Source organism: Dermacentor albipictus, chromosome 1 (genome assembly GCF_038994185.2).
Source record: "Dermacentor albipictus isolate Rhodes 1998 colony chromosome 1, USDA_Dalb.pri_finalv2, whole genome shotgun sequence".
NCBI lineage: Eukaryota > Metazoa > Arthropoda > Arachnida > Ixodida > Ixodidae > Dermacentor > Dermacentor albipictus.
In genome coordinates this window covers 126,173,469-126,461,826 of record NC_091821.1, presented here as the reverse complement: position 1 = coordinate 126,461,826, position 288,358 = coordinate 126,173,469, and the positions used below count along the sequence as shown (strand labels likewise).

The 288,358-nt window shown below is 46.0% G+C and overlaps 1 protein-coding gene and 1 long non-coding RNA gene across 5 annotated transcripts; one reads left to right on the top strand and one right to left on the bottom strand.

Annotated features, from left to right (window-relative positions):
* Positions 1-100,094: 100,094 nt before the first annotated feature.
* Positions 100,095-198,661, bottom strand: LOC135917582 (uncharacterized). Its single transcript, XR_010569339.1, has 3 exons — positions 198,551-198,661; positions 157,911-158,001; positions 100,095-100,252 (listed from the first exon to the last, which is right to left on the bottom strand). It is a non-coding gene; the product is annotated as an uncharacterized lncRNA (long non-coding RNA).
* LOC135917581 (uncharacterized) lies at positions 187,401-223,945 on the top strand. 4 transcript variants are annotated; one of them, XM_065451134.2, is made up of 5 exons: positions 187,401-187,584; positions 207,781-207,876; positions 215,667-215,739; positions 219,324-219,364; positions 220,962-223,945. In XM_065451134.2, the coding sequence occupies exons 3-5, from the start codon at positions 215,712-215,714 to the stop codon at positions 221,367-221,369; spliced, it is 477 nt and encodes a 158-aa protein (XP_065307206.1). In that variant the 5' UTR covers positions 187,401-187,584; positions 207,781-207,876; positions 215,667-215,711; the 3' UTR covers positions 221,370-223,945. The 4 variants fall into 4 exon arrangements, with proteins under 4 accessions (XP_065307206.1, XP_070389412.1, XP_065307204.1 ...); XM_070533311.1 differs by having other exon boundaries at positions 187,401-187,594; XM_065451132.1 differs by lacking the exon at positions 207,781-207,876 and having other exon boundaries at positions 187,402-187,584.
* The last annotated feature ends 64,413 nt before the right edge of the window (positions 223,946-288,358 follow it).

The following is a 288,358-nucleotide window of genomic DNA, read 5'->3' as shown; positions in this document are numbered from 1 at the left end:
CATACTACTAACGACAACATTTGTGATTTTACAAAGATTTGACAATGAACATGCTGCTTGCCCATCAAACTAATTTTTCGTTTGCTTCAGTTGAATCGCTATGTACACTGAACTATTTGAGAGACGATAGATGCAGAAAGAAAAATGGGAAAAGACAATGTACCCGAACACGGTTCTAATATACAGAGCTCTATAAAGTTTAATGCGGCAAATATTATCTAATGATGGTGACTGTCTTCTTGACTATGCAACTCTGCGTGGCAACTGGGGTCGGAAACCTTGAAATCCGCATCCTTATCCATTCCACTAATAAAGAATCCTTCAGTAGTCGATATCGAAGCCCCGACAGCGGTGAAGACCGCCTTCTGGTCTAGTGCCAGATATCTGTAACATCTATGAAATACCCTATAATGCGCGCGGTTTTATTGCGATAGCAATTATACGGACACTCAAGGCGCATTTTCGCCGTCGCCGTGACCGTGATGTTTCGTATAAAGTACAAGGGCGGAACACTGTCGCCGCGCCTCGTATGCTGCATGTTCGAGTGCAAGCGCATGAAGGAAGCCGACGATCGCGGGTCAATTTGGCCCGCACGAACGAAGAAAGCGGAGAGCATACGCGCCGTTTTCCTTCGCGCGAAAGGCCATGGGGGATGGGACGGTGGGAGGGGCGGCGACGTTGTGCTCCGGCAGCAACTGCCCATTTCGCAACTGGGTGCAAATAAAGTCCCTCAATCATTTAAAAGTACCGCCAGGCTTTGATCCAGCCGACAACGCCCGCGATAGGCTGATCGGTGACATGTGACCTTGCTCAGCCCCTTTGCCGCCATGAAAGTTCCTGCGCGCCGGGCGAAGTGCGCGCGTTTAGCCTGTTGTGCTATGCACATCGCTACGATAATTTCGTTCCGGGAGGTCCGAAATGCCTTGTTGCTGTGCGGTTGGGTGCCGAAACCGGACGAAGGATGGCAAGAAGTTATTTTGCATCGCGCGCGGCAACCAGAACCTAACCAGACGAAAAGTATGGTTACACAGAATTGCACGGACGGACTTTGAACCGTCGGTAACAGCGCGACTATGCGAGGCAAGTAACATACAACAATACAAAGGTGCGATAGAAAGTATACACGTGCGTGTGTCGAGCGGTGATAGTATTTCACTCGCGTGCATGAATGTTGAGGGCCAAAGTTTGTGGAGATTATTTATTTTAGTTCGCTATGAGCCCGCTGAATAGATCCGTATGACCTAGGATGCGAAGGACCGAAATGCCTTGTTGCTGTGCGGATGGGTGCCGAGATCAGACGGAGGACGAAAAGAAGTTATTTTGCATCCCGCGCAGCAAACAAAACCTAACCAGAAGGTAATTCTGGTTGCATAGAAATGGACGGAAAGACCGAACCGTCGGTATATAACTGCATGACTATGCGAGGAAAGTAACGTAGAGCGATACAAAGGTGCGAGAGAAAGTATAGACCTGTGTGTGCAGAGCTGCAGTATTATTTCATTCGCGCGCATGTCTTGACGGCCGAAGTTTGTGGAGATTACTGATTTTAGGGCATTACGAGCCCGTTGACTTAGCAAGTGCAGTATGACCTAACATGCAAGTAAATAGTGGGCCAGAAACGCATTAACTCGCTGACAAATATCCGCATTGCGTTACGTGCGAAAAAAAATAAAATTCAGCAGCGAATTCTACTTTTACACTTTCCTGTGTGTTTGTGCGCGCCTTGTTAACTGCGCTTTACAACATGTCCAAAAAGTAATTTCCAATATCCTAATCGTATCTTGTGCATTGCATATGTGAATAAATATATTGCTAAGTGCCTGCATTATTCTATTTTTAAAAACGAATACTGCATAGCCAGAGCTACTGGCCGTCAAATAATAAAGCGTAATACAGTATACCAAAGTACATTACATACAGCTGCGAGCTCGTTCCAAGTTTCCCTTACACTCGAAGATGTTTCAGTAATCGGATAGGCCATTTTACTGATGAAAAACACACAACTGCAAATGAACATAAGAAAAACGCCACAAGCGATACACGGATTGCCAGCAAACCACAGTGCAGTAATAACTGGGCCAATCCGCGTGCGTTTCGTATAAGGGCCCTGTAATTCTTACGAGGCTTTAGCGGTGCTCGGAGGCGAAAAGGGATAAACACAACAATGCGCGTCATGATTCGAGTTTACGCGGCGACGTCGCATGGTTCACGAGAACAGTCAACCGCATTCACACACGCGCACACACTACGCTTGATATTGGTGTGCCGCGAGATAAGATCGCGCTGGCAGCCCCAACACGATCAAGGAGCCACGCTGACACGATCCATACCGCCTCTTCATCATGTCACGACAGTTGCACTGGCTCGTAGCATTGAACCACAAGACACAGCAGTCGTCGTGTAATCGCTACACGACAGACACACTCAGCGGCAAGAAGGCTGTTGTCGCACTCGTTTCCACACACACACAGCATGTTGTTTAGTTGCCGTGAGGTTTCCGCGCTTTGAGAATCGCACGTTTGAGCGACGTTATGCCGAAAGTTTTTCGGTCCAAGCGACTGTCAGCCTTCATTTTTACACGACTTCTTCGTTCAATGCAACCGCTATGTGTGCGCAGCACACTTACATTCAAAAGATTTCACAGATCATACGGGATTCCACCGGATTAAAAAAAAAAAGAATCCGCTTGTTGATAAAATTGCACAAACAGGCCTGGAGTGTGGCCTGATCCCGGTGGCCAGAACCGGTAACGCCAGAGCAGGATTGGCCACCCTGGTGCAGTACTTGGCCACAACCTCCTATATGAACACAACAATCAAACCCCGCCCCTCAGTCCCCAGCAGCTGCGCAGCAACTGACCAGGACGGCGGTCAGACCTGCGACGCAGCAGAGGGTGCTAAGAATCACTGGCTCCGGACAGGCCGCCATTGGAATATGAACCTGGCAACGTTTAACGCTAGAACGTTATCTAGTGAGGCGAGTCTAGCAGTGCTATTGGAGGAATTAGAGGGCAGTAAATGGGATATAATAGGGCTCAGTGAAGTTAGGAGGCCAAAAGAAGCATATACAGCGCTAAAAAGCGGGCACGTCCTGTGCTACCGGGGCTTAGCGGAGAGACGAGAACTAGGAGTCGGATTCCTGATTAATAAGAATATAGCTGGTAATATACAGGAATTCTATAGCATTAACGAGACGGTGGCAGGTCTTGTGAAACTTAATAAGAGGTACAAAATGAAGATTGTACAGGTCTACGCCCCTACATCCAGTCATGATGACCAGGAAGTCGAAAGCTTCTATGAAGACGTGGAATCGGCAATGGGTAGAGTGAAAACTAAATACACTATACTAATGGGCGACTTTAATGCGAAGGTAGGTAAGAAGCAGGCTGGAGACAAGGCAGTGGGGGAATATGGCATAGGCACTAGGAATAGCAGGGGAGACTTATAAGTAGAGTTTGCGGAACAGAAGAATATGAGGATAATGAATACCTTCTTCCGCAAGCGGGATAGCCGAAAGTGGACGTGGATCTCGCCCGGCGAGACAAGAAATGAAATAGACTTCATACTCTGCGCTAACCCTGGCATCATACAAGATGTGGACGTGCTCAGCAAGGTGCGCTGCAGTGACCATACGATGGTATGAACTCGAATTAGCCTAGACCTGAGGAGGGAACGGAAGAAACTGATACAAAAGAAGCCGATCAACGAGTTAGCGGTGAGAGGGAAAATAGAGGAATTCCAGATCAAGCTGCAGAACAGGTATTCGGCTTTAACTCAGGAAGAGGACCTTAGTGTTCAAGCAATGAACGACAATCTTGTGGGCATCATTAAGGAGTGTGCAATGGAAGTCCGTGGTAACTCCGTTAGGCAGGATACCAGCAAACTATCGCAGGAGACGAAATATCTGATCAAGAAACGCCAATGTTTGAAAGCATCTAACCCTACAGCTAAAATAGAACTGGCAGAACTTTCGAAGTTACTCAACAAGCGTAAGACTGCTGACATAAGGAAGTATAATATGGATAGAATTGAACATGCTCTCAGGAACGGAGGAAGCCTAAAAGCAGTGAAGAAAAAAAATAGGAATTGGCAAGAATCAGATGTATGCGTTAAGAGACAAAGCCGGCAATATCATTACTAATATGGATGAGATAGTTCAAGTGGCTGAGGAGTTCTATAGAGATTTATATAGTACCAGTGGCACCCACGACGATAATAGAGGTATTCGAAATCCCAAAGGTAACGCCGGAAGAAGTAAAGAAAGCCTTGGGAGATATGCAAAGGGGGAAGGCAGCTGGGGAGGATCAGGTAACAGCAGATTTGTTGAAGGATGGTGGACAGATTGTTCTAGAGAAACCGGCCACCCTGTATACGCAATGCCTCATGACCTCGAGCGTACCGGAATCTTGGAAGAACGCTAACATAATCCTAATCCATAAGAAAGGGGACGCCAAAGACTTGAAAAATTATAGACCGATCAGCTTACTGTCCGTTGGCTACAAACTATTTACTAAGGTAATCGCAAATAGAATCAGGAACACCTTAGACTTCTGTCAAGCAAAGGACCAGGCAGAAATCCGTAAAGGCTACTCAACAATAGATCATATTCACACTATCAATCACGTGATAGAGAAATGTGCGGAATATAACCAACCTTTATATATAGCTTTCATTGATTACGAGAAAGCGTTTGATTCTTTCGAAACCTCAGCAGTCATGGAGGCATTACGGAATCAGGGTGCAGACGAGCCGTATGTAAAAATACTGAAAGATATCTATAGCGGCTCCACAGCCACCGTAGTCCTCCATAAATAAAGCAACAAAATCCCTATAAAGAAAGGCGTCAGGCAGAGAGATACGATCTCTCCAATGCTATTCACAGCGTGTTTACAGAAAGTATTCAGAGACCTGGGTTGGAAAGAATTGGGGATAAAAGTTAATGGAGAATACCTTAGTAACTTGCGATTCGCTGATGATATTGCCTTGCTTAGTAACTCAGGGGACCAATTGCAATGCATGCTCACTGACCTGGAGAGGCAAAGCAGAAGAGTGGGTCAAAAATAATCTGCAGAAAACTAAAGTAATGCTTAACAGTCTCGGAAGAGAACAGCAATTTACAATAGGCAGCGAGGCACTGGAAGTCGTAAGGGAATACATCTACTCAGGGCAGGTAGTGACGGCGCATCCGGATCATGAGACGGAAATAATCAGAAGAATAAGAATGGGCTGGGGTGCGTTTGGCAGGCATTCTCAGATCATGAACAGCAGGTTGCCATTGTCCCTCAAGAGAAAAGTAGCTGTGTCTTACCAGTACTCACCTGCGGGGCAGAAACCTGGAGGCTTACGAAAAGGGTTCTACTCAAATTGAGGACGACGCAACGAGCTATGGAAAGAAGAATGATAGGTGTAACGTTAAGGGATAAGAAAAGAGCAGATTGGGTGAGGGACCAAACGCGAGTTAGTGACATCTGAGTTGAAATCACGAAAAAGAAATGGGCATGGGCAGGACATGTAATGAGGAGGGAAGATAACCGATGGTCATTAAGGGTTACGGAATGGATTCCAAGGGAAGGGAAGCGTAGCAGAGGGCGGCAGAAAGTTAGGTGGGCGGATGAGATTAAGAAGTTTGCAGGCACGGCATGGCCACAATTAATACATGACCGGGGTTGTTGGAGAAGTATGGGAGAGGCCTTTGCCCTGCAGTGCGCGTAACCAGGCCGATGATGATGATGACGGGATTAAGCGCAAGCAATCGCCAAGGCTCGCGCGGTGATTGAGCGCAAACCAACGAAATATAAACACGCGGATTCGAGGCGATCCAGCCTCATTACGCTCTCTTGAGCTATTTTCTTGGAGCGCTCATTTGAAATTAAAGGTCAAAATTTAGCAGTTCGGGTGCTTCTTTCGTTTTTCGCCACAGTCAGGCACCAGTAGGTTTTATTTCCGCGCGTATGCAGATATTTTTTCACCTCCCGAATGCCGCGGCTTAGCGTGGGTGCCGTCTGCTACAGGAGCTTCCTAGGTGGCGCGCGCGGCAGATGTCGCTACCTTGAAAATTATAGAGGGACCTTAGGTGCAAGGGGAACTGACGACCGCGGCATAGCCGAGCGGGCAGGCCGCGCGGAAGGGAGGGGGCGCTTTCGACTCCGCCAACAAGTGCGTAGTTCACACGGCCGCGCGCGGTCGCGCGTGTCGTATCTTGAAAGGGGTATGTAGACGGCTCATACCTTCGTGCGTCCTGTGTTCCCGCCGCTCTTGCGTTGAAGGGATAGACAGCACGAAGGTCACTTCGCTCGCTGCGTCTGCCACGCATGCTCACACCAGCGTTTTGACAGCGAGTGCCCGCGCTCGTCGAGTGTTATGTGTTCATGGTTGCTTATGCGCGCTAACACCATGCTTGTTAATTTACTTAGTAAGCAAATGTTTCCAAATTTGTAGGGCCGATAAACCTAATATCCTTAGTTTGTATAATTGTCTACTAATTTGCTATCGCAATCGATGCTTGGCCTTTCGGGTGAAACTGCGACCTTTCTTGAGTTACGAGTACAAGACCGGTCAGCTTCCGTTTCGATTTATTCAATGCTGACGTCATCCACGCAACTTCACGCGGTCATTCAAAAGCATGAATAGAAAGAAAGAAAGAAAAAACAAGATCACGTGGGGCGTTCTCTGTGCACTGCAATGAAATATATGGTCTATCGCCGAAGAGCGCGCAGGCCTCTCATATTCTAAAAATGGCTTCTCTATGGCCCGTTTAATTGTAGCGTACCCATGGTAGCGTTTGTTAAAGCTTTTGTTACGGGTGGACCGAGTAGGCGCAACATGCAGTTTTAAGCGCGACAATTCCGAGACGTTCTGAATGTATGGAGAAGCATGCTGCACTCAACCTCGCTCAGGGAACTGCCGTGTTATGACACTCACATAGCTGACATGAAGACTGACATGAACGCTCCATCGATACGTGCACGACAATTTCATAATGGTTTCAAAGCAATAAACATCCGCGCTTTCTGTGGTACTCGCATTAGGATCTTTTTGTTTTATTTTTTTAGTCTGTTCAGTTTAATACTCCTTGATGTGTCGTTTCAGCCTTATGCCGCGTGATGCTATAAGCTGTCTGGTGTTAGCGGTTTATTTGTTCTTGTTCTTGTTCTTGTTCTTGTTACTGCATTGGGAACGTACTCAGCATATTTTCATTTTTCCTAAGTCCCAAGGATATAAGGATATATCATGCCATGCTGAATAGGTTAGTTCTCGGTCAGATCACCAAACCGAATTAACATCGTGCTTATAAACCGTATTAACTAATTATTTATTTAGGTTTTACGTTCCAACACCACCATCTGATTATGAGGCATGCCGTAGTGGAGGGCTCCGGAAATTTGGACCACCACGGCTTCTTTAACGTGCACCTAAATCGAAGTACACGTGTGTTTTCGCATTTCATCATCATCATCATCTTCATCAGCCTGGTTACGCCCACTGCAGGGCAAAGGCCTCTCCCATACTTCTCCAACAACCGCGGTCATGTACTAATTGTCGCCATGCCATCCCTGCAAACCTCTTTATCTCATCCGCCCACCTAACTTTCGGCCGCCCCCTGATACGCTTCCCTTCTCTTTGACTCCAGTCCGTAACCCTTAATGACCATCGCTGACCTTCCATCCTCATTACATGTCCTGCCCATGCCCATTTCTTTTTCTTGATTTCAACTAAGATGTCATTAACTCGCGTTTGTTCCCTCACCCAATCTGCTCTTTTCTTATCCCTTAACGTTACACCTATCATTCTTCTTTCCATAGCTCGTTGCGTCGTCCTCAATTTGAGTAGAACCCTTTTCGTAAGCCTCCAGGTTTCTGCCCCGTAGGTGAGTACTGGTAAGACACAGCTATTATACACTTTTCTCCTGAGGGATAATGGCAACCTGCTGTTCATGATCTGAGAATGCCTGCCAAACGCACCCCAGCCCATTCTTATTATTCTGATTATTTCCGTCTCATGATCCGTATCCGCCGTCACTATCTGCCCTAAGTAGATGTATTCCCTTACCACTTCCAGTGCCTCGCTACCTATTGCAAATTGCTGTCCTCTTCCGAGACTGTTAAACATTACTTTAGTTTTCTGCAGATTAATTTTTTGACCCACTCTTCTGCTTTGCCTCTCCAGGTCGGTGAGCATGCATTGCAATTGGTCTCCTGAGTTACTAAGCAATACAATATCATCAGTGAATCGCAAGTTACTAACGTATTCTCCATTAACTTTTATCCCCAATTCTTCCCAATCCAAGTCTCTCAATACCTCCTGTAAACAGGCTGTGAATAGCATTGGAGAGATCGTATGTCCCTGCCTGACGCCTTTCTTTATTGGGATTTTGTTGCTTTCTTTATGAAGGACTACGGTGGCTGTGGAGCCGCTATAGATATCTTTCAGCATTTTTACATACGGCTGGTCTACACCCTGATTCCGCAATGCCTCCATGACTGCTGAGGTTTCGACAGAATCAAACGCTTTCTCGTAATCAATGAAAGCTATATATAAGGGTTGGTTATATTCCGCACCTTTCTGTATCACCTGATTGATAGTGTGAATATGGTCTATGGTTGAGTAGCCTTTACGGAATCCTGCCTGGTCCTTTGCTTGACAGAAGTCTAAGGTGTTCCTGATTCTATTTGCGATAACCTTAGTAAATAGTTTGTAGGCAACGGACAGTAAGCTGATCGGTCTATAATTTTTCAAGTCTTTGGCATCCCCTGTCGTATGGATTAGGATTATGTTGGCGTTCTTCCAAGATTCCGGTACGCCCGAGGTCATGAGGCATTGCGTATACAGGGTGGCCAGTTTCTCTAGAACAATCCGCCCACCATCTTTCAACAAATCTGCTGTTACCTGATCCTCCCCAGCTGCCTTCCCCCTTTTCATATCTCCCAAGGCTTTCCTTACTTCTTCCGGCGTTGCCTGTGGGATTTCGAATTCCTCTAGACTATTTTCTCTTCCATTACCGTCGTGGGTGGCACTGGTACTGTATAAATCTCTATAGAACTCCTCAGCCACTTGAACTATCTCATCCATATTAGTAATGATATTGCCGGCTTTGTCTCTTAACGCATACATCTGATTCTTGCCTATTCCGAGTTTCTTCTTCACTGTGGCTTCCTCCGTTCCTGAGAGCGTGTTCAATTCTATCCATATTATACTTCCTTATGTAAGCTGTCTTACGCTTTTTGATTAACTTCGAAAGTTCTGCCAGTTCTATTCTAGCTTTAGGGTTAGAGGCTTTCATACATAGGCGTTTCTTGATCAGATCTTTCGTCTCCTGCGATAGTTTACTGGTATCCTGCCTAACGGAGTTACCACCGACTTCCATTGCACACTCCTTAATGATGCCCACAAGATTGTCGTTCATTGCTTCAACACTAAGGTCCTCTTCCTGAGTTAAAGCGGAATACCTGTACTGTAGCTTGATCTGGAATTCCTCTATTTTACCTCCTACCGCTAACTCATCCCCGCATCCAAATGCCGCCACCATCAACCATAGTAAGCTAACCATATCAAGCTAAAAGGCAATGAAGCCAACGAACACATAAGACAAAGGAAATGTCAGTGCTACTTGAAATGTAGAATTTGAACTGCTGTGTAAACTTACGAGAAGCTTGGCAATTTTAAAAAAACGAGCAAGCGTCTGATAGAGCAGTGACAGCTCTCTTCAGCCTTCCAGTTTCGCTTCTCAGTTTTAGTTTCGGTCTTACAGCAGCGTAAGCGTTTTCCAAGTCTGGAAGCGGGTAGGATCTCTTCGGGTGACCGTCATCAGTTATCGCATTGAGATCTGCTGTCTGATTGTTTGGTTAAATGGTCCCTAACAATTAAGATGCCGTCAGAAACTTTGGTTACACACTGGAAGTCGTAAAACGCCGTCGAGAGAACACTTCAGTGCAAGTGTTTTACAAAAAAGAAAGAAATATTTATAGCAGCCGAGATAAAAGGCAAAGGAAATGTCGTAAAGCGATGCTACGAGGAGTCGAGCAACCTTCCTTGCTGCAAAGGCTAGCTCCCACGGGTATTGCGGTGATTAGTTCAGTTGCGATAATATATATATATATATATATATATATATATATATATATATATATATATATATATATATATATATATATATATATATATATATATATATATATATATATATACTACGTTCTTTCATAGCGCTATGCCGAGGCGCTCTCCCGTCAAATGACTGCAGCATCATTGTCAGCATCACGGTGACAACTGGGCGTGTAATTTGACGGAATAAATTTTGGGCTACAGAAATCTTTTAATTCAACTTTAGTCCTCCGTTTAAAACAAAACTGTCTGGACAGAAGTTTAGGTGTACTTTATTGTCTTCCTCCTGCACACAGAGTTGAGAATTTGGTGAAACAGGAGTGCATTGAAAAGCGTAACAGATGCTCAGACAGACCAATTGCTAGCCAAGCATGTCAGGCTAAATCCACTTGGTGCCATGACCGCCTAGGTTAATCTTACGATATAACATAACTGTCTAAATGCACGCTTAATCTAATATATTTACTTTTTTTAGCTATCGTACCAACTCCAATGTAAAGGTAATCACCAAATTAAAAGTAAGGTGATTACCTCTTCTATTAAGACATACAAAGAGTCTACTTGCAGGCTCAGATCACATCAGAACAAATCAGTAGCATCGGGATATTGGTAATGCCTACGTTTTTTCCGCACCAGTTAATGCTTGGGTGGTGCGTCCTTCGATAGCAATTGAAATTCCGCGCACGTGCGAACAAAGTGGCAGAATAAAAGCCATTGAATGCTCTTTATCCAAAAATCGATACAAAACGTGGTTCAAATACGCGTGCAGGGCAGGCAAACAATTCCTCTGAATCCGTTTGGTGTAGATGCCACTGTACACCGCCATTCAATTCAATTCGCTTTACATCTCAGAAAGAAACAAAAATAGAAACACTTGCGGGAGGGGAAAGCTCATATCTACAGCTCGATAGGACTGGGAATATGTATAATGCATTTTCATAATGAATACCCATGAATATGCATATTCATAATGCAATATACTCGATTATGCATAAATTCGAAATAGAAACGAATTCACTGACCGCTACATACTTAGCTTCGACCTGTGTTTAGAAATGATACAATCAATTAAAGATTGTCCTAGTACATCAAATTCTCAATTCTTCAAAAAAAAAAGAGAAGCATTTCTGATGATAGGAGGAGGAAAGAAAGAAACAAGCCAAAACATTTTAAGTAATAATTTACTGAGAGATGCCACATACAAAATGCACCTTTATGTTTAACCGTGTCGGGATTGGGGAGGAGCGATCCCGTAGACAACGAACAAGTACCCCAACTACGGAAGCGGCTTTTTTTACACATAATAATGACATGCTGATCCAATCTCGGGCGAGTAGAAAAGGTGACACGAAGAATTTTGTGTTCACTGGCAATATCAGTTTTCTGACTAGCGTAAGTAAGCGTCTGTGTTTGGTAAAAATTCTCATTTATAACTGGAAAAAGTATGGCTCTTGATTTCAGTGGATTATTTTGATTAATTTTCCATTGCGCCAAATATATAACTTCTGCAGTGACATGTTGTAGCTAATAATAAAGTTCCCTACATTTGGGTTTCAGAGGAGCATGCAGGTGTTACCCGCATATGTCACAAAGTTAGCGGTGTTATCAATATTACGAATGTAGTTAATAGGAATGTTAAATAATAACAAGCCTAATACGCTCCCTTCAGGGACGTCACCTAAAACAGGTAACAAGAAGTACGACGTAAATTACCTGAGTGAACACATTGTAATTGCTTGCATAATTTTTCTTAACAATGTCGCTGGTGCACCATCAATTTCGTACATGTACAGCTTGTGCAATAAAAGTTCATGATTTAAGCAGTCAAAGGCAATGCTGAAATTTACAAGAAGGCCTGCTGGGAAGAAATTTTTATCGACATTTTGGAGTATTAGTATTTTTTGTCACTAACACTTTTAAGGTAACTTGCCTTTACTGAAACCTAACTGGGAATCAGTTATTGCATTTAGTAAAGAAAAATAACAACAAACAAGAAAATATTTTTTTTCAATCATTCTTCAGAAAATAAGAATGGTGGATATAGGCCAGCAATTTTGGACGTTATTTGTATCACCTAGCTTAAATACGACAGTTACACTATCTTTTTCTTTATTTAGTAAGGAGGCACTCCTGAATCGAAATTTTGATTGAATATATGAGAAAGTGCGTATAAAGGTCCGCAAGCTTTTCAAGCATAATATTCACCTGGAGTTTTGATAAAAATCGACTTTTATTACATCTTCTCCTGCCACTTTTCCATGGATCATGTCTTGCAAGGCTTGCCTAACTTCATCGCTTCCTATAAAAGGAGCTTCTGCACCCTGTTCATTACTACTTCGAATGAAGTCAGCGTGGCTGCTCTGGGTACTGTACACGTCAGTATAGAATTTTTCCGCTGCTTTTACTACATTATCGAAATTGCTGATGACATTGCCCTGCTTATCTTTTACTGTGCACCAACTTGCGTTGTGCTATACAAACTTTCTTCTCACTGATTCAATGCTGCGGCCATTTATTACTGTTTTCTCAATCTCTGCTACGTTATAATTTCGAATATTCCTTACCTCCTGGTTGGTGACCTGTTTTGAAATATCAGCGAATTCTATTTCATCTATTGAGTTAGACATTTTTATGCTTTGTTGTTTCTTCATTACGTCCTTTATTAGGTCCTTCTTTATTAGGCATTCGGTTCAGTAGATATACGAAGTCATTAAGGCATTGCGTAATCAAGGAGTATAGGAGGCATAGGTGAATATCTTAGAAAATATCTACAAAGTTTACACAGCTATCTTGGTTCTCCACAACAAAAATAGAAAATTGCCTATCCAGAAAACGGTCAGGCTAGGAGACACAGACTCTCCAATGCTATTCATTGTATGCTTAGAAGAAATATGTTCGAGCCATCGTGCTGGGAATGCTTAGGAGTGAGTATCAATGGCGAATATCTCAGCAACCTTTGTTTTGCAAATGACATTGTCCTTCCTGTAGCAACACTGGCGACGAATTGCAACAAAGGCTTGACGTCCTTAACCGAGAAAGCGTAAGAATGGGGTTGAAGATTAATATGCAAGAGACAATGTTCGATAGCCTGGCAAGGGAACAAGAATTCAGGACCGCCAGTCAGATTCTAGAGTTTGTACAGGATTACGTTTATCTAGGTCAACTACACATAGGGGAGCCTGATCATGAGAAGGAAATTCGCGAAATAAAAAAGGGTTGTATATATGCATTCGGCAGGCATTACGAAATCTTGACTGTGGTGTCACCACTGTCATTGAAAAGAAAGCTACAGAATGACTGCGTTCCACACGGTACTAACGTATGAGGCAGAAACTTGGAGGTTAACAAAGAAGCTCGAGAACAAGTAAAGGACCGCGCAAACGGCAATGGAACGAAAAATGTTAGGCGTAACATAAAGAGACAGGAAATGGTTTTTGAGATGGTTTTATCTGCTCGAAAGGGAAGTGGGGGCAGCATGGGCTGTCATAGACATTTATTCTACGTCACGTTTCCGTCCGTTATATAGAAGACAAAAAAAACCAGTCAAGCTCACTAATATCCTATTGCAAGCCCGAACACTTTCGTGCGATAAACACGGCATGGCAAGTGGCTCTTGTGAACATGTGGTAGTCTTAATTTTAAAATAATCCAACATAAAAAGTGGCCAATGAGGGATGAAGTAACATCATTGTCAGACATTACATCAGAGGTAATAGTCCCGGAGTGGAATACAACGGTTTCAATATTTGTGAGTAAAAGGTCGGTACAAGAAAAAAAAAGAAAACGAAATGCACGTTGCTTTTTTTATTATTTTTATAAACTCAGCACACCAAACCGTATTTATGAGCTCTTGCAACATTTTACTGGTTCCGAACGTATTTTTCTTAAAATCTCCACGAAAGATTAGTCTGAAACCCTTAGACGAAACAAATGCAAAATGTACTCAAAAAGTCGTTAAAGCAGACAGCCTTTCCGCCAGGTAGTCGATATATCATGGACGTAATATAGATTTCTTTATCATTAGCGAATATACGTAATTGAGAGACTAGGTCACATTTGCGGCTTCTATCGACACAACCGAATGACATCACCACCACCACGCCTGTTTGACCGGTGCAAGAAGTAGGCGTTGCATCCGCTGAAAAGCAGATGATAGCTAGGACGGCAATGCCAAATCTCTGTCAGCATAACAACTTGAAATTTGATTCCAAATTTCTTTAAAAATTAATACATGGAATCAAGCTTGCTGGCTAAAGAACGAGCGTTAAGGTGCAGCACTCACACCTTAAAACTCGTTCTGGGTTGTGTACACATATGTCCTGTATATGTGTATAGCATCAGAATTGTCATTCTGCCTTGCAAATATTTTTTTTTTCATTGGTTGTCCAGAAAATGTTTTTCATTTCAATTGGTTTTTTTCTTCTGACTCCCGTTGCAAGAGGCGTTTTCAGTGCCGGACAAAAGAGCTCATTGACGTAGATTGGTGTCGCGCTGTCTACTCCTATAACTACTTGTGAGTACCGTTAGTGTGCTGTGGCGCTTTGCTTTTAATTTTAATTTCCCTATAATATTACAGTGGACAGGATTGCGAGTAGGTACAGAGTGACAAACATCGATGTCCATTTCCGCTAAGACCTCATTAGGTGAACCCTCAGTTGTATAAATGATATGAGACACACTCTCCCTTTCACTCTGCACAACGCCCTGGATCTCGAGGTTCATACCCCGCGAGTAGCAGTCGCTGAGTTCCGAACTTCGGTTTTCTAGAGCCGAGCACTGTGCACGAAGAAGTTTGTTTCTATGTTTTTTCTGCGCTTTTACCGATTCTTCTTTGTGTAATCTCTGTTTCATTTATTGTATTGTTTGGTGTGCATATTTCATACTCAAAGTCATATTTACGGTGCTCGGTTCTTAACTCCCGAAATTTTGTTTCGAAGATCACGCACAATCGTGTCCTTCAACGTCTTCAGCTCTTGTTTGAGCTCAGCCCGCAATTCCCCGTTCAGCTTGACTAGATCATTTGCATTGATTAAAACAAAAGACGTGAGTACACTTTGACAGAAAGCAAGACGAGAAAAGCTGGCAGCAGCGACGGCCATGCGCAACTATTTGCAAACTATGAATATTTCTAGATACCAACCGGCAGCAAAAGGCTAGCAAAGTTTAGATTATGTCCAAACAGCGTCGTCTCCACTCCTAAGTAAGGCTAGCAGCAAGCGAAGTTTTCTTTTGTAGCCATCCGGTGTCCCGTTTTGTTAGTTTGTGGTTCGGACTCAAGCGTTCCACAGGGGGTCGCTTGCCCACGCCACTGAAGCGCCTAAAGCGTGGTAGCTGGACTGCGCTATACCGGCGCGTTGTACTAAGTGGGCCCACGCCCCTCTCTGTCGCCGAGAGTTCTTTGTTGTTAAAGAGATGAGATCGGGAGCTTGAAGGAAACCGAATTGGTTTGTGTTACATATTTACAACTCCCAACTGGCTCCAGATATCGAGCACACTACATGTCTGTTCACGCTACATGCCTGAACACATTAGTTGTATGGTCACACATGTCAGCGCACAAAGCACTGCGCCAAAGATCCGCTGTCGAAGCCATCGTTTTCTCTACGTCACTAGAGAAGGGAATTCGATTATCTTGTCCCGGCCAATCAGAAGGCTCAAAGTGTACGCAGCACTCCGCCGATGATGTCTCACCAACTTGCTGGCCTCCGACTCTGATGTCGTGCAATCGCCTCCCACATGCGACGTCACCACGTGGTAATTGGGAATCCGACGCCTACAGTATTTCCATGGAAGTAGTCGATGTTGGCCCCTTGCATCAATGAGCTCTCCGTGACAGTCAGTTTGTAGCGAGTTGAGATGCCTAGACTTGATGGTCATTTCCTCAGCATGCGGTGGTCGTTCTCACCTCGGAAGGGCAATTTTTTGTTGACTCGTCAATAGTCAGCGCCAGACCCCGTCGTCGTTTAGGCGGGCGTTCGTCAAGCTGTCGCTTCGTCGGAGGTGCCCAAGCTCCGGAGCATTCTGCTATGCTTCATAAGGTTTGAGCTCTTCTGATTTTGCATTTGTGAACTAGCGCGTATTGTGGCGCCATCTAAATGATGAAAATCAACACCTTCACGCCTAGGTGCCGCCTCTATAATCCTAGCACCATCAAGAGGAATAACTGGTCTCAATAATAACGACAAAACATCGCTGATATTACCATTTATTCCTTGGTGTCATGGTGGATGCCAAATAACACGCGTGAATTACGATCGATGCGGGTAGCCAGTGCACTGCCATGTTGTTATGCAATCACGATAAGCGGCAGAGGCTTTCCGGTAATCTTACAGGAGCCCAGTAAACTCACCTCATGCGCAGTCGTGGCAACCAGTATCGTCAACGTTAAGACGACAACGCTATGCTATTAATCTCTCTAATGTTAAAGTGCACTAACAGCGTCGCGACAGCCACATCATGGGCTCCGCGCAATGCCGGGCAGCATCAATTTCACAAGCAACCAATAAGCCGCACGCTTTAAACATCGTATGACCCTCTTGTAGCATGACAGCCTTGTTAATGCGAAAGCAAATGCATACACCATTACGCGAAAATCCGGCGTTGTAGTCGGCGGCGTGACCGTATGATCCTACGAACGGCAAAAATACGTCAAAAAATGCTTGGACGGTCGTTAAATTGCTCAGGGAGGTTCATTCCTGCAAACAAAGTAAATTAAGGGCTTTGAAAGGAAAATTTGGTAAAATTCGGTCGGTGTAAATTTCGGTCGTGCGAGACCAGCACGCTTCCCCGACGCCACAACGGCTCCTCGGTTCTGGTTGAGCAAAGGTGTGCCTAGTGCGTGCGTCGTTGGGCACGGGACGGCACAGCTAATGGGGAGGAGGCGGCACCATGCCATGAGGGTACAAAGTGAGTGTGTAAGATAAAAAGCATTAATGTCTAATTGGACGGCGCTGAGTGGTCCTTCGCGTTATGAATTGCTCGCGAATAAGCGAGCGCGTTGAGACGCTTGGCGCGTTTTTATTTGGCCTTACCGAGGCGCAGTTAGAGCGCTGGCGAGAGCTTGCGCGGACAGAGAACTCGCGGAAAGAAAAGACGTTTCGCCAAAGGGTCTATAAGGCTTTCGCATTCCCACACGTAAGCAGTCTTACATGTCACTGGCAATTTTTTTTTTCAATAATACCATGGAGAGCCCCGCACTTCCCCATAAGGACTGCAATTTTCCTACAGCCTATGTGTTGGCTATTGTCCTGTGCAAACTCCAGTCAAAGCTTCGAGGCACTTTTTATGGGTTTGAGCTTTCCCTCAGCAAAAGAAAGGGAGGAATATGAGTTGTTGGTTTGCTTAGTTGTCTGCATGGAGCTCACGGATGGTGTTCATTATTATTATTATTATTATTATTATTATTATTATTATTATTATTATTATTATTATTATTATTATTATTATTATTATTTGTTGTAGAACATGTAAAGAAATTGAGTATCCAAATCTACTCTTTACCTTAACCTCTCCACAGGACCCCGTGCACGCGCACGGTGAACTACGGGGAAAGAGTGAACGTCGAGCGCTGAGCAGGCTCACCCGGGCGCCAGTGCCCGTTTGCCGCGTAGGCACCGTAACAGAAGAGAGATAGAGAGAGAGAGCAAGGGATCGCGTCTTTCTTGACGGTTATCGCCATAGAGTTTCTTACAAAATTTACTAGAGGGAACTCTCGCGCCGCGATCGTTCAGCCACCATGGGAATGATGGGAGATACAGGCATTTGTCTGATATTCGTACTTGTGGATTCAGACGTTCTTGTGGCTTTGCTTATTGCAATTTATCTGTGTTCATTTCCTAAATTTCAAAACGCTCTATACTTTTCTAAGTGCAGAACGCTCTGCGAACACGCACCATCGCTACTAAGTGCAGCGGCTGAACCTGTCGAGGTGGCCAAATTGAAACGCGCCAAGCGTCTCAACACGCTGGCTTGCCCGCAAGAAATTCATAAGGGCGCTCTATGCCGCTTGTAGAAGCATGCGTTCGTGGCATAATGGTTTCAATATCAGCTCCTACGCTTGAGGTCCTGTTTTCTAATCCTGCCATCTGACAATTTTAATAATGCTTACTTAACGATTTATTACTCAGTACTTCCTTGACAATCATGAATTTACAAAGTCGCGGAGCCGCTTGAAGCAAGAAGGACGAAGTTTAGGTAAATCCATGTACTTCCCATAATTCCACCCAGGAAAGAAACAAAGCAGGAGGGGCCCTGATGTCACATTTGTGAAGCCGGAAATGTAGCCATGTTGGTGCGCCATCTCCCTTCGCGCCTCCGATCAGCTCGCCGGAGCAGATAGGCGCAAGCTTGGAACTTGCATTACTGTGCACTCTAAAAAAAGTTTGCACCCTTTGCGGTGTATATCTACCACACAACGATAATCGTCATCTGCCTTGATGCGTTTCGTTTGCTTAACGCTGCGAGCCCGGTACTACCCAGTAACGAACGGCATGTGCGTTATCAGCATGACATAGTAAAGTAGCGGGCGCGGCGTTTTCAAAAAAGGAAACGCATCAAGGCAGGTGACGATTATTGTTGTGTGGTAGATATATACCCCAAAGGGTGCAAACTTTTTTTAGAGTGTGAGCTGCCGGAAGTGTGTACTGCTGACGCGCGTCAGAACAATGTCTACGAAACTTCCGCAAGAGCTTTAGTGAAGTAGAGGCGCTCCAGTGCTTATCCGTGGCACGTTGAAGAAGACGACGTAGACCCGCGCCATGATTACTTGAGTGCGTCTATTGCTGACTGACACTCATACTCACATACCCAAAACATAACTTTCAAGCTTACACACCACGCTCCAAAGTCAGCTTATCTCGCGAACAGAATGTGCTGTGAGGAAGACACGGGCCGGAAAAACATCTCACTTTTCAGAGGACTAGAGCAGCAGCGAGAGCTTCAGGAGCGCGGTTGCTATGGCAGCGTTGACGCTTGGGGTACCCATCCCCGTAGAGTTTCCCAGAAAAATTACTAGAGGGAACTCTGGCGCTTCAGTCGTTGCACCACCATAGGAATTATGGGAAGTACATGGATTTGCCTGATCTTCGTGCTTGTGGATTCATACGTTCTTGTGGCTTTGTATATTACGCTATATCAATCTTATTGTCGTAAATTTCAGCGCAATCTATGCTCTTCGAAGTGCAGAAGACGCCAGGAACACGCACAATTGCTGTTAATTGCAACGATTGAGCTTGTCCAGGTGGCCAAATCGAAACGCGCCAAGCGTCTCACGGCACTGGCATGCCCGCGATGAACTCATAAGGGCGTTTCATTCGCGTGTCGATGCATGCGTCCATGGCTTAATGGTTTCGATATCAGGCTTGTGTGCTAGAGTTCCTGTGTTCGAATTCTGTCATCGGACTGTTTTAATGGTGTTTATTTAATTACTTATTACGCAAGAAACTGTTGAAAACGACGAGTTTACAAAGCCGTTTGAAGTCAAAAGAACGAAGTTTAGGCAAATCCATTTACTTCCCACGCTGGTACAACCGCTCGCATTGCAGCTCCCGTAGACACTAGCGCCAGAGTTCCCTCTAGTAATTTTTGTAGGAAACTCTATGCCAGTCCCAGTGCTCCTTTCCGAAAAACAGCACGTGACTTCGCGACACTTTCCCCAACATGTCCCTGCTGGCCGGGGCATCTCCTACACTTTCCTTCCTCCATACATAATTCCCATGCTGCCTCAACCGCTCTCAATGCAGCCCCCGTAGACACTAGCGCCAGAGTTCCCTCTAGTAATTTTTGTAGCAAACTTCTATGCTTATCCCGACATAGGTACACCCTACAAGGGCTGCCGATGTAGCGTCTTTTCGTCACCGCAATCACATCCCCCTCTCCACCCCCCCCCCCATGCCCACAATCACTTACATTTGCATCTCTGTGCAAGAAATGGGAAAGAAATAACCGACTTTACTTATCATCCAGCTGCCGCCCTTTTGGGGAAAGCTAATCTCCGCCATAAGCATGTCGCCTCCATCGTAAAAACATTCGTTTAAAAAATGTGGCCTGCCACAATTGCTCCACCGCAATGAACCACCAGTTGTCAGTCAGCGCCAGTGGTGTGTATTTCTTCTTCTTTGTGTCGTCGTTTTAGCGCTGTTTTCACTCTTTCAGAACGGGCTTAACCAACTAGCCTAGCGTTACACACTTCTGCAAAGCGCGTTGTCGGACGGCGCGTAAACACAGAGACCGTGGCTTATTAAAAGAAAAGGTGTCTGGGCCTCTCTTGCTGCCACAGTGGTCTGATAAGAGAAGCGCACATACGTTGCGCGGTTTTCGAAATGGCCAGGGTTCTCGGAGGTTCGTTTCTCGCAGGTCGGGTGCTCATATATCCTTATTCCTAAAGAAATAAAAAAAATGAGTAAGAGGGAAAAAAAGTAATAAACTTCGCCTACACTCACGTCTCTTTCGCGAGAACAGATTGTACTATGATCGAATTTATGACCCGGGTACTCCCAATATTGCATTGGTGTGCCGCGATCCACCGATACTACGAAGTAGCTCGCAATACCGTTTTCATTTCAGCGCATTGGTCAAAGGGGAGTAGATTGCTGCTTCACGGTGACAATTGCTTTGAAGGTCATTCTAATCAACGGCACTACATAAAAAGCTAGTAGGGTCTTTTGCCTACGTCTTTAGGCTCGTGTCACACGCAGCCACGGTTCAGACAGTAAACCGCCAATCGCAGCTAAGCGATATGCTTCGTCAGAACACATGCGCAACATCGTGGAGCACATTAAAAAAAATTACATTTTCACTCTCACGCGAGCCTCTAGACGTTTATAAAATGGTGCGCTTTCCATTACCTCACAACAAACGCAAAACTAAATTAATCGTTTTTTATTAAGCTTTAAAAATTGTGCGCGAAACTGCAAAGAAACTCCTCTCCCTCTAGCTCGAATTTAAAAGTCAAATAATGTAGACTTGTAAAAAAAACAGAATACTACACAAGGCCCTTGCAGCGGTGGAGCGTGCTGCTGGGTTTAGTATTCAACCTGCGCATTCTTTATTATGCCTATTTTTCAATTTTGGCCATCGCTCATTATTATTCGGAGTCAAGGGGTGTGCGAATAGGTGCAGGCGGTTACCAACTCAGCTGAAAAAAAAAATGACAGTAGTGCGCGTGGGATTGCTAGATGGTTGGCATCGCAAAGAGGCGAGAAGCCGTCGCAGCTAAACAATAAACAAGTCGTTCTTGTTTGAATTAGGCAGTAATATGCGCCGCCTTGTCAAATTTCCTTCAGCTGACAGGTGCCCGTACGTTGCAGGAGGAAAGCAAAAGTGCGACGGCCTTCTCAGCGGCGCACCCACATTTGCGATAAGTGCCTGCGCTGCCGTTCGTGGCGCTCACGTGCCAGGAAGAGGTCTACTGGGTGAAATAACATGCGTTGAACACAAGCCGGGCATGCCGGGTTCGAGACGAAGGCCCACGATACGTGTCAGCACATGGTATAATGCACCTGGCTTGTTCTTTTGAGGACAAATGAAATCAGTTCGCGACACATTTAAGGCTCTATTTATTATCACAGAAAATGGCAACTTTTTTCGTCATCACTGGAAAATGAAAGTTAACACTATAAACGAACAAACGTGTTGGCACCTGTATTGTTCTATCACATAGAGTTGCCAAAATAATATTACTGAACTGCATCACTGACAAGAATTGCATCAGGTGATTAGAATACGATACAAATAAGAGAGACAGCGATACGAAGGATTCTTATATTCCTTCTTGCTCCATTTGTTTTACGAAAGAGAAAAGGTGTTCGTATATGCAGTTAACTCTACGTAATTACCTTTCATGTGGAAATTTTATTGTTATATCCATAGGCGCAAATTTTTCATTTTCCCAGGTGGGAGGATGACAAGCTTTCCGAACCCCTGCCCCCCCCCATATATATCTATAATATAAATATAAATATATATATATATATATATATATATATATATATATATATATATATATATATATATATATATATATATATATATATATATATATCTTCTACTCGAAGAAACTTTGTGTGACGCAGTTCAATTTCACAGCCGTTCTCCCACCACCAAGGATCTGGCGTCTCTCGGTGCTGTAATCTTCCTTCGTATAATTGTCGTGTACTTCGCTATCACTATCACTTCGCTAGCCTCTATCTGTCGTTTTTTTTTTCTCAGTCCGAGTATAAGCGCTCCTGTGTATGTATGCTGTTGATTATGATTTCGAGTGAATCCGGCTTAGCCTCATTTCGGTTACTGAATGAATTATACAGGGTGCCGCAACTATCATGCACCAAGACTTAAAAAAGAGCAGTCCCGTTACTCGAAGAAAACCTAGTGCATATTTTTTCCAGTACAGTGGAGTAGCCGCCAGTAATTATCTTGTTCCTGAAATTTAATTCGACAATTGTAATTAATTATCTAATTCGAGAATAACTGTCCTAATTATCAAAGTGTCAAGGAGGCATTTGTAGGCACCCCCAGGTACCCCCAAAAGACATCTAACTGCTGTGTTTTTAGCGACGTACTAATTGCGGGCATTTTTTTCCGACGGGTAAACAAACCTCACGAAATATAAAAAATATCACGTGACCGCGCTCCCACCTGTATCCATAAAGCAGCGCCCTCAAATAAGCTGATTGAAAGCAACTGCATTGCCTGTCGCAAGCCCGAAGAGAGAGCGCATCACCTTGATAATGGTATGGAAGGAGCCCCAATAGCAGGTTTCGCGGCTTTGCAGCTATTCCTTCCTCTGTACGTTACATTTGTTATCCGTCTCTGAAGGCCCACTTATCACATTGATAACGAAAGTCCCTTGATAACGCGGGCGAAGCGCTGCTCTGACCACGCACGAAACGCGAAAAGCAATATAATAGGCATAGCATGTTTCAGAAATCCCGGCTTTAATTGCTCGCACCGCATCGACAGAGTGCGCGCGCCGAAATATTTTGCGCCAGAACTTTGCTCTGGAACAAATCCAAACCAAAGTGACAGTTTTAGTTTTCATGAGAGTGTATACGTGCTGCAAAAACAGGTTCATCCATGGGATAAAATAAAAGCCAAATAAACGGACCACGAAGCGACCCATGTGTTTAGAAAAGGCAGAAGCGATGCGTTCAATAAAGTAAATAACGACTTCTTAATGAGCCGAATTTCCTATCGGGACGCCTGCACATAAAAAAAAACCATTCAATGTTCCCCTATTATCTATGAATTCGTAAGCGCCGTTGAACATCACTGCTGCCTAGAGGACGCATTCGAAGAGGTCTTCTTCTACAGCTGCGCAGTACTGAGTCCGCTTTATCATATCTTCGGTGGCTTTCTTGATAACCGACGCTTGAATTCTATGGCAGACATCCGTTACCCTTATCTTGAACTGATCTGACATCCGTCTCGATCATGTAAGCGCGATCGTTCATATATCCCCAAAGAAAGAAATCGAGTGGAGACAAGTCAGGTGACCTAGCTGGCGAATTTACAGGCCAATGCCTTCCAATCTACTCCGCATGAAAAGTCGCATTCAGCCAGTTTCGTGCTTGGCTGCTGCTGTGTGCTGGCGCCCCATCTTGCTGGTACCACAGAAGTGGAAGAAGTCTCGGCGGCACTTCACTGGGAAATTCATCCACCACTCCTTCAAGGATTTTGTCCATGTAACGCTGTCTAGTCAGTGTGTGATCGAAGAAGATGGAGAAAAGAGAAAATCAGAATGAAGGAAGGTTGATGGGACCAATTATAGCACTGGCGCCGAATTCCGAACCACACACAGAACAACCACTGGTATTGGTGCCGATTGCGCTTTATCCAGTGTGCATTGTAGCAACTCCAAAGGTGTGCATTATGAAAATTTACCTCGGCATTTCTCTGAAACTAATCTTCATCTGTGCACATGAAGTTGCTCAATATGTTCGGTGACTGATCGGTTTTTGTGACGACGCAATTCGAAAGATCTATACGATTCTACAGATCCCTTCCAAGTATTGGTGTTTGCAAGATCCGTTGGAATTAGATTGGTTGGCTTGGATTGGAATTGGTGAAAGGCCGTCATTTAGAACCATCCAAACTGATGACATAGAAATCGATACCTGGGCGGCCACGTCCCGCAAGCTAGCAAGATGGTTTGAGGCCATAAATGATAGAACATCCATGCGTAGGCTAGGACTCAAAGATGGAGTCCTAAGCCGCTGTCTCTGAAAGCTGCCGGTTTGTCTCAGGTTTTCATAATTTCTGATGATAGTCGACGTGTTTGTACTAACGCCACACTTCCATGACTGATATATATTTGCGGCCTTCCTCTTGTTATTTGCAGCTCCCAGGGCAAGGATAATTTTTACCTTCTGCTCATCAGAAAAAGACATGGCGACAGGGACGAAACAAAACGCACCTTTAAACATTTGCAATGACGCTGGCAATTCACTTTTGTGGTGATTGGTCTTATGGCAAAACAAATATCCGTGTACTTTATCTACGCTAACGCAACAGCTATCACAGCTTATTTCCAACTAACACCAAAGGCAACGTTTTACTTCGGCCGAGGCGCGGCAGATAAAGAACATGCTCGATCACGATGTTTTACAGCGAAGCTGTATATGGCTAGGCGATTCGTCCACGCGTCCGTCTATCGCCTTTACACCGAAATATCATCCAGTGCAACGCCATGCGAATGCACTAAAAAGCGTGATTTGCTGCGCCAGTATTGACGTCATGGCTCTCCGTCGCAGCCGAGCAGGCGCCCAGCAGTTTGGCTCCGGCTTCGAAATGGGTAGGCCATGCATCATACGTACTTCTGAGGAGCAGGCAGCTTTCTATCAGCAACCCCGCGAGCAGGACCAGGAACGACCTCGTCTACGCCGTCGCGATGCTGCAGCCCGGGCACAAGAAAAGGCTTGTGCAGCCGATCGAGCGCAAGCAGCAACTATGTACCGTGGATCCGGCAGCCAACCACGCCGTCGTTTAATGAACCGTCGGAATTAACCCAGTGATAAACACCGCGGCCGCACGTTTCAGCTTCACTGGTTAACTATCTGTACGGAGTGCTTGGGCGGTGATTTTTTTCGTTATTTCCTTCATCTCGTACTGGCTAGCTCAGAAGAAGCCTGTTCGAGGGCGCTGCTTTATAATGCGGCTGGGAGCGTAGTCACGTTGTATTCCCCATATAGGGTTTATTTATCAGTCGGAAAAAAAATTGTACGCAATTACTACGTCGCTGGAGATACCGCAGTTAGATGTCCCTTGGCTGTGCCTACAAATGCTCATCGACACTTTGATAGTTATCATAGCACGTCTTGAGTTATAGAATTACAATTACCCAATTAAATCGCAGTAGCGACAAAATTACTGGCAGCTACTCTACTGCGCTGGAAACAATGTGCACTTGGTTCTCTTCGAGTAACACATGTTTGTTTTTTTTAATCTTGGTGCATGATGGTTAATTGGGACACCTTGTATATATATATCCATAATAAATTTAAGTTAATAAGAAGTGTTTGTAATGAGTCATTAGCTTTGCTTACTGAAAAGAGAATCGATACTGAGACACATATCATTCACGTGCATTTCACACGCCATTGATAAAAGACTGCCGAAGGGGTCACTAAAGTCTACAGGTTTTTTTTCAGAGTCAAGAAAGCACGCAAAGCATTTTCAAGCAAGGTGAACATACAGCAACATATCATTCTCCGGACATAAGCTACGCATACCTTCAGAATTAATTCTTACTTGGCTACCTCCTTCTCTTTAAAAATGTAATAAACTTTGTCTTGTGTGTATATTGAAATATATTGTGTATGTGCATGGTATTTCCAGTGGGAGTTTAAAACAATGTAGAAGTGAGCAAATACGGATGAGACAGCTGGTACTTCTAGTGTGCTTGTTCTCCTGTTGTCAGGATTTGCAGAAATAAAGCAAAGTATAAATTAAGATCCATGCACATCCGCGCCAACAATTATTCAATAAGCTATTAGCCAAAATAAAATTTTAAGTGAGACGGTCCAGGTAAGTCAAAAGAAACCTCAAATGATGTGGGTGACAAAACTCTGGTTATGACACGTTATGGGGGAGGGGGTAGGCTTCGGCATCGCCTCAGGGGGGCGGGATTCAGCCCCCTTCCCTCCTGGAAACCTCTGGAGGGGGCCGGGCCCCGGAGAACCGCCCCCTAGTCGGCACCTATGGCCATAGCAATCTCAGAGGGTCGTCACAAGCGCCGAGCGAGCTGAGTATGTTGACGAGTTTGCCCGGCGGGGGCCAAGCCAACAGAAGGAAGGAGTAGAGAGAATGGAAAATCCTTGGAGGAGAGGAACACCGTGATTCGGCGAGACAAACGCTGACATCACAGCTGAAACCTCAGAGTGGTGTGCGAACGGCAACAGTAGAGAGGGCGTGCCGGAGTGTGCAGAAATTTGAGCGCTAAGTAGCGTATACCTCCGCTGCTGCCGCCGCGAGATGTGGCCTTAAAGGGACACTAAAGGTTACTATAATGTGAACGTGTACTGTTGAAGTACCATCCCAGAAACCTCGAAACTCTTGTTACGTGCAAAGGAGAGACTTACTTTAAGAGAAAAGCGTTCTCAAGCGTCCGCGTACCTCTAACGCAGTTCAAAACGCCCGCCCTCCAATCGAGGAGTGCTCACATCATGGTCTCATAGTGACGTTGCGCCATCAGTGAGTAGAACGGCGTCCGCAGACGGCGCTACGGCTTTTCTGCGCGAAACACAAACGCGCGGCCAGAAACAGAGCCAAGACAGAGCCGACAGCAGATCGAAAGCGGGAGTATGGTGGCTAGCGGAAGGAGAAACGCGCGACCATAAGCTGGTACTTTATTCTATGACGCAAACTTCGACGCTCGTCGCAATGGACCCAGACAACGACAGATTGGCTCGAGATGCTGGGCTCAACTTCAGCGATTTGAGCACTGACGAGCGCGACCTGCTCCTGAGGGCTCGCGCTGCCGGGGTCGTTGCGTACTACGACGACGGCCTCGACACCGGCTCTCCGGAGCGGGATAGCAACGAGGGCTTCCCACGACATCACAAGGACGTGGCATTCTCACTGCTTGTTCGAAATGAGTTTCGCGAGCCAGCAGAACCCGCACAGCACGACGCGATAACGAAACTACTGAAACTCCGAAGCGTGCGCGGCGCAGAGTCGAGCGAAAACGAAACCTTTCGACCACCCATACTACTGAAGGGTAATGTCAAAATGATTTTTTCTTAGAACCGAATAGACGTAGACAAGAAGCATTTTCTTTCGCCTTATAATCGAATGAAATGATATTTTTAATACGAGTAGTTGAGTATTAGTAACACATATTTTGAGGAGTGCTTTCGTCATCAGGCTAGTACCGGAATGTCGCTGGGGGGTCTCAAATCGTGTCATGCATTTACCTCAATTTCTCGGTTACTAAAGCTATGTTCGCGATTATATTGACGCCTTAGACGTTCTAGAACATTGCTCTACCACTTTAACTTGACTTTCTGGTAACCTTTAGTGTCCCTTTAAGCCTGTTTCACATGCAAGCGATTGAGCGAATGGAGCGAACAGCGGCGCGGCGCTGCGAAGCTTTTCGCGTGGTTTCGTTTCCCACGCATTGCCGCCGCGCGTTTTCCGCAGCTGCGAATATCATTGTTGCTTGCAAAAAATGTGGAACTTTCAGCCAGTTCCGGTAGTTTGTGTCTACCAACATAAGCATTGTTTTGTATTGGCTTCTCGAATTATTATTTTATAGATACATATCACGCGTTCTAAGTATATAAATTACGCTTACTTTTTATCTTTTGTGTTGTTTCTGTAAAGAAATAAGCAATGCGGCGCACAAACTCGCGAGCGGCTCGGTACTCTGCCATAACGGACGCTATCGTGTCAATGGAGATGGATTTATGTGCGCCACATGATTCTTACACGCATCTCGTTTTGCTCGCCTTTAAAGAAAGAATGCTTTGCTCGAACTCCGGGTGCCACGGCGCTGGTGGGTGAGGGGGAATCGGGAGAATCGGAAGGTGGAATCCGAGTTCCAAATCGCGGTGGGTTGTGTTTGCACAGAAATAGTACTTTATTCTGCAATATTTTTGTACAGATACCGCTGTTCATGAACGCCGACATCGAATGTTTTCAAGAGTAGTATAAGATGATGGCAGAAAAGTTTGAGGAGCTCCATGCCCTCGTTGGAGGGCCGCTCACTAAGCCTTTCGTTGTGCGGGAATCCATACCGTCACGCGCAAGACTTGCAATGACTCTGTGGTACTAGGTTTTTCGCCGCCTTCTATTGATAAATCGCTGATCCGAGTGCGCCAGCTTTACTTCTGCGCTTCCTTCCAGGTACATGGCATCGGTGATGCATATTCAGGATGTCGCCCTGGCATGCAGAGTGGGAATCTCCACAGCTGATTAACACGTACCAAGTAAATAAAATTGGCTGAAGGCTTAGCTTGGTTAAGCCTGGAAGATTGCGAAAGCCCTGCGAATACTTGCGAATACCCTTGGCTGCGCCGTGGTTCGGCTGATGGTGTGGACATGGTTGCCCTTTGTTAAACTTATGGCTATACATCATCCGACATAGCGCAAGGCAGCGCGCCGACCACTGCGAGGAGCCGAGCTGTAGTCCCATTTATCCTCCTAGCGTGACGTCACACCAGCGAGCGCCCTCTCTCGGTAGCGCTGCAGCAGCGGCGCGCAAGGCTTCGCCTCCACCACCGATGCCGCGAGCTGGGGTCCTGTCTCTCGGTCTGGCGTGACGTCACATGGTCACGTGACGCGCAGCTGTGTAAGGAGGCGCCACAACCACCGATGGGCCAAAAGTGCGAGCAGTATTGCTTTCGCAATAAAACATCGTCCTATGCGCAGGCTTTCCCCCACTAGTCATCCACTGGTCACGTGGCGAGGCAGGCCGTCATTCGTTCGGAAGCGGTGCTGCCACGCTGCCGCCGCGATGAAATTCCAACTAGCCTGAACTTCGCCGCTCGAAACAGGTTTCTGCGTCGCGGCCGCAGGAATCGCTATCATTTTCGCTTGCATGTGAAACAGGCTTTTAGGAGACGTATAGGCAGCGGTGCACTGTAGAGCCCTAAGCTTCGATGCAGAAAGAAGGCTACAAACGAAGGGCGTGTCTTCCTTCGGTGTCAAGATGCAGAAGCTAAGCGACAGCGTGGGCAGCAATGAGCACATAAGAACTGCAACCTAAGGGTAAAGAACACGCCAAGACCATTCATGCTAACGCGTACAGCTTATTGAAATACAGCATGAGAAAGGGCCCACTTCTTTCATAAAAATAATATGGCATGCACATGGCAAGTGCTTTCTTGCAAAATATTCAGTCAATTTTGAGCCAGGTAATGTTGACAAACGAGCCTTCGCATCCTCCTATTCATTTGATCTAGCTTGGCCTGAGACTTCGAGCGAGGACGTGTGATGTTATATTTCGTGGTAAAAAAAAAAGCTACGCGAACATAAGCTATAATTTAAGCCGGAGGTCAGGAGCGACAGTCGATCAGGACGTTTAGGAGACTGTTCGCTTGAGAGATCCCAACACTACAGCATAAAGCTCCGTGACACTCACACAGCAAAGGTCTCGTACAAGCGAAGATAAATTAAGGGCTGTGCCCATAAAGCTTGCGCCGTGTCTGCTGGCACTAATGCATAATATAAACGAGATAAAGAAACAAAGTCGGTGTGAGTGATTAATGGTTCTTTTGCATTGTAAACGTTTTTCCGCTCTGTAAGGAGCAGCCAGTTTGCGTGTTCAACCAAGTCTCGTTGACCTACAGTCATTGCGAAAGGCAATCTCTATTTTCCTTTTTTTTTTACGCTGGCGTAAAACAAGCGCAGTGCCAAGCAGTGAGGAGTCACAGTGAGGAGGCAGCCAGAAGGTCTGGAATGAACAGCGATAAACGCATGCTGGCAACGACACACCCTCATTTTTAGTTGCGTGTGCAGCCCAAAGCAAAAATCGAAGATTGATCACCTCTTTGCCATGAATTCTCTTTTTCTTGTAGCTGACAGGGGTTCGTTATTCTCATTCCTGAGGACTGGTGGGATGCTCCAGTGTATTCGTGCTAACCTTTCTTTTGCCAAGCTTCTACATGTGTCCAAGCTACCCTGGTGGTAGTGGTGGTGGTGCTGGCTTCGCACCTGTTCGTCACCTTGCACTAAGCAGGGTTGTTTTTTTCTTCGTCTTTTGCACGAATATAAATAGTATTACTTCGATGCAAATTTGTGGGCGAAATAAGAAAAATTCACAACCTGTAGCGTTCAGACCATTCCAAAAACCTGCTCCATATTGAGAATTGAGAAATAGTCCACCTTTAATCGTTTTCGTTCACTATCGCTGTGCAGTTTGTATAAGGTTCACTCTATAAAGCATGACTGTCATCAAGACACATTATGGGGTTCAGCGGTCGCAATGCAAAATGCGGGCTATCAGGGATGCTGCAGAGGCGGACTGCGAATTAATTTGGTCCACTAATTTGGATCACTAAGTGCAGCCGAAGTGCGTTTTACCAGCATTTTCGCATTGCGCCCCACCGGCTGATTCCCGGCTGCCACGGTTGGGAATCAAACTCACGACCTCATGCTTAGCAGCGAAAAGCCATAGCCACTGCGGCGAGTATTACAAAGATCAAGTTTTTATGTGAGAATTACATATTTTTGAGAGATTTGCGTGAGTTTCTCATGCTAGACTTGATTGAGAAGTATGAGTAACATGAGTTAGGCCTCTCAGGTACCTGAATGGTGTTATCTTTGTGCTATCAGTTACTCTACTGATTACCTTATGTTAAACCCATATACCTTGACCCCACAGGCAATCCCACCAGCTTATAACTCACTCCGTAATGTATGTTGTTCAGCCCCTAAGACCTAGCTCCAGTTTTTCAGCCACCTCGTTTTCTAGGCGCCCACTCTTCGCCATTTTAAGTGTTTCCAAACAGTCAGCGCCTTCCTCGGGCGTCCCGGCCGCGCACACAACTTCGTGCTGGTTCGTCAATGCGGCGGCTTCTTCCTCGGACACTGTTTTCCTGGGGCTAAGTATCTAGGAAACAAGAGCAGTGTTGCCAACATCCAAGTCAGAGATATTCCTAGAATAATCTACCAAATTCTTAGATTGTCGGGAAAATCCATCACGATGGTTATTTTTTTCATGAGTCAACGGGTCTGCAATATCATGTCGCGCTTAATAATTGTGGTGCCAGCGCGAGAAACGAGGTCGAAACTTACGGCAGGCACTAATCCTTTCTATTTCAGCGCTTTTTATTCTACAAAAGCAATTACGAATCAATCACAACTGCTTCAGCGTTCCATACCCACTTCATTGCTCACTCGCTTCAAATCCATAGTTGCCTGAGTTTTATGAAAGGGTACGTGTTATCATTTCATCAACGCCTCTTCATATCAAGGTTAGCAAAAGATACTGGCATACATTCAAATTTTTCTGAGTGTTCGAATTCAAAATCCGCATGTCTGAAATTGATGTAAAGATTTTGATCAATTGCCGTCTTGATGAATGAATTAACTATTTCAAAGCGCATCTCAACAGCCCACGTTCTTGCATTGATTTCAGCTTGACAAAACACTTTTGGTGTCAGCATTCAACACAAAAATCCCTTAAATGTTTTTAGAGGGCACAATGCGTATTCCAGTGCGATGGCCACAGTTGCCAGAATCTCTAAAAATGCATAGAGATGGCCCCAAAGGCGCCAAATTCTTTAGCTGGCTCCAGTTACCCTCGATCTGGGCATACATTTCTAGTTCGCATTACTGGAATAGAGCAAACAGTGCAGTTCAGTGGGTAGAAAACCAGTGTCGTCAGTGGGCTCGCATTCTGTTGGCTCAATCCACGCAGCGCATTTCCTAGTAGTCAGTGGGCGCTAGCTTTTCCTAGAATTACTTATAGGCTATATAGTAACTCCAGCATTTATATGCAATCAGCGTCACCTCACGAATGAGAAGTGGGCTATTCTTTAGGCGCTACTCTCTTCTTCCATACACCCTGGTTCACCCTTTCCGCCCTTATCTCCTGCTATGGCCATGACGTCAGCGCTGTCTGCATCTAGTCACGGCGAGCCTCTCCTCTAAGGCTTTTTCCACTCTCCTTTTTGTGTCCTCTAGGCACGGCGCGCCCCGGGAAAACTTAGTACGTACCCTGCTCGCTGAAGACTTGCGTTGATATGTGGAATGCTATGCATTTAAACGGTGTTATTGTGTGTGCGGCGTACTCTTTCGACATGTCTTCTAACAATGCACATAAGTGACAGAAACAGTGAAGGAAAGGAGGGGAGGGGGGAGCTTTAGCCAAATATACGTCCACTTTGCTACCGTGCAATAGAGAATCGTGGTTGACCCCACTACTCCATTCTTTTTGAACACCAGAGGCTGTATAGTAGGCTGTATGTGTGTAGCTCACGTCTGGCGTTGTTATATGCTGCTATGTGTCTTGTGTAGGTAGGAACTGACCTTATGCGCGTATTTTCACACTATTTTGTTCACTTTCACTCGTTTCCTAAAGTGTGTATATGTCTTAGTGTGCATTTACTTTCATTTGCGGGTGAAGATTTCGAAGTGTTAGTACTACTTGACTGTCGCCAGTGCGTATCACTTCATTGGTTATCACGTCTTGCTTACACTCAATGCACTCTGTGTACTTGGCCTGCAATTTAGTAAAAAATAAACTAGAACGTCAGGAGCCAACGTGGACCTACGAGAGTGTGGTATGTCTGGAATGTCAATTTAACATTCCGCATATTGGCACTAGGCGCCTTACACCTGTGGCAGAAGCAAGATCTTTAGTGATCAAACACCATGACAGAATGTAGGGCCGCCATCTCCAGTTATACACCGACGACTCTGTGGACAAAGAAAAGAACGTTAGTGCAGCGGCCTACATGATTCCGGTTCTCAATGTCTCATAGGCTGCCACGCTTGTACGCATCGTGTCTTCTACTGCATATGAAAGTGTCACCATTGAAGCAGCCTTGCGGAAGCTGAATTCCTTTCAGCCTCAGCCTGTGTTTTTTTTTTTCCCGACAGCAAGACCGTGCAGCAACTATTACAGCTTGGATATCTCCTTGACAAGTGTATCCAGCGTACATTACATGCTGCTAAAGAACTACAGATCATCCGATTTCCCATCGTTTTCCAGCAGGTACTAGAAGATAAACTAGGGCAATTTGGTGGTAATTCATTTTTTGGAGTGGGTACCTTTACAGATCGGCGTAGCAGGCAACGAGGCCGCTCACAGTCTTGCGCGCAACGCGTTGCAGTTCAGGTCAGTGAAGAAGCTCCTCAGGACGCAAAAAGAGACACAAAGCCGGTCATCTTCAGCCACTTGCGTTCGTTAATGTGATTTCCACTACACCAACCTTAACTGTGGATTAAAAAGCTTAATAAAATTGAAGCAGCTCTCGTTTATCGCATCCGCACAGGATCAGCGCCAACTCCAGCGTAGCAGTGCAGAACAAGACAATGTACATCGTCTTGTGTGCATTGTCAATATCTTGATGACATTGACCATTAGTTACTAGAATGTCCTGAATGTAGCGCACAATGTGGACTGAAGCGGAAGACGGCCCCTCACTCAAGCGCAAGTGAAATTTGTTCCCGCTAGGATAGGGGATATTTAGGAGAGAGGTGCTTCGGCTCCTGCAAAAGCTCTTACGTGATACGGCATTGGAGTGTGAATGGTCATCCGTGTCGGGTGACGTCGTTTGCATGTCATGTTCCTTGGGATACCGAACGCTGTTGTCACCAGATGGACTACGACGGACTTCAGACCACACAGCGTTTGATAGCCGACGCTCGGGCAGGGTTGCCGGCATATTGCCGGCAACCTTTGCAAATATAGGTCCCTTTGCAGTAAGCAACACTCCTCCGCTATCATTTCAGTGTAGTTCGCTGCACATGGGGGCTTTTACTGCGCTAAGCAGCTATGAACTCTGAATCCAGTTATCTATGTAACATCATGTAACATCACACTCGAATGCCTCGACAGCGTACATAAAACAAGGAAACCGAAAACACCACGACTGAGATATTGGCGCTCAACCAAGACTGCACGACCGCATTCCACTTCCACAGGAAAAAGTTGCCATATAATCTTGCTTGCCTGGCTCACAAAGTGGTTTTAACGTGTCAGAGTAGAGGCATCGCCAGGAAATATGAAATACTTTGTCATAATTGAAGCTAAAGCTCAAGAACAAGTTAAATGAACAAAATGTGATGCGCCTCCGGCTTACGAGCGGCATCAATCTGAGCTTGCAAAAGACGATTAGCTAATTGCTAATTTCATGTTCTCCGAGATTGGTCATGTCACGTTAAGGGAGTCCCAGCGCCCCCCCCCCCCATCGGGACATACGAAATCCATCATCACATCATGTGGAATCACTTCTTTCGTGATTGAATGGGAAACTTCTGCTAAATGAAAAAAAAAATGTGCAACAATTTTTGGCCGCCAGGGGACCACCTCAGCGGAATTGTCCCACATGAGCTCCCGACTCAACCTGATCTTCCTGCGGACTGCCACCTGGAAGCGCCAGAACGTCTGCACCATTCGACACAGCTCGAGAAGCGGCATTCAGAGAGACCATCCGCAACGCCGTGAGTTCATTTTTCGCAGATTTGCACACTTTGACAGCAGCAAGGCGGCGGCCTCCCAGCTAAGCCTACGGAGGATTGCCAAGCTTTCCTCCCCGAGGCGCGCGCCTCGCGCCTCGGCCACGCGCCTCCGGCCCGGGCCCGAGCTTTGAGACGGAGCTTCTCGCCTCGTGAACCACCTGCCCTCCACGTACCAGCCCTTTGAAGGCGAGTTACGCTTGATTTCTTACTCAAGATGGAGTATCAACTGGAGGGGGAGGATATCTCCCCGGAAGAGGTTACGCAAGATAAAGGTTGGCAGTCCTTGAGGCGTAGCACGCTCCCACCACCGGCCAAGCAACTCGATAAAATGCAAGCAGTCGCGTTTAGGCGACTCCACACAAACACATACCCACACCCTAAGTGCACTAACAAAATCACAGGGGGCAAGGAAAGCGACCTATGTAGGCTCTGTTCACAAACAGGGACACTCACATGCATAATGTGGGAATGCACCTCGCTACAGTTTTCTCATCCCCCTGTCGGCAGCGAAACTGACTGGACAGCCTGGCTCTGTTTTGGGGACGTCGACCGACAGCTTGAACTGGTGGACTCGGCGGAGAAGTCCAAGCAGGCCCAGGGCCTTACTTGAGCCCGATCCCTCAGCCACCTCTCCCTTTCCCCTTCCGCTTTTCAATAAAGTTTACCACCACCCCAACCGCAGTCCGCTGAGGCCAGAAAAGTTGGCGCCGAAACGCGCACAGCTGACACTAATGCGCCATCGCCGCAGCCGGCAGCGCGCCGCGGCAAATCAGGTGGTGCTGCGCTAAAACCCAAGGTGCTACGAGCGGGAAGGATGCCCTCACTTCCTTGAGATGTTATCAAGATTGTGATCAGTCCGCGACGTCAACTCAATGTCTTCAAGATTGGCGCTGTTAAGGTGGCTGACGCAATACTCGCCACCGCTGGCATCAGTCAGGAATATCTATGCCAAGATACTCTATGCCCGAATGTGCAGCAAAATATTATGGTCGCCAGTACTCCCAAGCGCGAGAATGCGAGCCGCTACGTCCGGATGAGGCAAATACTCATCTCGGGAAAGGTATGAGCTCAGTGCCTACGAGACGGTCTCGCGCTCCACGTGCAAGGGGGTGATCCGCAGCATCCCCCTTCAAGGCGGCCCTGACGTCATTGATGCCAAGATTGTCAACACCAATAACCCCCTTAGCAGCGAAGAGAATAGCGCAAACCGGCACCGTCATTATCGCGTTAGACAGGCATCGTGTACCGAACTTTGTCAGGTATGGACCGTTACTCCTGCTCGCTCTACCGCAAGTAAATCGACGTGTGTTATACGTGTGGCCGTCTGGGGAATCGCGAAGACGTGCGCCCCACTCCTGGTGACTCGATTTGCCATGAATGTGGTGCCCCTAGTCCCGATGAAAGGCTAGTAAGAACTGTGCTCAAAGGTGCAAGATCCCATGCATCGTGCGTCGTCGTCGCAGTGAGCGTGCCAAGATGGCCGCTGCCCCGTCACCGTCATCTCAGTGGCGCTCCGACACTGCGAACAAGTTCCAGGCTTCGTCCACCCCGGATGCTCAGCACAGAGGACGCTCCCATTCCAGGGGCCGCTCGAAAGGCCTTTCTGTATTCACTCTGCCTCCAGGCCATGTTCCTGCTCCCGCAGTGGGTCCAGGGGACGGGCCTGTACCCCGGGACGCTCCCGTTCTCGGCCTCGCTCCAACTGAAGGCCAGGGCACGACACGTCGAGGGGGCCAGGTCCCGCTCCCGCACGCCCACCGCCCTTAGAAGCAAGAATTTGACGCTCTCCTCGGCCGACAAGGTTCGAGGGTGGTGTGAGGCCCCAAGAGGTGACGACCTGTCTCGCAATTCGCATTACGCAAACGAGCTCGGGGAACTGCGACAAGTTAACGAGCAGTTGAGGTAAGAAAACGCGCAGGTTAACCACGAAATGAGCAGGCGAGCTGCGGAGATGGCGGAGATTAGGGATCTCGCGCTTTGACCCTGCTCGCCACAACCGGCCTTGGCCCCGGTCGCCATGGATACGTCCGAGACATCCCACGGGTCTCGCGCGCCCAAGCGTCGAGCGGTAGAGAACGGACAGGAAGACGAGACTATAAAATTACTTTCGGAACTCAAGAATGCCATCGCCAGCATGCAGGCTAGCTTAGTAAAGGTCCAGGAAGCTATAGCGCACCCAAAAATGGGCTTAGGTGCACTCGGTGAACGCATCGGCAAAACCTCCTCAAGCTCGAAGAAGAAGAAATTAGCGAGGCACAAGAGCGCTCACACAGCTGCTCAGGCCATCCGGCACCCCGGCGGGCCGCAAGATACTCGACGAGATGGGCCTCAACCCTGTCGGCCAGTGCCCCGACGTTGTGCGGATTCCAAGCGACCTTAGGGGTCAACTGCGCATCACGCCCCTTCTCCGCGATATGCACCCTGCAAACAACGTCGGCAGACGTCGGGCCAGGGATACAGCTCTACTCGAGAATGTCCTCAACAACCAGATTGAGGCAAGCTTCGTGGATGCCGCGGCATATGTCCATCAAGAGCCATTCGCGGTCTCCATCGTCGACTCCAATTCCAGGCACACTTGCTGTGCTACGGTATACGCACTTCCAGGCCCGTGGTAGCCGAACAGGCTACAATCGCGCTGGCTGTGCTCGATGGTCGCAGATAGGCAATATATAGCGATTCCAAGCAAGCCATTAAGGCCTACCAAACCAGGATTGTCTCCCCTCAGGCCCTCCGCATTCTCCAAAGCACCAAAAGTATTTCTCCGCATTCTCTCACTTGGTTTCCCGCTCACTTGGGGTCGACATAGGGATCTCCCTCTAACGCTAACGAGAGCGCGCACTAGTCCGCGCAAGGACTCACTGACCGCGCTACCCTCTGCAGTCGCCCTGCCCCGCGGGGAACCCTTGCTCACGTTCAATGAGGTTACCGCACAATACTATCTGTCAACACAGGTATTCCCCCTTCCGGACCCCGCCTTATGCAGGGCGCGGGCGGTGACCCTTCGACTTTTACAATCCCGTGCGCATCCTAACCTTGCGGTTCTTTATGCAATATACCCTGAAAAGTATCCCAGTGCGGACTGCCCTGCCTGTCGACTAAGGGCAACATTGAACCATGTGTTGTGGGAGTGTGAAACCATCGGCTCGTCCTTCAGCGAGGATAGGTGGGCTGCGCTCTTGGGCTGCCCCGAACTCAACGACCAAACCCTGGCCGTCCACTCGGAGTGCCCGCGATCCGGCCGTCATGCTCGGCTTGGCGGGCCCTACGTGGGACAAGCCGGGTGGCGCGGTGTCTCACCTGCGTCTTCTCTGGACCTAATAAATTTATTTCAGTCACTCACTCACAATTATGACGATGATGATGATCGCTGATATGGCATGCCCTTTCAACCTGTGTAGCAAGCAGCACTTAAATAGCCTGAGTGACAATAAGTGTATATATATATATATATATATATATATATATATATATATATATATATATATATATATATATATATATACTAGTACGATATTATCGGTAGATACCCGAGAGACGAGCCGCCGCGAGAGCGACGACGAAGTGGGTCTGTGCCTTTGGCGAGCAAATGTCGGCCTGGCGCTCTGGCTTCAGTCCAGTGTAAATAGCTTGTAAATAGCCTCTTCCATCTGTGTCTTTCTACGCGTAACATTCTGGTGGAGGTGAGCGATCCCCGTCCTCGCCACGGAACTCCGGAGTGGTCGGTACATCGAGCTTGTCACCATGCCTCCCGGTGACGAGACCATTTCTGCAACGGCTTCGGCTTGTCCAACTGCTCCCGTCGTCACGGTTGCCCAACATCGCGACCCTGGTGTGTTCTTTGGCCTAGAGGGACAGGATGTTGACGAATGGATCAAGCTATATGAACATGCCAGCACTAATAGGGACCCAACCATTATTATGCTCGCCAATGTCATCTTTTATCTCGGCGGCACCCCACGCTTGTGGCACCAGACGCATGACGACTAGATAACCAGTTGGGACAATTTCAAAGAAAAGTACAGGGAACTGTTCGGCGACCCCATATACCGCAAGGTTGCCGCGAGAAAGGCTCTTGCGTCTCGTGTTCAGACATCTACAGAGCTGTACGTTTCATACATCCTCGACGTCTTGGCTCTATGCCGAAATGCTGACGACGCTTTATCTGAAGCTGATAAAGTGTCACATGATCTAAAAGGCATCGCCGACGACGCTTTCAATTTGCTTGTTTTCGGCAACGTCTCGACAATCGACGCCATCATTAAAGAATGCCGTCGCCTTGAACAGGCTAAGACCCGCCGTATCACACGCCACATCACACGCCTACCCAACACTACTGCTACGTCGACATGTGAGCGTCGACCACGTCAGGCTACCACCTGTGACGACGTCACCCGTATTTTTCGCCGCGAGCTCGTGGCCGCCTGTTCGCCAGCTTTCGCCGCGATGCCTCCCGATCCGTCAGCAACCACGATTTCGATGATTCAGGCCGTAGTCAGACAGGAATTCGAGAACATGGGTCTGAACTCCGTGTGTACAACGTCTCAACCCGACGTTCCCCAGTTCTTTACTGGCCCGCCTCGTCCCCGGCAGTCCTTTTCTGCCATATCTCGCCGCAACCCGTCCGAATGGCGTACCCCTGATGACAGGCCGATCTGCTTCCACTGCTGTCGCATCGGCCTCGTCACTCGTAACTGCCGCAACCGATGGACACCACCTCCTCGGACATACGCCGCCACTTATTCCCGTACTTTTGGACCTTCTGTTCCCTATGCCACCCGCCATGAATCCACTGTTGCTGATGTCCCTGCTCCGAACATTCGCTACAGCCGCTCACCCTCACTCGACGCCATCAGTCTGATTTCTGAAGTGAAGGCGCTAAAATGACGGAGGACAAAGAAGAGACACACACGCACACAGGGCCACATCAGTCTCGTTCGCCCCAACCCCGCCGCTTCTCTTCGCCGCCTATCGCCTCCCGGACCCAGCCGGAAAACTAGGCCCTGCAGCTTCTGGAGGTGAAGCTGCGTTGTCGACTCTGCCCTCAAATCCTCTGCTCACGTTACCAACGAACCAAAACCTTCTTGACGTTGACGTTGACGGCTATCCTGTCACTGCACTCATCGATACAGGCGTACATCATTCTATTATGAGTGCTGCCTTCCGACGACGACTCAAAAAGCTCCTCACCCCAGCGTTGGTACGCGTCGTCCGCGTTGCGGATAGCGGTACTGTGCCTATCATCGGCATTAGTACGGCACGAGTCAGCATTGCCGGCCGCCACACCCCTGTCCTCTTCACCTATTCTCAATTGCTAACAGACCGTGGCCGTACGTTTTTGGCGAAAGTTATTGAGGACATCATGCGGGCCTGCTCCATTCAGCATAAATTTACTACCTCCTACCACCCTCAAATGAACGGCCTCACTGAGCGTTTGAACCGCACCCTTACAGACATGCTATCCAAATACGTCTTAGACGACCACCGTGACTGGGACCTGGCTCTACCCTAAATTACCTTTGCATACAACTCTTCCCGTCTCGAAACTGCCGGCTTTTCTCCGTTTTACCTCTTGTATGGCCGCGAACCGACGCTACTACTAGACACCGTGCTTCCGTCCACCACAGCTTCAACTAGTGCTTATGCCCGTGATGCAATCGCCCGTGCTGACCATGCTCGTCAACTTGCGCGCGTTCGTCTACAAGTCTCTCAAGATAAACAGAAGTGACGCTACGACCTCCATCACCGTGATGTCCATTTTGCGCCCGGCACCCTCGTGTTGCTTTGATCACCATCGCATAAAGTTGGCCTTTGTGAGAAACTGCTTTCCTGTTATACCGGCCCATATCGCGTGCTCCGCCAAGTGACCGATGTCACCTATGAAATTGTTCTAGCCACGCCCACTACGTCCTCCGGTGTGAAAACCAGTGACATTGTCCACGTCACCCGACTCAAACCCTACAACTCTCCACGCGCCTTGCATATTTAAAGGCACCCTGAAATGCTTTAGACGATTTTCTACAAACGTACTGAGTCGTTAGAGTAGTTCCTTCTGATCATTAATTGACACATCTAAGTGCTCTGCGTAAAGCGTGTAATTTATTATAAGGGTTTAAAAATGCACATCGCTGCCGATCGCAGCGCACTGCTCGGCGGAATTTTAAGCCGCCCCTACCCATATGACCGAAATCACCCATATGACGTCAGTGGGGTGAGCTATCCGATTGGCTGACCAGGGCGCGTGATCGATAATTTTTCCAACTTTATGGTAAACGAATGATTTTTGTAATAGTTGGAATGTTAGTTCATTTGTTTTTATACAAAGAAAGTAACATAAAGAGAATGCACAAGAACAATATTTCAGTATACATAAGCACTTCCGGCACACAGCAAGTGTCGTCTGCTTGTGTTACAACGTACTCCATTTTGACGAGAGCTCCGCGGTCAGAGTTGGTCTGTCTTTTCGCGAGCACTATGATTCGACTTTGTTGCCTTGTGGACTGCAAACGTAGCGACTGGCAATATGTCAAGCTGCGACATCGTGTCCCTCAGCAAGGCAGCGTACTAGCGAACTGGCTGCTGCGCATCGGAGTGCCGCGATCCGATCGGCGCCAGGATTTGCGCGTTTGTGGCCGTCACTTTACACCTGAAGATTACTAACGCAATAGCGTTTCGCGAGTCCCGTATTAGGGCAAACGTAAGCGCAAGGGGTCAGGTTCTGGCCACTTGACTGTGCCGTAACGGGATGAGCCGAGATGAGCAGAAGGGCAAATTTGAATGGTCTGCACGGTGCAGCCACCTGGTGGCATAGAGCCCAACCATACACAGTAGCAGCGACGAAGCGTATTCATCTTCGCTGCTGGTGCGTATTTTTCGCAGGAGTGTAATCATCAACACAATGTTTTTATAAATGTTTAAAATGTTTTACACTTGGTTAGAGCAATATTAGCGCTTTGTTTGGCTGGTTAAGCGCTGCGCCAACAAGTGTCTGGACCGTGCAGACCGATCAGGCCGCTCACGTACGTCTACGCCAAAGTTCCTTCATCAGCTTGAGTTTATGCCTCCAGTCATTTGCCGAAATTACCAGCTTGCCTGTGGTTAACGGAATACCAGACACGTTCAGAGCTACGACACAATGCTCGCAACGCACGCTGCTTCGATAGCTCTCGCTTAGGGTCGACAGCCAAGCGGCTAGCGGAGAGGTTTCGCGCGGGCGGGGGCGGGCTCCAAAACAACCGGAAGTTGACGATGTGACGTAACATCGTGACGCAGGACCAGTGAAGGCGGAGCTTAGCCCCGCTCGCTCGGCGAACGAGCTGAGGAGGAAAAGCATGGCTGGGGAGGAGGATAACTTCTAATCGCTTGTAGCTCCTTTAATACGTAACGCTTCACTTAAATTGTGGTGCGAAAGTTCTACTTAAGCTGTACCCTACGCGTCTACAAAATTTGTCCGAACCGTTTCAGGGGCCCTTTAACAGCACCGTGACGGCGCTTTTGCCGCCGGGTGGTAGTATTACGATATTATCGGTAGATACCCGAGAATCGAGCCGCCGCGAGAACGACGACGAAGTGGGTCTATGCCCTTGGCGACAAAATGTCGACCTGGCTGGCGCTCTGGCTCCAGTCCAGTGTAAATAGCCTCTTCCGTCTGTTGTGTCTTTCTACACGTAACAATACACACACACACACACACACACACACACACACACACACACATATATATATATATATATATATATATATATATATATATATATATATATATATATATATATATATATATATATATATATATATATAATCAGCTTAGCAGTTGTTATCTCTCTCCTTCATCTTGTAAAGTTACAATGTTACAAGTTACAAGTTACATTGATTTGTTAGCCACTGCCCATATTAAGAAACGCTGATGCTAAGCGCGCTATCAACATTCACTGTTCACAGCAGCTGTGTGAACCCTTCAGCAAATACTACAACCTACGCAGATCAAACTTTAATTATTATTTATTATTTATTTTTTGCAAATATAAACTCAGAGGCAATAATGCAAAGAGCTTGTCGTCAACTGCAACCAAATAGAAACCAAATACAAGCATAGGACTGCAACACCAGCCTGTTCTAGAGGGAAACGGTGCACATGAAAGAAGTATAGCGAGGGAACAGGCAAAGAGTGAATTTTTGCATGGCAGAAAAAAATGAAATGGTACCCCCCTAAAATGCCTAGTAGATTTAAAAATTCACAACAAGGATCGCCTGCTGCGACGCGAATGATTCAAAACTTTATAACTATAGTCAAGCTTTCCTTCATCGGTGTGTTGCCGTTTCTTGGTTACGGAATACTACCAACATGACCTGTTTTCCTTTCAATTCAACCTAAATGAAAAGCCAGGACATAAGTGATCGTTCACACTTTAAGCTACTCTCCGCTTTCTCCTGTAACGTGACAGTTTCTCGAACGCGACTGCCTTCATTACGCTGTGGTGTGTTTTATTGATATTGTGTGTCAGTGTTGTGAACTTTACTTATCATTTTATTTTTCATCGCATTCATCTGGAGTAGCAAGCTAGGTATGCCGCCAGGCATATCTCTCCTGAATTCATTAAAAGAGCCTATTTCGCTCTCTTCATTGCGTCTTCAATTATGTTTCTTTTTTAAAGAAAACACCAGTACGCCCTGCAGGTGTGCTGCAACTTACACCATAGCTTTAGAAGACTCATACTTGAATTTTATGAAGGTTTACATGGACGCTACTGTTAGCGAACGCAGTACAACAATTGTGCTCACAGCCCACAATTACCCAGAGGCTGCTACTCAGCGTTCTCTTTGAAGAGAATTACGGCATCATCGAATTCAACGATGCTGTGAAGCAACAGTATATGCTAAATAATACATTTTCAACAGCCTGAATGCCCAATGGCTCTTGTTTTCACCAGTGCCCGCAGGGCACTCAGGTGGTTGCTTACACTCTGAAAGAAAATGTCCTAGTAACTACTACCTAATGTCGCACTATTTGCGAGCTTAGTTGGTGGTTGGTAGCGATATAGGCAGTTGATAGCGATATAGTTAGTAACATAACCGACTGAACAAGGTAGTCACTGTTACTGATGGGTCTCAGCAACCAAATGCAAAAGCAGTTAAGCACCACCTGACTGAAAGATTATCAGCTCTGCTGCATACATCGGACCAGCTGTGGCGTATTACACAGTGGGTTCGATATATGTCTTACTACCTTGTTTGGCACTTATGTTACGAACTCTACCGCTACCAACTGCAGTGATACAAATGGTGTAACACTAGGCAGTAGCTACTTCGCCTTTTTTTTACAGTGTAGATGCCAACACTAACGTGACGCTCTGTTACGTGAAGTAGTCAAGGTGGCCACCCGCCGCCGTGGCTTAGCGGTTATGGCGTTGTGCTGCTAAGCACGAGGTCGCATGTTCTATTTCCGGCTGCGGCCGCTGCATTTCGACAGAGGCGAAATGCAGAGACGCTCGTGTACCGTCTATCGGGTCGCATTAAAGAACCTCAGGAAGTCAAAATCAGTCAGGAGTCCCTCACTATGGCGTACATTACAATGGTATCGTGATTTTGGCACGTAAGGCCCCAGAATATAATTTAATTAATTAATTTCAAGATGACTATCGAAATTGCATCTCAAGCCAGAACACTGATGTTTCAGTGAGTGTCATTACAAATTGGTATCTTAGGAAGCGGCGCAGCTGGCACTCTTGCAATTTGATTTAACTGCAGTACCTTGTGATTTCGATGACAACCGACGGACCGACTGTTTAATGCCATTAACTGTATTGCTCCCAGCCGCACGAACATGCTTCCAAGGGATCGTACAGTCTGCACCAATATCTGACAGTGCTTTGACCCGTCACGTAAGCTACTTTCTGCTTAAGTCGCGCATCGTTTGTGCAAATGTGGCACATTGCCTTTATCGGCAAAAATGTGTGCCGAGCCTTCTCACTAGCATGTGGGCACTATAGTTAAATGCTTTAGCATATGCTGTAAGAATGCCCTACATTCAAGCCATCGCTTTGTGCCTCTCAGCAAATTTTACCTGCTTTATCCTCCACAAAGTACGTCCACTGTCGTCGTCGTCGTCGTCGTCGTCGTCGTTGTCGTTGTCGTCGTTGTCGTTGTCGTCGTCGTCGTTGTTGTTGTTGTTGTTGTTGTTGTTGTTGTTGTTGTTGTTGTTGTTGTTGTTGTTGTTGTTGTTGTTGTTGTTGTTGTTGTTGTTGTTGTTGTTGTTGTTGTTGTTGTTGTTGTTGTTGTTGTTGTTGTTGTTGTTGTTTGTCCAGATGGCCGGGTCCACCAAAGCTGTCCAACAGGCCCCACCAAAGCTGTGCTATCATTCTTCTGAGCCACTGGTCTTGGTTCTTCCCTGCTGTGTTTAACTCCCTCTGCATGATGTGACGGGCTATGCTGTACGTGCCTTGACCTTTTTTTATTATTTCTTTTACTTTAAGTGGGTGGGGGCGGTAGGCTTTTCAGCAGACAATCACTAGCCTTCTTCTAGTTCTCTCACTGTGGCGTTTATATATTTCCATGAATAATAATACATAACATTACTATTTGGCACTGTAAAATCAGAGTTCTTGTCTACATGGCAAGGGCACATATGCTAGAACTCATGTGGTGCAAATACAGGGGTACATGATGAGATGGTTCTTGTGTGAAGCGCTTGAAAACTTCGTATATGTGCTCAGGTTATCATGCCAGTCCTGTCACAATACTCACCTTGCTTCAAGCTACTTGTCTTTATTTTGCGTGAGGTCCAGTTTTGAATGCTTTGCCTATTGTCTTTTGAGTTGCCAGTAATTTAATATTACGCTTCACGTGTAATTTGCCATTCATTTTTCCATCTGCTTTGTAATTCGAATCGATCGCTACTTTCTCCCTGGGAGCTGAATTCTTCTTTGTTTCTTTTCTTTGTTTGTTTCTGTTTGCTTGCTTTCTGTTGACGAAGAGATGCGGCAAGCTTGGTACCGCCAACACAGAAATTTAGAAAAAAAAACAGAGTAGGCGTTTTCTCAAAAGCCGGGACGTAGCGAGAACAGAAAACAAGAGTTTCAAAACTCGTTCGCGTGGTGACGCGCAAATGAGACGGGATAGGGACGTTTATGGCATGAGAAATCGACGGCCGCCACGCGGAGAAAGACACGACGTGGGCGCTTTCTTCGGTAGCATTTTCCGTGCGCCCTTACCGGACAAGCGATCGGTGCCGGCGCTGCAGCGGAACCAGGTCAATTGCTCATTGTACGCGGCGCAGGCGCGACATGAATGGGACGCCCGCACGGCGCGTACACGCGCTGCAAACACAATTGTCGGCCATGGAAAGGAATCGCACAGGGACGGCAGCAATCAGTCTTCCATCGCGGATCGAAGGGGCAGATTACACGTACACTGACTGAAGAAGCTGCGCGGAACAGAGTGCGGCCGAGCGTGTGAACCCGGCCTGCCTCGACGGCGTTCGCGTGTGAGCGGACGGAACCCAATCATCAAGTTCGCGGTTGCCCCCTGGGAAAAGGACTCGACCGGGCGTGCGACGTTGCGAAACTTTCACAGCACTAGGGACCATCGCGGCATTCGGGTACGAAGGTGGACACCGGATGACTGGGAGCGAAATCGCTTCGCGTTCCGATAAGTAAATAACGAAAAGGGGATGTCCACAAGTGACAGCTGTGCCCTGCTCACAGCCATCATCTCCTCTGGCTTCTGCTGCCTGCAGCATGGCGTGCGGCACATGTGGGACACTTTGCTTTGCTCCCTTACCGCGTTCCCCAATCAGGTGTAACGTGCTAAGTGTGTTAGGCGAAGTTCTGTTCGATGTCCGGCCAAGGTAGCACCTCTCTTGAGATACCGACAAAGGACGTTGAATTCTGTCGCCAATTGCAGAGTTTTGTCCAACTAGGCGGACGTCTAGCGTTAAAGGCTTAGAACTTCTATTTGATTCTGTTATGGGGCCCTCTCCGCACTGCCAACAGCCGTCTAGGCGAGCAATTTTCTCTGCGAGTCATCGAGGCTGTCTTGATGTGCATTTCAGAGAAACATCTCGGAACACTTTCTGCACAAAAGTCGTTGTCCTTTGTGTAACGTCGAAAGCAAGCACTAATCTAAAGTTGGGGCACATGAGAAAAAGTTGGCAAGTACGGGTGCGAGGGCCAACAGAAGTAAGACAGACATGACCCGTAACCCTGTAAACGACCTAGCCGAGAACAAAATTAGACAACGAGACAAGAGCAGACGTTAACTCTGCTTTGCTGTTGAAGAAGACAGCGTTGAAAAATGAAAAGCCAAAGGGGAAAAGTAGGCCCAAGTGTCAACATAAGATTCCGGAAATATTAGTTTTCTTCACAGGGTGCTCCGCATTTCCACTTGACAACTCATTGCCGGGAGCGCTTCTACAAACAAGAGGAGCCCACGTTCACAAAAAAGTTCTTGCGTTAAAACTGTTTGTATGGGAAAATATGACAGTCAATATTGATTCCTAACATATTATTAGTGAAGGCGGCCTGCCAATGGTACTTACGAGCAGCACTTACGAGGGAAATGGTTTGTGAATTGAGCCCAGAATGTCGAACTTGGGAAGATATTCGTTTCTAAAAACTGTTCCTTATTGACAGAGAGCCTTCACTAACGAAAAGTTTTGCTTTCACAATTGGCTGAAACTTGCTCGTACGAAGTGACTTGAGGCCACACAGTCATTTGTGAATAAGGGTCCGTTTCTTAAAAGGCAACTCCGGCGTTTTTTTCACCGTATTAGGATATCATCATTTTCAAATGTCATTGAAAGACCTGTCACTGGTAGGGTGATTCAATTTGCTTAGAAATTCATCAAAAATATTAAGTAACCAATAAACGAGATACCGATGACTCGATGACGTCAGATCCTACACTACTATAATGTAAACATGCAGAACGCGTGCTGAACAGGCAGTACACTTGGCGCTAACGTCGAAGAAGCGACGCTGATGATGTCTCCTGACGACACAAGGAGCTTTTATAGAATTTCCGAACTAGACAGCGGTGATTTAGGCGACGATTTCAGCGGCCGTGGTGGTGTAGCCTTTGACGTCACCAACACAGGGTGGCCAGTAGAAAGTCGTGAGTCGGGAACGCAACCAATCTTTAATATTCATATTCAGGAAAACTAAATTATTTGCAGCCATAAAGTTTGGAACAGATACTCAGAGTGCAAAAAAGAACATATATTCAAAATTTTATTAAGATCAGTAGACATTAAAAAATCGCCGCAGTTGCCCTTTAAAATTAAGCACGTTAATTCCCTCCACACGAAAAGAATGGGGCAGCCATATTCACGAAAACCTCTCACTCTGAAAGCGTTCGTTAAAGAAAATTTCAAAAAAATTAATGCTGTTATGAGCACGGGGAAAAGGTTTATTTAGGCCTTAAAGACGGCAACGAAAGGCAGGAATGGCCGCTGCACAGTCGTTGTTCACCTTTTCTTTTGTTTCAGGTCTCCACATCTTTTTCTCGCACTTGGACGCAACGTATCTCTCCTCGCACACAAAGCCTACCGAGCGAGTCAACTGGCTTGCATTGGCATGTATGATTTTTACTAGCGGTATGCGAGACTTGTGTCTTAGCAGAGCGTCTACCAGTGTTCGTGAGGCGCCCGAGAGCATAGTTCACTTCGCTGATCTTCTCAAGGACAACATACGGTCCATCGTAGATTGCCAGCAACTTTTCGCATAAACCGTGCTTCCTTGTGAGAGTCCAAAGCCAAACAATATCACCAGGGTAATATGTGACAGGCTGATGTCGTGCGTCGTAGTGTGCTCTGGACTTTCCTTGCGACGCCAAGTCCACAGACGCTCAAGTCGCAAAGCCTTTTCAGCGAGGTATAGTCTACCGGCGACTGTGGGGTTGTCACGGTGGTAAAAACGGAGAGAGAGAGATGGAGACTTCTTGTTAGGAAAGGATGAAAAATTGGGGAGAAGTGCAGCGCAGTAACTGTCTCTCCGTAAAGGACACCTCAACCGCGCTGCACAGTCGGGAAAGGGAATTGAAAGACGGGTGAGAGAGGGAGAGAGAGAGATGCGATGTCAAGCATACACCGGAGCGGGCGAGCATATGGAAGAAAGGGGCTGTAGCCGGCTGTCTCATGTTTGGCAGTATCGCGCGGGTAAGTAGTAAATGGTAGAACTTCATCCCAGTTCTTATGATTGGATACAACATATATAAAAAGCATATTGGTGATCGTTCGATTAGTGCGCTCAGTGAGGCCATTCGTTTGAGGGTGATACGGTTTCGACTACCTGAGGTACGAGTTACATAAACGTAGAAGTTCCGCGATATCCACTGTGAATTGACGTCCCCGGTCGCTTATAATAACACAAGGCGGTCCATGTCGCGGAATAAGGTGAAGTAGGAAGAGCGACACTTCGGTGACAGTGGCTGATGGTATGGCCGCCCTCTCGAACTAGCGCGTGAAGTAGCCAGCAACGACAATTATCCAGCAGTTCCCCTTGGATGAGAGAGCAAAAGGACCTATGTGTTCAATTCCAACTTGCGTAAATGGCCAGCTTGTTCCAGAGGCGGAACAGGTTGAAGGATACCAGGTGGAGCAGTGGTCGGAGGTCTCCGACGTTGGCACTGCGGGCAGCTGATCACATAAATTCACCCTTAAGTTGCATCCGTGGCCAGTAAAAGCGTTCTTGAATGCTATAAAGGGTCCGCACAGTGCCTAAATGACCGGAGGTAGTGCCGTCGTGCATAGCCCGAAGTATTGTTGGCCGGAGAAGCTCCAGCACCACTAGAAAGAAGCGCGCACCTGTGCTTGAGCAGTTCCTTTTGTACAAGCGCCGGTCACGCACACAGTAGCTGCCTGTTGTACTAGTAGAGACTGAAGAGAAGAGTCGCTCCAATTTGGTGTGTAACCGTTGTTCGGCTTTGAACACACCGATATCAGGAAAATAGGGGGTCACAGAGGCAACGAGATGATCAAAGTTGTCAGCGTCGCAGTCCGTTGTGGTAAGCAGCGTCCGAGAAAGACAATATGCGGCAGCATGTTTTCGGCCATTGTTGTAACAAACAATGAAGTTATATTCCTGTAACCTCAGAGCCCAGCGCGCAAGGCGACCACAAGGGTCGCGGAGGTTCACCAACCAGCACAGGGAATGGTGGTCTGTGAGGAATACGAATGGGCGTCCGTACAAGTACGAGCGAAATTGCTTAACCGCAAAGATTACAGCGAAGCATTCTTGCTCTGTCAGCATTTAGTTGTGTTCAGGTTTGCTTAATGAGCGGCCTGCATAAGCAATCACGCGCTGACGGTCGTCATAACGTTGGACCAGGATTAAAATGGCAAAGGATAGGTGGAGTTGCCAGCAAGAATTTCAGCTGACGAAGTGCAGAATCGCACTCAGGTGCCCATTCAAACCACGTGTCTTTATACAGACGACCTGTCAGGGGATAGGCAACGTTAGCAAAACCAGGAATAAATCGGCGGAAGTAAGATCAAAGACCTAGAAAACTACGATGTTGCTTCTCTGACTGCAGTACACTGAATGCTTCAACCGCTGCCGCCTTGCAGAGGATCAGACCGGATACCGTCCTTGTCAACAAGATGACCCAGCACAAGGTTTTGACGGTCACAAATGTGACATTTCTTGGAGTTAAGAACCAGTCCAGCGTTCTTGAGGCAGTCCTGGACAATATTCGCGTGCTTATTGTGCTCGCGTCCGAATATAACAACATCGTCAAGATAGCACATACAGATGTTCCACTTTAGCCCACGCAGAATGGCGTCCATGAACCTTTAAAAGGTTGCTGGAGCGTTGCACAACCCAAGTGGCATCCGATTGAAATAGAATGATCCATCCGGGTTTATGAAGGCTCTATTCTCCTTATCGGCCGGGTGCATCGGAATGTTGCAATATCTGAGCGTAAGTCCAATGAAGAAAAATAAGAGGCTTAATGAAAGCAATCAATTGAATCATCACTCCGGGGCAGCAGGTGGACTTCCTGCTCAGTCACGGCAAATTATCGGGGATAATCGACGCAGAATATCCAGTTATCATCTTTCTTTCCGCAGAGTATCTGCCCAAGGACTCGAGGACTCTTGTATTAATCCACTTAATTGCGATATCAATTATGGACACTCCAGGCACATTTTTGCTGTCATCGATGCCGTGATGTTCCATATAATGTGTAAGGGCGACAACACTGTCGCTGCTCTTCGTATTCTGTATGTGCGAGTGAAAGCACGAGAGGGAAACCGACGATCGCGGCTCAATCTGGCGCACGCGAAGAAAGAAAGCGGAGAGCAAACGCTCCGTCTTCCGTCGCGCGAAACGCCGTGGGGGGATGGGACTGGATTGGCTCCGGCAGCAACTGCACATTACGCGACCGGGCGCAAGCGGAATTGACGATCGCGGCTCAATCTCGCGCGTCATATATCAGGAAGCAAGACGGGTACTGCCGAACAGTTGGCCGTCCAAAAGTCTGTGGTCTCAATTGGCACCCCCGTTGCCAATTGAGACCACACAATGAAGGACAAAAACGTTCTTCTCTACACATGCAGTTTAGATGCATTGGCTCTACGGTGGCATCTAAACTGTCCGGAACTTCCCCGCGACATATAACCGGAACGCACACAGAGGGGGACGCAGGCAGAATAGTATCTGTAGAGACACGAAGTTCACCTTGACCGCACATCTCCTCCAAGAGCTCGCGCAAAACACGGCCATCGACGAAAACTTCCCCCGTGCGACAGTCGACGGTCGCACCACACTGTCGCAGAAAGTCAATGCCAAAAAATCACTTCGTGCGTTGATCGGAGAATAACTGCGAATTCTGTCACGAAAGCTGCACCACCCAAGGATGCTTCCACAGTGTACACACAAGTAGGATGCAACGATTCGCCACAGACTGCACAAAACGTTGCAGCCTGGTCCCACCGAAATACAACTTCGCGCCCATCGGTACCTTTAAAAGGGAGACTCAGTACAGGTACAGTTGCTCCGGTATCCACTAAAGCTATTGCCGAAACACTGTCAACATGTTCATGCACTTTGTTTTTAACCATAAAAACTGCAGGGGCCATTTCTGCCGATAGCGTTTGTCGAGCGACTTCACCCTCACCGACCGTGCGAGCTAGTTTTCCGGTTGCCAAAGTAAGGCGCAATGGCGCAGTGACGATGGGGATCAAGATAAACGGGGTGCACGAGAAGATGGTGGTGGCGTCAAACTCCTGTCAGATGCCGGCGAGTGGCTCCAAAAGCTTCTCTGCCAGTAATCATTGCCGGTAGGAGCGCCAGTTGACCAAGAGATAGTGTACGGCACTTGAGTTGTCTTTATAGGATATGTGGTCCTCGTTGGAACCCTGGATCAACCATTCTACATTGTTGGGCGACAATTGCAAAGCCACGCTGTATGGCCCACGGCACCGCATTGTAAACACACCGGCAGAGGAAGAAAATTTCGATGCTACTCAGTGTAGTCAGGCGCGTTGATGTCGACCACATAGCCAGCACAGGGGTCACATTCATCGTGGCTAAGCATCGGCCGCCGGAGGAAGTGTGTGCAACGATGGCCTTGGTCGCAGTCAGGATCTTGATAGCTCCTGGTCCCTCTCGTCTGAGGGATAGACCTATATACTCAACAGTTGCTGTGTGAACCGTCTGTTGCCACGCGCTCGAAACGGTCGTGTTTGTCATCGCGTATGGTGAGTAGGCACCGTCAACAATATGCCGCATGGTTCACGGAAGATCAAAACACGAGCTCGTATCCACCCTCGCCACCATTGTGACGTAAGCTAAGCGATCGAACTTCGGCGTTATCCGTCGCATCTTGAGCGCCTCAAAGGATTCGAAGTGACGAATGACGTCAGACACAGAATCCAAGCTTTCTTTGCCGATCAAAAAATTGCAAGCTTCTTCAGCTACCCCTTTCAAGAAATGTCCAACTTTATCATCTTCGGACATTCGAGAGATAACAATTTTGCACAGCTTTAGCACTCTTTCAATATAAATATTACCGGGTCCCTACAATGTAAAATTTATTCTCCTGACATGAAACTTGCGTAACCTCCGACGCAAGCATCGCGCAGTCACCCTTATAAGGGTTGTGTGAACGGACCAATCTAACGCTCTCCTCGTTCATAGGTCACTTTTGTTTGCTTGAAAAACGAATAACATTACCTACACTGAGCGGCTTGTCTTATCTAATTGGCTGACAAGAGGCGAGGAGCACGCTCAAGTGTAGAGGGATTCGATGTGGCCTAGCCACTGCCACTGCCTAGCCACTAGCCAATCGATAACCGGATGTAGAAGGTGGTTCTGGTGTTTGTGATTGATCCGCTTTCCCTTACTTAGCTTGCGATGGCTGGTCGAAAATCGCGGCGGCATGCAACGGAAGCTTAAGAATAACGCTAAAACGGATCCTCAGCAAAGAAGAGTTGGCAGAACGAGGTCATAAACGTGCCAGAAGTGCCCAAAAACGTCACATGGCCGCGCAAAAACTTTTATATGCAAATAAACCCATGTTCTCCGGCAGGTGCGAGTAGCCAGTGTCTGAGCGATTGGCGGCAGCCATCTTTTATTGCTTTCGGAATGGGGCAGCCTGTGGCTATGCAGAAAAAAAATCAGCTTTTTTTCATATTAATGCATCTTTAACGCGTATACGTCAATTTGACGCGGTGAGTTTTTGCGGTTTTGTGGCGTCGCCTGACAGGCAGGTTATGTGGGTGCAGCCCGAAAACTTTTAACCAGTAGCCGAGGGCTAATGGCGAAAAGGCGTCGAATGAGAAATAGGTATTCTTCTTTTGTTCGGTAAAATCATGCATAATCAGTGTGTACACATCATATCAGATGGAGAGCTATCGCGGTTTTCGTAACGTCGCGTGACAGACAGGTGAAGTGGGGGCGGTCGAAAAAAAGTTTTTGACCAATTGTGGAGGGCTGATTGCAGAACTAGAATAGAAAAGTTTGGAATAGTTTTACGTTATAGCGCCACAGGTCACACATGTACGCGCTGTGAAGATGGACGATAGACTTGATCAGTAAGTTGGATGTCAAAAGTTGGTTACGCGTGCGGGTTTCTTCCATTCACCCACTCCATCTATCAAGTTTTCGCACGGGAGAGCATTGCCCGTGTTGTTGTTTTTTTTTTTTTTAAGGAAGACTGCCTTAAATCATAGTAAGGAAGTCGCAGCTTGGCCCGAAAAGCGAAACATTGATAGCGATAGCAAAGTATCAGACAACTAAACGAATTTCGTAGTTCTATCGGCCAAATAAATGGCAGTAACCATTCGCTAACTAATAAATTAACCAGGATGGAGACAGGCGTGCGCACGTTACCATGAGCCGATCTCACTCAATGGCCGCGATCATCCGTTGGCGTTATGTTGATGTAATGAAGAGCGCCGGCAGTCAGGAACGAACGCTTCGTGCTGCCTCTCGCTTCACCGCAACTCTGAAACTCTATATTACGTGTCCCCCTACCCTAGGCGCGTAGCGAAACGGTGTGACTGAAGCCACTAGCCATCTCGGCCTGCCCAACATTGCACCCTCCACACATTATCTACAACACAGGACGCGTGGGTCGCTTATGCACTCAATGCGCGGACAGACAGCGCAAAAACGACCGGGTTGCCGAATTGAGCCGAATTGCTGCTCTGTGCATCATTCTGAAAGAAAGAAAGAAAAACTCTCTTTATTGGAAGACCGGGATTTCTATCGGCGTATATATGTGCTATAGCATGGAGCTCGCTTCATGACGTAAAAAATCCTGAAAAATTCACATCATTGAAAAAAAAAATGCAAGTCCTGTCTACCGTGCTAATTGAATAAACGGATGGTTGGATTTAGTTTAATGCAGCTCAACACAAGCGGGGAAAAAGAATGAGGTTTCGCCGTGCGCTGCGCACCACTGTTCCCATTGAGATAATCAAAGCGCTCCGGCCGCGCGATACGACTACGTAATGTCCGCACGGTGAACGACGTCTCCATTCGGCTAACCGAAGCTTAATCAGTTGCGACAAACTTAAAAGAAACCGAAAATTGCGTCTACATCCATTTTCAATAAAAGTGTAGGAGAGAACAGAGCCTGACTACCCATCACAATACCGTCTTTGATTTAAAAGTACTTAGATTAGAAAACAGTATCCTAAACCAAATTTACAAGCTACTTTCGTTTTTCATTCGTCGGACGACCGTTTTCGCTAACGATATATTTAACATCACGATTGGTTGACTCGTATACGCAATAAAACTTGTAGCCTAAGGACTTTATTGTGAACAGAGCTCTCCCCTTCCACCCTCCATCCTTTCTTTTTCATGCAAGAGGTAGGTGAAGATCTGCTTCTATATAAATATTATTGAAGGTAGAAAAAAAAGGCTTGACGAGCTAATGAAACCATTCTTTGCAGACAAATTATGGGGACACAAGATCTCATTATTCGAAAGAAAGGACTAACTATGTCGTCGTCCTCCGACTATGCATATTACCCAATACCCCTGCACAGGTCCGGGCTCATGTTAATAAAGCCTTCCCTACGCAAGAACAGTTCGTATACATGAACATACGCCGCCATTCATTATTGCTGACATATTATTAGCGAAGGCGATCGACCAACGGCAAACAGTTCTTACGAACAAAGCGCTTTGTTAAATCCACCCCGCAAGTATATTTCATTGCCAGAACGGACGATGTTCCATAATTTAGCGCTGAAGCACCAAGAGCTGGTTTCCAGGGCGAGATTGTCGACTCTGGCAACTTTGATGCCGCGACATATGAGGGTTTGGCCATTTGTCTACCAATCTCACGTAACATGGGGCGCCTTGGCACCTACGGTATAGTGATGTTACACGCCCAGCGGCCATGGTCGTTAGTCGCTTGCTAATACTGCCAGGGCTATGTTTAGTATACACGTACGTATGTACACGCAAATACTCAAGAAAGCGGACGGACAGCCGCACCCATAGCTCAGTGTAATAGAGCTCCGCACACACAGTGCGGAGGTTGTGGTTGAATGAGTAAAGAGCAAGGCCCAATAGCAAAGGACAGAATAAGAACACAAACGACCGGACCGGCGCCACTCGAGACTGGCAAGCTGAGACGGCGATCAAGTCAGGATCAATGGTATCGGCGATCAATGGCAGGATCGGTGCGAAAGCTTCGTTGAAAGAAAGGGCCCAATGTAGAAGAAATATGCTAAAGTAAAACTGTTGCTTGGGCTAGTTGGTTCATGCTTGAATGAGTAAACAGCAAGGAGCAATAGACCAGGACAGAAGAAGAACACAAACGACATATTTCGCATATTTCTTCTCCATTTTCTACATTCTACATATTCGCATATTTCTTCTACATATTCTACATATTTCTTCTAAAAGCATATTTCTTCTACATTGGGCCCTTTCTTAGAACGAAGCTTTCGCACCGATCCCGCCATTTTGTGCGTCAACTTGATCGCCATCTCAGCTTGCCAGTCTCGAGTGGCGCCGGTCCGGTCGTTTGTGTTCTTATTCTGTCCTTTGCTGTTGGGCCTTGCTCTTTACTCATTCAAGCATGAACCAACTAGCCCAAGCGAGAGCTTTACTTGAGGTTGGAGGTTCGGCTTCCCCTGTGCGGTAAGCTGTCCTTTCGTTCCACTTTCATTCCACTTAGCCTTTAATAGGAATATGAAACGTATGGCCAAATTTACCCGCATTCCAAATTACTTTCATTAGTTGCAATTCTGGCTGTTCATTTAGTACCTAAATGTACTTGGAATAGAACTGACGTGTTTCAGACATGAAATTTTTGGGGCGTCTCATGCTTCGTTTACCATTGTTTTGATGGGTTGAAAGGACTCGACGACAGAAAGCAGGCAACTCCGTACACAAGTAATTTTGCTTCCTTGTTAAAAAGCTTTTAAAAACCGCGGCTGCTTTCCGGCTGACCATGTCATTATTGCGAACCGTCATTACCACTATGTCATTTATCGCATTATAACACGTGCTGCCTCCCCTTTCAGCTTGCTCGAGAGTCTTTGCAAGTTTAATGTTCTGCCTCAGCCTCGATTTTTCAATTTTACGGATACATATTGATTCGCAGTGTGTGCATCATCAAAGTCCATTTCGCACAAGTTCCAAATTTCGCGTGACAAACGCTGAACAACGAACAACAGTAGAGGCGTAAAACTAAATGGAAATCCTCTCGCTCCAATGAAAAGAAAATGGGCAAAACTTGTGAAAACTAACTATGGGAGTAGATCCGCTCGAAAGGGGTCAAGCAGTGGCCACCGCTGTTTTTTATGAATGCCACTAGATGACACTTCTTATTCTATGGGCTCAGATGTACTGATTCATTTTTGTCTCGGTGGCCTCAATGTATGAGAGGAAAATAGGGTTGGAGCTCTGAAAATGTGCTCTGCGAGATTGAAGCGTGTTTTTTTCCTCTTAGTTTGGTGGGTCACGAATGGGTGCCTGTTTTTTTTTTGTCTATTCTTTTTCTGTATCACCTAATTGCATTATTAAACTCTGTCGAAATTGCCGGTGTACAAAAAAATTTACACAATTCTGTAAATTGGACGCGCAGATACATTGTTGCTGGACAAAGAGGCGCAATGTAAATACTGTTACTCGCTTCTCCATTTTATCTTTAGTGGAAGGCTAAAACACCAGAATATTCATTGACCGACGCGTCATCGTCACTATAGCAAACACATGTGTGTGCTATATCGCTGCCACGTGGCGTTTTTCATTGCATAAACGAGGGAGATGAAAACTGTTGCATTTACTTGTCCTAGACACAATCTTCCATTTCGTGACTCTTCCTGCCTATCTATCAGTGCTGCAATATTGTTTCCTCGCCGACCTAGTGGAGATCACTGTGGTTTTCTGTATAGTAATCCCAGCTTTGCCCATTTACTAACCATCAAACCGGGAGCACCATCAGGACATTGGCAAAGTGCGCATAGTACGAGGATCAGTGTATATATTGAGATCGCTGTTCTGGTGTGCCGAGCTGTGCATAAAACATAAGCAAGAAAATATCATCTGGAAATAGCAGGCTGCAGAGATAAGCTCTGCTGCCGCAGATTGGAGCGATCCGTCCGGTCCTATACGCGGCTGGCGCTCGGGTGAAAACAGATGAGCTGAGTGCCAGAACTCTACATTCATCAAGAAACAGAACACAAGTGCTGAAACCCGAGCAGCCACTAAGAGCACAACACACTTTGCATAGTGACAAAGTGTGGGACCGTTTCTCTTTCTTTGTTCTTTAGGGATGCCGTATAATAAATTATGCAACAATAATGTGCAAACAATGCACATCAGCTCAGACCATTGTAGTTGAGCTCCACAGTCACCACAAAAATAATATTCGTTCTGTTTCGTTCCCCTGCTGACCTTCCTATATTTTTTTCTGCGTAACAATAAGAATGGTGAGGTGAACCTGAAACCTCGCTTGGTTTTCGGTTACCTTATTCCTTATAATCGCCTGATCTATCTTAGGACACTTGAACAAAAATTTAGTGTATTTGTCACCACCATCAAAGCACCACTTTTTTTAAGCCCCCATCCAAGTGTCGTAAAGATGAATTTCATTTAATGACTAAGAAAATGCCAGGGTTTTCATTGTTCTACCGCTTAAGAATTTTTTCGTGTGCTTCGTTGTTATAGAATTCGTAAATAGCTGCACGCCTGTGGCATAAAGGGATTACAACAAAACTTTATAACCCTCTCATCTTTCTTTCATGCGTTGAGAGTTCGCTTCGGATTGCTTCCAGTTTGCTCGCGTATAGGGCTCAAAATAAAAACTATCATCCATTGGCTCTGTTTTGCTTGGGTACCGTCCATGTGTACAAAAGCACAGGCAACTGTGATTTCTTCTGAAATAAAATCACTAGTCTCACTAGTAGAGATAACGGAAAAAAAAGGAAAGGGATATGAATGAAATGCTTTCTTAGCTTAATTAAAGGAGCTCTGCAACTCTTTTCGCCCGTTCGCCCTTTTCTAGGTTTTCCGCTGCTTTTGTTATCACAACGCTTTCGATAGGGAACGGAGTCTTAGAACGGAACCTATTCGAGCTATCACCTTATAGATGCTTTGCAACTGTGTTCGCCAGCGTCATCGTCAACCGAGGCCGTAGCCATATTTATTACCGGTAAATATATTTGTCATGCTGTCATAAGAGTATAATATATTTCAAAATGAATAATATAGCAAAAACTGATTAATAAGAACAATGTGCCTTCGCCGGTTTGGAACAACGAAACAATCACCATGGAAAGTGTCGCTCCAAATGATGATACAATTAGCGCACTGGTAAGGTACATCTCTAGATGCATCAGAGCTTCTCGAGGCCGTCATTTCGGTGCGCTCTTGTTGTGCCATTACCACAAGCCCGGATTCCGAATCTGCAAGATGCGGAATCTATCCTGCGAGCGCCATAATTCTCGCTTCACAAGTCAAGATGCTGCGCCTTCGTGCGGGAGAAGCCTCGGCGAAGCAGCGTGTTTAGACGTGTCCGCGTGTGCCAGACGGCCCGGCGCCGCACCTCCCTTGCCTGGAGGTCACCGCGCGCGCGAACTTTGAACCGGGTGGCCAGCGCGGTCGCTGGTTGGACCCCTCGGACGACCGTCGTGTGCTGACTTTGTATTGGGCCGTTTGAGTGACAATGGGCCTCGGGGATTATAAAAGCAGCGAGACGCCGCCTGGAAAACAGGATCCGCCGACCCCACCTGGAGAGAGGGTCGCTCCCGACTGGGGTGAGATGTGTCACGCGTTTTCGCCGGACGCCGTCGTGCGAGAACAGTCGCGTTTGTGTGAGCTCTCGGCCCCAGTGCCGATCCGTTTATGTCCTGTATGATAACCTGTATATAATGTATAAAGTCCCTTTTGTTATTCTCATCGACGCCAGGCTCGGAGTCTTCGCTACCAACGCTCTGTCACGAAACGGGTGAAGAGCGCTACGGGACCACAAAGCCGTAATCGTGGTGCAGCGGTGCAAGTTCGTAACACTGGTGGCACCGGTTGGAAGTCGTAACACTGGTGGCACCGGTTGGAGTTCATAACACTCTGCGGTGAAACGAGACATAAAAAAATAAGAACCGATAACAAAAGTGTTGAACGATTCCAGTGGGCCGAAGTCACTGAGAGGAAAAGAAACAAGTTAGAAGCGCTTGCAGTGGCTCTCTAGTTTGCGGCAGGGACTGAATTCACAAAGCTTTTTGTTCGTAAGTGCTCTTTGTCATTGGCCGGCCGCTTTTGCTAACGATATGTCCAACATTTATATTGACTAAAATTTGCTCTTACGGTCAATTCTAGCGTAAGAACGGTTTGCGAATACAGGTTCAAGATGGCTGCATCCGGGCACACCTTTGAATGAAAGAAGAGAACAAGAAGCACCTCAGCGAGTTTTCATATGACGTGATGTCTTGTGGTTTTCAATGCACTGTACTACAAGAGTTTGCTGAAAGGTGTATGAGGCGGAGAAAATGCTTCGTCATAGCAGCAAATCCCCTGCGTTTCTCACATTTTCAGATTTTTTTTTTTCAAAAATTCAGGGGTCGTATTCACAAAGCTTTTTGTACGTCAGTGAATTTCGCCACTGGCTGGCCGCGTTCGTTAATATGTCAGACATGTCCGATTGGCTGAAATTCGTGCTTACGAATAATTCTAGCGTAAATGCTTTTTGTGAATACGGGCCCAGCAGGGCAACTATGCTGTTTGCGCAAGATGGCATATAAGCGACGCGTCGACGCACGACATATATGTGGTCATATTTTGGTGCATGCACTCCCAATATAAGTTGCGCTATAGCAAAGAACAGACGTGATCGATCAATGACAATGACACCCACTAGCATACAATGTATTCTCCCGACGAGAACCAACTACCTCAGCATTTTGGGCCAAATTCTCAATTCTTTCGTGAGTGAAGTCTGCCATTAGCCAATCTTATTCGCTAATAATAAGGGCAGCATTAGGATTGGCTGGACTTTCCTTTCAGGAGCAATTCTAGCACAACAACTTCTTGCCAATACGGGCACTTTTCATTACGGTAACCACTCTTGTTTGATGACAAAGAGACATTGTGCCACCTTTTACGTTTATTATGTCTTTGTGTTTCGTGCCGTGTCCCTAATGCAATGTTTCATTGTTGTGCTTACCTCTTGTCCAGAACCACCCACGTAGTTGTGATTGTTTTCTTTTATTAGGGCGAAAGCCTTTAGTGGCTCGTTGCACGATGGCCTTGAGAAAAACGCGGCGTGTCGTTTATTGGTGAAAAAAACAAAAAGAAGCACGTGACCTTCTCTGAGCGAGTGGTGGGTGGAGAGGGGAACGAGCGAAGCGCGCAGACAGAAAAACAGGTGCGTCGCTGACGTCACGCGGCGGTGCTTGTGACGACAGTCGACTACGAAGCGAGAGAGATGGCGATAGAGGACGCTCGCCCGGGGCCTAGCAGGTTGCGCGGTAGGCCTCGAAATTACGCTATGGCCGAGGATGCCCGCCAAGCGAGAAACGAGGTGCGACGTGCCAAGCGGCGGTATCAACGCGTTTGACCGCGAGTGCTGCTTTCCCCTGCTGAGAGGATGCAACGGAATTGGGTTCGGCTTGTGTTACACATTTGTAACGCTTCCTGACGACATACATGCTGCACCTCTAGGTGGTACATGAAGTGCTCGCGTATGTCCTTGAGGAGGTCCACCTAAAGCGCCATACATGTACTTCACACTGCGGCTCGTTATACCTTGCAAGATGTCGGACCCTTCCAATCGTATGACTTAATGCATTACCGATTGTGCAGCTGGCTTTCGCCTTCACGTGTTACAGGATTATAACATGCTGCCGAACTTTTGAGTTCTGTTCTACCCATTCACTTTCTTTTAATTTTTGTTTTGCTGGCGCCGCCTGTGCATGTGCCCGGCATTCCCCCTAAGGACCTGCCAGTGATGGCGTTCATCTGCAATGACTCAATCGTTCTCGCATGCATTAAAATGCGTACCTGAAGAATTCTAAAAGAAGGAAGCGCAAAAAAACGGCTCAGGGACGCATTGAAGAGCGCTTTTAAGGAATTATCGGTCTCGATCCTGTACTCGGCTTACATTAGAGAGCGTTGAGTTAACTGTAACTTTCTGTAACTGTAGCTGTAACTTACTTGAGACTTAGTGGAATCTTCTGGAAGGGTCTTTGCCAACTTTAACTGTGTGAAGCCCTTCGACAGATGCTGAAATATTTCATTGCACGTTTGTTGTTGTTGTTGCCTTTCAGTCAACAATGCAGACGCAACGACTGGAAAGTGAACGCGCGATATTGTGCACAACAGGAGAATGCCTCAACAACCCAATAAATAGGTAATGAAGCCATGCTAAGCAGGTAGACAAATGTGGGGCTTCTCTTTGAACAGTGGCTCACTATCTTCCTGCCCGAATCTCGACATGGGAGTGAATGCGCGACCCGAGAATCCTTTCCTGAAGAACTTGCATAGTAGTCAGTTAGTTCATTGTGAGGAAACCTCCCGCCACGTAAACCAAGTTGAATGACAAAAACAAGAAATAAAAAACTCCGAACTCACTCCGAATATTACTGAAGGCGCTATCAGGCACCCCCATAGACCACACTGCCACAATATATACAAAACAACACTGTAGTTCCGTAAGGCGAGCAGCAGTAAAAAAGTCAGGCACCGATCGCCTGAGCTCATGGGAGCGCGATTTTCTCCCCCGCTGTGAAATTGGTTTGCATTCCCTGGAGGCATCGCGACCGATATTTCGAACTGTCCGGAGAGTCGCTCAGTTTGTTTCGATCGTTTCTCCTACATCGTGTTTTTTTTTGTACATTTTCACCCACAGCTCCGTTCCCTTTCGCCATTTGGCTTATCCCTTTTAACGCTTTTCGTCAGCGAGAACATTGCGCTCGTGACGCCCTAAAGTGGGAGTTCTCGAGGTATAGTTCATTCGCTGCATCTGCAATACAATGTTAGAGTACCTTATCAGATCATCCAACTTTTGGAGGCAGTAATTCTAACCAGTATCATATACTCCCAGCCATCAGCGCTGAAGACCCGCCGTGGTTGCTCAGTGGCTATGGCGTTGGGCTGCTGAGCACGAGGTCGCGAGATCGAATCCCGGCCCGGCGGCCGCATTTCTATGGGGGCGAAATGCGAAAACACCCGTGTACTTATATTTAGGTGCACGTTAAAGAACCCCAGGTGGTCGAAATTTTCCGAGTCCTCAACTATGTCGTGCCTCATAATCAGAAAGTGGTTTTGGCACGTAAAACCCCATATATTATAAATAATCAGCGCTGAAAGATAGGCAGTCCGCGTTGCGTACTGCAGGTTCTCCTTGGTGCGGTCATCTTCTGCTGATTTTACCTGCTCTTCACAACTGAATAGTTTCTCCTGCCTTGCTTTTTTTTTCTCTTCTGTTTTATTGTGAAGCTGTATACCTCTACACTCCAATGCATTTGTCCCGTCCGTGGGCAAAAACTCAACCAATCACAGCGGGAGGCACGCGCCGCTGGGTGCCTTGCTACAGCGCCAGACGACGCTCGCCTCCGAGCATAGGAAGAAGAAGAGAAATGCAACCATAATGAAGCACAGATCGCTATGGGGATACAATAGGTTCGGCTGCTCCGGGGCACGTGGAAAGGTGTAATGGTTCCAGGACCTACTTTTGGAAATGCGGTTGTTTGCTTGAAATCAGGGGTACAATCAGGACTCGATGGCAACCAAAGGTCAGTGGGACGCCTCGCATTGGGCGCTGACGGGAAGACTACAAATGAAGCTGTGCAGGGTTATAAGGGCTGGACCAGCTTTGAAGTGAGGGAAGCTCGCAGTAAGATTGATTATGAAGAACGTCTGAGGAATATGGAAGAAAGTAAATGGGCTGGGAGAGTGTTGAGGTATCTGTACAGGAAAAACATTGATTCACAGTGGAGGAAAAGAACTAGGAAGCTTACCAGCAAGTAGGCGGTCTGTAGGGTGAGCAACACAGCAACAAAGAACGTCACGTCGAAAGTCAGATAGCCTGAAATAATCGCATGAATGGCGGCAATGGAAAGGAAACCTGCCATGAGCAACTACTTAAGAGGAAAAAACGGAATCATAAAAGAAATAATTTACGGTAACTCAGAGGGAAGCTCATTACTTTTCGAAGCGAGATCAGGACGCCTTAAAACACAAACATATATAGCGAGATATAAGAATAAAGAAGAAGCATGTGCTTGCTGCGGTAAAGCTATAGGGAAACGATGAAGCATGTTTTTTTAGAATGTGAAGACATCTGCCCAGCGCTCCATTTAGGCACCACTGGCCTCCTTGAAGCCCTTGGGTTAAGCGAGAGCAGGGGAAAAGTAAACATGTCCGCACTAGAGATTAGTAAGAAACGATTGGAAGATTGGTGGAAGAAAAGTAGGGAAACGACAAAAAACGGAGACGTACAAAAGCAAAGTTCGCAATCGGGGCTCAGAAAATTTGGTTGAGGGAGTTCATAGTGTTTTTTTTTTCTTTTTTTAACCTAGGTATGACATTAGGCAGTATAAAAGCAAGAGCTTGGTGGCGCAACCCACCTCTCCGTTCCAAAGGGGACACTCATAACATCCATCCATCTATCCATCCGCGGCAGCGGCGACGCCGGCCGTGCGGGAGAAAGACAAGATAGGAACCAGAAGGCTCGCTTTTGCGCACAGCGTTTGCCGCAAGCGTTTCCCGGTAAAGATTATGGTTCCATAAGCTGCAGTCAGGGGCGTAAATGCGGGGGGGGGGGGTAGGCTTATGAGGCTTCAGCCCCCCCCCCCACCACCACCGAAATTTTTCCGCGCCGTCATGCGCCGCCGAACCAAAAAACCCCCGCGCCGGGAATCATTCTGGCTTTTGTCTAAAACATCCTTTTCGCGCTCGAACAGACATTTCAGTGCGAACATAGAGAAATCGGGCTGGATATCGCGGCAAAGCCCATGCACCGAGAGTCACATAACGCAAGGAGCCCCATCCGAGCAAAGTTTCAAGGGCGCTTTGATGGCCAGCGGGCTCGTTGCGGCATCTCGCGGAGCCCGCAGAATCTACGGAGCGTATGGAGTCTAATTCTGAAACTTTAGGGTTATAAAGTTCTCATAAACTTTTGATGCGAAATGTAGATTGATATTTCCAAAGACGTGCTTTACATTTTCGATTCCGGAACATTGTGGGTTAATGCTGTTATAAACATTTCACGCCAAAGGTGTATTGACTTTTCTAAAGTCGTACATCGGAACATACAACGAGACAAGCCAAATCAACACGCTATCAGAAAAATTGACAAAGCACACCGTGGGGTACGTTGAGACGAAGCTTCGTGGGGGTTAGAAAATAATATCAACATTTTTTTCCCTGCTCCAGAGCATCCATGTCAAGACACTATAGCCAGCAAAGGTAACTACGTTCTTATTTATTTTTCTACTTTGACTTTTATTAGCGAAGACACATTAATCTTGTTGTTGTTGTTGTTGTTGTCGTCGTCGTCGTCGTCGTCGTCGTCGTTGTTGTTGTTGTTGTTGTCGTCGTCGTTGTTGTTGTCGTCGTTGTCGTCGTCGTTGTCATCGTCGTTTCGTCGTTGTCGTCGTTGTCGTTGTCGTCGTTGTTGTTGTTGTACGTTGAACATTGCATTTCATTGGTCACTCTGAGGCGTTGGAGCAAACGGTTCAAAGAAGGACGTGAAAGTTGCAAAGACGATCGAAGACCGGGCCAAAGTCACTGTGCAATCACCCCCAACACAACTGCAAAGGCTTATTAGACAAGAACGGAGGATAAGCGTCGATTAATTGGCAGGGCGGTTAGGGTCACAGAATAATTCATGAACCTCTCGGTTGTCGGCTCTTGTGTGCGAAATGGATGCCCAAGATTTTGAACCACCGCCAGAAGACAGAGAGGTTCGGCGCTGCCTTGACTCATCTAATCCGGTATCATAATGAGGGTTAGAACGGCAGGAAGCTGAGCTAGTTGGTAAGGATTTATTATGCAAAAAAGAAGTGAGGCGTGCAGACAGGACACAAGAGTAGAGAAGTGGACAACACGAACGCCGACTATCAACTGAAGGGAGCACTGAGGCGAAAAAAGAAAGAAGACAAAAACTCATCTGCGCATGCTCAGCAATGGTAACACCACGTGTCAGTCGGGTACATGTGCCGGTCTACGTGAGAGATAACTGTTAAGGCACTTAATCTCTTCCTTATGTAAAGTAATCGAAGGCTGACTCACGCACGCACTTCCACCATTATAGATATGCCATGCCTCTACCATAAGACGCGTATCTTCGTTCTTATGCCTATACAATATCGCGCATTCATCTAACTCTGGCTTGCAGTTACAATCTCGGCAATGTAGCGAAAGATTAGAAGGCGATCCACCGGTTAACGACCTTTTATGTTCCATTAGCCTCTGATTGATACACCGTCCCGTTTGCCCTACGTAGAACTGGCCACAGCTAAAGGGAGTTTTATAAACCACACCCATACGACAGTCAGTAAAACTGTTGTTCTTATTGTGCTTCACTGGACGAATATCTGTTTGCTTTTTGCCTTTTACCCGCTCCTTTTTATTCTGTACGGCAGCGCATATCTTACCTAGCTTATTGGGAGCAGTGAAAGCAACATTAACATCATATCTACTAGCAACTTTTTAAAGCCTGTGCGACACTGAATGAATATACGGAATAGCCACTACTCTTTTTTTGCTATTACTGCTTTCTGTAATCACGTCCATCCCTCTCGAAACCGACTTCTTTAGGCGCTCAGCCACAGTGGCCACCGCTACACTAGGATAACCTGCTTCTAATAGGCGCCGGACCTGTGCATTAAAACTGGCGCTCATTTTGTGCATGCAGGATCTGGTGAGGGAAGACTTAAGGCACGACATGGCAATTCCGTTTTTTACTAATTTAGAATGCTTAGATTGAAAGTTTAGCAACGGCTTCGAAGAACTTGGGGAGTACTGCCAACAAACATGACTTTGTTCGAAGATCAAGGAAATGTCAAGAAACTCAATTACGCGTCGCTGAAGAAATTCCTTGGTAAACGTTAATCCTTCCCCATAAAGTTTAAATTGCTCACTTACTGAGGTAGCAGCGGAATCGAATTCTTCGCTATTGCAGAAGATCAGGTAATCATCAACGTAACGAAATATCTTGATAACGCTATCACCTAAGGCTTTCTCTAAGCAGTTGTCAACCTTACTCAGGTAAATGTTGCTAAGAATAGGGCAACGTTTGAGCCAATACAAATGCCTGATTTCTACAGAAAAACAGCATCTCTCCACCCAATCAGCGTTGACTTCAAGTACATTGAAATAATTTCTAGAAAAGCTCCCGTGGAAACAAAGCATCTGTCAATAAAAGCTGACTCGTGCACTTGTTCTCTAATGCACTATTTACGGAGTTTAGCAACCCGTCATGCGGCAAGGAATAATACAGGTCTTCGATATCCATACTAAAAGCTGTACAATCACCAGTATTTACCTCTCTCAAATACCTAACTAGTGCCTGAGAATTACGTAAGCAAAAGGGGTCTGAAAAAAACTAGTGAAGCTAAGCAGTTCTGTAGGTAACTAGCGACACAGACCTGCCACGTCCCTTTTTCTGACACTATGGCACACTATAGCTTTTCGGGCTATAGTGTCAGAGAAAGGGACGTGGTAGGTCAATCGTCTCCGATATTGTGAAACGTCGAATCGGCTGCGTGTCGCAATCAAGAACAAACGACGTGGAAAATTGAGGGATGGGGTCATCTTGCTCCTCTACAATGCCCGTCCCCACGTCTCTGATGTGGTTAATACAAAACTGGCAATGTTCAAGTGGGAAACACTGCAACATCCGCCATACAGCCCAGACCTGTCGCCTTGCGACTTTCACATTTTAGAGCATTTGGAAAAACAGCTCAAGGGAACAAGATTTGTGTCGGACGATGACGTGAAAGAGTCAGTTACAGAATTTTTGAAGTAGCAACCCAAGGAGGTTTATGAGACGGGAATCATACGACTCGTTAGTCGTGTGGTTCCCGGCTTTCATACAATGACCTCGAAAGTGTGAATGTTATAAAGTGTTGCGCCATATGGTAAATTTTATGCGTGATTTTGACTCACAAGCGGTCAGCGCAGCCGCTGAAAACAATCATCTCTGCGAAGCGGCTCGCTTGGCTGACGTGTTTTCTCATCGCTAGCAACGGCTTCGGGAAAAACTAATTGTATTGTCACTTATGAGGATAAGTGACAATACAAAAAATTTGCAGACGTGGATTGTGTTGACGAATACAGGTGCTTTATTACGAGCTGCCGACGGATCGCAAGGGCCGTCGGCCTAGGATCCAACGGCCAGCGAGATAGGCCTATACCGTTTCGCAGCGATCGGCAGCTCGCCTGGCTTGCTCGTTCGCTATTGTCGGCGTCTATGAGCGGCATAAGTGGTCCCAGTTCGTGCGCGCCACTGACCGCTTGGAATGGACCCCGTTGAAGACCAGCCAAATTTGCCCGTTTCATTTTGAGCGTGCCTGGTATAAACAAAGCACGCCGCTCCGGGCTTAGAGCAGTGCGATCATCTTCCACCAAGACTACGTAGCCACAAGCCTTATGCTGTGCCGACTTTTACTCCGTCTCGTGTCCGGCTACGGAATATGCTTCATTATCAAAGCACCCCCGACGAATGGCTCATAATACTAGTGGCGGTGCGTGCGCATATTGATAGCTGTCGCTCGCCGCACTTCCCGACTCGCTGCTTTGTAGTGGATCCAATCAAAAGTGGTTGGCCATATGTAATACGAAGGCGACTCCCGCCTGAAGGAAATAGTCGCCACCGGACGACGAAAACGAGGTCGACGATCAAGGCGAGGACATCGGAAAGCACGTGAAGGCGTAGCAGACGAACTATCAACACGAAGCTCGCGCGCCAGCGAACGCGCTGGCGTGCCACGTCACAGTTTTGTGCGATCACGTGCCCATCTGTGTTTACATTCCTTCTCTGGCTCATCTCGTTGCTCTATGAAACCTAAACTTGAACTGGTCGCTACATTCAAGGCTCCAAATAATTACCTGTCACGCTCTGAAGCCAATGATGTTTCGTGGCGTGATTGCCGGGTCATTAGCTAGTTACTGCAGCAGAAAAAAAAAACAAGATCAAACATTTCTGCCTCAGTGTTCCTTTAATGCTTTCGCATTCACAACTCATAAGTATCTAGGTGTTCTCGGATTTTTTTTTTATTCATCCTTCTAGACGAGTAGCTGATCAGTTCAGTGGTGTTGGCGGAGTTTCGTGGGAGCTGATGGCGGAGGGTAAAAAATATTTATAATGAAAGCAATTTTTACAACATACGCCTTCAATTCGCCTGATGACAAGCACTGTTGTTTGGGTAGAAGAAAGATTCTTTTGAATAGTGGTAATTTGCTGGACTGAAACGCTGACCGCAATTCTAACGTATGTATGAACTGGTGGTATGTGCTGCGGGAATACACATTGTTTGTTGAAAATGGAACGTTTTGTTGCATTGCAGTGTTACATTTATATTATGATAAAATATGGTACATAGGTACAGTACTTTGACATTAAATTATTCAGTGTCCATTGGTTCACTGATTTAATTGATTTGTAACGCTCACTTTCGACGAACCCTTTTTGCTGCAGTACAGTAGCGCCGGTATCAGACGTCTGAGCCACATAACGATGACGAGAAGCCTTGGACCGCCTCTGCTTGGCGGGGGTCAGAAGCTTCTTGGTATGAGGCATTTTGGATGGAAACTGTCCTGTGGAGGGACAACGTGGAGACTCTGCGCTGCTCTCAGGGCGCACTGAGGCGGGAAGGAGTGAGCCTCTCTTATAGAGATAGAGGAAATTTGTGCTTGTTGGTTCATGGTCCAGAAGTACATTTTGCTCGGCTAGACAGTTCATATTGCTGAGTAGACCATGTTTCTTGAGTTCATGATCTTTGGGTGGAGCAGACTACAAACTGGAACTTTCTATAATCTACACATATTAAGTAAAATGTACCCGACACAATACAGAAACTCCTGCCCATGGTGCGGAGAAATACCAACTCTTTACCACATAACATGGGAATGTAAGCATAACTACACATTCCATAAATATAAAAACCCGAGTGCGGAGCAATGGGAGGGCCTGCTCACCAGCAGCGAGCTCACCGCCCAAAGGGCGATCGTGCAGCACGCGTGCGAAATGGCCAGGCTCAGTGGAGCCCTGGAATAGGGGCACACCCGTGCTGAGAAGCCAGGCAGCAAGCGCAAGACGGCTCACCGCTAAACCCCTTCATAGAACCAATACAGTTTCTCTCTCTCTCTCTCTCTCTCTCTCTCTCTCTCTCTCTACAGCACATATGGAATGACCACAAAAAGTAGGACAGGACGACACACAAAGCGCAGACTACCAGCCAAGGTTTATTTTTCTGGAGGAAATTTTATAGCAAATGGGGTTGTTAGGCCTATTTTAGCGATGCGGCCCACTAAAAGAAAAGAGTGCTTACCGACAAGGATATCTGTCACTTTTGACTCACATCGTTAACAAATTTACATAACGAAGCTTAAGGACTGACCAAGGAACGCAGCAGACGTGGGTCACCTCGCAAAATAACAACCCAATTTACGTCTGAGCTATTGCTTCTAGCATTTGGATTAGTCATATTTAACAAAGCCTGCAATTACACCCCACACGTTAAGGCTTATCTGCACTTCACCTATAACATGCCCCCAATTCCTTGTAAACTGAGACTCGGTCCTCACCAGGCTCATACAACATGCCCCCCCCCCCATTTTCTGCAAAGTTAAACTCTGTATGCTACTCATTTCTCCTGGTAGAGCTGGCAAACAGTCTTTACACTCGTCGTATAACACATATAGAGCGGGAGATGGAGAACATTTATTGATTTGCTCCAAAACTCATAATTTATGCATATACTTTAAACTTTGCCCGCACATAACTATTTACATGTCCCCAATTCGCTCCAAGCTTCAGTACGGTGCTTCGTTTAGTTCATCCAGGACCAAGAAAATAAGCACATAATGGTTCTGGGCGCATCTATATACTGTCTTGCTAACAGCATCACTGTAAAGCCAGAGAAACCACACATCGGGAATAATTTTTTTTTGCGTCTACATTGAGCAATATCATTTCTCAGAATCTGTAATGTAGTATTTACTCTACTCGCTTATGCTGTATTGGTGTCATGCCAAAGCGTTACGTAGTATAAGCCTAGGCTTAGAGATCAGTTGAGATAATTCGCTATGGACAAATAAGCTGCTAGGGAAAGCTTATTTGCATCTTCATTGCGGCATTTCTAATGGCGGTTTCAGGTTCAGAAACAAGTAAATAACTTGAAAGTTGCAAATTAATTATCATATCAACTTTTTATAGCGAAAGTCTTACAGGCCTGAAAAATATCAAAAATGTTTCTTGTGGTTGTCGTCCATCAAGCATACACTTACATCTAAAATCAATGGAAAGCATGTTGTTGCACCAGTTTCTGCGCAAACTTCTAGGACTTTTCGAGTCATTAAAGAAATAATAAAACTAAAAATATTCAAACAAGCAAAAATACTGCAAATGTTCAAGAGGAAGTATTCACTGACGAGACTTAAGAAATAGGCTCCCATCTAGTATTGCTCATTTTAAGGCAGCATTCCTGATTCCATTTTATTTCGCTTATAGGCAAAAACCTCCAGCTCTATCAAAAAGTTCAGCGATTTGTAACTGCGGTATCTTTTGGAACGCTGTCCGCTAAGACAAGAAGTCACGTTAGGGTTTTCTAAATTTGAACTCCCACGTGTGCACTTTTTCCAGGTGTATTTCTAATTGCGTTTATTTATGATCCTACCCACAGATTACTTCTTTCCTAAGCTTTTATAGAAACCTTCTTTACGGGCAGAGGTTTTTAACGTATTTGACAACGGGACAGTAGGACAGCCCTTTTGACTTTTATGGCTCCATAAATGAACCCCTGAGTAACATATGAAACCTTTCTCATGTTTCCAACAGCAATTCACTGATTAATGACCATGCCTCCTCCCTCGTAAGTTCAGCAATGGCTAACCAGAAGCAGTAGCTTTAGAGTTCTTCCACGATTTAGAAAGGAGTGTCCCGTTTCATCAAATATTCAAGAAAAGCATAAGATGCTCCACAGCTCTTTTGTAACCCTATCATAACTTTTCACGAAACTTGGTTTGCATCTTAGAACCACACCTTTTTGTCGGGGAAAAAAAAAAGCTCTGCATCCGTTTGGCGGCTCACACCCAATTTGAGCTTCCCAGAAAATTTGTCCTTCTCCGACATTTCACTGAGCTAAAAGTGCGACAGCCGCAGGGCATTCCGGTGCTTAAGGTGAATTTTGTCTTGGCATCTTTTGTCTTTCAAACTGAACGCTTCGGCACTTTGGTTCAAAACTGATTATCTTTATTTTGTTTATGCATGTACATGCAGTGCCACAAGGGCATTAAGGCAGGGGGGGGGGGGGGGGGGGTTGGACATTTGTGGCGAAAAGAAAAACGGAAGCAAAAAAACAAGCTGATTTTAAAAAAAAAGCAGCCAACCAGGCACAAACGCAACATAAAAAGGATAAAAGAAAAAAAAAGATAAGAAAAAGTGTAGCAATAGGATCGTACGCGCGTTCACATCATAGAAAAGGGACAGTTCGTTTATCTGACAAAGCGCAACGATATGCGCACACAAGAGGTCAGGCGATAAAAGAACTGAAACTCAGAGCGCGTAATATTCTTAGGAAGCATATTCCAGTGCGTTGAAGTAAGCGAGAAAATGATTTGCGGAAAACATGAGTGCCACATCGTGTTGCAAGAACTTTAAACTCGTTATCGCATCGCAAGAAATGAAATCGGGCGGGAAAAAAATGTGTGTTCTTGTTTGTTCCTTTCACGCCAAATTCATTTCGGCAAAAAAAGTTATCATTTTGTTGCAAAGCGGTGTTGTGTTAGTGTTTTATTAAAAGCTTGTTCCCGAAATCTCCACGCCTCCAGTGACTATAAGCATCTCTCAGCCATGTAGAAAACACGAGCCACCACAGGAAACGAACACTAGCCGTATAAGAATGAACGTGACCTTGGGTTTAAGAATGGCTGTCAGATGACGAGGCCGCACGTGTGAGCGAACATGTTCACAGATTCAAAACATATGTGATAGAATTTGTACCGCAGCGCTAGACCTTCCAGAATGCTCGATCAATACACTAGATCGCCTGTTTGCAGTTCTACAGGTGAGGAGAGTTGCTACGAAAGAGACCCTCGAGCGACACTCCTTCTACCCTGTCGGAAGCAGCGCCCGTGACCTTTTTCGTGAAGAGTCATGCCCTCAGGGCCCACATCCTTTTATTTCTTTTTATAGCGAAGCTCTTAAGGGCTAGTTCACCCAGGATCGTTTTCGTGTGTACGCACAAAACTATCAACATCAGAATTGGCTCCAACGTTTTCTTGCACAGCTGGCTCGTAGGCACCCAAAGGTCCCGCGCGAACGCACTCGTGCCACTGCTCCCGTCTTCGTCGCCGTCATTGATTGGTTAGTTAGTTAATCAATTAATCAAATAAATAAATAAATAACAATTTCATTAACACAAAGACGTAACCAATCTTACAGCGAATTACAGCGAAGCTGATAAGGACTAGTTCCCCCAGGATCGCATCCGTGTGTAGACACAAAACTTCCCATACATGGGCCGCTCCCGAATATATATGTGAAATGCCGCTCCGACCCACGGCGGAAGTGAAGCAGGCGTTAAGCACTCCCCATACGCGGGCCGATCCCGAAAATAGCGCAATGCCGGGCCGACCCGCGGTGGAGGTGCAGTTCGCCATTAGGTGGCCCACATACACTACTTCGCTGGTCATCGTTCTTCAAAGAATGAAAGGGCACTGACTTCTTTTTTTTTCTTTTGAAGCGATGCTCTCGTCGATCGGTGGGTGGATATTTCGCCTGATAGGCCACAACAAACCGACACATATAGCCCGGAACTGAACAATAAAATTGTGCCAGTAAGAGCATCTATGCTCTGCGTAATAAAATGGTAAACGCTACACAAAACCTGTAAAATAATGTCGGCTCACAGGAATCTTTTAAGCACACACATCTCTTTATGGAGCAGCACGTGAACTTAAACGGTTTTTTTATTTTCTTTATTATTTTATACTTGTGCTACGCTGTTCTTATGCAACTGGTTATTCGCCTCCGGATGTTCCGTCTTATAAAGCGCAAAGAGAGAGAAAGAGAGGGAAAAAAAGAAAAGGAAAGGCCGGAGGCTTAACCAGGTTGCGCCTGGTTGAGAAGGAAAGGATGGAGAAGGAAAGGAAGAACAAGTGATTTAGGCACGCAGACATAACATTCATTGCGCAGTCAAAGGTGGTCGCAGAGCTCAGTTATCTTCAAAAAGTGTAGCAGTGCAATTGTGGTCCGCAGCACCGAGGACGGTGGAGGCCGCGCTCCCAGCATTATTAGTGGCACGAGCATCGAGTGACACTCTTGTTTCTTGCGCCGCACTTCCGGTTGGCCTCCTTAGATAACTGGGGACTAAATTCAAAATAAATGAGCAAAAACAGAAAAAAATGCACAGTAAAAAATTGATTGGTTTCCTTATAAATATGATATCGGAGCATAAGTTTAGTTGTAAGAAGAGTTGCTGAAGTGTCTGGAATAATTAGAATTAGAAATCACTGATTACCGCACGCAAAAGCACGGAATCGTAGACATTAGAGACCCGCCTCGTGAGAACGACTTTGGTGAAATTCCTGGAAACCCGGAAGTAGAAATCCCAAGAAACGACGTCGCTAATTACATCACGCATGATACGGTGGCATGAGATTTAACCGCCTAATTAATAAAAAAAAAACGTTGCTTCCGAGTTCGGTTCGTGCGTTGCATTCGGATGAAGTTAACCTAAAGAGCACCAACGCCGAGGTGCGAGTGCCACTAAGAGACACCTAAGTCAAATATTAGGGTCGCCTACCATTTTTTTTTTCTTCTCTGAATGCTCAGTCATCCTCTCGACCTGCAGTGGCGCGCAATGTACTCGCATGTCTTTCATTCTTAAAACAGGGGCAGTACATAAGGATATGTGGTATGGCCTTGTCGCAATAACAAACGCTGCACGAGGCACTATCCATTACAAAATTTTATACAGATAACTTAGTGCTAGTGAGTGCACCGCTTTTCTGCGTAATAAAACAATTCATCAAGACATGAAAGCTGTGCATATAATGTGAGCTCATTAGTACCTATAAAACACGCATGTTTTTATACAGAGCAGCGCATTATATTTAACGCATTTTTTAACTATATTAAATTTCTTCTATTTGAGCTAACCAATATTGGCCGAATAAGCTATCCATTCTTGGCTCTTCCCCCAAAATGTGTATGTGCCACAATGATACGAGGGGCATATAATTTTGAAATATACTTACATATGTGCCGGAATTATCTGTGCCCTCCCCCCCCCCCCTCCATACACCTCTAATCACCGTTCTTCCCTCGACAAACATCATAAAGTGACTTAGTTCTTGCGAGATCTCTGTGTCGACAGTGTGTGCGCCAGATGTGGCGTTTGAATTTCGGCATAGCTTGTGAACTGTGTAATGCGTAAACATAAACATTGCATGAGATTACACGTTGCACAGGATGTCAATAGAGACAATTGTAAGCATCGCGTTTGCTTGTATAGAGTTTAATTAACCACTTCCAGAAAGGCTCGCTTCGCATAGATTTCAACGTGAGCGTTGAATCTGCAGAAGCAGAAGAAGAAACTTTATTAGAGAATAGTCCGGCAGTTTTTGCTGTGGTGGCCTCAGGTGGCGGCTCGAAGTCCTTGGACTCGGGCGGCATCTTCGGCTTGCCGGATGGCGTAGAGCTGGTCTGCCAGCTCCGAATTTGCAAAATTATTTTTTTCACTCTTCTTTCCTCTGGCGCGCGACGCAATTGCGAAGACGATTTTGAGCGATCAGCACTTTACACATGTTTAGTTTTTAAAAAATACATCAGAAATATGACAATTTTACGAAATGCTTTTCCGATTTTTTTTTCGCTTTCCGCTTTACCACATTTTTTGTAGTTTCGCTAAAATATTTCGTTGCTGTTTTTCTCTCGTTATTTTGCAGAAGCAATTTCTAAGCATGTCGTTGACTTTCTTATGGGAGTAAAAAAATTTACTTCTTTTTACCAATGAAGTTTTTACATGAATGAACAGCAGTTTTTCATTTCGAAATTTCCAGCTTCTTGCAGAATAAAAAAGGAAACAGGAATAGAGACAATGTGGTTATTAAACTAGCGCTTCTTGCGCGCCCAGGCCATGAGTCCAATTAGACATGAACGCAGGTCATCGCAGTACTTTAAAGTTTCTGGATGCATCACAAGCTGCGCTACGGTTGCAACCATGCTAAATAACTACGCTACAAAGAATACCTGAAAAATGACAAGATACCCGGTACCTCGCAATACGCACCTAGCATTGGTTCTACACCGGTGGCTTACGCTGTGGCTGTACGTCAGTTGACACTGTCATGACTGAACGAGGCTTATGATCAAAGAACACATTTACGCCGATAGATCTGTCTCAGCGACCAGCTCCACAAGTGCTGTTATCATCCCGGCCTTATGCTGATTTGGTTAACCTCCCTGCCTTTCCTTCTCCACTTTTTCGTTCCGTCCTTCCGGCCTTATGAGTCACAATTAACTACAAAGTGTCCCACATAACCACCTTTAGGGAAACAGAGCTTGCAGCCCTACGTGGCGTTGTTAATTACACCGCAAAAGCAAAATCTCGAAAGTGGGTCGTTTTTTCTAACTCCAAGGCAGCCCTTCAGAGTCTGCAGTCGGCCTTACGACGCAAGGTCCATAAAGAAGTGAAAGTGATGTGTGAGACCGCAGAGCTTCATCAAGCTCTCATAAACGGACATGGCATCATCTTCCAATGGCTTCCGGGGTACTGTGGCATCGTCGGTAACGACCTTGCTGATGATGCCACCTGGTCAGCCCATAATGAAACCCTGACAGTTCCGGTACCCTTATCAAGGAGAGATGCTGCAAGGGGTCTTCGTTATCTCGCTCAAAACAATACTGAAACTTTTTGGAATACCCTGAATATAATACCCTGAATAGCCTGTGAATACCCTGTCTCCACCAGCTGGATCCTATATAGAAGCTGCAGATTCCATCCAATGTTTCCCGCCGTGATGCAACTTTACTGTGCGGGTCTGGTTAGGGGTGGCTCTTACGAAATTCCTTATTACGAGATTCCTTATTATAATGTCCGACACGCTGATCTGTGACTCATCGATAAAAGAGACAATCAAGCACGTGCTGCATTTTTGTAATCTCTATGACATAGAAAGCGACGTTATTCGGAGGGTGTTGAATCGATCAGACAGAAGACCATATTCAGAGACTACGATTCTCGGACCGTAGCCACACGCTTTCTTACAAAGCGACGCCGCCACTGCTACAGTTCATGAAATAGACTGGCCTCATTGACCGATTGTAGGCGTGAAGTGATAGAAAACCGCTCGTGTTCACACTAAGAGTACCTTCTTCCCTCTCTCTCCTTCCTTTTTAAACCCTTCTCTCGTGTAGGGTAGCAAACTGAAAGTGCGTCTGGTTGACCCTCAGGCCCTACCTCTCCTTCCTTATTTTCCTCTTCCTCCACTTGTGGTCTTCAGCTAGTACCAGTGGTACGCCAATAACGGTATACAAAATGTGTGAGCTACGTTTTTTGCCTTGTGATCGATAAAATAGCAGATTTTCTTAATACTCATAGTCAGGCATCTACCAGACGGCGCACGAATTAGATGCTGCTTTCAAGTCGTTGTTTAACGTTTTGTGGTCATCATGTGTGTTGAGAGTTTTATTTGGGCGTCCGCAACAACCCACGTACGCAGCCCGCGAGGTCATGCGTGCGTAGCGAAGCGCGCACGCACGAAACTACAATAGACAGTTTTAGTACGGCGTACGTAAGATAGCTACGTTCTGCAATGTGCGCATGTGCAGAACGCAACACGGACGGTACATGATGCGTACGCGGCCGCTGCGCACGCACGCATCCGATTCTTGCGTGCGTACCTGGGGAGCCTTGCGTGCGGCTCTCGTGGTTCTCGCTTGTTTGGGAAAGCGCGAGACAAAAGAGTTTCGCAAAATGGCGGCGTCGAAGGCGACCAAAGGAAGGCTATACTTCTCAATGGCCTACGGTCTGCCTTTGCTGCGTGAAGTGAACGCGCACAAGCCATCCCCGGATTTTGCACGGCGAAAATGCACAGCAAAAATAATAACTCTGTTTTTGAGAAAGTGTTCAGTGTGTCTTGCTTGCACGAAAGTCTCGACCTCCTGTTGACGCAGTTCGTCGCAAATTACCGTGCCAGTCTCAGAAAGTGAGTACTCGGTTTTCATTTTTCTCGATCTCATTCGTGTATTGGAACCGTATTAAATGTAGAGACTTTTAAAGACCTAAATATAGTTCGACGTAGCGTGAACGCGCACGTTACATCGCGTTGGCGAGATAAACAGCGTCTGTAGTTCGACCGATGGTTCGACGCACTGGCGGACACGGCCAACACGGTCCGACGCGCCCGGCGTTTGAGAACGCTCGCCCGCTTACGTACTAGAAGGCATTTCCCAGTACTAAAAACGATGACGTGACACGCGCTCCTACGTTCCGCACGGCGCTTGCGTGCTGCGTACGTATCGTCATGACGCAGTGCTAAAACTGTCTAATAGTTCGCCAGACAGAAACGCTGAGAAGAGAACAGCTGATTTCACGCGCAGGAGCCGGTAGTATGCTGCTCAGCACCGCCGTATGCGAGCTTCTGAAACTGTAGCCAATATCAGCCGCCAAGAAGTCAAGCCACAAGCCGGAGTCGTATATTCGGCCGGAGCAATATAAAAAATGCACTCTGCGCATATATATATATATATATATATATATATATATATATTTTATATATGAAAAATGCGAAAGGTGGGGGTGCACGCAAGGGACCATGCGTGCGCCTGCGTACCGCGCATGCGCACTGTCGCCTGCGCGGTTTCCTGTGTACGCAGAGGTGTTGCGGACGCCCAACTAAAGATGTCTAATATCTAGATAAACAATGCAGTGGTCTACAAATACTCCAATGGTCCTAGTGATATTTGTTGATATGTCACTATTAAAAAATCAGAGCCACTCTACACTGTGAAGGTTGATGACCAGCGGAGCTGTATATAACTATAAGGGAAATAAAATAAAACAACCAAACAATATAACACAAACATGCACGTTGTTATGTTTATTTGTGTTTACGTTTATCTCGTGACCACAGTGATTATGGCTTTATGGTCGCTATAGGATAGACAGTCATGGGCTGGAGACTAGAGACATTCTTAGCGAACGTTCGGTCTATGCACGACCGATGGTACGTCGTGGAGACATAGGTCTTGGTTTGACATTGAAGGCCGAAGCTTTCCAAGGGAAACACCAAGAACCACTTCCCCTCGAGACGAGACACATCGACGTTAAAGTCACCCACAATGACGATGGGATTGGGATCCACCGGGAGGATCCACCCGAATGTGTCTATCATAAAGTCTTCGAGGTCTCTCTTTGACGTTCTGGGGTGAACGTATACAGTGGCGACAACGATTCCGTCCCCAGTCTGTGCGGCGCACACGTCGGCACATTGCATGGCAAGGCTCTCGCCCGTCGTCGTAAAGCATAGGACGCAACGGCCGCGCTGTCGTTATTAGCGTAGATGGCAACGCATCAAACCATCATCATCCACCAGCGGTTGTCACACATATGGCGTCAAACGCAGCTGGGACACACACGCTGGTACGATGTTGCCTTATGTTTAAGCTATTTTAGCTCTATAGACGCAGCCATCGTTTTTGCTACACACATCACAAAAAGCTGCAAGCTAGCCTAGGACAGCTCCGCTGCAAAATTAGAAATAATAGTGGAGCCAGGACGCTACCATGGGGTAGCAAAGTATCAATTTCATAGCAGTGGTTCACGCGCTAATGCAACACCGGGGCCGCACACTTCAGCTTTGCTGGTTTACCATCTGTGCGGGGTGCATGGGCGGTAACTTTTTACCGAGCTTTCTATGTGGCACCCCATCAAAGGCTTTCAGGAAATCGAGCAGGATAGGGCGTGTTTGTCTCTACTGATGGATACTGAATGATAAGTGGTGGCTTAGTTCCAGAAACTGTCACAGCATAAAACCCTCTGTCAAGAAAGCCATGTTGATGTGCTGCCATGCATGATTCCCTCACTTTCTAGGCAAGCGGTTATATGGTGGTATAGTCGGGTACAACTTTATAGAAGGGGGAGGCCCCACCCAGATGACCGAAGGGTGACATCCGATTGCCTCCGCGACTACTATAGACCCGCTCAAAAAAAATGTGCTCATAAAATGCGTAATTCTCCGTATAAATGAAGACTTTTGTATTTTGATGAATGCTTTGGTAGAGCTCTCTTAACTGGAATGCTACAGCACATGCCGGATCGCGAAAGAAAACTAACCCTGTATCTTCTACAGTGCTGCGCGTCGTCTGCTTTTTAGCTTCATTGCAAGAGACAAAAGTAGAAAGACCAGCTCTGCATGGCTTTTGCGCTGGTTTACATGTACGCGACACATTTACTACTCGTTTTCCGAGCTTAAAATTAATGAGTTACCATTGAACAAGTACTTTAAAAAACAAAGCATCTATCGAAACCATTGCAAACCTGGGGTGAGGAGACGATCGCGGAAGGAAAGGTACAAAAATACTTCGTTCATCGTTTTAAATAAATACTTTTGGTTTTAAATAGCCTATGATTTATATATTTTGGGGGGTTTTCACCAACATATTTTAAAGAATGTGATATGTTTCCTTCTTTTTCGTTCTTTTTTTTGCAAGCCTGCAGTCTCGCCAGTTCCCGTAGCGCAGCGTCAGTGATGCTTGCTGCAATCTTTCATCGCGGGACCACGGCTCAGAATAAACGCACGTGGCACAAATGGTGCACCGTAAGCTCGCCATAATAATTCCGGCATGGTAGACCACCACAAATAGTTTGGGAATGCACTCTGACGAGGGCCAGGTACACACGACTGACGTGAATCGGCACAGTTCGAAGCTCCATCTTCTCCATCGCGGTGGTCACCAGCCATCCGGTTCGTGACGTTAGTCTAGAGCGCTCGCCCATTGGTGGAGGCTCGTGTGCATCCGCCTTGGAGGAGTAAACGCTCCTTTTTTCTAAAGTAGTGTCCGACTATAGTATGATGTGGTCAAGAATTTTGCACACAGTACTGATAAGCGACAGTAGCCGAAAAAGTTGGGCAAGTTTTTTCGCGTCTGTCTGCACACATATATATATCTGTGCGTGCGCGCGCGCGCGCGCGCGTGTGTGTGCGTGTGCGTGTGCGTGTGCGTGTGCGTGTGTGTGCGTGTGCGTGTGCGTGTGCGTGTGTGTGTGTGTGTGTGTTTAACACCAGCCAGATATTTCTTTTTATGCAGAACACACTTCACTAAAGTCTGTCATACACCCGCCGTGGTTGCTCAGTGGCTATGGTGTTAGGCTGCTGAGCACGAGGTCGCGGGATCGAATCCCGGCCACGGCGGCCGCATTTCGATGGGGGCGAAAACACCCGTGTGCTTAGATTTAGGTACACGTTAAAAAACCCCAGGTGGTCGAAATTTCCGGAGTCCCCCACTACGGCGTGCCTCATAATCAGAAAGTGGTTTTGGCGCGTAAAACCCCATAATTCTTTTTAATGTCTGTCATAACTACGCCTCTGCCATTTTCGCACATAGGCTATGTGGCAGACGCACATAAGCAGCAAGAAACGTTTACATGATAATATTTTTAATTAAGTTTTGAATTATCAGCATCATGGCACATGCGTTAATTGTGAAATTGAATCCGAGGAGCAGTAAAGTCGTGTCTGCTTAGAAGAAATCGTAAGAGTAGCGCGACTTTCGAGATCATCATCAGCCTGGTTACGCCCACTGCAGGGCAAAGGCCTCTTCCATACTTCTCCAACTACCCCGGTCATGTACTAATTGTGGCCATGTTGTCCCTGCAAACTTCTTAATCTCATCCGCCCACCTAACTTTCTGTCGCCCCCTGCTACGCTTCCCCTCCCTTGGAATCCAGTCCGTAACCCTTAATAACCATCGGTTATCTTCCCTCCTCATTATATACCCATTTCTTTTTCTTGATTTCAACTAACATGTCATTAACTCGCGTTTGTTCCTTCACCCAATCTGCTCTTTTCTTATCCCTTAACGTTACACCTGTGGTGAAGAGGAAGACGAAGAAGGTGCTCTTGTTGCGGCTGTGCGCGTGATCAGCGTTTGTCGACTGCCAGCGCTACCAGACTGTGCCCAGTGCCTCTTAATAAATCGCCTTATTACATTTGGTGGAAGGTGCTCCACTCCCCGACCTCGCCCTGGAACTTCGCAGCCGAACTTTAACATCTGCTCCAGCCGCTACTATGACCGACGCTCCCAACAATCCACTCGGCGCATCTGCCGCTCCTGTCATGTGCGGCGCCATGCAACGGCAGCGGGACCCTCCTGTTTTTAGCGGATCAGGTGAGACTGACGTAGAAGACTGGCTCTCTACCTACGAGCGCGTCAGTGAACACAACAAGTGGGATGACCCGACGAAGCTCCGTAGCGTCATCTTCTATCTTGCTGACGTTGCGAACCTCTGGTTCCACAATCACGAACGGGAACTGCAAACCTGGTCCGCTTTCAAAACTGCATTCGCGGAAGTCTTCGGTCGCCCAGCCTTGCGAAAACTCCGTGCAGAACAACGCCTCCGCCAGCGCGCTCAACAGCCCGGCGAGACTTATACAAGTTACATAGAGGATGTCGTCGATATTTGCGCCCGCGTCGATTCCACCATGACTGAAGAGGACAAGGTGAAGCACATCCTCAAGGGCATCGAGGACGACGCATTTCAAATGCTCCTGGCGCGGAACCCTACTTCTGTGGCAGCTGTCGTCACTCTTTGCCAGAGCTTCGATGAGCTGCGTCGACAAAGGGTCCTTGCGCGCAGCGCTCTCGCACCTGGCGACTCTCTCTCGGGCCTCACACTTCGCTCGAACACCACGCCAGCAGCATCGCTCTCTCTTGAGATTAAGGATTTCATTCGTGAGGAGGTGGCACGCCAATTGTCTATGCTGCCTCTCAATGATGGACCTCCCCAGCCTGACACATCTCTGGCTGCTCCCATTAGGCGGGCCATTCGCGAGGAACTTGCTGGGTCTTTACCTTTCGCCCACCCCTGCCCTCCCGTGGCTGCACCTCTGACCTATGCCGAAGTCGCCGCGCGACCTGCGCCGCCGACGTTCTCGTTTCCGGCGCCAATGCGACTTCAAGCTGCAGCTCCTCCCGCGTCGCCTCCCGTTCCATCTCGACGCCCAGTTCAGACCCCTTGGCGCACACGCGACAACCGACCCATATGCTTCGCTTGCGGTGTCGCCGGCCACGTTGCGCGCTTCTGCCATCGTCGCATGTCACCTGGTAACGCTACTATCGCACCGCCTGGATATACCTATTCCCATGACACCACCGGGCATGCGGCTCTTCCCGACCACGAGTTTTCGCCGCCTCCTCGACGCCCTGTCGGCACCCATCGTTCGCCATCACCACGTCGTCGCTCACTTTCCCCCTTACGTCGCCGCCAGTCACCTAGCGAGGGAAACTAGTTGCTGTAGTTCCGCAGGCACGAACTGCAAGCTTCGCGACTTCTACAAGGCCTGCACAGTCGCCACGCAATTTATTGGACGTTTTGGTCGAAGGAACCGCCGCAATTGCGCTTATTGATACTGGGGCTGCAGTGTCTGTTATCGACGAAAAGCTTTGTCGCAGCCTCCATAAGGTCACAACGCCGTTGTCTGGTATGCTTCTAAGCACCGCGACTGCGCAGCATATAGTCCCGCTCGCTCAATGTACTGCCAGGGTGGTCATCGACGGCATTGTCTATGTTGTTGAATTTCTCGTGTTGTCATCATGTTCACATGACATTATCCTCGGCTGGGACTTCTTGTCTCATCATCGTGCCATCATCGACTGTGCCCGGGCCGAAGTAGCGCTTTTCCCGCTTGCCGATGCCCCACTGCCTGACCCTTCTGAACAGAAAGCCTCCAAGCTCACTATTGTGTCCGATACGGACATACCACCTGACATGTGTGCGCTTGTGCCCGTCTCTTGCTCTACCGCGCCAGACGCTACAGTGCTTTTTACACCGTCGCCGATTTTTCTCCGTCGCAAGGCCCTACCTCTCCCATTTGCCGTCCTCACCACTGCGTCTGGATTATCCTCAATGCTTGTGTGTAACCCGTCTCACTACCATGTGACGTTACTGCGCGGCGAATCACTCGGTCGTGTTCAGCCCCTTGACCCGCTTCACATTCTCGATGTTACCGACGACACGGCCTGTTATGAACTCGACGCCCTCACTTCTCCCGTGCCATGCGCATCATCATCATCATCGTTGTCGTCATCGTCGTCAGACGTTCTTGAATCTGTCGTAGACGCCGATCTGCCGCCTCCATATCGCCAGCAAGTCTTCGCGCTTCTTCAGAATTTTCGCTCGTCGTTTGACTGTGACCAACTATCTCTCGGACGTACGGCAACCGTCACTCACAGCGTACACACTGGTTCCCATCCTCCTTTACGCCAACGACCATACCGCGTATCGGCAGCCGAGCGAAAGATGATTAACGAGCAGGTCGACGACATGCTGCACCGTGGCGTCATTCGCCCTTCCCACAGTCCTTGGGCGTCTCCTGTAGTATTAGTACGCAAGAAGGACGGGTCAATACGCTTCTGTGTGGATTACCGTCGACTCAATAAGATCACTCGTAAAGATGTCTATCCGCTGCCTCGGATTGATGACGCCCTCGACTCCTTGCAAGGCGCGGAGTACTTCTCATCTTTGGATCTTCGCTCCGGCTATTGGCAAGTGCCCATGGCAGATGATGACTGTGAGAAGACAGCTTTCATCACGCCCGATGGCTTGTACGAATTTACCGTAATGCCATTCGGGCTCTGCAACGCGCCCGCTACTTTCGAGCGCATGATGGACACCATCCTTCGCAACTTCAAGTGGAAAACATGTCTGTGCTACCTTGATGACATCGTGGTGTTTTCGCCAGATTTCCCGACGCACCTCGTTCGCTTGCGTGAGATACTCACCTGCCTCACCTCTGCTGGTCTCCAAGTTAACATCAAAAAGTGCCGTTTTGCTGCTCGCAAGTTAACAATATTGGGTCACGTTGTATCGAAGGACGGCGTGCTTCCTGACCCAGCCAAGCTTCGCGCGGTCGCAGAGTTTCCGACGCCCACTACTCTTAAGGCACTCCGCAGCTTTATAGGGCTCTGCTCTTACTTTCGGCGTTTTGTGCGCAATTTCGCGACTATCATCGCACCACTGACCAATTTGCTTACCGCTACTAACGGCATCTCCGCGTGGTCAACTTCCTGTGACGAAGCCTTCCAGCAACTACGTCGCCTACTTACTTCGCCACCGATTCTTCGACACTACGATCCCACAGCGCCTACAGAGGTACATACGGACGCCAGCGGTATCGGACTTGGTGCAATCCTCGCACAACGGAAAGACGGCTATGACGAGTACGTCGTCGCGTATGCGAGCCGCGCCTTAAAGAAGGCAGAAGCCAACTACTCAGTAACAGAAAAGGAGTGCTTGGCCATTATTTGGGCGCTCGTCAAATTTCGTCCATACCTATATGGTCGCCCTTTTGACATTGTCACCGACCACCATTCACTTTGCTGGCTGTCCTCGTTGAAGGATCCGTCAGGTCGCCTAGGGCGATGGGCACTCCGCTTACAAGAATATGATATCCGCGTTGTCTACCGATCGGGCAGAAAGCACTCTGACGCCGATGCGCTTTCTCGATCGCCGCTACCTTGTGATGTGGCTTCATTGTCTCCGCTCTTCACATCCATGTCAGCCTTCAACGTCGCTGATATGCCGGACGAGCAGCGTAAGGATCCCCTGCTTTCAACTATGCTGAATTTCCTCCACGACCCATCCGCCACACCCTCTTCTCGAACACTTCGTCGCCAAGCCGCTCACTTTACTGTCCGCGACAACGTTCTTTACCGCAGAAATTATTTGCCTGATGGTCGCAAATGGCTCCTGGTGATACCACGACACATGCGTTCTGACATATGCGCTTATTTTCATGCTGCTCCTCATAATGGTCACGCCGGTGTTCTGAAAACGTATACTCGCCTAAGGCAGCGTTTCTACTGGCACGGCATGTATCACTTCGTGCGCCAGTACGTACGCGCTTGCACGGCGTGCCAACGGCGGAAAATTCCACAGCGCCCACCTGGTGAGCTACAGCCGCTGCCCTGCCCGGCTCGGCCCTTCGATCGCGTCGGCATAGACCTGTACGGGCCACTTCCCTGCAGTTCCTCGGGTAACCGATGGATAATTGTAGGTGTCGACCAGTTGACGCGCTACGCCGAGACTGCCGCACTCCCGGCAGCCTCTGCGCGCGAAGTTGCGTTCTTCATCTTGCGGAACTTCGTTCTTCGACATGGCGCACCACGCGAACTGCTCAGCGACAGGGGCCGTGTCTTCTTGTCCGAAGTCATCCAAGCCCTTCTCGCTGCATGCAGCATCGTTCACCGCAAGTCTACAGCCTACCACCCGCAAAGGAACGGCTTGACTGAGAGGTTCAACCGCACACTCGGTGACATGTTGACTATGTACGTCGCCTCGGATCACAGTAACTGGGACACTGTTTTGCCGTTCGTCACGTATGCCTATAATACGGCCACACAAGCTACCACTGGCTTTTCGCCCTTTTTTCTGCTGTATGGACGAGAGCCCTCGTGTACTATGGACACAATGCTCCCATACCGACCCGACGCTTCCGAATGCACGCCTGTGTCTGAAGCAGCCAAATACGCCGAGGACTGTAGGCAGCTCGCGCGAGCCCTTACGACCGCTGCTCAAGGTCGTCAAAAGCTGCGGCGTGACAGTGACGCGCTTACACCAGTTTTCCCGACTGGTTCCCTTGTTTGGTTGTGGGTCCCGCCTAACAGCCCTGGCCTTTCGACCAAACTCCTTGCACGCTATGATGGCCCCTACCGCGTCATAGGCCGTACCTCCGCTGTCACCTATGTTGTCGAACCTGTGACACCTTCACCCGACCATAGGCATCGCGGGCGTGACACGGTTCATGTCAACCGACTTAAGCCGTACTATGACCCCCTCATCCTACCTACGCCGTAAGTCGCCAGGATGGCTCCTCTTCTCTCCCGGGGGCAATTGCGGTGAAGAGGAAGACGAAGAAGGCGCTCTTGTTGCGGCTGTGCGCGTGATCACCGTTTGTCGACTGCCAGCGCTACCAGACTGTGCCCAGTGCCTCTTAATAAATCGCCTTATTACACACCTATCATTCTTGTTTCCATAGCTCGTTGCCTCGTCCCCAATTTAAGTAGAACCCTTTTCGTAAGCCTCCAGGTTTCTGTCCCGTAGGTGAGTACTGGTAAGACACAGCTGTTATACACTTTTCTTTTGAGGGTAATGGCAACCTGCTGTTCATGATCTGAGAATGCCTGCCAAACGCACCCCAGCCATTCTTATTCTTCTGATTATTTCAGTCTCATGATCCGGATCCGCAGTCACTACCTGTCCTAAGTAGATGTATTCCCTTACCACTTCCAGTGCCTCGCTACCTATCGTCAACTGCTGTTCTCTTCCGAGACTGTTAAACATTAGTTTAGTTTTCTGCAGATTAATTTTAGACCCACCCTTCTGCTTTGCCTATCCAGGTCAGTGAGCATGCATTGCAATTGGTCCCCTGAGTTACTAAGCAAGGCAATATCACCAGCGAATCGCAAGTTACTAAGGTATTCTCCATTCACTCTTATCCCCAATTCTTCCCAATCCAGGTCTCTGAATGCCTACTGTAAATACGCTGTGAATAGCATTGGAGAGATCGTATCTCCCTGCCTGACGCCCTGCTTTATTGGGATTTTGTTGCTTTATTTACAGAGGAACACGGTGGCTGTGGAGCCGCTATAGATATGTTTCAGTAATTTTACATACGGCTCGTTTACACCCTGACTACGTAATACGTCCATGCGTGCTGAGCTTTCGACAGAATCAAACGCTTTCTCGTTATCAATGAAAGCTATATGTAAGGGTTGGTTATATTCCGCACATTTTTCTATCACCTGATTGATAATGTGAATATGGTCTATTGCTGAGTAGCCTTTACGGAATCCTGCCTGGTCCTTTGGTTGACAGAAGTCTGAGGTGTTCCTCATTCTATTTGCGATTACCTTAGTAAATACTTTGTAGGCAATGGACAGTAAGCTGATCGGTCTATAATTTTTCAAGTCTTTGGCGTCGCCTTTCTTATGGATTAGGATTATGTTAGCGTTGTTCCAAGATTCCGGTACGCTCGAGGTCATGAGGCATTGTGTACATAGGGTGGCTACTCTTTCTAGAACAATGTTCCAACCATCCTTCAACAAATCTGCTGTTACCTGACCCTCCCCAGCTGCCTTCCTACTTTGCATAGCTCCCAAGACGTTCTTTACTTCCTCCGGCGTTACTTGTGGGATTTCAAATTCCTCTAGAATATTCTCTCTTCCATTATCGTCGTGGGTGCCACTGGTACTGAATAAATCTCGATAGAGCTCCTCAGCCACTTCAACGATCTTGTCCACATACATCTGATTCTTGCCTATTCCTCGTTTCTTCTTCGCTGCTTTTAGGCTTCCTCCGTTCCTGAGAGCATGCTTAATTCTATCCATATTATATTTCCTTATGTCAGCTGTCTTACACTTGTTGATTAACTTGGAAAGTTCTGCCAGTACTATTCTAGGTGTAGGGTTAGAGGCTTTCATACATCTTTCGTCTCCTGCGATAGCTTACTGGCATCCTGTCTAACAGAGTTACCACCGACTTCTATTGCACATTCCTTAATGATACCCATAAGACTGTCGTTCATATCTTCAACACTAAGGTCCTCTTCCTGAGTTAAGGCCGAATACCTGTTCTGTAGCTTGATCCGGAATTTCTCTATTCTCCCTCTTACTGCTAACTCATTGATCGGCTTCTTATGTACCAGTTTCTGCCGTTCCCTCTTCAAATCTAGGCTAATTCGAGTTGTTGCCATTATATGGTCACTTGCAGTGCACCTTGCCGAGCACGTCCACATCTTGTATGATGCTAGGGTTAGCGCAGAGTATAATGTCTATTTCATTTCTAGTCTCACCCTTCGGGCTCCTCCGCGTCCACTTTCGGCTATCCCGCTTGCGGAAGAAGGTATTCATTATCACATTTTATTCTGTTCTGCAATCTCTACTAATAACTCTCCCCTGCTATTCCTAGAGCCTATCCCATATTCCCCCACTGACTTGTCTCCAGCCTGCTTCTTGCCTACCCTGGCATTGAAGTCGCCCATCAGTATAGTGTATTTTGTTTCGTCTTTACCTATCGCCGATTCCACGTCTTCATAGAAGCTCTCGACTTCCTGGTCATCATGACTGGGTGTAGGGGCGTAGACCTGTACGACCTTCAATTTGCGCCTCTTATTAAGTTTCACAACAAGACCTGCCACCCTCTAGTTAATGCCATAGAATTCCTGCATGTTACTAGCTATATCCCTATTCATCGAGAATCCGACTCCTAGTTCTCGTCTCGAGGCTAAGCCCCGGTAGCGCAGGACGTGCCCGCTTTTCATCACTGTATATGCTTCTTTTGTACTCGTAATTTCACTGAGCCCTATTATATCCCATTTACTGCCCTCTAATTCCTCCAACAACACTGCTAGACTCGCCTCATTAGATAACGTTCTGGCGTTAAACGTTGCCAGGTTCAGATTCCAATGGAGGCCTCTCCGGAACCAGGGATTCTTAGCACCCTCTGCTGCGTCGGAGGTCTGACCGCCGCCGTTGTCAGTTGCTTCGCAGCTGCTGTGGACTGAGGGCCGGGGTTTGATTGTTGTTTTCATATAGGAGGTTGTGGCCAAGTACTGCACCAGGGTGGCCAATCCTGCTCTGGTGAGGGAGTGCGTTACTGGTTCTGGTCACCGGGATCAGTCCGCAGTCCAGGCCTGTTTATGCAATTTCATCAACACGCGGATTTTTAAAATTTTTTTTATCCGGTGGAAAATTGCGCGGCACCGGGATTCGAACCACGGTCCTCTTGCACGCGAGACAGATGTTCTACCTGTACGCCACCGCTGCGCTCACTTTCGAGATATGCGTTCATAAAATCTGCTAAAAAATATCCGCGTGTTCCAGGTAAGATCGCCCCGAACCATTAAAGGTGCGTTTTTTGTAAACTGTTAACTGGAACTCCAATTTATTTCAAAGCGCATTTTAAAGTCGCACGTTTAGAAAGTGGTGCTTGCCAACGTCTTCTGCTCAGCAGGCAGGGCTTCACTGCGTTCCATGAAGTGCTGATAAGTGTAACTGGAACATCAATACATTTCGTCGCAGATTTTTAAGACATATTCCTCGAAACACCAGCGCTAGCTAAGCACAGAATATCTGGTAAATGTTTCTGTTGTTTTTGTTGGGGTTTTTCTCGTTGTCGGCGGCGGCGTTGTTGCCGTCGTCGTCGTCGTCGTCGTTGTCGTTGTTCTTGTTGTTCTTGCTATTCTTGTTCTTGTTATTCTTGTTCTTGTTATTCTTGTTCTTGTTGTTCTTGTTCTTGTTGTTCTTCTTGCTATTGTTGTTATTGTTGTTGTTGTTCTTTTTCTTGTTGTTCTTGTTCTTGTTGTTGTCGTCGTCGTCGTCGTCGTCGTTGTTGTTACAAGATGGCATCTCCGCAAAATAGGCCGACGAAGCGCCGGCTATACCGATCAACAAAAATCAACTCCACCGACTTAGAGATGTGTAATGAAAAAAGAAAGAAAAAATAGGAATGGCTGCAAGGCTGAAAGGCTGAAAGAAGAAGTAGCGGAGGAATAGAACATCACTGAACTCAGGCGTCGCCTGATATATAGTATGCTTATAGAGCGCGCTGTATCGATGTCATGCGAACGTCCAGCCCCTGCGTGCGTTACCAAACATTGACTAGCTGTAGAGTCATGATATCTAAAACAAAACGAAAAATAACCTTGCACAGGGCGGGGAATAAGGCACGCCAAAAAAAATTAATTACACCTCACATAAACGTCCACGAAGTAAGATGAGCTAATGCACGACCGGTCGTTGTTCGACTATACAGCATAATGCCAGTCACTATCTATTGATATTCCGCAATTCCGACATGCACTCTAAAGTAAATACTTGTAAAGTATTCTAGTGAAATTTTAGTAACAACCTAGCATCATTCTGCAATTTGTCTAGCAAGCAGTGTACGTCTGCCTCGAAATAATCAAGTTGATGCGACCGTAGTTGAGATATTTATCATAGCTTATCTTCATTATGTCCGTTACCGTTAGATTATAATCAATAACGCGATATTTATTTATTTATTTATTTATTTATTTATTTATTTATTTATTTATTTATTTATTTATTTATTTATTATCTGGCGTTGGCACACCGCAAAATTGAATAAATACATCGGAAGACATCTAAACTGCGGCACCGTGGGTGCTAAAAATCAAGCGCCTCGGTTCCTTAGATTTTTCTCGCTTGATGTCCCTCCTTGAACTGTGTCTTTCTGTCTCTTGAGGTTCGCTTCGGCAAAGTTGAAGTCTAAAACATATTGTAATAGTTCTCGATAGCGCATGTGAATATGCCCATCGAGATAAAATACTTAGCAGTACAAAAGTTCATCAGTTTCACGCGAGAGGTAATTTAGCAGCGCTGCATGCTAATCGCGACAACGAGCGCAGCACTTATGCCAAGAGCCACTGCGTGCGTGCTTCATTTCGTAATGCGCACCCAAAAGGTTTCACTGCTCAGACAATGCGCGCGTTGCTCGGGACGGCACACGACAGCTGGTGGGAGATTAGCCGAACTTGAGCCCAACTCATCAAGGCCTGTATGGATTCGAGCGAGGTCCCGGACGGCAAGGGCCGCAGCGCCCCGAGTTCTCGCAAATCGTTCGGTGCACTCGTGGAAGTGGAACGCGGCGCGCAAGAAATATGAGGGCACGCAAGCTGCGGGCTCGTGAACAGAGATCGCAGGTTCTGCCCCGGTGGCGCATGAGCGAGCGGTGAGCGTGACCTAAGAACGTGCTCGCGCCCGGGAAAGATATTCAAGAAACGATCCGAACCAAATGGCACCAAGGAAAGGATGATGCTCTCAGCCACCGCTCGAACTACTGAGCAGGCGCGATTACTCGAGGGTGCGTGAGCATCTCTCTTGGTCGGCCTGAAACGTGAGCAGCGGCCTTTTCCGGGCGCATTAGCTCGCCCTCTCACGGGCCTTACGAAATTTCAAAAGGCGAACGAAGCGCGGTTTCTTCGCTTTCTTGCCGCTTATGTTCCTCAATAAGTGACTGTTTAAGCGTGGGCTCACCTTCCATGTTATCCCCGCTCATTGAGAAGCGACGATGGCTCTATGGCGGTAGAGCGGGAGCATTGTGCCTTCGGCGCCAAGCGTTGAGTGATAGAGTTTTATAATTATAACTGCAGAGCATCGAATATTCTGTGAGTGGGAACTGCGCATATTGTCGCTCAAGGGAGCGGGAGTTCGCCTTTGTGAGCGGCGCAGTCCACTCTCGCCTTCTGTTCCTTCTTTTACCCCAGCCATGGTACTGAGTGGGATTATCCCTCCGCCACGAGGAACATCGACCGGCTCTGTAATGTGTGGCGAAGAAACAGCGCTTGGACGGGATGAAGTGAGGACAACAGAAATCAGCGCCTTGTGACATCAGCGCCTTGTGATCTGATTGGGCGTTGTCGCACGGGAAGATTACATCCAGCATTTTCAGTATGTCGTGGCCATAAATATGGTTAAATGATATGAACAATGCAGCGTGTGGTGGGGGCACGTGTGGTGAGGGCTGGCTCCTGCGTTGCAGTGTTGTAATAAAATGTAATGTATGATAGACAGATTTAACAGCGTTCTGAGTGTTAATGGAGACGCATGCAATACGGCTACGGTCACACTGTACGCGTGTCTTCCATCAGACATTTAATTTCAGCAAGAGGAACGGACAGCCAAATCCAATCGCTGGGGTGCTCATCTGTTAAGAAATCTGACTTGAAGAATGACGACAAAACGTATTCTATATGTTGTCATAAGACAGTTGAAAAATAGAGAGAGCTAATTCTGCCACTTAAGTTTTGCTGTGGTGACAATTATGGTGACAATTTCATAACGGCTATTACTATATTCAAAGAACCGTGGCTTTGCTCATTTCTTCATTCTTTTTATTATATACGTACTTCCTGTCTCCCTCACGTCTCTTAGTTTCAACTTCTACCTTTGTGCATTGCGTCTTGGTATAGCAACTCGCTCAATTCACCATTCATTGCTCTTTAAATGTATTTCCAATACAATTTTGCGGTAATGCAAGCAGAATTCAAAATGCCGAGCTTTTAAAAAGACCAAATTCCTTCTCTAAAGGGATAAACGAAGCACGGAAAGAAGCAATGGCACCATTGTTCCAATTAACATGACCATTGTTGACTAAAATCAGCCTCAATGTCATGTAAGGCTGCCATTTAATCAGAGATGATGAGACCGGGACAAAGCTCCTGAATATCAGCTTAAGGCTCTCATAGATGTAACGGGACCACGTGCACCCTTCTGACGCCTCTGATACCTATTTGCGACAAAGCGCCGTCTTAGCGATTCGCCTAAGGCGATTACTGCATTCTTTACAGCGCGGAACGAGACGTGCATGATGCTCTTACGTGAGCCTACGGGAGACAAAACGCGAGAAATCCTTCTGAAGAGTTGATGCCTTTTCAAAGTTAATAGATCTTTAAAGAATAATTCTGTCTCTTGAAAACTCAATGCATTCAATGTACCAGAGCCTTTCCGAAACGCCAAGCATATATGTCCTTTCTATCTTTCTTTAGGATCTCATACAACAGTCTTACCTTGTTCCGCGAAAGACTTGCACCTCATCCTTTATATAATGCGTAGTTTGGCCGCTGGTTTATGCAACTAGCTTACCTGAGATATGTTTCACGCGGTACAATGTTTGGAAACGCAATATTTTTACATGGCCATAAGGCAGTGCCTAACGATGTTAGAAAAGCCGCTGAAGCGGCCCTCGTCCATGAACGCCACCGTGCTCACGCGGGAACGAGAGTGCCGGTTCGGTTGGCAGCTGACACGTGCACGCCAGAGGATGCTCGTGCGAGAAATGCGGGAAACGCAAATGCCGCGGCGCACACTGTCAAACATGCCACTACTGCTCTTTTTTTTTTTTGCTCCATAAACCGGCTTGTCGTGTATCGTACCTGGCCTTAACAGCTGGAGTCCATCCCACTCAGTGCTTCATGTCACCGTGGCTTATCGGTGCTTCAGAACAACGCATAAAGCCAGCGTCGCCGGAAAGCGAGAATATTAGGCATAACACAGCCGAATAATGAGCCAAGCGCTCGGGGCGCAGAATTAGTGAAGCAGCGGTTGCGCATCTCATATTTTCGGTCTTCAAAGCAACCTCCCACACGCTCGGGTCTCGCGTCATATATGTACAGGCCTCTTCGGCGCTCAAAGGAACTGCTACCGTACACCCACCAAGGCACCCATGTCACCTCTTCATTTGCAGTGAAATCCCTGTCCGACACATCAAACTTCTGGCGACTCATAACACGGACCGAAAGCACCGCAGCTGTGGAAAAGTAAAACAGAGCGCTGTACTGTAATAGCGGCTGTGCAGTTTACTCATACGCAAAGCATCAAGATTTTGCGAGATTTTGGCGCCTGCGATCGACGTGAATCGTGCGAAAAATATAACTAAGGCACCAAATGGCCCTCATAGTGATAACGTAATCCCGAGGGTTTTTACATGTACCTAAATCCAATGCGACTCTGCTCAAATTTAATTAGTACATTGTTAAATCTAATGCTACGATATGTCAACAACCGTTGATGAGTGATCCTCGTACATTGTTAAATCTAACGCTACGATATGTCAGCAACCCATGAAGAGCGAATCTCGCTATGCCACCATACATTTTTGTGTTATTTGCCAGTCTCTGCTCTAAAGTAACTTATGTAACAGCGCGAAACACAAGAAAGTAACGACGATAGAGACCGAGAGAAAAAAACGTTCGCCCTCTATCGTCGTTCCTTCCTTCCTTATCTTTTTTTTTGCGTTGTTACATAACTTGCAATGAACGAACTAACCCAGCAAGCAACCATTCTGCTCTAAAGTACCTGTGATATGCTAAACAAGGCTCCATTTCGGGCTGAAAGACGAACGCCGAATTAAAAGAAAGCTGTGTTTTCTTGCCCGTGAGCTGAAGTTACTGAAATATTGCTCTAATATTACGCACAGTCCCTCACAATATTTGCAGTAACTCTCCATGTAGATTCTACAATATACAGACTCCGCTACAACCGACAAGAGCATATCACATTTGCACGAAAGTGCTTTCAGATAGCATCACTCACTTACGTTTTATGCGGTGTAGTCACGTAAGGGTAATAATATTACTGAAAGCCACAACTTGCATTTGGCTTATATCGATCTCTTTTAGTGGCGTGTGCGTATACTTTACCGATAAGTGGCCGTCTCTTTTGAGTATTATTCCGAATTCGGTGCACCGTCTGATCCAATGCAATTCAAAGCATGGACAAAATTTCATAGATATAGCGAGCATGTCTGTCTGTCTCTCCGTCTCTCTGTCTGTCTCTCTCTCTGTCTGTCTGTCTGTCTGTCTGTCTGTCTTTCCGTCTGTCCGTCTGTCCATCTGTCCGTCCGTCTGTCTGTCTGTCCGTCTGTCCGTCTGTCTGTCTGTCTGTCTGTCCGTCCATCCATCCGTCCATCCATCCGTTCGTCCATCCGTCCGTCCGTCCGTCCGTTCGTCCGTCTGTAATTGTTATTGTAATTCTCAGAATTCTTGTGTTTGTACTTAGGTTTCGGTTCACGTTAAAGAAATCCAGGTGGTCCAAAGTATTCCGGAGTCCTTCACTATGGTGTGTCTCATAATCATATCGTAGTTTTGGCACGTAAAACCCCACAATTTTATTTCTTGTGTTCTATTGAATCTCCTAGCATGAAGCAGAATACACAACAGAAAAACAATGTAAATAAACTTTGCTTGCGCGCAAGATCTCTTGTCAAAAATTTATAGAGGACGACCTTTAGGCACAGCTACGAGGAATATTCTATGAAATGTAAAACGTCGAGTTCTCCCCGAACAGGCTCCGACAGCATGTTCACCGTTTTGACGCTTCCCTGACATTCGAGACCACTGGACGCAGCATTAATTCGGAGGCTCTCACGAACTCGAAAAGCAGCATTGACCTTGAAAAAAAAGATACCACTGAGATTTTTCCCTGCCAACATTATCATTGCGCCTTCTGAAAAATGCTATAAACTATCGCATCAAAAGTTATAATACTAATGGATGAAATGGACGGACGTTTGTGCCAGTCATGGCGGCTTGAGAAAACTGAAACAGTATTATTATTATTTTTACAAGAACTGCCAGCCTTGTTACCAGGCCTTACACAGGAGTGGGAATTTGGAACAAAACACAAGTATGAAAAAAGATCCAACAAGATAGCAGACACTGAACAAGAATCTGCATAACAAACAGCATAAGAGAAACCTTTTCACAATCATGATTTAACGGGTAGAGACGAGGGATGAACGCTATCGTTTATTCTCAAAGTGCAGAAAGAAAAGATGAAACCGTTAGACAGTCAACAGTTGTGGCAGGTAATGCGTCCCATTCGGAAATTGTGTGCGGGAAGAAGGAATTATAAATGTGTTGGTCCTGCAGGAAAAATCTCTAACTTTTTTGTTGTGATAAGAGCCCGTGCAGCGGTGGCTTGCTGGTAGAACATATAATGTTTTGTTTATTCCTAATCGATTGTTATAGGGTAAGAATAAAAATTTCATTCTATCTGGGTAACGCCGTATTGCAAGGTTTTCCAGTTCTGCAGCTTCTAGAAGAGATGATGGGGATGTGCGTCAGCTGTACGAATTGAAAATAAACGTGGCTGATTTTCTTTGGACTTTCTCAATTTTAGTGATGTTGGTTTGTGTGCGCGGATCCCAAACAATCACAGCGTATTCTAGAATGGCTCGGATGAATGTTTTACATGCTAAAAGTTTTATTTCAGGTGAAGCGTTTCCTACTGATCGTCTTAAAAAGCCTAGTTTGTTCATGGCTTTACTAACATGTATGTTAGATGTTCATTTAACCTAAGATCTGATGTTATTACTAGTCCCAAGTATTTGTACGTAGACATGACTGATAAAGACTGGTTGTTAATGTTATAAGTGGGGGTTAAGTGATTCTTTTTGCGAGTAATGGTCATTGCAACAGTCTTTTTGAGGTGAATAGTCATCTGCCATTTCGAGCACCATGTTTTTATTGTAGACCGCGAGGTGTTTAAGCTTCCTGATCATTTGAATTGCGTATTTAGTTGTACGAAATGCAGTCATCTGCAAAAAGCTTTATTTTGACGCGTATGTCACTGATGACGCCGTTGATAAAGACAAGAAAGAAGAGCGGCGCTAACCCTGATTCCTGCGGAATGCCTCAATCTACAGTTGCGGGTGTCGAAGCTGCATCGTTGACTTGAACACATTGTTTCCGTAATGAAAGATATGCTTTTTTCCAGTTAACTAAGGGGTTGTTCTTTAAAATTGGTTTTAGTTTAAGCAGTAGTTTGGAGTGAGAGAGGCGGTCAAATGATTTTTTTCAAAATCGAGAAATATTAAGCCAATTTCGTCTTGCCTATCTAAAGCTGTCGCTAAGTCGTGAACTGTTTCTACGAGCTGAGTAGAAAAACCTCGCCGGAAACCATGTTGTATTGCGTCGACTATTGGGTTGCCCTTAAGAAAGGCGGAAATGGGCTTGAAAATTATGTGTTCGAGGGCTTTTGCGCATGTGCAGAGTAATAAATTGGCCTGTATGATGTGAGGAGAGACGTATTTGCTGTTTTTGGTATGGGGATTACTTTCCCGTACTTCCAGTCGGTTGGGATTTTCGCGCATGACTGATTTCTCGAATATTAAGGTTAAATACGTTGAACACCATTCGGCGTACCGGGAAAGAAACGCATTCGGGATTCCATCAGCTTCGGGCGATTTTTCAGCGTCGAGGTTCAGCATAAGTGCGAACGCACCTTCCTCAGTAATTCTGGCGTCACCAATCGGCATGGTATGGTGCACTAGCTGTTTCTACGAGCTGAGTAGGAAAACCTCTCCGGAAACCATGTTGTATTGCGTCCATTATGGTGCTTCAATGGCCTGCATTCATCATGTAGAGCCGGCAGCCACTGTAAGTTGATGAGACAAGCGGGGGAAGCGTACTGCAATTAGGAATATGTTTTTAATTTCGCATTCTAGCAATGGTTAAAAAAGTATGCGTTATTCTATGTCGTGTTAAAGAGAGGAGGAGGAGTAATTTATTTTTTAGAACAAGATAAAGTTTAGGTTGGAAATATAAATGCTACGGACATCGTAATTGTCTCACTGTGGACATCTAAACTTTAGCGCGACTGAACCAAGAACGAAGAAAGGGGGAAAAGGTGATAAGTAGTAAAGTACAACATCAGACTACATTTTTCGCGGGCTGCGACATGGCTTCGCATTTTGTTTTTTGTTATGCATTGGGCACTGACTGCCGTTTGGATACTGCTTTTAGGTATTAAGGCGAAAGCCTTATATGTCCGATGAATCGAAAAATCCGGCGTCCGTCCGGCGTTAAGATCCGATAGTACCAAACACGTGACCAAGTGATGACGTCACGTTCCCGGTGCTGGATCTGCTGCGGCTCGCAATACGAAATTCCTCGGTGAACAGCCACGGCGTCGGACGGGCGCCGTGGCCCGCACCCAAAAAAACCGACCTGGCCCACTCCCAAAATTGTATTAAGGTGGATTACGGTACATTAAGATTAACACAAATTAGAGCAAGATGGACTAAGGTAGAGTTTTAATGTAAGGTGATAACTTAGAGAAGTCATTATGCTTGCGCAATCAAATCACGTAAGGATACTGAAGTGACTCAGTATTATTGAATAAAAATTTCGTCGCCGAGATTTATCGTGCAAATAGTTCGTGGCGCCGCTACAAAAAAAGATATGGTGTTCGCATTAGTTTTAGGCACAAACAACCAGTACACGAACAATTAATTCTTTTCTTCACGTGGCGAAAAGCATATACACGTTGTACATAATCAGACCGCCAGTAAGTGAGGCGCATCTGGCTGCCCATCGCCAGTTGCAGGTATCAGCTGCCATAGGACGACCCGCTTGCTGCAGCTCGGGTTCCTCGTCCAGTTTTCTCATGTGAAGTGCTGCTGCATGGTCCGCCCGCTCATTTATCTCTGTGTCGTGGTACGCGAAACAACGACAACGACAATGTGGATAAGTTCCAGTAACATACATTTCGATTTCGATACAACTTAGAATTTGATCTGAAGTGCTGGCCTTTGAAATACGTTCTGCAGCATGATGAAGCCATCACGATCCAGGACTTCATAATCTGCTGTAGAATAGCTTAAAACAGAAATGTGCTGGTCTTTGCATACATGTACACAAAGAAAATGCGTCTGCGAAACAAGGACTATGGCAAAGGGTGAGGACAAGCGCTGATTCTTAACAGAGGTTTGAATACACAATCAAGTAAATGCTTGCCCAAGAGCACCATGGCACACTGCTAAACAATATAAGCGGAGCGATAACTAAACAAATTTTCTGTTTTTCTAAGCCAACCTAAAAGGTGACTAAGGAAATCGTAATCGGTTTATTAATACGAAAGCATTCGAATGCCGCATTATGCGAAAATCCGTCGTCGTCGGCGGATATAGCCGACAACGTAGACAGTAAAAAGACCTCATAAAATGCTCGGTTTGACGTCAAATTTATCAGAGAGGTTCCCGTAAAGAATGTAACTTGATGGCTTTGAAAAGAAAGTTTCGAACATTTCGGTCAGGGTGGGAATCGAACCCGGGCTTCCGGGGTGCGAGACAAGCACGCTTCCCCCATGCAAAGGCGGCTCCGCGGTTCGGGCCGACTAAAGGTGTGGCCTAGTGCATGCCTCATTGGGCACGTTACGGCACAGCCAATGGCAAGGAGGTGGCGTTATATCATAAGTGTATAAAAAGAGGGCATAAAATCAAAGCATTTCACCAAAGGGACCATAATGCTTTAGCATTCCCACCCGTAAGCAGCCTTAAGCGTCTGTGCGAATCTTTTCTTTTAAATACGTAAGCCTTTCTCTGCATACCCAACGACAAATTTATTCATCACGTAAGACAATGAATGGCTCATACCTCCTTAAGCAATGGCTCATACCCCCGTAAGCAAGCCAAGTTTTCACGAGTTTTTCACGCACCTTACTACTTGGGAGGCTTGGGAGACCCTACTGCGCTCAGAGGAACCGGCCAAGCAAGCCACCGCCACAGGCCGTGCTGCCAGCGTCATGAGCCTCCGGGACATGAACGTTTGAGTGCAGTGGGGCCGTGCGGGGGCCCAAGGACCTGCGTGTCCGCAACGCCCCTGTGTGCAATAAAGTTATCACCACCACCATCACGACTGCTGCTCTACTACTTCCTGAAAATAACAGCCTGGTTGTAACGAACTTGTTCAACTATCATCTAACAATTATGTTTTATAAATTACTTACTAAACAGCTCTCATACCAATTCATCGATTCCAGCCACCTCATCAATAACAATAATACCAGGTAATTTTCCACTACCTATGGTTCATTCTAACTGTGGAAAAATGACATCATTCGCTGCTATGAAACTGTGGAATGGTTTACCCGTCAGCATTAAATCTTCATTTTTTCATACATTTAGTCGTGCCGTTAAGCTGTTTTATAGGAGTAACTTAGGGTACGTCATTCATTACACTACATTTGTCATTTGTATGTATTGACAGTTTCTCTTTCTTTTTTGCACTAGATGCTTGTATACATTCAATTTGTTTTCATTTGATCTTATTTTCCTATGTTGTATTTTCGCGATTGTGTGCGTTTCTTTTAGTTATCTTGCTCGTCTTTAATACATCTCTACATTGTTATTATTAACCGAGGGTCCCGTTGCAGTCTCTGACTTTTGGACCCTCGTCTGTATATTGTCTCTTACCAATTCATTGTACTTCAAGAATAATAAACTGAAAGTGAACTGAAACTGAAAAGTGCAATAGCTCAAACGCACGTAAAGTAGAGGATACAAGCACTCAGCAAAGTGAGACGAACAGTGCATAGATTCATCGAAATCACCCTAACAACAAACAGAACAGCACAAGTTTCAATAAATAACAAGCTCAATACAAGCATCCGAACCATCAATAAAACATTGCATATCCCCCCCCCCCCCTCAGCAAACGTAGTGGTGGTTTTGCAACAGCTTCGCTAAATTAACCATAATTCACCTTAATTCTCACCAAACGTCGTGGGTTCGACTCCCACCAAAGGTCGGGGTTTCGAGTGCCTTAATTACCTCTATAATAATTGACTTTGGCAAATTAACGCCACATTAACACTAATGGTCGTGGGTTCTAGTGCCGTAATGCACTCTATCTTAATTATACCAGTCATATCATCTTCACTGTTAGGTTAGGTTAGGTTAGGTCCGATGAACGATGAACGATGAACGATGAACGATGAGGGTTGATAAGGGTTTATATTGGTCGGATCAAGTTCCATACCATTGATAATGACACCGGGCTGCGTATAGAACAGCAAGTGGCACAAAGCTTTTGCATGCTCATACAACTACCAGAGCAGGTTCTGCGTGGATTTTTTCTTTACTGAAGACGTCCATGCTCTTTAAACGTGAAAACATCGGCTGTTGAGGCCAATAATATCGCGTGTGGCCCCATCCGGCGTACCTGCGTGGCAACAATCTTTGAAAAGTCGAGCCGCAGAAGCAAACAGCTAGCTTGTTCCTTTTGTTCGTGTGCGTGTGCGCGTGTGCGTGTGCGTTGCGCGTGCGCGTGCGTGTGCGCGTGTGCGTGTGCGTTGCGCGTGCGCGTGTGCGTGCGCGTGTGCGTGTGCGTGCGCGTGTGCGTGCGCGTGCGCGTGCGTGTGTTTGTGTGTGCGTGCGTGCGTGCGTGTGTGCGTGTGTGTGATAGTTTAGTTAGTTAGTTAGTTAGTTAGTTAGTTAGTTAGTTAGTTAGTTAGTTAGTTAGTTAGTTAGTTAGTTAGTTAGTTAGTTAGTTAGTTAGTTAGTTAGTTAGTTAGTTAGTTAGTCAGTCAGTCAGTCAGTCAGTCAGTCAGTCAGTCAGTCAGTCAGTCAGTCAGTCAGTCAGTCAGTCAGTCAGTCAGTCAGTCAGTCAGTCAGTCAGTCAGTCAGTCAGTCAGTCAGTCAGTTAGTTAGTTAGTTAGTTAGTTAGTTTGGGTTCAATGGCACAAAGGCAACTAAGGCTATGCTGCACCAGTCACAAGACAAAATAAAACGGTACATTGGAGCAGGTAGACCTGCACTGCATTATAGTTGGTGTAAATAACCTGTTTTTTATAAAAAGTCGAACAGGTTAGCAAATGGCACTAGAGAGTCATTTGCTAGTAATAGGACAGGGTGTAATGGAGTGTGCAAATTATACAGGATGTGTAAAAACCTTCGTGTCAGTGTGTCGATGTGTGGACATGTTATTAGGATGTGCATGACTGTAAGAGCTTCATTGCATTTTTCGCAAGTTGGCGGGTTTCCTTTTCGGAGAAGCAAATTGTGCGTCAGATGTGTCCGTCCAATTCGAAGTCGACACAAGATCACCTCGTAGAACCGTTGCTGGTGACTGCATGATTTCCACTCGTCAATTACAGGTTTAATTACATGCAGCTTGTTGCTTAAACAATTGTCCCAGTCGCGTTGCCATTTTGACGTCAAGGCCTTCCGAATCGCATTGACACTGTCTTCATATGGAAATGCTGCATTTTGAATGATTTCGTACGCTGCCATTGATGCGCATCCATCCGCTGCTTCGTTACCCAGTATCCCAACATGGCTTCGTATCCAGCAAAACTAATTGATCTGCCATATTTGTGTGACGATAATGCGTTCAAAATATCGCCTAACAAGGGTTCACTTTGGGATTTCATGTGTAGAGCCTTCAGTACGCTTAATGAATCTGTGTATACAATAGTGTTTTCAAGTTTGTCAATAATGATCTTTTTAACTACCGTCCATATTGCGTACACTTCGGCTGTGTAGACAGAGGCATGCTTGGGTAGTCGAATACTTGTTTCCCAATTTTCTGTTACGGCCCCCACACCTACGTGTTTTTTCGTTTTAGAGGCTTCAGTAGAAAATTCCATGTAATTTAAATACTTGTCTCGAAGAGCGCGGAATTCTTGTATAATGTGTTCATGTGGTGTGTCTCTTTCCTTTAAATGTGTTAGTGTCCAGTCACATAACGCTGTGTGCGTGCGTGTGCGTGCGTGTGTGTGTGCGTGTGCGTGTGCGTGTGCGTGTGCGTGTGCGTGTGTGTGTGTGTGTGTGTTTGCGTACGCGCGTTCCCTCAGTCTCGCATCCATGCGCCTTGGCATTGTTCGATATAAAAAAAAAGATCAAGCAGATCAAACGCACTCTTGTAATCTATGTGAAGCGCGTAAATAAATGTTTTTCACCTAACGACGGTGCATAGAACTTTGTTTAGCTTCATCCTATGCAACGTGAAATCTCATGCAATGCTCATCATTATCCCCCACAACCGTACTCATGCGCAGCTTTTCAGTAGCAGCTCAAAGTCTGTAGACCTTCTCATCGGGCAAGAAGGAAAGGCTCGTTGCGCAGCCTTTCCTTCTGTCTAGCTTGTCTGCGCGGGCGTTGCGCTATTTGAATATGTTGTCGCCGCGTGCTAGCGAACGATATGGAGACGTTCTCCGTGAGGTTTACGTGATGTCACTTCAGGCGAGGTCGTCAAAAACCAGTGTGCGGAAATTTCTCTTCTCCTGGCAGAGCCAACTTGCGACGCGCATTGTCAGCCGCGATGTGTGTGCGTGTTGTGAACTATTTTGGCTGTTTCGGATTTCATTCAACGGAGAGCAGCGACGCCTCTGAATTGCCCCACTAAATTGAAAAAATCTTCTCACTATCTGATAACTTGGCGCAAGAACTAAAACATAAGAGGTAGTGCTCGTATAACTACGGCCAAATTACCCCGGAACATCTAAGCGCCAATCATTATAAAATATTTGCGTTTGTCGCTAGCATCGTTCTCACGCATTTCAAGTCTAGTAGACCGGAAATCACTACGCCATGTCTACGTTAGCTTCCTGTAAGACGCCGATGGCGTTGCTCAGCGATGCGATCAATGCGGCTGGCAAACGAGCATGATATAAGTTTTGCGCTTCGGCATTGCCTTTTGGCCCTGTAAAGCAGTGATATCCAAAGAGGACCGCATAGAGAGAATCCGACGGCTATTTATGAGGACACAATTTCCGTAAAACGGGCGAGTGCGTCGTAGACGATGCGACGAACAAGACAAAAAAAAAACAGTTTCCAGTTATGATACCATACCTGCCGCGGTGCAAGAAGTATGTCACAAACGCTGGCTATATATGACTTCTACAACAGTTACGTTGATTTTAATCCGCTAAAACAGGTTTGCTCACGACGAGTAGTTCATGGTATAATATCGAATTTTTGCATTTCTTCCCAGAAACGCTCGGCAGTAACACGGGGACTTAACTAATACTGGAGTTTAGATTCTACAAGCACCACTTGCGTCTTTAACTGCTTGTCAACATTAGGTGGTTCTGCCCGGGTCTGTTTTAAGCGGCGGAAATTTGAAGTAAAGTTAATGAAGGCTTACAGCTATTTACAGAATACAAATAGGAATGTACCAATATATATTTCCTTTTCCGTGATACACGTACAACTCACTTGAGAAATTTACTGGTGCTTGTTGCTTGAGGAACATGACGAATCTGTTTGGCGAACTGACACAGGCTTCTCGGCCCAATTTTTTTAGTGAAGTATGCATGTTGGACCGCATGGCTGCAGCCAGAAAGAAGTCGAAGCGTCAATCATTAGTAGTATGGGACATATTGAAGATATCGAAATTCCCCTCCCCCTCTCCCCCCCCCCGGTGGAGTGTCCGAAATAAAGTGAAAGTATATGCAAGGCTTGTGGTGCTTTCTTTATGAATGTTTGCGATTGGATTGGAGCAAACTTTATTTAGGGCAAGGTTCTCTTTTATGTACCGACGAAGCGAATGTAGTTATCTGTTTGTATAATTAAAGAACGCTGGATCGAGACATGGTGAGACAGAAGGTGCTTGAATTTTCCTTTTCTAGGCAATCTAAGCTGCGTGTAGTAGCTTCAGAATACTTTAGCAATTCCAGTTGCCGCTGTAAAAAAAATGCTTTATGGTTTCAATTCGAAGTTGCAGCGAACTGATGGGTTCCGCGAACATAGCGTGCCTCGCCATACGGACAGTCGATTGCTACCGTTACGTGATCAGAGGTGTGCTATATTGTCGATAAAGGCTACTGAGGGCCACTATGAAACATTTCATCACCTTCAATTGATTCGCTCTCGATCTTAACAACGAAACTTTTTTCTCAGGTGATTGCTACTATGGTGTTTGTGAATTAACTATGTAAATACTCTACATGACGCGCCGTCGTGTTAGCAGACATGAGCAATTCGTTTTTGGAGGCCTGTTTCAGAGGAGGATGAAAGTAGCAGCAAACTTTTTCATAAGAAATGCGCGCCTATTTTTTTACTCATTAATGAATGGCCATATTTGAATAGAACAACACACCAGTGTAATAACAATCATGATGACAGCTTCGCTGGGCAGTGTCTTTCTAACATCGGATAACATGCTGACGCCAATTACCAAGATTTTTCTTCCATGTAAAATGCAATGTCTCTCATAGCTAAATACTAAGCGAATGGTAAATGTTTAGCGAGGCATCATACACAACTTCGCGTGTTGAGTTTGCAGGCATTCTTTTTACGCAATATTTACGGATAGACACTGCGCATATGTGCATTTCACAACCAGTAGACTCCTTTAACGCTGCATAGCTTGCGATATCCAAGCCGCAAAGTTTCTCAACTCACGCGCTTTTCAAGAAAAAAACTGTGGTTAAGGCAAGGCAGCTGAAAGGAGCCGACGTATCCTTCAATACGTACGGCTCGAGCCACTGATACCCAAGCATACACGAAGGGAACGAGCGCGCGCGGCAGCCGAGCGAGCCGGAGCGAGCGGTGTGACGTCAAATGCGAGAGGGCGCCACTCCTAATTCTCGCCGCTAATGAGACCACGCATGGCCATGCCGCATGCTTGGACCATGCATTACATAAAACACAAACAGATCTATAACCCAGTATCGCGCAATCCGCAGCCGGCCGCTCGACCACTCGACTAATGTGATTCACATTGTTCGGTATGCTGTTATTATTAACCACAATTATTTTATTCGTGGGCACAAATCTCTTCCAACAAACGACGTAGCTCCGCAATGTATCTACAGATAACAATTTGAACTGTTGTCATAGTGACCAACTAAACTTATTGCGCAACAGAAGGCTACCCACGCAACAGAACCATTTCCCATGTAGAAGGCGCCACGCACAGTAAAGAGAGCGCGCGAGCGCGAAAACAACCACCAGAAACTACCGCCGACCGAGTGTATAGCTGCCATACAACACAGAGCCAGCATACCGACTGCCCCTAGATGGCGCGACTACATACGCAATACGGCGTGATAACTTATTTGTCCTTAGTCAGTGTATTGAAATATCCAGAGTAAAAAAGAGACAATTATATGTGGCCTTTTTACACATTACAGGAGCGTATGACAACGTAGACTGCAACATTTTGTGGGATATCCTAAAAGGGGATGCCTCAGGCGACGATTGTATGCAGCTTTTGAGAGTGAGTTACCTAGAAAGTGCCGTTTGTTTTGAATGAAAAGGGATGAAGAGCGAGAAGAAAGCTTATATCAACAATAGACTGAGCCAGGGGTGCCCTTTATCCCCACTGCTGTTTATGATGTACATGGTGAAGATGGAAAGGGCGCTAGAGGGAGGTAATATCGAGTTTAATCTCTCATACAAACAAGCGGGTACAGTAGTAGAGCAGTAGCTTCGACGCTTGTTTTATGCGGGCGACATTGTGTTGCTAGCCAACGAGCAAAGGGATATGCAACGTCTGGCTAATATCTGTGGACAGGAAGGCGAGAATTTAGGTCTGAAATTTAGCGTTAGAAAATCAGGTGTTATGATATTCAATTAAAACAGTAAACGGACCCTGTCAACAAAGGACCAGGAAATACCTCACGTGAAAGCATATAAATACCTTGTTATATGGATAAACGAAGGCAATAGATATATGGAAACACAAGAAAAAACGGTAACACTAAAGGGGCAGAGAACTGCGGCCATAATTAAATGTAGAGTGATAGCGGATGCAGTAAGTACGATGTTCTCCGGGATATGTGGAAAGGTGTAATGGTTCTAGGACTTACATTTGGAAATGCGGTTGTTTGCTTCAAATCAGGGGCACAATCAGGACTCGATGGCAACCAAAGGTCAGTGGGCCGTCTCGCATTGGGCGCTCACGGGAAGACTACAAATGAAGTTGTGCAGGATGATATGGGCTAGACTGGTTTTGAAGTGAGGGAAGCTCGCAGTAAAATTGACTATGAAGAACGACTGAGGGAATATGAAAGAAAGTAAATGGACTGGGAGGGTGCTTAGGTATTCGAAAAGGAAAAACATTGATTCACAGTAGAGGAAAACAACTATGAAGCTTCCCACCAAGTATTGCGACCTGTATGATGAGCAACACGGCAGCAAAGAACGTCATGCAGAAAATCAGGGAGGCTGACATAATGTCATGGGTGGCGGCAATGGAAAAGAAGCCTGTTATGAGTAACGATACTTAAGAGGAAAAACGAAATAACAAAATAAGGTATTTATGATAACTCAAAGGGAAGCGCTCAACTTTTCGAAGCGAAATCAGGATGCCTTAGAACACGCACTTATAAAGCGAGATACAACAGGGAAGAAGAAGCATGAGCTTGCTGCGGCAAAGCTAGGGAAACGATGGAACATGTTTGATTAGAATGTGAAGATATTTGCCTCGCTATCGATTTAGGCACCTCTGCCTTGGGTTCAGCGACAGCGGGGGGGAAAGTAAGCATGTCCGTTAATAGAGATTAGTAAGAGGCGATTGGAAGATTGGTCTGGTTGGGAAGAAAAGTAGGGAAACCATAAACAACGGAGGCGTACAAAAACAAAGTTCACGATAGGGGTTCAGAAAGTTCGGTTATAGGAATTTATTGTGTTTTTTTTCTTTTACCAAAGGTAGGACGTTGGGCAATATAATAATGTGAGCTTGGTGGCACAATCCACCACCCCGTTCCCAAGGGGACGCTCATAGCATCCATTCGTCCATACATACATGCGGCGGCTTTGCAGCGATGTTTGTGCCGGACGGACGTGTTTTTCCAAACCCCATGGCGGCGAGGAAGACATGCTTTTTGTCCATGCTTTGAGCTTGCTTCTGTTTTTGATTTGCTGATTTGTTGCTTTTTAAATACTAATTGGCTAGTTTCCTTTTCTTTTCTTCTTTTTCGTGTGCGCGGGTGTGTTTTCTGTATATTTGGTTTTGCAGGATAGTCAGAGCAGCCTTTCGCACCACGTGTTTCAGCACGCGCAACCATGTGGGACGGTAAGTCTTTATCGCCTTTAAATAATAGTTTGGAAGTCACAAAACTATTAGTTGTTAGTTAGTGTGTGTGCATTGGTATCGGGAATATTGCTTTGGTAGGACAGTGAGAGCGTGACCGCGTTTTTGAATACATGTGAACGCGTGTCATACCTTAAGTCTGTGTGGCCTTCATTGCTTTCAAGACATTGGTGATAATTACTTTGCAGCATTTTAAGGTTTTATATTCTGTGCGTATCGGCCTTTGCTAGAAGGCACGTGCTCTGAAAGTTTCGGTGTTTGTATTATAAAAAGCCAGGCGCAACACATGGCAAGAAATGCGGTAAAGCGTTCAGTGTGCGGGGGATCCCTCAAGGTAGACGAGGGGACGCATGAGAATGGAGAAGTCGAGTCAATCGGCAGACATTGGGATGTCAAGGCTATGCTGAAGAAAATGGAGGCTTTCCAGGATGAGCTTATCGAAGACCTCAAAAATAAGCTGAATATGGAACTTGATGCACGGAAGGCGGTGAAAAAAAAGATTTCAAGCAGGCTAGGAAAATCTGAACAGGGCCCCCACCGTGAACGAGAACGACCGTGACAATGAAACGCAGTCTGCCGACGTGACAGGAGAGGGAGCGTCAACAAAGCATGTGCAATGCACGTAACGTAGGGAGGGGGGAGGGGCGAAAGAGCGAGCTGCACCTACCTTGATGGGGCCACGAAGGAAGAGCAGGAACGCAGGGGTCACTGTCCCCTTGTCAGGTCTAAATCACATAAAAAAGGATGACAAAGGGAAGCAGGGAGAGGCCTCGGCAGCAGGAGAGGGTGAAAGGGTGATTATCGCCGGCGACTCAAATTTGGCTAGGTGCTCAGACGCAATTGTGGGGAGGGCGAAAGGTGACAAAAAAAGGGCGGTTGGGATATCTCCAGGACGGACATTGGGTGCTGTCATGGAGCGAGCAAAAGCAAAGCTCGCGGAAAATGCCCGCGGACGCAACCTTATGGTAGTAGTAGGCAGGCTAAATGATGTCCTAAAACAGAAAAAAGGCAGGACTAGCCCAGCGCTTGGCGAAGGGGTAGATGACTTGCGCGAGCTGTCCCCTCTGCTGAATATCGTGGTGCGCACGGTGCCGGACGTGCCTGTACGCGACAGTAACGCATAATGAGCCGTATCGGCTGCTAATGAGGCTATATGGGTAATGAGCCGAGAGAAAGGTTTCGAGGTTGTAGAAGTAAACAGGGAAATGAGGTGTGGTTTCCAACGAGACGGGATCCACTTCAGCCACAGACTTGGATAAGAAGTGGGCTGGCGACTTGCTGTTGGCGCGGTTTTTTATTTGGGGGGCCCACGGGCGCTCAGGACGCCAATGTAGGTAGTAATGAAGAAATTCCCCTAGGTGAACCTCATAACAGCATCGCCGTCAATAAGAGACAGAGAAGGAAAACAAGAAAGAGAGTTTGCCATGCAATAGCCTACATTAACATGCAAGGTGGTAGAAGAAAGGAAAAGTGGGTAGAGATTGAGGTACAGCTAAATAAAGAACAAATAGGGGTGTATGTGGTTACGGAACCGTACCATCGAGACTCGGAAGAGCCGTCAGTGATTGAGAATTATGTTTGGGAAGGCTCAACAGAACTAAATCGGAAAAAATGGGAAGGGGACTCGGAATGCTCATCCATCAGGGAGCCAAATGGAGAAGAGCAAATTGAATAAGTCAAGAGCATCTTCGGGTATCATGTACACTGAGTGGAAATAAAACATGGTTGGGAGTAGCGTATTTGTGGACCGGAAAGAATTGCAGTGAGGAATCAAGAGTTTAGTGGAATGTCTGAGTGCTGATACTAAGGGTTTCGGGAATGGTGCCGATATTATCCTATTAGGTGACATGAATGCCCACATAGAGGATGTAGATGGATATACCGACAACAACGGGAAGCCAATGCTAGATCTTCGTGGGCAACATAACCTCGTTATCGTGAATACAGGGCCTAAGTCTGACGGGCACACCAGACTACGTGGGAAGTGGGAAACCGGCAAGCGACCATTGATTACTATCTGATGAAAGAAGGAATTCATGATAAGTTGAGAGAAATGGTCATTGATGAGGAAGGGTATTGCAGCATAGGGAGTAACCATAAATGTATCATTTTGAAAATGGGATATGTAGTTGGGAAAGAGTGCAAAGAGCACAATATGGGCAGTGCAAATTTGAACGCTGAGCAAATAACAAATATAGTCACGAGAGTCGAGGAAGAGCTTGGCAAATGGACAAGCAAAGAGTGGGTATATAGTGAGCTAAGTGTAGTGACGACAGAAACACAGAAAGAGAAGCAACTTGCTCGCTGGAAAGAAAAAATCAAACGAAAAGCTAGTGGAAGAGGGAGATACGAGAAGCGATCGCCGAACGACAGAAAGCATCCCTAGAGCACAGGCAGGCAAAGAAGGCGCAGTTGCCACAGGACGAATTATCCAGTAAATGGGAAATATACCGGCAGGGAAAGTATGTGGTTCAAATACTGGTTCAAGCAAAGATAAAAGATGAAAGTGACCGTTCGTTGTCAGAAATACGTGAGAAAAGAAGGCCGTACATAGAATATTTTGGAAGCACACCAACTTAATAGGCAGGAAGACTGGAGCAATATAACGTATCCTAGACGAAGATGGAAACAAACTGGAACGAAACGCGGCATTAAATTACATCCGCAAAATAACAGCCGAATCATTCCAAGGCAATGAAGAGATTGTACTTGAGGAAAGAAAGAACATGAAAGGAGAACCAGATGGAAAAGGCGTTGGTGTTAACAAATTCTAACTGGAAGAAAGCCGAAGAGAAAATTCCTAAGCGCACAGCCACAGGGCTAGACGAGGTTTCCTATAGGCTGATTAATGAACTAGGACTAAAAAGTAAGGAAGCTCTGGTGAAAGAAGTGGGAACGACTTTAAAAGATAGACGAGTACCGGTTAGTTGGCGAAAAAGTAGAATGAAATTAATTTATAAAGGTAAGGGGGAGAAAGATAGAATTCACTCATACAGACCATTCACGATTACATCAGTAATATACAGGTTAGCAATGAAGGCAAATAAATTGTAGCTGCAAGCATTAGGAGGGGATGATGGCATTTTGGGAGAACTTCAGAATGGCTCCAGAATAGGTAGGTGTCTGGGTGATACCTTATTTCTCCTTACTCAGTGTATCGAAATATCCAGAGTAGAAAGGAGACCGTTATAAATACGGTTTTTTAGACATTACAGAAGCGTATGACAACGTAGACCGCAACATTTTTGGGGATATTCTGGAAAGAGAAGGCTTGGGCGACGATTGTATATAGTTTTGAGAGAGATTTACCTAGAAAATACCGTTTGCATTGAATGAGAATGGATGAGGAGCGAGGAGAAAGTTAATACCAAGAAATAATTGAGGCAGGGGTGACCTTTTCCTAACTGCTGTTTATGATGTACATGGTGAGGATGAAAACGGCGCTAGAGGGAAGTAATATCGGGTTTAATCTCTCATACAAACAGGTGGGTACAGTAGTAGACCGGCAGCTTCCAGGTTTGTCTTATGCGGGCGATATTGTGTTGCTAGCTAACAAGCATAATGATATTCAACATCTGGCTAATATCTGTGCACAGGAAAGCAAGAACATAGGCCGGAAATTTAGCGTTAAAAATTAGGTGTTATGGTACTTAATAAATGGAAAATGAGACATCCACCCAATTCTAGCAATTGCTACAAAAGAAGCCCATACGTGTTCCTCGAAAGAAAAGTCTCGCAGTCGAAGAAAATTTCATCTTGGTACGGGTCGAATATTTAGTACGGGATGCCCCGTACCAGGACGAATTTTTCTTCAACTGCGAGGCTTTTCTTTCGAGGAACCCGTATGGGCTTCCTTTGTAGCAGTTGTACACGACTTCTTGCATTACTCGTTTTCCCTTTATTATTCACTTCTCTCCAGCTTGCGGGTTTCCGCACGACTATTTCGTCAAACTCTTGCCTTTAATTCGAGTTGTTGATAAGTTCGACTTATCCCTGCCATCTGCTAGCCGCTTGGTTAGCTCAGATCGTAGAGCGGCTGCTTCGGGAAGGCGGTGGTCCTGAGTTCGTATCCTGCATCAGGACAAATTTTCCTTCAGCTGCGAGGCTTTTCTTTCAAGAAACCCGTATGAGCTTCCTTTGCAGCAAATGCTACCATTTGGTAGATGTCTCACTTCCCCTTTATTATTTAGTTCTCTCCACCTTGCGGGTTTCCGCAGAACGATTACGTGTTACAGTATTTAATGTAAACAGTGAACAGACAGTGTCAATTCAAGGTCAGTAAATACCTCAGGTAAAAGAATATAAACGCCTTGGGATATGTATAAGTCAACGCAATAGATGAATGTAAACACAGGAAAAAGCAATAACAGTAAAGGGGAAGATAAATGCGGCCATAACGAAACAAAGAGCGCTATGGGTATACGATAGGTACGAGGTTTGCCGTGGTATGTGGAAAGGTGTAATAGTTCCAGGACTTACATTTAGAAATGCGGTTGTTTGCATGAAATCAAGGGTACAATCAGGACTCGATGGGAACCAAACGTCACTGGGACGCCTCGCATTGAGCGCTCATGGGAAGACTACAAATAAAGCTGTGCAGAGTGATAGGGCCTGGACAAGCTTTGAAGTGAGACAACGTCACAGTAAAATTGATTATGAAGAGCGACTGAGGAATATGGAAGAACATAAATAGGCTGGGAGAGTTTTCAGGTATTTGTACAGGAAGAACATTGACTGACTCTGGGGGAAAAGAACTAGGAAGCTTACTAGCAAGTATGCGACGTCTATGGTGAACAACATGGCATCAAAGAACGTCAAGCGGAAAGTCAGAGAGGCGGAGATAACCTCATGGGTGGCGGCAAGGGAAAAAAAAACCTGCTATGAGTAACTATACTTAAGAGAAAAAAACCCAATCAAGAAAGAAACAATTTATGATAACTCAAAGGGAAGCTCTTTACTTTTCAAAGCGACATCAGGATGCCTTAGAACACGCACTTTTAAAGCGAGATAAAAGAAGGAAGAAGAAGCATGTGCTTGCTGCGATAAAGCTAGGGAAATGATGGAGCATGTTGTATTAGGATGTGAAGATATCTGCCCAGCGGTTGATTTAGGCATCTCTGGCCTCCTAAAAACCCATGGGTTCAGCGAGAGCAGTGGGAAAGCAAACATGTCCGCAGTAGAGATAAGTAAGCGGCTACTGGAAGATTGGTGGAAGCAGGGAAACGACAAGCAGCCGAGGCGTGCAAAAAGAAAGTTCACAATAGGGTTTCAGAAGGTTTCGTTATGGGAGTTCATCGTGGGTTTCTTCTCCTCTTCTTTTCTTATTATTTGTTTGTTTTTAACCTAGGTAAGACATTAGGCAGTATAATAACAAGAGCTTGGTGACGCAACCCACCGCCCCGTTACAAAGGAGACGCTCATAGCAGCCACCCATACATCCAATGGTGGCGCCCATGAAAAAAAAAATATCTTTTTAATCTTGAAAACTGGGTTTGGGCAGCGCAAATGAACAGCACATAAAGGAACATAAACCATGTAGCTTAACGCTGAATTCCAACTTTTTTATTACATGACATCAAACAAGTACACGTCAGCGATGACCCTTCAGAAGCTGCAGCTGCAGTTCTTTATCGCTAATATTTACGCTAAGGACACTCACACAGTGGTCACGTGCTCTCCTAATGTGGGACGTTTATATTACATTTCTTTTGGTTTGTGTTCCTGCATACCTTAGAAAGGTAGTCATATCTAAGTACGATGCGCATCTGCATCGGCTGCAATGATCTGCTGGAAAATGTCTGCATAACATTTCTGCACGTATAAAAGTGGGTTTGCAAATTTCAAAGTGAAATGCTGGGATGTCAGCGCCGATTTACGTCGTTTGTGTTCCTTGATGTGATTTTCATTTACACTGGGCAAGCTCAGTTTTCAAGAAGAATGTACCACTAGCCCTCGAACAATTTTTTTTTGCCACAACCTACGCCGAAATGCAGGAGTCAAGCCTGTTTCACATGATGCAATTTTCGTCGCACGGGAAGTGCGATTTCCGTCGTTTGCGACGAGAATCGCATTCGCAGTGCCGACCTCCGGATTTTCGGCTGCGACCTACCGGTTGGTCGCACAGACGCACCGTCGCAGCGGTCGCTGCGATTTTTCGTCGAAATTTCGCGGAGAGCTATTTCGTCGGCTTGTTTTGGAAAATGGCGTCTCGCTCAACAAGTACCATGTGCGGAGACGTGGGTTGTCGAATTCGGTACATACGCGAAGGGAGAATAAAAAACTTGTACCGCAGATTCCATTCTCCCATTTCAATGCGTTCGTTGACACGCTACGCAGCACATGAATTGCATTTTCACGCTTGCTTCCTACGCCTTTGCGAGTTGGGTGTTCGGTCCCCACGAGACGACATGGCCTTTTGGGGTCCTGACAATTTTCTTTTGTTGAGTAGCATACAAAAATCACCGCGTACGGGGCACCTTAAATAATTTCAACCTCGGCAAGGACAAATGACAAGGCAGCAAAGTACCCGAAGTTTCAACGTTGTGCTGAACGCGGTACTGTTCAGTTGCATGTTCTTGTCGGTTTCCAAGCCTGATTTTACCGATGCATCTTGAAAGGTTATCTTACCTCGCCTATTAAATTTGACATGGCAAACGTGCAGGCTGTCGTAATAAATTTTCTGCGTTAGCATTAACTCCATGGCTTGAATAAACAGCGTCGTCAATTTGTTTTCGTATATTTCATGCACGTTATCTCTTCTCGGGAGAATTTTCTTTTCCTGCACAGAAACCAATAAACCTTGAATACGTTGCGGACTTTGTATCCTTACTGCTCATATATTAATATTTGCTTTGAACGGTAGTTAACTCTACAGTTAGTAAATTATTGGCTTGATATAGTGGCACAGTGACAATGCAGCCTCCTGCACCGTCATGTAAACATCGTGCAACAATTCGAAAGGCAGGCCAACAGCCTGTTCTTGTGCAGACGAAACGGTACAAGACGACACGTTAAAGGTAAATACAAACAGCAGTGAAGTCAGCCAGTTGCATTCCTTTCTGTGAATAACCCGCTGTGGTTGCTCAGTGGCTATGGTGTTGGGCTGCTGAGCACGAGGTCGCGGGATCGAATCCCGGCCACGGCGGCCGCATTTCGATGGGGGCGAAATGCGAAAACACCCGTGTGCTTAGATTTAGGTGCACGTTAAAGAACCCCAGGTGGTCAAAATTTCCGGAGTCCTCCACTACGGCGTGCCTCATAATCAGAAAGTGGTTTTGGCACGTAAAACCCCAAATATTATTATTTCTGTGAATATTTTAAGTATAAACGGTTCTTGCGCGTCCACAGCTAATCAAGTGTGCAGAAACTTCTGTGCATTACATGTTTCTAATAACAGTTGCTAATAAGTTTGTTATCAGAATTATCAGTGTGTAAACCCTTATAACGATATCTTCTCTGAGTACTACCTTTATAATTAATGAAGTACCATGGTACTTGCAGGAACATATAATCCTGGGGTTTTAAAAAAATTATGCATTTCAACTACACACAATGTGCAGTTTACTCTATTAAGCAGCGCAAGCTGTTTTCTTTTTTTTTTGCAATGACTTCGTCATTGCAAGTTTTACCTAAATAACAGGCAAGAAAAAAAGATATCTGTAGACAAACAAATTGTTCAATTTATTCGCCTACCACTGTGGTTATAGAATTCTACTGCTAACACAAGATGAGGGGTTGAATTTCCAGCCATAGCAGTCGCATTTCTATAGAGTCATAGGCAAAAAAAGCTCTTACGCTTCGATTTAGTTCAGCATTACTTATTGAACCCTTAAACTTTACAAGACTATTGCATAAGGGGGCATGCATATGCAAAATCTAACAAACAATGCTAATACCAATTGAAAGCAAAGGGCACAATTGTATATCAAGCATCTTTCCTGATGTTTCGAATGTGTAAAGATTCATTGCACCAATATTTATTGCTTAACAGCACTGCACAAGTAAGCATGCTTAAGTATAGTAAATACTCTGTCAGGTAGCTGGTTCTACAGATGCATAAATGTGAAAAGACATGAATGCTCATACTAGATATGAGTGTGCCATAAGCAGCAGTAACTTTATTAGAAGGCATTGTGTAATACCACTTATGAAAGAATGAAGAGAGTGAAGAGGCTTTTAATGCAGTACCTCATGCTACTCTAATAAGAGGAACGATGGGCAAAAAAATTGGCGGTACACCATGTAAGTTAAACCATAACTTTTTGAAAGACAGAAAATTTCATGTGAGGGTTGGACGTAAATTTCGCCCATCCACACCAACAACACAGGCATACTACAAGAAGTACTACAGTCTATCGAGTACTACAGTCTATGGGATAGCTATCTTATAGAGAAATAAAGAATGATGCAACGACCTCTCAACAACATGGCAGACTTTCTTAGCCAGTCTGGCCTCTCATTTTCTGATAAGTCAGCTCACATCGACATCAGTGATAAGACCAGAATCAAGAGGAGGAGGAGGAAAGAACTTTATTGGGTCCTGAGGAACCCCTTCCCACCCACTCTTGGTTTAGTGGTCGGCAGGGGTCGCGGGCCGCACCCACGTTGGGACGGGAAGCCCGTGAGCCTCCGCCCTTTCGTGAGCCCTCTGGACGGCCCGGAGCTGGGTCTGGTGGTCGCCGCTTCGCAGGGCGTCCATCCAGTCTTCTTCTTTGCTGAACACGGTGCCGCTTAACGCGGAGCATTGCCAAAGCATGTGCGATAGCGAGCAGTACGATTCACCGCAATCCGGACATTGCGACTCTACGTCCGGTGAATAAAGGCTCATTCTGCCTCTCGAGGGGAACGACCTTGTTTGCAGCATTCTGAATATAGATGACTGTGGTCTAGTAAGTTTAGCGTGGGGGAGCGGGAAGGTCCTCCTCGACAGCTGATAATGTGTTGTTATTTCGTTGAAGGCGAGCAGCGGGTCTCGGTGCTCCCCTCCCTCCCCGCCACTTCGCTCGCCACGATCGCCGCGGTGCGTGAGTCCTCGCGCGCGTCCGTGTGCCAGCTCGTTGGCGTTAGGAAAGTCGGGGTGCACGTCGGCCCATATTTCACATTTGTGCTTTTTTTTTATTGATATGATATAAGGAGATGTTGGCGCAGAATTTAAGGCGCCGGCTACTCCTCATCTCTTGAGTGGTTCCATCATACATCGTACAGGGTTCAAGGTTACATATCAAATAGTCTTTTCACACAAGCACCAGGACTTATCACGCAACGTTTCCACGGGAAGACTATGACGTAAGGAATACATGGTGCATACAATATACAATGTAAATTTCTCCACACTTATTTAGATGAAATTCTCAAAAGTACAAAAGATATTGTCGCCTAATAACACATTGTCTAGACAGCGGGTGGTACATACATCGTGTAAATGCATTATCACATACAGTCTCAACAGAACAGTCAACATAACATAATTCACAAACAGATGGATATATACAGTGACAATGTGCTTCACATAGTTGGACAAATATATCCCCAAGTCAACAGCCGCAAATCCATGGCTAGTGTAAGACCAAGATGGCAGAACCATCCCATGCGCGAAACAATTATGTCATACCTGGCCTCCAACTCTACACCCAGTAAAAAAAATAATCTCAAAATCATGGGGGGTGGACGAGCGGATCCTATGGAAAATCGCACATTACTGTACTTGTGTCTAAGGCATTGTACGATATGAATTATGAGCAGCGCAATAAAAGACAACTCATCGAATCAAAGGCGTCGGCTACTGACAAGTCTTTCTAACTTTACCATGCTTGAAGACCTCTACAAGAAAGAGCAAACGAACAAGCACCTAGACGGAGTATAATTACAGTCTGCGGCCCAAAATTGTTTGCCTCAAAATCTCAGAACCTGGTTGCAAGATACCATGCCAACTAGCATGTGAGATGCAAAGATGACTACCACTCCCTTCAGAAACACGACCTCAGGAGCAACCCAACTTGAAACATAATAAGCCCATACCTTGCAGTATGGGGGCAAACAATTAGGCCAGGAGACTATATGCAATTGCCCAACACACAGAAGGGGTTGTTAATCATGACACAAACAAACATCAGGCACATATAGTACACTGGTGTGGCAATAACAGCGTAACAGTAGTATGATACTACATAAAATTAAATACCAAACAAACCAGAAAAACTGAACTGAGAGCAATCAAAGCAGCACTTGCAGCGCAAATTTGCAGACTACAACATTCTGCACGCCTGTATGCATTCACCAGAAACTGTCGGGGCCTACACATCACGCAAGGTTGTAAGGAAAATTGGGAGATTGACGTGTGGCTTGCAAGCACATGGCCAAGAAGTTAAATTGCATGACACATAGCCAGGTACATATCCCAGGACACAAGTGGGCTCATGAGCCCAAGATAAGAAATGAAAATTTGATGAGTTGGCATGGATTCATTATTACTTAAGCGCAAAAAACAGACAATGGGCAAGATCAAAGCACTCTGTACATTCATTTCGTTCTTGTCTATTGTCTTTCTGTTGCGCTGTAATCAATGAATCAATGAGGCTGCACAGGGGAAGACCAATTCCCCCGCCCAAGGCCCTGATTTCACATCCAAATCTATAGCACTAAATGTTGTCAGGGTGCATAGCACAAAATAGTGTCAGCAGGATGACACTAGAGAGGGATGAGGGCTATATTCCAACTAAGATTTATTGTGAGAATGAGGCAATGCGTACAGTTTACCTGAAAAAGAATACAGCAAGAAGGTAAGGCAAAAAATTGGTGTTTGATGCAACCAAACATAAATAAAAGTGTTACAGAAAGAAAACACAGATAAAAATTTCAAGTGTGAGAAAAAGCAAATGATTACAATCATTAGAATCGTGAATCATGCATGCCAGCACCTTTCAAGAAACACTGTTCTTTTTCCAACAGACAGACTGACAGCTTGCTTATGCAAGGACAATCTTCTAGTTCCATGCCATTGGAAAAAAAACTTGTTCATTGGAAGGTAGTCGCATGCACAGTTGGTGATCACACGGCTTTTTTTCCCTGAACTCGTATATTTATTTGTATTTTCTCTCTTTCGTGTTTTTGATTATTTGGTTTCATCGAGAAGTGGCTTTTATCAGGTTTTCTTGCTGTACTACTTTCTGATAACCTTTATAAATCACTGGATTCTTACAATGGACCTTTTAATTAAAAGTTAGCATGCCTTTATGAGCCATTTCATTCATTTTACGTGACGGATGGACAAATTTCTCGTTGGGTAGACATAGAAATGCTTACGAATTTAAAACATACATATTTATCAATGTATTACTACAGGGAAAGGACACAGAAGAGGACAGGATTAAGAGAAGATCATGATGACATAATTATCTTGCAGCAAAGGTGTGGTGGGCCATTGGCTACACCGATAGTGACGTCGTTTCTCTCTCGTAGCAGAGCGCGCGAGCAGCAGTGTCTCTCCGACTTCGCAATAGGTTAAAAATTGTGTCCCTGTATCTAATTAAATGAAATGTGTGGCCCCGATGTGTCACTTGGTAACTACAGTGCATAAACGAGTCTAAATACTATGATTAACGCATTGCAAAACACAAATGCGCAACATAATTCACAAAGACTTTCATGAACCCGCTGAATTAATACAACGAACCACTCATATTTCACCCTCCATGATGGCGATTATGTGAAGCGCGATGTGTGGCATTTCAAATAAACAATGCGATAAACCCAATCCAAACGTGTGTGTAACCTCATTCAGAAACAGAAATAACCAGTAATTGAGAAAGGCTTTGATAAACCGTCGTAATTTACCCAGCGATAAACAGTGGAGCCGCACATTTCAGCTTCGCCGGTTTACCATCTGCACGGCGTGCATGGGCGGTAATCGTTTCCGTTATTGCTTGTTCAGTATTATGGAATGTTGTGCCCTTCTTCCTTTTTTAACTACTCTTTTATTCCCCCTCACCTAATACTACAACCTTGTAGCCTGCGAGGTATATAAATAAATAAATACACAACCACATGTCATTCATTTTTCTGCATGCACCTCGCACCATCCCTCCCTCAACAAACATCAATATGTATATGTCTCGCAGTGTGCGTCTACATTAACTGCTGTTTGCATTTCGCTATAGTTTGTGAACAGTGTAGCGCATGAACATTACATGATATTAAGATTATGACCTATGCGGTGCATAAAAAACCCTACAAAAGATGGCATGTCGGATTGCTGAAAATAAGACCAATTGTATATATCGCAGCTACCTTAACATCATCTAACTTACCACTTCACAAACTGCGATGAATATGCAGTTACCGATAACTGAATATGTAGCTTTTTTGCTTATATATATATATATATATATATATATATATATATATATATATATATATATATATATATATATATATATATATATATATATATATATATATATAGCACACGCACCGCGATGTACTGTACGAACCAGACTACCGCTAAGGTTGAATGTCACAACACAATTTCCATTCCACGTTAAGTAATCACACAGATCATTTGCGGCTTCCTTCAGAGGCAGACGCGGGCTTTCGGGGTGGGGTTTGTTGCGTTTGGTGCAAGAATATGGCTAGAAGCAGGCACCGCATATGCTCAATCACGAGCAATGTACACACATCATTTCTCCAGAAGCTGACGCTGAGCACGGGTAGCGCGAGGATCTCTTTGGGCTGAAACGATGACTTCGTGGCAGCCGAATTCCGAATACTGCATGTGCGGTGAGGTTAGGTTTATGAACATGTCAATAGGTCATCTCGTAGATTGTTGCAGCGCAGGCTGAACGAAACGGTCATAGAAAGTAGATGAGACAACACACAGCGTTGAACAACCAGCTGTGAACAGCTGTTTATTTGCGCCGTGTCTCATCGCACAGAACTTCAGAAAATGCCCGTTGCGCACTCCAAAACAAATCTTAACTTCAACACGTTTTTAAATTACAAAACACGCATATTATTTGCTCCTATTAAAGAAAAGCCAACAATATTACAATTCAAATGTTTTATTCATTACATTAAAAGAATTATGCAGCGTGTGCCACGAAACCTGGCAGTCAGCAACCCTGGACTACGCCTGGGCGTCGCAACAGTTGCACTGTTGAAATCGCCATCATGTGAAATGGGCCCTCCAAAAATCGCATTCCGACGCGTGCGACTGCACTAATTTTCGTCGTTCCAGTCGCAGCATAAGATACAACCTTTACGGGTGGCTGGGCAGACCATGCAGCCGCACAGGTCACGTATTGCATAGGGGAGAGATAACCGGTGGAACTTTAGAGTTACAGAATGGGTTCCAAGGCAAGGGAGGCGCAGTCATTGACATTGGAAGTCACATACTTTCTTAACAAAACGTCGTTTTCTGCATTGAAGCATAAAAGTAACTGGAACGCCAATGCATTTCTTCGCAAAGTTCGGGAATCAATATCTCGAAGCTGGTGGCATCCTGAAAATCCGTTCCAAGTAGATCCGCCTTGCGAGCTCCACGGCTATAATTTGTAAATTTCAATATGGGCCATAAAAAATCATTGCACGTAATTAGTCAATTTTCGTTAATTAGTCGATTATCCGTTACAATTTTTTATATAAAGTCTATAGGCAGTCTATAGACATTTGTCTACGAATACTATAGACTGTCTATAGACATTTGTTTAGACTAGTCTATAGACAGTCAATAAACTTATAGCCATACACTTTTTATAGACTAGTCTATAAAAAGTCTGAGTCTATAGACTCCCTATACACTGTCTATAGATTAATGAAAATTCATGTTTGTAGGCAATTGTATGCAGAATGTCCATAGACAAGTATATAGGCTTATAGTTCTACTGTTGTAGACAAGTCTATAGAATGTATATAGACAAATCTCTATAAACTATCTATAGACTATTCTTATAGACCAGTCTATAGATAGTCTATAGACTTATGATCATACACTTTTTATAGACTAGTCAATAAAAAGTCTGAGTCTATAGACTGTCCATAGACTGTCTATAGATTAATGAAAATTCACGTTTATAGACAAATATGTATAGGGTTATAAAGTTCTATTTTTGTAAACTGAAGTCTACAGCATGTCTATAGACTATCTATAGACATTGGTCTATGGACATTTTATAGACTTCAGTCTACAAAAGTAGAACTACATATACAGTTCTACGACTGGGTAATGGCGGCAGTGGGAGACCTACAGAATGACGACTACTGCGTAATTACAGTGGCGGCTGGCATGACAACAATGAAATGACGACATGACGACGGCGGCGTGATGATAACGAAATGTCAACTCGGTGACGACAATATAATGAAGACGGTCGAACGATGACTACGACGCATGGCAACAAAGGAATGACCACAATGAACTGAAGGCGATCAAGTGACGACTATGGCATGACGGCCACGGCGTGCTCACATTGGAGCTCACGTCCGGGCTTCCGTGGATCGCATGTTTGCCCAGGCTGCCTCAGTTTTCACTATACGCGATGCTTGCTCGCACAAGTTCGGTACCGGCCAATCGCGCACGACAACAGGCAGCACCCGTCAAGTGCGGGGAAGGGACAAAGAAACCTTCGCTTTCAGACACACAGCAGTTGAAAACTCAGCAGACAAAATACGCAATGATAACTAATACCACACAAGACGTAAAATCGGAATACATTATATACATAAGAAGCTGTGAAGCAGCCAGTGTTTCAAGGAAACTACAGCATTCTGCTTAAATATGTATTTCCTATGACAAAAGAATAGTAGCCATAGGAGTGAGGAGCAATAATTACAGTGTTAGGTAAAATTATACGTCGAATGCGCCGTCTGATAAAGTGTTTATTTCTATTTTCTAGGAAAGTAGAAAGCGGTATAACTACTTAAGTGCTTAACAGCTGCGCAATAATAACTACCACGGCTTGATACATGCGGTGCGGCGTACAAATGCCTAACGAAAAGCAACGTCAAGGAAACACCACGCAGGGAAAAAAAAGCAACGTTTTGTGGCTGAACCATGCACATCGGTGCGCATTTTGTGAAGTATGCCGCCACTCCGACAAAGGCAAATGTTAGCACACGCAACGCACGGGTGTCCAGCGATGGCCGAGAGACAAGTGCTGTTAGCGTGCTATGTGAGCTCTCTTTCCACGAGAGTCCGCAAAGTTATTGGAATAGGCGCATCGTAAAGCCACGCGCCTCGTATATTTGCCAGTTCGGCAAATGACGCTGAAGGAAGAGCACTTCCACAACGTCGCCGTAAAGCTTTCCCTGCGTCTGTGCATTCAACGCTCCTCTAAACGCAATAAATTTGCTCGTCCACGCGGCCCATTCTCGTTGTTGTCATTGTGTACAAAACACCAACAATGATGTCCGGCAGTAATATTTATTGTTCTATAGCAATGGGATATTCCATCCACCACAACTTCTGAGAAAATCAATTTTTACTTCAGCATATTTTCGTATCTGTGTCGCCGCTTGCGACGCTCGCTTCCTTCTGCGAAGAAATGGTACATATACAAATGTATGAATGATACAACTTGGTTCTTCGTTACGTCTTTTTTCGCCTTCCATGTCATGCGCTACATTACTGCAATATGTACGCAGTTTTATATCTTTGTGTGGTACCTAAGGCATTTGATACGATACCGGACGTACGTTTTACACTCGAAACTACAGTGCATTTTCTCGCTGCGATTGGACATTATCATTATCGCATGGTGCAGGGCCTCCTGACGTCGAGAAAATGTTTTCACGCATCTTAAGACGTATAAAATGAGCCTTTAAAAAGCCCCTCACAAGGTATGGACAATGTAAACATACAAGCGTGGGCGTACGTCATTACACGCCGTGATGATCGTGTGTGCGATGTATTACACTGGTGTACGCTGCCAAAACAACTGAAGATTCACTAAAAAAGCTCGCGCAGCCATCTTCTAGAAGGAGCGGATCGGCCCACCATCGGTATGACGTCACACGCGTGGCGCTTGCAGCGTATCCAGCAGCAGCGCGAACAACTAGGGGATTTCTATGAAGGCCATGAGGCACACAACGCACAGAAACCGCCTCTCGAAGAGCACCGTACACCACGAAAATAGGAGAGACGAACTACAGGAGGCACGGCTCGTGACATAAAACCAAGAGGTCAGCGGCTGCGATATGGGACTAGGCAGGAGAGAGATGCCGCTTCAAGGCGCTGGTCGGTGCTTCGTGCAGCGTAGCTCACCTTCCCACTATGGTTCGTGGCACTTTATTTGCTTATATCTCAGTCATCACTAACGATTTTTTAAATGTTCTTAGCGTATAACGCACCGTCGACGGTGCTTCACAACTTGTAGTCAGTAACAAGTCAAAAGAGGCAGGAGAAGCTCCTCAAAAAAAATATTGACGTTGCGCCAGCCGTCCGTGTTTGTGCGCTTCAGGGAACAGTGCCTCGTAGCTGTCATGGGTACGAAAAAGAGGTGGCCCAGCTTTTCAGCAACAGTTAGCACGCCGTGATCACCCATCACATGCGCGAACAGCGACACTCGCTATGTGGAAGGATTAAGAAGACAGCTAACTAACAGCACAAACGCGGCGTTTGAATAGGGATTGGAAAGGGATGTCACTGACCCCCTACACAAATGCCTCCTCGCCAAGAGCCCTATACGTCCTTTCTTGTGTTGGTGCGCAACATCGCAGGCAGCCTGGCCTGATTCCTTCTTTCACAAACATGGGTATGATTCGCACCTGATTCACGAAAAAATGGCGCAGAAAGGTGCGGTTGTTTTATCATTGCAAAAGAAAGAACGGGCGTAATAACGCCCGGGGCCTTCTAAACTGTCTCACCTGACGGTGGAGACCTGAAGTGTACTGCGGTCAAAGGGAAGCGAAAGAGGAGGGAAAGAAAAAAAGGAGGGTGACACTAAAGCATATCTTACGGAAGGGATTAATACATTAACGTACAAAAAGTGTATACATATGTAGAAATACACAAAATGTGCACCGAAAGTATACTGTGCCGTTAGCTGCCCTGCGTTTTGATGCACGCCGCCAGGGCATCTCCGCAAGCGTAGTACCAGTGCCTGCGTGAGCCTTCCCAAGAGTCTCCGCCATGACCTCGGGGAAGAGCAGCACGGCCTCAAAGCCGGCAGGAAGGCCAAAACTTCTGAAGGCCGACAGGAGCTGGCTGCTCGCTGTAGCGTTAGTCGCGCACCCAATCAACGGGTGCTTGGAAGTTTCGAGCTCGGTGCGGTCCAAGCAGGCGCTGGATGTCGCGGGTCCGAACCGCTGCTGGTAGGCGCCAGTTCGCTCACATCCGATGCGCAGCTTGAGCACAGTAGCTCGCTACTGGCGCGGGATTCCACCGCTATGCTGACGAGCCGAAGTGGGTTCCTGGATGTAGCACAGGCATCTGGGTGGCAGGTGACGAAGTGTGTTCGGATCGCCTCACTTTTGTCGTCCGCAGGCGTGACGCATGGGCTCGGATGTGCAGAGCATGCACGGCGGTGGCGAGGCCATCAGTTTCTTCGTATGCTTCAACCATCCGAAGTATGGCAACCCACCGCAAACGAAACCTGACCCCACGCACGTTGAGTGCCGCAATGTTCGAATCAAGTAAGCGGAGCACAGGGGAAGACGCGGCCGGCTGCTTGGAGCTTTGCGAGAGCAGGGCGTGCATCAGTAATGCGTGCAGGGGGGGGGGGGGGGGCACTCGACAATGGGCGTGCGCTTCACGGGAGTCGTTAGGAACTCAAGCAATATGTCTACGTCCCTGTTACGTGTCACGAGCTCGAACATCGTCGAGGACGTTTTCCGGACGTTGCGCAGAAAACACTGCAACTTGCCGAGCTGTCTCGAGCAGATGTTGAACGTATGCATAGGCTTCCACCCAAACCAGGCAAAGAACCTGTAGTACTCGTCCGTTTTGTATCCCGTGTCACGCGGGACGAATGGATGACAAAAAAGAATGATTTGAAAGCAAGGAAATCGAATGTTTACTTCCTTGATAATCTGACGCCAGAAAACAAGAAGCTTCTGTGGGAAATCAAGCTACGATGTCAGGAGAAGCATTACCAATTCGCTTGGCATAGGGACGGCAGACTGTTCGTGCGCAGGGCTCAGGGCGAGCGCGCAATCCGTATTGCATGCGAAGCTGATTTATCTCTGATACGCTGACTTTCTCGTGCCTTCTGGGCGTTACAGATTACTTTTTCTCATGGCGGGTACATGCGCATCAGCTTACTATGACAGTTCTTTATTTACTTCTGCCGTAAGTGCTTCATTTTTTTCTAAAAGATAACAAGCTATCTATCTTTCATTTAAATGCTAGGAGCCTGAAAAATAAATATATGGAAACGGAAACTTATTTGAAATGTTTAGAACATAAATTCGAAGTCCTAGCTTTTACCGAGACGTGGTTCACAAGCGCTGATGATATTATTCAATTTGATGGTTATAAATGTGAAGGTGTTTATCGTAAACACCGCCGTGGTGGAGGTGCTTCACTTTATTTGAAAAACGATCTGTCCTACGAGCTGCTGTGCGAATTCTCGTGCGTTACGGATTCCTATGAGTGTATTGCTGTAAAATGTTGTAAATATTTTATTGCATCAGTGTACCGTCCTCCTTCAGGTGATCTTGATGATTTCATTAAATTCATTACCAAAATATTGGAATATGCTTCTGATCTGAGTCTCCCGGTTGTTTTGGTTGGCGATATGAACATTAACTTATTATTACCTACTGCTCACACTCAAGAATTCATTGACGTACTACATTCTTATAATTGCACTAACACAATTTGTTCGCCAACCAGAATAACGCCAGATTCTGAATCATTAATTGATATTTGTATAACGAACCACGATCCAAATGATGTTTTTTCGGGAATTCTCACCTCTGATTTAAGTGATCATTTGCCAGTATTTTGTTTTTTGCCACGACATGAAAACAAAAGAAGGCGTTTCTTTCTGTCGCCACTTTGGCGATGAGAATATGAATTCCTTTCGCTCCATGATAGAGAATACAGACTGGTCTACAGTGTATGGCGAAAATGATCCGAATATTTCGTATGATACGTTTATTCAGATAACAAAATCGTTTTATGATGCTGCTTTCCCACTACAACAAATAAAGACCTACAAGAAAGCTAGGAAGCCGTGGGTCACTCGAGAGATGTCTAAACGAATGCAGAAACGTCACAAATTATTTGATGCGTTTATTCGCTACAGGGATCTTGCGATACTAAATGAATACAAGAAAATAAGAAACAAGTTGACTTCAGACCTCAAAAAAGCTAGGAACAGGTATTACGAACATATGTTTTCTACGGTATCAAACAATCCAAAGAAATTATGAAATGCAGTTCGCAGGTTAAAAGGAACCCATTATAACACAAACCCGAATACTCTAACATTTGGTGACACTGAATACAGTGAAACTTCCTTGGCCAATAAATTCAACAATCATTTTTTTACTTGGTGGTGGGTCATCCTACTCTAGTGGTTCATTACTGCCACCTGAAAGATTTATAAACCACGAGACTTCCAATTCTATCTTGCTATCACCCTGCACTGAAATGGAGGTGTATTCCGTTCTTAAGGCTTTAAAAAAAGATACTGCAGCAGGGACTGATGACATAAAAGCAGGACCAATCATATCTGTTGCTGATGTTGTCTCGGCTCCATTATGCCATATCTGTAACAGTGCTTTCGTGAATGGCATTTTCCCCAATTCTATGAAAATTGCCAAAGTGATTGTATTGCATAAGGGAGGCTCTGTCGCTGATTTAAATAATTATAGACCATTATCCATACTACCTCTTTTCTCAAAAGTGTTGGAACGACTCGTAAAGTGCAGACTAACTAAATTTCTAGATAAAAACCACGCCCTTGTGGACCAGCAGTTTGGCTTCCGTGAACACAGATCTACTGAAATGGCACTTGTTAAGGTCAAAGAAAAACTCCTCAATAACATCGAGAACAAACTATATACGGTTGGTCTTTTCCTGGATATTAGAAAAGCTTTCGACTCCATTGAGCACACCATCCTATTTAATCAACTGTCATACTACGGAGTTCGCGGAGTGGCCATATTTCTCTATGGAGTGGCCCTGAAACTGATTCAAGATTACTTCACTACCAGACAGCAGTACACATGTTATAATGGGTTTTGTTCACACAAGAAATAAATTGCACTCGGTGTCCCTCAAGGGTCAATTTTGGGTCCCCTGTTCTTTATTCTATACGTAAACGATATTGTAAACATACCGCTTACTCCAGGCATAGTCTTGTATGCTGACGACACAAGTTTGTTTTTCTCAGGTGACAATCTACGAGTGCTTGAAATTACAGCTAATAATTGGTTAGATCAACTTTTAGTTTGGTTATCAGCAAACCACCTGCAGTTAAACGTCAATAAAACAAAATATGTGGTTTTTAAACCTATAAATAGGCCTGATGACTGTGCTTTTTGTGTAAAGTTCAATAGTTGTGTAATCGAGCGGACTTCAGCTTATAAATTTTTAGGTGTGCTTTTTGACGAGAACCTGAGTTTTACACCTCATGTAACGAAGATTCATTCTAGCATTTGTAGGTCAATAGGCATATTGTTTAAAATTAGATACCTTGTTCCTACTTGGTTGAAACGCCGTCTGTATTATGCTTTAATTCAGTCTCATCTTAGTTATTGCCTGTTGGTATGGGGGACTACATTCCAATTAAACTTGGATCGACTGATATGTCTCCAAAAACAAGCAGTTCACTGTGTTGAGAACCTTGGACCCCGCGATCACACGGCACCTTTTTTCATAAAGCATGCACTTTAAAAATTAATCAACTGTACGAACTTAAGCTCGCTATATACATACGAGGCGAACTCGTGAAAAATTCACTCATTTTTTATCAAAAACACCTCTCAAGTTACACCCAATACAATTTCAGGCATTACCATATTAGAGTTCCATTTTACAGGACGAACTACGGTAGAAAACAACTAGCATACTTAGTCCCATCCTTCATAAATGCACATCCTAACACGATCACTATCGCGCAAAACTTCAGATCATTACACTGCTTTAAAAGTGCCATGAAAAAATATTTGCTTTCCCTTTCTGATTGACATTGTGCTAATTGGTTTTTTGTGTGTTTTATGTACAATTATTTTAAGTGCGTTTCATTTTGTGCTTGTATATATATAAAGTTTTTTTCGTGTTCATATTACTCTGTTGATCCTAAACTGTTTCTACTTAGAAGGTTGTATAGTGATTGCTGTATTTAATGCACGTATGTTTGCAATGTATGCTATGTATGTCTAATCCACGCTATTGATATGTGTGTATACTATCTGTATGTTATAAGCTACCGCACTGTTGAGCAATGTATGGGTGACAGGGCCTTAGTCAGGCAGACAATGTACTGCCTTTAGCCTTGCCATCCAAGACCTTCACTGTGTCTAAATCAATGCTGAATAAATAAAATAAATAAAATAAAAGTGGCGAAAACAAAGAATAAGGAGATGTAGACCTAGATGAGACCGTTCACTGGCGCATGTTCGCTTTGAGGGACACTTGCCGCTGCATTATTGACCTATAGTTGACTATATAAGTGCCCTAAAAACAAATGGGCACCGCTGAAGAAAGTATGAAGCATTTTGCAAGTAACCCGCAGATGTTGAGACCGTCACTAATGTCCCCTAGCAAGCGAGGAGGATCCGTCCGCCATCTATTTTTCAAATTATTCAAGCCAATGTTGTGCAGAGCATTCAGTGCCACATAACAGTGAGAGCGAGTCCAACACATCATGCGCAAAACGCCGACAACGCCGCCTGTCGCCAAGGCTGCGAAGCGTATTGGCGGGCTCGAGCGAGCACAGTTCACGTCAGCGCCTATAGGCGTGCTATCATGTTTGAGTTCTTGATCGGAATTTAAAGCTTCTGTCAGCCCTCGGCGATGTCTTGAAGCAACTGTTGCGTAGTTGGGCGCTTCAACACGTACGAAAACTCGTCAAGCACACACTTAGTTTCCGGTGCTGCTTCGCGAGCAAGAGCGACGGCGGCGGTGGATCGCGGCTGTTCGACGGAGAAGATAGGCAATCGCGCTTCCTTTGTTCCAGTTTTAGAGCGATCACTGCTTTAATTATTTGCTTGATGTCGCTGCGCCTTTAGTGAGCGCTTCCACGTTTAAACTTAGGTTAGATTATTAGATGATGGTGTTTTACGTGCCAAAATCACGATCTGATAATAAGGCAAACCGTAGTTGGGGACTCCGAAAATTTGGGCCACCTGGGGTTCTTTAACATGCACCTAAATCTAAGTACACGGGTGTTTCCGCATTTCGCCCCCATCGAAATGCGCCCGCCGTGGCCGGGATTCGATCCCGGGACCTCGTGCTTGGCAGCCCAAAACCTTAGGCACTAAGCAACCAATGCGGGTCATTTAATTAAAACACGTTAGCGGGCTAGTTGGTTGGAATCCATGATAGAGTGTATAAGCGCGACCGAATTAGGACGTCGAAAGAAACAGAAAGTGCTGTCTCTGTGTTTCTGTTTCTTTCTACGTCCTCGTTCAGTCGCGCTTATACAATCTATCATGGCTCACTTGGTCGCCTCGTCTACCGTCCAGAAGAAACGATAAATAATAGGTTGTTGTTCCTGATAACACGCGATGCCCCCTTTGAAAATATATATATATATATATATATATATATATATATATATGCTAAAAGCTAAGTCAGAGAATGCGGAGCGAAGCTGTAAAGCCCTCATTGTGTTTAGACGCTTTGAACAAAGGGCTCCGTGTTAAAAAGCAAGGCCGCGATCTTGTACACGTTCGAAAAGCCGAAGTTCGATTTCGCCTCACGCGATTGGACTACATTGGGCTAGGCCGCGATATCGGCACAGCCTGGGCAATCGCGCGAGCCAAAATCTAACGTCGGCTTTTCTAACGTGTACAAGATAGCGGCCCAGGTGACGGCGCCTTCGAAGAAACGTCACGCAATCACGCATCCGTTGCACGGAATGGGCTGCTGCTCTACCTATCGATGGCACTGAAATACGACCTGCGGCGTCTAACGTTTGGTTTACGCTCGCCTCAGCTATCTGCATGTTGACTGTACAACCAGGCGTCTGTGAGCATTAAAGCCTTTTGACAGAGCATTCAACCTCGTTTCGAATGCCTCTTAATACCGCTTCGTGATGGTAATGGGAGACGCCTGAACTTCGAAGACCTGATGTCTGCAACTAGGGTGTATTCACTTGACCCCAGCTGCACATGTCATGCGTTATTGTCATTTATGAAGCCTTACCCGCCGTGGTTGCTCAGTGGCTATGGTGTTACGCTGCCGAGCACAAGGTCACGGGATCGAATCCGGGCCATGGCGGCCGCATTTCGATGGGGGCGGACTGCGAAAACTCCCATGTACTTAGATTTAGGTGCACGTTAAAGAACCCCTGGGGGTCGAAATTTCCGGAGTCCTCCACTACGGCGTGCCTCATAATCAGAAAGTGGTTTTAGCACGATAAACCCCATAATTTAATTTTATGAAGCCTTCATGTTTTTTTTTTCGCTAATGGTGGTAGCGAATGCTTGTTCTCGTTTTCTTCTTTTGTATGAAATGGGCCAATATATGTCCATGTTGCCTCACTGTAGTTGTCCCTGCTTTGAAAATTATTTCAATGTAGCACGCGGTTTAAAAGAATTATTTATTGCCATGCTTTGTATTTGAATTAGGAAGGAACAGTGCCAGCTAAGACAACCACGAGAGGGAGAACGACACAGGACAAGCGCCAACTTCATCTATTTTTATTCACCGAAAAATCTGCAAATATAAGGAAAATCACAGACGTGCGCGCGAGGACCATAATGCATCATCTGCCAAACCGTTCATGGTATGACATATCGCTTTTAAAGAGGGTCACGTAAGTATCACTAACACAGTTGTTTTTTATTTTTCTTTATATGGAATGCATCCAAAACCTCACGTGCCTTTATATATCTGCTTCTGCCAAGAATCTTTATATCGCGGAACCGTGGTTCACACTTCTTGCAGTAGAGACATTGTTTCCGTGGCGAATGTGTTGTATTTGCTTTCAAAGTGTTAATATTGTGTCAACGTATTCTTTTAATTATTTAAAGAGCGATGCATTGGCTATTTAGACTCGGGGCACTAGACCGGCAATACAACATGCAGTTTAATTATACATTTGGGTGCCAGGGGGATATTAGTAAAAATGGTGGTGACACAAAAAATAAGGTATAAAAGAAATATGCTCTTGACTAACAACGGAAGCAAATTCTCAGCTATGGCATCTTCCGATATCTCACTCGCGTGCTCCCGTGAAATCATCGAAACGCTTTGCTTGTTTAACGATGGAACATGCGAAATCCATGCTGTGCAGACAGTGGTACGACGCCCAAGCGTAAAACCAATCAACCCTCAACTGTTGCAGGGTCCTGTATGTGCTATTTTTATCAAGCTCATAGTGCTGGTTTGCAAGCTTTACCGTCGCTGGCTTCTCACGTGGCCGCGCCTGTGCGAACCATTCGCAGGCGCCACGGCGCTCCCTCAACCTGCTATAAAAAAAACACGGCACGTAAACGAAGCAAGTGCGCCCTTAAAGAACGTTGGTTCACGGGTCAACAAATGAAGACAATAGCGGCCGGGGCGTAGTACTGAAGGCGGCATACTGCGATGAACTCCACTTCATAGGCAAGCTTGTTGATGGTCACATGCGGCAAACACTTGGCACTTAAGAAGACAATGTCGTCCCAGACAGCCGGGAAGTCGGGCACATGTCTACTATTGTACAGTGCCATTTCTTTGCGCACACTGACATCGTAAAATTGACTATCTGGGACGCGCACAAGCGGCAAATCGCACGCACACACTACGCGGCTTTCAGTGGCGCCCCTATAGGCGCTGCGCGTGGCGGGTAAAGCAGATCCTACGGAGATCCACGGGTCAACTCGTTGACTCTAACCTGAGTCAACAGGATCGTGGCCTGTTGACTCAGCCCAGAGTCAGACTGAGAGAGAATGGGTCTGATGCATAATTTGTGTTTTTAAGCTGGCTGAGAAAAACGGTAAAATGAATGCAAGCTCCTTCTGTAGACGAAATATACTCGATCATATTGGTCCTCCGATGGAGACATCAGTGGATATAATATGCGATTGGTCACTAGAGCAGTGTGCAGTTTAAGCATCAATCCCACATGACTGATCCAGCGCACGTCTGCCATTTGAAGTGCGGGAAGATAGTGCGAGGCTTGCCTTCTCGTCAGGCGAGCCTGCTGTCGTGTACGCAGTGGTCGAAACCTGCAGTAAGCAACGTCTCCAAAAATAGAGCCAATAAAAGAAAGAAATACTTGGGTGCTATTTGTGACATTCTCAAGGTACGCCATGGTATATTTTTACATCGATTGTAATATGCCGTAAGGCTACTAGAAGTAAGGATACTACTGCTCGTGAACTTTTGGAAGCTTGTTACATTAGAAAGACAGAGAGAGAGAAAATAATGCAGAGAAAGGCAGGGAGCTTAACCAGAGGTAGTTCCGGTTGGCTACCCTGCGCAGGGGGAAGGGTTAAGGGGGATAAAAAGAGAAACAGAGTGGAAGGGGGAGATAGAAAGAAAGGAAGACAAGCACGAACAAAGCGCGTACACTAAACAGCGGTAGGGGGTGGCATTCTTAGAGCCTGTCGTGAAGCCCCGTGGACCGCAAGAACCTTAATAGCGCGAGTAAGGCCTTCAACGCGGATGTTCTTTCGGAGCATTGACCTAAAGCTGTCAGTTCTGAAAGTAGACGATTGTCCAACTCGTCCAGTACTCTGCACATCATTTGTCTCTCAGCACTGTACCGCGGGCAGACACAGATAATGTGTGCTAGCGTCTCGTCGATGTTACATGTGTCGCACGTGGGACTGTTGGCCATTCCTATGAGGAAAGCATATGAGTTTGTGAAGGCAACGCCTAGCCACAGACGGTAGAACATGGTCTGTTCACGTCGTGGTAATCCAGGCGCGAGGTGCATCCGTATGTCCGGAGACAACGAACGCAACCGACACATGGTGAAAAAGAGGCACTGATTGCGCTAGCGACACGTCGATCTGCTTAGTTAGTAGCGAGACACACCTTTTTTCTTTTTCTTTGCCATGATGAATGTGTACGCATGCGCTATACAGAGTGTTTCTATTGTTTCTTATTTTTATGGGGTCGATCCGGTAAACCAGTTGTGAGTTAGCCCCCGTGGTGTCATGTTCTGTGCTTTGTCCGTGTTCCTTTGCGCAACAATGGGTTCAGTAGATATTAACCAAGTCGCCCAAGAATAAGTTTTATTGCCGTCAGGCAAGCTACTCAATCACTGGTCTTTGTGGCGTTAGTGACTAACTGACCGACTGGCTGACTGTTAGCAGTATCGCATGTCATATGCCATCGACTCAACCACCACGCTTGATAGCGCGAGCACATTCGCTAAGCAACAACTTTGCGAGGCAGTCGAAACACTTGAGTTCTAGAGCGGCCTGATGACAAGAATGCATCGTTGTGAAAGTTACGAGGCAAACTGATGTTGGCTGACCGCTGCAAATAGAACTTCCCCGCGCCTTCAACTTTTTACACCATCTCAAAAGCATTCTTCAGAGCCCTGCAATATAACGCTCGGCGGCTAAAGAAATTGATGATGATGATGTGTGGTGTTTTGTGGCGCAAGGACCAGGCTTGGCCAAAGAGCGCCATGACAAGTGGTGAAGTTGACGATGTATTGTGAAAGATGCGACTTGGCTGTAAAGTGGCCTAAAAACAGTCGCTGTAGAGTGCGTAAAATCTACTTGCTCTAAAATTATGGCGACGACAAATGACAAATAATATGAACATTAAAATCCATCGTAAAAGAATGATGCAGAATAGAAAATATATGAGATGGTAAAAATGCCTGAAGCACTGTTGCCTCGCCAGAGCCCTTGAAACACAAGGGCCTTGAGGCACGTGCTATACGAAAGAACAATCACAACGCCATCCTCTGAAGAGAGGAGACGCTACGAACATGTGGGGCTAACAACATGCAACACAACATCTTTCAGATAACTTAGGACTGCGTTAGTGTCAAGGAGCGGTTCTGGGCCGAGTAACATTACGGGATGAAGGGGAATATGCTGCCGGTATGCTAACGGAAAATGTTTCTTTATGTCAGATTCGGCTTTCCGACACTCCAGGAGGACATGGAGGACGGTCAGCCTCTCTCCGCATCTCCCACAGGTTTGGGGCTCATTTCCAGTGAGTAAAAAATTGTGGGTGCCAAATGCGTGTCCTATTCTTAGACGACAGAATAGGACATCTGTTCGGCGTGATTTTGTAGTAAAGGGCCAGAGTCCTAACTGTGGCTTTATTAGGTGGAGCTTATTATCTGTTTCCGCGTCCCACATGCGTTGCCAGTGGCCGCGCATCCTCCTTCGCAAGAAATTCCCGAGATCTGTGACAGGCACCTCAGCGGTAGGGTTAACGGCTTGCGATGCGATAGACGTGGCCATCTCGTCCGCCAGAACGTTGCCCTCGATGCTCCCATGGCCAGGCACCCAGCATATAATGATATGCTGGTTAGATAGGTACGCTTAAGTACGCTTAGGTACGAGTTCATTATGTACTGGATTTTTGTGTCTATAGGGTGACATCAAGGCCTTCACAACGCTTAGGGAGTCTGTATATATTGCTGATTTTTGAAGTTTCGATTTTCTTATGTGATTTACAGAAGACAGTACTGCGTAGGCCTCAGCCGTGAAGATACTTGTTTCCGGGTGCAGTACACCTGATTCTGAGAAGGATGGGCCGAAGGCAGCATAAGACACCCCGGCATTTGACTTCGAAGCGTCTGTGTAGAACTCTGCGCAGGAGTGCTTGTGCTGGAGTTCAAGAAAATGCATTCGGATTTCTATCTCTGGTGCGTGTTTTGTTACTTCTAAAAAGGAAATGTCACATTCAATCAGCTGCCACTCCCAAGGTGGTAACACCTTGGTTGGATGCATTAGGCGAAGCTCGAGGAGTGGGACATGTATCTCATCACTAAGCTCCCTCACTCGAAGCGAGAAAGGCTTTCTTACAGAAGGACGATTATGGAATAGTGTAGTGCAGGTCATATCGTTAACAGTGTTAAGACATGGATGTTGATGATTGGAATGTATTTTCAAGAAATATGTAAGGCTGATGTAAGTTCTCTGTAGATGGAGGGACCATTAATTTGATTCCGCGTATAAGCTTTCAATCGGCCTAGTTCTGAAAGCGCCAGTGGCTAAGCGGATAGCTAGATGGTGGACAGGATCTAGGATCTTTAGTGCGCTCGGAGCGGCAGAGTTATATACGATGGCGCCATAGTCCAATCGTGATCGAATTAGGCTCTTATAAAAATTCATCAAACCCTTCCTGTCGCTACCCCATGTTGAGTGGGATAGAATTTTAAGTAAGTTCATTGTCCTTACACAGTTTTCTTTAAGATACCTAATGTACTGTATAAAAGTAAGCTTGGAGTCTAGTATAATACCTAGAAATTTGTATTCTTTGTTGATAGGTATTTGATGTCCACAGAGTTGAACACAAGGATCTAGAACCAGGCCTCTCTTTCTAGTAAAAAGAATACAGGAACTTTTGTGGGGGTTGATTTTAAATCCGTTTTCATCTGCCCACTTGGAAACCTTGTTCAAGCCCTGCTGTACCTTTCTTTCGCATACTGTGAGGTTGCAGGATTTGAAGCCTATTTCTATATCGTCTACGTATACGGAATAAAAAATGGCAGGTGGTAGTGAAGCACGTAGTGTATTCATCTTAACGATAAAGAGAGTGCAGCTGAGCACGCCTCCCTGGGGTACACCAGTTTCCTGCGTAAAGGGGCGTGACAGTTCATTGCAGACTTTTACACGGAAGGTACGATTGGACAAATAGCTTTCAAGAGTGTTCAGCATATTTCCACGGATGCCCATTCCCGACAAGTCTCGCAAGATCCCGTAACGCCATGCTGTGTCATACGCCTTCTCCATGTCGAGGAATATTGATAGGAAAAACTGTTTATGAACAAATGCATCGCGGATATTTCCTTCAATGCGCACAAGGTGATCGGTAGTCGATCGTCCTTCTCTGTGTTGTAGCGGGTGGCAGAGTGACGGAGACGATCCAAGAGCACGTACCGCACTGTTTTATTTCAGCGACAGCGATCTAGATATATAGGCTGCTTGCCTATGACGTAACATAAAAAGAATGAATCATGTTTGACACGTCTGGCACAGCACTTCATATCACTTCTCCCTTTCTTTAAAACTGCAGTCTTTGCACGGGTCTTCGTTGTCGGGTAGACCTCCGTAAGACCGGCGGACTTGGCGGAGAGAGAGCCTGTTCGGCTGGGACGGACGTTGGAGGTGTTGTCGAAGGAACAGGCGTAGCGCCACTTGCTTTTGGAGTGGCCAGGCTGCACCGGGCTTCTGGCGTTGACGTGGGCCGATGCTTGTCCGGGCTGGGTTGAAGCGAGTCGGACGCCTCCGCTTTTGGGGTCACGGGTGACACAGGCACGCGACGGAAAATTTGGTCGAAGTGACGTCGGGTTAGGCCATCTGGAGTGTCGACCGTTACAAGGCGTGAACCCTCTATGCTCTTGACGATGCCTGGACGCCAACGCTCCCCTTGGCCAAAGTTGCGCACCCACACCTGGTCGCCGGACTGGAATCTGGGAGGCTGCGAGTAACTTTGAGGTAGAGAAGGGATGCAAGTATCCAAGCGCGAACGAATTTGGTAGTTCAGCAGCATCTCTGAAGGAGACTTGCCGCACGGCAGTGGGGTACGTCGATAGCCTAGGAGCACTCGCGCTAGTTTTGTTTCGAGATCGTTCACCATCGAGTGCTTAAGAAGGCCATCCTTTATTGTGCGGACCGCACGCTCTGCGAGACCATTAGATTGTGGGTGGTACGGCACACTACGTAGATGAGTTATGTTGTTGACAGTCATGAACTGGGAAAACTGCTGACTTGCAAACTGAGGCCCGTTATCTGATACAACTGTTTGCGGCAAGCCAAAACGCGCAAACAATTCTCGAAGCCGCGCAATTGTGACTGCTGTGGTCGCCGACTTGACGGGAAGTGCCTCAATCCATTTAGTATGCGAGTCGACGACTATCAACAGCATGCGTCCCTCTATCGGTCCGGCGTAATCAATGTGAAGCCTTGACCATTTGGTTCCGGTTTCTGGCCAACAGATAGGAACCTGTCGATGGGGCATTGGCTGAGCTTGTACACATGAGATGCACGAACGTGCGAGGCTTTCGATCTCACCATCCAACCCAGGCCACCAGAACAGAGTCCGAGCCAGTCTTTTCATCGCAGATGCACCCTGGTGTGACCGATGTAGCTCAGCGAGCATGGAGACTCGCGCTTTGCGGGGTACGACGATGCGATGACCCCAGTAGAGCAGGCCTTCTACGCTTGACAGCTCCAGTCTTCTGCAAAAATAAGGTTGAAGGTGATTGTGACACGGTGACAAGCGTTTAGGCCATCCATTCAGTACAAAGTGCTGCACAACGCTAAGGTTTTCATCTCCGTTCGTCAGCGCCCGTATGGCATCCGCTGGCACGAACGAGCTGTCAAGGGTCTCTGTAGACAATACGTATTCTGGTAAGGTTCCCGATCGACAAACGTCTGTTATCGGCACGGGCAAGCGGCTGAGTGCGTCCGCGTTGGCGTTTTCCTTGCCGGCCTTGTACTCTATGCGGTAGCTATATTGGCTTAGAAACAGAGCCCATCTCTGAATACGTGCCGACGCCATTGGGGGCACAGGTCGATCGTCTCGTAGAAGTCCCACCAGTGGTTGGTGGTCCGTGACCAATACAAACTCGCGGCCCAGCAGGTAGTCTCGAAACTTTGTTACTCCGAACACCAGTGCGAGCGCTTCCTTCTCGAGCTGAGAATAATTCTTTTCGGCGTGTGTTAACGTGCGTGAACGGAAAGCAATGGGCTTATCCAATTGTCCAATTCGGTGTGAAATTACAGCACCTAAACCCGAAGGTGACGCATCGCATTCCAAACGCACTGGTTGGTTGGGATCGAAATACGTCAGAACAGGCGAACTCAGAAGTGTTTGTTTAGCCTTGAGATATGAATTTTCCTGCGCCGTTCCCCAGTGCCATTTATGCTCTTTTTCAAGCAAAAGATACAACGGTGCCAGCATCGTTGACATGTGTGGCAAGAACCGGTGATAATAAGTCAACAGACCCAAGAAAGAACGCAGTTCGCTCACATTCGTAGGCCGTGGCGAGTCGCGTATTGCTGCTAGGTTCTTTTCAAGCGGATGCAAGCCGTCTTTGTCAATGCGATGGCCCAGGTAGACGATTGAGTCTTTGCGAAAATGGCATTTTTCGGCCTTCAGCTTGATACCATTTTCTTGAAGCCTGCGCAAAACGTCCCGAGGCACTGAGCCATTATCGTCTTGACGTTCCGCTATCAATACATCGTCCAAATACACCTGCACGGCTGGAAGACCGGCCAGGACCGTTTCCATGCGCCGCTGAAAAATCGCGGGAGCCGAGGCAACTCCAAACGGAAGACGGTTATAGCAGAACAACCCCTTGTGAGTGTTTATCACGGCCAACTTCCTCGCCTCCTCATCCAATGGGAGTTGGTTATATGCATCCTTAAGGTCCAGTGCTGTGAAAAATGATCCCCCACGTAGCGACGCGAAAATGTCTTCAATGTTTGGTAAAGGGTACTGCTCAGTTATGCACGCAGCATTGATTGTGGTTTTGAAATCGCCGCAGATGCGAAGGGAACCGTCTTTCTTCAGTACTGGTACGATTGGTACCGCCCACTCAGAATGTGCTATGGGCGATAGTATGCCTTGCTGTACTAAACGGTCCAGCTCAGTTTCCACTTTTTCACGAAGAGCATAAGGAATCGACCGCGCCTTGTGGAACTTCGGTTGGGCGCCTTCTCGAATGTGGAATTTCACAGGTGGACCCTGAATGTTTCTAAGTCCTGGCTCAAAAAGGGCAGGAAACTCGGTCCTGAGGCTGTCGGGATCTGCTGACGTCGGTTGAACCGCAGCGAGAAACCCCGACGGCAAAAGCGAGAACGCTTGGATTAAGTCCCTTCCGCAAAGGCTGGGACCCGAGCAGCCTGTAACTATCAGTGTGGCAGGTACAGTCTTCCCCGCAAAATTGGCTTCAAGGTGCAGTTCACCGACAATGGGTAGCTTGCCCAAGTAACAGTTGAGCGTGTGTTTGTATTTCGATAAGCGTGGCCAACTCAGACGGTGCTTTAGATACACCTCCTGCGGAATGATAGAAAACGGCGATCCCGTGTCAATAATCATGTTCAAGGGCACGCCACCCCAGCGGATAACTCTGCGGAACGCCTGGAGCAAAGATTTCTTTTCCCGTGATTCCTGCAATGTGAAGACTGATGAAATATCGCCTTCCTCCGTTTCGGATACAGCGCTCTCATAATGAACTGCGTTAGCGACGCCATCGCGCCTACGACCAGCCCGGAGCCCCGACTGGGAGCGGCATTTTCTTGCGAAATGACCAGTCTTCCGACAGCGAAAGCACTGCTCCTTTTTGTGCGGACAGTCGCTTGCTTCGTGATCGTAGTTTCCGCAGCGTGCGCACTCAGTATGGCTTTGCTTATCTTTGGTGAAGGTCTGATATCGGCGCGATGTACTCGCTACAGTGCACACCGCTGCCTCATTATCAAGTCTAGTCATGGCGCTTACTTCCAGTGCGGCTGTCTCTGCCGCTATGGCAATCGTTTCAGCTTGGGCAAGTGTGAGCTCAGTTTTTTCAAGCAGCGTCTGCTGCACCGCCAGATTTCGGATGCCACACACAATGCGGTCCCGTAACATACGATCCAAACTGGTGCCGAAGTGACAATTATCCGCAAGCTTGCGTAGCTCAACAACATAGTCCCGGACAGATTCGCTTGCAGCCTGATCCCTTGTAAAGAACTTGTAACTTGCGGCAACCTCATTAGTCTTCGGCGCATAGTGGTTATTTAGGATGGTAAGTGCGTCCTTGTAACTCAGGGCGTTTACTTTCTGGGGGGCGCACTGTCCAGCAAGAACGCCTACCGTCTTCGTTGATAGCGTCGAAACCAAGAGCGCTCTTTTCTTATCATCTGTCTTAATATCATTTGCTTCAAAAAATGCCTCCAGTCGAGTCAAGTAAATGTCCCACTTATCTTGATTTTCGTAGAAACTTGGGGTACCGAGGTTCGTAGCCAGGGCCATGACCGCCGATGCTCCGAAGACTCGATTACTTTCAGTACCCAGCAGGACTTCCAGCGCTACCGAGATGCCGCTGTTTGTGGCGGGGGCTCCGCGGGGTGGTCACCCTCGTCGCCACTGTTGTAGCGGGTGGCAGAGTGACGGAGACGATCCAAGAGCACGTACCGCACTGTTTTATTTCAGCGACAGCGATCTAGATATATAGGCTGCTTGCCTATGACGTAACATAAAAAGAATGAATCATGTTTGACACGTCTGGCACAGCACTTCATATCACTCTGAATCCCCACTGATTGGGATCGAGCACATCGGCGAGCTCAAGGAAGTGCATGAGTCTGCGATTAATCATTTTTTCGAAAAGCTTAGAGACAATTTGTAAGAGCTATCGGTCGGTAACTTGCCGCCAAGGAAGGGTCTTTACCCTGCTTAAGAACAGGGACCACAATCGCTTCTTTCCATGTGGGTGGGAGGTATCCCGCAGCCCACATAGTGTTGAAAAGTGTGAGAAGTGTAAGCTGTGTCTCAGTATGTAAGTTTCTGATCATGTCATACATGACTCGGTCAGGTCCCGGTGCAGTACTTTTGCATGTGTTCAATGCAGCTCTCAACTCGGCAATATTGAAAGGCCGGTTATAGAGTTCGTTCTGTCTGGATTTTCTAATTATTGGCTTACATTCCTCTACTTGTTTATATTTGAGAAAGGACTGAGAATAATGATTCGAGCTTGATACACTCTCAAAGCGCTCCCCAAGTGAGTCGGCCTGATCTTTCAGTGTATCACCCTGTGTATTTACTAGAGGGAGTGAATATGTTTGCCGCCCTCTAATCCCAAGGCTTGGGCCTCGTCTCTAAACGAGTTAATACTCGACAAAAATTTGTGCCAACTTTCTTTTCTGACCTGCCGGCGCGTTCTCTTACCTTGGGATTTAATTTTTTTTTTAAAGTTGACAAGATTCTCAGCGGTGGGAGAAGCTCGCAGCAACCCCCACGCCTTGTTCTGATTCTTACGGGCGGTCCGACATTCGCTGTTCCACCACAGTACACGTGGTTTGCATGCCAAACCACTTACTTCGGATATGCATTTTGATGCGGCATCTATTATGAATGCTGTAAGATAATCCACAGCAGCATCAATTTCTAAAGAAGACAGGTCAGCCCATGAGATGCTAGAGAGAGTTCGAAATTTCTGCCAGTCGGCTGTGTCTATCTTCCACCTAGGAGCTTGTGGAGGATATTCGTTTTCTTTAGATGTTCTTATCAGTATGGGGAAGTGGTCGCTCCCGTAAGGATTGTTCATAACTTCCCATTTGAGTTCAGGCAGTATACACGGGGAAACTAGGCTGAGGTCAATTGATGAAAATGTTCTGTTGGCGAGAGAATAATATGTGGGTGCCTTCTTATTCAGCAGGCATGCACCAGAAGAGAAGAGGAACTGTTCAACAAGACGACCTCACGCATCTATTCGAGAGTCGCCCCACAGGCTGTTGTGCGCATTGAAATCCCCAAGTACAACGTAAGGTTCTGGCAATTCATCTATGAGGGACTGAAATTCATGTTTGCTTAGTTTGTAGTGTGGGGGTATATAAATCGAGCAAATAGTGATAAGTTTGTTTAGCAAAACAATTCGAACCGCCACTGCTTCAAGGGCCGTTCGTAGCTGTAAATGTTGACATGCTATGCTCTTTTGAATTACAATTGCAACACCTCCCGATGATGCGATTGCGTCATCGCGATCTTTGCGAAAAGTAACATGCTGTCGGAGAAAGTTCGTGTGTTGCGATTTTAGATGTGTTTCCTGTAGACACAGCCCTTTTGGATTGTGTTTGTGTATAATCTCTTGCACATAATCAAGGTTCCTAAGAAGACCTCTGACATTCCATTGAATGATTTGTGTATCCATGCTGAAAGTAAATAGGTGCTGTGTGTACGGAAACGGAAGTGCTTAGATTACAGAGCTCTTTCGAGGCCCGGTAATCGGGGTTTTGCCCTTTCTGGAGCGTTCGAGGGAGCCTCGCCGCTCCTTAGGCGCTTGGCGCGCCGTGAGGACAGGTGTAGTGTCCATTGCCTCTTGTGAGGCGCCGGACACATGCTCTTGCGAGCGAGAAGTTTTCTGTGAGGGTCCTGCCTCGGAAGGCGAGACCCCTGTGCCCACCAGCCCGGAGATTGATGGGGCTCCCTGAGGGATTTGACTGCGCCGGCTGTTGCCAGCGCTGGAGGGGGCCGGGGAGGTTGGGGCAGCCTCGGCTGCGCCCACCTTCGGGCTCGATGGCCCCGTCTGCTGTGTTGGCGTAGCAGCGTTAGCTGCAGCCGCCGAGGGGGCGGATGGCGTCACTGCCGCTTCACTGGGTGTGGGTCGGACAGCCGCCGGAGACCGTTGTGGCGCTGCCGCCTGACGCGCCACATCGGCAGAGGTGTGCTTTGGCAGGAAAGATACCCGCCTGCGTGCTTCTTTGAAACTTATGTTTTCTTTTACTTTAATCGTAACTATTTCCATTTCTTTCTTCCAAGATGGGCACGACCGCGAGTATGCAGCGTGCTCGCCTTCACATTTTACGCAGTGGAGAGAGTTTTCACACGATTCAGAAGTGTGCTCATTAGCACTGCATTTAGCGCAGGTTTGGCGGCCTCGGCAGCTCTGTGAGCTGTGACCGAAACGCTGGCATTTGAAGCAACGCAGGGGATTAGGGATGTATGGATGAACACGGAGCTTGATATACCCGGCCTCGATGGACTCGGGCAGGACACTTGTGCCAAAAGTAAGTATCAGATGTTTGGTCTGTATTTCCTTGTTGTCATGCCTCATCTTAATTCGCTTAACGTTGATGATGTTCTGCTCACTAAAGCCCTCCAAGAGCTCAGCCTCAGTCAGCTCCAAGAGATCATCATCGGAGACTACGCCACGGGTGGTATTCATAGTTCGATGCGGAGTTACTGTCACTTTGGCGTCGCCAAATGATACTAGCTTGGGTAGGTTTTCATATTGCTTCAGGTTGCGGAGCTCCAAGAGGAGATCACCACTTGCCATTCTGGATGCTTTGTAACCTGAACCAAGAACTTGGGTCAGAGACTTGGACACAAGAAATGGTGAGATTGTTCGTACAGGTTTGTTTGGTGTTTCGGAGTGGACTACGTGGAAGCGTGGAAAAGTTTCTTTTTGACGGGCGAAAAATTCTAAAACATCATCGGTGCGCCCCCTCTTCAGGGAGCGATCAGGTAGTGGGGGAAAGGAAGTAGCCATATGAGATTGTAATTTCGGCAGTAACGCCAGCCACCCACCGTGGAGTCCTACAAGGGGACGCTGCAGGCCTGTGAAACACGGCCTGCAAACGCCAGCTGTACATTACCACTATAACCAAATATGAAATAACCTAGGTTGGTTATTCACACAAGGTTAACCCTTGCTGCCTGGAAAAATTGGAAACGTGAGAAAATGTTCCAAAAGCCAGGGGAACTCATGCTTCAAAGTGTTGTTTGAAGGAAAGTGTTGTTTGAAGGAACATTTAAGAGATGTTACGAAAGCCACCCATGCTACACGTGCCAAGACAGAATTGGTTGATCATTGTTTATCAAAGGGACACATGTTCGATTTTAACAATGTAACCACACTAGCACGGGAACACCGATGGGGCCCAAGAAAGTTCGTAGAATCATGGTTCATCCGTCGTAATCAATCTTCATGTAACTCTAACCATGGCCCCCTGCCGGATGTTTACGGCAGTTTCATAGATAAATAGGATGTATTTCTCATTTGTTGCCATTGTGTACTGACGATGCCACCCGCATAGGTGGCGAAACGTCTATGTTTTTGTTATTTTTCGTTAAGTAAAGCAAGTGAAAACAACACTTTGAAGCAAAAATTGGAAGTAAGCGGAAGCTAGGAGAGGACAGGAAAGATTAAAAGTGAGAGAAAGGCAAAGACTTCAGGGAGAGTGAGAAAGGAAAAGGCAACTACCGATTTCCCCCGGGTGGGTCAGTCCGGGGGTGCCGTCTACGTGAAGCCGAGGCCAAAGGGGTGTGTTGCCTCCGCCAGGGGGCCTTAAAGGTTCGAACACCCAGCATCGGCTCAACCCCCAGGATCCCCTTTTCCCCGGACACGGCTAAGCCACGCACGGTTAAACGCGGAAGGGTCCAACCCTCGTGTGCTCGGGTACGTGGTGTCGCAACACACCAAACGCCTGCTGACGCAGACGCCCCTGCGGGGGCTAAAGAAATTGTGTAGGTATGTTAATGACCAGCAGAACCCGTGGCGACCGGTGCGTCCACTGTTGCCCGTTTCTTTGTAGTACGACACTTTCGGAGGTTTTACTGCATTCCGCCCTATAGCTTCATGACACTGAATAATTTAACGACACTGGGAAGGCTGAATTTAGCAGCGAAGATTCTCAAACAAAATCGAAGTAAGAAGCAAGTAATGCACACGAAGTTTCCGCTCGCCGGCGCTTTGTCTTCGCTAATACAGAGCGCAATACTCAAGTATTTGCACGAGGTCGCGGGATCGAATACCGGCCACGGCGGCCGCATTTTGATGGGGGCGAAATGCGAAAACACCCGTGAACTTAGATTTTGCTGCACGTTAATGAACCCCAGGTGGTCGAAATTTCCGGAGTCCTCCACTACGGCGTGCCTCATAATCAGCAAATGGCTTTGGCACGTAAAACCCCATAATTAAATACTCAAGTAATTATCCCGTTCACCGCTTCGCACTTTGCAGGAAACGGTGATAACTTTCTGTTTACTGGAATTACCTATAAAGAGCATTCGCACTGCTGCTCTTGCATTTTTTGGTGCGTATAGGCCGATCCAGTAGGAGTCATGAAGAGAAGTGGCCGCTTTTTTATCATCATGTGATAGAATGTATTATCTCAGGAATCGTAAGCCTTCCTCCCGGCACGCATTTTTTTCATTCTTTTTTTTTCAACATCCTATCAGTTCAGGCTCCACCAAACCATAGTGGGAATTACGTGGGAAGGTCCCTCGAGGTGCCGAAGAGGCAAAACCAGTCCTCTAGAGGCAAAAATATTGTAGATACTCGGGGATATTTTATACCTTGATACCAACCCTTACGGTCCATCATGCGAGCGTACGCATGATGGACAGCAACTAGCAATACTGCGGTGACTGTACAGATCATTCGTTTCCAATTAACTCCCCGACGTTGAAGAGAGGAAAATGCACACAATGGAAAAGATAAATTACCAGATATTAGTAACTTGGCCGCGATGTTCTTTACAGCGAAGCTGTCTATAGCTACAACCTGGTGGATCGCGTCCGCGCGTAGACCAAAAACTTTTCTTGCGTGGGATGATCCCAAGTTAGTGCAATGCCGGGCCGACCGGCGGTGGAGGTGAAGCAGACGTTAAGCACTCCCCATACGCGGGCCGATTTCGAAGATAGTGCAATGCCGAGCTGACCGGCGGCGGAGGTGAAGTAGGCGCTGTGCACTCCCCATACGCGGGCCGATTTCGAAGATAGTGCAATGCCGGGCTGACCGGCGGCGGAGGTGAAGCATACGTTAAGCACTCCCCATACACGGGCCGATTTCGAAGATTGTGCAATGCCGAGCTGACCAGGGGCGGAGGTGAAGCAGGCGCTGTACACTCCCCATACGCGGGCCGATTTCGAAGATAGTGCAATGCCGAGCTGACCGGCAGTGGAGGTGAAGCAGGCGTTAAGCACTCCCCATACGCGGGCCGATTTCGAAGATAGTCCAATGCCGAGCTGACCGGCGGCGGAGGTGAAGCAGGCGCTGTGCACTCCCCATACGCGGGCCGATTTCGAAGTTAGTGCAATGCCGAGATGACCGGCGGCGGAGGTGAAGCAGGCGCTGTGCACTCCCCATACGCGGGCCGATTTCGAAGATAGTGCAATGCCGGGCTGACCGGCGGCGGAGGTGAAGCATACGTTAAGCACTCCCCATACACGGGCCGATTTCGAAGATTGTGCAATGCCGAGCTGACCAGGGGCGGAGGTGAAGCAGGCGCTGTGCACTCCCCATACGCGGGCCGATTTCGAAGATAGTGTAATGCCGAGCTGACCGGCGGTGGAGGGGAAGCAGGCGCTGTGCACTCCCCATACGCGGGCCGATTTCGAAGATAGTGCAATGCCGGGCCGACCGGCGGTGGAGGTGAAGCAGACGTTAAGCACTCCCCATACGCGGGCCGATTTCGAAGATAGTGCAATGCCGAGCTGACCGGCGGCGGAGGTGAAGTAGGCGCTGTGCACTCCCCATACGCGGGCCGATTTCGAAGATAGTGCAATGCCGGGCTGACCGGCGGCGGAGGTGAAGCATACGTTAAGCACTCCCCATACACGGGCCGATTTCGAAGATTGTGCAATGCCGAGCTGACCAGGGGCGGAGGTGAAGCAGGCGCTGTACACTCCCCATACGCGGGCCGATTTCGAAGATAGTGCAATGCCGAGCTGACCGGCAGTGGAGGTGAAGCAGGCGTTAAGCACTCCCCATACGCGGGCCGATTTCGAAGATAGTCCAATGCCGAGCTGACCGGCGGCGGAGGTGAAGCAGGCGCTGTGCACTCCCCATACGCGGGCCGATTTCGAAGTTAGTGCAATGCCGAGATGACCGGCGGCGGAGGTGAAGCAGGCGCTGTGCACTCCCCATACGCGGGCCGATTTCGAAGATAGTGCAATGCCGAGATGACCGGCAGTGGAGGTGAAGCAGTCGCTGTGCACTCCCCATACGCGGGCCGATTTCGAAGATAGTGCAATGCCGGGCTGACCGGCGGCGGAGGTGAAGCATACGTTAAGCACTCCCCATACGCGGGCCGATTTCGAAGTTAGTGCAATGCCGAGCTGACCGGCGGCGGAGTTGAAGCAGGCGCTGTGCACTCCCCATACGCGGGCCGATTTCGAAGTTAGTGCAATGCCGAGATGACCGGCGGCGGAGGTGAAGCAGGCGCTGTGCACTCCCCATACGCGGGCCGATTTCGAACATAGTGCAATGCCGAGATCACCGGCGGCGGAGGGGAAGCAGGCGCTGTGCACTCCCCATACGCGGGCCGATTTCGAAGATAGTGCAATGCCGGGCTGACCGGCGGCGGAGGTGAAGCATACGTTAAGCACTCCCCATACGCGGGCCGATCCCGAAAATAGTGCAATGCCAGGCTGACCGGAAGTGGAGGTGAAACAGGCGTTAAGCACTCCCCATACGCGGGCCGATCCCGAAAATAGTGCAATGCCGGGCTGACCGGCGGCGGAGGAGAAGCAGGCGCTGTGCACTCCCCATACGCGGGCCGATTTCGAAGATAGTGCAATGCCGAGCTGACCGGCGGCGGAGGGGAAGCAGGCGCTGCGCACTCCCCATACGCGGGCCGATTTCGAAGATAGTGCAATGCCGAGCTGACCGGCGGTGGAGGTGAAGTAGTCGCTGTGCACTCCCCATATGCGGGCCGAATTCGAAGATAGTGCAATGCCGGGCTGACCGGCGGCGGAGGTGAAGCATACGTTAAGCACTCCCCATACGCGGGCCGATTTCGAAGATTGTGCAATGCCCAGCTGACCAGCGGCGGAGGTGAAGCAGGCGCTGTGCACTCCCCATACGCGGGCCGATTTCGAAGATAGTGCAATGCCGAGCTGACCGGCAGTGGAGGTGAAGCAGGCGTTAAGCACTCCCCATACGCGGGCCGATTTCGAAGATAGTGCAATGCCGAGCTGACCGGCGGCGGAGGTGAAGCAGGCGCTTTGCACTCCCCATACGCGGGCCGATCCCGAAGATAGTGCAATGCCGGGCTGACCGGCGGCGGAGGGGAAGCAGGCGCTGTGCACTCCCCATACGCGGGCCGATTTCGAAGATAGTGCAATGCCGAGCTGACCGGCGGCGGAGGGGAAGCAGGCGCTGCGCACTCCCCATACGCGGGCCGATTTCGAAGATAGTGCAATGCCGGGCTGACCGGCGGCGGAGGTGAAGCAGGCGCTGTGCACTCCCCATACGCGGGCCGATTTCGAAGATAGTGCAATGCCGGGCTGACCGGCGGCGGAGGTGAAGCAGGCGTTAAGCACTCCCCATACGCGGGCCGATCCCGAAAATAGTGCAATGCCGGGCTGACCGGCGGCGGAGGAGAAGCAGGCGCTGTGCACTCCCCATACGCGGGCCGATTTCGAAGATAGTGCAATGCCGAGCTGACCGGCGGCGGAGGGGAAGCAGGCGCTGCGCACTCCCCATACGCGGGCCGATTTCGAAGTAAGTGCAATGCCGAGATGACCGGCGGTGGAGGTGAAGTAGTCGCTGTGCACTCCCCATATGCGGGCCGAATTCGAAGATAGTGCAATGCCGGGCTGACCGGCGGCGGAGGTGAAGCATACGTTAAGCACTCCCCATACGCGGGCCGATTTCGAAGATTGTGCAATGCCCAGCTGACCAGCGGCGGAGGTGAAGCAGGCGCTGTGCACTCCCCATACGCGGGCCGATTTCGAAGATAGTGCAATGCCGGGCTGACCGGCGGCGGAGGGGAAGCAGGCGCTGTGCACTCCCCATACGCGGGCCGATTTCGAAGTTAGTGCAATGCCGGGCTGACCGGCGGCGGAGGGGAAGCAGGCGCTGTGCACTCCCCATACGCGGGCCGATTTCGAAGTTAGTGCAATGCCGGGCTGACCGGCGGCGGAGGTGAAGCAGGCGCTGTGCACTCCCCATACGCGGGCCGATTTCGAAGATAGTGTAATGCCGAGCTGACCGGCGGTGGAGGTGAAGTAGTCGCTGTGCACTCCCCATATGCGGGCCGAATTCGAAGATAGTGCAATGCCGGGCTGACCGGCGGCGGAGGTGAAGCATACGTTAAGCACTCCCCATACGCGGGCCGATTTCGAAGTTAGTGCAATGCCGAGCTGACCGGCGGCGGAGTTGAAGCAGGCGCTGTGCACTCCCCATACGCGGGCCGATTTCGAAGTTAGTGCAATGCCGAGCTGACCGGCAGTGGATGTGAAGCAGGCGTTAAGCACTCCCCATACGCGGGCCGATTTCGAAGTTAGTGCAATGCCGGGCTGACCGGCGGCGGAGGGGAAGCAGGTGCTGTGCACTCCCCATACGCGGGCCGATTTCGAAGTTAGTGCAATGCCGGGCTGACCGGCGGCGGAGGTGAAGCAGGTGCTGTGCACTCCCCATACGCGGGCCGATTTCGAAGATAGTGTAATGCCGGGCTGACCGGCGGCGGAGGTGAAGCAGGCGCTGTGCACTCCCCATACGCGGGCCGATTTCGAAGATAGTGCAATGCCGGGCTGACCGGCGGCGGAGGTGAAGCAGGCGCTGTGCACTCCCCATACGCGGGCCGATCCCGAAGATGGTGCAATGCCAAGCTGACCGGCGGCGGAGGTGAAGCAGGCGCTGTGCACTCCCCATACGCGGGCCGATCCCGAAGATGGTGCAATGCCGGGCTGACCGGCGGCGGAGGGGAAGCAGGCGCTGTGCACTCCCCATACGCGGGCCGATTTCGAAGATAGTGCAATGCCGAGCTGACCGGCGGCGGAGGGGAAGCAGGCGCTGCGCACTCCCCATACGCGGGCCGATTTCGAAGATAGTGCAATGCCGAGCTGACCGGCGGCGGAGGTGAAGTAGGCGCTGTGCACTCCCCATACGCGGGCCGATTTCGAAGATAGTGCAATGCCGGGCTGACCGGCGGCGGAGGTGAAGCATAGGTTAAGCACTCCCCATACGCGGGCCGATTTCGAAGATTGTGCAATGCCGAGCTGACCAGCGGCGGAGGTGAAGCAGACGTTAAGCACTCCCCATACGCGGGCCGATCCCGAAGACAGTGCAATGCCGGGCCGACCGGCGGCAGAGGTGAAGTAGGCGCTAAGCATTCCCCATACGTGGGTCCATCCCGAAGATAGTGCAATACCGATGCGAGCCGCGGTGGAGGTGAATCAGGCTTTAAGCACTCCCCACCCGTGGGCTGATCCCGAAGATTTATTTATTTATTTATTATGTCTCAAATACCCCAGTGCAGGGATGTTACATGAGGGGTGGGCATTCGTACAGGGTTTGTTCGGCGTGCGCTTTGAATAGAGCGGGGCTGGAGGGGTGCACGATGGGGGACGGAAGGTTATTGCAGTCCTTTGCTGTTTGAACAAAAAATGAGCGAAGATGTGCAGTTGTGCGGGCATGCGCTGGATAAACGGTGTTTTGGTGGTTAGTTCGGGAACATTTGTGATGTGCGGGCATGATAATAGATGCGTCAGACATAGAATAGAAGAAATTGTGAATGAGGAGTAGTCGAGCGACTTTGCGTCGCAATTATAAGTTTACAAGATGGGCTTTGTTCTTTAGGTTAGTGACACTTGAGTGAAGTGAGTAATCTGAATATCTAAGCCAAGCTGCCCTATTCTGAACAGATTCAAACGTTTTGGACAGATTAGATTGGAGTGGGTTGCAGACGGCGCAAGCGTATTCAAGTTTCGGACGAACTAGTGTTAAATATGCTAAAAGTTTCACAGAAGGAAGAGCAAGTCGTAGGTCTCGTCTGAGGTAGCCAAGAACTTTATTTGCTTCGTTAGAAATGTTTGTTATGTGGGACTACCAAGTGATACACGGTGTTATGGTTATAATGAAACATTTATAGGAATTCTTGGGGGATATATTGGAGCCGCAAATAAAGTACGTTGGAGTGGGATAGCATTTTCTGCGATGGAAAGAAACGACTGATGTTTTCTTAATGTTGAGAGTCATAAGCCAGTGTCTGCACCAGATTTCAATAGTTATATCATTTTACAGGGTCTGGCAGTCATTAGGGCAGTTAATAAGACGATAAATTACGCAGTCATCGGCGACTAAATGGATATTAGACGATATATTATTAGCCAGGTCGTTAATATAAATTAAATATAGGAGGAGACCGAGAACCCGTACGATGAGGTACACCTGAGGCGACAGGACGTCGGTATGATGAAGTCTGGTTGCCATAAATGAATTGTTCCTGGTTAGACAAGAAATTTTTTATCCAGTTTAGAATGGCAGTGTCAAGATTTAAGCGCGAAAGTTTGAAAAAAAAGACGATTATGCGGTACTTTATCAAAGGCTTTTTCAACATCTGGGGATAGGGCGTATGCCGGAATATTGTGATCAATACTTGAGCTGACGTCCTTAATATAGAGCGCTAGTTGTGTGTCACACGAAAGGCCTTTATGAAATTTGTGCTGACTGGGGTGAAAAAAATGTACAGCAATAAGGAAATTGACGGTTTCAGAACAGATTATGTATTCCATTAGTTTACAGCTCACGCATCTCAGTGATATTGGGCGGTAGCTTGTAAGTGAGAATAACGGACCTTTCTTGACTATTGGGATGGACCTTGCCAACCTTGTAGTCTCGTGGCACCACTCCAGATGACAGTGATTGCTGGAAGCTATGTGACAGTATGGCAGCATAAAAATGTTTAGTGTTTTTTTTACAACTTCAGAATTTATACAATCAATTCCAGCTGAAGATGACACTTTCAAGGAAACAATTACTTGAACGATACCATTAGGTTCGAAGATGACATTAGGCATAACAGGGTAATCGTGGTGGGGCACACATGGAAATACATTGTCAGGTTCATCAGTAAAGACCGAACAATACGTGGAATTCAGTGTTTCGGCAACTTCGAACTTCGGGACGGGAACGTTTGTTTGATTGGATAACGAGATAGGTTTAGAATAGGTTGGGTTTATGGTGTTCCAAAGCGTTTTGTGGTTTGTGCGCAGCACGCCTGGCAGGGTGGAAGAGAAGAATGTTTCATAAAGTTTTTCGGTCTCACGATACTTTTGTCTATGCTTGCTTAGAGTTTTATGTTTTAGCTGACCGGAAGTATCTTTCCTTTTTATTATTAGGCCGTTTTAATGTGTTATTGTACCATGGGGAAGAAGGCCGTTCTGTAATGGTGATGGTGAAGGTTTATGTGTTTATCAATTGCTGCATATTGTTTTTAAAGAGCTCCCAGTTTTCTTCGACAGACTAATTGGAAAAATCTACAAGGAACCAGTTGCAGAAAGAGGCTAGTTCGTGATTAATACCTTGATAGTCGGACTTGTCGTATAGGTTTTTGTTTGCTTTCTTTGGATTGGGCAAGTTATATTTGAAAGTGGCATGAATAACTGCGTAATCTATTAGGCAGGTTAGGTTAGAGGCGGAGTCAATTTTATTCGTTTGGGACGCTAAAAATAAATCTAGCAGGCTTGATGCATTATGAGCCGTCCGCGAAGGGAAGCTAATTATTGGGGATAAGTTGAAGGTTAGGCATGTATCTATGAAGTCGCTTTCAATATTCTGCTTTCAAGTCGTTAATGATAAGTATGATAAGTTGTGGCGGGGAAGTTAGAATCCCTAAGTAAAAGAAGAGGGGCACTTACCGAAGCTGAAGTAACTAGTTCAAGAGCATCATGAAACTCGCCAATGAACGAGGAATCGGTATCTGGGGGGCGGTAGCAAACGCCAACGGTAATCAGTGGAACGGCAGCTTTGCAGCGAATGAAGATAATTTCAAGATTGGAAGGAACGTCGACAGCGCAGCGTTTTAAATTGTGGTGAACGGTGATTAACACCCGAGCCCCACGCCTGCCTTTGCGATCGCAACGAAAGATATCAAAGTCATTAAATAGAGGAAGCAATTCAGAGTCGGAAATTGAAGAATTCAGACATGTTTCGGTTAGTAGGACCAAGTTGCATTCGGGTACCTGTATGAGACTAAGCAGAAAATCTCGTTTAGGCAATATTCTCCTAATATTAGTATTATTAGATCTTGCCGTTGTTTGCGGGAGTTGGCCGACGTTGAGGAGGATTTTGAGAACTGAAGGTTTTTTTTACATTACTTACAATAATAACACAAAGTAATGAACAGTCAGAAAGTCATCGACGGCCGGCAGCAAATCGGGCGCTGCGGCCCGTGGCAAGAAGAACGAAATAATGAATGAATGTCTCTTCTCCCTGTCTCTCGCTTTTAACTCCTCAGTCTCTCGGGGTCACGTCACTTTCGGCCAATCGTCGAGCCAGCTCAGGGGTCATCATTTTCCTCCAATGGTAGGCGCCCGTGCAAGTGCCGTCACATTCGGCCAATGGGGACGCTCCAAAGGCGATGGGTGACTTTGATATGGGTGAGTGACTTCGATGGTTGAGTGATACGTTTGCTGATACCGAAGATAGTGCAATACTGGTCCGAGCGGCGGCGGAGGTGAAGCAGATTTTAAGCACTCCCCATACGTGGGTCCATCCCGAAGATAGTGCAATACCAGGACGAGCCGCGGCGGAGGTGAAGCAGGCTTCAAGCATTCTTCATATGTGGGCCGATCCCGAAGATAGTGCAATATCGGGCTGACCCGCGACGGAGATAAAACAGGCTTTAAGCACTCCACACGTGGGCCGGGCATTCGTGTGGCCCTACACCAGGAATGTCCGTGGTGCGCGGCCACACCGACCCTTATACCACATCACGTGGGAGTGCACGCTACACAACATCTATCTATCTATCTATCTATCTATCTATCTATCTATCTATCTATCTATCTATCTATCTATCTATCTATCTATCTATCTATCTATCTATCTATCTATCTATCTATCTATCTAAAATGGGTCTTGATGTCTTACTGAAAATCAGCTCTTGAAAGCCTAAAATCGGCTTTACGTCACAGTAGATAAGAGCCTATTGTACCTGAAGTAAGGGAAATTAACTAACATGCTCTGGAAAAAGGGCGCTATATCATCGTTCAGCGGTTTCCGGGTCATTGTGGCATTGACAGTTACGGCTTCGCTGACAAGGCTGCCAGGTCGGCCCACGAGGTCACTTTGATGAACTCATACATTCGACAAAGATGGATGCTGCAAGAGAACTTAGTTTCCTTGCTTGCACAACGACACAAGCTTTCTGGAATTTTCCGAGAGTCTCGAAGTGCCAGCTGCGTACCCAGCACCCTTTGTTACGCCTGCAAGTGCCTACTATATCCTTTCCCGCGGCGATGCATCATTGCTATGCTACCTATTTCTGTGAATGGAATTTACGAATGCTTGTTCTTGCCGTATAGGAAAGGCCGATAGACTAACGTTCGACTCTTGTAGACCTGAAGGAACATGCATATACCTCTCCTGAAACTGCCTTCAAACGACGTCCAGCACACCTACCTACAAACCCTCATCAAACCGCCTGGACTCCAGAAATATTTCCTTAGACGAAAGTTCTTGTACCGTGGCGGCATGTCCGTAGCTGGCGGAGAAGGCTATTCATATGCCACTGCGTTTTTTTTTTCTTTTTCGTTGTGTGTCGGCCTCAGTAACCGTTTATAGTCCATCTTTGCATTCTCATGCGTCCGCACAGTGTGCACTCTCTCTTCTAGTTCTCTTTATACTCCGTTTTTCCTTCAGTATACGATAGCAAACCGGACGCTCGTCTGTTTGACCTCCCTAACTTCGCACTTCTCACCTCTCTCTCCTTCACTCTTAGCTCTGGATACGCTAGTGTTGCTGACGGCCTGGCACACATGCTACTTCCAGATATTAGGTGATAAATTAGATTACGTACTCTCTGATGCCACAAACACATATCTCATCCATACATGAAGTGAAATGAACGTATTTGCAACAAGTAATCAGTTTTCGCAAACATGTGTGGAAGGACATTTGCGTAAAAAAAAAAGAATCCGAGCAGTTTCTGCAATTGGAGTCAAGTCACTGAAACCTCCACCACCACCTAAAAAACAGACAAGCCTGATTAAGTCAAGCTTATTCAGGAAACACTAGAAACAAACGACAATTCCCCAGCTGCCTACATTCCTCGGCTCCCTCAATAAAACCCCTCCCTGTAACTCCGACCTCCACTCGGACTTCCTCGACGTGAAGCTGCGCTTCTCTGTCGCCTCTGGTTAGGAGTGGCCTTCACAAAGGCATACTCTACATTAATTGGGCTGACTGACATTGCAGCATGCGAGGTCTGTGGCACCGAAGAAAACATCGACCACCTGCTGTGCCACTGTCCAAGATATGCCCCAGAGAGACAAGAACTTGCCAAAGCTTTCCAAAAACTGGGCACTCGGCCGCTTTCTGTGCAGGTGCTGCAGGAACACCGCCCTCATCGCGCGTTGGCCCATAAAGCGGTGAAGGCGCTTTTATGCTTCTTAAGGACGACGGGTTTGTGCGACCATCTGTGACTATTGATGCAATTTCTGTAAGACCACAAGCGTCAGCGAACTCACCGCAATTTCCTTCTTTCCTTCCCTCCTCTCTCTCCCTATGGTCATTGTTTCCCTTTCCCAAGCCTCTGGTGTAGGGTAGCCAACCGGACGTTATTCTGGTTAACCTCCCTGCCTTCTACTTTTCTCTTTCCTCCTCCTCAATAATATAGCTTAAACACATATCCCAAAACTCCAAATAATGGATGTCCAGAACCGCCACGCTTGTTGGCTTGACTACTCCGTCATGTGTAGGAAGTGCAACATATCCAGATATCCACGTTATTTATCGAAATTTCCATACACCGCAGCGCCTGAACACCTCCCCACGGCCCGGAGCCCTGCTTCACCGTAGATAAACTCCAGTCAATAAGTGCACAGCGACTCGCGTCGGCGGCGGTGAAAGGATGAGTGAAGGGGAGCGGAATGGAGCACTGTTCTTTGCAACTTATATTTATGCTTATCAGACGCTCGGGCTTATAGCCGAAGCTCTACAATTCGCTCGCAACTACGCAGCACTCTCGCTTCTCGAAAGTGGCCAACTTCGCAAGTGCACTTCTCGCTGCAAGCGCTACGCACGTAAGGTGTCTAGCCTTTCTTGAAGCGTACCTCAAATGCTCTATCTTAATGAAGTGTCTGTTCCACGAAAGTTTCAAGAGACAAAAAAGAGAGACGGGGCCTCATGCAAATTGATATTTCCCTAGGAGTGAGGCTAGAGGTCTAGGAGCCTGGGCGAGCAAAGCGAAGTGTAGAAGCTCCAGGTTGCGCAGACGGAAAGCAATCAATTCGTACTTGCCGTCGAGAATTTCCCCTTCTCTGCCTATCAAGCAATACTTTCGCAGCAAGCTTCTGTAAGCCGCTTTCGGAAACGTTGCGTTCGAGTTAATACCCAACGCCGAAGAGCATACTTGTCTTACCGTGAAGGCAAAACCCGGCGCTCGCTATAATATTTCTGTCCGTCGGGAGATTTTCCTTCTTACCACAATATATACTTTAGTTGGAAGTTCTTGCTGGCTAGTTCGTTCATACTTGAAGGTAGGTTAAAACTGTGCGAAAAAACGAAGACAAGCGGAAGGAACACATAATACACAACGGACGCAGACTCACACTTCAATAGCTCGGAAATTCTTCGGACATGGCCCCAGCAAGGAACCAGGTGGCCAAAAAGTGCTTGAACTTGTGGTAGGACCATCCTGCGCTTCAGGCAATACACCAGAACACAGGATTGGCCCACTGCGATGAGGTTTGCGCATGCATGAAATCGCTGCATCTTGCTATACTTGTGAACACAACAGCTCATGGCGGCGGCGTTGTCGTTGCTAGCTGTGCAGCGCGTCTGGCAAGCCCGTAGCTCGACCCACGGATGGTCGGGAGCACGCGTCTTGTCAGGCGCCAGACACGCGTTCCAGATCGGTCATGCTCCAGCGCCCGACGTGCTCTACCGCGATGCGTCATCAATGGTTATGAACTACGGCAGCGCCGCTATACTCGCGACACAAAACGCATCAGCGATACGCGCGGTCGCGCCACTGAGAAAAAATTCTAGTACACGCTGCTGTTGTGGAACTTCGGGTCAAATTTTCTTGGCGACCGAGATCGAGCACCCGTGACTGCATGGTCGGCGCACGCGCGTGCACTTCCTAGACCGCGATAAAGTATAACTATGCTAATCAGTTTTATTGCAATAGCAATTATATGGACACTCCAGGCGCATTTCCACCGTCAGCGTCGGCGTGATGTTTTGTATAAAGTCCAAGTGCGCGTATCGCGCAGCGTAGTGCGGCCACGCGGGCCCTGTCTTGAAAGCGATCTGCGATGTGTACAGAGTGTAGTTGTGCCGAGGTCTGCTAGCTTCATGTGCGCTGTGTTCTCGCCGCTTAAGAGGAAGCCTTAGCTCGGGCCCAACTCCGCCACGGCCTATCAAATATATGCAAAGCGCGGCAACGCTTTTCTGAGATAACCGCCATACCGATTTTAATGAAATTTGTTGCATTTGAGAGAGAAAGTTATATTGTAGCGACTGTTGGCCGCGGAATTTCTATTCAGGGAATTAATTTTGTTAAGAAGATTTTCAAAAATTCGGGAGTTCGAAAACACAGAAGCACGAAGTTTAGAAATTAATAGCTTTGCATAAGGAAATGATATCGCAGTTCTGTAAACGGCATCCAGTAGAACTTTCAAAGCTGACAAATTCATTATGTCAATTTATACCTTACGTGAATTCGTTACGTTTTGTGCAATGGTTCTGCAAAACCTGCACTTCCGTATTACTAAATTTCTTGAGATCCATGTGTAACATATAAATTTTGTCCGCTTTTGATGTACTATTATTTCAATTCACAGAATTGTGATATCATTTTTCATTGCTGAGTTACAGTTGTAAACTTGATAGTTTCATTTTCTAAAAATTTGCCATTGCTGCCAATTTTTATTAAAAAATTGACGGCATAACTGAAGAATTCGAAACAAGCAATCACTAGATATTATGTTTTTCTTTCAAATGCAACAAACCTCGTCAAATTTGGCGCAGTGGTTGCTGAGAAAAGCGAATTCTTATTTTACATGAATTTAGATAGGAGCACCAAAGCTAAAGCTTCCTCTTAATTCGCGTTCAAGCGAGCGGCAGCACGAAGGTCAATTCGCTCGCTGCTGTTGCCGGTCTTTCTCGCTGCAGCATTTTTACAGCGAGTGTCCGCGCTCATCAAGTGAGATGTGTTTATGTTTGCCTGTGCGCGCGTGACACCATGCTTGTAAATTTAATTAGTAAGCGAACGTTTACGAGTTTTTGCGGCCAATACAACTACTATCCTTACTTCGTATAGCTGTCTAATAATTTGCTATAGCTATCGATGCTTCGCCTTTCGGGCGAAACTGCGACTTTTTATCCAAATTCGCCGTTAGCCCTCAGTGGTGGGTCAAAATGGCTCGGGCCACCCATATGCTTGGGCGGGAGCCGGGCCATTTCGACCTACCACAGAGAGTTAATGGCGGATATTTAATAAAAACAGGCTGATAATGTCTTACGACATCCCTTTTCCCTTGTGTTGGGCCTTTCGCTCCCAACGGGGGAGCTGCCCGCTTCGGGATAGGAAACTAGCGTGACCTAATGGGCCACAATAAAGTTTTTCCATGCATACATCCACCCCTTTTCCCTTGGTTCTTACCATGGCCTTGATTTGTTCTCGTGCGTCATGAAAGTGTAGTGAGGTGTCGTGTGCTCGTATCATTTCTTTAGGCCATCGAAAAGTACAAAGCAGTTCTTCTGCATTCAGAGAAAACAAAGGCGTGCAGAGAAATTTGCCTAGTGTTCAAGACAAGGTGGTTGTCATTTTGTCTACATCAACGATCTCACGCTCTCGCTTTTATTTACCAACATGCCGCATTTGGCAATGTTTCTGACAAGCGGCTACTTCTGAAGTTGCCTGCTTCACTCTTAACCCCCTTGTTTTCGAATGATTACGTAACTGTCTGACTAATTGACAACAGTTCATTTATGCTAAAGCAAATGTCTCTCTCCCTTAGCACACCGCAGGGCATGGTTTTCTGCTCACTACGTATTTTTAAATACGCATTAAAGACTTACCTGACGTTATCTCTTCTAGGTTTGTCTATTGGCTGATGACTGTGTAGTTTATGGTTCTGTTAATAGTCACAACTACACTCTCATTGTGCAGCCTTATTCTAATGATAGCAATTTCCAATAGCTGATGTTCTTTAACCTTAGTAGAACATTAATTACGTTTCACCACCTCCAATACGAGCCGGCAGCTAAGCTTACGCTATCGCCTGTTCTGAAATATATACTGCCAACTCATACAAGTGCCGCGGCATCAAGGTGTGTATTAACATCAGTTGGTCCTCTCACACTTCACGCATTAGCAATCGGGATCGCGAACCATTGCCTATGCTGTCTCTGTGCCGCGCTACCTATGCCTCCCTCACCATAATTACTAACAGCAGTAACTACTAAACCACACTCCGAGGCAAGCTTAAGGATGCACGTGCCCTCAGCTTGGGACACTTACCAATCAAATCTTTTAACAGCTCTGCAACCTACATCAACTCGAGCAGCTACGTTTATTCACTCCGTTTATTCGTACCGCATTAGCTACACTACACCGAATCTAAATGGCGTCATAATTTGCGCCTGTTGATTGAACATCTCAAATTTCAAACAGCGCAACAAGGGACAGGGACATTAGAGGACGCACACAGCGCTGTGTACTTCTTATACTCTCCCTTTTCCTTTTTGCGCTCTTTTAAATTCAAACCTCAACCTAGATTGAACCTTGCAGCCGTGAAACTGCTCAGTAACATAGGAAGTCTTTATGTTTTTCATGAATTCCATAATCATCGTGTGATCATACTGTTACTATCGCACCTGCGAACGCAACGCATTTCGTCCAGATTTAGCCATCCGAAAGATGTTTATCCCCCACCAAATCAATTAAAATTAAATTATGGGGCTTTACGTGTCAAAACCAATATCTGATTATGAGGCACACCGTAGTGGAGGACTCCGGATATTTCGGCCACCTGGGGTTCTTTAACGTGCACCTAAATCTAAGTACACGGGTGTATTCGCATTTCGCCCCCGTCGCAATGCGGCCACCGTGACCTACCCGCCAACTCACTGTACTCGTGATACAAACCCTGCTCAAACAGAAAAAAGACTGAAGTCACTGATCGGCTTTCGTGCAATAACCCATATTGCTTCCCCACTTGAGGTATTAATAAGTAAAGCCAAATGGGTAAATAAATAAACACGTACTGCTTCTGAGGGTGATCGCTACGCATCAGTGAATATTCCAGTGGGTTTTTCGACTATACCAAGCCGTTCCCAACGTTCTCGTGGCAAAATCAACAGCACCCTGGCACGTAAATTTATTTATTTATTTATTTATTTATTTATTTATTTATTTATTTATTTATTTATTTATTTATTTATTGTGCTTTATTTTTTATACGAACCATGGGCAAGAGTCAAGAAATAAAAAAAGTGTGGAGTGTTTCATTGAAAAGAAAAAAATAGGGTCGCTATGTTTGTTCAACATATTTGAAGAGAAGCACGGTGTCGTCTTCTAGGTTTTCTTTCTGTAATTAAATTTCTGTCGCAATTTGCCATGCGTATTTTCCTTCTTTCTCTCACTCTCTCACTTTTTTTTTCTGAAGGGCACCAATTCTGCGGATGCAGCGGGCGACATCACTGAACCTCGGGCAAAACACCGGGATTTCTTAGCAGCAAATGGAAAAACATGGGCAAAGAGACTACTGCAATCATTTTCCTCCCGCTCTACCTGCCTTTTTTCTTCCTTTTATGTTGGCGACGCCCGCGCTTAAGGAGCCATGCTCATTGAGAATGACTGTATCATGATGCAGTAAGTCCGCCCGCTTGTCGAGCCTAGAAAGTTTCGCCTTTCGTGTAGCAAGAGTGTTAGAAACCAGAGCTTCGAAACAACCACATAACAATTTAGATTAAGCAATTCAACGACAACAAACGCAAGTAGTATGTATTACAAAGATTCTATTGATTGCATAATTTGGTGGATTGCCTTCTAGCCCTTCGTAAACGGCGCACAAAGTCTATTCTACTGCAGCTTGAAGCACATTTATATCCCAGAAATAGGCGGGCAACTACAATAAGTGGGAATGAAGAGAGAGAGAGAGAGAACTTGAAAGCGCCTCAAAATCAATGTGGCGAATCTTAGGTGAAGTGCTCCTGCAACCTTGGCATTGCAAAACGAGATATGAGCATTTTCATGACTCATTTCTTTCTCACGTGTGCCACTATTTGTCATGAATGCGAAGACCGTTCAATGCGCTTTGCAGTTTAACGGTCCACCCGTGTCTCGTGCGACGTACAAAAGGCATTCGCATTCCTAACGGACACCCAACCCTCACGTGATTTTGACGCACCGTTACCCCTGCCTTGCAAGGGTTATGCTCCCGTTTTTCAACCGCACTCCTGTGGTTGAAGCTTGGCCAGCTTATATCACGCTCACTTGCCCACGGTACCAGGCATGGGCCGCTTCTTTATTTTTTTTTTTAATTTTGTATCTCAATATGCAGCTACCATTCGGCAAGCGAGAAATTTGCGACAGCTCCAGTCGTTTGTCATGCCTATATCCACGCATAATACGTACACATGCCCTTTCGTGCGCTGCTGCCGAATCCCGCGCAATTTTACCCTAGCCGGCGCGTTTGCCACGTTTCAATTATCGACGCTCTCCGAATGATGCGGCCTTGTGAATTATTAGCTTCTCTTGCGATCCATGGCTATGTTTCAGTCAAATAAAGAGAGGGCAATACGTACGCAAAACGCATCAGAATCGCTGTTTGAAATGTGCGCGGCCTTGCCTCGTGAAAATGCGGCGAACAAGAAGTACAGGCGAACTTCTATTAAAGCTGATAAACAGCTGCCTTATCCCTAAGTCCTTCTTTGCCTGCTTATTTTAAACTCCTTTCGGATTACTTCCTACACTTGTGCAAGAAAACACAGTGAACAAATAATGTTCTCTTATACGAGTGGCGTAATGAGTGCTCAGACGTGAATTATGTATTCGTTGCCTGAAGCTACAGCAGAAACTTCTCCAAGATGCTGACATGATGCAAAGTTTCGAGCAACGTGAAGGTAAGCATGGTGGTATTTATTGATTTATTTATTCTGAATACATTCGGGACGAAGGCCCTCTAGGAGGATATTGTATAGAAATGGGGGAGAGGGGGACTGAAGAAATGGTTCACTGTTACAAAGATGAACAGTAACACAAGAAAACAAGGTGAGTACAAGATATAAGCGCCACTGCACGACAAAAATGTACACAGTAATATATCAAAATATAATTATACAATATTGCTGGTGACAGCAACAAAACAGCATAAATAAAGACAATCGCAAGTACACTACTAAAATGTCCCCAGATCGCGTAGGCTACTATACGGTGGGACGGTGCAATAGGTCTTGAAGTTTAGTAAATTCTGATTTAGTCTGTGCGGTGGCAAATTATTCAAGTCAATTGTGGTTATAAATGTGAATGAACGGGCGAAAGACGACGTGTGACAAGTGATTCATCTCACTTTGCATGAATAGTCCTCGCGAGGGAGCATAGTCGAGAATGTTTTGAAGAAGTTCTCACGCAGAGATTTGTGACTACATTTTACGCAAGAGCTAAAGGCAGATGATTTCACAGTAGCTTGATAACAGTTCCAGCTCAGCACGTTGTTTTAAAGATGTTACACTGGAGTAGCGCGAGTAATCTAATAATACAAAATGAACAGCACGATTCAGAAGAGAATCAAACTCATTAATTATGTGTGGTTGGTCAGGATCTCAAATGGCAGAAGCATGTTTAATATTGGGGCGAATAAATGTAATATACACGAGCTTACGTAAGTGCCTGTGTGCCTGCTATAGGATATGCTTAAGCATATTGAATGAACGATTAGCTGAAGCGAAGTTTATATGAATGTATTTGTTTCATATTAAGTCACGCTGGAAATTAATTCCAAGATATGCGTGATTGGTGGTACGTAAGGAGTTGTGTTTGTAAGTGCTAGTAGCTTCAAATGTGCAGAATTTAGTTAGTGGTCCTGCGCTTTGTTCACCGACGTCATACCCATTAAGCTATAACTTATCCCTATGAATAAGAATGGAGATAAAAAGTGTATTTATTAAGATATTCAGACATGGTATGGCACAGTTTCCTTGGGTCAAGCAGCTGGAGGCAGAAAGAAATGAGGTAATGGTATGAGAAACAGGAACCTCAATTTTGATACGTATTTGTTGTGCACATCGCATGATTATGAAGTTGACAAGGGTTCGGAGAATCATCGTGCAATCCTCAGGGAATCTTATTGTATGGCTACATTCCACCTATGTCATCGTACGTAAGGCGTTATGGTTGGCGTGTAATACCCCGGGCAGAAAGGATACTCAACCACCATGCCTCATGTTACAGTTGGCGTGTAACAACCCGGGCAAAAAGGATGCTCAACCACCATGCCTCATCGAAATGGAGGACGGATTCCTAATTTGCTATGGTTGTCTCGAATGGTTGCTGATGTTACGGTTGGCGTGTAACACCCCGGGCAAAAAGGATGCTCAACCACCATGCCTCATGTTACGGTTGGCGTGTAACACCCCGGGCAAAAATGGTGCTCAAAGACCATGCCTAGCCGAAACGCAGGACGGAATTCTAATTTGATATCATTGTATCGAGGGGTTGCCGGTCTGGCAGGCGCCCCGCAGTGATGATAGGCCCCTTTGTGTGTGTGCGACCAAGGTGAGAACTTTCCGCGAATCAGACAGGACCCCAGGTGGTCGCCAGTGGAGGCACGCTCGTGAAAACATCGCCCTAGAAGATAGGAGCAGCCGCAAAGCAACATCGGGGACGTGCAACCTCGCCCAGGAAAGTGGGAGCCGCCGCCAAGAACCGTGGGACTCAGTGCATGTCACGTGACGTTGGCGTGAGCAAGATCCCGCCTACAATTTTAGTGGGCCTATTTAAGGGACCGCGCAATGTACTTTTTCACTTCATTCTCTTCTTCTCATCTTTCACCGGCGATTGAATAAACTGTGCAAGTTTCGCACTAGAAATCGTCTCGTCCCTGCCTGATGGCCACGGTCTACAGGACGCCTGCAGCCCGCCGACAACGCCACGCTACCCAACAGTAACGCCGGTCTAGCTTCGAGAACCAGGCGTCGCAACAAAGGGCAATAAAAGCGTCGCCAAGACTATTCCTGGCGCGACGTCTATTTTTAGCACTCCCACAGCAGGTAGTTTGTTATTTTCTCTTAATATTGCAAAAAATGACATGCTCGTATTTGAGAATGTTGCAGGTTGTCCGGGGCTCTTAAAGTCGCGTATAGCATGACAGGTATCATTGCCTTACCAGTTCGTAGACCTTAAAGCACTGGCGTCGCGTGCCATTCGAAGTCGCGTGGGGCACGATACGGGTGTTGTGTGAGAAGACTGCGCATCGTTTCTTTCGTGTCTTGTTTTGCGAGCAAGGTGCGTTTGCAGTAATGTGGGAAATCGTATTCCTCCTCTGGTTCTTCGCTTGCTTTGCCGCTCTTTCCGCCAGTGTCTCCTGCTCCCAACATGTCAGTGGAAGCCGTGGAAATTCGCTGTGAAATGGCAGTGTAGAGACTATATTGGTTTCGCTTTTCTACATTCTTTCCTTGGAATGTATGCAAATTCTCTCTTATGGCAGTTTCGGCGGCCTTATTGCCGGGTATGCTTCGGTGATCACAGGCCCTGAAAAATGGCATCGTGTATCCTTCCGATCGTCAGATATTGGTTGTGGTTCATACACGCAGTGTAGGCGACTACACTGCGTTCATGCGTTAACCGCCGTGCAGCCGACTGAAATTTTTTGATAAATGGAAACGTCTGACAGACAGCCTACATTTATTTGTTTGGTAGTATTAGACAAGAGATCTATTCGAAAACAGCGTGGTCTTGTGACTCGAAACTAACTTTAGAGGCGGAATGCAAAAAATGCAGTATATCTAACGAGTTGGAATCTATATACAGCGAAGCTTTGTGTGAGTGCATAAAGTGCTCAAACACGAGTACACACACACACACACGCACGCACACACACACATACATTATACTGAGCCTTTTGTTAAGCGGAGTTGCTGACTACTAGCGAACCCGACGGACGCCTTGAATGCATCATGATTTTATAGGCAGCATGCGCACAGGTACCTAGCGCAATTCTAATCCATTCTATCCGCAAGAAGTGTTTCACTTCCTCATTTCTGTGCAACCGACGTTGCGCGAAGGTGAGATTTCCGGTTTTTTTTTTCTTCACCGCGCCGCCGGCGCCACCGCGGAGGCAAGTGCCATTTGGTGGTGCTTCAAGAAACCCAGCGGCCCGCATTCTCCGCTGTTATTGGCTGGGCTAATTATTAGGCAAGAGAACAGGCAGGCCGCAGCCACCGTCATGAAACCCGGTGAGGTTCGCAAAGAAAAGCTTCGCTTTTAAAACGGTCCACAACTAAATTCATTGTAAATCCAGTACATGGTATGGTGGCTGCCCGACTAAGAAGTCTGTTTTCAGAGCTTATAGATCCTTTCTTTGATCTACTTCGTATACCGCGCTTGCTTATGCGGTATTCACACTGGGTAGAATGGTCTCGCTTCGAAGCGGGAAGTGCGCATAACATGATGCAACGTCGCGCCTTTTTGGGGCCAAGGCACTGACGTAGACAGCGACGTATGATGGGAGACGTTTTGCTGCTCCAGTACAAAATATACCCTCTTGGCGAGGGAGACAGCAGGGATCTTGCGGACTAGTCTAGCAACCTAACACACCGCGCTCCCTAGCTGTATAGAAGCGGCATAGAAATCGCTGCTTCCTTCGCAAGTGCTTCGCAGTCTTCTTCACTTCGCAGTGATTGTTCTGTGTGCCAACATTGACATCCCTCAATCTTCGTACAATCTATGGGAGTTGGGTAGAAGCGCGAAGCACCGTGATGGCATGCTCACTGCATCATCCGCCCTCCGCGTCGAGGGTTCCGTCGTGTGAATACGCTTTGGCAATTAAATTGATTATTTCTTACACCTGCGCTGTGGATTTCTGTAAGTGATGTAAGACTTGTTCGGATGTGTAGCGTCCTCTTTCGGCAGGTTAAAGAAATGCACAGTTTAGTCAGGCTGGTGGTCCATGGCATCGCACAAGCATGGCACTACAAATATAACCACTGGTACCCTACAGTGGGTAAGTGCCACACTTACTCATGTTACCATCACCATGGTCTGAATCGGTTTGGGCAACCAACGAGTCACATGTTTTGGCTGGTCATTGCTGCATAGAAGTAGTCACTCTGCACTAAGACATGAATCCAACCACCCTTCCGGCAGCAGGCAGCCTTTTCTCTCTCTCCAACTCTCGCCACCAGGATATTGCCTTTATACGCATCTGCATGCCATCATTCGGTTGCAAGAAGCAAATGTATTTCGCTCAGATGGCTGCGCAGTTCCCTCTTCACCGCGTCACCTCCGACACCACACACTATTGCCACGTGTTCTCTTCTATGCCTCAAGGTAGCCTAAGAGCTGACCGATGTTATCCCTGAACGATTGACCGATACGTGCTACAATTTTCTCAATTAGTAAATTTTTCAGCGCAGAATGGATTCCGTGTACCTGCGCCTTTAGCAGTTACTCACCAGCGAGAAGCTCAGAGCCTCAGAGGGCGGTGGCCATCAAAGTTGGTCCAGAGCATGCGACAGCTCTTGGGCGAAAGGAAATTCGATTGGCATAGTGCTTTCTTGAAGTCAAATGTTAAATGCTGCGAACTCGCCATCGCTTGTCATATCAGGATTTGGTTCCCGTACTATCGACATGCGCCTTCAGTGCTCGTAACAGTGCGTTTTCATCATTACAGACTACGCATTCAATAATGGATTGCGAGTCTCTGTCATATTAAAACTTAGATGTGAGTATGGGCCATCACAGCCTCTTCATCACAGATACGCTGTTTGACGACGATACCACATATATCGGTATGCTGACCCCGTCATCGGTATTTGAGAACATCCTTGCAAGATTCTTGGGTTTCACCAAGACTTATTATCTAATACAGCCATGAAAGGCTGCTGTTAGTCATTTTATTGTTACACATGGTCCCCCTGTCTCCGCTTGCCTTCTTTTCCTCTCTGGCAAGAAGCTGACGATCGTGAACCGGGAGTTGGAGCACACGGTGCAACTGGGCATCTTAGGGCTTTTATTCAGTGCTTGGGCCTCACCTCTGCACCGTGTGCCTAAGGAGGATATGTTCGACTGGCTTGCGGCGAATACCACGCACAGAACGCTCAAACGCTCCCCGAACAGTCCAAGCTGTGGCACATTCAGGGCATCAGGGAAAGCCTGAGCACCTGTGCTATTTTCAGCAAAGTGGACCTTGTCAAGGCCGAGAGCTTTTAGGCATTCGAAGACGTTCACCATAATACCGTTTGTACTATTTGAGTATATGGTACAGCCTTTTCACCTTTGCAATACCGCTCAAACTTTCAAACGTTTTATTACACAGATGATGGCGCGACGGCTCTTTGTCTATAATGGCAACACTCTCAACTCAAGCGCCATGCTTGATGACCACGAACACCATGTGCGCATGATCATCGAGTCTCCGCAACGCTACGGTCTCATGGATAACGTCCAGAAATGCGTCGTCAGTGGTTCTAAGCTGGAGTTCTAAGTCATCATAGCTCTTCACGTAGAATGCGCCCTGCACAATTTTATGACCAGGCAGTCGACGACTCGCCCTCCCACCCACCCTTCAGTATTTGTGTGACTTCTTGAGGCTAAGCTTATCAAAGCGTTTCATCCCTAAACTGCGTTGAGATTCTGAAGCAGCTCGCCCAGCTTCTCCATAAGAACAATAGGCCATCTTCTGACAATCTACGGTCAACGAAAACCTGGGGCGGCTTGCACGAACATTTAATAACAAAGATTATAAAGCATTTAAGAAGACGTTCTTAAATGGCCCCTAGACAACACCTAGTCCGCACTCGAACACGTTGTTAAATTCTTTATTATTTTCGTTATTAAATGTTTATACAAGACGCTCCTGGATGCCTTCAGTGCAGCGAAACGAGCTGTCACAGATGCCGTATTGCTGGTCCATTACAGTTGTTTTGTCACGACGCGCATGATAGTGGATGCTTCCATTGTCGCCATCGGTGCTGTGCTCTAGCAACAGATTCACTCCGGGAATAATTTAAGCCCACTGAGACCCATTACAGCGCTTTCTGACGTGAGCTTCTCACCATGTGCCTGACCTATGTACACTACCAATACTTCGTGGGGGGGGGGGAGAGGGGGGGGGGGGGGCAAGCGGTACGTATTCGTGGATCCCACGCTTATTGCCCTAAGTACTACATATCAACTTCAAAGTGCATACGTTGCTCAGGAGCTTCGATACTTGGCTTACGTCTCGGCGATGACGACCGAAATATCTTACGCAAGGGTATTAACAACGAAGCGATTGACTCCCTTTCCCGCATAAAGACCTCCGTACGCCGTCGATTAGAGAATCTAAAAGCAACAGCACAGCTTGACGACACCGAGCTTGAAGCGTTGCGTGCAATGCCTCTCCCTTCGTCTTCAGTTTGTGCCTCACCTCTATGTAACCTGATCACTGCGCTGCTACTCTTAGGTGTTCGTATACCTATCCGATATACTGCCGGTGCCTATCAATTCTCCGTGTTCGGTTCTGTGCATGATGACTGCCATCACTGAATACGAGTTTCGCAATACCCCATCACGCAGCGTTACGTCTGGCCCTGCATGTACCGATATTTTCTTACAATATTATCATCAGAGGGTCCAAATTTATGTGTCGAGCCAGTGTGCCAAAGTGATGGGCCACACCAAGTCCCCACTTCACCGTTTCCTGCAATCCGGCCTTGGTTTTGATAACGTGCACGTCGACTACATTGAACTCCTTCTAGCGTCGCAAGGCTGCAGATATCTCCTAACGACAATGTATCGCACGTGGGTTCACACTTCATTTGTCACACAATGAGCGACAATTTAAGTCTGCCTCATTCAAGCCGCCGGTTTACAGCCTCAGCCCCAAACACTCGATGCCACTCCATGAGTTGTAATTCACCTTTAAAAGTCATGGTCAAGAGGTAGTGAGATGTAGGCTCACTGCCCACTGTCAAGATGAGCAGTGACGGCGATGTCTGGTCGCGGTCAAGAGGCGCTGGTCATTTATTAGATGGGCCGATCGTTTGCCTGTGGTTCTGATTCGTATGCGAGCCATCTATCGCAAAGAGCTCGATTCTCCGAGGTTGAACGTTTCTTCGGTCCTCCTGTCCGACTTCCTACTACTTCTTTGCCTTCATAAATTTGCCATCTCAGACCGAACGAATGGGTTTGCCTGCGGAGGCCTCCTTCGGACGATCACGGAGGTGCATAAATCGGTCGTGCTGGAAGGCAACAAGAATGACGGTCCATGGCGTACGTGCCTGCGATAACGTTACGACGGACAGATGATTTCACGCAAACAGTAAATTGGACATCTGTTCTTTGTCCGTCGTCTCTGCAGATTCGATGCTATGTTGTACCAACGTCGTAAGTGATTAAAACGCTGAAGTAGGCCACAAATACTATATTGTGAACACTTTCCGAGTCGCAGACTTATGCATTCGCGTGTAATTTACTGTGCAAGGATGTTGCGCACATTCTTCACGTTCATCATGCGTAATTCAACTTGCACGGCAACGTGAAAAAAATTGTTCTGACCCGCTTGCTTGTTGTACCCTGCCACACAATTACGGCTTAAAGCCATTGTGGTCTACACTGCTGTTTGTGCCAGTTCCTACCTATGGGCTGAAACTTCTAGGATATCATGGAAACTTGAGAAAACGCTAACGACACGCAAGGAATGATCAAAAGCAAGAATGGTAGTGTATCGGTAAAAGTGAACATGAGAAATATAACAGGGGCAGCTGACATCTTAGTTGAGATAGCGAAGAGGCAGTGAAATTGGTATGATCCTGTAATGCGCAGAGCAGATAAGCGGTGATTTATTCGTGTAACAGTACCTAAGTAAGGGAAACGGAGCGAAGGACGACCGAGGATTAGGTGCTGTAATGAGAATAAAAAATTTACATAATTATATGACGGAGCCGGCGGACGCACGACAGGGGTAATTGGAGATCCGTGGGAGAGGCTGTTGTCCTGCAGTGGACAAGAAAAAGGCTGCTGCTGCTGCTCCTGCTATAGCTGCAGCTGTTATAGCCATCACCACTGCCGCCACCGACAATCATTATTAGTCGCGTTTACATGAATACGACAGTAGCGCGTCGCATTTCCTATAGCGCATCATGGTAAACACATGCGACAACGTTTACATGCGGTGCATTGCCCTTCGTCCGAAACAAGCCGGGACCTGTTTCCGACGAGTGCGTTTCGCCGGTGAATGAAGGAGAGCACACGCCGGCAGCCGTCTCGTTTTTTTTTTCCCTCTCTCAACGTGATATGCCAGCGCTTACATGCACCGCGTGAGTCGACTTACCCGTCTCAATCTACCCACTCCTAGCGCATTAATGCGATTCGCCTTCCTAGCTAATTACCCTCATGTACATGGATGCGATCAGCTAGAAATGCAATGCGTACCTTGTTGCATTGACGTAAACGCTGCTACAGCCCCACCAGAATGGCATGGAGCCAGATGCTCGTTAATTAACTGAGTACACACATACAAATGCAAGAAAATATTTACACGACTTTAAAAAAATTTAATATTGTAGTTTTACGTGACCCACCGTAGTAGCGCCGTAGTGGCTTTGGTATTGTCCAGTTGAGCTCGAGGTCGCGGGTTGAGGCAAGCCGTAGTGCTTGGCTCCGGATAAATGTTGACCAGCTGGGGTTATTTAACGTGCGCCCAATGCATAATGTACGCGATTGTGTTTGCATTTGGCCCCCCATCGTAAGGCGGCCGTCGCGTCCGGGATCGAGCCCGCGACCTTGAGCTGAACACTTGCAACGTCACAGCCACTGGTCTACCAGGGCGGTCTGTTTACACGATGAACTGTCGCCTGCTGCTACGTTTTATCAGTCTTTATAAATAGTGCTGCATTTTATTACAGGCTAACTTCATGACGAACACACACGTTGCAACAGCCAGACCACATGGGATTAGTGACAGACCGCAACAGCTACCGAAATTTTGTCGCTGGGTAATATGCGTACTGTAAAGCGCACACTAAAGCGTGCTTTCATCTTGCTAGATTCCAGTGCGGTACTTCATGCGGGAATTGAGCTGCTGTTCCTTACGATGCACACCCGCCGTGGTTGCTCAGTGGCTATGGTGTTAGGCTGCTGAGCACGAGGTCGCGGGATCGAATCCCGGCCCCAGCGGCCGCATGTCGATGGGGCGAAATGCGAAAACACCCATGTACTTAGATTTAGGTGCACGGTAAAGAACCCCAGGTGGTCGAAATTTTCGGAGTCCTCCACTACGGCGTGCCTCATAATCAGAAAGTGGTTTTGGCACGTAAAACCCCATAGTCTATCTTACGATGCACACAGTAATCGCAGCTCTGTGGAAGCAAATTAACTCGGTGAATCGTGCTCTGTGTGGCGCATTTCAATTGTATACGGCGATGTTACCGACTTTGAGAGCTGCAACTTTGTTACTGCTCCCGTCACTATGCAGAAAAATTTAGTCGGGGAGAAGTTACAGCGTCATTTCGCTCCAATTCTAAGATCCTTTGCCCGACCGCATTGACATCAATATTCCATCCTCTATGTTGCAGTACCGCCTCGCGAAAAATAGACTCTGGAAAGCGCGAATAGTGGCAAAAGCGATGTTCAATGATATATTGCACTACGGACTCGCTATTTTCAATTAGTAACAAATTATTTTTTCCTTCACAGAATGCAAGTTTCACAATCTATGAAGCCTGCCTGGGAATTATGCCTCATGAACGTACGACGGCCTGCGTTCGGCCACCCTTGCCAGATGAAAAGTGGTCGCCGCGCACAACGGGTCCATATGTTGCCGCATGCAGAATTTCCGCTCGCGCAGTCATCGCGCAAGTCGCTACATTTTTCCAGTTCAATCCGGCGCGTACATAGAAGTGAATTATTACACAATTTTAGTACTGCACTATGATGATACATACGTGGCACGCAAGTTATTTGCGGAACGTAGGAGCGCCAAATGCCCACGTACGTAACCGGTAGAGCGTTAGAGGCCGGGCGCGTCGGAGCGCATTGGCCGCGTCCGCTAGTACGTCGAACCGTTGGTCGAACTAGACGGCGTTGATCTCGCTAACATGATGTAACGTGTGGGCGTGTTCCCGCTTCGTCGAAGTATATCTAGGCCTTTAAGAGACTACTTTTAATATGGATGAAATACACGAATCATATCGAGGAAAATAAAAACCGAGTACTTGCTTTCTGAGGCTGAAACGGTCATTTGCGGCGAACTGCACCAGAAGCAGGTTGAGCCTTTCGCGCAAACAGCACACACGGAACACTTTCTCGAAAACAAAGTTCCTGTTTTTGCTATGCATTCCCACCGTGCAGGATGAGGGAATGGCTTCTGCGCGTTCACTTCATGCAGCAAAGCCAAATCGTAGGCTATTGAAAAGTAAAGCCTTCCACTGGTCGCCTTTGACGCTGCCATTTTGGGAAACTCTTTTGTCTCGCGCCCTATCGAACAAACGAGAACAACGAGAGCACCTTTCAAGGCTCCCTATACGTACGCACGTAAGAATCGGATGCGTGCGTACGCAGCGGCCGCGTGCGCATCACGTACCGTTCGTGTCGCGCTCTACACATGCGCACTTTGCAGAACGAAACGGTCTTACGTACACAGCGCCGTTGCGTACGCTACATCTATTGTTGACGGGCGGCCGCACGCATCTCGTGGCTTTTGTTGCAGTCACGTCCCTCGGCGACGTGACTGCAACCTGGGTTAACGGGCCTGCGCGCGGTTCTTGTGTTATCGGAAACCGTTGTTCGGTGCTGCAGGAGACCGATCTCGCTCACCTTTTGGCACAGTGGTCAACAAAAAGAAGGATAAACAAAAATGCAGAAGCCTCCGTAGTCCAAGAACGGCCGTCGAATGCGCGCGGCGACGGTCGTGCGCGCAAATTACGCCACACAGCCCAACCACGCGTGAGCTCGCTGCTGCCGATTCGCCACGCAGCTGTTGCGTCCGTTTTGCGGTTTCGCAAGAGGGGCTGTACTCAGCAGCAGCTCCGATCACCGCCATCACGAATCCGCGCTTTCATTTGGCACGCCTCATCTTCCGGAGGCTCGCCGTAGCACGGAGACCTCGCACTGAGTGCGACTCGCGCGTGCAGAATACTATACACCGCCGCGCCTCGCAGCGATGGCCTTCGCCTCCCTACTCACTTCCGGGTGCTCAGACTGCCCAGCGGAATCGCGTCAGAGAGTGTGCCGAGTGAAGGTGTTTACCCGGCTGCTGATGTGCCGAACGTGGATCCCGTATAAATATTTCCTTTTTTTTTTTTAGCCATCCCAGCTCTTATTGTATTCTGTGCTTTTTTTAAGCTGAAATGAATGGCGCAATGGCGTATTGGCATGTACAAATATTGGCATTTCTAGCTCAAACGTGTCACCGACAGTATGCAAGAAAAATAAGGCGATTTTGGTTTACTTTGACACTGCCGTGAGTCGTTGTTACAAAGGCACTACTGTTAGAATGCGCAAACATGCAGGCTGTTTCACTTAACTTGAATCAAACATTAAAAATACGCAAATGCTGCGTAGCTGGTCAGATCCAAAGTAATGTTGTTTGCCTTCGCTTGGAGATTCGGTTGGTAACAACTTTATTTAGAGTCATGCAGAGCTTTCGCCGACGGGGCCTTAGGTCTCCCACGTGGGGACGTCGAGGTGTTGCCGCGCCGCCGCCTCGCGGGCCTGCTGGACGGCCCAGAGTTGGCCACCGAGGCTGGGGCTGCGCAAGGCAGCGGCCCACCGCGGCGGAAGGGTTCCGGAGTTAGCACCGTGTGGGTTTTGTTACAATCCCAGAGCATGTGAGTTAAAGTGGCTATATCAGTGTGGCAGACCTTTCATATATTCGTTGGGTATGTGCCGGGACGCCATTGGCCTCGATTATAATGCCGAGGACCCTAATTATCTGCACTATCGGGATGGTTGCTCCGTTTCTCGTGCGTAGTCTGATCTCTTCACATTCTCGCCTGGTCGTCGCCGGATTCCGACCACACCCGGATGGTCTGCCCCTCTGCGTGGGGCGGTAGAGTAGAAGTTCCGACTTTTTCGGCGAACATCGTAACCCCGTACCCACAAGGTACTCCTCTATTGTCTCGATTGCTAATTGCAGTGCCGTTTCGATGTGACCGTCGCTGCCTTCGTGCACCCAGAGGGTTGTGTCGTCGGCGTATATGGTGTGCCGGACGTCTTTGAGTTCTTGTAGCTTTTCTGCTAGCCCGATCATGACCAGGTTGAAAGCGTGGGCGAGATGATGGGGCCCTGCAGAAATTCAGATTATTTTTTTCATTCCGCCTAGCTATATGATTAGTCTTTATTAATTAATGAACTTCTCAATTACTATACTAAGATGAAAAGTTTCAATGAAAGAATTCTAGAGCAACATGAAAAATTCCCGATACAGCTTTCTGTTGCTCAGTACATGCTACATAAAAGTGTTTTTCCGTGCGTGACAGAAACCCACGACTATATACGCAGAGTGCCTCGAGCAGCCAGTCACGCGGCAATTTTTTTATTACCTGTGCCTTAACTAACTTCGCCTTAATTACCGCCAAATGTTGTGGGTTTGACTCCCACCAAAGACCGAGGGTTCGACTCTGACCAATGGTCGTGGATTCGAGTGCTTTAACGCTATCTTAATTAACTGTGCCTGAATTAACGTCGCCTTCATTAACATCAAGGGTCGTGGGTTGGGCTCCCACAAATGGCCGCGGTTCGACTCCCACCGCAGGTAGAGGATTCGTAGCCTTTTCGTACCTCTCGTGTCATTGACGTGTTTTCGCTCAAAGTCGACTGACCGGTGAGACATATAAGGCGTTCGCCTTAAAAATAATCTGAGTATCTCCAAGCGACGGCCAACAACATTACCTTGGTTTGGTCCAGCCACGTGGCATATGCGTATATATATTTAATATGTTTGGCTCAAATAACGTGAAACACCCTGTATATAAACGAGCAGAATGGGGGTTAACCGAGGAGCCCGATTTTTATTAATCGTATCATACGAAGCCAACAAACATTGACACCAAGGACAACATAGGGGAAACTACTTGTACTTACTAAATGAATTAAAGAAATTATAAATAAACGTAAATGAAAGTGGATGCAAAAAGAAGTTGCCGCAGGTGGGGAACGATCCCACGTCTCCGCATTACGCGTGAGATGCCGCGGTAGCTCAGTTGGTAGAGCATCGCTTTTATCTAGCACGTATATTGAGCAACAGAAAGCTGTATCGGGAGTTTTTCATGTTGTTCTACAATTTTCTCATGGACACTTCTCATCACATTATGATATTTGAGAAGTTGAATAATTAATTAACGCTAATGATCTAATTAGGCGGAATGAAACAAAGACAATTTAATTATCTGCAAGCGACGGCAAACAACATTATCTGGTTCTGTCCAGCTACGTGGCATTAGCATATTTTTAAACTCTGGCTAAAGTTAGCTGGAACACCTTGTACATCCTTTCATTGTTTCAAATAAGAGAACTGTGTGGATCCCCGAGTTTTTGTTTTTCCTTCATCCTCTTTCTTTCTCCTCTTATTGTTTTCCAAGCGGATTCTTTAGCGGGCGAACTACACACATTCATCCAATACGGTCGCTATGAACCTGGAGTCATAAGAAATTAGATGTTTGCTCAAATTTTCCCATAGCTAACAAGCTGCAAGTGTTATTGTTGCCCAGGCCGACAGAGAACCATCGTGAGCCCCATTGCACGTCGGTGCTGAAGGAAGAAAGAAAGAAAGAAAGGAAAACAAGAGGCGAAAGGCAGAGAGGTTTACCAGATTAAGTGTCCGGTTGGCTACTCTGCACAATGGGGTGGCGTTAGGGTAGAAAAGATAAGGAAACAAGAGAAGATATAAAAAAAGAAAAGCATCAGTTTGCGCATTTTATTGAGTCTTGTTTCTTTTAAAAAGCACGCTAGTGCTTTTAAAGCAGTTCATGGCAAAGTCGGCTGGGACCAGGGTCCCAGAATTCTGCCTTCCGTAAAGGGACGGTTGTCAGTCTGGTCGAGCGTGGTGCTGAGGACTTGTCTTTGTGCACTGAAACGACGACAATCACACAGAAGGTGCGCTATCGTCTCCTTGCTCCCGCAAACTTCACAATCTGGACTTGTGGCCATTTCGATGAGGCAAGAGTACGCATTGGTAAAAGCTACTCCAAGCCATAGGTGACAGATGAGAGTTGCCTCCCATCGTGGTAAGCTATGTGGAAAGCGGAGCTTTGGATCAGGATCCAGGAAACAAAGGCACTGGTTTTTAATGTCTGCCGAATTCCACTGGACCGAGCTAAGCCCGCGAGCAAGCGCGCGGAGCTTTCCCGCTCCGTCGGTTCTTGACAGCGGGATAGCAGCGCAATCGGCACCGGTATGTGAAGATCGAGCGGCTGTGTTTGCTTGCTCGTTTCCGACGATGCCACACTGACTTGGCAACAACTGAAATACGATGTCGGGTCCTGTCTCAACTGCCCGATGGTAAATTTCCCATGTGTGCGCGACAAGTCACTCGTGGGGTCCACGGCACAATGCAGAGTGCAAACTCTGGAGGGCGGCCTAGGAAGTATAGAAGATGGACCATTTTTGAAGCGTTTCCTGATCGATCAATTTGATTGCTGCACGCAGAGCTGCAAGTTAGACAGCCGTGGTTGATGTCAAGTGCGATGTCGCGAATTTTATCGCTGTAGATTTTGCTGGGACAAATACTGCAGCTGCTGAACTGGGGTGCATGACCAACCCATCGGTGTAAACACGTAAGCGGCCACTGTGGACCTCATCTAATAGCAATAATGCCACCTGCTTGAATGCTGCAGACAGCATTTGTGCAATATAGACTCGATGTTATATAGCCACGGCAACCCCAAGCGAAATCGGTTTTCTACCGTTAGGCTGCCCTTGCACAACGAAACGAAGTGTTGCCCAGAGTCTTGCCCACCAGACACATTTGCGAACGTTCACTGCTGGCACGAGCGGCTTCGGACATAGCCTGAGCGATTATTTGAACTTGCAGTGCGACTAAAGCAAGTTTAAAAGCACGATGGCGTCCTTTCGAAGCTCGAGCCAACGTCGCCGTGAACGTAAGTAATTCGCGCACTTACTTAATAAATTGGACGTCTGCTTTATCTCTGCACAACAGGCACGCTTGAACTCGACGATCTCGTGAGCGTGTGCTGGAGCACCGCCGTTCGTGCTCATTCGGCATTCTCGCCTCCATACATAAGACACCGCTAGCTGACAGTTGCGAAGGAAATCGCAGTCAAGGCATTTGTCGCATCGTCTTAGCTGCGGCCCTAAAATGAGTTTACGCTGCAGCAAGCCCCGACGTTAGTGAAGCGCTGCGAAAAAGACGCAGCCCCGGTAGCCTTTCGCGTGACTGTCGCTACCGTTTCTTTCGACTTGAACGCATACGTCTCATTACAGAGGTTAACCTGGGTAGTGAAACGGAAGCAGCAACTACGAATTAAATTAAAATTAAATTATGGGGTTTTACGTGCCAAAACCACTTTCTGATTATGAGGCACGCCGTAGTGGAGGACTCCGGAAATTTCGACCACCTGGGGTTCTTTAACGTGCACCTAAATCTAAGTACATGGGTGTTTTCGCATTTCGCCCCCATCGAAATGCGGCCGCCATGGCCGGGATTCGATCCCGCGACCTCGTGCTCAGCAGCCTAACACCATAGCCACTGAGCAACCACGGCGGGTCAACTGCGAATCAGGTTTAAGCACCGTGCACAACTGTGCACACTGTATACGGACAGATGTAGACGAGTTCTTCTAATTAAGGTGCAATCCATGTCAAAGCGTCCCATGTCGCATAGCCCTTGGCGAAAACCGCAACTCTATACCATGTCGTTGGATTGGAACGTAAGGCCGAAGTCACAAGGCTTTTCGTTCGTTAGTGCTCTTTTCCATTGGTCAGTCTCCATTGCTAATAATATACAGGGTGTTTCAGCGAACACTTTCAAAAATTTTTAAAGGTTGCCTGTTATAGCTATAGTTATAGTCATAGTTAATTATAGTTCACGAGGTGGTCTACTCGAAGTGGCGAGCACTACTTGCACAGAAAATTGAAATGTAAAATCGACTAACAAGCATTAACTAATTAAGTTTTTAATTAATTATATTATGACCCATATTGCAATTCACAAATTCTAGCCGAGGAGTTCGCAAGGCGGATCCACTTGGTACGAATTCTCAGGACGATCCCAGTTTTTAGATATTAATTCCCAAGCTTTGCGGAGAAATGCATTCGCGTTCCAGTTACGTGTGTGCTTCAATGCATAATACGACATCTTGTTCACAAATTAACTGGAACACCAATCAATTTCTCCGCAATGTTCGGGAACTAATATCTCGAAACTGATGTCATCCGGAGAATTCATTCCAAGTCGATCCGCCTTGCGAACTCCTAGGCTAGAATTTGTAAATTGCAAAACGGGTCATAAGGCAATTGGTTAAAAAAGAGAATTAGTGATTTTTTGACAATTACTCGATTTCGCTTTTCTTTTTTTTTTTTTTCAAGTAATGTTCGCCTCTTCGAGTACACCAGATAATGAACTAGAATTGCGGTATCTGCCACAGGCAATATTTTTGAAGGTCGTCGCTGAAACACCCTGTATATAACATCAGCGTTGGCTAGAATTTGCACTTAGAAACAATTCTTAGTGAAAGGGTTTTTTCTCAATGCGGCCCCTGGTGATAAACTTTATCGGGTGGGTGTGGGGATCGCTTGTGGATGACGAGCCCTCGGAGCGCCCATCGCAAAGTTATATTGCATGATTCGGAGTAAGCATTGTCTAGGCGCTAACTTGTTGACCTCAGAACGTTTGGAAAGTGTGCGTTATAAAAAGGCTAAAATTGCTGCGAGGAAATAGCGCCTGTTTCTCGCTGCAAGCAAAGCGAGTAGTAGCAAGCAGGTACGCGTGGGATAGCACGCTCTCTCGTCAAAGTACAACTGGCTTCTTGTGCTCAATGCGCGCACACGACAATAACTTTAGCATCTGGGGCGGACATGACGCACACCACAATTCAGAGTGGTCATTAAGGGTTACGGACTGGATCCCAATGGAAGGGAAGCGTATCAGGGGGCGGCAGAAAATTAGGTGGGCGGATGAGATAAAGAAGTTTGCAGGGACGGCATGGCCACAATTAGTACATGACCGGGGTTGTTGGAGAAGTATGGGAGAGGCCTTTGCCCTGCAGTGGGCGTAACCAGGCTGATGATGATGATGATGATGACAATTCAGAGTCCGTATTGACAAGAAATCAATCACGCAAGAACTGTTCGTATAAGAGGATATGGCAGCCAATCGTGGTGTTGTGCATTTTATTAGCGAAGGCGGCCGACTAATGACAAAAGGCACTTACGAACGAAAAGCTCTGTGAATTCGGCCCTAGGAACCTAAATTTAGAGATCTTGCAGAAAGCAACTCCAATCTTTATTCTTGGAAGTGCCTGATTAAGCACTGTACTAAGGCTTAATGTGCGAACTTGCAGCTACGATTAGTTAGAAAGCTTTTGGCACCTGATACGTATGAGTTCTTTTTACTTGCGACACTACAGAGCGTGAAAAAAAAATTGTTCGAAGTGTTCAAAGCCACGAAGTCAGAAAAGGGGCCAATGACTCTCCGTTTTTCTTTTCGAAATCCTTTTCTTCTCCTAATTCTTTGCCTCATCGCTAAAAAAAAAACAGACCGTCTCGCAGAGCTCCGAGAATGAGAGGGAGTGCACCTGTGCACACCTGGAGACACCTGGATGCACCATGGCAACGGCCAATACCCCCGGCACCCATAGTTCTTATCAGGCGTAGATCATGTGGGCCCGGTGGAACTGCATCAGAAATTAATTTAGTGACCAGCAAAATTTGTCATGGCAACGTAATCTACTCGCAAACTTCAGTGTTCTGGTTTTTTTTTTCTTTCGCGGTCCACAAGCGGCCATCTCGTTAAAAAAGTCGCAGTTTCGCCCAAAACGCGAAGCATAGATAGCGAAATCAAAGTACCAGACAACTGCACGAAGCAAGCTTCGTAGTTCTATGGACCGTATAAATTGCGGTGAACATTCGCTTGCTAACTAAATTAACAAGCACGGTGTCATGCGCGCGCAGGCAAACAAGAAAAAAAAAATCTCACTCGATGTCCGCGAACACTCACTCATAATGCTGGCGTGATGAAGAGTGGGGGCAGAGGGGATCGAAGTTTTCGGGCTGTCTCTCGCTTCAATGCATCTCTGAAACTTGAGATTGCGCCACCTTTAATGCTAGGCGCGCGGGAAAACTGTGCACATGAAGCCACCAGCCGTTTCGGCTCGCCGAACCCGCCGCGGATTACATACAAGGTAGGGCGCGCGGACAGCCAGCGCCGCAACAGCCGGGCTACAGGAGGAGAAGCGCGCTCATCTGCACCACTAGCGCGCGTTTACCTCCGCCCCCCCTTTGTGCGCGTTTCATCACGTGAGCTGTATCATTCAGTACGCGGGAAGACGAAGCATCAAGTCACCATCCTTCTCGGCTCACCCTCGCACACTTTCCCTAGTGCCCACAACAAATGGCTCGCGGGGCGCGATAGCATCTTATCGCACGTGGACTTTATAAGTAACATCACGGCCACGGGGAGAATTCGCCTCAGTGTGCCTATAATTGCTATCACAATAAAGTAATACCTAATCTGTAGGAACAAAGTCGACGAATCGTACATCGTCCGATATCCTCTGCTCCAATCTTATAGAAATAGTGGGCGTATACGCGTTTAGGTAGAATAACTTGTTTGTATCTGACAAAATGGCTTCGAAATGGAATTGCAGGTAACGAATCGCACCATAAGCGGCTTCTGTGCGAAATAGTGGCAGCATCAAGAAGTATGGATGCCTCTATTGAAGTGAAAAGAAACGTTATTGTTAAAATTTATTTATTTATTTATTTATTTATTTATTTATTTATTTATTTATTTATTTATTTATTTATTTATTTATTTATTTATTTATTTATTTATTACACTGTCTAGTACAGACACACCAGGAGTGTTTTCGTGTAAAATTTTTAACGCAAGACGACCATAATATTGCACCACCCTATATCACGACAGACGTCAAAAACTATCAAACCACGCTGCAGCTAGCATACCATGGGCTTGACCATTTTCGCTCGTGTTATTTAGTTAGTCGATCCCTAAGCGCGCACTCTGCCAGGAGTTTCAAGCAGGTGGGCCGTAGGTCTATTGTAGAACAAGACGACATTATTCCCCATCCTCACGAAGCAGCGCCCTCTTCAACAACGGTACTTAGGACCAAACAAGGCGTCCAATTAATAATGAGCCTGAATATGAAAAAAAAATATGTGACAATAACAGCACACATAATGTGCCGGCCTATTTCTATCACTTGCATTTTCAGCAAAGTTCTAGAACACATTGTATTAAAATTTTTAACAAGTTTTCTTGACTCGAACAATATCCTCCACATGAATCAGCATGGCTTTAGATCTAGATTATCCACTGTTACACAGCTTGTCGAAACACTGCATGACCTGGCCCTCGGCATTAACGAGCGCATTCAAATTGACGTCATTTTTCTCGATTTCTCGAAGGCTTTTGACCGCGTCTCGCACACTAAACTACGCCTTAAACTTAATTGCATATTAGGTGATGGCCCAATTTACCAATAGATTAATAATTACTTAACTGGCCGCTACCAATTTGTACAGTACGGCTCTCACTCCTCCGACCCTGTTCCAGTATTATCAGGCGTTCCCCAGGGATCTGTATTAGCTCCAGTTTTGTTTTTATTATTTATAAATGACATAACTAACTATGCTGACGTGAAACTCAGGCTCTTTGCTGATGACTGCATGCTCCATAATGAAGTACGACACCGGGATGACCAGGTGAAATTAAATAATGCCTTAAACAAAATAGCTCAGTGGTGTGTAGATTCGCAAATGACAACAAACATTGATAAAACCGTATTCATGCCCATTACAAATAAAGCGTCTAAGCTTGATTTTCCATACCATTTCAATGATGTGCCACTTCGAAGTGTAAACCAGTATAAATACCTAGGTCTCATAACATCGTCTAATCTCAGCTGGACAGAGCACGCGCATCATCATCATCATCATCAGCAGCAGCAGCAGCAGCAGCCTGGATACGCCCACTGCACGGCAAAGGCCTCTTCTATACTTCTCTAACTACCCCAGTCATGTACTAATTGTGGCCATGTTGTCCCTGCAAACTTCTTAATCTCATCCGCCCACCTAACTTTCTTCCGCCCCCTGCTACGCTTCGCTTGCCTTGGAATCCAGTCCGTAACCCCTTATGACCATCGGTTATCTTCCCTCCTCATTACATGTCCTGCCCGTGCCCATTTCTTTTTCTTGATTTCAACTAAGATGTAATTAACTGGTGTTTGTTCCCTCACCCAATCTGCTCTTTTCTTATCCCTTAACGTTACACTTATCGTTCTTCTTTGCATAGCTCGTTGCATCGTCCTCAATTTAAGTAGAACCCTTTGCATAAGCCTTCAGGTTTGTGCCCCGTACATGAGTACTGGTAAGACACAGCTGTTATTCACTTTTCTCTTCAGGCATAATGACAACCTGCTGTTCATGATTTGAGAATGCCTGCCAAACGCTCCCCAACCCAGTCTTATTGTTCTGATTATTTCCGTCTCATGATCCGGATCCGCGTGCGAGCACGTGCGTCAAGTGACAAATAAAGCATTAAACAAACTGTTCTTCATTAAATGGACCTTGTCATATTCTACACCTGAAACAAAGCATCTTTCATACGTCACTTCTGTCCCCCCCCCCAGCCTTAGAATACGTCAATACTGCGTGTTTCCCTCACACTGCGAACGATATCGCCATTTTGGAAAGGGTGCAGCGGAAGGCGGTGCGTTTTATCTTTAACAGATACGGACGCCTTGACTCCCCTACTGCTCTGTTACAGCGTGCTGTTCTATCTACCCTTGAAAGTCGCGCAAAGCTTTTTCGGCTCAAATTTGTATACCAACTATTGCATAGATCATTCCGTATAAACCCTCACTCTTACTTGAAATTTCGTGATATTAGACCGACCAGAAGATCGGCATGCATGGGAACTTGTAGAATATCCGTTTATTAATAATACGTTTCGCTATTCTTTCTTCCCACGCTCAATTCGTGAATGGAATACACTGGATGTAGTCGCAAAACAGCAGCCAACACTAGCAAAATTTATAGATTTAAGTTAACATGCTGCATGAGCCTAAAAGTTGTCAATATAAGTAACTAAATTACTTTCGCCATGCAATCCATCCCGATTCAGTTTGTGATAGCAAAGCACTTGCCTACACTTTTTGTTCTGTGCATTTTGTACTTGAATGATGCCTTCTACTCTGCATTTTTTTTTCTAGTTTTCCTGCTGGTTAATGTACATTGGCTTCATTGTGTTGTATGTATGAATGTACTGTGCTATTCTTGAATAGTCTCCAATCATTATGTGCTCTTTTTCTATAGAATGTTTTAGTAGTGTTCGTTGATGTGACTTGTTGCTCACCCCTGTAAAAATTCCCATTGGAGATTGACAGTATTCTATAAATTAATAAATAAATAAATAAATAAATAAAATAGAATACATCTGCATTGATGAGTCGGAGTTATCAGAGTGACAAAACACAAGAAACGCACAGAGTCAGTGCGCACGCAAAAGTAGTGACAGATAGACAAGAAATATATATGGTATGCCTTCAAAGCTAAACATTCAGTAATATTGTTACGTAGGAATATTAATAAAAAACGCTATGCTAGTCTCATAAATGCTGCTTGCACCGATATTTTATGCGCTTTTGTGCAAGTCAGGATTGTTTTTTTTCTATATTTCTCTTTCTTTTTCTTGTTTTTTATGCTGAAGGCTGGTGTGCTAGTCGGAATCAGCTAGGTGAAATGGTGGGTTTGTCTTTGTGTCGAAACTCTGGCCTAGCAATGAGAAATGAAAGTCTCGCAATAGAAACGCCCCAGAAGGATTAAATTAAATGCACTTGTCATCGACTATCATTGTCTTCGACTTTTCAATATAGGCATATAATATAACAACAAAAAATTACAAAGTAAATAACAATAAATAATAGAACGTTGCTAATTCTATAATTCGTGAAAATTGCGTCCGCCAAAGCGCACGAAACACCTACGAGAGCACGATTTATGTAGCTAGATTAGTGTTCTCAATAAAATTACTGATGCTTTGACTATGAAGGACCTGTATATGCAGGTATATTTCCAGTATAGCATTGCATATAATATCGCGATCATAATAAAATATCTAACCTTAATAAAAGAGTGACGAGGAATCGCTGGTTGTCACCCTGCGTGATTATACCGCAACTTAAGCGGTTGAAGAAAGTCGCCCACCAGAACGCTATCTCGTCACCTTCAATACAGTACTTTTTTACGTTAGGATCAAAGCTGCAGCTCAAACGACTGTTATACATAGGGCGTAGAGGAAGCGCTAGCATTTTTGTGAATTTATGAATTATAATTAGAAAAGGTAGTGTCGAGGTGGCCCCACTATATCACATTGTTTCTCACACTCTGTAAACTATACTATACAGCATTTGTCTCATACACTAAGATCACTCCTCCATCGTTATCACTGAACAAATGCAGTGCATGGGCGCAACGAACGAGAATAATTGAATCGCTTCTCAGAGAAGTGGAAAGCGGTCGGGCGCGCTCATACATAATGGAGTAAATGTTCCCAATGCGAATCAATTGTACTGTCGCAAGTATTGACAGACGTCTCGCTGTATTCGATCCCCACCGTATTGTCTCATGCATCCTCATTACAACTTTCCCGACCTCCGGTCGGACTGCACCAACACAAAGCGTCTCTTCTGTGTCGGTTGTGGCTGGGAGTTGCCTTCACGAAAGCTTATTCAACACTAATTGGAACGGCTGACAGTCCTGCATGTGATGTTTCTGTATGCGAGTACTCAACGTATTCCCATTATCACGCGCGGCTTGTTTTAGGGGGTGCAATGGACGCAACGTTTGTCTTCGAAATTGTCGTTTTGAACGCGGCCACCACGATGTGACTACATGCCCTGGATGTACATACATGTTTCGGCGGTACATATGACGCCCTGGCAGCCCAATTTCATGAGACGTTCGAGACCACTTATTGACCGCACTTGAACACTTGACCACACATTGAACACTGACTACTTATTGTGCCATTGTCCTCAATTTCAAGCACAAAGACAATCTTTGTCCTACGCATTCAGGAAACTAGATGATCGTCCTCTGAGTGAGCAGACAGTACTAGAGCTCCGTCCCCACCGATCATCGGCTCAGAAGGCAGTGAAGACACTTTTGTGCTTTCTCAGAACGTCTGGTTTGCACGAGCGGCTTTGACTCAACGACTGTCTCTGCACGTCTCTATACAGTCTCTCTCTCCATTCTCTCTCTTCCCCTTCTCCCTTCTCCCAGCGTAGGGTGCCCATCCAGACTCTTGACTGGTTAACATACCTGCCTTGCTTATATCCCTGTCTCCCTCTCTCTTCTCGAACGTCTCATGAAATTGGGCTGCCAGGGTGTCATACCGCCGAAACTCGTGTGTACGTCCAGGGCATGTAGTCACGTCGTGGTCGCCGTGTTCAAAACGGCAATTTCGAAGACAAACGTTGCGCCCATTGCACCTCCTAAAACAAGCCACGCGTGATCATGGGACTACGGCGAGTACTCGCAAAGGAAGCGTCAGTCGCGAAGGGGTTGGGCGCTGTTTGTGGTGGAACGAACTCTCGGTTCACGCCTAATTACGGCCGCCGGCGGAGGAGGTGATTTACGAAGTAGCGGCGTCATACGAAATGGGCGGTGTGAAAAAGCGCCAGCACAGCCGTCGTGTACGTATTTCGGTTCGTTCTTTCCATACGTGATGAAGACGCAGTAGGACTGGTACTTTGCCAGCGCGTATAAGAATCGAGAAAACGCTAGCGGGGTCGACAGAGTCAAGAGGAGGGACGCCGCCAAGCGACAGTGCCGTCCTCCCGCTTCTTCCTCCCACTTGCTAAAGGTGCCCGCAGGTACGTGCAGGTGAGACGATTAGAACGGGTCACATTATCCCGTACGATCGCAGTTTTTTTCCTGTCACCTTGCTTTCATATTTTTCTTCGTATTTCCCGTGATGGGCCGACGTTGAAAGCAAGGTTAGGCGCATACCAAGCACTGCCGCTGCGCTGTGCGCTCTTGTCAAGAAAAGGTGGACATGTTCGATCGAGTGAGGCAAGTAACGCCTCAAGACCTTTCGTACAGCCAATCTCTACATCAGCTTGAGCTCGTTTGTGTCCAGCCCATAAGGGGGCTGGACACAAACGAGCTTCAGTCACATTATAGCTATATTTTACGGCGCTTATTTTTGCGCCAGCTGCAGGATGTGCCGCAATCGGTGCATCTAAAAAAATTGAGGAGACTTACTGAGCTGGTACACGATCTAAGTGGTTCAGTTATCATTTTCTCGGAGGAGGAGAAAAGCGCGGGATGCGTGTCTCCTCTTGACTTAACAGGCGGGGATTTCGTTGATACGCAGCGAGGCATTCTCTATACCGCGCTTTGAGTGAATCTGTTGAAGGGAAGTTATAAATGGCGAAAATATTTCCACAGAGCAACCACGCAAGTTAGCACTACTGAAAGAACGGTTTCATTTATTCTGCCTGTTCGTTGAGGCCTTCATGCTCGAACTAGCATCGACAGATTGGAAAAATGGGACCAACGAGAAACCGAGACGCTTACATTTTCGAAAAGGCGGACAACAGATTCGGCGCCATTATTAATGTCCGCGCACATAATGCAGCACCTCCGCCCCCCCCCCCTTCCACCACCGTACAAGGTAAAAAGACAGATTGATAGAAGGGTCTCTCTTCCCTCGTTTGAAAAAAACGGGAAGCGCAGCGTTCATGATGACGGGTATTGCACCCCGATTGAGGTCCCCAGAAATAATGGATCGTCGTTGCGCTTTTTCTCAACACCTCAGTTCCTTCGCACGAACGTCTCATAATGTGTTTTTTGTTATCTACTTAACTCTGTAAATGACTGCAATTTTTCCCCTGGTGTAGCGGAATTCCGTTTGTTATCGCTCATTGATATCTTTATCGATAGCCATTCTCAACAGTACGACCCAGCCACGCATTTTCTGTTCCTTTTTTGTTTCTTTTTCTTTCTTCTTTTCTGGAGCTCGTTGCTTAATGTAGACTTCAGTGATTTGATTTATTTGTGCTGCGATTCGGGAGATGCCTGCGTTCTTTTTTTTCTTCTTCTCTGTAATGCTGAATATTTCAGTCGACTTCATTAGGCGCATAACCATATACGTATTTTATTTATATTACTCACTGGAATAACAAATGTCCTAGCGACGGCTGGGCCACGTTCTTGTGCAGTGGTTTATGGGGAGAACGTAAAAAATAAAGGAGGGAAGGAGCGATGGGAGGTTTGGCTAAAATTGGTGAACATAAAAACAATTTATGGAGCTGCACTTGACAAAACAAAAATATGATTATCAGACTCCCCGTATCAGGCTCCGGATTAATTTTCACCACCTCGAGTTCTTAAAAGGAACTCGCTACCAATTTTTATGAGTGCCATTTTCTTTAGTGCAACATGAAGGTTACCGGTCAGAGTGTTGAATCTTGCAGTCGTAACGCGGGAAACGCTGTGGAACATTTTTTATCAGAATGTTTCGATCTGCAATGAGGATGTAGTCGCTCAATGGAAGTATGCTGGAAACAGCAATAGGTGCCCATTTGATCGCAGTACACAACAAATCGACAGGGACTGACAGAGAAAAGACACCGCAGCGCTTTGTGGTGTGTTTACTCTGTCAGTCCCTGTCGATTCATTGTGCGCTGTAATCAAGCAGACATGTATAACCAACTGCCCCACCAGTTCGTCCTGAGCAAGCAATATGTGAGCGCGATAGCGATTGTGCGCAGGTATTGGTGGGAGGCAGACAAGTGCGGTCGTAGCCGTGAGTCAGTAATATTCTGTTCATCAAGATGACGTCCCTGCGATTCATGTTTCACGAAGTGTTAAATTATTTTCACAATGAAAGCTAGGCGCTTTCGTCGTTTCCTGTCCAAGATCTTTTGTCATAACAGGCCAAGGGTGTCCGTTGGCCAAGCCAAACTGATTCATCGAAAGTGAAACGACGCTTTTACATGTTATACGCAGTTCAGCCTGTTGCCATAACCACAAGCGCGCGCTTTTGATTTCTTAATCATGTCGTCTCTCGAATGCTTGAGCGAGCTGGAACAAAGGATTTCAGCTCTGATGCGTGCTCATTATTTCACGCGCGTGCAGCGGCAATCATGTGCGCCGCCATGCATTAAGGGACGCGAGCACCGCTCGTTAGCGTGGACTTTTTTTACTTCGTAAGACGCATAAAATAAAACGCAAAAGCTCAATAATAAACGAGCTGCAATAATAAGCAGTAAGGATGCTGCTCTTAATAACAGCCGACTTACGTACAGTAATCCCATATACCACATCGGAAGTTCCAATTGGCTTCACTGCCAGTTCGCGGCCCTTATTGGTTCTTGAGACTTTATTTCCGACTTTAAAATTACAATTTCTAATTAAAGATCCCACAGTGTATGGGATTCTTATCAATATAAATCACGGGCGTTTCATTTTCATCAACGTCTTACAAATCTTTCTGGCCAGTTGTCAGTCCCTTTAACGTGCACCCTATGCACTACACCCGAGCCTTTTGGCAATCCACCACTATCGGAACACCGTCGTCATGGCCGGTATCGAAGCCCCCCCCCCCCCCCCCAACACCTTCATTCATTCATTACAAATGGATACACCTTGCAAACTCACCCAGAAGGATTCGTAAATTGCAATGTGTGCCGCAATTACTTCAAAAGATAATTAGTGAACTTTTGTTGATTAGTTGAATGTGTCATTTCTCGTGCAAGTAATGTCCGCATCTCTGAATAATTCAGCTCAAGGACTCGAATTATGGTATCTGCAGCAGACTATTTTTTTTTTATTTAATAAAACTTAAAAATTATCTCCCAGCATAGCATCCCATTCCCTGCTACCAGCCACGTCTCATGGCTCACTAATGCTGACACTCTCGGCAATAACCATCTCCTCGTTTCGTACGGTCTGTGCTAGGCGGTCTATCTGGTGTTCGGCGCTTGAAATGCAAGATCACCAAGACTAGCTGCAAACATTCAACACTTCAGCTGCAATATGCAATTCACTACATATCTATGAATGGTGATGTTATAAATACTTTAAAAATGAGTGCGGTTTGCAATAATCCATAGTTCGCGTTGGATCAGTCGAATACTCTACAATCGTCATCAAATTCGCGTTCATTAGCGTGGTTTCAGGACGGCTAGGCCTCGTGCCGAGAACTTGGTCTCAGACAACATTTTCGTTCTCTGGTTTTTGTTTTCCCCTAGAATACTGCAAGTATCAGGGCTCATATATAGCGCCGTAAACCCCCGCCCCACCCCACCCCCTCCTTATTTCGACAAGTGGACTTGTCTTCTTCAAGGCCTTGAAGAAAAGTCCACTTGTCGAAACGTTAATTGGCTTCTGCTTTCACCTTGTTCTTGTTTTGCTCATCGTCTTGAATTTCTATCTCCCGTATTTCCCGTGGGTACACGAGCACAAGTAGAAGTGGACAGGACGTGCGTCCTGTTCACTTCTACTTCTGTTGCCCATGTTCTTAAGCGCAGTAAACCCTTTATTACGGGATGAACTTCCACCGACTAGTCCAACTTGCCGCTCTACTGAACTGTCACTCTGTTGCATCTGCTGCGTTTTTGTCTTGACCAATTAGTTATTTTATTACTTGAAATGCACAACAAACATGGTAGGGTGCTGCTACCATGCACATGCCATATAATAGCATAATATACACCAGATATGAAACAAAAAATATGCCACTAGACATTCAGAGACGAGAAGTCTCAAGCCGCAACGAGGTGAACACAGTAATGGGTACTAAACTTTATGAGTTATACTAGGCACGTAAAGAAGTGCTACACTTTCTTCAAATGACTGGCTCCAGACTAACCTTGTAAGTCAAATAACCCGTAATTTCACTTTATTTTGTCCTCAGCATGAACACCTTGTGACACCAGCAAACATTGGTGCGATTTTCGTACTCCATTCGCTGACCCTGTGCTTAGAACGACAGAAAGCTGAGCTAGTTGGTAAGGATTCATTATGCAAAATAGAAGTGAGGCGTGCAGAAAGGACACAAGAGTAGAGAAGTGGACAACACGAACGCCGACTATCAACTGAAGGGAGCCCTGAGGCGAAAAATGAAAGAAGACAAAAAACTCATCTGCGCATGCTCAGGAATGGTAACACCACGTGTCAATCGGGTACACGTGCTGGTCTACGTGAGAGATAACTGTTAAGGCACTTAATCTCTTCCTTATGTAAAGTAATCGAAGGCTGACTCACGGACGCACTTCCACCATTATAGATAAGCCATGCCTCTACCATAAGACGCGTATCTTCATTCTTATGCCTGTACAATATCGCGCATTCATCTAACTCTGGCTTGCAGTTACAATCTCGTCAATGTAGCGAAAGATTAGAAGGCGATCCACCGGTTAACGACCTTTTATGTTCCATTAGCCTCTGATTGATGCACGGTCCCGTTTGCCCTACGTAGAACTGGCCACAGCTAAGGGGAATTTTGTAAACCGCACCCATACGACAGTCAGTAAAACTGTTGTTCTTATTGTGCTTCACGGGACAAATATCTGTTCGTTTTTTTTGCCTTTTACCCGCTCCTTTTTATTCTGTACGGCAGCGCATATCTTACCTAGCTTATTGGGAGCAGTGAAAGCAACATTAACATCATATCTACTAGCAACTTTTTAAAGCCTGTGCGACACTGAATGAATATACTGAATAGCCAATACTCTTTTTTTGCTATTACTGCTTTCTGTAATCAAGTTCGTCCCTCTCGACACCGACTTCTTTAGGCGCTCAGCCACAGTGGCCACCGCTACACTAGGATAACCTGCTTCTAATAGGCGCCGGACCTGCGCATTAAAACTGGCGGTCATTTTGCGCATGCAGGATCTTGTGAGGGAAGACTTAAGGCACGACATGGCAATTCCGTTTTTTACTAATTTAGAATGCTTGGATTGAAAGTTTAGCAACGGCTTCGAAGATCTTGGGGAGTACTGCCAACAAAGATGATTTTGTTCGAAGATCAAGGAAATGTCAAGAAACTGAATTACGCGTCGCTGAGGAAATTCCTTGGTAAACTTTAATCCTCCCCCATAAAGTTTAAATTGCTCACTTACTGAGGTAGCAGCGGAATCTATTTCTTCTATATTGCAGAAAATCAGGTAATCATCAACGTAACGAAATATCTTAACGCTATCACCTAAGGCTTCCTCTAAGCAGTTGTCAACCTTACTCAGGTAAATGTTGCTAAGAATAGGGGCAACCTTTGAGCCAATACAAATGCCTGATTTCTGCAGAAAAACGCCATCTCTCCACCCAATCAGCGTCGACTTCAAGTACATTGAAAGAATTTCTAGAAAAGCTCCAGTGGAAACACCGCATCTGTCAATAAATGCCGACTCTTGCACTTGTTCTTTAATGCACTCATTTACGGAATTTAGCAACCCGTCATGCAGCAAGGAATAATACAGGTCTTCGATATCCATACTAAAAGCTGTACAATCACCAGGATTTTCCTCTCTCAAATACTGAACTAGTTCCTGAGAATGACGTAGGCAAAAGGGGTCTGAAAAAACTAGTGAAGCTAGGCAGTTCTGTAGGTAACTAGCGACACAGACCTGCCACGTCCCTTTCTCTGACACTATAGCACGAAAAGGAACTTCTTGTTTATGGGTCTTGGCCGAGAAAAACAGTTCTAAGGTGAGGGATTTGGCTTTCTTGACATTACAAACAAGCCTATCAAGATTATGTCTTGACAAGAGGTCAACCGCACATTGCTTAACTACCGAAGGCTTCAGTTTGACTGGCTGCAAATTCTTTTCTATGGCTGAAATCGCTTTTTCTGGAAACATGTCATCTGGCATAATTACAAAATAACCTTCCTTGTCAGATATTACAAGTCTAAGTTTATGCTCCACAAGGTAATCAACTAACGGTCGGACAGGGTCAGGCGTCTTAAAATGATAATTTGATTGTTTAATGCTAGCAATGCAATCCGAAATACAGCGTGAGCATTCTTTTTCCGGGACGAACCTGGTTATGCAGCGCGGTATGCTTAAAACGTCAATGGGCTTTACGTTAGGCTTAAAACAGTGCTTAGGGCCGAAAGCAAGGGTTCTTCTGTGGTTATCACTTACGATGGCGTCTCCAAGAACCAGTACGTTATTCGACGGTGAATTATTAGAAAGGTGTTTCCTCTTACATTGTTGAAGCTCCGGAAGTTTCATCCTCCATAGGAAGCTCGCATGTTGCACGGCTAACTTGTTCCAATCAGTGGAGGGGCGGCTCCAAAGGCGACCGTCTCCCAGGGCCGCGCAACGGACCCTTAGACACTCCTGGTAGAACCTAACTTGGCGCCATGATTCAGCGGAAAGAATAGCTCCAATCCTCCTGGCATGCTCAGTTGATGGTTGAAGAAAGCCGCACATCATTTGAACTTCCAATGGGACGACGCGATTACGACTAAACCACGACATCGTTCTAGCGCGGAACATACATATCGCAATTAAGGAAGCTAACGAAGCAGGATTGTGCAGATAAGTAGGAGAACATCGAAAAGGGCTCAGAGTACTAGAAATGAAGCTTAGAACGACAGAAAGCTGAGCTAGTTGGTAAGTATTCATTATGCAAAATAGAAGTGAGGCGTGCAGACAGGACACAAGAGTAGAGAAGTGGACAACACGAACGCCGACTATCAACTGAAGGGAGCACTGAGGCGAAAAATGAAAGAAGACACAAAACTCATCTGCGCATGCTCAGGAATGGTAACACCATGTGTCAATCGGGTACACGTGCTGGTCTACGTGAGAGATAACTGTTAAGGCACTTAATCTCTTCCTTATGTAAAGTAATCAAAGGCTGACTCACGCACGCACTTCCACCATTATAGATATGCCATGCCTCTACCATAAGACGCGTAGCTTCATTCCTATGCCTGCACAATATCGCGCATTTATCTAACTCTGGCTTGCAGTTACAATCTCGGCAATGTAGCGAAAGATTAGAAGGCGATCCACTGGTTAACGACCTTTTATGTTCCATTAGCCTCTGATTGATACACCGTCCCGTTTGCCCTACGTAGAACTGGCCACAGCTAAGGGGAATTTTATAAACCACACCCATACGACAGTCAGTAAAACTGTTGTTCTTATTGTGCTTCACTGGACAAATATCTGTTCGTTTTTTGCCTTTTACCCGCTACTTTTTATTCTGTACGGCAGCGCATATCTCACCTAGCCTATTGGCGTCATTGACGTTACCTTAAGCAATGACACGAGTGGCCTAAGGGTTTCATTTTTGCTCGACTCTGTGCTGCCCGCGCTTTCACATTTCAGTAGTTTTGTTATCACATAGTACTGCACAGGCTTTGCTGGCTCACGAAACTCACACAAACTGCAAGTAGCAGAGAATTGCATGTCCATGGGATGACGCAAGATGTCTGAACGGTCCACATCGCTTGGCCGAAAGCAGCTGCAACGCCGAATTCCGCTTGGCTTAGTTTCTCCATGGCCGCGCATTTGTGTTTTGCACAAAAAAACAATGTAGCGTCGTCTGTCGGGCACTGTTTTACTCACTGATGGCAGTAAAGGGTGGTGATGATGTATGGAATGTCACCACTCCCTTGTTTGGGGATGGTCGATTTGAATTGTGCTAAATGTATGCAGACCCTTCAGGTGCGATTTCCTCCTAAACTAAGTCTTTTATTGGCACGAAACAAGTGCTACGAGATTTCTAGAATGGTATTTTAACAGTCCACGTTGACTTACTATCGCCAAGTCGTCAACCTTGGCGAGTTTCATTAAATGGCATGATTAACAAACAAACAGTCAAAATTGCTACTGGTGTTGCAGCCACAGTATGTTCCTTTGATGACAATTTCATATATGACACATTATCGTACTTATCTTGAATTATCTCTATATCAAGTGCGGAAGTGACGTTACCCAGTTGGACTGTCTGCACATTTGTTGGTGGGTAATTAAATATGCCCGAGCAGAATTACATACACGGAGGAGCGACTTGAATATTGACAGTATCATGTCAAAGATTGCAATTTTTTTTCCTTAATACACATTTAAATGTCTTTCTCGAACTCTTAAATGAATGCATCATTGGCCATAACTTCAACAGAAGGAAGATGAATTGATTGCATTGATATGGTCACTTAGTTTCTTACAGGTAATGAGACCTCTTGGGCATGCTAACACGTTTTCAAGTCAGGTATACCACATGAGCACCCGAAATACCACACGAGCACTTTCTGTTTCATGGCACGAAAGATATGTACCTCCTGGGAAACAAAACAAACTATACTTCAAATAAATGGTATCACAGTAAATTAATTATATAAGGTGCTCTCAAACATGAGTACTTTTTCTGGGCCTTCGAGGTTCAGGACAAGGTTAACGGACAAAAAAAATGAGTAGGAAATGCCACATGAGTATGCTTCACTTTCATTTTTTTCTAGAAATGGCATGAATTTGTTTCAATTTCTTGTGAGGTAATACATTTTAAATATATGTTTAATAGAGAGATTCTCTGGAAACTTTGTATGGCATATAACAAGACTGCATACCTATGTGGACATTTTAAAATTCCCTGATCTTTCTTCAAGTCTCTCCTGGCTGTTTTCATGAAAACTCCCTGGCAGTCTAAGTGTAGTAAAAAAGCTGTGGTTTAATGCTTGCCAAGTTATTGCCAGTCCATAATTTTTAGAGAAAACGAATAACAGATCAGTCACTTGGCATGTACTATTACATACAACTGAATTGAATCCCTTGTTTAATAAAGCTGACAAGGGCTTGGGCAAGTTCGTAGTTGATGGCCACACGAGTGCAGCACGGAAGACAAGGACATAGAGACACACACGTAAAGCAAATGCAACAAGGTGAGGGAAAACTATTCAATGAGTTATTTTTACGGTTCAATAGTGGTTTTCTATATCATTTGCTCTCATCACTTATGTCTCTAGTTAACTTGGTTTACCTCTGGCTAGAAACTACATGCCAATACGAATCAGTACCATTATAACGTTTCATCATGTTACAGTATCATGAGCAGTTAGACAATCGTAATGGTCGCCGGTGCCAGCAACGGTACGTTTCGTTTCAAGACAGGTTCATATGACACATTGTGTACTTATCAAAATAAAAAAAACAAATGCGAGAATCTCAAACTATTCTTATAATAATAATCGCTGAAACGAAGATACCCGGCTGGACTGTGCCCATTTTTCGGGTGGTCATACAGTATGCCCGTGCCGAACGACCATGCTCAGAATAGTGACTCCAGTTTTGAACAATTACGTTAAGAAGTGCAATTCATTTCCACTTAGAACAGTCTGCAATGCCTTTTTTCTCATACTCCGAGATAAATACACTATTTGCCACAATTTCAGTACAATGCACATGAATGGGGTGTGTCAAAAACCGTTACAATCTCTTCGGTGTGTTCATAAGGGTAGAACAAGTGCAATGTCCACTAAATTATTTTGATAATCTGTGCGTTATCTATTAACAAAAGCCCACCGAGTGGATAATCTGGCTTTTCTTTTTCTTTTTGTAGAGCGTATGTAGTATACAGTTTGTGCACGACAACGGCACTAAATGTAACAGTAATGAAAACCGGAACACTTATTACGCAGGACAAGGACTTCATACCGTGCACGATTGCCGAAATGCGAATACGAATAACAGCACGTACACTGCATAACGCCGAAGCATCGAAAGGCGCTTAACGCTTCTCAAATAGCCAGGAAAATAACTCCTGCTGCTAAACTGTTCATAAAAGAGACTCGGAAAAAAAATCTTCCAACTATCGTCAAACCCAATGCCTTCAGTTTGAAACGTGTAAAGATGCTTCCTCGAGCGAGTAATTTGTTGTTCTCTACATTTTTCGGCTAGGTTGCGAAGCTGCGAGTGACTGAGCTCATCGCAGGTTTCATGCTCCGAAAGCTTTTGTAGTTGCATATATTTAGATTGGTTGCCAGGAGCCTCATAAATACTGCTACTTTTACCCTACGAAAACGGCAGCGCATGGACTGCTGACGTAAGCCCCGCAAACACGGCCTTTCATCCGAGTTCGCTATCATTTATTCAACCATACGTTTCAGTTTGAAGATTCCTCAAGCTAACACAATTTCGAGGCATATACGTAAAGCGCGTCACGAGAATTTCACTACACATGCGGCGCAGCGTTCATGGCGGCCCGATCGATCGAGCGTCGCGAAACGAGATCTACCCACAGTGGCTGCTCAACGCACACAATCCGTTTAGTGGCTGCTCAGTATATTTCGAAAGCATTTTTAATAATCCGCTTTGAGTTAAATAAACGTCCTTCTGCAAAAACATGTGCAAAAGTCGGTGGGCGTGAGCCGCGGAGTTAGCGAAACGGAAGCAAAGCAGGTAGGTGCGATGTGTACCTTTTGACACAGCGTTATTATATTCTCAGGTGTTTTGCTGAGGCCTCCTTTTGTGGAGGCCTCACATGTTCCCTCCAGGAGCAGTACTCGTAAAAAATTCAAAATATCGTCGCGACGAGAAAGGCGCCACGCGACTTCAACACCAGTCTGAACCTTGCTGGTAAAACCAGGTGTATTTTCCTTTTTTACGCAGATGAACTATGACGCTAAAGTCAACAAGCGTGAGCGATCGCTTGCCGTAAAGCATTCGCAATATTAGAAGCGAGAACACGAGCGCGTTATCAAATCATGTAAACGACAAATCAACGCTATTCTCGAGTCGCCTACACTACATGCAGCCGGCTCGCGCTACGAAATGCGCTCGCCTAATCATGAGACAAACGGTAAACATCATTGCTAAAACTTACTGTTCAGTGTAGTTGACGTGAGATGCCACAAAGAAGACACGAATACACAGACACCAAGGCACAGGCACACACCGCACACAGCTGCAACAAGCGTTCACGTGCATGGCGCAGTGGTTGAGAATTCAAATTGACGCGCACAGATGGCGCGCCGCCGTTGCTTCCATAGCGCATGCGCAGATGCTCAGGGCGACAAGGGCGTGCGCGCTCCGGGAAGTCCGTTCGCCTTTTCCCTTTTCATTTTCTCTCTCTCTCTCTCTCTCTCTCTCTCTCTCTCTCTCTCTCTCTGTGAGCCAAGCACGCGAAACGGCTTGCTTTTCTTTTCCATTTTCCTTTTTTTTTTCATGGATAAAGCTAATGCGTTGGCGCGTTGTATTGCAAACGCTGTGGGCTAGCGTATGGAACTGGAATGCGCACTTGAATGGAAGCACTGTTTCTAAAAGCCGTTACTAAGCCCGTCGGGCGCTTGCATTATCGCCAACAACGATGACTAATACAGTGCATTTCTCGCATATCTGCCAGGGTACCTACGCCAAATCGGATACCTGCACACATGTTAGTGCAAATTTTCTGTTCCGATGATACGTCAAAGCAATCAAGACAGTAATGACGCACGCATATGCTCGACCGCACACGCATACCGCCTACGAAGGGCTGGGTGGGCTCAGAGGATTTGGCACATATTTGAAGTGAATGAGAAACTTTGATGAGTTTATAGGGCATCCTGCCCTACAAACTGATACACAACAATACACGCAATATGCCTCGAGCGGCCAGTCGCGCGGCAATATTGCGTGTATTCGCGGGCTTCTTTCACGTTCGGAAAAGCGCTTTTATGTAACACGTATTGAGCAACAGAAAGCTGTATCGGGAGTTTCTGATGTTGCTCTACAATTTTCTCATTGACACTTTTCATCTAATTGTAATATCGAGAAGTTTATTAATTATTGAAAGCTATGCAATTAGCCCGAATGCAAAAAGTAAGCTTGGTATCCCCAAGCGATGGCAAACAAAATTACATTGGTTCTGACAAGCTACGTGGCATTCGCATATTTGTATATCTTGGTGCATGATAGTTAATTGGGACACCCTGTATAATGACGCTGGCTTCGGAGTTACTATTTCAGAGAAAATGAACAATATTCGTTGTGTTTTGCACGAAATCATCCGGAAGTTTCGGCTGGTGCACACGCTTCATCATCATCATCATCAGCAGCAGCAGCCTGGTTACACTTACTGCAGGGCAAAGGCCTCTCCCATACTTCTCCAACTACCCCGGTCATGTACTAATTGTGGCCATGTCGTCCCTGCAAACTTCTTAATCTCATCCGGCCACCTAACTTTCTGCCGCCCCCTGCTACGCTTCCCTTTCCTTGGAATCCAGTCCGTAACCCTTAATGACCATCAGTTACCTTCCCTCCTCATTACATGTCCTGTCCATGCCCATTTCTTTTTCTTGATTTCAACTAAGATGTCATTAACTCGCGTTCGTTCCCTCACCCAATCTGCTCTCTTCTTATCCCTCCTTACTTAACGTTACACCTATCATTCTTCTTTCCATAGGTCGTTCCGTCGTCCTCAAATTAAGTAGAACCCTTTTCGTAAGCCTCCAGGTTTCTGCCCCGTGGGTGAGTACTAGTAAGATACAGCTGTCATACACTTTTCTCTTTGGGGATAATGGCAACCTGCTGTTCATGATTAGAGAATGCCTGCCGAACGCACCCCAGCCCATTCTTATTCTTCCGATTATTTCAGTCTCATGATCCGGATCCGCAGTCACTTTCTGCCTTAAGTAGATGTATTCCCTTACCACTTCCACTGCTTCGCTACCTATCGTAAACTGCTGTTCTCTTCCGAGGCTGTTAAACATTACTTTAGTTTTCTGCAGATTAATTTTTAGACCCACCCTTCTGGCTTTGCCTGTATAGGTCAGTGAACATGCATTGCAATTGGTCCCGTGAGTTACTAAGCAAAGCAATATCATATGCAAATCGCAAGTTACTAAGGTATTTTCCATTAACTCTTATCCCCAATTCTTCCCAATTCAGGTCTCTTAATACCTCCTGTAAACACGCTGTGAATAGCATTGGCGACATTGTATGTCCCTGCCTGGCGCCATTCATTATTGGGATATTGTTGCTTTCTTTATGGAGGACTACGGTGGCTGTGCAGCCGCTATATATATCTTTCAATATTTTTACGTACGGCTCGTCTATACCCTGATTCCGTAATGTCTGCATGACTGCGGAGGTTTCGACTGAATCAAACGCTTTCTCGTAATCAGCGAAAGCTATATATAAAGGATAAAGGTTGGTTATATTCCGCACATGTTTCGATCACCTGATTGATAGTGTGAATATTCTAAATATACTATATATATATACGTATAACCTTTATTACTACAGCTGTTTCAAGAAACATCGTCTGCTATTGAAGTAATTAGTGGGCATTAAGTGGGATATTCGCTGTTGAGCGTGATCGGAATCAGCGCACCGAAAGCGATTGCTTCTCGGTTGGATTTTTTTTTTTTTTTACGTTGGCTGTGAAGTTGAGAGTTCGGTCCTTACATGAGTGCCGCCCTTACACAGATTTATACGGTAAACAATTTCCATCGCGGAATTGTTTTATACTTCGCTATCACTAATGCTTCGCCTTTCCAATGAAACTGCAGCCATTTTTTTTTAACTGTGAGTCCGAGTATTAGCTATGTACGCGTGACTGCTATTGATTCATATTTCGAATAGATCCGGCTCGGCGTCGTTTCGGTTGCTGAGTAAACTACATATATTTATGACCTCTGCATTCATTTCGCGATGTTTCCATCCCCAATAAATGTAGTAATTTATTACAAAAACTTTTCTTTCGTGAGTCGTTAGCATTGCATACTGGAAATAGAAGCAATACTGAGACGCATCATTCACGTGCATTTCATACGCCGTTCATAAAAGATGCTGCAGCAGGGGCCGCTCAAGTCTGCAGGTATTTTTCAGGATAAAAAAAAGCGCGCGAAGCAATTTTAAGCGAGGTGCACATACAGCAACATATTCATTATCTAGGCATAGGCTATCGATAACATTAAGAATATTTGTTATTTGGCTACCTCCTCCACATGAAAAATATAATAAACTTTGTCCGGTGTATATATTTAAATGTATTGTGTTTGTGCATGGTGTTCAAGATGGAGATGTCAAAAAATATTGCAGATAAAAAATACATGTGAGGTAGCCACCACTGATGCTTCTAATGCGCTTGTCCTTTTATGCGTTGCATATTGCAATCACTCAGTTCAGCCCTTGGGCGCGGCCGGGCAGCCACCAACCACGTGACGTGACGTCACGACAGCCGGAGGAAAAGCTGGGCCCCAACTCGCGCGGTCGCGCGCGGCCGCAGCCATCACCTGACTCCCGCTCCTCCCGCTAGAGGCGCTGCGCCAGCGCGTGACGCGAAAATCGAGTGCCGCCAAGCAATACGTCACCCTCAAAAAAAAAAAAAGACCGCGCAATATGCAACGCATTCTTGGCTTAACCAAGCTAAGCCTGGCCATATTTATTGTCAGTATTTGCGAAAATAAAGCGAAAGTATGAATTAGAAGCTTTGCACGTCCGCACCGGCAATGATGCCGTCATTTTTAGCCACAATAAAATGTTATGTGAAAAGATAGAGGCAACTTAAAAGAAAACTCAAATGACGTGACTAACAGATCTATGGTAAAGACACTTTAGAGGGGAGAGGGAGGGGGGTAGGCTTCGGAGCCTCCCGTAGTCTGCGCGCCTATCGCCGCAGCTATATAGTATAAGGCGAAGGCTATTCACCTATGGTGACCTTTCGACGACATCACGAAATTTGGCACTCTAAACTTAACTCCGTTACGATACTTCTATTTAAGATATCTGACACATTTATACTTACACAAAACTGAAAATTTGTTCTGTTTCATTAGCATTCAAGCAAGTCTTGTTTACTAGCGCACATCAAAACACAAGCTTTGTAATTTAACCACAAATTTTCTGGCAGGCTTCGGTGTGGAGAACCAATCTTCCTGAACTTTCTTTTTTTCCTCCTACACCACGTTTCACTCCCTATTATGAAAATAAAATGGCACTCACACTTCAAAAAACACCAATGCAAAATATATTTTGAAGACATTATTCGAAACGGGAAAAAAAAATCACCGACAATTCATTTCGCTATATTTAGAGACATCGCACCAATCACCGCACCGACTTGCACAGCCGCGATTCCCTGCGTTATATATAGACCGGCCACACAGTTGCCGCTTCCCGGCAACTGCAGCTTAGGCAACCGTAATTCTTACCGGGAAAATGCTTGCGGCGAACGCTATGCGCGAAGGCGAGCTTCCTGGTTCTTCTTTTTTTTTTCATTCTTGTTCCCCGTGAACAAAAAAATATCATCATTAATGGCTCATACCCCCGCAAATATTCATACTCCCGTAAGCTAGCAAAAGAATGCAACGGCTCATAGCCCCGTAATGTAGAGGCTACAACCACTCAGCAAAGTGAAGCGAACAGTGCTTAAATTCTTTCTAATCACGCATACGACATGCATAACACCATGTCGAATACTCATCAATGGCCCATACCCCCTTGAGCAATGGCTCGTATACCCCCGTAAGCAAGCAAAAAATTCAATGACTCCACGAAAGCGCTGTTGAAATACCTCAAGTCGAAAGGTCTTGGCAACTGTCTGTAGACTAGGTGCGAACCTTCGAATGTGCGCGAAACTGTGCTCTCTCTATCTCCTCTCTCTCTCTCTTCATCCCCATACCCGCTTCCCCCAGTACAGGGTAGCAAACCAGACGTGCGTCTAGTTAACCTCCCTGCCTTTTCTGTCTTCTAGTTATCTCTCTTTCTCTTCTCTCTCTCTTTCTCTCTCAGTGACTCATAGTCCCGTAATGTTCATCGCTACTGACTTTGCGTGAATTAGCTGCGATGACTCTACCTCTGTCGTCGTTTTGTCGGTGATTTCAATGTGGATGTGTCAGTACCGAAAAGGGGGCGGTTTACGCGTAACGTGTTGCAGACATATTCCTTCCGATGCCACACTGATCCAGCCCAACCGACCACCCAGGGTCGTACTTGCATCGATTTGACATTATCAAAGAATGTTATTGCAGTCGCAAGTAAAACAATGACCACCCATCAAGACAATAAATGAGGTCGTACCTTGGTTTAAAATTATGTGTCATCTCCGTGTCGTGTGCTAAACAGCTTCGCTCGTCGACCACCATCAGTCACAAATTGGAATGGCTCATGATTTTTTTCTTTCGCCCGCCTGGCCAGTGCAATGAAGTTTGAGCACAGTTGTTTAGCTACTTTGAATTCGCGTTATATTGGGGCAAAGAATTTGAATCTTAACAGCAGGGTGCTCTCGACGACGGCGCTGAGCCTCCGCTTGTGGAGCTTGTTTAGCAGCAGCGTCAGACAAAGCACTTCCATCGGTCGCGTCGCTTATTGACGAGATGGAACATGGGTGCACCTGGCTCGTGCGCAGCGCATACTCCAGCGGAGGCGACGCAAGCGAAGTAGCGTATGCGCAGTGGGTCGCTGCCGTGGAGCATGTCTCGCGCGGCACTCCCCTTTCCTCCTCACCCTTTCACCATACTCCTTCCTCCGCTGTCCTCCTCGCGCTCTCTTCTCTTCGCTATCGCCTTTCAACCCTCGCTACTACATACATACATACATACATACATACATACATACATACATACATACATACATACATACATACATACATACATACATACATACATACATACATACATACATACATACATACATACATACATACATACATACATACATACATACATACGTGTGTGTGTGTGTGTGTGTATGTGTGTGTGTGTGTGTGTGTGTGTGTGTGTGTGTGTGTGTGTGTGTGTGTGTGTGTGTGTGTGTGTGTGTGTGTGTGTGTGTGTGTGTGTGTGTGTGTGTGTACACGCTCCACATTCGCTTTTTCACCGTTCGCTGCACTCGTTCGCTCGGTTACGAGGGACGCGGAGACACGGCGACGCTCAACATAGGAACGGACGCCTAACAGCTGCACTCTAAATGTAACGCACACTTCAAAGCAAATAGCGAACAGCTGAGCCCGAAACCTGGTGCCTCTATCTTAACATGCAAAACTCTGTAGGCTAGCTTGCCCACGCGTCACCCGCCTCGGTGGCTTAGCGTGTATGGTGTGGCGCTGCTAAGCAGGAGGTCGCGGGATCAAACTCCGGCGGCGGCAGCCACATTCTGATGTGAGCGAAATACAAAAAACGCCCGTGTCCCGTGCATAGAGGGTATATTAAATTAATAATAATTAATAATTATTCATAATTAATCCGCAGTCCCCCGCTACCGCGTGCCAAATCTACGATGAGATTATGAGGCAATACCCCAGAATTCAATTCAATTCAATTCGCCACGTGTCAAAATCAATTACCCCAACCAAAAAGGCCGTCTCCGCGAGCTTGCAGCCATGTCGAAAGGGAGGATCGCGGGCTACGTACGACGATGTAATTAGTAAGGGAGCGTGACACGAATCGTGGCACTATCTGGAGCAGTCACTCCTTATTCGGCTCTTCATATTTCTTTTTCTGCCATCTTGGTTTGTTCAAGTTAAACGCGTGGAGAAGACTGTTTGCTGTAGTTTGGAATAGGTTATGCTTATACTGTGTTCTTCGCATTGCAGCTTCGCGTAGGGACGTTACGCTATGCAACTAATAAGCTGCTCAACTGCTTTAGTTTTACGCTCCGATAAGGCACGCATGGAACTGTACCACTCATAGGTAGGATCGTTTGTTTCCGGATAAAAGTCAATAATTCCTAATTTTTGTCCATTCATAGCCCCCCCCCCCCATGTGTGAGCAAGTCGTCAAGATAAATTATTATTGTTGCTTTGCCGGTGCTTTAACAAAGAAAGTGATAAGTGGCAGCTTGTACTTTCGGTTAAAAGTAGCTATCACGCCTCTGGCAAATGAATCTAATTGCCTTTTTCTATTTATTTTTTTTACTGCTTCAAAATTTTCAAAGTCCGGCGAAAAATAGATTGACCTTGCAACAGAGGCATAAGCATGAACCGGGTGCACCAGATATTTGTATGCCAACAGCTTGCAGTCGATAGTGTCATTCTTTAAACTAAGCTTTAGGTAGCCAAGCTTTCTTTATGCGCATGCACATATTTGTTCTACGTGGTAATGCCTATTCAGGCTAGACGTAAAAGTTATTGCGATGTAGTTGAATTCGTTCGCATCAACTACTTTTTGTCATTGGGTTCCGTACTCGAAATGCAAATGTCGTATTTTTCTTTGTGAGCGTCATGAATACTGTCTTCTTGAAATTTATTTACATCTGCCATAGGTCACTTTGTCCCCAGGACAAAGAAAACACATTGCTCAATATATTTTGATCATGAGTGCTGGCTATATTCGTGTATAAGATATAATCATCGGCATACAAACGAATTTTAACTGGAGTGTTCGCAACAATATTAACATCATTATTATAAATAACAAATAGGAGAGATCGAACGACTAATCCCTATGGCACAACTGAAGTTATGTCAACAGAGCGAGACTACGCTTGATTAATTGTGATGAACTGAGAATGCATGCACAAATATCCAGCAATCCAGTAAAGCAATTCCGTATCATTTAGAAATGCGCTCAATTTCAAGAGAAGTTTGTTGCAACAAACCAAGTCAAAAGCTTCGCTACAATCGATGAAAATTGCGTCAACCTGGCCGCATAGATTAAGTGCTGATGCAATGTCATGTGTGAATTCTGTCAGCTGAGTAAATGTTGAGAGACCAGGTCGAAAGCCGTGTTTGATGACGCGAGTGAGAGAGAGAGAAAGGGAAAGGAAAGACAGGGAGGCTAGGTAGTGTAGGTACACCAGCTGTCTACCCTGCGCTGGGGAAATGGGTAAAGGGGATAAAAGGTAATAGAAGAAACAAATTTTTAAAAATTAAAGTCAGATACGATATTCACACATTAACGAGTTGCTACACGCTGCAACTTTCAAAGTCGGTCGCAGAATTCACAAGCCCTTAAGCACTTGGGCAGAGCACTCAAGGCCTTGAGTGCCGCAACCCCTACTGGACCAATGTCCTAGAACTTTTGTTCTGTAAAGAGGCAATCGTCCAGTTTTTCGAGCGCAGTCACAAGCATTTTTCTTGACATAGTGTAACGGGGACAATCACAGAAGAGGTACTTGATCGTCTCCTCGCAGCCGCAGTTGTCGCAAGCAGTGCTGTCGGTAATTCTAATGCGGAAGGAATAGGCGTTCGTTAATGTCACGCCGAGCCACAGGTGGCACAGCGGTGTTGCTTCCGCTCGTGTTATCCTTGGTGGAAGACGAAATCAGAAACGTGGATGCAATCTGTGGAGACGTGCGTTCGTGAATTCACTGGCGTTCCACAGAGTCTGTGTAAGCTCGCGTGCGTTGGAGCGAAGCCTTGGTACTGGTATAATATGGCATTGGTATAATATAGCCACCGTCGTGGGCCGATTGGACAGCGTCATCCGCACTGTGATCTCCCGAAATTCCGCTGTGACGCGATATCCAGTGGTATTAGATATTGTGCCCCTTATCGACTGAGTCATGGAGAATTAGTCGAATGTCTGCGACTAATTGCACGTTACGTCCGTGGTTGAAAGGGGACAGCAGACAATGGAGAGCTGCCTTCTAGTCACAAAAGAAGGACCATAACTGTGATGATTCGTGACCAATAAACTCCAGAGTAGCACGGATAACTGCGAGTCCTGCAGCTGTCGGTGAGGTAATGTGAGACGTCTGGAATTGGATGATGATATATTTCGCGGGAATTACAACTGCTCCAGCCGAACTTTTGGAGGAGACAGAAGCGTGCGTGTAGACGTGGATGCGTTCTCTGTGCTTCTCATGCAGGAATGAAAGCACGGTTTGTTTGAAGGCGAAAGATCACATCTCCGTTTTCTCTTTGCTGGCGGGAATGACAAGAAGGGCTTGGGGTGGATGCAGGTACCACAGCGCTAGAGACGATTGTGCTGTAGGCGTGAGGTTCGACGGTAAAGCTCGATAGTTGGTGACAATAATCCTGCTTAACGCTGAACGAGATTGAGCGGCAGGAAGGGAGGCGAGATGATGCATAGAAGTTGGGCGAAGTGCCTGATGTGCATTCTTACAGCGTCGACTTGAATGTACGTATTGAAGGGGTGGTCATGCACAACGGTTTCGTTGCTGGCGTAGGTACACACCTGGGAAGGCCAAGGCATATTTGCAAAGCTTGAACTTACACAGACTGGAAAGCATGTAGGTTGATTCTACCGGTCCCACCCAGTACAGGTAAGCTATATCGTAGGAGACCCAGCAATAGTGCGTTGTAGAGTTGAAGCATCGTCCTGACAGACGCACCCCATGACTTTCCCGTGAGAAATCTGAGGAGCTAGGTTATCATGGCTACCTTCTTTTTTAAGTGAGAGACATGAAGACTCCCGGAAAGGTCTAGATCTATTATCACTCCTAGAAAGTGGAGCGTCTTCTCGTAAGTGATCGGCTGTCCATTAATTCTGACGACGTACGGTCTCATTAGTTTTCTCGATAAAGCGACCATAGAGCACTACTGGAGGACACCTCCAGACCTCGTACTCGAATATTAGCTGGTGTTAGTGTTGCTGCTTTTTGGAGTTTGGCATGCACTTGGTGACGGGTCGCTGCTGATAACCAAATGTATATATCGTATGCACAGATCGACGCATGAACGGATTGAACCAGGTTGATGACCACGCGGTTAAATAAAGAGGGGCTCAAGCGTCCTCCCTGTGCTATGCCACAGTCGGTTTTATGTCGCACCATCCTCTATTTGCACAAAGAACAACCTGTCCTTCAAGTAGCGGAATATCCATTGGAACCAGGCCACCTAGGCCGACATCTCCCAAGGCGTCAAGGATGGCTCGTTTACTTATGTAGTCATAAGCGCCTGTAGCGTCCAGCAACATCGCCGCTGATAGACTCCTTAGACTTCTTTCGGGCTGACACACAGGACAAGATCTATGACATTGTCTATAGAAGAGCGTCCGCGTAGGAAGCCTGCCATAGCATCAGGGTATATCTCGTAATGTTCTAGATACCACTTTAGACGTGTCAGTACCGTCCCCTCCATCACTTCTACTGTACAACTGACCAGAGAAATGGGAGGATAAGACCTGAAAAATCACCCTGGAAAATCGTCTAGGGACGATTTTCCAGGTTTGAGCAAAGGCACAAGGCCGCTGGACTTCCATGCAGCAGGAACCACTCCTTCGTGCCATGAATTGTCGACGCTAGAAAACCGCATTACACTTTAGGTATGCTGCAATATGTTTGTGAATTATGTGTTCAAGAAGCTTACATGATGACAAAAGCAGAGATATTGGCCAATAATTGGTTAAAACTTGCTTGCTACCCGACGTAAATGCAGTAATAACGCTATATCATATTTCCATATGAGAGGAACGGAAGAGGTGCCTAGTGGCTGAGTAAATATTACTGTTAGGTAGCGGGTGTTCTCTTCGGAGCATCTTTTTAAGAACATGTTTGAGGCATAACGTCAAGTCCAGAACTTTAAGATTCGTCAATTTTAAGCAAAATATTGTGCACACCTGCACAGTGTGCAACAATGTCGGGTAATGTGGGTAACGGACAAGAAACATTATAGACAGGGCTATTGTCATTATCTTGTCCAGAGACGGACTCAAAGTACTCATTAAAGGTTCAAGCGATGATCAATGGGTCGGAGCACGGTTGGTTGCAAATAAATTATGGTGAACTGTGGGTTGACTCATTCCCAAATTTGGATGGATTTTGCTTAATGAAAATCAATCAATCAATCAATCAATCAATCAATATTTATTTTTGACAAAATCAAATACAAGATGGGTATAAGTACACATTCGGAGGTCCCGAAGTAACAACTGTCGGGGGGACCTCCTAATAAAACATGAAAAGGGGATAGTAGGATCGTGGCAAAAAGTGAATCATGTCATATATTATACAATTTCTACATCGGAAATAAACGATAATAGAGAAAAGAAATCTGTTAAAAATATCACAAGTATATTCACAGAGTTAAAAAGAAGAAAAGTAATTGAAGAAATCTTTAAAATAACATGCAACCATTCAAACGAGGATAAATGGCACGTAAAGCTAACAACGAGGAGAAGTATCAATTAAGGCAAAATTTAGTAAGTCGGTAATTGAAAAGTAAATTGCGTAATTGTAAATTGAAAAAATCTAATTAATTCTAGGTTCGTTAAATTATGCTACGCGTCAGATAAAGTGTTCATGAAATGCTCCTTCGTTCTACGCTTAGATGATAATAATGTAGATGTCTTCATATCAGATGGTATCGAATTTCAAACAGAAATGCCTGAAAACGCGATGGTAAATTTCCCATAGTTAGTTCTTGCTTTTGAAAGGAGAAGATTGAGTTGTGCTGAAAATCTTGTGTTGTTATAATTGATGAGGCTAGAGCGACTAAAACCTGGAATATTAAACTCGGTATATATAAGACGAAACATAAGTAGCGACAGCTTATGATTGAATAACATGCGTAAAAGTAAAAGATTTAGGGAACGGAATATGGGAGCAGAGGGAGATGTATGCGATTGGAGTGCAATTAATCGTAATGCCTGCTCTTTCAAAACTTCTAACTGATGAAGATGTGTGGTATATGTATTACCTCAAGATGACAGGCAGTATGAAAGATGGCTGTGTATATACGCGTAATATAAAGACATGAGAATGGTTTGCTGAAAAAAGAGCGAGTTTTTATTAGGATGTGAATACCAAATGAGATTTTTTGAATAAGTGATTGAATATGGCACTGGAACTTTAGGTTCTCATCTAGTACTACACCAAGAAATTTAGTAGACACGGATCTTGCAAATACATTATTATTTAGAGACACTACAATAGAGTCCATGTGCAAAGTTTTTGAAGAATGGAATGTCATAAATGCTGTCTTAGATGGGTTAATAGTTAGCCTGTTTTTTACACACCATGAATGAACATTCGTTAGGTCAGCGTTAAGTTTATCCTACAATGCAAATAAACTTTTATCAGATGCGAAAATAGTGGTGTCATCAGCGTAAAGAAGGCAGTGCGCATGTGTTAATATTTCTGGCAAGTCATTAATGAATATGAGAAATAGAAGTGGCCCAAGTATTGATCCCTGAGGGACACCTGTATTTACAGTTTTTGATGAGGAGAAGACACCATTAACTTCGATTATATATTGTAGGTCAATTAGGTAGTTGCGAAGTATTTGTAAAGGCGGCCTAGAAATGCCATATGATTCAAGTTTACTTAAAAGAATGCGATGGTTACTTGTATCAAACGCCTTGGTGAAATCAATAAAGAGAGCACCAACTAAGAGGCCTTGATCGATGGCTAATTTAACCCTCTCAGTAAAAGTAATAAGCGCTAATACAGTTGAAAATTGTCACGAAAACCAAATTGATCAGGAGTTCAAAGATTAAATTTGGATAAGTATTCAGTTAAGCGATTATGTATAAGTTTTTCGATGACCTTACTAAAGAAAGACAAAATGCAGATAGGACGATAATTACTCGTGCACTTATGGTCACCTTTTTTAATACTGGGATTATTTTACCTGTCTTGAGGCGATTAGGAAAGATGCCATCTATAAACAGTCTATTTGCTATATGTGCTAACACAGGTGAGATTTCGTTAGACACAAGCTTAATGCTAGAGGGGCGTATAAAGTCGAGGCCCAGACCGGTTGTTTTAAGAGAATTGATAATGTTACATACTTCTAGCGATGTTACGGGGAACAGGTAAAATGAATGAGAACAGCGCGGAAAACTAAGCAACGTTGAATCAGGCTGACTAGGGACTGCAGTACTAAAATGGTCACTGAAAACATTAGGTATGTCTTGAGGGTTACTAATATTAGCAGAATCGTGGTTCACACACGATATGTGATCTTTAGTTGTACTGATGTTTAAGAATTCTTTAACAACCTGCCAGTTTCGTCTGGTATCACTTCCATTTTTTCTATTTTATTTTCGTAGTAATTACGCTTGGAATTTTTAAAGTGGCTGTTAGAACATTTGAATATGTGTGGAAGCGCAATAGCAACGCATTATTGAATGCCTGGACTTTAAGTTTCTTACGTAGATTATCTCTTTTTTTAATGAACCGCAATAAAGAATTACTAATCCAAGGCTTTCTTGGCGAGCTAAACCACCGCGTCACCGTAGTTTTACTTGTACATAAGTTAGAGCATTCGGATATTTTTGCAAAAAAAGATTCAAAAGCCCTTTCGCCACATTGCTCTTCAAGCACGTCAGCCCAGTCAATTGCACGAATCATACCAGTGAATTTATTAGAATCAAAGAAAGTCCCGATATATTTTGCTGCTTGAGAAGGCGTTACGGAACCTATGCAAAAAAATATAGGTTAGTGGTCTGTTACGGCATATTCCACTATTCCACTATTCCAGCTGTGCTAAGATCAGTAGGTATGCTAGACAGTACATGGTCAATTAAGGTATTAGGTCCGCCTATTTCACACCTCGTTGGAGCTGTAATTTGAGAGGAGAGACCGCAGCTAAGATAAGTACGTAAGTACTCAGAGCAACATTGACAGTCAGGGCTGATAATGTTGGTGTTAATGTCACCACATATCACAATATCCTTGTTTTTATCAGTGACTGTGTTTAGTAACTGCTCAAATTCTTTACAAAATTCGACGTAAGAGGAAGAAGGTGAATGATAAATTCATGCAATTATGATGTTACGTTTGCTAGGCCGCTGCAGGTTACCACTCTCTACTTCTAGCCATAATGATTCAGAGGCAATCACGAAAAAAAGATCATGGTGACTTTTATATGACAATGAAGATTTTAGTAAAATGGCCGAACCGCCACTACGATAACCTTCACGATGACAATATTCAGGAGTGTAGCCTGAAAGACCGTATAGATTCCCGTCATGAGATGATAACCACGTTTCAGATAAGCATACGAAAGAGAACGCACGGTAATGACTGCAAAGAAGAGCGATGAGATCATCATGATGCCTACGAATACTGCGGATGTTCCAATGTATTAAGGATAAAGTGGGTTGTTTTTCCTCAATTAGAGCTTTCGCTTCGTCAAGAGTAAAAACTGAGTCATCCATGATGAATTAGGCGTTAATGCAAGCAAGGAAGAAATTATTTGAAGATTGACAGATCATTTACACTACATATGCGTTGAACACGGCTATTTTCCGACTTTCTGGCCTTAATGGCACAGTTATCGGTCCATAGAAATTTCCATCCTTTAGACTTCTTGAGCTCTAGCGCCTGCGCAAAAAGCCGCTTATTATCGGGTGTGAGGTGATCATTAACGAAAATAGAAGTGGGTGGTTTATGTGATAGCCCTACTGCAGTTGTTGTGAGTCTTGCTTTACACGCTTTATAAGCAAAGTCAGCCTTCTTTGTTCGCGAGCAGAACCACGCGATAATGTTGGTTCCCTTATTTGGCAGGCACGCGGTGTGCAATATCAATGTCACCAGCAGTGACAGGGCAACCAGTGTTGTCACCCAAAGCATGGATAATTGTTAGGCAGCTTTCTCCTTCAGTCTTTGGAATACCTTTAATTTCTACGTTATTTTGCCTGGAATACTGCTCATGGTCAGGACTCGTTGTGAAAGATTTTTGTTACTATCAATCAAAGACGTATTATCGTCTCCCAAGGATTTGTTTTCTTGGAGAAGGTTGTCATTTCTTGCCTTCACAGATTTGTACAATTCATTAAACACACTAAGACTTTGACGCATTTCTGCGACTTCAGAACGGCGGATCTCAAATTCTTTCGCTAACTCGGAATTAGTGGGCATCTCGTAGAATTACGCAGATCAACACAAAAAGCAAAGAACAACAGCAGTGGTGGCCGCGGAAACTTATGGGCTACGAGGAAAATTTCAGAAGCACTAACCTGCACAAATGTGCAGAGAATGGTTAGAAGTGGTTGGCAAGCCGCAACCGCTGCTGCCTAAGTGATGATCGCCGTTCCAGGGCAGTCGCTTATAAGGCAGGATACCTCTGTAAGCAGCGCTGCACGCGATGCAGTGATGACTGAAATCCGTAGGGTATTGTTATAGTAAAATTCTTTGGCCTCGTGCATCTCTCTCTTTCTTTTTTGTAGCGAAGGCTTAAGCGAGCATAGCAAGTGGCTACGGCATTTATCAGTCTTGTTACGCCAAAGGCGTTTGATGCGGCGGGGTATCTGGATAATTTCTCCTGTTTGCCAGGAGAAATTTCGTTTAACACATTTCCTCGGGACAAATTTAGCAACGCATTCGCCTACAATATTGCAGTATTTATCAACCAACTCATCAATACTACTGTGATAACTAAGGAATGAGACTTCATCAAAAGACGCTGCCAGTACAGCAAGAATCAAGTCGTCATTTGCAAGATTCAAGTCGGTTACCGTCTTTAGTGACTGTCTGCTACGCAAACATGCGAGCTTTAATTTGTACCCGCCGCGGTGGCTTAGTGGCTATGGTGCGGCGCTGCTAAGCACGAGGTCGCGGGATCGAATCCCAGCCGCGGCGGCCGCAAAAAAAAGCGCCTGTGCCCCGCGTATTGGGGGCTCGTTAAAGATCCCCTGGTGGCCAAATTTAATCCTGAGTCACCCCACGACGACGTGCCTCACAATCAAATTGTGACTTTCGCAGTCAGAATTCAGTTTTTTTTTTCTTTCCAAAGAAGCTCCAACGCCGTACATCACTTGGACATTAGAATACGCCAACCATGCGCTGACAGAAATTAGACTTGCAGAAGCACGAGGCTCGCACAGACGACGGCCAGACCTAAAAAAAAGGGTGCTTTTGCTTTGTCTACTTTCCAAACGATGAAAAGCTCAAAAAATACTGGCCCGTTCGTGTCCGAATTTCATCAAGAAGACATTTGGTAGATTGTATCGTCTTTTGCTAATTTAGGCGGCGATGCATGGCTTATTCGTCAAGAACAAAGAAACGCATGTAATCGTCTGTGGCAACTTCCGCGCAAATTTCAGCCCTTACTCCCCATTCAGCCGTCAACCTCCCCCAAGGTCTTTCTCTTTGTCGCTCAGATACTGTCATTAGAGTCGGCCATCCGACTTTCTAAGGCGTTTGCTTTGGTCATGTCAAAGACGACGGTGCAATCCCATTTAGACGAGCCGGCAAGGCATACCGAACCGAAGCGTGTGCGCGATTGGTTGAAACATAGCACTGAATAGTAGCGCCGTATTAGATTCAAACTCAAACAAGCCAGTGAATTAGACTTGAGTATCCGTATAGCTGCGCCACACTGCTCAACCAAGCCGGATGATCACGATGATGATGATCTTAAGAATTATGGAGGAAGGGAAAAAATACGAGGGAGCATGGCGTCAGGCAGCTAACCTCGGCAAGGCAACGACGCCGCACCACATTTTTTTCTGGGTCCATTTGCCCATTTACTCGCGGGTAAATAGGCCACTCCATGGTTGCCGGGCTTTTCAAGACACTGTTTGGTTCGCGGCAGCTTTTAGTTACGCCTTTTTCACGATCGCCCTCACACCCGCTCTCCGCTTTACTTTTCCCCGTGCTCTCAACACGGTCGGCGGCTAGAAATTGTACCGCTTGCCTATGACGTTGTGAGAGCCTATTGCCCATGGCCCTCGCTTTAAATTTTTATGACCAGGTTTCAAAAATAAACGTGTCGCTTCCTTCTAGTCTTCTTCTTTTCTCCATATCAAAGGCACTGGTGGTTACCCACTCAAAGTGATTTGCCAAGATTCCGCTAGTTTTAAAAAATGCATTATAGGGATTAACTCTATAGTAATAATAATGATAATAATAATAATAATAATAATAATAGTAGTAGTAGTAGCAGTAGTAGCAGTAGTAGTAGTAATGAAAATATATTCGATCTTTTTTTATGGCTTTCTCTTTCTTCACTTAAGCCAAAAAAGAAAAATCAAAGCTCAATCCACTGACAAATATTAACCTTTAATCGGTTAACAAAACGAGCCAACCGTTCTGAAATTGGTCACGGAGAAGTCCTCCAAAGGTCTGTCTAACCATTTTTGCAAGACTGACTTAATTCCTCTTTGCAGCTAATCCTGTACACCACGACTCAGGTTGCCCATACGAATCGGAGCATGGAAGCTTTAATTGGTTACCTCTGCGGTAAGTTCACATGCAATACCTGCGCACATCCATTTTCATAAATGTTCCCATTGTTTCCGCCACTTCACAGTGGGGCCTGCGCACCCATTTGCTCGCTAATACACGTGTCTGTTTCGCTTGCATGACACCAACAGCATGTAGCGATTTCATATCGACGAGGGCAACGGTGGCGATTCGGAATGTTTGTTTCCAACAGATACGTACGCGATTGATAAAGGCTCGTGCAGTTACAGTCAGGTGGCTTTTATTTATTTATATACTTACTACAAGTACCTACAGCCAAAAAAAGGCATTATTGTTGGGAGCTTGCATGGAGAGAGAGAGGGGGCGGCTACAATATTATAGGAAACAAAAGCGACCAACATAAGTTCAAAGTGAATAAGTACGAAAATGGCCACAACAAAATATTAATGGACATTTGAGAAAAGGCGAACGTGAAGAAGGAACAAAAAATTAAGTGCTTGAGAACATACTTCATACGGTAATAAAAAACATAACGTGCATCGACCACTTCCCGTTGAAGCGCATTCTAATCGGTAATCGTGCGAGCAAAAAGACGAATACTTAAGCGTGTTAAACTGAATATTTTTCGTGCAATCTCCGCTTATATGAGGGTTTGAGATAAATGTTTCTACCTATGCCGGCTAGATTTTGGCAGTCCTGAACAAAAAATATTTCCGGTGTAACGTCAGTCTACATGAGGCTAACGGCTTCCAGCCAAGGTCCCTTATGATTTGAAAGATTGTCATATAAAAATTACAATTAATAATAATAATAATATTTGGGGTTTTACGTGCCAAAACCACTTTCTGATTATGAGGCACGCCGTAGTGGAGGACTCCGGAAATTTTTACCACCTGGGGTTCTTTAACGTGCACCTAAATCTAAGCACACGGGTGTTTTCGCATTTCGCCCCCATCGAAATGCGGCCGCCGTGGCCGGGATTCGATCCCGCGACCTCGTGCTCAGCAGCCCAACACCATAGCCACTGAGCAACCACGGCGGGTAAAAATTACAATTAACTCTGACGAATATAGCAGAACGATTTAATACCCTCTTTATTTTGTCTACAAGGGCACCTGTAAACTGACCTCATGCTATACATGCAAATTCAAGTATGGTGTCGTTTTCTAATGACTGTGGGACATGCTTAAGGCTGCGTTGAAAAAAGTTCGGTAACTTTGTAGCCTTGTTTGATATTGTCAACACGCGCAACCTTGCCCAGAGCATCATTAATTGTGAAGCCGAAATACTTAACTCTGCCTATTTTATTGGACTGATTCCTCATTTAAAAAATACGCGCTTTGCACTTTAACTTTTTTATTCGTGGAAAGAATGTACTAGCACGTGGTTGTTATCTTCCATTTATTGCACCAAGAAAGAAATTTGATCAGGTCAGGCTTTAATACATTGACATCATTGTGAGATTTAACGCAATGTTTGGTGTATAGCCTAATGGCGGATTGAATTCTATCCGGCAAATCATTAACTTCGAGAAAAAATAATAGACCGGGCACTGATTAACAGGTAACAAATTCACGGGCGACGATGACTAGCCGCTCATCACAACGCGTTGTTGTGATGAGTATAGATGTGATAAGCTATCCAAGCAGCGAGTCTGGCAAGCGTATGAACGATATTTTATGTAACAATAAATCTTTCAATACGACATCAAATCTTTCATTTAACCTAGAGAAATCAGGTCCATTCGTACAGCATTGATGGCTCTGATTGCTATGTCATATATAAATTCCGTGAGCTGCGTTGTGCAGGAAAAACTATGAGCGAAAAATCATATTGAGCTCACGTGGAAAAGGGTTTTACTGATGATACTTACTAGGACTTGAGTACACTACATGTCCAAGTGAAGGCTATTCGATTCATCTTACGAATTATACTCAAACAGCGCGACTGACACCCGCCGTGGTTGCTCAGTGGCTGTGGTGTTGCGCTGCTGAGCATGAGGTCGCGGGATCGAATCCCGCTCACGGCGGCCGCATTTCCATGGGGGCGAAATGCGAAAACACCCGTGTACTTAGATTTGGGTGCACGTTAAAGAACCCCAGGTGGTCGAAATTTCCGGAGTCCTCCACTACGGCGTGCCTCATGATCAGAAAGTGATTTTGGCACGTAAGACCCTGTAATTAATTTTTTTTTAGCGCGACTGATACATGGACACCCAGAGACACACATACCACGCAAGAAGAGCGCTTGTTCTGTAGTATTTGTGTCTCTGTGTGTGCTTGTATCAGTTGCACTGTTTTAGCATATTTCCGAAGATGTCCAAGTGTTTCACAGCAGATGGAGGTAGATTACATCGTCATGTAATCCTAAACGCTGTTCCGATCACCAGCTTTATGTATGCGCATCATATTTGCTAATTTCGATTCCTTGAATAGTTTTTGACACTGCCACGATTTGGTAAATATCACGTCTAAATAAAGCGAAATATGTGCACCGCAACGCTCCAGTATTTGGCTTGCTATGCCGTCAGGACCATAAGCTGTATATGGGCCTAACTTTCCGAGTTTATTTCGGACATATCCATTATTCTTATTTATGTCGAATTAAAACGTACTCTCGACACGATTCTGATTACAAATTAAACCTCATATCTTGTTTTCATCATTTGTAACTTAAGATTAATCTTGGAAGTCACTGGTATAAGAAAAAGAGCTTCTGACCCGGCGTTTTATTCTCTGTTCTATCTCCGGACACGGAGAAACTCGAATAACATGTAGCGAATGTTGGGAAAGCTTAAGTGGCTCGGGCGCGATCGCACAAAAAGAACTCGCGGGAAAAGTGACGAAAGATGGAGCGAGAAAGGTTAGTGAACCGGATACTACCAGGGGTTGCGCCAGGCATATCTTTGTGCAACGCCATAAATAAGCGCGCCGAAATAACTTTGCCTGAAAAAAAAAACATCTTAAAGAACAAAGGTGCTTTTGCAACTCCTAATGAGTTTTGGTGGGTTCGTTACCTACATCTCATTATTCTCAGTCCTGTACCAAGCCTCGCTACGGACTAGAGCAATTCAGCATAGTCTGGCGTGTCATTTTAGCTACGCTTCTTTCGCCTTGATCCGCCTTAACTCTGGCTGACAGCGAAGCGCGCAATTTTCTTTGTATCCCCACGTGGTTTTCAATTTTTGAATTGATTCGGAAAGTGTGAACTCTTCAGTACGAACCTAAAAACACAAAATGTGTGAATAGGCAGTTCGTCGAGCACCTGCACAAATGATTGTGTTGGGAATGACCGTTCACTATTTGTTTCCGAAGGTGGCTGCTCCTGAATAAGACGCATTACGCGATCGGCTAAAATTCCTATTCAAACTTTTTACTTATGCAGTGCAATTATTCAGCTCCTGCCATCGGTGTTCTGTTTCAGAAACACCATTTTGGGGGAGTTTACCCTGTTTCCGTTTCATGAGTTTGTTTGGTTTTTCTATATACATGTACCTTTATTATCTTCCATCAGAGCAAATTTTCGAGACCCAATATCAATTTATTTCATGTTTGCCCCTTGTTTTTCTCTAGTATTTCCCGTTTATGGTGTTCCTTCTTGTTGCCTTTGGTCTTTTTCAGTCGGAGCCTTTGTGATGCACGCTGCTGTTGCTGATACAAGGGTAAGGTGCTGAGCTTGCATTTCTTCGGAAGCGTTACTCTCAGCCTCGCATACATAGTCGTGGTCACAAGCAAAATAGCGCAACATTCACAATGCAGACGCGAACCGTTGACAGCGTTCCGACAGTATGCCTATAGCGTGGTGATCGCACGCTTGTATTAAGGACCTTTCAAACGAAAGGTCCACACTCGCCGCCAGACCGCGATGCCGCACTCTGTATTGTTCTAAGCGTATGTAAGCAACCGATAGAATGCAGCGGCAGTCGCAACACGCGTTTTCTTCACATGCTTGGCCCAGCCCAGGGAAGAGTGCTCGCATTTTGTAAAGATTTTTCTTTCAATTACGTGTGTTTCCCCCAAACGTGTGCGAATATTCTAAATTCTGAATACGAATCAAACAGCAAAGACTATTCGATTCGTATGCGATTCGAGAATTGATAGTTCAAGATAGCATAAGATACGTGTTTGTTCTAATATAAGGGATAATAACGCTTATCGGAGCCTACAGGGAGAAATACAAATGGAAGTGGTCACTGTTGCAAATGACTCTGCTGCAGGGTAGCCGCGCTTACTGCGCAGAGTCACCAGTTGCGGACACAAATGCATTAAGTAGCAAACATCTGCGCACTGTATTTTAGGTATTCAATAAGCATGCATCGCCTTTAGGGCAGCTTACGCACTTGTTTTCTCTGTTTAGGCAAAGCAATCTACTGTATGTAAGATATCATAAAGTTTGCACTCATTTAAAACTATGTTCGGTGCTTTACTATTACTTTGCTTTTTTTTTCAACGAACACACGTCTTTACATTCTTTGTGCATCATGGTGCATGTGATAGCATGCTGTTTCTGCATTTCATTACTGGTATTGTGATTGTGTGCCAGATACGGTCACTTTTCAGCTGTTTCTCATTTATAAGCTCCTCATTTGACCAGATGTCCAGTTCAGAGTGTCATTACACGCATAAAATAGTAGAAATAATTATTCCTTTCTTCTTTTTTTTTCAAACGCTCTCCACATAGTCTCTGTAGTTCGCTTTTTTCATAAATTACAAAGTATTTGGTATTTTATTCCAAATTTGAAGATTGTTTTATTTGAGAGATATTCGTATTTAGTTCGATTTTGAAATTTCGCTATTCATGTACCTCTTGAAATTTTCCTATCATCTCCCGCACCGAGTGGACGGTCCTGTCGAAAACGGCATGAAGCATTCGCAAACACTTTCTTTTTCATGCATTTGGAAAAGAATCGTTACGAATCCTGGCCCGAAGTGTTTTGAGCTGCGATATAAAGAATGAGAGGTTGTTTCTAAAGATCTCTCCAGGAGCTCGCTGTGCTTTGTCGTGAATGCGTGCTGACCAGCACAGCAGGACTGAAGGCACACACTCGTTTCACGCTGTTGCCGCGGTTCGATGAACGCCTGTTCTGGCTTGACAGTGAATAAGCATACTCGCAGCTTGCTGTGTGCGTGGCCGCGGTGCGTATAGACCTTCGGCGCCATTTGCCTTTTCTGCGCCAAGAGAACTTGGGGGCTGCGCGCATAATGGTGACCGCGCAGAGGTTATAGCCAGACTACAGGCGCGACTTACTGGCTGCGCAGGTGAAGCGGCTTGCATACGAGCTCGCAGACGGCGCCAATCTGGTCGTGGGGCCGGTGGCGAAAACCTTCAGGTGCCGGCGCAGTGGCTACTTCGCCGACGTGTCCAATTACTGCCGGGTGTACCACGTGTGCCACAAGGTGCGCCACGCCGACGGCTCTTCCGAGATGCAACACTTCAGCTTCTTCTGCGGCAACCAGACGGTGTTCAACCAGCTGAGCCTGACTTGCACCTATCCGGAGGATGCCTTGCCTTGTCGCAAAGCACCAAACTTCTTCTATCTCAACGATCGCATTGGCATCGAGAACGCGCTCTTACACACTGACACTGACGTTGGTCTTGCCAAAGCAGCAGGGTTCGGTACCAGGCTTGCTGGCGGTGGTCGGACGGCGTCGAAATTGTTTGGATAGCCACCTGCTGTTTGTCTTTCTAGTTAAGATGCAAGGTGCTTAAAGGTAGGCAAAACCCAAACTAACGTATGTGCCTTGCTCGCCTCTAGCATTAAGCTCACCGAATAGTTCGTAGCGCATAACCGCCTACTCCCCACTCCTCCCCCTCCATCACTCCCTCCCTCCTTCCTCCTTTCCCTCTCAGATATAGCCATAAACTGCCAAAGGTAACTCTTCTTTACCCACTGTATCCGAAGTCGACAGGCCCATCCTTTCCTCAATTCACTTCTATCCATGCTCGTACAAAAATGAGAAGCAAAGAAGCCAACACGGACCACAGGACATACGAAGGGATGTGTGTTTGCTTCTTTGTCTTCTTTAGCCGTGCTGTTTCGGTTTACCCTGGAGAAAGCAACCGGCCCTCACCAACATGATATTATTGTGCACTTTGTCAAAGTTGTGTTCATCAGCCAAGGTTGTTTGCCGATATCCTGCCAGCAAGACTGGCTTTGAACATCTTTTTTTTTTTTGCCTAGTAGCTTAGAATATCAATCTCATATCACATACCATTAGATTTATTTCGATCGAACGTTCTTATTTGAATCAATTCAAAAATTTTCTCATATAGCATGCGCAATTTTTTTCCTGCGCTTATAATACATTGCACGTAAGTGCAATGCGCTCAATTCATCACCACAACTTGACGTTGTTCGTTATTAGAGTGAACGCTGCATATCTTTAATAGGACATTAAACCGCAGATAACTGCACTACACGGAACGGCACAATCCTTCCATCCGTTACCAGCCTAATTAACTTTTTCGCAGGAAGAAAGCCTCTCCCAAAGATCCATAATTACCATTCTACTGTGGAAACGGAACTCGCGTGCCTCGTCTATAAACAGGCACGCAATTATTGAAATCTCAAGATGTCATCTAATATCCTGCTGCTCTCGACTCACTCACCTTTGGGCTGAATGTTGTGAGGGTGAGTTTCCAATGGTTGTCTGTTTGAACCCAAAGCACCTAACACACCCTGCTGCCTTCGTCAGGTCCAGGGCATGACAACAATGCCCATGTAGTGCAGGACAGACCCTCCGCAAAATACTTGAGCTTACCATAACACCGTTGTTCGTTGCGACTACTTAAGGGGCACCTTTTATGTAAATACAAGACTACCTACATGTATTCGCATTATCTATTGGCTTTTTTATGTATAGGGAGAAAGCAACACACAATTCTTATTTTAACTCAGTAAAAAAAAGCACCAGTTGATAAAATTACTACGCAATATTCCTTATCTCATTTGACTTGTTTGCAAGGGCGAAAAGCGTAATGTCCAAGCAGACCCTTTGGCAACCTTCAAAAGTATTAAACATGTATTATGGGTGTGTTACTGTGTTTGATACCCCAATATATTGGCATATGGATGTTTAACATGTTTTAAGCTCACTCTTGGACTCAGATGAATGCAGGCTCTCTCTCCTCGTCCAGCCTCTGTGCAGTGACGGCATGTGTGGCGAATATACGAATGTGAAGTTCTCTTTGGCGATCAAGGAGGCCGTCTAGGTTTTTTTCGTTGGAAATTTATTAAACGGAAACACATCTTTTGTGTTTCTCATGTAACCGCTGCGACGGCGGTCACGGCCTCATGCAAAATTTCCATCACGTCAACCACTGCTCCTCCCCATCGCCTTTCCTCATTGGCGTAGAGTACACTTCGTTTTGCTGTTAGTACAGCACAAGAGAGATATCACACGAAATCAGTGCAATGTCGCTGTAGCAGACCGTTCACCAATCTTATACTGCACGGCTTAAGCTGAACCTTTCATTATTCACAGTTTCTTCAGACGGAATTTGATTTGCAACGTTCGATCAGGAATCCAACTTTCGGTCATCTTCATCTACTTGCGGTGCAGTTCGGATCGATCGCAGCTGCCTCCCCCCCCCCTCTAATCACCACCACTTCATCCTCTCTCTTTCTCTGTCTCTACCCGTAACCATCTACCCGTAACCATGAACCCATTAAAACAGGCAATTGTTTTTGTTTGGGCATCCACTTTCGGTCCGCAGCTAATGGAAGCGACTTGGAAAAAAAAAATCGTTTTCTTTTTCTTCCTTCAGTGATACTTCTGTACTAGTGGAGGGATGTGTAATCTGAATGTCAACAAAATTTTCGGTTTGGCCCTCCCTAGGATACCTATCTTGATATTTTGGGCAATAAAGCCAGTGTCTCAGCGACCGGCCATTGCACGAGAGCTGCTGTGCTTCTAGTATATGGTTTCTGAGCAGGGAGACGCAAAAAAAAGCAGAAATCACAAGAATACCGACAGGTAGACACGAAGTTGAAAGAAGAGCACTGCTACTGGTACACCTTGATGAGTAATACATCGCCAATCGGCAGATTCGTCGCATGCACGTTGACGGATATAATGTTTCTTCAAATTATATTTCACACACGAACTATGTAGAAAAAACTTTCACCATTTGAAGTCTCCCAAACAACTGTGACGAGATAACTAAAAACTACAAAAAACAATGTGAGTGTAATGTGTGTATACGGCAAACATTTTTAGAAAATAAATAAATAAAAAATAAAAGACCACCTGAACTACTGCTTATTACTTCTGTGTGCGTCCTGCATTTGTGTGTGTCGGGGTTTTTTTTTCTTATTTAACTCAAGTATCTACATTTTGGGTTTTTTACAAGAAGAATGGGTGAGTGTGGAAACTAGACGGTGAAGTGGAAGAAACACAATGTAAAAGGCCAATAAAAAGAAAGCCCAATATAAAAAAAACTAAGTGCGAAAGCGAAAATTCCACATGCGTAGTAGGTGGTGTCGACGAAAACTTACAATAAGTACAAATTGTAGTAAATACTACAATACTTTATATCAGATACAAAGGCCTCAAAGTAATCGGTTACATCAGGACAGTACGAGTGGGCAATAACCGTATTTAATAATGTACACCGGAACTGCTTTAAGTTTATCAGGGGCAGTGATGTTCACGGCATCGGCTGGCAAGTTGTTACAGTATTTTGCGGTCTGGAAGAAAAGCGAATCCATGGATACGCAGAAGTATAGACACGTGGAGGATGAACGGATCTTTGGTGTGGTTTATACGATGCAATAGTCGGTGAGTGGGGGTGACGACGGGGTTGTATTTTAACCATTACGTGTAAAAATAAACTTCTAATATTGCAGAAAGCTGCTATAATAGTTATAATAAACGTAACTGTTACATTATATGTCAGTTTCCTTTTCTCGAAATACCACATTATTGAAGTAGAAAAAATATGTCAATTTCGTATTCTTAAGTCCTATGAAATTCACGTAAAACAAAACAATATGTTGCGTAGAGACATCTCAAACTTACATGAAAATCCCGCAAATTACCCAACACGATGCCATGAATACTGGCACGCACCACACCTGTGCACAAATTGTGGTTTTCAAACACTTTGTTGTGCTTTACCATATATTGTAAATATGTTTAAAATTAAGCATCACAATATAACCACGTCTTCTTTTTCTTTTAAAAGCATACAGGACTTTTTATTTCTGATGCAATATAATATTGCTTGAGAGCGTGACGTTTTAGCAAAGCTAAACATGTACTAATAATAAATGCCTCGTATTGTTGCATTATCACTTTTGTTACCGCACTGTACTGCTTTTTACTGCTTTTTCTGACGTCACGGTAATTACCTGTTATACAATCAGTGCACCCTGTGTTTTCTGCCCTGCACTGCCAAGTACAAAAGGTATATGAGAGCTTCGTCAAGCTGCGTTTTAGCGGCTTTTACTCCAATATGCCTCAAACATGTATGTAAGCATGCTCGTTGGAAATAAATTCAAACTCAATATTGTCGATCGACGACTGATAAAATTTGTGAAAAACAGAGGCAGCATTTAAGAATGGGAAGCTTGACCCGGGCCTATAGTGATTTCATACTTGTTAGATATACAAGAATGATCAGGGGCGCTGTTCTCGACACGCATGGTGGCTGCACGGCCGCCATTATCCGCCATGTTGACTCTCTGATTGGCTCTGGAGAGCTCACGTGCCATGAAATTTGTGCCAGGAAACGGAAGTTTTGGTAAATGCAATTTTGCGTGTTCATCAAGATGACGAAACGAGACCTGGAGCTGCAAATTTTATCGCCTAATACATTTTTTTTGGTCCTTGGCAGCTATATTGCGACGTTAGCGCTTCAAAAAGAAAGTGAGCCGTAGTGCACGGAAGCCAGTGCAATGCATCTGCAATTTCGCGATTATGTTGTGGCGATCCAAGATAGCCACCATGCCAGCTTGCTGATTGGATGAAGGAATATGCTGTGGGGAGCGTCACAGGAAGGGCTGCTTCGTAAACGTCAATTTGACGTAGCGTGACGTTCCGCTGGGCTAATGAGCTAATGCTAATGAGCAGCCATATGCCACGCATGCTAATGAGCAGCCATATGCAATGGTGGCCGAGAGGAATGCTTATCGTCACATTTTCCCCTTCATTTGGAGCCATGAAAATCTTTCGTTTGTAACGCGTGCTCATAGTATTTTCATCGGTCTCGGGTGGTGTTGCCGTTTGTGTTTTCGGCCATCATTTTTTAAAAGAACGCGTTTATATGAAATAATATTGGTTGAACATAGCAAACTTTCTGCAACGTTGTTCACTTTTCGCTGCTGCGTTTCTATAATAATCAAGATTATTGACTTTTCGCACAAGTAAAAGTTATGACAACGGCGTCTTTTTAATTTATAAAAAAGAATGTACGTACGCAAGGCGGCGCCTTGAAGTTTCCTCCAGTGGTGCGAGTAACCAGCGAAATGAACAAGAGATGGCAGCGCCGGTGCTTGCGTCGCACTAGTGGATATATCTGGCGCGCGCAAGGCTATCGGCAATATTCGGTCTTTCTCAGCCAGCCTAGTCGGGCTGAGTCGCTTACGTTTCACGAGATAGCGATAACGTGGCCTAGAACGTGCGCGCATCACCACTGGTAGGTCGCGTATGTTGTCTCAAAGAAGAAAACAAGCGCGTTGGCGCCAACATGCGATGACTCATTTCGTTTCACGGGGACACGCATCCTAGCTAATGAAGCAGACGACGCCTTGTACGCAGCAGACGACGGAAGCGAGAAGCGTTTTCGACGGAATAATCATGCGCTTTGATCGCTAGCTGCTTTATTTTTACTGCGGAGAAAACTGTTTTGCTTTACCGAGAACCTTACGTTCGGTGCCTTCATTTCAGTTTCTTAGGCAAAACGTCAAGTTGGCGTCACGTTACGAAAGCAAAATGGGGCCAGCAGCGCCATTTTATTCGCGTCGCGTCTACGTCACGCATCGAAGAAAATGGCGGAATGTTCAGAATAGGGCCCCAGAATAAAGAAACCTCGCGGCGCGGCTTCGGATTGATTCTAGCATGTTTGAAAGGTTAATCCGGTGGGCGTCCCCAATCGCGCATGCGTACTCGAGCTTCGGCCGAAGTACTTTCGCAGAGGATATGGTCTGACGCAAGTTACGACGCAAATGAGAACGACTTCGGTGAGCATTGTTCGTAATGTTAATTATGTATGATCATCATGATAGATGATGCGACAAGCAGACGGTCACGATATTTATGTGGGGGGTAAGGAATGTATTTGGGAACCGTAAATGATATGGTACTGTGTGGAATACGAAGGCCGTCAGTTGAAGGGATCTAGCGCAATTTTCTTTGTGTTTAGGTACGTCTGTCGCGTGTAGCGCCATTTTCTGTGTGACGCAAGTAACTTTGAAGTTTATCACAGTCATGATTGCTATTGACGCAGCAGTAAATAACACAGTTGTCGGTGATCGAATAAAGGAATGTTAGAGGATATGTTAATTGATGCAGATAATCTAAATAAATTAAGACGAGCAAGGGGACTCAGAACCAAGCCGTGGGACACGCCTGAGAAACCGGTCTGTTATGATACGCACGGTCGTTAGCCCACAAGAACTGTTGCTGATTAGTAAAGAAGCGACGCACCCAATTTACGACAATGGGGTTAACGTTCGAATGCGAAAGTTTGTGTAGAAGGCATTGGTGAGCAACCTTGACAGAACATATTTCTAAATCTAAGAAGAGTACGTGCATGGGTGCATTAATATCGAAGCTGGAGCTGATGTCGTTAACGATAAGGCTAGTTAGGTAGAAGACGAGAGATACTGAAGAAATTTATGTTGGCTGGGGTGGAAAAAATTTACAGACAGCAAGAATGTCATGCCGTGTAAATAGCTTATGCGTTCCATTAGTTTTACAGGGAAAGGTGTACTAGATGTGCCAGGGTTATCGTTTATTTTTTTTTCGCAGTGCTGAGGTCGTTTCTGTGCACATGAATCATTTTGCCAACCTTCCAGTCATGACATACAATGCCAGTCGACAGAGGCTGCTGAAAAATGTGCGATAGAAGAACACTGGAAATATGTATGTGGTGTTTTTAGTATCTGGCGTTTATCTTGTCGATTCCGACCAATATGTTAGTTTAAGGCACTCAGTAATTATTATCACGCCGTTAGCTTCAAATGTGATCTTACGCATCATATGGCGATCAAAGTGCGGATAATCGATAAGTAGGATATTAGTGTTTTAGCCACGTCCTCGTGCAGTACGGGAAAGTTAAAGAATTGAATTCTTGGGTACTACGTGCCAAAACCACGATTTGATTGAGGCGCGCCGTAGTGAGGAACTCCAGATTCATTTTTTGACCGAATAGGGTTCTTTAACGTGCACCTAATGCACGGTACACATGCGTTTTTTTGCATTTCACACCCATTGAAATGCAGCTGCCTCTTGCCGAGATTCGATCCTGCGCCCTATGGCTTAGTATCGGGACGCCATAGCCACTATACGCCACCACCGCAGCTACGGAAAAGCGGAATCATCACAGTAATATTTACGGGCAAGGTTTATGGTAGATAACTTGCCAGAACCGTTCGGTATAAATAGGCAGTGTAGCCGATATAGGGCGGATAAAAAAGCAATGCTTAGTTGTGACGGCAAGAGTTTTAAATTTAAATTCTACGCTACCAACTCTATGCGGAAGGGGTATTAGATCGCTCTTCCTTGGGAAATAGCCTCTTCTTTTTGGTTGCTTTAAGGTGTTGTTAAACCACGGTGATAGCACGTCGTTGTATCACGGAGATTATGGGGACGTATAAGTCAATTCATTCTTTTATTTGATTTTTAAATAGGAACTAGTACGACTCGTCGGATTTCTGTGAAACATTATTCAAATAATGCGCAAAAGTCACCCAATCCCTTGCTATAGTCGTTGCCGTAGTCACCCTTATCGTGAAGCGTCAAAGTTTTTGTTGGCTTTTCAAGGCGCGCTAGTCCACAAAAATATGTGTCATGAGGTCTGAGGCCTGGTAAGTGCATGAGCGGCGGAATGCGGTCAGGATGGGTTGTGAGCACGAGGTCTAATGTGTTCGATGACTACGCTTTCTGTTGTAGCCTTCGTGAAAACCTGGGATAAGTTAAATGTGAGGCACGTGTTAATGAAATCCCTTTCAACGATATCTTTAGATGCAATTAGGGCATGATCGTTTCACATTATTGGAGTATTCGCCGTTCACCTGAGTCTGCTCGACGTTGCATGGTGGCAAACTTCTATATCTGTTCTTGCGGTGATATTTCGCTCTTGTTTGTGCAATTATTTGCCTGGACGTAAACTGCTCATCTGCGGTCCAGGGGAGAGTAGTAATATTTGTTTTTATTTACTTATAACTTAAATTAAGAATGACTACTACTGGAAGACAGCTGACATCGGAATACGTTATGGTTGCAGCTGGCGGAACTAAAATTAAAGCGTGCGTCATGTGCTTATAGAAAAGAATCCAATGACGGAAACATATTTTTAAAATTATGGTATACCTCTATGCCGCGCTCACTTGTTTCCCGGAAGAAACACGCGCAATGTTACCATGTGGGGCTCGTTAAATCTAATACCCTAATAAACAATCTCACATCACCATATATGAACTACCTTCGATACGAAACAATGACGTCCGCAGCAGCGTGACACGTGCGCTTACCAATGAAGATAATAGACAGTTTTAGTTGGGCGTCCACAAGAGCTCCGCGTGCGCAGGAAACCCGTGGAGGCGACAGTGCGCATGCGCAGTACGCAGGAGCAGGCACGGCGTCTTCCGTGCGCCCGCAGCTTTTCAAAAGCTGCATAGCGTCCGCTGCGGGCTCTGCGGGCTTTGCAGTACGTTCTCGCGTGTTCGCGCGTGTACACGAGAACGCATTTTTCGATATCGCTCTTGCCAAAGATATGACCCTGGCTTGTGGTTTGACTTCGTGGCGGCTGATGTTGGCTACCCAGTTTCAGAAGCTGGCATGTGGCGGCGCTGAGTAGCACACTAGCGGAGCAATCCAGGCAGCCACAGAGTCGATCGGCAAGTAACCGCTTGGTTGTTCTACGCAGTTGAAATCGCCAGACAGCCCCGGGATCATTACTCGCCACCACCTCGCTGTGAAGCGTGTTAGCAGCGCAGCACCAGGTCGAGTGCAAGTCATCTTACAGCGGCCAGGCTGCAAACTGCGTCTGCGCTCCAACCAGCGTTCACGTCACTTTGCAGCTACACAAACGCGGCCCCGGCGGAAGAAGGCGTCATAGCGGAGCAATCCAGGCAGCCACAGAGTCGATCGGCAAGTAACCGCTTGCTTGTTCTACGCGGGTACGTCAGTAACTACCTGTTTCGTAATAGATACAACACTTAGGCTTCTGGATTGCTCCTCACCCTCAAGTTCAAGACATCTCACATTACATCATCGACGGCTGCAGAACTCGCAGCTATCCATGCTGCTCTGGAGTTTATTGTTCAGAAATCATCACATTCATGGTCCATCTTATGTGACTCAAAGGCAGCTCTTCAGTATCTGATGTCCCCTTTCAACCATGGACCAAATGAGCAACTAGTCGCAGACATCCGACTACTCCACCATCACGCAATCAACAAGGGACACAACATCATCTACCAGTGGATACAGGGTCACTGTGGAATTTCAGGAAATGACAGTGCGGATGACGCTGCCCGGTCGGCTCATGATGGCGCCCAGATTATACCCATACCGCTGTCAAGAACAGATGCAGCCACAAGTCTTCGCTCCCTCGCCCGCGAGCTTACACAGAATCTGTGGAACACCAGTGAATTCACGAACGCACGTCTCCACAAATTGGATCCACGTCTGCAACTCCGCCTACCACCAGGGTTGCCACGAGCGGAAGCAACACTTCTGTGCCGCCTGTGGCTCGGCGTGGCATTCACGAACTCATATTCATTCCGCATTGGAATGGCCGACAGCCCTACTTGTGACACCTGCGGCTGCGATGAGACGATTGAGCACCTCCTTTGTGACTTTCCCCGTTACGCAGTGCGAAGAACAGTGCTCGTGACCGCTCTCGCAAAACTGGACAATCGCCCCTTTACAGAGGAAAAAGCTCTAGGACATTGGTCCAGACGGGCTTCGGCACTCAAGGCCTTAAGTGCTTTGTTGAAGCTTTTAAGGACATGTGAATTGTGGGACCGCCTTTGAACGTTGTAGAGCGTAGTTTCGCGTTACTGTGTGAATTTTCTTTTTTTTTCCTCTTCTTCTTCTTTCTCCTTTTATTCCCTTTACCCCTTTCCCCAGCACAGGGTAGCCAGCCGGTACTTACACTGGCTAACCTCCCTGTCTTTCCTCTCCTTTGTCTCCTCCTCCTTCTCCTCCGTCTATTGCCAATAGAATGTCTGATAAGCCACCTTCGACTGTGAAGGAAGTAGCTAAGGCGCTTGCAGATTTGTCAAACCGGCTCGATAAGCAGCACGCCGAAATAAAAAAGACATAATTAATTTACAAAAACAGAGATCGATTACGTGAGGAAGGGCATGGAGTTCATTATTGGAAGTTTTGAAATGTTCAAGACAGAAATCGCAGAAATAAAGAAGGAACTTGTTGAAGTCAAAGCCAGTAATAAGGAAATCACGAATGAGAACACCCGCCTTTCAAAAGACTTGAAAGAAATTAGGAAAGAACTGGTCGACCTGCAGCAACACAGTCACAAAAACAACTGAAAGGCATTGAAAGTTGAAAGTTGAAAGGCATTCCTATGGCTCCAGATGAAAACCTTGCCTCAACCATGAAAGCTATTGTTGTCTGTGTAGAATCTGAAATACAGGACTCAGACATAGAGGTAATTCATCGGGTTCCCACAAGAGACAAGGCGAGACAAAATATCGTAGTTCGGTTTGTGTCCCGTAAGGTCAGGGACAGGGTCCTTAAATCGGCTAAAAAGCACAGAATAAACGCGTCTCTTCTTGGCTTTAAGGATATTTCTCCCATTCTTATTAATGCGCCCTTTTGTCCAGCGAACAAGGTATTGTTGGGCAAAGCACTGATTGCAAAGAGGGAACGTAATTGGAAATTCAGTTGGGTGTCGGATGGGAAGATCCTTATGCACAAAACAGAAAATTCGCGTGTACTGCATGTGACGTGCGCAGAGGACCTCGCTCAGGTGGGGTAAGCGCAAAGAAAGACAGGCAGACTGACAGAAAAATGAGAACTTTAGCTGATATTGAAGAAATATGGAAAGGACATGATTTCTTGTCCTTGATCCAGTGCAACGTCCGTAGTATTAACAGAAAATTAGACGCATTTTTAACCTACATATCACAACACTCGTTTTCTTACGACATCATAGCGATAACAGAAACATGGCTCAGAAGGGATGAAAAAATAACAATACCTGGATACTCGATGCTATCGCAACCTAGAGAAAGTACAGCACGTGGTGGTGGCGTCGCGCTTTTTATAAGCCACAGGCTCGGGTTTCAATGCCTATTTAACTGTTCATTCAGCAACCAAAGTGCCGCAACCCTTTTTGTGAAACTTGAATGTGGTGTTGTTATCGGCACAGTTTGCCGTCCTCCTAGCTCATATATTAATAATTCCATCTCTGTGATGGAAACTGTTATTGACCCTCTAATACCTGTCCGCAATCCAATTATCATTTGTGGTGACATGAACATCGACTTGTCTAGAGATGATTGTTATGAGTTTGTATTTTTTCTACACTCCTTTAATCTTGAAAATGTGATTTCATCCCCTACTCGTGTTTGCAACGTGTGTTCAACTCTCATCAATCATATATTGTGCAATATTGATATCGATGTACGGGCAGGTGTTTATGACACCACAATTGCTGATCATTGTCCAACATTTTTGTTTCTACCTCGGGATTGTTTGTATTCTTTTCGCCAAACGCACCACAAATATTCGACAAGGCTTAACTATCCACGTGTACGCAGCATCTTATTCACTACAAATTTTGATAACCCCTACAATGACAACGCTCACACGGAATGTCAAAACGTTATTGACTGCATTACAAATGCGATAGAAGAATCGCGGTATGCTTCACGACACAGCTCTGATCACACCATATGTCCGTGGATGAATGAGTCCATACTTGCTCTACTGAAAAGGAAAGACTACTATTATAATGAATTAAAACATAACAAAACTAACAACTACTACAAAAGCCAGTTTAAATTATTTCGAAACAAATCAGTTATGCTAATTAGCAAATCAAAGAAGGTCTGTTATACGAACTTGATTAAACGACTAAATGGGAATGGAAGGCAAATATGGAAAATAGTAAGAGATGTAGGATTACAGGATAAACAGTATGTTACTCCCGAAAATCCGTCCCCTCAGATTGCTAATGACTTCAAGGATTTTTTCTCAAAAATTGGTGACAATATATCTAAGCAGCCTGTCCTTTCAATTCCCACAACCAGGATCCAGAGAAGCATCGACAGTGGTTTTTTGTTTGATGAAATAACTCTTGAGGAAGTAAAAAGTATCGTAGGCAAATTAACGGCTAATAAGGCATCCGGACTTGACGGTATTCAAGTTAAGATATTGAAAAACAATATTGATGTCTTATGTGCGCCCCTTTGTGACGTGTTTAACCATGCGATAAGTATGGTTAAAGTATGCGATAAGTATGGTATGCGATGTCTACCCAAATATACTGAAAGTGTCAAAGGTTATCCCTGTGTACAAAACTGGTGATCCGAACCATCCGAGTAGCTATAGACCTATTTCAATTCTTAGTGTAGTTAACACACTATTCGAAAAGCTCATTGTGCTGCAGTTAAATACATTTCTTGTAAGCAATAACGTTATCTGCCCGCAACAGCATGGCTTTGTTGCAGGTAGACCTACATCAACCGCAATTTTAACACTTTCGCAATCGCTTAACTCTGCTCTTAACAAGAATAACATTGCTGTGTCAATCTTTCTTGATATAAGAAAGGCGTTCGATACGATCTGTCACTCCATACTTTTAGAAAAACTGGACTCTTATGGCATCGTTGGAAACGCGCTTCAATTCATCCACTGCTACTTTAAGGCACGAAGGCAACAAGTGGTAATTAACAAACATCATTCTGCTTTCACTGCTATCGTATGCGGTGTACCGCAAGGCTCGGTTTTAGGCCCTATCCTGTTTTCATTATACATAAATGATTTACAGGGCGCACTTAACCTGTCAAAAGTTTTGATGTACGCTGACGACACCACCTTAGTTTACTCAGGGGACTCCCTCTCGTCATTACAAGACACTATATCTGGTGAACTGCTAAAAGTAGCTAAATGGTTTTCAGAAAATAGACTAGCTCTAAATACTGATAAAACTAAGTATATCATATTTCGCTCTAACAGGAAAATACTAGACTACAGTGAGTTCACTTTGACTTTAGCGAACCGAACTCTGGATTGTGTTGATTTATTTAAATATTTAGGTGTTACTTTAGACAGACACTTGCACTGGAGAGAACAAATAAGCGCTGTCTGTAGAAAACTCGCTTTCAGCTGTTACACACTGGCCCGTGCCCGGCAATATATTCCTCGTGCTTTGCTTCATTGCATATACTTTTTGTTTCATACCCACGTGAGCTATTGTTGTGAAATATGGGGCCTCACATATAAAACTTACTTAACACCTATAGTGCAGTTGCAAAAACGCGCCCTAAGAATAATAACGTTTTCCTCTGTTCATCACCCAAGTAGCGTTCTGTCTACTGACCTTCGTATTCTTTCTTTCACGGCGTTAAGAAATTATAAGATCACTTGTTTAGTTCACAAAATACTCAACTCCAACTTTCCTTTACCCAACCCCATATTTAATTTCCCACGTGCAAACACCAGACAAGCAACTAACTTTAACTTACACCTTCCTTATTGCAGCAATGTATACGGTGACCGATTATTAGAGTTCTTTGGCGCTATAACTTGCAACACTGTGCCTGTGGAAATAAAAGTAACCAGAAATTTTGATCTTGTATGTAAACGCTTCTTCTTGTCTAGCCAAACGTAATAACTCTTCCTTAAAAAAAAACGTACTTGTTCATGTAAATAATGTTCTTACTCATTGATCAGATATGTATTTGGTTGACCTGTATATGTACTTTTGTATATTGGGACCAGCTACTAGCCACATAGGCTATTGGTCCAACTATTTTTGTACACATTCCTTGACTTGTTTAAATAAAGCTCACTTTTGATTGATTGATTGATTGATTGATTGATTGATTGATTGATTGATTGATTGATTGATTGATTGATTGATTGATTGATTGATTGATTGATTGATTGATTGATTGATTGATTGATTGATTGCTCTTGCCCGTGCAAGTCAGCAATCCCTCTCTCAACTTTTCCGTCCGGCCAACTATTGGCGTTTCGTGCGCGCGTGCTTCGCTACGTACACACCACCTTGCGCGCTGCGTACGTGGGGGCCGGGTTACGGACGCCCAACTAAAACTCTCTACTAAAGCACTGGTCTCACTGTGCCATTCTGAAAAAAAAAATACTCTCAAACACCCGCACCTTACATTCACATAGAAGCAAGTGGTTAAAGTAGCGATATTGGAAGTAAATTGAGGAGCCTGCGGGTGATCCCTCTTTCCATTGAAAGTTGCTTCGCACGCTGCGTTGTTGTGAGTGTATGGAAGCGATACCGAATTAAAAATTAAAAAGAAACAGTCGGGAACCTACGCTAAGCTTTGTTCCATTTTACAAGCACACTCGTCGTTATTGCGGCCACGCTGAAAAGTCCACCTACACTGTGTCACTACTTGTAAATTATTTAACATAGAAGTGTGATGAATGGCAAGCTACCAAAGGTAAAGAGCCGTTTTCGTGACGTGCACGTGACCTGCGGTTGTTTGTTGCTTTATTTTGTTAGGTTTAGTTTACCTTAAAGCTGTGTGCTACGGAAGTTCGTGTCGAGTCCTACGTACTACGAGTGTGCGAAAACTGAAAAGCGACCACCCAGCAATGAAGAACTCCAATCCATCCCCACCTGTCCTGGTTCTATTGCAGGGAGCGCAGTACCCTCAATATATATATATATATATATATATATATATATATATATATATATATATATATATATATATATATATATATATATATATATATATATATATATATATATATATATATATATATATATATATATATGTATATAGATAGATAGATAGATAGATAGATAGATAGATAGATAGATAGATAGATAGATAGATAGATAGATAGATAGATAGATAGATAGATAGATAGATAGATAGATAGATAGATAGATATGCTGTCCCCGTTAACTTTAGCCAGAGTTTAAAAATATGCGGATGCAACGCAGCTGGACAGAACCAAGGTTATGCTGTTTGCCGTCGCTTGGTAATACTCAAATTACTTTTTCAATTCCGCATAATTTGCTAATTAGCCCTGATTAATTAATCAGCTTCTCAAGAATTATAATTGGATGAAAAGTGTCAATGAGAACATTGTAGAGCGACATAAAAAAACTCCCGATACAACTTTCTGTTGTTCAATACGTGCTACTTAAAGTGTTTTCCCGAGCGTGAAAGAAGCCCGCAAATGCACGCAAAGTGCCTCAAGTGACCAGTCAGGCGGCAATTTCTTTAATTTGTTAATTTGGGAACAATATATCGTATTATGCAATGAAGCACCCAACTGGAACGCGAATGCATTTCTCCGCAAAGTTAAGGAATTAATATCTCGAAACTGGTGTCGCCCTGAGAATTCGTTCCAAGTGGATTCGCCTTGTGAACTCCATGGCTAGAATTTGTAAATTCCACTGTCCACTGCGAAGCTCCGTGACGAGGTACAGCGAACGTCCACCTCCACCAGATATGTTACGTAAGAAGACGCAGATGAAAAGCTATATACAAAGATATTTACAACGTAATACGCCGCACTTGGCCAAGAGGCAACAGCCCGCACTAGCTTCCAATCGTCGTCGTCGTATTCTTACTGCTCGCTTCTTCGTCATTGGAAATACTATTCCGTAGCAATATTATTAGCAATGGGGACCAACCAATGGAAAGGAACACTAACAAACGAAAAGCCTTGTGACTTCGGCCTTACGTTGCAATTCAACGACATGGTACAATTGCGGTTTTCTCCACGAGCGACATGGGACGCTTTGAGATGGATTGCACCTTAATTAGAAGAACTCGTCTACATATGTCAGTTGATTGCACAGCTGTGCACGGTGTTTAAGCATGATTCGTAGTCGCTGCTTCCGTTTCATCACCCAGGTTAATCCTTGTAATCAGACGTGTGCGTTCAAGTCTAAAAAAAATTCTAGCGACCGTCACGCGAAAGGCTACCTAGGCTGCGTCTTTTTAGCAGCGCTTCACTAACGTCGGCGCTTGCTGCAGCGTAAGCTCATTTTGGGGCCGCAGCTAAGATGATGCGACAAATGCCTCGGCTGTGATTTCCTTCGCAACTGTCGGCTAGCTGCGTCTCATGTATCGAGGCGAGAATGCCGAATGAGCACGAACGGTGGTGCTCCAGCGCACGCTCGCGAGATCATCGAGTTCGAGCGTGCCTGTTGTGCAGAGATAAAGCAGACGTCCAATTTATTAAGTAAGTGCGCGAATTACTTACGTTCACGGCGACGTTGGCTCGAGCTTCGAAAGGACGCCATCGTGCTTTTGAACTTGCTTTAGTCGCACTGCAAGTTCAAATAACCGCTCAGGCTATGTCCGAGGCCGCTATTGCCCGCACTCAACTTCCGCAAATGTGTCTGGCGGGCAAGATTCGGGGCTAACACTTCGTATCGTTGTGCAGAAACCCAATTCCGTTTGGCGTTCCCTTGACTACAAAACATCAAGTCTATATTGCCTCATAGCTTACTTCAGCACCGACGGGCGATGGGGCTCACGACGGTTCTGTGTCTGCCTGGGCAGTAGTAACACTTGCAGCTCTACTAAACCTGTCATCAAAATACAAAAGTCTTTATTTATACCGAGAAGTGCGTGATTCAGAAGCACGATTTTTTTAGCGGGATTATTTCAGTCGCGGAGGCAATCGGCTGTCGCACTTCGGTCATCTGCGCGGGGCCTCCCCTTTTTCTTAGTGCCCCCTCCCCTTTTTTCTTAGTCCAGAATAGCGCCCCAAATGGGGCGCTATTCTGGACATTCCGCCATTTTCTTCGATGCGTGACGTAACAACGCCTCCTATAGCTATATGCCTGGAACGTCGCTCTCTTTTCCATAGGGAGCTCTCTGCCGAGTTTTGCGACCATGCGCCGCAGGACGGCGCGCGCCACCGTACCGGTCCCCATGGCAACCACTGCCGCCGCCGCCGAAAGCTCACGACGCGCCAGCCACTTGGCTGCCGACGTCGCTCCCGGCTGGCTCCCGGTAGCCGCGCCACCGGCGTGTTTACAAGGGCTGGCCGCAAGAGGCGCTCGCCACCGTACCAAAAGGAGGAGAGTACATGCGAGGGAAGGGCAGCGCGTTTGCGGCTCACGTTCCAGGCATAGTATATTATAGGAGGCGTTGGACGTAGGCGCGACGCATAAACATAATGGCGCTGGTGGCCCCGTTTTGCTTACGTAACGTGACGCCAACTTGACGTTTCGCCTAAGAAACTGAAATGAAGGCACTGAATGTAGCATTATCGGTAAAGCAAAACAGTTTTCCTCCGCATTAAAAATAAAGCAGCTATCTCAAAACGTATGATTATTCCGTCGAAAACGCTTCTCGCTTCCGTCGTCTGCTCCTTACAAGCCGTCGTCTGCTTCAATAGCTAGGATGCGTGCCCCCGGAAAATGGAATGAGTCATCGCATGTTGGCTCCAATGCGCTTGTTTTCTTGCTTGAGAAAACATACACGACCTACCAGTGGTAATGCGCGCACGTTCTAGGCCACGTTATCGTTATCTCGTGAAACGCAAGTGACTCAGCCCGACTCGGCTGGCTGAGAAACGGCCGAATATCACCGATAGCGTTGCGCGCGCCAGAGATATCCACTAGCACGATGCAAGCGCCGGCACTGCCATCTCTTGTTCATTTCGCTGGTTACTCGCACCGCGGGAGGAAACTTCAAGGCGCCGCCTTGCGTACATTTCTTTTTATAAACTAGAAAGAGGCCGTTGTCATAACTTCTGATTGTGCGAAAAGGCATTAATCTTGATTACAATACAAATGCAGCAGTGAAAAGTGGACAACATTGCCAAAAGTTTGCTATGTTCAACCAATATTATTTCGTATAAACGCGTTCTTCTAAAAAATGATGGCCCCAAACACAAATGCCGACACCAACCGAGAGCGATGCAAATACTATGAGCACGCATTATGAACAAAAGATTTTCGTGGCGCCAAACTACGTGGAAAATGTGGCGATACGCATTCCTCTCGGCTGTCATTGCATATGGCTGCTCATTAGCATAATTCGCGCGGCTCGTCGCAGCAAAAATTATGGCGGAAAATCTCAGCAATGGCGGCCCAGTGCAACGTCACGCATCGTCAAAATGACATTTACGAAACAGCCCCTTCCTGTGACGCTCCCCACAGCATATTCCTTCATCCAATCAGCAAGCTGGCATGGCGGCTATCTTGGATCGCCACCACATAATAGCGAAATTGCAGATGCATTGCACTTGCGTCTGCACGCTACCGCTCACATTCTTTTTGAAGCGCTAACATCGCAATATAGTTGCCAAGGGCCAAACAAATGTATTAGTCCATAAAATTTGCAGCTGCACGTCACGTTTCGTCATCTTGATGAAAACGCAAAATGACGTTTCGCAAAACTTCCGTTTCCCGCACAAATTTCAAGGCTCGTGAGCTCTCCACAGCCAATCAGAGAGTAACCATGGCGGATAATGGCGGCCGTGCAGCCGCCATGCGTGTCCAGAATAGCGCCCCTGGTCACAGAAACGATACACAATTCAATGATGGTGCAAATTTAGCGCGTCATTGCCCTCAAGACATTGCGCTGCCACCGACGAAAGCACAATAACTAAGTTAAACACTCACGCGTACGCACAAACGCACACACACTCTCTCCCTTTCCCTCGCACTCATACAAAGGCGCGCACATGCATCCATGCGCACACAAACGCGCACACGCGTTTTTCGCACGCGTGCATGCTGAAACGCCAACACACACGTTCGCATAGACGTACACATTCACACGCGCCCATGCATGCTCCGCAAGCACGCAAGCGCACGCACACATGCACTAAGACGCGCGTACACGCACACGCATACGCAAATGCAGGCATGCCCACGCGCCGCGAACAAGCCGCGAATGCTCAAACACGCATACACGCACTCGCGCGCATGAAAAATCAAACACGGAGGTAGACCTACGCGTACACATACACGCGCGCACACGCGCATACAACCATGTACGGGCACGCTCCATGACGTGCACACGCATAATCACTCTCTGCCGTCTCGGTTGCCTTTCGAAAACCTGTGCGTGCAAACCGACTGCATAACACTCCCTCCACCACTACCGTTCCGACATCAGTTATAATAAATCGATTTACGGTTTAAATTTGGCGCTTTTTCATGTCTATGTGCCCTCTACCGGGAGCGGGCAAAACGATTTGCTCCTGTCGTGTGATTTCACCACCCATCCCTGACCAAAACACTGCTTGAACGCACCACCAATGTTCCGACTATAAGTGACATAAATGCATAAGTTATTAAATGGGACTACCCTCTCGTTGTAGTCACTTGAAACTTTTTGATGTTCGCCCGATATTGTGAAAAATATTTTTCGCCCATTGAGTTACACTTGTGCATTGCCGTGAAGTTCCAAACGAGAATGTCCATAATTCCTGGACATGAATACAGGGGGCCCAAAATACAAGAAATGCTACACATGGCAATACAAGAGAGTAAATGAATGGGAGAGCATAAGGAACCATTTAGTAGAAGTTACCTTAGTTGAGGAATGCCTGCAGCTCTGGCTACTTGCACAAAGTTAATATCACAACCAGACACGCTTTGTAAGATTTAAGTTTCCTCAGGCAGCTTTAATTGCGACGTTTGCTCATCGTCGTAGAAACACTGCACTCTAGTCAGGCAGCACATGAGGTCTCATGGGATGGTATCAAAAACGCCGCAGTACTAGCTGTACTGGCGTCGCGTTCCACGTCAAGCGAGCCATCAGTTAAGACTTGAAAGCGATTTCTGTATGCCTCCTTCAACTACTCGAATACCAAGGACTTGCCTTCTACTGCAGGTGTAGAGGGCTTGGTGATAATTCCAGCGATATTTAATTAGTCACAGCGTGAGTAATTACTAGAGACATTATAAATTAGGGACGACCTTGAGTTATCAAATCTATGGTCCCGGTAAGACCTGCTGTTTACAATTTCCAAGGCGTATTCTACCAAAACAGCTTGATATAACATTTCTTCTTCGTCTCTCGTCAACATCAGTTCAGAAAAGCGCGCGGCCAATGCGACATGTTGCGCGAACAGTACAGTTTTACATAAGGCTCCCCCATGCTCTAAAATTACTAATACCATTCGCAGCGATTTGCCTCTCATGTAAAGGACGTTTTGTTGTATGCAACAAGCCTCACGTCTATCGATCACATTCAGACCTCCTTTCTGAAATGTTTACCGGACATACAATAAAAACGCGTGAAATAATTTTGCCACTGTGATTTCACGAGCAGCCCAAGGAAGTGGTCCCGTGCAATTACCTATCGTCAACGATGTCACTTATTCCTGCTGGGACGACCCGATCGCTGACAATTCGTTCAGGTGTTGTTCGCCTCCGTATACATGCAGATCCACTCCAGCCCGTCTGGAACAGGGAGACGCGTGACAGCAGGTGGTGATGGCTCAAGAGAACACGTTTCGGCCGAACATGCATCCCCAGATTTCTCCAGAACATCTTCGTGCGAGTGTACGCGTTGTGTATCTGTGCGTGCGTTTTTGAAACAGATCGGTGAAGGCCGATAGCCCCGAGTCCGTGCTCTCTTCAGCCAAAGCTTAGGTGCTGCGACAACACTCTTGAAAATAATGGGCGCGGTCATTTCTCGGTGCGCGCACTTGCTTAGAACGGAAAAGTGCACGACAGCGCAGTGTGGATAGACGCCTCGCGGTGCCTCCAACGTTGTTTGGGGCAAGGATCCCGCGGACGTGCTCTCCCGGCTGTCATCGCCACCCGCCGGAACAGCGTCAGCGGGGCTCGCCGGCGATGAGCTTCCTTCCATTCAGGCGGCGAATGTGTGCACTATGCGCGAAGTTCCCCGTCTCACCGGATCCTCGAAACCTCATTTGGGACAGAGGCACCTGGAGCCTTTCCCGTCTTCCCAGCGGCTTTGAATGGTTTGCAACGGACTGGCGCAGCACCCATACGACATTGTGGGCGCTCATGTTGCATTACGCCGAGCAAGCGCCGAGGGCTCTTACAGCGTTGCGGACGACACGTGAATTGCTAATGAATTGAGCGGCACGCCGAGGAGCAGCGTCTGAAGGCTGAATGCCTGGAACGCCTCTCGGAACGCGGACGTAAAGGCCCTCAAAGGAAGCAAAGCCAGCTGAGCTAAGCTGTGATTCCGTGTCTGCGCAGTCGCTATGCGTGCATTCAAAATCATGCTGCCGCCAACATTATTTTGAGAAGAGCAGAGATCTGCAAAATTGTAAGGGTGGCCTGTGCCACAACTGTTGTTCAACTTACGAAAACATGCTGATGTTTTCAAGCGATACTCGGTGGATTTCATTCCAAAGTTCTGGCACACGTGGCTACAGAAAAAAAAAATTCTGTCGCGATTTCGCAGCAAGTGCGAGAGAAATGCGTTAGCATTACGCCGCACCTCTTTGAGGTCGCGGATTCGGGATTTAATCCGCGTTGACAATATTTTAAAGTGCAACTAACGTTGCCTCGTGGGGCGCGCTTTTCACTTGCTGCACCCTCCCAGTTTCGGTTTCGCGCGTTCTGATGTCCGAGACTCGTCGTGCCACAGTTTGGCGGGTAATCGCATTTTTCGAGATCCGAAAGTTTATTAGACTTGTAAGGAGAGCTAGCTCCGATTTTCCAATTACGAGGAGCCCGCTGAAACTGAATGTTTAAAAGTTAATTGTTATATTTTTTTATTAGCGACTAATTATCACGTATCACACGTCACTCTGTGGTCAGCAACGTTGACGCCATGTCTCCGAAGGAACCGTCCTTTTATTTCAGAGTGGCTACCTGTTTGTTAAATATTGCTTGAAGTCTCCGTAGAAACACCCAGTATACGTTCTACCAATGGAGCATGTACAGTCGAAGACAAATCCCCTTCTAGAGCTATGGGCTCCAGGCAGAGGCTTTCACTGTTCACCCACTGCTGATAATTTCGTATCCGTCTTCCCATAACCTGTTTGTCTTGTTTAGAACCTAATCCCTATTATTCACAAACTGCATCGTCATAGCAAGACGAAGGTGGGCATGTGAAAAGCAAGGAGAAGCGAAAAGCGGGGAGTACTGTAGAGCCGTCTTAGACTGATCGAAGATGCTACTTTTGGAGGCAGTTTACGACGAATCGCACAAATTGCAGCAATCACCGCAGCATTCACTATTTTCCGGGGAAACGTCCTTATGGCGGCGTCATTTGCAGGGAACATCATAAGTTCTGAAGACATTTGTATACGGTGGCCGAACCTTCAGTATATGTGTGAACGGGGACTTCGCATGCCTTGTACAGATAAGAGCTAATAATGAGACTGCTGCTTTTGCCCGCAACCCTGGTACTGGAAGCTTAACTTGAGGCTAAGCCAAGCACCAAGGTGGAACCAAGAATCTCGTCGCAGGCGTAAAGCTTGATGTGAGGCAGACGCGATAAGCCATTATCGTTTGAAGCAAAGATGTACGAAGTCGGCCTTCTGGCGGGGAAGAGAAATAGTTGGAAGTCTCACTATAAGAATGCCCGATGTGTGCGTTGAGCACTTCCATTGCCATATGGCAACTACTCACTAACCACCATGAGCATTAGCCATAGTTTTCTCTATTGGGCCACGTGCACGATGGCAATCCAAGACAAACCTTCATCGGCTGAGGTTCAGCACGTATGGTTATACGCATGGTTATTTCTGTGGGTATCTGGGAGAGATGGAGAAGAGACAGAGAAAGAAAGGGCAGGGCAATCAACCAAACATGGGGTTATTGCGCCCCAAGCATTTACGTAGCCCTGACATGATTAATTAATGCGACGCCCATTCGTATCATGCTGGACGCAACGTCCTTACGGAGAGTGGAGCTGCCGGGAATGACCGATCCACGAATAGGAGCAACTGCATGAGCGGAGCTCCAGATAAATTGTTCGTGAAACACTAGTGCGATTGCTGCAGACAATTGCAGAAACGGCAGCGGCTATGCTACATGATCTCCTGGATGACTTGCCTTAGCGGTGCCTTGTGAGCGGGTGCAGACCGGCGAAACCACTGCACTCGAACAAAGCATGGGCACAGTTCAATTAGGCGGTGCACGTATCGGAAGTAATGTCAAGTGAAAGCGGAGAGATAAAAATAAAAGGTGCGTTCCCAGAAGCTCCAAGAAACCCGAACTCCAACTACTTAGGTCCTTTTAGAGATCCAGACGACGACCGATTGTCGGGGAGTCGGTGCTCAGTCACCGTGTCACCTAACCGATGTTGGGAGTGCGCAGTGTACGTGCCTCGTTCGTGCACACCTGCCGTCAGTGCGACAAATGCAGAAAACGTAAGTTTTGTATGAAGGTCTATACATGAAGGGGCAGAAGTATGCGTATGGGAATGTGTGTGTGCGCGCTGAAGTAGAGGATATGAAGAAAGAGGAGCACGAAGGAGAACAAAAAGATCGATGTCGAGCGTCCCGTTTCAGCAGCCGGCACCTTATTTGCATTCCACTCGCGCTCGGGCAGTGCCGGAAATCAGACTGCGAATCCTGATCGCAAAAACTAGAACATAGGCCGCGATGCCAAAAGGCCGCGTTCCGAGCACGGCACCATGGTGCCTTCAATCGACGAGATGGTGCCTGGAATGCAAGACGCGTCGCAGAGGGGAAGGCGCTTCTCCGCACGTGCGGCGCAATGTGTCGGATGGAGGACAATCAAACAAACCTTGAGACAGGCAGATTCCTGTGCCGTGAAGCTTGCCCCGCGCTTCGGCAGTTTCCGCCTCGCTCGCGGAGGCCAATTCGCGCAATCGACCGCCTCCCACCGGAGCCCGCTATTGCCACGCATGCCCCTGTGACAAGAGCACTGCTCTTGCTGCAGCTGCTCACGGGGCCTTCTTTATGCAACTGCTGGAGCAAGCACGGTTGCCGAACACTGCACCAGCGCGAGTTCAGAGGGAGACGTAAATGGAAAATTGTGCGCGATGCTATGGCCAAACAGTGTCGCATGAAAATGAAAGGTAAAGCACCAACAACGCAATATTTACGACGGTGAACAAGGTAATAGAGATGAAATTGCCTCATGGTATGCGTGAGACGTATGAGCTTTCCTGGCGCTAGAGCACTTATTCGAACGCCCATGCGTCCGTGCGCGTGTACTTGCTGTTGGTGGCTCATGGAAGACATTTATTTACGAGTGATGAAGGACGCGCTGCACTCTAAAAACAAAAGTTGTGTCGACAAATCTTTCTTGTAAGATTAACTGATCTTATATGCGAGAGCTATCATACCCCTCAAAAGTGCACGTTCACTCCGTTTATACGTATATGCGTAAGCAGAGTGAACGTACGCTTATAAGCAAAGTGAAAGTACTCATTTAGGATTTATGCTTAACCGATGAACTTTATGAATTGCGATTCTTGTTCTGTAGATCACAAGGAGTTTTTTTCGCCTAATGCCTCCTATTAATTAATTTATTTATTTATTTATTTATTTAGGATACTTTCAGGGCCCGAAGGCATTACAGAAAGGAGTGGGTGAACATAACAAAACATTTGTGCAATATACAAAGACAGATTCGACGTGGCGTTTCATGAATGCTGGTTTTGAAGGTGTCGGTATCCAGGATGGCTGCAACGGTGGCGGGAAGGTGGTTCCAATCTTTGCTTGTGCTAGGGATGAATGCATTACTACAAAGTTTCGTACGTGAAGACGGCACACCAACTTTGAAACCATGGTCAGAGCGAGATTATATGTATGACGGTTCAGTGATAAGCTGTTCTTTCAACAAAGGGTTGTGGTGGTAGATTTTATGGAATAGCGAAAGGCGGAAGCATCTACGACGGAAAGAAAGTTCTGGCAAGTTAAGTGTTGTCTTCATTGAGGTAACGCTAGCATGTCGGGAGTAGTTTGATCAGATGAAACGCTCTGCACGATTTTGAATGGCTTCTAAGCTGTTTATGAGTTTAATGTTAGCCGGGTCCCAAATGGCGCATGCGTATTCTAGTTTGGAGCGAACTAATGTTTTGTAGAGAGTTAGTTTCAGTGACGATGGTGCGGATGAGAAGTTTCGGCGCAGATAGCCCAACATGCGATTGGCATTGATACATATAATGTCGACATGCATGTGCCAGGAAAGGTTGCTGGTGATGTTTAGTCCAAGGTATTTGTATGACGAGACAACTGAGAGAAGGCTATTATTCAGGAATTATGTATGCAGATTAGTAGTATTAGTACCCTGTGATACCCGCATGCATTTACATTTGCTTAAGTTAAGCTTCATAGACCACTTGTTACACCATAACAGAACGTTATTAATGTCGTCTTGGAGTTTACGAGAATCATTGAGGTCAATAATTTTATTATATATAACGCAGTCATCAGCAAAAAGTCTAATAGTTGAAAATTTCACACAGGAAGCAAGATCATTAATATAGATTAGAAAAAGTAGAGGACCGAGAACCGACCCTTGCGGCACGCCTGACGTTACCGCGAGGGGCGCAGACGACGAACTGTTAGCGATTACATATTGTGTTCTATCAGCAAGAAAGTTTTTAATCCAGTCCAGTACTAGCGGGTCAATGTTAAGAAGACTAAGTTTATAGATTAGTAGGTTATGGGATACGGTATCGAAGGCTTTAGCGAAATCGATAAAGATGCAATCGGTGTCAAATCCTAAGTCGGTGTTAGAAAAGAGGTCGTTAGTAAAGCAAGCTAGTTGCGTTTTGCAGGAGAGGGATTTGCTAAAGCCATGCTGACTGTTGTTAAAAAAAGAGTTCGTCTCAAGAAAATCAACTATGTGGGAATATATTATGTGCTCAAGAATCTTACAGGGAATGCTGGTTAGTGATATGGGACGGTAGTTTTCGGGACAATGTGTGTTACCTGATTTGTGAACAGGAACCACCTTCCCCACCTTCCAGTCGCTTGGTAGTGATGATCAGTGTAATGATTATTGTTGGAATATCCTAGAAAGAATAATTGATGAATACAGTTCAGTACACTTTAGTATTTTTGAATTAATTTCATCTGAACCCGCCGACGAAGATATTTTCAAATTACCGATTAGTTTTCTAATGCCCACCCAGTCTATAAGAAATGAATCCATTGGGGTATCATAAACTGTCGTTGAAGGTGGCAAAAGCATAGGTGCAGCGTCATGAAAAAAGGAACCAAAGATATTATTAAGAATTGTGCAACACTGATCACTTTGAACAGGGGTGTTAGACTGGGACAATTGTATTGCGGCTGGTGCATTACCACGAACAACATTCCAGAATTTACGTGGGTTGACATGCAAGTACAATGGTAATGTAATGTTGAAAAAGGTTTGCTTAGCTTGGGAAATGGCACTACAATACTCATCGTTGATGCGGTGATATTCGGACCAACGAATCGGGTTGTTAGAGTTTTTTGCGGAACGAAACAACCGTTTTTTCTTGTTTCGAAGACGGCGCAAGGCGGCCGTAAACCAAGGCGACTGGGGATTACAGTGTACTTTTCGTTGCGGAACATATTTTCGAATTAGGAATAACAGTTTGCATTTATAAAGGGACTAGTTTTCTTCAAGTGTTCGTTGGTCGAAATCGGGCATCACTGCATCCATAAAATGCTCCATTTCTTGCGTAATTGCGGGAATATCAGCTTTGGAATAATCGCGAATTGTCTTAACCTTCTTTGTGTAAGAAAAGCGTGTTTTTAAATCAAACTGATGCAATGAATGATCACTTCACCCAGGAAGATAAGTTAAGGAGGAAACTAGGTCGGGGGTAGTAGACAGCACTAGGTCAAGTATGTTAGAAGATGTTGGAGTGACTCGGGTTGGTTTGTGGACCAGCTGTGTTAACTTGAAGTCAAAGCACAAATTTAAGAATTCAATGGACTCGGCTGAAGTATGTTTAAAATTAACACAGTCAGTCTCCCATATTATATCTGGAAAATTAAAGTCTCTCAAAATAAATAACGGAGAGTTGGGAAACCTAACAATCAATTTGTTAAGGACATCATGGAAATCTGCAGAAAATGTAGAGGACGAATTTGGTGGTCTATAACATGCACAGAATATAAAGGGACGGTCTGAAATGCTCACGCGCTCACAGATTAATTCTAGGGGTGATGTAATGTCAATAACAGATGAATTTAGGTTATCTTTGCTGGCAATCAAAACGCCCCCTCCTGACCGGATATCGCGGTGACACCTGTAGATGTTATAAGCACTTTCGCAGTCGAATATTTCACTGTTCTTTATTTTCGCGGGAAGCCAAGTTTCAGTAAGGACAATGACGTCAGCGGAGCAAGAATCGATAGTTGTTCGCTTGTTCGATAGCTGTTCGCTTGTTAGAAACGCTACGCACATTAGTGAAAAGAACAGACATGCTATTTTGACAAGGTCGACTCGAAGATAGCTATGCAGAATGAGAGGAAGGATTTATAGGACCTGTGGCATCGTTATTTACTTCAGCGGCGAAATCGGAAGAATGAAGTTCGCAGATAGTATCGGTGACAGAAGAATACACATAGGTTTTCTTGTTCGTGACTAATTTATTTGTCCGCAAAGAAAATGAGTGCCCGCCAGCTTCTCCGAATTCAATTAGTTTCTTTCGAGATTGGCGTGTAGCCCTGCAGAAATCTTCTCCCACCGATACTTTTGTGGCCTTTAGTAGGCCTTTCAGTGACAGGATCTTTTCTCTTGTTTTGAATGACGAAAACTTGATAATAATGGGGTGAGTCTTGCCGACCACAAAAGAGCCAAGACGATGTGCCCTAGCAATCGCTTCGTCAGATATTTCTAATTTTAGATGGTTTTTAATAAGATCGCGCACGAGGATTTCAATTTGTGCCCATGTTTCCGAAGCGTTATCAACAACCTCATAGAACAAAAGGTTGTCTCTCCGGGATCGATCCTCCAAGTCGTCAAGCCTTGATTTTAATTCAGAGTTTTCGGTACTAATGGCAGTAGTAACTATTTTGGATATGTCCGTGGGAGGCGCGGAAGATTGAAGTGTTTCCACAACTGCTTCAGGAGTTAGCCATCTGGTTGACAGGTCCGACACTTTGTGAGTGGGGGCTTCTTGGGTTGCTTTAAGTCACGAAAAGGAACGCATTACGTCTTCATGACGGGACTCAGCTAAAGCGGATAAAGCAGCAATGGCAGCAAGGACTGGGCTAGTTACATCATCAGGCCCAGGATTCATCTCTACATCCCCGCAGAGAACGAGCAGTTTAGAAACGTGCGCACAATCACAAAAAAATGGTATATAACACACTCGGGCACGGCAGGAGCAGCAAAAAGACGTTATTTGAACGCTTGCAATGCAGTGACGGACTGCCACTAACCTGCACATAGAAGAAGGAGACATTGAGCGGCGAGCGCATTTCGGCTGCTCCACCGTGCCCACTGAATGCGGCTAGGCCGTGCCAGTCCTTTAAGTAGCGGCACCGTTGTGACGTTGCGTGTGACGTGTTGAAGCGGGAGGCGTGGCCGGTCTCATGGTGATGACGACAGCAGAAACACACTGCTCGGCTGATGTCGAAGATGGAAGCACTCGTGCTGACGATATCTGGTAATCAGCAGCTTGTGGTACCGAGCCTAGCGATCCACCAAAGAAGAAAATCTGCACATAGAAGAAGGAGACATAGAGCGGCGAGCGCATTTTGGCTGCTACTCCGTGCCCACTCTTGGTCAGTTGTTCGGTCCAGTGGCGTAGCTAGGTCGTCTGGCACCCGGGGCCCATAGGTCTTCTGTCACCCCCCCCCCCTCCTGTCCCGGGTTGTAGTCAGGAAGGCGAGGATATCGAAAATTTCCGGGGAAGGGGCGAAGGGATTGATGTTTCAGCACCATGCAGCGCGGCCGCCTTGGATACCATGCATGTCCCCCCAATTCGCTTTCGTTCCCAGAGATCGCGAATGCAGGTATACACGCTGTTTTATTTTCTGCAAAAAATAACACAGGGTGCTGCACTAATAACTTGTGATAAGCGCATTCTGCTGTCCCACTGTAAGGTTTGGCGGCCAATACAGATGCGGAATCATGGAAAATGTGGCTCACAAGCAAAGTAAGAAAAATATTTTTATAAAGTTTTAATTAGCAATTTTAGAGGCAATATTGCATTTGCACAATGGAAGCCCCACAGTCATATGTTGCCCAACAGCTTCACAGAAATCGTCCTAGGTACTACGGCGTGCAGTATTTTGGTTGCGGGCTGCCCTGGACCCAAACAAAAAATTAAATAGCGCGTCAGTGACGCTGATCCCCCTGCCCTATTAGACAACGCCACCTGCTTCCTTGCTGCGCGGGCGCCAATGCTATGACAATTACGAGTTCTCCTCATTCTGATCCATAAAGCCTTTCTTTATTTGCTGCTATTGGCAAACGTGATTATCCGAGCTGCGGTGCCGTCACATGGTTCTGAACGTAATAGAGCACGCTTCGAGACGATTTCTGGCGTCACCAGGCAAAGAGAGAGAGAGAGAGAGAGAAGGCTGCCATCACACCCATGCCAGCGAAAGCTTGCGCTACTGTTGGCCCGCACTCGCAATGGATAGGATAGAGGGATCGAGGTCACTGGTGCACTATTTCATATTTCTTTCGGTACTGCCATACTGGGCCGCCCGCAGTGCCAAGGTACTGCAGGCTGTTAAGAACGGCCAGCTGCAGTGCAAGTTTGCCACCCCGTTACAACTATGGCGGCGACATTCCGGGAGCGTCGCCGCCAACTTCTAGCCACAGCGTGACTAAATCGACTTTGTATCGGGGAACAATATGGGCATCCCCCACTCTCCGTCGCTTCAGCTAGGATGCGTTCGATGAAGCAGGCTTTGTGCTGAAACCGCCACCAACATCTAGCCTCATCGCCGTTGTGACGGAATGAGTTCGGCGGGCCAACTATTGTTGCCAAACTCCCCAACGCGCTATCCGGAACGGCTCCGAGTTCTACGGGGCCCCTCTGACGTCGACTCCGGACATTCGAACGTGTGTGCATTTGTGCGTGTAGACCACGGTGGAAGAATAAACTAGGTGTCTGAACGAGGCTGCCGCGCCGACGACTTTTTCGCTCGTGGTTTACGCATCTCTCGGCAGATGGCGCGGATCATTGGGGGGTCAACCGCAACAGCTGGGGGGTCAACCGCAACGGCTCCTCAAACGTGCGCGCGCGTAGAAGAATCGCTAGTAAATTGCCCCGTAAATGCCTGTGTAACAATTAAAGCGTCGGTCGAGCCTTTGGGAAACAAGCATTGGTATATCCTCTTAAATATCTGAGCTTAGTAGCGCTATCCAGACCTAAATTTGATTCGAATTCATAAGAGTCAAGTACAGAGACAGCGCGCTTACTAGTGCTCAATTTCGGTGCAAATGTAAAACATTAGGGCTATTGTCGGATGCAAAACCCTTACAAATCCGTGCCTAACTAAGAGATTTGGATGGACTGTCTCTGGCCACGCATGTCATATAAACGAGACCCCGCTGACTGAAGGTGATTTTTCATGGTACAAGTTTTTTCTTCTGCATTATTCATCAGAAGTAGATATCTTGCTTTGCAACTTCATATATAAGCGAAAATGATGGCCCCTGACGAACTCCGGGTAGCCGCATCTTTCCAAAATGCTCTGCGTTGCAGATTCTGCATGTTTACTGCAAGCGCACACGCACGCCAGGTAAACTCTGCGGGCAGTGCTTTTGAATTCTCACGCAAGACAGCCGGGGACACACAAAATGGACACAGCAACAAACGTGGAAGTAGCTCTACAAACCCTGAAGGTTGTTTCCCATCTTAGACAAGCTTTGAAAGCTTCCTAAGATGTTGCATGTTTGTTTTGTGGTCTATTGTTGTTTACAAACCTGCGTCATCCTCATCGCTATATAGTGCAGCAGATTCGCCATGATGTCATCTTTCTGGTCCTTGCATGGGAAGGAGAAGGTATGCTTTTCTAGCATAGCCTCTACCGTCAGCTCATATGCATTCCTGCGCGTGGCATATTGCTGAAACTCTTTTTCAGCCACCTGCAGCAAAGAAAAAATGCTTATCTTTGGGTGCAGGAGCCCACCTCTCATTTTACAATCCACAAGTGTGCTCACAGTCTGAGCGTGAACCTCAGTCTCTTCTACGAGGCTCTGCCGGCACACTGAGCATGTTGAGTACTTGAGCAATTTCCTGCACATAAACCCAGCAAGATAATACACAATGCAATCAACTGTTTCTGGCTCTGTGCAGATCTCAACAAACGCCTCATCACACTCAATCTCAGCGGGAACCAGACCATCCAATTTGGCTTTCAACTCCTGAAGACAAGTCTCTTGTTTTTCACCTGCCTGAAAGGCAAACTTCAAATCGGCCAAAGTGAGCACATGTGCTTCTCGAGCTCGCTCTACCTCGCAATTTCCAAACTTAGGTCGCTTAATTAAACTGTACACTGACAGCATATTGTACAGCTGAAGAAAAGTAGGCAAGGAGGGATGGTCATTCTGACCTCCTGCTTGGCGGATTGTCCCAAAAAGATGCTCCAGTACATCTTGGTTAAATTTTCCACTCAAGACATACTTAAAGCTCTGTCTTTGACCAAATATTTTGTCAGCTCCAAAGCCGACAAAACTGACTCGCAGACCTGCTGCAGTCTGCTCTGTGAGAAAATGTGCGCGGGATATCCTTCCGGCCACCACTTCTCCCTCCCACTTGTTTAACCAGTGCAAGAAAGAGGCAAGAACCCTCAGTCCTTGCTTCCCGCTGTGATGCCTTCTTTAGGACGGCTGCGATTCAGTGCATCGAACAAATCGTTAAATTTCAATGCAAGTTCCACTGTCCCTTTAACATACTCCAGTCATGTTGCTTTTCTCTGTGAGTAAAGCTCCAACCCATTGGCAACACTTCCACTGAAGAGCTGGGTAGCGAGCTTTACTCGCATTTTCTCAGTATTCCTAGGTTTCAGATGAGCATACGTGAGCTTGTGGCAAACACGCAAATGTCCAGGCTGCTTCTTGTCCTCAACAAACAGCTTATCATAGTGTGCCCACTGGACACGACCACCATGGAAGTTGCCATGGAAGTTGCCATGAAAACGATGCTCTTTGTGTCACCCATTTCAATGCGATGATATCCCCACGATTTGGAGGGCAGGCATTCGAGCGACGGGTCGCGGAACAGCATATCAAAAGTTGAAGGCCCGGCTTCCTCTTGCACTTTACTTTCGTCCGCGCATTCATCCCCACGCACTGGTGCTCACGGCATGCAAGAGTCCTCGATCTCATCGAAACTGCCGCAACTGGAGCTGACACACGATGAGCTGTTCTTCTTTTTCAATGGGGCGAGAAGCTGTCTCTCGGCTGGCCGCTTCCTAGTTTTCAACGTTTTAGACAAATAAGCAGGACAATCAAGGAACCTCGTCGAATCGGCAAAAGAAAAGACACGTGGCGTACAACCAGAGCAATGGCCAACTGCGGTCGCCCGCGCCACCCGCACTCCTACGCGCTGCCTGGTGACCCTCTAAACCGCTAGCGCCATCTCACGGCACTCCTTGAAAACACGAACCGGCGGTCGTCAACGTCGCCCGCTGGAGAGGCGGCGCCGTTTGGACACCTAGTTTATTCTTCCACCGTGGTGTAGACCGTCCTGCGGGGAGGCGGCTAGTTTGCGATGACGAAACGAAGGTTCGCATCACCTTGTATCGGGAGAGGACCGAGTGTTTAAAAACCGCTGTTGTGCGGCTGCTCAGGACACTCTCTCTCAAGCAGTCATGTTAGACTGATGTACTTTTCTTAAGCAGTCATGTCAGACTGATGTACTTTCCCCAACAGTCATGTTAGACTGATTTAAATACTGTAAATAAACCCATATTCCTCGTTCTCGATGAGAAGCAGTCCTTACCTTCATCAACGTCCTCAGCGTGGATAAGTTGGACGACGGCATGGGCCAGCTACCTTCTAATTCATGCCCGACTCCAATCTTGACAAGGCTCTAGCAACCATGATTTCCTTTAGAGAAGTTTTTGTTCAGTTAATACAACTTTGGGTCCTCAATTCCCGAATAGCAAAGTTTCCTCTATAACTCCTAATTTACAGAAGGATGCTGATCCCAATTCTTTTTGCCCAGATCGCCTGCCGGGCGCACTTCGCCGTGGGATCAACGGACCCTCCGTTCGGAAGGACTCCTGAAGAGCATGCGCCGGCTGACCTGGTCATCATGCCATCGCCACGGCTAACCCAAGGAACAACGCCCTACGTGCATCAAGCCTGTCAGCGTATCAGCTCGGTGACATCATCGGATAGCGACCACTTCAGGCATAAATACTGGACGCTCTTGCAAGATTCCTTCAGTGGGCTTGGCAACGCCGGTTACAGAAGGATGCTGACCCCAATTCTTTTTGCCCTGCAGGTTGGTGACAAGTATCTAACTTCTTCTATTAGAGATGATACAGTCATATTGACGGTGTTGCCAAGCCCACAGTGTTTGTTTGGTCTATTATGTGACTGTTTGCATGTGATCAGGTTATTGCTACTAACATCCGGAGACATAGAGCTAAATCCTGGTCCTACTTCTGATTCAGAGTCTGAGACACAGTTAAACAACCAAATACTTAAGAAAATTTTGAAAGAGCAAACAAAGACTAATAAGACTCTGGCTTCGCTGACTAATAACCTGAAACAGGTAGAATCGACAGTAGAGGATATTCAAACCAGGATTACCAAAATTGAGAAAGAACTGTGCCGAATTGAGAAATGTGAGCGAAGGTTGGAGAAAGTGGACGAAGCTTGCAATAACACGAACAAACTAGTGCTTGAGTTAACCAAAAAGGTAGATGATCTGGAAAACAGAAATCGTCGCAACAATATCGTAATATATGGAGTAAAGGAAGATCCAGAGGAGGACTCAGAAGAACTAGAGCGGAAAGTTAACGAAGAAATTTTTAAAAAGATTCTAGGTGTTGAAGTAAACTCAATAGAGCGTATTCACCGAATTGGCCTAAAACATGCACAGCGACATCGTCCGATCATTTTGAGATTTTTAACTACGTAGACAAAACTAAGGTTATGAAATCCTGCTTCAAATTAAAGGGCACAAAAATAGCTATATCGGACGATTTTTCAAAAAACATTCGGGATATTCGTGCAAAATTATGGCGTTCAGCGGTTGAAGAAAAGAGCAATGGTTCTAAGGTTTCCCTTCGTTTCGATAAGCTCAAAGTTGATGACAAGCTGTACGTATGGGACGCAACGCGCAATCGCAGAATAGAGTTGTCCAAATCATCTGCGCCTGCCCAACCCGAAACGTCCTCTCAACGACCCACACGTGCGAACACGCGTAAGCTAGATAACAAATGACGGGAATCCGTCAAGACGCTACGGCTTGTCTCGTTGAACGCACGCAGTGTACTGAATAAGATCCAGAGCCTTGAAGATATAATTCTGACCTATCAACCACACGTCCTAGTGGTAACTGAAACCTGGCTGCATTCCGATGTGCAAAATTCAGAAATAGTGCCTCCTTCGTACACGCTTATCCGTAAGGACAGAGGATCAAGGGGTGGCGGAGTTGCAATTGCAATAAAGAATAACATTAAATTCACACGCTTAAACGGCATCAATGATCATGAAAGCATATGGTGCAAAATAAAGTTTTTTGGAAAAACTATATTACTAGGAGGGGTCTATCGACCTCCGAATGCTCCTCAGGAATACTTAGATTCCTTATATGATTATTTGCTGCAAAATACAAATTCGCGTTCCAACATCCTTATAACAGGAGATTTTAACCTTCCAGGAATTAACTGGTGCAGCCTTTCTCATGACGGCAAAGATTCCAAAAATGCTGAATCATTACTACTAACTGCATTTACGTTTTCGTTAACCCAGTTGGTTTTGGATGCTACAAGAATTTCCAGCTCTGCTGTACTTGACCTTGCGTTTGCAAGTAGCTCGCTTCCAGAGTGCTCAGTCAGTGTCAAGGACGGTATATCTGATCATCAGTTAGTTGTTCTTGACTGTCCTATTTCGGGCTTGCGATCGTATGTTAAACCTTCTGACGCCTTTGTAAGAGACTATATACGCGTGCTGATGATGACGGCATTATTAGTTGTATGGAATCTTTATTCCCTTCCTTTAATGAGACAAATGACGTTAATGTGCTGTGGTCAAAGTTTAAAGACATAGTAATGCACTGTGAAAGCACCTACGTGCCTTTAAAGAAAAAGCGCATCAACAGGGAGTACCCGTGGATGGATCGTAATCTGATACATCTGAAGCGCAAAATAAAAAGCTCTCGAAAACGTGGTGACAGGAAACAACTAGTAAGTCTAGTGCGCAATTTCAAAGATAAAGTGCGAGCTGCAAGAGATCAGTTCTTTTCTTCCACATTGACTTCTTTCATGTCGGAGCAACCAAGGAAATTCTGGCAATATTTATCTAAAGATAAAAGCGGCATCACAGAGATCAGAACATCTGGCACAAGCATTGACGATCCTTTGACCATTGCTAATGAATTTAACGCCTTTTTTTCAATCGGTGTTTACCACAAACGCATCGCACGCGCACTTGCAACCTTACACGCTTCGTAATCCGATGCCCGAAGTAGATTTAAGCAAAAACGGCATCCTTAGTCTTTTGCGTAATCTAGACATAAAAAAGTCTTCAGGTCCGGACAAAATATCTAATGTTTTCCTCAATAGATATGCAATCTGGGTAGCAGAGTACTTATACGTAATATATAAAACATCGTTAGAATCCTGTGTGATACCAGATGACTGGCGCTTTGCAAGAATAGTTCCGATTCACAAATCAGGATCCCCTTTAGAACTAAATAATTACAGACCAGTTTCCTTAACATCCACAACTTGTAAACTGCTGGAACACATTTTATTTAAAGCGATTATAACACATATAGAGAATAATCATTTGCTTCATGCAAATCAACATGGATTTAGGGCTGGTTTATCCACAATAACACAGTTAGCTGAGATAACAGATGATTTTATGAATGCACTGAATATGAGGGGTCAAATCGATGCAGTGTTTCTGGACTTTTCCAAGGCGTTCGATGTAGTTCCGCATGCCGATTTAGTAACTAAACTGCTCTCAATGGGTATTGAACGTAATATCATCCATTGGATAGACTCTTATTTGTCCTCAAGAAAACAATACGTTGCTGTTAAAGATTGCGTTTCTGGTGCACTGGAAGTGCACTCAGGGGTGCCACAGGGGTCAGTTCTCGGTCCCTTGTTATTCTTAGTTTATATCAATGACATCTATTTATCTGTTCAATCGCCTGTGAAGATCCGTTTGTTTGCGGACGATTGTGTTATTTATACTAATGTAAATCATCACTCCGACCAAGTAAGACTTAATGATGCGTTGCACTCAATTAGCGTCTGGTGTGAAACATGGGGACTTAAGCTAAACACTTTGAAGGCGTCAGCTATTACATTTACCAACAAGAAAGAACCCTTAGATTATGCTTATATTATTAATAATTCTTATATACATAAAACCCAGCAAGTGAAGTATTTAGGTGTTACGCTCACAAGCAATTTAAGTTGGGAACCCCATATAGAAAACGTTTGCAGCAACGCGCTAAAAAAGCTGGCATTCTTGAAACGGAAATTGCGCCATACTTCATCGACCGTTAAGTTAACAGCATACAAAGCTCTTGTAAGACCAAAATTAGAATATGCGGATTTGATCTGGAGCCCTCATCAAAAATATTTAATCAAGAAAATAGAAAGAGTGCAAAATTTAGCTTTGCGGTTTATATACTCCACATACTCGCGTTTTTCTAGCGTGTCCGTTCTTCGCGACAGAGCGAAAATGAAAAAACTAGCTCATCGCAGAATTGTATCTCGCATCAAATTTGTATATCAGCTGTACCATGGTCACTACAAAATACCGCGTGAATGTTATTTACCTGAGCCCCCCATGCACTCTGCTCGTACAAACCACAACAAAACAATTAGGCAACCATTTAGTAACCTTAACATCCATCAATATTCCCTTTTTCCCCATGCAATTTCACTATGGAATAAATTACCTGAAGAAGTAGTTAACGCAAGTACAACAGAATCGTTCCTTCATCTTTCAAATAACCTTTTCTTTGACCTCTAAATTGCCGCAATCAAAGCAGTTTTCTTTTGTGTTACGCTTTTTTCATTGTTATTTGTTTACGCATTGCACTGTTGTAAGTTCATGTTTATTTCTGTTACGTATAGTGTTACAATGATGTATGTACATGTTTTGTTGTGTTCTTAATTGCTAATTGGCAGTTGTAATTTACGTTGTTGTATGTACCCACTCCTGCTTGGGCCCGAATAGGGCCTGCAGTATTTGTAAATAAATAAAATAAATAAAATAAAAAAATTAAACAGTTATTTCATAAATCCTATCTTAAGATGAGCGCACCGCACATGAAACGTTCCGCTAAGGGGAGTAGTTTAACGGCCACTTTTACTTTTTTTAGCCCACACATTCCCCCGTTTATTACGTAAGATGTTGATAAAGCTGCAGCCGACAATTCTGCGGCTACATATCTGGTACATCGGGTGCATGAGCTCGGGCTGCTGCTTACCGGAGAATTGTTTACTGTTTACGCCCAGTCAAGCCGGCGGAAAGAGGGGGTCTTCAGACATATATGCCCCCCCCCCAACTGGCACCCGGGGCCCGCGGCCCCCCGGCCCCCCCCTGTTGCTACGCCACTGGTTCGGTCAGTCTGCCATGACAAAATTCAGCAGGGGTACTATGCAGGAAGGCTCAAGTTTGGCAAAGTTCGGTATCTCCGCGAGATCTGGCGACGCCCTCAGATGAATGAGGTAATGGTAGCAAATCATAAAAATCAGCCCTCGACACGCCTCCAGCTTCACGGGTTTATATACAGGCAGGGGCGTAGCCGGAAGGGGGGGGGGAGGTGGGGGGCTTCTGGGGCTTGAGCCCTGCCCTCAAAATTTTTTCGTGCTGTCATGCACCGCCGACCAAAACAACCGCCGGCGCCGGAAATCATCCTGGATTTTGTCAAGAATGTCTTGTTCATGCTCGAAAAGACATTTCAGCGCGAAAATTGCAAACTCGGGCTGAATTTCGTGGCAACACCCATGCACCGGGGTTCACATAACACAAGGAGCCCAATCCGAGCACAAAGTTTCAAGGGCGTTTTGATGGCGAGTGGGCGCGTCGCGGCATCTCGCAGAGGCCGCGTAATCTACGGAGCACATGAATTTCAATTCCGAAACTTTATGTGTATAAAGTTCTCATAAACTGTTGATGCGAAAGGTGCATTGACATTTCCGAAGCCGTGCTTTACATTTTCAATTCCGGAACTTTATGGGTTTAATGTTGTTATCAACAATTGACGCCGAAGGTGCATTAACTTTTCTGAAATCGAACATCAGACCATAGACGGAGACAAGCCGAATCAACACACTATCAGACACGGGACGTTCATTTGAGGGATCACCAGACGTTTTTGCGCAGGCGCGAGTAAGAGCAGGTGCGAGAAAGAAAATCTGAGGGATTTTGCTTCTTGAATCTATGACTCTACCTAGGCACTACGGAGGAGGTTTCTTAGCGTATGTTGTATGCGTTTGTCCCCTAGACATGCAGGCATTGCGGAGTGGGGTCGAGTTTGTTTACGCTCCGCCGCTGGCTGCCCGCGCGGTGAGGCCGTGGGCACGGACGCCCCATTTAGTGATCGCTGCGTCTGAAGGGGCAAGGTTCTGACTGGTGTTGTATAATTCAGGAGAGCACATTGTTGGGCGAGTCGGTCGTACATACTAAAGCATGCATAAGCATGTACAAGCATGCACAAGCATGCACAAGCATGCACAAGCATAAAGCATGCCAGCCTTTGCTGGCTAGAACCAAAATCTTAAGGCGCAGTCGTAACCAGGTAGCACGTGAACTCGCAGAAGCTTTTTACATTGATAAGTCAGGTGATGATTGTGTAAGCGATTCCAGTATAAATTTGTATAAGAAAGAAAAAACGTTCTTGGCATGTGCGCTTAGGCAATGAGTAGGCAATAAGAATCTAGGTATATATGTTTGTGTTCCTTCTGAATAAAATCAGTCGCGAGTTTGCGCCCGTCCATGTCCTTACTCGTCCGTGTCTTTTTTAGCGCAATTCCCTTCTTTAAGTGTTGTATAAGTCGTGGGTCGCTTTATTCGTAACAACGATACATTGCATTTTTTACAAGCACTGCTCCAGGAGGGTACACGTAATCGGCAAACGGAGGCATCAGGGGAGCATCTGAGATTATAATAAAGCAAGCGGCGCAGAATCTCCAAGGCCCCCAAGGGGTAGGGGGGGGGGGGGGATGAAAGCTAAAAGCAGGGCGGCCCATTTGTTGGGGCCGCGGAGGCCGAAGCGTGCCAGGGGGTGTTTGCATAAAAAATTTTCTGTCCGCAGTAGCGAACAACCGATCTTATACACCTCTGACACGCGCAGACCTCGGCGAGCCCCAACCCACGGACCAGTCCGGCTTCTATATAGCTTTGGTGTCCCCGTTGCCGCTTTGGTGTACCGGAGGCGCCACCAATAATGCGAAATGATGACACGTTGTTTCAATTAGTAAAAAAACACGATTGAATAAATATAATTATGTCCAGCCGCTAACTTGCGACGCTAAATTCAGCATTACCGCGCCCCGCGACTTCTGCGACACCAGTCACAACTTTGCCTCTGAAGGTACCTCGAACAGACTTTCTCGCGCCTGCGTCACTGGCGCTGAGTCAGTCATTGTCACCGGCAGCCTTTCAGCCACTTGCGTTCAACCACGGTTGCAAAGACGCTCTGCCTTCTATGTTTTCAATATATGCAGCCCGGCTCTAAATTATGGTTGCTACTGCTCCCACAGAAACATCTGCCATGTTTTTTACAAGGTACATCGCCGTAAGGCGCCAGAAAGCTATGATTCGCCCCGACTGACTTAGCACGAGCGCAGCAGGTGCGAGACAGTCTGTCCCGACATAGCGGTCGCCAAATCGGGCGTCAGCGCCTGCTGCTTCACCAGTTTACCGCGCCGGCAGCCAGCGTCGGAGCGTGAACAAACTCGACCCACTCCGCAGTGCCGGCACGCATAGGGACAAACGCCTGCAGCACGCGCTAAGAAACCTCCTCCGTAGTGCCTAGGCAGAGTCATATATTCAAGGACCAAAAGCCCCAGATTTTCGCTCTCGCGCCCGCTCTTCCTCGCGCCTGCGCACAAACGGCTCGCGATTCCTCAAATGAAAGTCTCGTCTATGAGACAAGTTGACAAAGCACGCAACGAGGTCCAAAAACACGAAGGGTTGTGGTGGTTCATTTGTACCGTCATGTCAAAGAAAATAATATCAACATTTTTTTTCACCTGCGCCAAAGCATACATTTCAAGACACTAAAGCCAGCAAAGGTAACGACGTTGTTATTTATTTTTCTGCTTTGACATTCATTCGCGAGGACGCATTCAGCCTCTTCAATTTTCTCGTTCGCACTACCCGCGGGCTGCCAGAGCCAGCCAGAGCGCATTCGTTTTTTGTCTATCCGAGTCGATTTTCGCCTGGCATAGCTTTGGACGTTTTCTGGCTAGCAGACGAGTAAAAAAAACAATGGTCGCTCGCCGCCATCACTGTGGGGACTCGACGGATTGCAACGCGTTCGCTTGAGCGCAACCTCTCCGGAAAGACCTGTCTCGCCAGTGCAGGATACCGAGCAACATGCGTCTCATGTTTCCTTCGATATTCCTTCGGTAGCCACATTAGGTGCCCAAAGTAGGCATTCGATTGTGGCCAACATGCTTTCCTTGGCATTTTTTTTTTCTTCTTTCATTTCGGTGCTCCGGCCCCACAAAAGAAAAACGAGACATTGTTGCGGCGCAGTGAATGGCCGCGCGGTGGAAGTTCGATTTCGTTACTTCTTTTGCGGAAAGTAGAGGGCCGCGGTACGCTTCAGTTGCCGGATGCTCTTATAATATTATTACAATAACAATTATATGGACCCTCCAGGCGCATTCCTGCCGTCGTTGTCGCCCTCATGTTCTGTATAAAGTCCAAGGGCAATAACTTCATGACCGTGCACCACATGCTGCATGTGCGAGTGAAAGCGTAGGGTTGGGGGTGGGGGGGGGGAGGGGAGGTTGCATGGGTGAGCCGACGATGGTGGCTCAGTCTTGTGTGCGCAAGGAAGAAAAGCGGGGAGGAAGAGCGCTGCCTTCCGCCGCGCGCGATACATCGGAGGGAGTGGAGGTAGGGGGCATGGCGGGCATTAGGATTCTGTGATCTGTGAATCTGTAATTGCCCAGCATATTTATTTGCCTTGTTCGATGCATTATATAAAGTGACTTTTTCTTAAATATGTAGATTTATGGGAGACTTATACGTATATTTAGATATCTTGTTGCGAGGTTTTGTGTATACGTGCAGGGAACTTTGTTTCCAGTGAAATTTTTTTGGCCTTTATCAAATTGTATCTTCGCATTTGTATATTCCGTTGTATCTTCGCATTTCTAATGTACGAGGGCGAGTCAAATGAAAGTAAGACAACCCACCGCGCACAATAATGGTTCGGTTCATTAACTGCGAGGCATGACCGTAGCACACAGGCATCTCTCATTTACAGAACTGACACGCAGGTGTGAGGATAAAGGTTCTTTAATGCTCTCATACACTGGGTTGAACATGGTTGCATGACATAAAGGACGCTCCAAAAGTTGAACAGCGTGGTGTCGTGAGGCTTTTGAAAGCTGAAGGTGTTTCCCAAAAAGGAATTAGTCGCCGTATGGCTGCCTTGTACGTTGAACATTGCATTTCATTGGCCACTGTGAAGCGTTGGAGCAAACTTGTTCAAAAAAGGACGTGAAAGTTGCAAAGACGATCCAAGACCGGGCCAAATTTGTCACCGTGCATTCACTCACAACGCAACTGCGAAGTTTAATGAGCTGACTAGACAAGAACGGAGGATAACCATCGATAAATGTGCAGAGCGTGTGAACATCAGTCACGGTTCGGTTCACATCATAATTCACGGACATCTCGGTTATCGGCTCTTGTATGCGCAATGGTTGCCCAAGAATTTGAACCACCGCCAGAAGACGGAGAGGTTCGGCGCTGCCTTGACTCATCTGATCCGGTATCACAATGAGAGTGACGACTTCTTGTCTGCAGTTGTGATCGGGGTCGAATCATGGTGCCACTACTACCAGCGTAAAACACGACGGCAATGCTTACAGCGGAAACATTAGAATTCATCACCCGCAAAGGAAGCAAAGACCGTCATTTCCGCCGAAATGGTGTTGGTCACATTTTTTTTTTTCGATCGTCAGGGGCCATTACTGATTGAATTTGCTAAACCTGGACAGACTATCAATCGTTTCCGATATTGTAAAACTCCGGACCGGCAGCGTGTCGCACTCAAGAACAAACGACACGGAAAATTGACGAATAGGGTCATCTTGGTCCACTATAATGCCCGTCCTCTCGTCGTTGATGCAGTTAACACAAAACTGGCAAAGTTCAAGTTGGAAACTCTGCAGCATCCGCCATTCAGCCCAGACCTGTCGCCTTGCGACTTGCACAATTTGGGTAAATTGAAAAAAAAACAGCTCAAGGGAATCAGATTCGTGTCGGACGATGACTTGAAATAGGAGTTTTATGAACGGGAATCACGCGACTCGTTATTCAGTTATACCAATGTCTCAATGCTCATGTAGACTACTTTAAATTAATTGGCCCGTTTATCATATATTTGTATTGGCTCACTTTCATTTGACTCGTCCTTGTATACTTTGCGGAACTCCTGCTTTCTATATGTGCTCTCTGTTGCGGCTATAATTTCGGTGCACTTACCTACACTACACGACCGGTGACAGCTGCTCCTGCGCAATACTTTGTAACAAATAATAATAACATATGGGGTTTAACGTGCCAAAACCACGTTCTGATTATGAGGCACGCCGTAGTGGAGGACTCCGGAAATTTAGACCACCTGGGGTTCTTTAACGTGCACCTAAATCTAAGTACACGGGTGTTTTCGCATTTCGCCCCCTATCGAAATGCGGCCGCCGTGGCCGGGATTCGATCCCGCGACCTCGTGCTCAGCAGCCTAACACCATAGCCACTGAGCAACCACGGCGGGTTACTTTGTAACAAAGGATAGCGTCATTGAGATATTTCCCTGGCCGTTGCGTATGTAGAATATGTAAACAAGGTTCTTGAATGACAAAGTTTAATTAAAATATTTGTCCTGAACTTCATTTCACGGCCTTTACATTTTTCATATCAGCGGCATGCACTGCTTTGCTGGTTTCGAACTGATATAGTTCTAAAGTTCGTGTGATATTTTCTTTACTTATTAGACAGAAAGCATGGAAGCATTGATATCAGTTATTTCGGGCACAATTTTCGGGAAATACGAGTATATCCTTCCATTAAAATATACATATTTTACTTGTCTTGACAGTGCGTAGAGTTCGAAAATTCGTTTGTACCATCTCTGGCAATTGCAATGTTGTTATTATTGATGTAGTTGAGCCCTCGAAAAATTCTATAAGGAGGATGCCTAGCTGCAACGTGAGCCCTCCCCCCCCCCTCCTCCCTCGATCAAAATTTCTGGTTACGCCACGGTATACAGGGTGTTTCACGTAAGTTGTGCCAAGGATTTAAAAAAAGAAAGTGGTTAGTCGCAGCTGACTGTAACCAAAGGCATATGGTTTGCCGTCATGTGGCGCTTCTTAGATTATTTTTTTTATATTCCTCTTAGTTAGTTGATCACGTAAGATTAATTATGCAAACTGTTTAATAGTCACTATAGGGCCAAGTCCCTTTCGTTGAGTTGTAGAGAGGGTTCAGAAACGACCGATCTAATTGTTTGTGGCAACGTATGTACGTGCTGCATGGCGATTTTTTCGGCGTTTGAAGAGAGCCCGCGAAATATGAAATAAAACCACGTTACTGCATTTGTGCGCTATCGTATTGCAGCGCTCTCAACCGCGCTTCATGCGAAAGAACCGTGCGCGCGGACCGTGGCGAAGTGAGCGGCGGCGGCTCGAGGCATCGGCTTGGCAGTGAGTCAGCATCTTTGACGGGGGCACACGGAAAGGAAGTGCCGTCGTCCCTGATAAGCGATAGGCTCGACGCACGGTTGAGCGCGCTGCAATAGAATAGCGCACGAGCGTAATCGCGTGGTTTTATTTCATATTTCGCGGGTTTTCATTAGACGCCGGAAAATATCACCACGCAGCATGTACACATGTTGCCACAAAAAATTGGATCACTTGTTTTCAATTGCCCTATAAACGTAACGAAACTCACTTGGTCCTAAAGAGAATATTAAAAAGAAAGTAAAATCTATCGACGAAATGTTTTTTTTTTCGTTATCTCTCCCTCTTTCTCTGACAAGTAAGAAGATGCCTGCTAGGTTTCATGCAAAAGGCGTGGTTAAGAGAATGCGTTTCTTAGATGTCACAACACTCCCTTTTGTATGTAACACGGGACACTGCGTGGTGGCAGCACATAGCAGGTTCATCATTCCTAAATCAAAACAAAATATAATTCCCTTCCCGGGTTTCTATCCAGAAAGGGAACTGGGCTCCAATCGAGGGAGTCGGGCTGCGGAAAGGAAGGAGAGTAGTAATAAAGACGCGAAGTTGATTACGAACTTGATGGGTGAAGAAGAGGAAGAAAAGAAAACGCGTCATACAAGATATCGCTGCCCTAGAAAAAAAAGAAAGAACGGAAAATAAACGTGGACAGCCATACTTCGGACCGATGCTGTCTGAAACGGCTGACTCGAAGCAAGCGTCCTTAAACAGCCCCACTTCTGCGACTGTCGAGGGCGGGTCGACGTTTGCGTGCTATGAGCTCCTCGCGACCGATAAGAGGCCGGCGCGGCATGCCGTTCGTGGCCTGCGGGGCGTGGTACATGTACACATGCTCCCTAGGGACGCCGCACTTGGCCCTCCGAGAGCGGTTCCATGCATTGTTCCTTTCGGGCTAACACGTTTCTATCTTATGTGTCCCGGCTGCGGCCGAGCTGCTTGAAAGGGCGGATATGAAGCAGTTGGACGGGGCTTGCGCACACACGAGACAGGCAACACGTCGGTTCGTCGCGCGCTATCTACACGATGAGGCGACTGTGGGACGCCTGAGAGAGTACGCACAAAGAAAACGCCAGTGGCGTGGGTGTTTTTTTCCCGTCTATTTTTTTTTCAATTGCAATTTGCAGGGGATTGGCAGCTCTTTCCTTCATCATACGCAGCCCGAAGAGCACGACGTGTGTGTGTGTGCTTTTTCGCTTAGATCGGAGTGCGCCGCCATAATTCCTTTATAACAAGCTCGCATTTGAGATAGTGCAAAAAATAAAAAAGGAAAGAAAACAATTGCGTAAGGTTTTACCAGGGCTCTACACATTTCCCTCGTATACGTGGTCGAGCTTATGCATAACAGTAGAGTCCGTCCTTCTATTTCACCTTCTTATAATTCATGGATGTACCTGACACCCGCACCCAGGCACTGTTACCAATTGAAATGCATTTAGGTTGCTCTGTCACATCCCTGAGGCTGCATTTTGTGCGGGTTTTGTATTGCCATCTTTAACTCTTTTATGTGTACACTTCTATACGCACTGACCGTAATTTTAGGGTGCTTATTCGATCTCCGATATCTTCTTCTCCCTCTTGACAGAGACTTTCCATTTCAACACCTGTCATTTTCATCTGAAGCATGTAAGCTCCCCCGCCAGCCCACCCCAGCCACCCCCAGAACTTGTCTCTGTGCTGACGTGTCATGTGCCCATCCCCTTCTCTCTCTGGCTCGTGAGTGCGGACGCAGGTTTCGAGACGCGTGTACTGACACCACGCCCTCTTAGCACGCGCTATGACCTACGTTAGAACAATTTTTTTATCCTACTCTGGCGCTTTGTATTTTCAAAGCAGGATGTATGAAAGTGTTGCCATTAAGCAGTGCTGTCGGTAGCCCGTTAGTCCGCATTTGGGTGTCAAATGGTTGCGCGACAATCATGATCCCTTGTCTCAGTTTTAAGGCGCTTGTGCGCCAAGAGAATGCTTTCATCTCGAGAAAAAAAAATATGATAAGGGTAAGTTGCATTCTCAACGTATGTCCGAACACTTTTCGAATCGTGACCATCACGACGAATGGGTTCGCCACTACTTCGGGAGGGCGGCTGTTCTCAGACAAAATTTTCGCCGGCCACCGACAGCGCCGACGCAAAGGGTCAGTGGAAGCGCGACAGTCCGCCAGCCGGCTGTGCCCCAGCGCTGTATTGCTGCTTTTGCACTTGGTGGAAATTTATAATATACAAGGTGCTCACCCGAAGTCGTAGGCCAGAAATAATTGCGTCCTCCCGGGGCAGAACGAGGAATCTCGGTCGCGGACGAGATGCCAGGCGCTTCTTCAGTGGCACCGAAAATGAAGTGATCGAAGCCGGCGTTCTCCGGCTATACGAAGCGCGCGCGCCCGCTTATTGGTGACTGCTACAAGGAAGCACTTACCATGTGAAGTATTGCTGCCGGTTCTACGCGAGCAAGGCCCTGCAGAAAGAAATAAGCATGGCGGAGAATGAAAAAAAAAATGAAGAAATACTTTGGCCTGAAAGCGAGTAGTTTCGCGTAGCCGGGGTATCGCTTCCGCTCATAAGACGCGAGCTCCGGACTCATCCGAGGCACGACTGCGACTGGCGCAATGTAAATTAATGGCCACTTTCTTGACCACACACTTTGTTACCCGCATGATTCACGATTCCGCTAGTTATGCGCCCTTCCGACAACTCGCGCAGACTGGACTAACACGATACGAGTCGGAGAAGACGCTTGGAACAAGGCCGGAAGGAAAATAAAGTAAGAATGCACAAAAAGCGATCTCATTAAAACACATGCGCGAAGGGATTACGGCGCACATGATTAGTCTACGCCCGACTGCCATGCGGGGATCGCTTTTTCTTTCCCTTGCTGTATATATTGGCAGAACTTACCACTCGGTGAATATGTCTTAGCACATGCCCATTTCTCGAAAAAGCCCTTAAAACATTGAGCAATGTGAATTCTGTCGTTTCAATTCTGCGATAGAAGACCGCGTCTGGAGCAGCGAGCGAGCATGCACTGGGCCGAGATGCTGTGGTTATGAACAATGGGCACACACACGCGCGCGCGCAGACATACTCACAATGTAGCAGCGCAGGCGAAGGAAACCGAGTCGGTGAACTATCATTGCATTAACTGCCTTGAGTCACGCATAAACATACGTCACACTATAGGCGCCGACGGCGAGGAGGCTCGGAAGCCTATTACTGTTTGTCTTAGGAGTAAGCAACCTTGACGGACTATGAAGTAACTTTAATCATTTACTGTGATGGAAACATCGCCACTTATGAGGAAGCTTTAGCTCGGGCCCAACTCCGACGCGGCCTATTCAAATACATGTAAAAACGCAAAAACGTTTTTCTGAGATAACCCCTGGACCGATTTTAATGAAATTTGTCGCATTTGAGAGAAAAAGGTAAATTCTAGTTACTGTTGGAAGTGGAATTTTGATTTAGGGCTTGAATTTTGTTAAAAGGATTTTCAAAAATTCATACGTTCGAAAAAAATAGAAGCACGAAGTTTACAAACTAATAGCTCTGCATCAAGAACAGATATCGCGATTCTGTAAACGGCATCCATTAGACCATTCAAAGCGGACAAATTTGTTATGTCAGTTTACTTCTTACGTGAATTTGTTACGTTGTTTATGAGGGTTCTGCAAAAGTTGTAATCACACATTTCCTCATTTTTCGAGGTTCATGTGTAACATATCAATTTTGTCCGCTTTAGATGTGCTATCAGGTACAATTCACAGAATTGCGATATCATTATTTCTTGGTGAGTTACGGAGTTGTAAACTTGATAGTTTCGTTTTCTGAAAATTTGCAATTTTGGCCAAATTTTTATAAAAAATTCACGACGTAAATCGAAAATTCGAAACCAACAGTCACTAGATTTTAAGTTTTTCTTTTAAATGCAGCGAACCCCATCAAATTTGGCGCAGTGGTTGCCTAGAAAACGAATTCTCTTTTTACATGTATTTAGATAGGAGCACCCGAGCTAAAGCTTCCTCTTATCGAGGTTGTAAATACATAACGCAATGAGGCTCACGAAAATGAGACCCAGACGAGCTTACTCGGAGTCAAAATCAGTAGCCGTCAAGCGCAGTGGGGCTTAGTTGTCCTCACACTCCTAAAATCGGGTCCAAGCGGATTCATCTGCCGCGCTGGCTCAGTGGCTTTGGCGCTGCGCAGCTGGGCACAAGGTCACGGGTTTGAGGTTACACGGAGTCAAGCTCACTCGACCTGACAATGAATTTTGCGTGAAGCGTGGCATATAAAGTGGAGGTGATATATCTGTATCATATGTATACAACGTGTGCGTTCCTTAGGTTATTTTTGTTTTCAGGATCCTTGGGCCAAGAGCGAAGCATGGTCAGTCCAACAACCGCTATTTCATGAGAAAAATTACGACTTTGCGATGATGAAGGAGCGTGCGCACCATGGCGGGGTGGCTACATGGCTGAACGCCTCGTGTGTTATTGCTACTGATTTATCGCGCAGAGAGGTGTTCGATGGCTGCGGGTTGTACATAAAGGATGATTGCAGTGATACAAGCCGGATGTATCCCAAAATTCGGGTAACGATAACAAGCCCTGATTCATATGTCACCCGTGTTATCACATAATGCCAAGGCACCCCGTCGCAGCGGCAGACACAACGTCTAGGAGCAGGCAAAACGGAAGAGGACACAGATATTTGCAGCAGACTTCGAGTCTGTACTAAAGGATGCGGAAATCAAACCACCCTTTCCCTTTGATATCCTTTGCTCCTACCTTTGGTTATCATGAGCAGTCGGCCTGGCAGTGCCTTATGAAAGATGGGCAAAAGCGAGAAGCAAAGAAGCTGCCTCGATATTGTTTTTACTGCGGCTGTGGGCATCACAGTGTCTGCCCCTGGACAAGAACACCGATGACGAAGCCGACACAGCGCACTTCGTACTTCTGTACTACTTTGCATGGAAATGTCCGACGCTGAGAAGCAAGCGCATGTTTCACCGCATGAGCAGCAATGTAAACATATATAAGCGTTCAAATGGTGGCCGCAGGGGTGACACCGTACTCAGACGGGAGTTACATATTCTGCCATTATCGGCCTGAAATTCAGCGTCGCAAGTCCTTCGTGAGGGAACGTCATTACGTGCATACATGCCCAATCTCTTGAAGATGGACAAGCTTCCGATCTGTCTGGCCCCGGCCATAGTTCGCACCCACGGCCACACCCTGAGATGACCCAGCTGTACGGCAACAAACCGCGAGAGAGAAAACGATCCGAAGGAATTATCTCGGGATCTTTCTTAGGGCCATCCGGACACCGCTGTTAGGCATAACTGTTCAAGAGGTTGATAGAGTCACTATCTTGTACAAATTATGTCAAAGCATTTCGTCTCATTTTCTTCATCATTATGGTCACGATCATCGTCGTCTCCTGATACCTGAGGTGAAGACCCACCTCGCCCACTCGTGGTCGTGTTAATGCCCAGTGTGCGCCACTGAAATAAGTGAGCTGAGCCCAGACCATCTTTTTAGGGGCACAGAGTGCCAAAAGATATGTCCGCAAGAAGCGTTAACTTAATCCTTGCGCCACAAAGCGCCTCATTCATCATCAGCTTTAAATTAATGCTTTCTTTAATGTGATGTGGCCAGAAGCTGGCCACATCACATTTGCTTAACATGCGACCTTGAATAAAGAATTTTCGCATCACGACAAATTATATTAATGATCGCAAAACCCACGCGCGAACCAAATGAGCATTTTAATTGCGAAAACTGATATTTTATATCTTAGTTAGCCAATAATATATTCTACACGGACAAAAACACACGGACACAGCGCGAACTCCCACTGGCACGGCTTGCTTTTTCTTTCCCTGAGGCTTCAGCGCCTGGCCTCGCAGGCTGTTGCAGGGACTGCTACTCCAGAATTGTCTTTGCACACCCTCCCTTCAGTCTCCTATTGCGCTTGTACCAGTGCCTACTCCTTCTGAGCCTTACAACTTACAAGAATCCTAAGCTTTACCCCGTCGCTGCGCCGTCTAGTGGTGTCTTGCAAACATTGCGCAGATGAAGAAACAAAGATTGAGAACTAAGCAATTCGTCATGGCTTCCGCAAGTTAGAAAGTGTGCAGAAGTTTCTTGCTAGCTTTCACAAGAAAGTATATAAAGGGTTGCGAGCATTCGAAAACTTCAAATAACTAATCGAATAATGCCCTACTCTTTTCGGCCTTCGAATCTCATCATCTTTATCATCATCATCAGCCTGTTTTATGTCCACTGCAGGACGAAGGCCTCTCCCTGCGATCTCCAATTACCCTTGTCCTGCGCCAACCGATTCCTACTAGCGCCCGCGAATTTCCCAATTTCATCACTCCACCTGGTCTTCTGTCGACCTAGATTGTGTTTCCCTTCTCTTGTTACCCATTATGTAACCTTAATGGTCCAACGGTTATCTAACCGGCGCATTACATGACCTGTCCAGCTCCCTTTTTTTCTCTTGCAATCAATTAGAATATCGTCTATACCCGTTTGCTCTCTGATCCAAACCGCTCTCTTTCTGTCTCTTGACGTTATGCCTTGCAATCTTCGTTCCATCGGTCTTTGCGCGGTCCTTAACTTATTCTCAAGCTTCTTTGTCAGTCTCCAAGTTTCTGCCCCATACATCAGCACTGTAAGATGCACTGACTATACACCTGTGATGATTCCTTTTTAATGGTAAGCTTCCAGTCTGGAGCTGGCAATGTCTGCCGTATGCGATCCAACCATTTTTATTCTTTTGTGAATTCCCTTCTCATGATCAGGGTTCCCTGTGATTAATTGACCTAGGTAAACATACTCCTTCACAGACTCAAGAGGCCGACTGGCGATCCTGAACGCCTTTCTTTGCCCGGCTATTTATCATTATCTTTGTCTTCTGCATATTAATATTCAACCCCACTCTTACACTCTATCTGTTAAAGTCCTCTATCATTTATTGCAACTCGTCTGCAGTATTGCTGAGTAAAACAGTGTCATCGGCAAACTGAAGGTTGCCGATGAGGATATTCTGAAGGTTGCCGAAGGATATTCGCCGTCGATCTTTACTCCTAAGCCTTCCCATTTTAATAGCTTGAATACTTCTTCAAAGCACGCCGTGAATAGCATTGGAGAAATTGTGTCTCCCTGTCTGACCCCTTTCTTTATGGGTATCTTCCTGCTTTAGTTGACATAAGAATTGTTACAGCGCAAACACATGCAACCACAAAGTATGAAGGACGGGACGGGACTTTGTGGTTGCATGTGTTTGCGCTGTAACAATTTTTGTCAAGTATGCACCAACTCGACAGAAAGAAGCTTTAATGAACTTCCTGCTTTACTTGTATAGAATTAAGGCAGCTATTGAACCTCTGTAGATATTTTCCAAGGTATTTACGTAAGCGTTCTGTACTCCTTGATTACGTAATGCCGCTATGACTGTTAGTATCCCTACTTAATCAAAGGCTGTTTGTAATCTATGAAAGCCATATAGAGAGGCTTATTATTCTCTACGGATTTCTCGATAACCTTATTAATGACGTGGATGGGATCTATTGCAGAGTACCCCTTCCTGAATCCAGCCTGTTCCTTTGGTTGACTAAAGTCCAGTGTTGCCCTTATTCTATGGGAGGTTATTTTGGTAAATATTTTATATAATACTGGGAGTAAGCTAATGGGCCAATAATTTTTCAATTCTTTAAGGTCTCCCGTCTGTAGATTAGTATGATATTTGAATTCTTCCAGTTTTCTGGGACCCTTGCATTCGATAGACACTTCGTAAAAGAGCCGCCAGTTTTACAAGCATTATGTCTACTCCATCTTTGATTAAATCGACTGTTATTCCATTGTTTCCTGCCGCTCTTTCGCGTTTCATGTCTTGCAAGGCCCTTCTGTCTTCATCGCTAGTTATATGAGGAGTTTCTGTATCCTGTTCATTACTGTTGCTAATTGAGGTATCCTGACTCCTCTGGGTACTGTACAGGTCTGTATAGAATTCTTCCGCTGCTTTTATTATACCTTCGAGATTGCTGATAAACTTAGCCTGCTTATCTTTCAGTGCATACATCTTGGTTTGTCCTATGCCAAGTTTACTTTTCACTGATTTAAGGCTGCGTCCATATTTTACGACTTCTTCAGTCTTTCTCACGTTATAAATTCTAACATCACTTATTTTCGCTTTGTTGATCAGTTTTGACAGTTCCGCGAAGGCTATCTTATCTCTTGAGTTGGACACTTTTATTTTTTGTCATTTCTTTATTAGGTATTTTGTTACTTGGGAGTGCTTGCCTATTGGTTGCCTTGGTGCCTTGCCTCCCACTTCGATTGCTGCCTTTGAAGCCAACCTAGTTACGGTTTCATTCATTAGCGCTATGTCATCATCATCTCTCTTTTCTAAGGCTGCATATTTGTCTGCAAGTACAAGCCTGAATTTGTCTGCTTTACCATTGCTGCCTCTAGGTTGACCTGTTTCTTCTTGACCAATTTTGCTCTTTCTGTCTTCAAATTGAGGTGAATCCTGGCTCTTACTAATTTATGATCACTGCACATTATCACTTCTACATCCTGCAGTATGCTGGGATCAGCAGAAAGTAAAAAGTCAATTTCATTTCTTGTTTCACCATTAGGGCTTTTCCAGGTGTTCATTACTCGAAGCTTATTCCTTTCTGCGAATTCTACCAGCATGTCTCCTGTAGCGTTCCTAGAATCGACGCCGTAATATCCAATTGCTTGTTCACCAGCCTGCTTTTTCCCCACTTTTGCATTGAAGTCGCCCACTACTACATTATACTGAGTTTGCACTTTTCTCATCGCTAATTCAACATCTTCGTAAAACTGATCTACTTCCTCATCCTCGTGACATGATGTTGGAGCATAAGCTTATACTACCTTTAATCTATACCTCTTATTAAGTTTGATTACGACCACAGCTATCCTCTCATTAATGCTATAGAATTCGTCAATGTTGACCGCTTGTCCTTATGGATTAGGAATCCTACCCCGCATTGCTTCTTATCTAGGAGACCTCTATAGCAGAGGACATGTTCATTATTCAGCAATGTATAAGCCTCATCAGTTCTTCTAATCTCACTAAGGCGGATGATATCCAAAACAATGTCTCATAGTTCATCAAACAGTCCTGCTAAGCTAGCCTTACTCAAGATGGTTCGAGTGTTACACGTTGCGAGAGTCACTTTCCATTGGCGGCCTGTCCGGACCCAGAGATTCTTAGCACCCTCTGCCACGTTACAGGTCTGACCACCGCCTTCGCCAGCTGCTTCGCAGCTGCTGGGGACTGAGGGTCATTGGGTAAATAAGTGAGCCATTTGGGAGGGAGAATCTAATAGTCCGTATTCATAAGTATGAATATCTTTCGAATAGTTTAAGTACTCTAGTGTGCGCAATCAAACATAAAATGGCAGCAAGAGTGCGATAAATTTCTTCCTTTCACCCTTCGTAGACATAAAACTCCGAAGTTATGTATAGTGGAGCCCGCTATAAATCTCTCAGGTAGCCAAACTTTTTCTTTAAACTCCGATGCGCTATCGTATTGTCCGTGTGCCGCCGTCATCAAAGATGCTGGCGCTCTGTAAAGGCGATGCCCAGAGCCGCGGCCTCTCTCGTCGCCACGGTCCACGCGCACGCTGCGACAATACGCCGGGGACCCTGGATGAATAGTGCCCGGTGAGAACAAGGAGGACCGTGCGAGCGCCAGCGAACGAGAGTTTGACTCGTTCGGGCGAAGGAATCGGCGGGCACTGCTCGTGAAATATTGAACAACGGGCGGTGCCCGCTCACGCATTCGGCGCAGGTGCCCGAAAGGGCGATGCGCGCGTCGCGTGGACGCGGCTCTTGTCAGGAGGATCGCCGAAACTAGGGTTCGAAGGAAAAAAATAAGCGTGATGGCAGCTGGTGCAAAGACACCTAGAAACCAAAAGCGACCACTGCGGCGTGCGGTGACCCTCTAGCGTGCATTTAAACAGGCATTTGAGTGGCGTGCTATGGCTACCCAACTTGTAACGCAATTCGAACGACGCGTGAGCCGCTATTTCAATGATTTATAAATTTCGGTGACAAAGCGACCTTAAACTTTGGTCACGTTTTGTTTTCGGACGACTGTGTAAGCGCCGATTCGCACGATGTCTTAAGAATAGAACGCAACAAAGCCTCCGCGCGGCCCTTCATGAAGCGCATGCTCGACCGCACCGCAGGGACCACTGACCAATACATTGCTTTTCATGGCGAACGTTTTCAAATTGTGATAGGTCTCTCAGGTCGATTTGCTCACTCTTTGTCTTTCTCATTGACTTTTATTTATTTATTTATTTATTTATTTATTTATTTATTTATTTATTTATTTACCTAACACGCACACAAGTTTGAAACATCGCGTGAAGGTGAGAGGGGGGCTTCAAAGATAATAAAGCAAGTAGATGGTACATAGCAGCACGAAAATTGCTCAATTTGAGCAAATGTACGCAAATGTAGGGTGATAAATAATGAAAACAACCTTTTAGAGAAACAAGTATTCAAAGAACACGCCTGCTAAGAATCTCAATAATTAAAAAAACGAAAACAGACAAACAAGCTTTACACAATCAGCTAGCGACAGCAGTAGAAGGACGGCAATAATTTTACAGTAGTCAATGTAAAAAAGATTAGATTACGAGAATACAACTCGCTCATTTCTGAAAACTATTGGGTCACGTATGTTGATGATACTATCTGGAATCCCGTTACAAGATATAATCGAACCCGACAAAGCTGAGTTGTTGGATGTCCGCGTTCGGTCAAACGGACGGTCAAATAACCTTGCGATTATTTAAGCCAGTCGAAGTGCGATGCGGCTCGACAAGCGGCAATGCGGTTGAATGGCGACTGCATATTATTTCGTACAGTACTCAAGCAAATAAGTACGATATTTCTGCGAGACTGTAAGCATGGATCAAAAGGACGGTACGCTGGACACGTTGGTATTCCATACTGGAACTATTGACAGATTGACAGCGCGAAAAGAAGCACTGACTATTATTATTATTATTAATATTTGTTTTGAACACATACAATTACCAGGAAAGGGACAGCGAGGAGCAGGCTGGCAACTGCCACCGGATGGGGAAAAACGCCTGCCTACTCTTCAGAAGGGAGGTGACAGCAACACAGAAGTGGAAGATAGGAAGGAGGGGAGGAAAGAGGAAAGGAAGAGCAACAGAACAAATCTAAAGTATGAAGTAGAACACAGTACGGATCACACACAGTAGGGCCGGTCACTGAAGGTCACGCTACTACAGAATGTTGAATACAATAGTTTCGACGCTACAAACGTGAACCTAAGTTCGTTAACTTTATTAAAGGTAGACAACTTTATTGAAAGCACAGACTGCACGTTAAAGAACCCCAGGTGGTCGATTTTCCGGAGTCCTCGACATATGGCGTGCCTCATAATCAGAAAACGGTTTCGGCACGTAAAACCCCATAATTTAATTTTTTTAAAGCACAGATATAAATAAGCGATGGTGCTCGTGACAACAACTGAAAATGACGCAGCAAATGTGCACGTGACACAAAATGGTAATATCAGCAAATCGCTAAAGAAACTTCTCAAGATAATCTACCTCTGACTCATGGTGCGAAACAGACGGACGCGTAACACACGTGCCTTGTCAATGGAATAAGACTCTACTATTCCTCGGACTGATTTATCCCCGTACTTCTATAGTGATTTGGTTTTTGAAGGCACTGGAGCGCAGCCACTTTCTCATTCCTCACACTGCAAGGCAAGATTCGAAGACGACTGATCCCTCAGAGAAGCCATGTGTTCCCTAAGGCATATACTGACGCATATTTCCGTCTGGCCAACGTACCGCGCATCGCATGAGACGGGAATTTCATACACCACTCCTTTCTTGCATTGAACGTGTTTTACCGGTGCTGAATGCCTCACAGCCGTTGTTCCTGACCCATCCCTTGTGTCCTTTTATGCACGGCAGCACAAATCCTGCCCAACGTGTTTTTCGCTGAAAAAACGAGAATAATGCCGTACCGTGCTCCAACCTTCTTCAAGCGACGGGAAAGGTCATGTATATAAAGAACCCTTACCATCAGTGGCGTAGCTAGGTCGTCTGGCACCCGGGGCCCATAGGTCTTCTGTCACCCCCCTCTCCGGGTGTAGCCGGCGGAAAGAGGGGTGTCTTCAGACGTATATGACACACCCCCCCCCCCCCTTCACTGGCCCCTTGCACCCGGGGCCCACGGCCCCCAGGCCCCCCCTGTTGCTACGCCACTGCTTACCATATGACCGTTATTAACACCCCTTACTCACGTTCTCCCACTACTTTCGCGTTTCCATTTCTACAAACTCCTTTCGCTCAGGAAGGCGTACAGGGTATCCCGCCTCACCTAGTCTTCCCAACCATCTAATAAAGCTGTCTTCCATCAAATGTGGGCAAGATTTCCTCAAGGACGCAGTCGAAATGGCTCAAGCTATAGCATTCCTAATAACTGTGGAAAGCCCTGAGCGAAAATCAAGAACTGGTTTAATAAACCGGGGAGAATACATCGAGCAGGTGAGTGGTCCGCCAAACCTGATACTCAAGTCCTAAGATTGGGTTACCCCATTGTCCGGCACTTCGCACGTGAATGTGAGCCCCGACCCCTTCTCCTTGAAAAGGTTAAGGGCATCGGCCCGCGTTGTAATAGACCTACTTGCGCCCACCAATATAGAAAAATCAATGACATACCTAAGTGTTTTTTCCGCTGCACCCTCCAAAACGGGCTCAAGCAGGCGATCCAACTTACTTTTTAAAAAAATTTCACTAAGAATCGGTGTCACTGTTGAACCCACATACTCCTGGTTTCGGTGTGTAAACGACACCCCTCCATTCAGTAACAGTGGAAGATCAATAAAAAAACAATAGGTACAAAAAGGCACCCAATGAGACGCCGCAACATTTCACAAACTTTTGTTCATCGTTGTCGTCCTGTATACAATCTCTTTCGCACGTCATCAGGCCTTGGTGCGGTAAGGAGTGGAACGAATCTTTCTTGTCAATGCGGAACCCCCACATAGATCGGGGCGTCTCTGTTGCCAGGAACGGCATCGGGGTCCTCCGCTACGGCGTGCCTCATAATCAGAAAGTGGTTTTGGCACGCCCCCAACCTCGTTGAAGAATGGACACAGTGGGAGAAAAGGATTCAAAGCCCATTGTTTCAAGACCAACTAAGGGCAGTCCAGAGGGCCCATGATGTCGCTGAAAGGCTTGGCCTGACAGTGCCAACGTGGGAGCGGCCCGCCTTGGCTTAAGAAGTCGAGCCTCCGGACCTCATTACACTAACAGTTTTCACACACACACGTAAAACCCGATAATTTAATAAATTTGCTTTGAAAGCTTCAGTTCAACATGCCCCTTGCGCCTTGCGGAAGGCCCAGAAGAATGATGACTACACTCCACTTCTGCGCGGGCACGCATGCGTGTAGCCACGATGTATCTGATCTCGCTGTGTGGGTTTTATGCCCTTCTCACCTGTCATGCAACGTCTGCTGTGAACAGAATATTCATTATAGCAAACACTGTGCGAAAAGCCCTGACATGCCCGTGCAATGTAAGTAGCATGTCCGCAGAGAGTTTCTCGCACACATGTGTGGGATGTCCGTAGGACACCGAAAGTTCGGCCAAACAATCGTTCCAGGCAAGTCCGTTGAATATATTCAACACATCCCTCGGATAAGCATGCCCTGGCAATGGATGTCCATGGGATATCCACTGGACTCCGTTGCAGTCTCTGGTACAGCCGTATTACCTGTGTTCTAGGGAAATTTGTAGCGTGAACCGAGAAAATAGCCACATGGCTACGCCAGCTGCGCTATTCAGTCGAAATGCTGCTAGTGGGTCCCTGATAATTAGTATTCTTGTGTATCTAGGACGGGACTTGCAGGCCGTTGTGTAAAAAGAGTATGGAATTCCTACTGTGAACACCTGTCAAATGCCGCTTCTTCGCGTCAAACTCTTAACCCTTTACCTCCTGTTGACGAATATAGTCGTCATGAAATTTGGTGCCAATGTAACCAATGACAGCTGTAGTCGTCATAAACAAAACTTTGTCACACAGTGAGCCTATGACGACTATACTTACATCTAGTTGCGATTCCTGACACTAGATGGCCACATTTGTCCATGTTGTGCCATTTGTGCCTCGCCTTTCATTATACTGCTGCCTCTTACAACCCCACATAACGCATGGATGCTTCCTCCAAATGAGACAATGAAACCACGCGCAAAAGAAAGCATTTTGACGACTCCTCATTATATGACAGCTCTGTAGAGTTTTGCATGGAAACCGAAAGTAATGCGTGCTCATCTTCAGAGTCTGATGACGATGATTCTGAGGATGAACTGGAGGACCTTGCAGCTGCCCGTGAGTCTATTGTATGAAGATGGCCTACTGACTGCTTTAGGGGCTGTGGCAAAGTAGCCAATATTCATGTGTACGTTTTTTGCAGCGTTTAGGTTATTTTTTCTTCGTATTCTCTTCATTCATAATGCATTGAGCCCTGCAAAACGCTTTTTTGCAAGACAGTAAGGTCATGCAGAGAAGCCTGCTTCAAACTTCAGCTAACTTCAACTTTCAAACTAACTTTTTACGCAATTTGTGAAATAAAGAAACCCCATTGAATTCAAATAATGGTGCTGTTTTATTCAGCAAAAAAAGCTCTACAAACTAACCGCAAAAAATTGCAGTAAAATTGGTAAAATGTTCTTTTTTTTCCGCGGTAGGGTAAGGGTTACTGTTAATTCAATTAAATTCTGGAGTCGAAGTATCCGGCTGCTGTGCAGGGGGAGCGGGGTTTGATCCTACCATTGGGCACGTGATCCCTTTTTGTTATTTAAGTGTGATCTATTCAGCAAGACAGTAGAAGCGCCCAGCAGACACGGTCAGGAAAGTCAGGGAGGGTTTGCAACGAAAGCTTCGCTTTAAAAAAAATCACGGTACAGGAAACTGCGACACTTCAACATCGTTACACCACTCCTTTCCTAAAGGGCAATAAGATGGCTACACACACACACACACACACACAAAACACAGACAAACAGGCGCATGCCAGCAACCAATGTATCCTGTCTGGTGGCAGGCAGTTCCTATGTGCCGTAGGCGATTCGTACATAAACTGCAGTTTTATGGAGAAATGTTTCAGTATATTGCGGGCTTTAAGTGGCGTCAATCACCCATCCCACACTTCTATGGCCTGTTAAATTCATAGATTCATTCATTGGGTTAAACGTCCTAGAAGCGTCGCATATATCACGAGCGTGGTGGGGAGCTCTAGATTAGTTCTGACCACCTGGGGTTCTTCAGCGTGCACCCAAAGCACCATACACGTTTGTTTCTTGCATTTCGCCCCGGCGAAATGTAGGAGTGAAATGCGACCCTTCGGCCGAACCTAGTTAGCCCCCTTCAGCCAGTTCTCTACAAATGAGCGCTGATTTGTGATTAGAATGCGCTCTATCATATAACCACACACACCTGAAACACATGCGCAAAATAATGACGTTAGTGCAGCACAGCGAACACTTCAAGCAGCAGCCTACCCCTGCCTTACTAGCTAGAATCCTTAGCTTAAGGTCGACATACATAAACGTGCAAAATATTCTGGACGTATACCTCATATATCCGTAAGAATGCTTCCTGGTTAGTGGAATGACATCTGTGGCACGATGGAAAAGCACAGAAAAATGATGTATTGGTCGTCATCACTCGTGAATCAATTGCTAACTCTAGCTTCTTCATAGCTTTATCCCTGATATGTTCTTCGTGCTTTTTTGTGCCACAACGCTGGAATAAAATGTAGAACCCCTATTTATGTACCTTGAACCGAGGCTTTGTTGTAGCGTAAGTACTTTTTTTTTCGGGTATACACTTACGTCCGCCCCTACTCTCTCAATTTCAGTGAGGCTCACACTCATGCCCTCTCAATTGCTCACGTATTAGATATGAGAGCACTCATTAATGAGTATGCCGTCCAACGGGTTGTTTACATGAGTTAGGTACGGATGTTCGAAGCTCAACGTTTCGTCACGAGCAATAATGTAAACGAGTGACGAGCAATATTACTTCTTTTCTACAAGCTACCAAAAAAAAAACTTCATGCTTAAATGTGCTGTTTAAAGACGTGACAAGGGGACATTATTATTATTATTATTATTATTATTATTATTATTATTATTATTATTATTATTATTATTATTATTATTATTATTATTATTAATTTTATTATTTCATTTGAAAACTTGAAAACATATATATACACTCGACAGAAAAGGGAAAGCGAGGAGCAGGCTGGCAACTGCCACTGGAAGGGGCACAATGCCAGGATAGCAACAACAAATAAGGTGAAGCGTGAACTCATAACTGTTTTCTTTCTTTTTTTGGTTCGTAACGGCATGCGCCTTATGCACAGATTTCAAAGGATAAGAGAGAGAGAGAGAGAGAGGTCGTAGGCAAAGGGAGGGAGGTTTAGCAGGCTGAGCCCAGTAACGAATACACGCAAAGTGCCTCGAGCGGCCAGTCATTTGCCGGCTTCTTTCACGCTCGGAAAAACCCGTTTATGTAGCACGTGTTGAGCAACAGAAAGCTGTATCGGGAGTTTTTCATGACGCTTTACAATTTTTCCCATTGACACTTTTAATCTAATTATAATATTTGAGAAGTTTGCTTAATACATTGACTAATTATCTAACCAGGCGAAATTTAAGAAATAGTTTGTGTATCTCCAAGTGACGGCAAACAACATTACCTTGGTTCTGTACAGCTACGTGGCATTCGCATATTTTTAAACTCTGGCTAAAGTTAGCTGGGGCACCAAGTATATGGTTTCTTCTATGTCACATATATTGCAATTGACACTGTCCGCCATTCCAATTAGGAATGAGTAGGCGTTCGGGGAAAGAAAAAACTCCTAATCGCAGGCGGCATAGTAAGGTTTCTTCCCATCGAGTAAAACCGGGAAAAAGTAATCTCATATGTTGGCCCATGCCATATATAGGCGTCGGTTGGTTGTGTATTGCATTTTCTGAGAGTGAGAATATGGGCAGGACTGGTGTGGTGCCGTGCTGCATCCGTTGTTGACAATGGGATGGAGGTGCTTTCACATTCTCCATGTGTCTCACGGGCAGATCTTCTCGCACTTTCATTTCCAGTGATATTGCAGGTCCCAGGTAGCCACTGAAATACTATTTCATGGCTTCTGTACACCGCTTGATGGTTGTGTGATCGTATCTCTGCCACCAGTTGTTCGTGTGGGAAGGGAAGGAAGTTTGAAAGAAACCAGCGGGACACAAAAAAATATAGCGTCATAAGCGAACATATTGTCGAGGGAATTGAATAGTTTTGATCTGTGTCTACTTTTTCTTTCTTTTTTGTTTGTGCGTATTTATGTGGATGTGTCTGGGTTCGTGCGTGCGGGGACGGGGTGAGGGAGCTGGAACTGTTCACATCGCAATATGCATGAGTGCCGAGTCCCTGAACCATGCAATAGCAGAAATGGTGCTTCTTTCCGTAAGTCGCAAGCTTGTATTTCCATAATCCCTAAGCTTGTACTTCGTAGACCCTGTACAGCCCTTGCGACTGCCTTCCACATTGCGCGCAGTGTGAAATGTGCGTGGGTGATGCGGCCCAGTCAGGCAAACTGTTGCCTCTTGCAGCACCTCCCCTCCCCCCTTGAGACTTCTGCGTGTCTATGCACTGTGCGTCTCAAATGAAGAAAACAAAAAGTGTAAAACCAATATTGAGTGGATACTGACAGCGTGCTCTGTACAACAGCATTGGTTGTATAAGTTTTCGTATTACGCTGCTGCATGGCATATTATGACATGCAACTCGGGATGAAATGCGGGTATAGGCACTAATTTACATTTGTGCTTCCTCAAACTGGTCTTAAGTTTCCCATCGCTTGATCCACATTCAGCTTTCTTCCCCTTCCGTCCGAACCATAAGTCAGAACATACGCCCTCAGCGTCAACTTTGCGTTGCTACCCGCTCTTTTGTCCTTATGCAGATATCGAATATTTCGAGTATTTTCTTCCCCCGTTATACCGAAATAAATCAATTCGCTGTTTAAAAGTTTTACAGGACAGCTGTAAAAAGCCCGTGATGGTGATGATGATGATGCCCGCTATCATCCGTTATGATGCCGATGATGGTGACAGGTTTTTTTGTTTTTTTTTTTTTTTACATTGACATAGCTAACCCCCGCCAACATTGGTTCCCGGTACTAAAGTAAGGGCCCTCGGATTAGAACTGGTCAGCTCTGATTTATACTAGCGAACAACTTCTCTGGCAAGGAAGGGAAAGCTGGCGGAGCTTCCACACGTGGTATCACTGCGCCAAGTATTTCGGCAGCGTTTGACAGCGCTTTTTGTTTCTTAGAACAGATACTGAAGGGAAGGGGGAAGGGGGGGGAAATCATCGTAACTTCCACAGGCGATAGTTTCGCTTTTGCCTAAACGCAGAAGATAAAAGCAGAAAATGAAGCTAAAATTAACACTCCGTTGTGTGTTTTGTTTAATTTTGATGTTGCACATAAGCTGTTTATGTTTTCTCTTCCCCAGCTTAACCTAACTCGGGTCAAAATGTGGGACTCTTTTCAGGGGTTCTCTTACTTGTGCGCGCTTTGCCTCCGTAGCTTTCCCTTCATTGCCACAGAACGTTGCCCGCTTGTGTTGTACTCACCGCAGGACAGGTGGAGTCATTAGAGACGTTTAGCTTGTACGCTATTCCGGTAAACGGGAGCGGTTTGGGCGGATTACCGGATGGTCGGGGCGTAAACGTGAGCGGTGAAGCCGCCTGGTGTTGTAGAGCTCAACCAGACAAAAGCAGAGCTAAAACTGCAGTAACTAACCATATCCTGCTTCGCCACCCGTGCAATTTTTTGGCAGTGGCGTAATTGGGAACACGATTACGCCACTATCGAAAAATTACGCCAGCAGCTAAGCAGAATATAGTAATTAGCTCTGTGCTTGTGTGGTTAAGCTTTGCGCCACCAGCTGGCGCCACCTATCTGGCCGCTCAGGTTGGCGCCCCCGCTAAACCGGAAAACCGCCCGCGCTTTCCCGAATACCGGACGCGCTAAACGTCTCTATTGACCATCTCTTTTCCGAGAGGTATGCAAAATGTAAAATTTTCTAAGTACATTTCGTACTTTACATACATCGTTCCTGCTGTCTATTATGGACAGATAATCACCCGAATCGCCAAAAACTACTGAACATAGAATAAATGTGTATAAGTGTAGATAACTTGAAAACACCCTTTAAGGCGAGCATTCATTTAGATTCATTCGCATTAACATTGTCAGTCATCGAGAAAAGAGTCCTACCATTTTTTTTACTATTTTTCTTTCAGCAGTTGTTATACTCTGACATCGAAGAAGTTATTTGATACCTCTCCAAGCAAGACTTCTACGGGATTATGGGCCAGTATTTGTAAATTCCAAAGGCCTAAAGCTGTTTCCGATGGAGATCTCACGCATTGTGTTTCCATTTATTCAAGACTGCCGGCTTTCCGACCTGTGCTTACGCAGCCCCTCTACCCTAGAGATAAGCTGTAGTTAGAACTATTACCAGCCCTGACTGCCAAACTAATACCACCCACCGAAGCAAAAAACTGCAAGACGTCGTATTATGACGTCGAAACCTGACGTTGTGGCTGTGAATATCATCCAATCAACTGCAAGGAGTAATGTGCATTGTAATGAGCACTTCCAGATAAAGTGAAACTGTGATGCGAAGATTGCGCTTCAGGCTATGGTAGCTGCCGCTGTGGCCACGACGAGTTTACGAAATGACGTATAAATAGGGGTGACGTATGAGGTTGCAAGGGTGTTCCAACGTCACCCCTCGAACACGTCAACACGGTACCCAGCGAAGTTTCTTTGGTGGCGTTGACCTACCTATAGGCCTCACCTAACATCTGGGACCGGCCCTCCCTCATCCTGACCTCACCGTGCTTGAAAGCCTACGGGACCTAAACGCGCTTCTACGCGCTTTCACGCATCGTTTTCCTGGTTGGTCAATGGTCAGACTCGGCGAGAAAAACGTTCGTTCGTTCGTTCGTTCGTTCGTTCGTTCGTTCGTTCGTTCGTTCGTTCGTTCGTTCGTCCGTCCGTCCGTCCGTCCGTCGTTCGTTCGTTCGTTCGTTCGTTCGTTCGTTCGTTCGTTCGTTCGTTCGTTCGTGCGTGCGTGCGTGCGTGCGTGCGTGCGTGCGTGCGTGCGTGCGTGCGTGCGTGCTATTAGTTTCTATTAGTTTACATCGACAATCATCGCCGGTGCTTCCTGCACATTTTTTTGTTGTCTCTAATGTTCAAAAAGATGTACTTTGTAGCACTCCGCCTCGCAAGCGGTTAGTAAGGGACAGTCGTCGAGCCCCAAAATGCGACGGCCGCTAACAGGTGAAAAGTACGGGGAAAAAACTGTCAGCGCGACCGGCTCCTTCCATGAGTGCTTGTCGGTGGCGATAGTGCGGTTTAACAAAATTAGCAGCGGGTACCCTGCGGCCTGCCTTTCTGCCTGTCTGTCTGTCTGAATGCGCGTTCTAATCCCGTGCGTGTGGAACACGACGCCAAACAGAAGCACGAGTGCCCTATGACGAACCCGACTAGCATGCCAAAGCAAGCTCATGTTCATTTCTTCCTCGCTCGCTCGCTTACCGCTATACCCGAATTTAGTAAGTGACGCGCAATCTTGCGTTCGCCCCCCTTCCACTTCTTTCTTCCCTTCTCATCACGCTGTCCAGAGAGACACGGATGGTACCTTATTGCCCCGGGAACGTGACAGGCGTGCTGCATGAAGAGCGTGCGTGATGTCTTCTTAGACACGAGTGGCATCACGCGGCGCCGCGGTGCCAGTATTCAGTGGACGGCGCAGCCGCTTCTCCTCGCCGACCTCCGAGTTCACGCTGTTGCTCCATACTATACAGCGTGCTATCCGCGTGCGTTGGATTGCGACCGCCGATCACACATCGGCGGCGCATGCGCTCTTTGCTCGATCACAGCAGAACGGAAGAGCCCGGGCGTCGCGAACCGCTGCGAAAGTGTGCCCGAACATAACCTTCAGCGCTGCACCTCGCGAGAAATGCGTACATACGCGTGGCGCTCGCCCTTTTAAAGCGTGCCCTTGCACTTGCTTGACATTGCCCTGAAATTGAGCCCGCTGCTGGCAATCGAGGGAAAAAAGCAATTTACAATTTATCAGCCAGCGCCGAAAAATAAGCAGCAATAGAAAAACGCGTTCTCATGCATCAAGCGTGCAAAAAAAAAAAAACATGGTGATGCATCACACCTTGAGGAAAGAGAAGATAGTGCAAAGTTGCGTGTCACTTTTCTTTTTTCTTTTTTTTTGTCCGTTCCTTTATGGCGTTTGTTTATTTCGTTTTATATCCGTGCGCTCACATATTGTTTTAGCGCTGCAGAGTCGTATCGCGTCAGGAAAACAAGCATTACTATACTTTCTGTCAGCAAAAAGAAGCGTCTTCTCTGTATCTCTGTCTTTGTTATTCCTTGCTGTATATCCTCTAATGTAATTTCCGGTTAATGATGGCAGTGCGAACGCACAAGAAAATTTTAAAATCCGAGGGCTTCCGATTGGCTGATAATTAAGAGATTTAACATTTACTCTGTTTCTTAATGTATTTTGACGATAACGGCGCAATGATGACGCTCATGGCGTGCTGATTCAAGAGGCCTTGCAGAAGTCAAAAAATATTTGCGCCTTGATAACAGAGCCAACAAAAAACATCCCATACAGTGCCCACGGAAACAATAAATGGAGAAATTTAACGGGACACAGCTCATTATAGCGTGTCACGCCGCGATGCCGCTAGGAGAGCTAATTAAGGTGACTAAATGGGCACACGGGCTTTGCTTGCGCTGACGCCAAACTCTGAGGAAACTTCCAGCTCTGTTATTTTCGAGAGTAGCAGATAATGCGCTAACAACACGCTTGAGCCAGTTTTCCCAGCCTGCAGAGCTACCGCGTTTTCATCCCGAGCTCAAGACGAGCGCGTGAACTTGCTCAAGGTACAAAATAAAAGCGAAGTATTTATTTGCCTTCCAGTGCTTCTCTGTCACACATCGACTTCTGGCTCTTAGCAAACGCGTCCCTGTAGGCGCATGATTAACGGAACTTGTCACGACGTGCCTCAACCCCTATCTCAAACTAATAGGGAGAGTTTGTGCACGCGAGCCAAATGTCTGCCGCCGTCCCATAATGCTGCACCTCTGCGGCTTCGAGCGCGGCGCACGCGACTTGTCGCGCGGTAAGTAACGAGCTTTTAAGAAGCGCGCAAACGGCGCTGTTCAAAGCACCCCGCCCACTCTCTTTACACCCATCCGGCCGTAAGAGCGGTTTGTACCACACGAGAACTGACCGCGGTGAAATATTAACGGGTGAAGCGGTGATAACCAGACAAAACCAAGTCGGGCGGGTGCCTTTGGAGCGAAGCCACAAGTAGTTTCCCAACGGCCACGAATAATTCATTTTACCGGCGGCATGATTAATAATTTACTGAGGATTCCCACTGTTAGCCGTTCCATGTCCTTGTTTATCGCTGAAGCTGATAAATTAGCATCCGCGAGCGATCATGCACACAATGTCTTATTTTCAAGACGAAGCTCAAAATAGCAAACACAATACTTTTTTTTCTCCGCACAGCCCAACACACCCGAGCCCGGAGATTTGCCTTCGGTCATGCATATATATGCCACCGGTCATCACGAAAACCTCCAGTCAGCAAGCCTCGAGTTGAGATGACCAGCATAATCGGATCATGCATGCTACGCCTTTGAACTTCCTTCTTCCAGCGTCCAATTAGAGACATCTTTGTGGAGATAATTTAAATGAAGCTGGACGAAGAAGAAAGAGAGAAAGGGAGACTTAAAGAAGGAGCAGCTTTATGAGAGAAAAATAAGGTCGTTTGTCATAGGCAAAAAGCGTTGGGGGGGGGGGGGGGGGTAGTAAGTAAAGCAGCGGACAAACGAAAATGTGAGCGGGCAACAGCATGGCAAAAATTGGAGGGGAGAGGCTGCGTACTGGCTCGGCGAAGCCTCGACAACATTAATGCTGGCGTATACATCAATCAAGTTTCACAGACACGTTAAATGAGGTGGTAAGGGTGCCTGTTCATGAAAAGGCACGCGAAGACGCTCCAACAGCCACACATCTACACAACCGCGCACGTAAACACGCAAAAACACGCCTACGCGCACCCATCTGCGCTA

Bases quoted from the DNA above. Each gene is read 5' to 3' on its own strand.
- LOC135917581 (XM_065451134.2), top strand. From the start codon at position 215,712: ATGGAAGCTTTAATTGGTTACCTCTGCG. The intron at 215,740-219,323 runs GTAAGTTCACAT...GGTCTTTTTCAG, and splicing joins TTTAATTGGTTACCTCTGCG to TCGGAGCCTTTGTGATGCAC. The intron at 219,365-220,961 runs GTAAGGTGCTGA...CTGGCTGCGCAG, and splicing joins CTGCTGTTGCTGATACAAGG to GTGAAGCGGCTTGCATACGA.